This window comes from Thamnophis sirtalis, unplaced genomic scaffold, assembly GCF_051295495.1.
Source record: "Thamnophis sirtalis isolate CommonGarterSnake01/CBP01778 unplaced genomic scaffold, rThaSir2_p1.2 scaffold_4, whole genome shotgun sequence".
Classification (NCBI taxonomy): Eukaryota; Metazoa; Chordata; class Lepidosauria; order Squamata; family Natricidae; genus Thamnophis; species Thamnophis sirtalis.
In genome coordinates, this window is record NW_028261384.1 from 61,372,834 (window position 1) to 61,661,191 (window position 288,358).

At 41.0% G+C, this 288,358-nt stretch overlaps 1 protein-coding gene across 5 annotated transcripts; it reads left to right on the forward strand.

The window, feature by feature from the left end:
* Positions 1-42,877: 42,877 nt before the first annotated feature.
* Positions 42,878-190,523, forward strand: ARPP21 (cAMP regulated phosphoprotein 21). Of its 5 annotated transcripts, none has more exons than XM_087711855.1 (10): positions 42,878-43,330; positions 161,201-161,367; positions 162,796-162,917; positions 163,307-163,348; positions 166,017-166,100; positions 169,528-169,678; positions 172,448-172,526; positions 175,311-175,370; positions 176,454-176,578; positions 190,414-190,523. In XM_087711855.1, the coding sequence occupies exons 3-9, from the start codon at positions 162,828-162,830 to the stop codon at positions 176,548-176,550; spliced, it is 603 nt and encodes a 200-aa protein (XP_087567981.1). In that variant the 5' UTR covers positions 42,878-43,330; positions 161,201-161,367; positions 162,796-162,827; the 3' UTR covers positions 176,551-176,578; positions 190,414-190,523. The 5 variants fall into 5 exon arrangements, 4 of the variants coding, with proteins under 4 accessions (XP_087567981.1, XP_087567980.1, XP_087567979.1 ...); XM_087711854.1 differs by lacking the exon at positions 42,878-43,330 and adding an exon at positions 161,023-161,114; XM_087711853.1 differs by lacking the exons at positions 42,878-43,330; positions 190,414-190,523 and adding an exon at positions 176,752-177,203 and having other exon boundaries at positions 161,029-161,367.
* Positions 190,524-288,358: the final 97,835 nt, after the last annotated feature.

Here is a 288,358-nt window from a genome sequence, read left to right on the forward strand (position 1 = left end):
GTAGTGAGAGAGAGAGAATAGATAGGTATGTAGGTAGATAGCGGGAGAGAGGGAGAGAGGGAGAGAGAGAGAGAGAAATACAGTAGGTAGGTAGGGAGAGAGAGAGTAGGTGGGTAGGTAGATGTTTCCAGGTGTATTTATCCATGTGCTGGAGAAGGAAATCACTGACAATCTGCAACACCTAAGACTTTGTTTCTGCTGGTACAGCACTTGATCAATGTAATTCTCATCAATCAGTTAAAGAGCTTTCCAAAAGGAAAAAAAAAAGTATTCTGCAAACCTCCCAAAAATGGTTGTATTTCATGAAAACGGGCCCATTTTTTTTAAAAAAAAAGGCATGAATAGCCTTGGGGGGCTTGCAGAATGCTCCTGGGGGGTGGGGCCCCAAAAATGAGCCAAAAATGGCCCATCTTTTTGCGAAAATGGGCCAGTTTTTTGTAAAAAAAAATTGCATGCATAGTCTTATGGAGGCTTATAGAGTGCTGCTGGGGGCTGGGAGGAGGGGAAACGGCCCATTTCTTGCTGGGGGGGGCAGAAATTGGCCCATTTCCTGCTCATTTCTGCCCTCCCCAGACTCCATAAGATATGCATGGCCATTTTTGGTGAAGGGGGCAGGGTTTCGGGAGGCAAAAAATTCAGTGTATAAGATGCACCCAGATTTTCAGCTTCTTTTTTGAGGAAAAATATACTCCGAAAAATACGGTACTTGCTTTGATTGGTCAAAGCCTATGGACATTAAGAATACCGGTGAAAGCCTATAAGAACCCAGCTTGTGATCTATTGCCTGTTTCCAGCGGGAGGGGAAGTTGTCAAGAAACACTAGGGGGAATAATCCTTCTGGAAAGAAATGCATTTCTCCAAAGAAATCTAAAGTAAACCTGGCAATTATCTTCTGTTCTGCTAATCTTTTTTTATCAGTGTTTTATTTTTAAATATACATCAGTATCAATACATGAACAGTGTGGACCCTAGGCATAATTCATTTTGATAAAAACATCAATAATGATAACCATAATAATTGTTATATTAATAAAACATATAATCCTAGTATTAATGTACATGGTTTTTTAATAGTAGTTATTCAATATTTCAATGTTCCATTTTAATGCCAATAATGTTGTAAGCATGTATCTTTGATTGACCATGCTCTCTCACACAGTGGGCCTTTAAGGCCTGGGCCTCCCTTACACAGTAGGCCTGATTAGGCCAGTACAGAGGCCTTTGATTGACTGTGCTCCCTCACACAGTGGGGCTTAGGCCTCCTTCACAAAGTAGGCTTATGAAGGGAGCCTGATGGGAGATAAATGGCTCCCTGTCAAACAAACGTTTCGGGGCAAAGTGAAAGGATTGTAGACAGGGCAGGAAAGAGGAGTGCATGGGAGGGGGAAGGGAGAGGGCAGGGATGATGGGCATGGGAGTAGGGGGGAGAAAGGCCCCTCTCAATGTCAGACAAATGCTTCGACATCTATAAATACCCGGGCAATGCCGGGTCATCAGCTAGGGGTCTCCCTCCCTCCCCCCCTCTCTCTCACACACACACTCACTGTGTGTGTGTGTTTGTGTATATACATTAAGGTGACCAGACGTCCCGCTTTTGGCGGGACACCCCCGCTTTTTAATGCATTTTCCCGCGTCCCGCACGCTTTTTTAAAAAGCACGCTTTTTTTGGCGCTCGCAGCTCCCGCCCATCAGCTGCTAGCTTGCTGGGCTGGCTCATCATTCTGTTCTATCTGCTACCTACAAATTTAAGCCAGCCCAGCCTGCCGCTCACTGATTTAATTGGCCAGGACTCCAGCCAATCAGTGAGCTGGCTGGGATGGAAAATTTTCCATCCCAACCAGCTCACTGATTGGCTGGACTCCTTAGCCTGAGGACGCCTGTGCGAGTCTCCATTTTCCTTTCGTCTTTTGGGGTTGCAGCTGCGCTTGTTGGTGAGTAATGATAATCTAATCTAATCAGAGAATTTTCCGCTCGCTGCGGCAGGAGAGGGTGGGGGCGCTGGCAGCCGCCCGGCAGAAGTTCTCTGCTGGCGTCTGCCGCTGCCCCGACCTCTCCTCCTTCCGTGGAGTCCGTTCGTGAATCAATGTGATTCGCCACGGAAGGAGGAGAGGTCGTGGCAGCGGCAGACGCCAGCAGAGAACGTCCTCTGGCTTCTGGGGCTCCCCGCTGCTGTCCCGACCTCTCCTCCTTCCGTGGAGTCCGTTCGTGAATCAATGGGATTCGCCGCGGAAGGAAGAGAGGTCGTGGCAGCGGCAGACGCCAGCAGAGAACGTCCTCTGGCTTCTGGGGCTCCCGCTGCTGTCCCGACCTCTCCTCCTTCCGTGGAGTCCGTTCGTGAATCAATGGGATTCGCCGCGGAAGGAAGAGAGGTCGTGGCAGCGGCAGACGCCAGCAGAGAACGTCCTCTGGCTTCTGGGGCTCCCGCTGCTGTCCCGACCTCTCCTCCTTCCATGGAGTCCGTTCGTGAATCAATGGGATTCGCCGCGGAAGGAAGAGAGGTCGTGGCAGCGGCAGACGCCAGCAGAGAACGTCCTCTGGCTTCTGGGGCTCCCCGCTGCTGTCCCGACCTCTCCTCCTTCTGTGGAGTCCGTTTGTGAATCAATGGGATTCGCCACGGAAGGAAGAGAGGTCGTGGCAGCGGCAGACGCCAGCAGAGAACGTCCTCTGGCTTCTGGGGCTCCCCGCTGCTGTCCCGACCTCTCCTCCTTCTGTGGAGTCCGTTCGTGAATCAATGGGATTCTGTTAAGGTTACAATTGGATGTGTTGGACGAATCTTAAAAGATGAAACTTTTATTAAAACGTTTGACTTAACTAATAACGTCTTCCTTTTTCTTCTTCTTCTTAAATATGATTTATTTATTTATTTTTACTTCAGAAGTTTGATGACCGTTGTACAAACTAATCCAACCTAAATGTAGAGGAGGAGAAGAAGGGGGGGATTTAAAAAGAGCAGAGGAAAAAGAAAAGAAAGCATGAAGAAAACATAAAGAAAGGGATGGGAGGGAGGGAAGGAAGGAAGGCAGTTTATGTTGAAACAGAAAATATTATATAAGGAAGAAAATGGAAATAACTTAGGAAGGAAGGAGGGAAGGAAGGAAGGAAGGAAGGAAGGAATTGCACTTAATATTGAAGGAAAAGAGAATGAAAGAAAAAGTATTGGAAGGATTGAAAGAAGGAAGGAGGAACAAAGAATTACACTTAATATTGAAATGGAAAAGAAAATATAATGAATGAAAGAAGAAGTATAGGAAGGGAAGGAAGGAAGGAAGGAAGGAAGAAACAAAGACTGTTGAAACAGAAAAGATAATATAAGGAAGAAAATGGAAAGACGTATAGGAAGGAAGGAAGGAAAAAAGGAAGACAATGTTGAAATGGAAAAGAATATAAGGAAGAAAATGGAAAAAATTATAGGAAGAAAGGAAGAAATGTACTTAATATTGAAACAGACAAGGGAATGAAGGAAAAAAATATTGGAAGGATTGAAAGAACAAGGTTTTCCTTGTATGGGATTGATAGTGTCATTCTTAAATTTATTCCCCAAAATTTTTCCCATTTGTCTAGTTCAATGTTATAGCCAAAGTTCTGTGCCCATTTTATCATTGGTTCTTTTACAGTTTCCAATTTCCTCTTCCATTTGATACTTCAAGAGGAATTTGTATATTTTCCCTATCATCTTTCTGTCCAGACTTTGAATAATTTTATTCAATTTGTGTGGTTCTGTTTCAATACCATATATTTTAGTGTCTTTATTGTATTTAGTTTTAATTTGGAGGTAGGTTAGCCAGTCACCTTTCATATTCTGATCTGCCAATTCTTCAATTGTTTTTAAATTTCCCTGTCTGTCAATTAGATCTCTGTATCTTAGAATTTTGTTCCAATCTGTAAAATTTGGGTGTGTCGTTCTTTCTGTTGGTGATAGCCAATTTGGGGTTTTCACATAGTGGATTTTTTTTATTTTGAGCCATTGTTGCAGTAAAGTTCTAATTAAATGATTTTGAAAGTATTTGTGCGTTTTATGTTTGTCATTCATTCCATAAGAAATTATGCCAGCCTGCCTGCAGGTCATGGCCTTCTAAGATCAGAATTCTTTTATTCTTTAACTCAATCCAATCCTTCATCATTGTCATTGTTACTGCAGTTGCGTATATATAGGCTCCCTGTGTGCTTCCATCCATCCCTACGAAGATCTTCTGATTCTGCCTGCCTGCTGGTAAGTGAGCTGGGTTTTTTCTTTTATTTTTTTAATGTATTTTAAAACAATATTTTATTTATTGTGCATATGATTTTTAAAAATAGTGTTATTCTGTGTTGATTCTTTTTTTAAATTGTCTTAAACTATTTAAATAGTTTAATTGTCTTAAACTATTTAAAAAAAGATTCTATCCAAAATAAATTGAAACAAGCCATTTTTAAAATTTCTATGCACAATACTTTGAAATGGACTCAGGAGTCATGATTGACACTGAGTGAATTTGCACTTTTAATAATCAGGAAGATACAATGGCATTGAAAAAAGTGACTTACTTTTTAAATGTTATTCACATGGATAATGGATAGATTACTCCAACATCTCTTCTGATTTTCTGCAAGCGGGCTGTAAACCAATTCACTATAATTTGGCTGTTTACATCTTGACACTTTTATTGCTTGGTTGTTTTGGTTTAAGATCTGATAAGATTGTAGAGCTTTCAGTCTGCTTTTACTTGCAAATACTTCAGAACTCTTAAGAAAGAATACTAACTGCGTATATAACATGGCGTCTATTCAAGCGTCTCTTCAAGTGATTTTTTCAGCCCTAAAGATGCTGTCTGATACAGAAGACAGAATTCCGAGAAAACTGGATTATTTGGTGTTTTTGGCAACAAAGTATGAGGAAAAAACTGAGGATGTTTTTCAAATACAAAATAAGAATGACAGAGAATCTGAGCTTGTTGATATTTGTGACAATTGGTTTACTTCTGAGGGAGGAAAGAATGGAATGTTTGAAGAGGAGTTAAATGAAGAGAAAATCTACTTCAAAAGACAGGGCGCAGGAGGAGAAGAAACATCAAAGAATTTATAGTTTATGAAATACTATTTGCAAAACATTTGATACCACTGCTGAGAATTAAAGATAAGCTGATAAAGGAAATAAAAAGAGAGTGTCAACATCATATGAGAGGCACTACAGACAAGAAGGTGCAAAGATTTCTTCGTATGGACTTGTTTATAAAGATGTTTGGAGAATTGGACCCACAAATGGCAGCAGATATAAGATTGTTCTGTTATTGGAGAGATACAGGTTGACAGATGGAAGAGTATAATTCAAAATTAGCTAAACTTAGTTAAATTCATTTGTAATAGGTATAGTTAAATAAAAATTGATAATGATAGTAATGTATACAATGTTGAGTTGATATGATAAGTAATAATTGGATATGAGAAGGGAAGGTTAGAAATATCTTTGGACTATATATAAAGATTATTAATAACAATAATAATTATTATAAAAAATAAAATAAAACTATATACAGTTAAATCTTAACTAATAGGGGGGAAATGCTATGATATAGGATATAATTAAATAAAGAAAGGAGAATGATAACAAATTATATACATGGAGGATTAGAAATCTTTGGTATTAAATATTATGGATGTTTAGCTAAAACAGGATATGAGGACTTAATGTTAATGGAGGATTTTATAAATAAGTAAATGAAATGCCAGTATGTGGTTATGGATTGAATCTTGGTATATTTAAGGATGAAGGATGTTTAAATAACTGTAGTCAACTAAAAGTGGAGGTATGATGATGTTAATATAGTAAATATTTGAGTTAAGACATTCGAATTAATATGAATTAATGGAAGAGATGCACAAAAGATTTTTGTAACCAGCTGATATACATTTTTATAACATATGTTTGTTGTGTTTTTTTTGTGTTTTTTTATTGTTGTGTGTATCAAATATATAAGTATATATACAATAGAGAGATACAAAGTGTGTCTGTGGGGGGAAATATAGTTAGGATAGATTAGCAAAGGTAAAGGAATAAGAAATGATACTAAATTATATCTGGGTTGGCAGAAGTACCATCCCAAGGAAACATAAACTGAGATTTAAAATAGACACACAAACAATAATAGAAAAAGAAAGGGAGAGAGGAGGAGAGAATGAAAGGAAGATGGGGGAAAGAAGAAAGAGGTAAGGAGAGGAGGATGGAAAGGAAAGAAAGAGGAGGAGAAAGGGTAGAAAGGGGAAGAGGAAGAGCAGGAGTAGGAGAAAGGTATGGGAAGAAGGAAGGGGAAGGAGAGGAGGAAGGAGGAAAGTAGAGAAGGGAGGGTGGGAGAAAGGAAAGGGAAAGGAAAGGAAGATGGAAGGGAAAGAAAAGGAAGGAGAGAGGGTAGGAAGGAAAAGAGGAAGAGTAGGAGCAAAGGAGAGGTAAGGGAAGAAGGACGGGGAATGAGAGGAGGAAGGAAGAAAGTAGAGAAGGGAGAGAGGGTGAAAAGAAAGAGGTAAGGAGAGGAGGATGGAAAGGAGAGAAAGAGGAGGAGAGAGGGTAGGAAGGGGAAGAGGAAGAGCAGGAATAGGAGAAAGGTATAGGAAGAAGGAAGGGAAAGGAGAGGAGGAAGGAAGAAAGTAGAGAAGGGAAGGAGGGAGAAAAGAAAGGGAAAATAAGGTGGTGTTATAACAAGAGGAAGGGATGGTAAACAAAGCAACCCAAACTGTATATTATAACCTATTAAATGAAATAATAAATGTATAAGAATGATAAATGTTAAAACACTTGTAACCAAACGACATGCTGTATGTGATGATGGGTTTGTGTGTGTGTGTGTGGTTTTTTTTCTGTTTTGTTTTTTGTTTTTTTTCTATTGTTGTGGGTATGTGTTGTCTATGTAACAAAAATAAAAATTAAAAAAAAAGAACAAGCCCACTTGAACCCCTAGGTCTAACTTCAAGAGAAGGGACTCACACCCCACAATCTCCGGGGCAGGGATGCTGCAAGGAACTAACGACTCCTGGACAACCATTGCTACTCCCCCACCCCTTTCTCTGGTGTCGTGGTTGGTGAAGCACTCGAAACCCATCTGGGCACATTTCTGAGAGGGGAACTCCTCCCTCTTGGCCCAGGCAGGTTTCAGTTATACATGCCAGGTCTGCCCCCTCGTCTAATATCAAGTCCCGGACGAGGGAAGCCTTATTCACAACAGACCTGGCATTTAGCAACAGCAACCTGAGACACAGCAGGGCCAGCTACGATGACCAAAACAGAGCAAAGCAGATGGAACGGTGGCTGGAGACAGATGGAACAGCAACAGATGGGACAGCGATGAACCGGTGGTCCCTCCAACACGACAAAGCCAGGTCGGTGCCCCAAACGATAGTCGCGATGATTAGAGCCGGTAAGATGGCGACCGGAGCTGGTGGGATAGTTGCAGGATCGGTAGCGTTTTCTGAGAACAGCTCTTCCAGAAGCAATATTGTCCTCCATGAGCTGCCTCACCGAATCCCCTCTATTTTGTTCTTGCATTCTAACCCTTCTAGTTCAGTCCTCAACCCTCGGCTCCATACCTTTTTAGGCGTTTTTTCCCCAGAAACTGGAGCAATAAAACTCAGGCAGTCATGTTCCTTGCGCATGTCTGGTTCCTGCATCTCAGGATCTTAGTTCAGCTTTTCATCCAAGCACCAATGGGGCAGCAGAGAGACTGAACACCATGGTGGAGCAGTACCTGAGGTGCTATGTGAACTATCAGTAATCCAATTAGGCAAACCTTTTATCTTTTGCTGAAGTGACGTACAATAATGCTGTTCACAGTAGGACAGGACTCAATGCCATTCAAAATAGTGAGCAGTATGGACTTTGTCCCAATGCCTGAGTATCCAAGGGATCCCCCCCTCCTCATTTAGCTTGGCTGATTGGATGTCGATGCTGAAAGCATCCTAGGAAAATGTCAAAAAGGCACTGGCTAAAGCGGTACAAACCTATAAGAAACAGGCAGATAAACACCGGGTTCCGCAACGGCCATTCTAGGTGGGAGAGAAGGTTTACCTCTCCACAAAATATTTGAGATTAAAACTGCCTAGCAAGAAACTGGGGCCGAAGTTTAGGGGACCATTCCCCATAATAAAGATCATCAACCCAGTCACAGTGCAATTGAAACTACCTCAATTGTTGGGGAAGATACACCCGGCATTTTATAGTAGCCTCTTAAAATCTGTGATTGAATCCACTCTGAGACCACTACCCCTGGAGCCCCCGGGCCCTATGGTCATACCCATTATAAAGTTCAGCGTATCCTTGATTCAAGGTGGCACAGGAGACAACTCCAATACTAAATCAAGTGGAAGGGCTACCCCTTATCAGAGGCATCTTGGGTGAAAAGTAGAAATAGCCAGGCAGATCGTCTTATAGCAAAATTCCATGCAGAAAATCCAAGCAAGCTTGGGGGAGGGACACATCCCTAAGTTATACACCTGTACTCAAATTGCTTTGTTTTACACAGGTCGCTTTCAGGAAGTGAGGAGAGCCGGATGTCAACATCTAAAATGTTTCCATGACTACTATCAACTTGAGAAGGGGGGGAAATGCCATGCATACTTTTGACCAGAGTAAAAAGTCTCATATTTCTTATCTGGGATGTGAACGTGCATGTCCAGAACCCTGTCGTAACATCCTGTTGGAGAATGTAATTGATGACTTCAGGCAGAGGGCAGGGGACACAGGGGTAAAGTTCAGATGCCATTAAGTGGTATTTAGTTTTGGCTCCACAGAAGTCCGTGCCAAGATGTTAGTCTTAATAAATGAATGGGTTTTTTTTAACTTTGTCTCGAGGCTCGTAAATTAATTAGGTCAACTCTTGGAAATTTCACATTAGGTACTTTTATTTCTCTGTTATTCTTTCCATAGTACCCCTAATGCTTTGAAACATCAACACCATTTCTATTGAAATTTTACTCCTTTCCCCCGGATGGAGCATCTTGTCTTAATTTAATAAGTCCCGCTCTTACTCAAGTTCAAAAGCAATATATTCCATTCCAATGTTACTCCTCAGAAAATTCAGTTACCATAGTCCTTTACATCTCAGAATTATTAATCAATTCAATTTAAGTAGTTCCCCAAGTCAAAAGTCACTTTGCTTTACTTAAAAGCCTTCCTTATTCTCTTAATAAAGTCTCCAGTAATCATAAAGTAACTAGTTATAGAACGGTAAATTTCACCACAATCTTCCAGATGAATGTTATTTCTCTCATCAAAAAGTTTTTCTAAACTTGTAGGGGTCTGGTATATTCCATTCACTAGTAGAAATCTCTGCTTAGGTTTCAGTGTTATTTCAAGTCTTATATATTTTAATAAATTCAAATTTAATTCAGTTTATGCAGGCATAGTCAACTCTTCAAGTAAATTCAAGTAGATAGTCCAGCATTTTAATGCCAATTTCCAATTTTCTATGTTTTAAAAGGTCCTTAGCTTTTCTCCCCTTAGTTCCTCTTTTGGGTCTAGGATTTTCCTCTCTATGGTAGTTCACCACTTTAAAAAATAGTTCTAAGAGTCTCTTTTCCTGGATTTTCCTCTTTCTTTTTTTCTTTAAAGTTTGGGTCTAAATAAAAAGGAATCTTCTCACCCAGGTCAAATCACTGTTCATCTTCACCACTCCTGCACATTTCTTTGTTGCCTTGGCTATCCCAGCTTCATGGTAGCCATGTTGTCTGCCTTTTCTCCTTGTTGAGGGAGAGGAAAGAAGCCCTGAGTCCAGCAGGAGAGTTGCTGCTCTCCCCAAACTACAGGGCACCCCTCTTTTCTTCACCACCCCTACAGGGTGGCTTTAGGTCTTTTCAGAGTCCTCCAACAGGAAGAATTCAGTTTGGGAGCACGGAGTCCCCCTCCTCTCATTTGATACCGCTGTAATGTCAGCTGGAAGTCTGTTCTGCTAATCTTTAAATATTAAGTAGACAATGAGAACCAGAGCTCATTCAGCTCACCAAATGCAAATTATTATTACTTGTTTATTTGTTTACATTACTCAAGGAATAATATAGTATAAAACAAACAAAAGAATCATATTTTTGACTAGTTGCTTTGGAGTTAAATAAAGAACCTAGAAATATATTTGTAAGATATTACATGTGTCATTATCAATTGTATTATACAGTTTGATAGTAATCCTAGTTGTAAAAATGGTTCCACCACAAATGCACGCACAACAAAAGCGCGCCTGACTAAACCGTGATGACTAAAGCACGGTGACAAAACCGCGTGATGAATGAGCGACGAATTAGCCCTAAAGCGCGCCGACAAAAGCGCGCCGACAGAAGCGCACTGTAACGTAACCCTAAACCTAACCCTAAACCTAACCCTAAACCTAACCCTAAACCTAACCCGAAACCTAACCCTAAACCTAACCCTAAACCTTACCTTAAAATAAATTGCGCTTCTGTCGGCACGGTGTTGTCGGCGCGGTGTTGTCGGCGCGCTTTTGACATCACGGTTTTAGTGCTGCGGTGTTGTCGGCGCGCTTATGACGTTCGCGCTTTTGTCAGGTCACGGTAAAAATATGCTTAACCTGTTTTTATTCTATTTGATGTGGCAACAACTTTTGCAAAACTTTTTTCCCTATAATCTACTTGTTTCAATCATTGATTTTATAGCTTACTTTTCCCCCTCCAATACTTGTTGCTCAGTTCTGCAGCTCCTGAATATTGCTACATCAACAAAAATACACTTTACAATTATTCTTGTGTCTTGTATCCAAAATGATGATCATTAATATGTGAAAATCCCATTGTTCATCATTTTCAACAACAGTATCAATTTTGTGAACATATGACTTTCATGCAATCAGAAACTATATTTTTTGCACTGATGACAATGAATTGTAGTTACTACTCTGTCTTGAAGTTGTTATAATCAGTCAGCCACACTAATTATGTGGTCCAGAATTATATCTGTTCAATGCATGGTGAATCTTTACTTTCATCATGTTTGTTTGTAATGCTTGTTCTTAAAATGAATATACTGTATGTATCAGAAAAAACCAATTTAAATAAATTGCTTACATCACATCTGCCTCCTATACTTTCAGGGTATGTTAGGTGCATTTTGATTGTTTTAAAAAAACAGGAAAAAAGAAAAAGATGTTATCACTTTTAATGTGGTGAGGTTGCCAGACTATCAAGCCATCATTTCTCCTGTCTTAAAAGTCCAGTTAAGTTATGTAAAAGCATAATGTGTTATCAGTTTTTAACTAGATATTTTCTCCATTACCTTTACTTATGACTGAAGACAGAAGCATACTTTTTAAGGTGTACAATGCATAATTTCCAGAATGCAGGAATGGAATTAATGGTAAGGACATTTCCACACCACACAACTTGCACACTATGTAACTTGCACATTATAGTATTTATTTATTTATTTATTTATTTATTTATTTATTTATTTATTTATTTATTTATTTATTTATTTATTTATTTATTTAGTCAAGTATATATAGAAGATAACAGATAAAAATATAAACATGATTTTGAATACATGAAAAGGATACAAATAAAAAGGGACATTAGGACAGGGACAGTAGGCACATTGGTGCACTTATGCATGCCCCTTACAGAACACTTTGGAATGGGGTGAGGTCAACAGTAACCAGTCTAAGGTTAAAGTTTTGGGGGTTAGGGGAAGAAACCACAGAGTCAGGTAGTGCATTCCAGGCATTGACCACTCTGTTACTGAAGTCATATTTTCTGCAATCAAGTTTGTAGCTGTTTACCTTACGTTTGTATCTATTGTTTGCTTGCGTATTGTTGTAGTTGAAGCTGAAGTAGTCATTGACAGGTAGGACACTGTAGCAGATAATTTTATGTACTAAGCTTAGGTCAGACCAAAGATATACTTCTAAGTTGTATAAGCCCAAAATTACAAGTCTGATGGCATAAGGTATTTTACTGTGGGTAGAGAAATGGGGGACTCTTCTCATGATATATCTTGAGACTCTCTCAATTATATTAATGTCTGATATGCAGTGTGGGTTCCAGAAAGATGAGCTGCATTTGAAAATTGATCTAGCAAATATTTTGTATGCTCTAGTTAGTAGTATAATATTACCACAGAAGTTATGCAAGATTAGGTTAACAACTCTTAATGCCTTTTTGGCAATGTTGTTACAGTGGACACTTAGATCATTAGATAGGAGTACTCTGAGGTCCTTGACAGAATGTGGGTCATCTACACGATCATGTCCATCTAGCTATTTTATGTCTGATTTTTTTTTGCAAAAGACAGAGAATTTATTGGTTGAGATTTGAAGTTGCCACTTGTTTGACCAATCTGACACGTAGTCAAGGTTGTTTTGAAGGGTGGTAGCATTGTTGGTGGTGTTGAATAGTTTTACATCATCAGAGAAGAGAACACAGTTGCTTTTAATATGATTGCAAAGGTCATTTATGTAAAGTATAAAGAATGTTGGTCCCAAAATGCTGCCTTGGGGAACACCACTGTTAACAGGTACAGGAATTGATAGAGCACTTCCTATTTTGATCACTTGTTGCCTGTTTATTTATTTATTATTATTTATTTTTAAATATATTTATATGTCGCCAAATCCCGAAGGACTCCAGGCAGCTTGCAAAAAATATAAGAAAAAACACATAACGATAAAAGAAAACAATTTAAAAACAACACCCTCATACATTCATTCTAGTCTGGGCTGGACCTCAACAGTGAGGGCAACAGCCCCAGACCTGCCAGAACAGCCAAGTTTTTACAGCTTTCCTGAAGGCCATGAGAGTGGGTATGGTCCGGATTTCTGGGGGGAGCTGGTTCCAGAGAGTCGGAGCAGCCACAGAGAAGGCTCTCCTCCGAGGGCCCACCAGCTGACACTGTTTGGCTGACGGCATCTGAAGGAGGCTCAATCTGTGGGATCTTACTGGCCGCTGGGAGGTATGTGGCAGCAGGCGGTCTCGAAGGTATCCTGGCCCTAAGCCATGTAGGGCTTTAAAGGTAATAACCAACACCTTGAATTGAGTCCGGAGACCAATTGGTAGCCAGTGCAGCTCACGGAAGACAGGTGTAAGGTGGGTGTACCTCGGCACACCCAATATCGCATGTGTGGCCACATTCTGAACTAACTGCAGTCTCTGAACGCTTTTCAAGGGTTTGACAGGAAGGCAGCTATCCATTTATGTAGGAGTCCAGAAATTCCATAAGATTTTAGTTTTAGAAGTAGTTTGTCGTGTACCATTGAATCAAAGGCTTTACAGAAGTCTATGTAAATAGCATCTATTGCTTTGCCCTGATTGAGATGTTTAGTCCATATGTTTTTGCAGTGAAGTAGTTGCTAACAGGATATTTTTTTCTGAAACCAAATTGTTTGTTGGAGAGTAGGTTGTTTGTCTCTAGGTGGAGATTGGTTAATTGATTCCATGATTTTGCAGGTGATGCAACATAAAGAGATTGGTCTGTAATTTTCAACTAGGCTGGAGTCTCCTTTTTTGAAGATACGGATGGCCGTGGCTTGTGACCATTGTTTGGGCATGTAGCTGGTACTGAAAGGTTTTTCAAAAAATATGCCTAGAGGTTCTGATATTGCAGTGGAAAGATTTTTTAAGAAGTAGGCACATAGTCCCTCAAGTCCAATAGATAGAGATGGTTTTAGACTGCGTAGTGCCTTTTCAATGTTGCCTTCTGTAAAATCGATATGTATTAGATCATTGTTGTAACTATTTGTAGTATGACTGGAAAATATTGGGTATGTGTTTTTGCAAAGACTGAGCTGAAGAGGTTGGCTTTAACATTAGTAGTAAATAACCCCTTCCATCTTTTACTCCATATGAAAAGAAATGTAAAAGCTCAAACAGCCTATAACTTTACATGGCAGGTCCTGCTTTGCAGAACAGAATAGAGAGAAATTAATGTTTTATCAACATTCTTTTAAAGTACTAGTAAGATAGGTGAAACTCATTTGTTGAGACAGATATTGAGCAGAGAGTTCCTCAAATGGAGAAACTGCTCTTCAGTCCAAGAATTTTACCACTGTAAAACAATATAATGTTTTGAGGTTGTTATTGTTGTTCGATTTTGAGTTTTGTGGTGTCTGTGTTTGTATGTTGTTTGTTTTAAACGGCTAAGCAACTGAATCTAGCCAAATCTGTGGGATCACAGAGAGATAATATCCAAGAAATTGAGAGAATATCCAAGAAGCTAAGAATCCACTGGTCGGTATTCCACTGAATTAGTCCAATTCTTTAAATTTCTGGAATAAATGCTAATGATAGCCTATACCTGTGATGATGAACGTATGGCATGCGTGCCTGAAGTGGCACATGGAGCCATGTCACCTGGCATGTGCAGCATTGTCCATTCCTCTTCCTGGTTTCTGGTGCGCATGTGTGCGCGATGATCAGTTGGCCTTCATGCATGTGGCAGTGCCAGAATATGGCATGCATGTGGCAGTGCCGGAAACTGGAAGAGCTGGTCTTCCATTTTAGCAATAGCAATAACAATAGCAGTTAGACTTATATACCGCTTCATAGGGCTTTCAGCCCTCTCTAAGCGGTTTTACAGAGTCAGCATATTGCCCCCACAGTCTGGGTCCTCATTTCACCCACCTCGGAAGGATGGAAGGCTGAGTCAACCTTGAGCTGGTGAGATTTGAACCGCCGAACTGCAGATAGCAGTCAGCTGAAGTGGCCTGCAGTACTGCACTCTAATCACTGCGCCACCTCGGCTCTATTTTCCAGCGTAAGTATACTTGTCGGCCATCTGAACATTGCACATGCATACACGCTAGTAACTGAAAAACTAGCTGCCTGGTGTGCATGCCCATGCCGGAAACTAGAAGTTCATTTTCCGGCGAACACATGCCCCTGGGCAGTTCCTCTTCTGGGTTGTGGACCAGACAAGTGTGTGCATGCTCCCTTTTCAGCCATCACAGGCCTATACATATTTTTCTCCTTATCTGTAACTATATCCATATCTGTGCTGTGCCATATAAGTTACATGGACTTGCAAATATTAGTTGGGGGCTCCAGTCTTTTTAGAGAGTTCTGTTATCCAGCTCAGATTCCAAGCCGTGATCTTTATCAGATAAAGTTGCAAGTGGCTACTGAATGTATTTATTCCCTAAACACATTCACTTCATTGTATGTGCAAAATAAAGAGTCACAGGGTACAACTGAGTACTTGTTAATATATTATGGTATATGACAGTGAGTTTTTCTTTTTTCTATAAAATCTTTCATTACATTTTTTTCCTTTACTTCAGGAGCAAAAGTTTTCTCCCCTCTATTTTTCACATCACAATAATCAATTTGGATACAAAGGCATTGATTGGCCAAGTATTATCCAGAGATTGAGCAGAGGGGAAAAAAATCTGCTATTCTCCCAAAGCATGAAAAGTATCTCCAAGCAGCCCCCACTTCTTTGGGTAAAATTTTGTCTTCTTTTTTTCTGTCCTTTTTCATATCTCCCTCTCTCCCCTCTCTGAAGGCAGTGCAATATTGTATATTAACATAATGAAATTTCCAATTCTGCAAATGTAAATCAATGCTTTGAATGCTACTTGCAGTAATCCGTTTCCCCCTATGCTACTTACTTAGTTTTATGCCACAATATGACTGTTTTTGAAGCTACATATGAACCATGTTTAGGTGTTTTTAAGATCTTTTGAAAGGTCAACAAGGTCTGGACCAATCTAACATCTGGGAAATGATATTCCAAAAAGTGAGTGCCATAATTTAGTGAGGGGTGGGAATCAACCATGTTTTGGATAATGAGATAGCATTTCCACCTCTGCCTTCCTCCCTTTGGAGGCATCTCATCTTTAAAAGCTATTGGTATAATCAACTTACTCCTTTCTATGATGGGAATATCTTTTCATATTAAATTGGCTTATGCAAATGAATAGATTTGTCCACTTTATATATAGTTTTTTTGAAGCTCCCATAATTCAATACAGATCCAAATTGTACCTAAAATTATTACAGCAATTTACTATACAAACTTACATTTACATTTGCTATAATATGATTTGTGAGGAATCTCTCTTTCCCTCACTCCTTAAAACAGTGTAGTTATAATATTAATGTTGTATTTCTTCAAGGAAGCTCTGCACTGTTCAGTGATCCCTCTATATATATATTTGTGAGAGTCTGGGCTGACATGATATCCAATTGGAACAGTGAACGCAAGGATTACTCTTAATTTATCAGATGTTATCTCCCTATCTAAATATCTCACAGTTTTTCCTAAGAAAATTGTCAGGACAAAACTGCCATATGTGCTACAAGTAAAAATGTTCTAGTTTTAAAGATATTTCATTTATGTTTATATTTGTTTGTCACACATTTCCAGAAAAAGGCACCTAGTTTTATTTCTCCCTTTCCTTAATTATCAATTATGTCTGGAACTCAGTCTACATATGCATTGTAAAGAGGAATTTATCTGGGCTAATTCATCATGAGCTTTTACATAACAGAAAATACATTTGTCTTGTATTTAAACCAATGCTGAGTGAAGGAGAGGTAAAGAGTACCTATTACCAGTCAAATGCAGATCCTTATAATTAAGATAGCATGTAAATAATGCTGGAAGTCACTAGTGTTATTTAATTTGAAAGACTGTTACAAGTGAAAATGTACCATTAAAATGAAAATCTATTATGGCAAAACGTTTGTGGATTGAATATTTATTTCTTGCAATTTGAGAACTGTCAATTTCTACCCCAAAGGTTTCTACCCCAATCCCAAAAGTTACCATTAGTAATTTTTTTAAAAAGTCAAATGTTTTCATATTTCCATTTTTTAAATAATTTTATTGATGAGTTTTGCACATATGATTTTTTCCTAAATGGGAAAAAGAGGAAAAATGCAAGGATTATTTTATGGTTCTGTGATTTTGTGTCCTAGTGAAAAAGTAGGCAGGTTCATTTTTATTAAATATTAAATAGCCTGTCTCTTTCAGTTCTGATTCTTCTAATCTTCCTTCATTACTATTCCTGTTTTTTCCCTCCCTCTCTCTTTTCCTATTAAATAGGGTGGGGGGAAGAAAATGATTTAGCAATTACAGGGGAAATTATATGATGCTAAAATTGCACAGTGTTCTGCTATTTGACTGAAAGGACTTGAGACTTGAAAGGGCTGTAATTTTAGGATGTGAAAAATGTGGATTACAAAACAAAAGGAAATTTTAAATATGTCAAATAGCAAAGACAATGTTGGATTAAAAGGTGACAGCTGGAGGAAATTTTGAGGCAATTAAAGATAAAAGAAATGTGTTATTGTGAGGACACTGAGTGATAAATAAGGTTGCTTGGAAATAGAGTTAGAGAGCCCAATAGCAGCAAAAGCTAAATATTACTCCTGTTGTCCACTGTGTTTGAAGTATTATATTGTGCCTTTATTCCACTGTCATTTTATCTTGAACAAATCCAATTCTGAGATTAGGAAGGTTCATTGTAGGAACTCTCTACAATAGGCTAACATCAACATGAGTCTTGTGGCAACTTATGTAAGGGAAACAGTATGAACAGCTGAAAATATTCCAGTCAAATCTCTTTTGTTGAATTCTATAGAACCTGGTGATATGGGATTCAAAAGCCATAGTAGTTAGAATGCAGTATTGCAGGATAATTCTGCTTACTACCAGCAGTTCAATCTCATTGGCTTAAGGTTGACTCAGGCTTCTATCCTTCTGAGCACAGTGAAATGAGTACCCAGATTGTTGGGGCAGCATGCTGACTCTGTAAACCACTTAGAAAGCGCGGCAAGGCACTGTGAAGTGATATATAATTCTAAGACCTATTGCTATCTGGCACACTGAATTTCTTGAGTAGCTACCTAAAGAATAGGATAACTTCATTTATTCCTAAAAGAAGTCAGTCCATTTCTGAACTCAAGTATTATACTCTTAATCTTAAAAATGAATTCTGTGTATCTATCAATGGTTGGTTATGGTTCCCCTTTTTTTCCTTCTCTTTATATGTCGTTTGAGCTTATTTGATGTCTTAACAGTCAACTCCTGGAATGACTCATTATTGAAGATATTGTGCACATGAATATACAATATTGTGAGTTGAAATAATACAATTAATATAAGATAGTCCATTCATACATTCATAATGCTATTAGTATATAATGTTATGATTATTAAAGAGTGATGAATATAGAGAATAAATGAACATTTTCATTATGTTTCACAGCAAGCAGGAAAGCATATAGTTCAATATTCTTGTTATGTTCATTTTTTTGCTATTTATTTCAGAATTTCTTTCATACCTAAAAAGATGCAGCCAAAATATCCTTTCAGGAAATATGCTTCCTTGAAAAAAGCATTGGCAAGCAAGAGTGGTATCTAAGCAATGACAGGGTCAGATAGGTTGGGGTGGTGTTTTAGATAAGGAACTGAAGATCAGACTAGGGATTTCTCTACTCCCTTTCACAGAAGAGTGGCACTCAGGCAATCCTTTATATGTTTTTCTTTGATTTCACTTAGATGATTTCTGAAAATAGGACTAAAAGTTGAAGATTCTGTTTATTAGCATCTTTATTAGAATAATAATATAGGAAACTATGTGTAAACATTTTTATCTCACATTGTATGATTTCTCATACATGTCTGAATCCTCTAGTATCTTATAAAGTGATACTTTTAGAAAACCTAAGTATACATTTTATACAAAGATAATACAGTTGTTTGGAAAGTACTTAATGCTATTTTAGCAGTAATAGTTTATTATATCTTAATGAATAAACAGTGAAGTTGTTTCAGTAGTACATTACAGGTAGTCATCAACTTTCAACAGTTCATTTAGTGATCATTTGAAGTTACAACACCACTGAAAAAAGTGTTCTATTATCATTTTTCACATTTACAAACATTGCAGCATCCCCATGGCCATATGATCAAAATTCAGGCTCTTGGCAATGGCATGTGTTAATGAAGATTGCACTGTCCCGAGGTTTTTGTGACCTTCTAACAAGCAAAGTCAATGGGGAAACCAGATTCATTTAATAGCCGTGTTACTAATTTAACAACTGCATTAATTCACTTAACAACTGTGACAAGAAAGGTTGTAAATAGAGAACACTCTCTACTTACAACCACAATAGAGGACATTTGGGGAAGAATACATTCATTTCTTTCCTCTCTGCCTTCAGTAAATAGAATATTGACTTCTTTGAGAATTGCAGTGATGAGTGTGTTTGTTTTATATTTTGCTAAGCAAGTGTACTAATAATATAACATGTTTAATTTAATGCCTTGAGTTTAAAGTATCATTTTATAAGAACGAATTTTTAAGAGCTCATATTTCATTTTAGGCTAATTGAAAAATAATCTGTAGATTCTGACTTGAGTATAAGGTAAAACACATCCTAATTATAGATTGTTTATAGTGTACAAAGTTTCAGATATTCTTGCCAAACTGAGTCCAAAAGTTAGGAATTTTATTATTGCGGTAATTGTTAATCATCCTAAAATGGTCTACATTTTCATTGGTTTTCAAAAGGCCTAAGTAACATCTGAGAATAATTTTTCAAAAATCTTAGGATTGCCTAACAACCATCTAGAACTTCATGGGAAGAGTTATCAAGTCACTTTCAGGTATATATATTTGTGAGATACAGAGTACAATAGGACCGTCATGGCGAACCAATGGCACGAGTGCCAGAGGTGGTACACAGAGCCCTCTTTATGGGCAGACGCGCTGTCGCCAGCTGCTCTTCTGGTTTCTGGCCAGCTGGTCTTTTCAGGTGCCATAGTGCTGGAAAATGGGCCAAAAAACAGGCTGTTTATCAGGGTATTTTTAGACCAGTTTTCAGGCCATTTGGGGCCATTTTCAGCTGTTTTTTGCCCACAAAATGGCGAGTGTTTTTTTGGCCATTTTTCAGGCCATTTTCTGATGCTACAAGTGCCTGCAAAGACCAACTGGCTGGTGCGCATGCATGCATGTTCTGGTTTGGGCACTCAGTGCCGAAAAGATTTGCCATCACTTCAATAGGAAAAATATCTAAACAAGCCTACCAAAATCCATTTTTTAAAAAGATAAAATATATTAAATAATGTTCTGTAGTGAGAAATAATTACTGACTCACAAACACAATAAGAATCAAGAAATCCGAGGGAGGGGCTGATGCCATGATGAGACGACGTGCAATCTCAAAGCTCTGAGATTGCACTCGACACTTTTATTGCTGGGGGGTTCCAACGGACCTAAATCATCCCGAAGAGATGGTGAACAGGAAGATTACATCTTGCTGGGGATATCGCAAAATTTATGAGAAAAGCAAGGCAAAAGTCTTCTGCTGGCAATAAAAATTCCAGTCTGCCAAGACTGACAAAGTCAGGCCGACCTCAAAAGAAATATGGAGGAGAAGTGTTAAGCTGGTGAGAAACTTTTATTGTTTTTTTTAAAAAACGGACTGCCTATAAAATCTAAAAACTAATTTAAATCAAAGAATAGAAGAACTTAGCGGCGAATTTGATTTTTGTAATGGTTCTGGACAGTGGTTATCTTACTTTCTAAATGTTATTTACATGGATTGATTCTAAGTAAACCTTTTCAAATGGATGGATTATCCTAACATTTCTTCTGACTCTGTAAGCTACAAATTGTTCTTATTTTGACACTTTTATTGCTTGGCTGTTCTGGCTTAAGATCTGATAAGATTTTACAGCTGTTCCTCTGAAGTTTGTTTTCGCTTGCAGGGAGTTTGTGAGTGTCTTTCAATCTTGCTGAGCTTCTAAGAAAAAATACAACTGCGTATAAACATGGTGTCTCTTCAAGCGGTGCTTTTAGCTTTGAAGAAGGTGTTTTATATAGAGGAAAGAATTGAGAGAAAATTGGACTATTTAGTGCATTTGGCAACAAAATGTGATGAAAAAACTGAGGATGTTCTTCAAATACAAAATAAGAAGATGGAAATTCAAAAAATTGAAATGGAAGACGAATATAAAGAGATTGAGCCTGTTGATATTCATGGCAATTGGTTTATTTCTGAGGGAGGAAAGAGTGGAATATTCGAAGAGGAATTAAATGGAGAGAAAACTTATTTCAAAGGACCGGACATAGAAGGAGAAGAAAGCATTAAAAGCATTAAAGAACTTATGGATTATGAAATACTATTGGATATGAGAAAACATTTTTGGATTATACATAAAGAGTATTAATTACAATAATTATCACTATTATAAAAACTAAATAAAATACATACAATCAAATGTTAATCAATACTGGGAAAATGTTATGATATATGATATAATTAAATATTATGGATGTTCAGCTAAAATAGGATATGAGGATTTGATGTTAATAGAGGATTTTACAAGTAAGTAAATGAAATGTCAACATGTGTTATGGATTAATTCTTTGGCATAGCTAAGGATGAAGGATGTTTAAATAACTATAGGTAATTAAAACTGGAGGTATAATGATGTTAATATGGTAAACATTTGAGTTAAGATATTTGAATTAATATGAGTTAATGGAAGAGAAGCACCAAAGCATGTTGTAACCAGTTGATATACTTCTTCTTTTTTATAATAGATACCTGTGTTTTGTTTTTTTTCCTGCCTTGTCCTTTGTCGTTTTTGTCTTTTTTTTTTTTTTTTTGCCTTTTCTTTTTGATTTTTTCTTTTCCGACTGGTGTGGGCAGGTATTGTTCAAGATTATTACTTGTATTAATATTTTTAAATAATAATTACAGTCAAATGAAAATGGATATATAATAATGCTTGAGTTAATATGAGTTATGTTTGTTGACCGTGGAGGATCTGTAATCGATTGATACATTTTCTACAGATGTAAAGAAAGATGCTGTACTTGTTTCAATTAAAATTAAAAAAACATTTATTAAAAAAAAAAGAAGGTGGATTTGTATGTTTGTTTTGAAAATAATTTTTTTTTACAAAAAAAAGAATCAAGAAATCCATTTTGTGTAGCAATGACTATATCTTCCAAAAACAGTAGTAGCAAAAGTCAAATCCCTTTTTAAAAATCTGACCTTATTTTAATGAATTAGTGATTTTTCTTTTTTTTTTTATAAATTATTTTTATTTTTTGTTACATAGACAACAATGGGAAAGGGAGAGGATGGAAAGAAAAAAAGTGGGGGGGGAGGGAAAACCCATCTTCACATACAATATGTCGTTTAATCACAGGTGCATCCCTACTACTTTTATACATCCCGTATCTCTCTATTGTATATTTAATAAGCACCACAATAAGCTAGGGTTTAAAAAACAAAAAACAACAAAATAAAACAAGGGAGAGAGGAAGAAAAAAAAGGGTGGGGGAAGGGGGGAAGGCCAAAAAGGACAAAAAAAGGTTCAAGAAGGAAAGGGGGAAAAAAAGGGTGGGGGGAGGGGGGGAGGCCAAAAAGGACAAAAAAAGGTCCAAGAAGGAAAGGGAAAAAAACAAAGCAAAACAAAAACAAAGACAAAAGAAAAAAAGAAAAAAACCATCATCACATGCAGCATGTCGTTTGATTACGGTTGTTTTAACATCTACATCTTCAAATAATGTTTACCATCTCAGATATTCCTCTAATGTAACTAAAGGTCTCATTTTCCTTCTACCATATATATTCAGTTAACATTAGCATTGTTTTCCCCCAGAGAATATACTTCTATTCATTGTTAATCTTGCATTTCATACCTTCAAACAGAGATCTTATTCCTTCATTGTTCAACAAGGCATCGCTGCCTATATATACCAGTTTTCATTTGTTCCCCTATTAGAATTGCCTTATCAGCAGCGAAATATCATTATAATAAATTCTTAACCTTATACATTGTATCACCAGACCTTATATTAGTACTTCCTTATATCATTGTTGAATTATTTCACAGCATAATTATATCATCATTTACTTTTTCCAATTAGGGCATAAGTGTATCATTTTTCATTTCCAAAATTTTGTTTTTTTTCCTTTAGCCATTGATAAAACAAGTCCCATATCTTATAAAATTGTTCATCCTCTTGCTCTCTAATTTCAAATGTCAATTTACTCATTTCGGCACAGTCCATTATTTTTCGAATGATTTCTTCCTCTTTTGGTATTGTTTCATTTTTCCAGTTTTTTGCAAATACAATTCTGGCTGCTGTTACAACATTTACAATCAAATATTTTAAGTCTTTGTTGTAGGTTTCTGGTAAAATTCCCAATAAAAAGACCTCTGGTTTAAAGTCTATTTGTTTGTGTATCATTTTCTCCAACCACATGTGGATTTTAGTCCAGTATCTTTTGGCTTCAGTGCAAGTCCACCACATGTGGTAGTATGAGCCAGTTATCTGGTGACATTTCCAACACTTTTCTGATTTATTCTTGAACATTCTTGCGATTCTGGTCGGGGGTAGATGCCACCTGTAAAACATCTTATACAAGTTTTCTCTATATGCAGTAGACATTGTCATTTTGTAATTTTGAGACCACAATTTCTGCCAATTCTCTAAATCAATCCCATACTTAAAATTTTTCCCCCAAGCAATCATAGTTTCTTTAACTTGTTCTTCATGCAATTTAAACTCCAATAAATATCCAATAAATATTTTTTAATTACTTTTTCATCGGTACCTGTTAGAATTTTGTCTAGCTCAGTCATTTTATTATAGAGACCTTTAGTTTTTCTATCTTCATTATATCTAGATTGTATCTGTACATATGAATACCAGTTCATTTCCATCCCTTCTTGCTTCAACTCTTGACTAGATTTGAGCTCACCCTCTGCATTCAATAATTCTATATATCTAACTGTTTGTTCCTTTTTATGTATTATCGGATACGAGAATGCTTCAATTGTTGATGTCCAGACTGGAATTTTTAAATAATGTAATTTTTTAATCTTTTCCCAATTTAACAACAACGCCTCCCTTATGTAATGTCTTCTAAAATAACCATGTGGTTTAGTTCCCTTATACCATAAGAAAGCATGCCATCCCAACAGCAAATCGTGACCTTCTACGTTCAATAATCTAGAGTTTTTTAATGATATCCACTCCTTAATCCACATCAGGTTTGCTGCCTGATAGTATAGCTCCCAATCGGGTAAACCAAAACCTCCTCTTGATCTAACATCTTGTAGTAATTTAAGCTTTATTCTAGCTTTTTTCCCTTGCCAAATAAATTTCAAAACTATTTTATTTAAGTCTAGAAAAAAATCCTTACCCAGTCTAATTGGGATTGTCTGAAACAGATATAGAATTCTAGGTAGAATGTTCATTTTAATTGTGGAAATTCTTCCCATCATTGATAAATGCAAGTTTCCCCATTTCTCCAAATCGATTGCTATTTGTCGTTTTAATCTGGTATAATTATCCTCTTTAAGAGTGCTACATCTAGGTGATAAATGTATCCCCAAATATTTAATCTTACTTGTGTTTTGAATCTGCAACATTTCTGACAACTGATCCTTTTGTGTAGCTGGGATATTCTTTGTCATGATCTTTGTTTTATCTTTGTTTATTTTCAAGCCTGCTACTTCTCCATATTCCTCTATTCTTTCTAACAATTTGGGTGCGGTTTCTAATGGATCTTCAAGAATGAAAACTAAGTCGTCTGCGAACGCTTGCAGTTTATACTCTTCTCTCTTAATTTTCATTCCTCTTATTTCTTCTTCTTCTCTGATCTTTCTATTTAAGACCTCTAGTGTTAGGACAAAGAGTAGCGGTGATAGTGGGCAGCCTTGTCTTGTACCTCTCTTTATTTCAATCGGTTCTGTTAGTTCTCCATTTACCATTATCTTTGCTGCTTGTTTCTGGTATATCGTTCATATACTTTGAGTGAATTTCTTGCCAAAGTTCATCTGCTCCAGTTGCAAAAACATAAACTGCCAATTCACATTATCAAAGGCCTTCTGCGCATCGAGGAACATCAGTGCCAATTGTTTTTCTGGGTGGGCCTCATAGTATTCCAAGGTATTCAAAATTATTCTCATATTGTCTTTGATTTGTCTTTTAGGTAAAAAGCCATTTTGATCTGAATGGATGAAGCCATTTAAGTATTTTTTAAGTCTCTCAGCTAGTATAGATGCAAATAGCTTGTAGTCTGAGTTTAATAAAGAAATTGGTCTATAATTCTTGATTTGTGTTGAATCAGTCTCTTCCTTGGGTAGTAATGTGATATACGCTTCTGACCATGACTTCGGTATTTGGTTCTCAGTCATCACTTCATTCATGACTTGTAAGAGTGGGAGGGTCAATATTTCTTCAAATGTTCTGTAGAATTCCACGGGTAGACCATCTGGTCCTGGGGCTTTCCCACTATTTTGTTTTTTAAGTGCCTCTGTTAGTTCCATCATTGTTATTTTTCTTTCTAGCATTGTTCTAGTTTCATCTGGTACCTGGGGGAGATTGGCATCTTGTAGATACTTTTTGACTCGTCCCTCCTCCACCTTCTCTTGTTCATAGAGTTTAACGTAGTAATCATGTATAATATTTTTTCCCCCGGTATTTCCATATTGAATCTCTCCTTGTTTGTCTCTTAGTTGTAGTATTTTCTTTGTTTCTCTCTCTTTTTTCATCTTATATGCTAACCACCTGCCTGGTTTGTTCGCATTTTCAAAATAATTCTGTTTGGCACCTCTAATTTTTTGTGCCAATTCTTCCTTTTCTAATAGGTCCATTTTGTGTTTAATTATGTCCATCTTTATTTTAACATCTTTTTTTTGTGGTGCTCTCTGTAGGTCTCTTTCAAGTATTTTATAGTCATTGTCTAAGGCTTTATGCATTTGTCTTTTTTTTGAGTTTCTCTTCCTTGTGTAGTCTATTGTCAAACCTCTGATAACAGCCTTCATTGTGTCCCAGAGATTCTGCAACGACGTATCTTCTTTCCTATTTTCTTTAAAAAAAAAGGACTAGCTCTTTTTCCATTTTTTGTACAAACTCTTTTTCTTTCAATATGGTGTTATTTAGTGTCCATCTAGATCTTGCCCTTTGTCCTTTCCATTTAATTAAAATTGGATTGTGGTCCGCCCAGGTGCTAGCTTCGATCTCAATTTCTTTTATGTTGGAGCTCAACTCCGCTGAGACCCATATCATATCTATTCTAGAGAGTGAAGAATGTCTATTTGAGTAGAAGGTATACTGTTCTTTTTTAACGTTTCTTTCTCTCCATATATCTTTTAAATTTAGTTCATCTGTCATCCTAAAAAAAGATTTCGGCAGAGGCTTCCTATTTAATTTTTTTGTTTTATGTGTTTTATAGTCCATATTTTGATTCACAATGCCATTAAAGTCTCCCATCATACAAATATCAGCATAGTCTAGTTCCAAAACTTTTTTGTGTAGTTTTTTGTAGAATTCATCTTGTTTTTCATTAGGGGCGTAGATTCCAATTAGGAGTGTCTTTTTGGTATCCATAATTTCCACCATCAAAATTCTTCCCTCTTCCTCTGCGTATACTACTTTTGTTGGGATGTTGCCTTTAATATAGAAGACCACTCCTCTTTTCTTACAATTTGCCAATGATGAAAACATTTTCCCAAGCTTTGGTTGAGTTAGTAAATGTTCATATTTCTTTTGAATATGTACTTCTTGCAGACAGATTATGTCAAGTTGTAATTTCTCTAATTTATAAAATATTTTTCTATGTTTCTAAATATTTTTTAAAAAAACCTATATTCTGGTTTTTTAATGTCAGAGCATGAAGAAAAATAATTACTATTTACTCACTGCAAAAAAGCAGGATAACTATTAGGAGATGAAGAAGTATTTAAGATATGCATAATAACCTAGCATTGTTAAATTTATTTGAGATGGAGAGAAATATTCTATGACCAGCTTGCAGCGCACCCTAAAATATTGCTCACATTCCAAATATGAGACCCTTCTTTATAAGTGGATGCCTGACACATTATCCAATAGTGATTGGATGGCTGTTGAGAATTACATTTTTATATTGGGATTGATTGCATTGCCATTTGTAGGAAAGTAAACAAATAAACACTGGAAAGCTGCTTCTAGTCAACAAATACATTATTGAACTAGATGGATTGGTTCACCATGGTTTTGTTCTAAAGCAGGGCTGTTTCCTGATATGAACTCATGTTAAGTTCTTGTATTTAAGAAAAAGGTTTTTTCTTGCCAGGATAATCTAAGTACATTCTAAAGTTGCCCAGAGTGCATTTCCATCATATAATAAGATACAGTTGAGTCCATACCTGCTATGTGTGCAAATTATAATTGATTCCCATACTGTAGGGTTGACATTTTTCCTACAGTCATCTATCATTTATTAGTTACAATATATAAATCCAGTACCAACATTTCATTATTTTGTACCTAAAATATTAAGACAGGGGTATGCCAACATCATGTTTTTTTACATTTCCCTAATTGCAGCATGAATATGGCATGTTAATTGCTTTTTTCTTCCACCATATACTCATTACTTTGCTCCTATCTCATCTCCATCCCACAGTTGAGGCAGTGTAAAGTAATTAAGGGCTGTTCCAGATGATTTTAGTATTTTCCTTTATTTACCAACAGAGTTTTGGCTTTGGATCCAAACTGATGTGTTTTACCATCAGCAGTGTTAATTGCTGTTATAATCAGAGATTAGGATATGCCTATTTCTTGGGCATTTTTGGCTGTTATGGACTTTTATTTGTTGGAACTGTCCTCCATTCTTATTTTGCTTTCACTGCAAGAGATACTGGCTACTTGGCTTCTAAAACCTGCTAGCATAATGCTTGACTAACATTGTCCACATTGCTTCTCCAGTACTTTGCCTGTACTTTATAATGATAACTTAGTGTTATGTTTCTTCATTCAAGTTTTTAAACAAAAGTTTGATGTTCTTATTCAATACCTGGGCTATTTTTGAGCATGAATTTACTGCTTACAGAACAATACTAGACATATGTTAAAAATACCCAAAATGATATGACTTAGGCTCACAGAAAAAAATGTGCATTGAGCATGGTCTTTTTTGCTTTATCCCTCCACAACTGCAACTTGTTAGTTAGACATCCTGGTTGGTAATCAATCACTCTCTTCTAATCATTTGCCTATATTTGCCCAATTTCACTTCACCATATGTTGCAAAATATTATTGGTTGTTGTTTTCTTACTGAAACATGGAAGAAAAAAGTAGCCAAAGAAATCTACAAACCCTTTATTAACCTGGCTGTACTTTATGCATAAGGCCAGCATTGCTTACCAGTCCCATTATTTTTGCAGTTTAAGAACAGGCAAAAGAGATAATAGAGTTTGTTCTGTCACTTTTTTCTGGTAGACAGCACTTTCCTGTAATATCTATAAAAGAGCAGTGGTGCTATTCATTTTTTTTTACTAACGGTTCTGTGGGTGTGGCTTGTTTGATGGGCTTGATGGTCATGTGACTGGGCAGGCATAGCTTGGTGGTCATGTGACTGGGTGGTCATGGTCAATTTAGCAGTCCATTTTGCCAATTTAGCAGTCCATTAACCAATACAGAGCAGCCCCCTTTTCTATTCTTCCTTTTAATACTGCATGGAGTTTTTGCCCTAGGTTGTTTGTTTTTTTACTAGGGGGTAAGAGGTACACAATGTCTGGGGAAGGAAAGGCATGCTTTCCACAGGTCTAATGGCTAAATTTAAAGGGCCAGCTAATGTCATTGGTGTAGGGAGAAACTACAAAACCTGTCTTTATCCGAGTGAATGAATCAGCTACAAAGTTTCTGGCCTGTGACTCGTAAAGCATTAGACGAAGCTCACCAAGCACATAAAAAACAAGCAGATAAAAAAAGGGTGAAGCCAAAAGGTTGGGGATAGGATATTCTTGTCCACTAAGTTCCTTCAGACTACCCAGAAGTCAAAGAAACTTGGTCCTAAATATGCGGGTCCTTTCCCCATTGTTAGAATTGTAAACCCAGTAAGTGCAGTTGGAATTGCCAAAGACTCTTAGGAGAATCCATCCCGTGTTCCATGTTAGTTTACTGAAAACTGAGCATATTCCTTTAATGCATTCACCCTAACCCTCCTCCTCCTCTCATTGAATGAGAACAACATTTTGAGGTCAAGGAGATCCTGGATTCCAGGAAACATAGAGGGAAAATACAGTATTTAGTGGCCTTGAAACATTTCCCTCCTTCCCATTCTGAGTGGGTGAATAAGTCTGATGTCAGGGTCCCAAAACTCTTGCAAAATTTTCATTCTAAATGCCGTGATAAACGCTAATTGTGTCATATAAATGTTTTGTTATTATTGTTTTTTATGTTTTCATCCAGGGATGACATATTTTCTGCAGGAGGGCCAAATGTCAGCCTCTACCTTGCATGCTTGCTATCGGCTGCCATAGTAACGGAAAGGGTGGGGGCTCATGGTATTTAAGATGGGATACATGCTGGTGGAGATATCTCAAGAAGGGAGTTTTGTTCTCACCATCTTCTGTGCATGCTGATGGCTTGTGTTTGAGTTTTGTCAAGGCCAATTGTCTCTTCATACCAACTGAATGAGGCCACTTGAAGATGCACCCACATGACACCGTTGGGAGTTGGAGAATGGACATTGGTTCGGGGTAACTGGGGGGGAGGGATTTCGGTAAACGTTTGATATGTACAAGTTTGTGCTTTTTTGCTTCAGATCTTGCTGCACTTTATCTGTTTTCATTTCATATCCAGTAAAAGCACCTTTTCTCTAATCAAATGGAGTTGGGGGTTTTCTTTCTTGGATATTGAATGAGGCACACCTGACAGTAACATCAATTACAGATTGTTGAACAAATTAGAATTCAAACTTTCTCTCTGCATCGTTTCTTCGATGGATCTTTGACTCAGTGGACTCAAGCTAGCTGATGTCATCTGGGCTACCTGTTTTCTTCCAGTTCCAATCTTAGTTCGGATGCTTGTCATTTTCAACAGCTTTTTAAGCCAACCCTCTCAGTTCCTGTTATTTCTTATATTTCCCTCCACTGACCAATATCATCCAGTTATGTACCTTGTCTCAAAGTCTGTATCCTTAATATATTGCATATACAAATACAAAAATATCTAATTGATACATAGGGAATATATTATATAGGAAATCTTAATAGATAATTAATGTTCAGCAAATATGTAGATATATAAATAGGTATAAATAAATATAGTTACATATAATTCATATGATAAGAAATAGCAGAAAACAGCAGGAATGCTTAGAATGGTAATAGTTATGGTAATTTTGATTCCAAACTAATTTTCTTACATCTGTTCAACTATTCATACAAATAATTTTGCAGCTTTGGGCACATTACCTCTTTCTTTAAGGAAATACCAAGTACCCAATAGGGTTTTTTTGAAATTTATCTTCTATTTCAATTACTTGTTATGCTTCTTATAGCTTTATGTAGTTTCTATTTTTCCCCTGACTACAAATATGGTTAGAAATGCTCTTCTAAAGTCAATTTATTGTTTATTTCCAAAGACCTCCTTCAAAGCCTCCTTTCACTGGCTTTGGTTTTAATGTTTTATTTAGTATTATTTATCAGTTCCTCCCAGCAGAGCCCAGGCAACAAAGTCTACCAGCACCTCTGTTTGAAATGACAGAAAATCTTCCTCCCACTTCTTCTTTTATTCTTCCACTTTCCAAATACTACAAATATCCATTCTTTCCTTTGCCAGCAGGTGTCAGTCTTATCTTTTCTAAGCCAGCACACACAGTCTCTATCCAAAATATCAGCTTCCTCAAATTAGTCAGCACCTTTCTGTTTATCAGCTCTTAATGATCGTGTCTTCAGTTACAGCTTTTAGACCTTCCCCTTAGTCTCCTTTTACACAGCCAGCAAAAACTCAATTAATGCAGATCTCTCTTTTTCCCTACACCTATCTCTCACCACTCTTCCAAGGAAATCCTCCCCCCTCTCTCCGTCTGGGCCCCGTCTCTCCTCTTATCTTCGCAAGAAATCGTCTTTTCTCTGAGATCACTTGCAAGAGGTCACCGGAACCAATCATCACCAAAAAGTGTCACTCTGTTGCCCCGCTAGTTCCTCGCTAGTTTCATCCAGCTGCTAGCCTTCCACAGCAGCCATGGCAGGCCATCTTTCCCCCATCCAGTCATTTTTGGAACTTTCCGGCATGCCTGTCTCAGACCTCTGCCTGAGAATTGGCTCACAGGGCGCCCCAATTCTTCTGATCCCCCTCCATTGGACCTATGATTCCAATGAATCAATTGGATGAGTGAAATCAGCTGTGTTACCATGGAGAACCATCTCACACACCTGTTCAGCTTGGTTTAGGTCAGAAAGGTCAAAACAATAAAATAGATTGTTTTATTTAACAGATACAATAAGTTAGTTTTATAGATTTTTATGTCAATATTTGAATTCAGACTAATTATTGGTAATAATTGCTGATGGCACCAAAGACCATTGATCTTCTGATACATGTTATGATTTATAATTATTTAAAATTTAAAACTATAAATACAGTACTGTAATCCTAAGATTTTTTCTTGTATTTATTTTGCAATTTTGAGATAAATTAATAGGGATTATAGATATGAATTTTATTATAATACCAGAGATTCATAACTTGCTTTTTGGATATTTTCAGTTTTGTCCAATTATTAACTTTTTGTGATTCTACTAATAGTAAATTTCCACTAATGAAACTTTATAAGTTTTATATAACTATATTTTATGCTTGAAGATCTGAGCTTGATCTTCTTGAACATGAGCCAGCAGCAGGCAAAAAAACCAATACAATCCTGGGTTATATCAACAGAGACATAGAATCAAGATCACGTGATGTATTAGAAACACTTTATAAAACCTTAATAAGATCACACTTGGGAGGCAGGGCTAGCTGCCAGCACGAATGGCTGCTTGAACGGAGAGCTCCGTGAAGAGCAGCTGGATCTGGGGTCCGGAGGGGTTTCTGGAAAGATTTTTGTAAACTGAAGGTTTCCTGTAGGGAAGACTGAAGAGAAGGTTGGTTTGGCATGACCATAGGATGGCAGTTCATGGTCTGCGATTGAAATTCCCTTCATAACCCCAAGTGTGGAAGAGGGCGATCTGTAAAGGCCCTCCCAGAGTGCTGACAGCAATTCAAAGTAAGCAAGGTTTTATTACAGAAAAGCTGCTGGAGTCACGAGTGGCTTAACAGTTCCTGATCTTGGTGGAAGGCATTTTTATTCCAAAACAGCTCAAGAGTTTAAGGGCTCAAAGAAGGAATGGGGTGGGTTTTTTTCTTCCCTAACTACCCCCCTTTATAGCGGTGAGAGGAATATGCTGAGTGAAGGATGGAGACTATTTTTTCTTCTTCTCTGAATTGTCTGAGGAGCTGAATTTAAACTTAATTAGTTAACACAACAAAGGCCAGCTGTAAATAACTCTGGTTACATGGATGCCTTTGGGGGCGGGGGGAAATGAGTCAACTACTAAAGGTTTGAAGAAGAAGAATAAAAGCTGATTCATGGCAGTATATTTTGCCACATCTGTTTCTTGTTAGTCTGTATCTGGTTAGCTTGTGGAAGAGTGACATCTCTTGGCGAAATCTGGAATTCCCCGCCCCCCTATGGAATACCTTAAGAGAAAACAGAACTTTTGGTGACATGATACCCCTTGGATAACAAGAGAGTTGACTATTGGAGAATTCTGATGTTAATCTTTGGACATTACTAAAAGAAACAACCGGAGATAGAGAAAGAAGATTTCCTGGACCAAGGGGACCCAGAACATTTTCATATAATTACTTAACTCAGGAGGGTCACATATAAGGTTAAACTTAAAGAATAGGAATTAATGTTATAATACTACTATCAAAGGAATATATTGTTATTGCCATTGGTATTGTTATTGCTATAATATTATTAATATCACCAACTTTTGATATTATTGGCATTAATATTGATTAATTAAGGAGATGATTTGATTACAATTTTATCAATAACTATAAGCAATTCATTCTTAGAATTTACTCTTAGGTTAATAGAATATATATGTATGTATGTATGTATGTATGTACGTACGTATATATATGTATACACACACACACACACACACACACACACACACACAATTGATAAGTCTCTCTCATTCTCTTTCTATGGTAATTGTTTTCATATAATATACGAATCTATTTATATATAGAGTATACCACCCCTTAATACTACTTAAAATTGATAATTGAGTAGAGGAAGAGGGAAGAGGAGAGGAAAAGGGAGGAGAGGGAGAGGAAGGAAGGCAGAAAGGAAGGAAGGAAGGAGGGAGGAAAGAAAGAAAGAAAGAAAGAAAGAAAGAAAGAAAGGAGAAAGTTATGAGGGAGAGAAGAAAGTGGGAGTTTTGGAAAATAACTAAATTAGGGATCCAATTCTTCCAAAAAATGACAAGCACTACAAATCTAACTAAAATTGGTATGGGGAGGAAGCCAGCATCCCAGCCGTCTCTAGCGGCTGCCAACCCTTCGAACCAAAGATCTTTGGAGGATATGTTACGGAGAGAAAGATCCAATTCAACTAAGGAGCTTCAGATGATATTAGACTATGCAGGAGGTAATGGCTAAAAATCACGAAAAACTAAAAAAGGATATTAGAGAAAAAGGAAATGATACTGGAGAACTAAAGGAAAGGATACAGAAGATGGATGATAAATTTGAGAAGTTCCAGGAACAGATTAATAAACACGAACAAAGAATAAATGTAATAAAAGGAAGGTTGGAGAATGAGGGAGGAAAATGAAGCAGCTGAGTTCTAGGCTGATCCAGGCAAACAAAGACCTGGAGTTAACAGTCCTCACATTAGAATCGGAGAAAGCAGCCCAATTTCTACAGTTTCAGAATGTAAAGGAAGAAAAAGACAAGAATTTACCATACACGATGGCAGACCTTATGGCAAAGGCTTTGGGAATAGGAAAGGATGAGATGGCAAGTGAGATCGATGAGACATATAGAATCCAGACAAACTACACAAAAAAGAACAATCTACTGAGAGAAGTCCATGTAAAGTTTGTTAAAAAACCAATACATGATAATGTGCTGAATAGAACAAGAGACGATCCGATAATACACAATCAATGACAACTAACAGTCCTAAAACAGGTCCTGAGGAGATTCAGAGAACTAAGAAACCTCTATCAATTTTTAATATCTGTCCTGAATAAACATGAAATTAACTTCAGATGGCTGATGCCGGAAGGCATACTGGTAACTTGGAGAGATAGAAGATTCAAAATAGACACGGTGGAACAAGCGGAAGATTTCTACAATAATGTTGTTGGGCAGGAGGATGAGGAAGACAAAGGAGAACAGTCGGGAGCAAGGATGCAAGGACTCAGGGCACAGATAAGAAGAGAAAAGGAACTAGTTGAGACAAGAAAGGAGAAAGAAGTTATTTTAGACAAAAAAGGGGAAGAACCAAAAGAAGTGAGAGAGATAAGGGCAACAAGAAGCACACCACCTAAATACACATAGAATCATGTCAGGAGAAATCAAGATTCTATCACTGAATATCAATGGTCTAAACTCACCCCAGAAAAGGAAAACAACCTTTAATAAACTAAAACATTTGAATTACGACATAATTGCAATGCAAGAGGTCCATATAACTAAACGACAGATCTAGATCTTAGAATATCCCAGATTGGGTAAACTTTACACAGTATTAGATGATCAAAAGAAAAGAGGAATAGTACTATATGTTAAAGACAGATCCAGACTAAACTAATTTATCATGATGAGGAAGGGAGAATACTAATTGTAGAAATAATGTTAAACCAAAAAAAAGATGTCACTGGTTGTAATATATACACCTAATGAAGGTCAGGAAAATTTTTATTATAGACTACATAGCATTATTCGAGAAATGGGAAATGAAAATGTTTGTTTAATGGGTGATTTCAATGCTATAGTTGACCAGAAATGGGACTATAAAAGTGGAAAGAAAAGAAAAGGAGCTAGGAGTATTTTGCCGAGGTCATTCTTCCAAATGGCTGAAGAACTTAATATCTATGATGTATTGCGAGAAAGATGTCCAGAGGGAAAGCAATATACCTTCTACTCAAATAGACATGAATCCTGGTCAAGGATAGATATGGTCTGGATGTCGATGGAGTTAATTTTGGAAGTGAAGGAGATAGACATCAATCCCATGAGGATTATATGGAAAAAAACAAAAGGGCAGTTATCGTTGGTTATTCAATAGAACAATCCTAAAGGATCAGGAATATATTAAAAGAGTTAATCAGGAATTAAGACTTTTCTTCAAAGAAAACTGCCCAGGAGACACAACCATACAAAACCTATGGGATACAACTAAGGCATTTATAAGAGGGGTCACAATTTCGGCTACAGCTAGGAAGAAAAAAATTGAGAATCAAAAAATAGGAGAGTTGAAAGAAAGGTATAGAAATTTAGAGAATGAACTTCAAAAGAAACCACAAAATAGAAGTATAAAAGGAAGTATGGAATTGATCAAACATAAATTGGCTATATTTGAAAAAGCAAAATTGGCACAGTCTATAAAAAAAGCAAAACAAAATTTCTTTGAGAATGCAAATAAACCGGGGCGGTGGCTATCCTACAGGCTGAGGAAGCAAAAGCAAGAGAATTGGATCAATAAATTACAAGATGAAAAAGGCGAGATCTGCTATCAAATAGAGGAAAAATAAAGGATTACCCAAGAGTTCTATGAACAACTATATAGAGAAAACCGAAACTATATAAAGGACGAAATACTACAATATCTGGAAAAGTCAGATCTGCCAAAGATACCAGAAGAAATAAAGGATATGCTCAATGAAGACATTAAAACATCAGAGGTAATTGAAGCCATACAAAGACAAAAGAATAATAAAGCTGCAGGGCTGGATGGGCTGCCAGCGGAAATATATAAAGAATTCCAGGATGTGCTTGTTCCAACGCTTTTGGAAGTTTATAATGCTGTGTTGAAAGAGGCGAAGACACCATTATCATGGACGGAGGCTAATATTGTATTATTACCTAAGGTGGACAAGACCAGATGTTTATACAAAATTACAGACCAATCTCACTGCTAAATGCAGATTACAAAATTTTTGCTCTAATAATAGCAGAATGGCTGAAAAAAATCCTTATATCATCCATCCACACAGATCAAAATGGATTCCTTACCAGAAGACAAATTAAAAACAATATGAGAATTATGCTGAACATTCTTGAATGTTATGAAGTGCATAATGAAAAACAGGTTGAACTATTTTTTCTCGATGCCCAAAAGGCATTTGATAATGTGAACTGGGAATTTTTGCATCAACAATTGGAACACATGGAATTTGGGGATAAATTTATAAACATGATTAGAACAATATACACAAATTAAAAAGCCAAAGTAATAATTAATGGTGAATTAACACAAAATATAGCAATCCAGAAAGGTACAAGACAAGGTTGTCCCCTATCTCCACTGCTGTTTATATTAATCTTAGAAGTTTTAGCCAGGAATGTACGTAAAGAGGAAGAGATAAAGGAACTAGAAATCAAAAAGGAACAATTTTAGTTACAGGCTTTTGCGGACGATCTAATATTTGTGTTAGAGGATCCTATAAAGTCTGGTATAAAACTTATTGAGGAATTGACAGAGTATGGGAAAATAGTGGGTTTAAAGATAAATATAAGACTAAAATGTTGGTTAAAAATATGACATCAAAAGTGAAAGAGGAGTTAACGAAGAAATTGGGTATCCAAACTGTCAAAAAAGTCAAATATCTTGGTATACATTTATCTGCGAGGTGTGTGACCATCAAAGAAGATAACTATACTAATTTGATCAATAAAACTAAGAAAGACTTAGAAAGGTGGAAAAACCTACAACTGTCCCTGACGGGTAGAATCCCAGTCATAAAAATGAATGTATTACCAAAATTCCTTTTCCTATTTCAGAATATTCCCATTAAATTAGAAAAAGGTTTTTTTAAGGATTTGAATCAATTGGTTTTGAAATTTATTTGGCAGGGAAGAAAACCAAGAATAAAACTCAAGGCTATGCAAGACACTAAGGAAAAAGGAGGATTTGGCGTACCAGATTGGGAACTTTATTATACTGTGGCTACTCTAACATGGCTAAGAGAATGGATAATGTTGAGAAATAAAAGATTACTCAAATTGGAAGGTCATGCCCTCCAAGTAGGATGACATGCCTTCCTTTGGTATAGAAAAGGACCTGCACATAAATATTTCAGTAGACATTATATCAGCCAGTCCCTGTTATTAATATGGAACAAAATTAAACACGACCACTACACCAAAATACCCATTTGGCTATCTACGATGGAAGCATACATACATCCAAATTTAATTAATATGGAAAATATAGTTACATATAAAGAGTTATTGAACAGAAAGGGGGAGATCAAAACTAGATTAGAATTGACATCACAAGGGGTACAAGTAGAATGGTGGTCTTATTTACAGATACAGTCAAGGTTTGCACAGGATAGGAAGAAGGAAGGTATTGCCAAAGATTACACAACATTAGATAAACTTTTGATCCAGACAGAAAACAGGCTGATCAAAGTGTTGTATAGATTTTTGTTGGAATACAAGCTAGAGGAGGAACATGTCAAAGAAACTATGGTCGTCTGGGAGAAAAATTTCGGTTACAATGTGGAATTGGCTAAGTGGGAAAAACTTTGGATACTTAATCAGAAACTAACAATGGCTATGGCGTATAAAGAAAATCTTTATAAGATGTTCTACAGATGGCATCTCCCCCCAGCACGGCTCTCCAAAATGTTTAAAAATCTGGCCCCAAATTGTTGGAAGTGTAAAAAAAACACCAGGCACTTTTTATCATGTGGTGGACATGCAATGAGGCAAAAAAATATTGGAAAATGATTCAATCATGGTTATGGTGGGAGACCAAATCTTGTTTAAACTGGAAATTTTTCTCCCAGGTATAATACCGGAAGGGTTTAAGAAAGATACACTTTATTTAATTATACATGTACTAACTGCAACACGCATAACTTATGCACAATATTGGAAAAAAGAAAATACACCATCAGAGCTAGATATAATCAGAAGAGTGTTGGCCTGTGCGGAGGCAGATAGGCTCACTCTTGAACTTAAAAATAAAGGGGAATCAGAATATTTTGAAGTCTGGAACAGATTTTATGACTGGTATAAGACAAGGTGACAAGATTGGAACAAACTGTATATATTGTGATTGGACAGAAGGATAGACAATGTATTAAGTAGGCTAATTGTTAATGGTTGAGACTAGCTGTATATAATGTGAATGTATGGTCACTTCGACTTCACGGTACTGCATTGTTTTAAATGTAAAAATAATAAAAATATATTGGGAAAAAAAGATTAAGATCACACCTGGAATACTGCACCCAGTTTTGGACACCATACTACAAAAAAAGACTTTGGAAAAAGTTCAGAGAAGAGCAACAAAGATGATCAAAGGCCTGGAGACTAAAACATATGAAGAATGACTGCAGGATTTGGGTTTGGCTAGTTTAAAGAAAATAAGAATTAGGGGTGACATAATAGCAGTATTCCAGTAGTTCAGTATTCCAACATATGAGTGGTTGCCACAAAGAAGAGGGGGTCAAAGTAGTCTCCAAAGCACCAGAGTGTAGGACAAGAAATAAAGGCCAGAAATTAATCAAAGAAAGAAGCAACCTGGAATTAAAGAGAAACTTCCCAACAGTGAGGACAATTAACCAGTGGAACAGCTTGTTCTTCATCACTGGATGTTTTTAAGAAGAGACTGGACAGTCACTTGTCTGAAAAGTTATAGGATCTCTTGCTTGAGTAGGGGATTGGACTAGAATACCTCCATGGTCCCTTCCAGCTCATTCTATTCTAATACTCTTATTCATCTGAAGAAAGAGAAAAATCTTGCTAATTCAATCAAACCAGTAGGTGGCAAATCTTTTTCCTGGGCTTGTTTTTATTTCTTGAAGAAGGAAAATATAGACATTAATAGTAATTTGTGATTTAGATTATGAAAAATTGTACATGTGTTTGTGTCTGTGTACAGGCAGTCTTCAAATTACAACCACAACCGGGACTGAAAATTTTATCAGTAAGGTAAGATGGTTGTTAAGTGAGTTGTGTCCACTTTTTTGCCATGGTTTTTAAGTGAAGCAAATACAGTTTCTCCCAGTTTCTCTGACTTTGCTTGTTGGAAACTGTTGACGAGGTTGCAAATGGTAATCACATGACCTCATTCTGGAACCATCCTAAATCCATGCCAATTGCCAAGAGCCCAAATTCTGAGTATGTTGCCGTGGAGATGTTGCAATGGTCATAAGTGTGAGGATTGGTTATAAATCGGTTTTTTTTCAGCAACTTTGAATAATCACTGAATGAATGGTTGCAAGTCCAGGAGTACCAGTATATATGCCTAGTGATAATGGTGGAATACACAGTTCCTTTAATAAATAAAAAAAAAAATGAATAAATCTCACCATGTACAGTAACTTGTAGCTTTACCAAGTTGCTAATAAAAATGTAAAGTATTATGCAGGTCTACTTCTGAACTATTTCTGTTGTTCAAATTCTTTTGGAATATAAAACAATTGACAAAATATCTTTATTTTCACCTGTGTTACTCTAGAAATGTCTTGAATGAATTCAAAATATCATGATTCAAACATCATATAAATTGGTATCTTATCAGTTCTCTTTCATTCATATAGCCGAAGAAAATAGAAATCTAGATAATTGTAGTCCAGAATTATCTGACTGAATAGAGTCTGTTATGATTTTTTCCCATCCTGAAGTAGAGGAAGTGCAGGAAATAAATTTGAAAATTTATTTGCATATCTATTGTATATCTTGTCTCAGTTTAATTTTCAGAATTAAAATATAGCATCTGAGGAAACTACAAACTACTACTTCTACTATGAAACTTTTTCATATTGCTCATAATAACAATTAATGGTGAGAGAAATATACTTTTGGCACTTGCTGCTTTTGATATTATTTTGCACACGGCTATTATTAGGTTGACACTGAAAACAAATGGTAGAAATAAATTTTAAAATAAGAATATTATGTAATAAAAATAAAAGAGTAACACTTTATCTAATAAAATTCATTTTTCCCAGACTTATAAACTGTAAGAATTCAATATAGGCAAGTCTTATTTATGACTGCTTCTTTGTTGCCAAATGCTAATAAGAATAAGCCCTGTCAGGAGGTACATTAATGCTGGCAGCTTTTGGTATTATTGGCTGAATGCCTCCAATCACTAGAAGCATACCAAGGATCTGCTTATGCACAATCTATTGTGTGTGTGTGAGTCTGTGTCTGTGTGTCTGTCTCTCTCTCTCTGTGAGACACTTAAAAAAACTGTCTAAAAAGCAGGTGTTGATTTCTAAGGATCCTCCAGGGATATTGTAGTTTTGTTTTGTTTTTTAAAAGTCTTTATGAAGTAGTTGACTATCTCAGCTCTGAGAGACTAATCTTCTATCACAGGGGTCGGCAAACGTAAACACTCAAAGAGCCATTTGGACCCATTTCCCACAGAAAACACTGGGAGCCACAAAGGTCCTAACCAGAAGCCCCCTGCTCAATTCTGGAGCTGACCGGAAGTTCAGTTCCCCCACCATAGAGTCTCCTCCTAGCGTGGCATACTTTTTCCTCTGTCTTAACCGAAAGCCCTATCAATTGTGGAGACAAATGGAAAACCCTCCCCTTGCCATAGAGTCTTCTTCTGGTGCACTGTTCTTCTCTCCCCCTCCCCCGGAAGCTCCTCTCAAAATTGTGGCACTGACCGGTGATGGAGCTGCAGCAGTGGGAAGAAAGAGCCACATGCGGTTCCAGAGCAGTTTGCTGATCCCTGCTCTATCCCATAAATGAATTTAACAAACAATTTAACAAGCTCCAATGTTTTTTCAAAGGAAACTTTTTTTACTTAATAATCTTAGCAAAATGGAAGAAAACTGTGTCAATATTTTATGCTTGCTTTCTATTTATCATTCATATGATTAAATCACTGAATGCGAATAACCATAATTATTAATTCTATTTACTTTCAGATTGCTGTAGTGAGATGTTACAGGACATTCACTATAACATGTGTTCTTTGAGCAGCTGGTTTTCTGGTTTTCTTGTAAATGATCCTTAGCAATTAGATATGGTTGTCTATATATGGTTATTATAGCATAGCATAGCTATTATTTTACTACAATTAATATCTACTAGCAAAAGGAGGTGAAAATCTCTGTTTGCTGGTTACAGAATTAGCATACCGAAAGTATTCAGTTGAGTAAATAAATGATATATTTGTGTATTGCAAAAATGATAAATCAATTTTTTTTCTAGATTGATGATTTGGTAAAGTTAGTGCAGTGCAATATACTTAAACAGGAGTAATACAACTTTCTTCTAGGCTGGCTCATTAAAAGATTAAATAGATCAATTGCAAGACCAAATTTCAGAACTAAATTCACTATAGAACTGCACTGGTTCTGAACATCCCTCCAAATACTCTACATATTATTTGATGTTTATTTATTATTTAAAAGACATTACACCACTTATCTTTTATCACAGATTCAGTACATATGATGCCACGGAACTCAAGTATTTTAAAATGTGGCTATCTTTTAAAAACAAAATTATGAATTTAAAATAGCTATTATTAGAAAATACAATCTCTCCCAATGAAAATAGATAACTCTCCCCCCACCATACTTATATAAAATTCGGGCGAATCAAACTGTGGGAAGTTATCATCCAGCCCTCTCCCAGAAAAAATGAAATATCCTAGGAAATATTGAAAAGGCAGAATGTTTCTCTGGATGTGAAAAGAAGCATGTTTTAAAAGACAGAATAGTTGCCTGTACCTTCCTGCCCACCTCCACTTTGTCAATAGGCCCATTAAGACTAGCCAGGCTAGCCCACTTTACATAATAAAGACTTCAGCAGCAGCTACAGAAAGGCATGATAATAATTGGCCTTTTACTCAACTCTCCACATGGCATCTGAGAACTCATACCTGGATTCAAAACAGTCTAGAGAGTAGCCCCCTGCATGGCACCATGGGAGTCTGACAACTAATCAGAATACATTTCTTACACAGAAACAGGAAACAGAGAGGTGGGATTAAACAGGGTATAAAAAGCCTAGCAAGCCCCTTCCACAGCCCTTCTCTCTTCTTCTCCACCAACGTTGAAACATGTGATCACCTTTTCTGTTCAGGGCTCAAGCCATGTGGCCCTGTCCAATAATAAACCATCTTTTAAAGCACCCTCCTTGTCTCCATTGTTTTCTTTCCCACTTGGAGCTGAACCCAGAAGGACATTTCTTTCAACAAAACGAAATACAATGCAATTTTATTTGGTGGGGAAAAAGGAAAAGCAAGTGGAAGAAGAAATAATACATTTAAAATAAAAATTCTACTTTAATATTCTGGTAGAAGGATTTATAGATTTGTGCTATAGGAGAAGAGAACATGAAGACAACCGAGCGAAAGGAATTGCAGAGATTAATGGATTTCCTGATTAGTGTTGTTCATATGCTTTGTGTCTCAGCTTCAGACTGAGGCTAGGTCGCCGCGTGTGCGGTTGGAGGGGGGGGAATGGATGCAGCCAAATGGGCGCGCGCACACACACAAACACACAAACACACCCACCCACCCACACACCCAGACAGGCAAACAGGAGCTAGCTTTGCCAAGTGGATCTCCGATTGTGGAGTTAATAAAAAGGGAGGTCACCCCCTCGATCCGTTCGCCCATCCCAACAGCGGCGGAGTCACTTCGCTACTCTTCGCTGTCGCCGCTGCTCTGACAGAATGAACGGACGCGCAAGAGAGCAAAGTGCGCCGGACCGGCGAGGTGGGTGAGCGATCAGCAAGTTATCTTTGGTCCGCCGTGTGGGCGGGGAGAAGTGAGGCTGAGGGAGAGGTGGAAGAAGAGGCAGAACCGGGACTCGCAAGCAGTTAGTAGTGAAGTGAGACAAAGCGTTAGAAGGGACGCGAGACTCAGCCAGCCACACACTGTTTAAGGGTTGTGGGGAGCGGACAGAAATAGAGGCAAAAGAAGAGGTGTGAGGAAAGCGGGTGGACAGAGAGAAGCAGAGAGGAGACTTTGCGCGGATCGAAGAAGCCAAAGCAGAGGGTTAAGAAAGGTCTGAGAGGAGACAGATGAAGCGGGCGGCTCGGCGGGATCTAGGAAGAGACAATAAGCGTTACCTCTAGAGAAATCTGAGGAAAGGGAGATAATATTGTAGTCTTCATTACAATCACAATCATAGCCCTGCAGCCGAAGAAGTAAGCAGTGCACACTAGTACAAAGAGGCGCACAGTAAGACACCAGCCCCGGAGAAAGAGCGCCAAGTGCCGTAGTAACAGCTCAGCAACCCAGGAAAAAAGAGGAGGCGGGAGTAGACCATGTTTTACAGGAAAACAAGCAGCCTCAAATTTCATCAAGACCCTGGAGCCATATCCAGTGTGTTCACTCAAGGTAAAACCAAGACACTTCCCGCCCCAACAACCTAGATCTACGTGCCTGCCGCGTGTTATGTTTCTGTACCATTTGTGCAACCTATGCTTTCTGGTCCTATCTTTGAAATCATTTTCTATGTCTTCATGTTTCGATTTGGCCAGCTCAGGGTTAGGGTTAGGGTCTGGGTCTGACACACGAGAAGGAAAAAAAGACTCGTGAACTGAATCGAAGTCTGCTGACATTGTTTTAGCATATTATATATAACCTCAGGGTTTTGAAATCGTAGTACATTACTGTTCCTTGAATATTCCAAGTACTTCGGTGCTTCGTTTTGAAAGAGATGCCTACCATTTAGATAACTTTAAATTCAAATAGGTGCTTTTAAAAACTGTTTTTTTTTAAAAAAAACAACAACAAAGAAACGTTTGCCAGATGAGGAAAAGATTCTGTACCACTTATCTCCAAGCTCATTAATACCATATTTTTATCTTGCATGTAAGCTACTTTTTGCATCTATGGTCATTCTATCGTAAATAATAGAAGATAGATAATTTAGGAACAACATTCAAACTCTGACAGGCAAATATTATGGAAATAAGTGACTTTAAGCCTGATTTGCAGTTAAGATTCAATATACTGAAGTTTTGTTGTGTTTTTCTTTAACATTTGAAGTTAAATTTGATACCTCTTTTTATCATAACTTCTGAAATTACATGTAGGAAAATTTCAAATAATTCCTTTAACATTAAAATGGTTACAAATAATTCCTAACATGATTATTGTTGTGATTATTATTATTATTACATTTTCCTTACTCCTTCTATGTTGCTTAAAATGCCAAAAAAGTCATTGAAGCGTTTACTTAAGATAGACAAAAGTCTAATAATATAATAGACATTGTTTTTCAGATAATCTTATTACTCAACATCTATGTTTTGATATGGTAAGAAATAGCATATTTGGGTTAGCATCCTTATGATGTCATGGAAGTGAAGCTTTCTGTATCTCATTTAAGTATTTGAAATTGGCAGACGTCTGCAGTGTTTATTGCTTGCAATTTCTTCATTGCTGTCGTGCTATACATTGGTTTTGAGAGTCTAAATTTTGTCAGATGTTTTGTGTGTATGTATGTACGTGTATGTGTGTGTGTATACGCACACATACACATACATACATACATACATACATACATGTATGCTGGTCTTGAAAATCTACAAAAACCCTATCTATCTATCCTATCTATCTATCTATCTATCTATCTATCTATCTATCTATCTATCTATCTATCTATCTATCTATCTATCTATCTATCTATCTATCTATCTATCTATCTAATCTATAGAGAGAGCATGGATTCATTTTTTTCTCCTCCCATATATCTAAGTTCATGCTGAGAACTTGTCCAACTAAGCTATGTTAACTGATATAAGCTAAGCAATAGTCCCTTAAAGTGTGATTTTATCTTTTTATTTGATGTAAATCTATGTGTTACTTCTGTCCAGTTTTTAAAAAGTTGATGAGCAAATATGTTGTTTTTAAGTCCATTTAGAACAGCTTACCTACTGCTTATCCATTGCTTAAAATATAACAGATAAACTGTAAGAATGATATTGGGGTTTTATATTTTAATTTGTTTGATTCAAACTACTTTCTAACTCAAAAAGAAATAAACCACATACTGTTTTTAAGGTAAGGTGCATCAAATTAAGTTTGCAAATTACTAATTTTTCAATGGTTTCACTCTGTTTGAAACTGAACCCTATTAACTTGAGAACTGTAGCATTAACACTGTCAGAGTATGCTCTACTTCTGACTTAGGGTGTGTACTCTTTGTAATGCTTCTTAATGAAGAAGCATCTCAGTCTACCATAAAGAAGTATAATTGAAGAGGAGAGTGGTGATTGGCTGTGGCTACTAAAAAAAACAAAGGTAAAAGCTGTTTGTAAAACATAGTGAATCATTATTTGAATTCTACTACAGTATACGATTTATAGTGTTAAAATAATGGTTGGGTATTTTATATCTCTTTTAAGAAAATCTTAGCAAAATCTTTGCATAAGAACTAAATGAAAGAAGTTTAGTACTTGGAGAAAGGCCGGGCGCCTTTGCTCCGCTGTGCTCCGCTGCGTTGGGGGGACGGTGAGTGTGGTGATGTGTTTTGGGACTGGGCGACCGGCTTCCTTTGCCGCCGCTGCTGCTATCCCGGACACGCCCCCCCTCTTCTTCCACCGCGGCGTCTCTGCCTCTTCGCCACCACTGTTACGGGGCTTTTTTCTACCCAATGCCTCAGCTGCTGCGGCCTCTCACACCCTGCAGCCAGCCTCTTCCGCTGTTGCCGCTGCCACCCGCTGCTGTCCCAGGCGCGCCTCCTCGGACGGCGCTGTCCTCCGACCACCTCGCCCTCAGCGCCGCCTTTTTGGGGAGTCGGTGTGCCCGGAGATTGAGCGACCATCTTCCTCCGCCGCCACCATTCCTGGCCCCAGACGCGGCCTCATCCTCTTCTTCTCCTTTGCTCTGATTTTTCGGACAACGCCACCGCGAGGGACTTTTTCTGCTCACTGCTCTGGCTACTACAGTGGCCATGAAGATCTTTTGCCATGCTGGTAGCTTTGCGTTTTGTTCCCATGTCACACGGCCCCCGCAGAAAGAGACGATGGGAGACGAGGAAGACGCGGACAGGGATTCTGCGCCCCCTCCAACTGGCGCCAACCTCCCCAGCCACCTTAGACTTTCGGACTTTCTCCATTTTTCCGGGCCTCGCAGGAGAGAAGAGAAGAGAGAGAACGAGGAACCTTTTCCTCCCAAATTACTATCGGTCCCAGTCATTCTGAACTTGCACAAACCGCCCTTGCGGATTTAAGAACTGTGTTTTTAGCCTGTTTGTAGAGTGCATGAATGTATGAATGTGAGAGAGAATGTACCCACTTTTTAACTTAATTAATTTATTATATTATTGTATTCTATTTTAGTGATTATTGTGGGGTGTGAATGAGGAGAATGCCTGCGTGGTATGTATGATAGGTGTCAGATGCAACTTCATTTAATAATCAGGAAAGAAACCATTCAGCTCCATTTGTTTGAAATCAAATGTACTTTTACTAATTATAAATGAACAGTAGCAAAGCTAAGCTGAATCTGGTTAATTAGGTGTGAAAGCAAAGAATATCATGTATAATTCAATCTCCTTCCCTTGGCACCCCAGTCCATAGTCTAATTATAATGCACCCAACTGTCAGGTGGGAGATAACTTCAAAAGATATCACCAGGATGGAATGCCGGACAGTTAACCTTGGCGGGAAACTCCTTTCCTCCACATGCGCAGTAAGATGGTCAGGTCAACGTCTAGAATCTTCCTCCAGCACATCATGATTCCCCTCCCAATTACTATGCCCCCCTCCCCGTTACAATGGCAGCCGAAGCAAGCAGCAAAGCAGAGGCTGACGATAGGACTGGGAGCACGACATGGAGCCCTCTCCACTGAGTGCAGAAGCAGAAGTGGATGGGAACCCAGTTCCACCACCCGTCCTAGAATGAATGGTGTGCGCGGCCTGCCGGGAAGAATGGGGGCCATGGGAGAGGGGGGAGGGTCTACGGGGATGGGGGAGGGTCGGAGCATTTTGGTTACGACCGGGAGGGGCAGATATGATGGGAGCTGTAGCCATTATTGGGGAAGAAGGACTCGCTACATCACAGCGATTCCTTGTTCCGGCCCCTCAAGCTCAACTCAAGGACCTGGTGACAGAGGAGATCAGGGCCCTGGTCTCAGGTTGCTGTTGCTAAATGCCAGGTCCATGGTAAATAAAGCTCCCCTCATCCGGGACTTAATTTTAGACAAGGGGGCAGACCTGGCATGTATAACTGAAACCTGGCTGGGCCAAGAGGGAGAAGTCCCCCTCTCAGAAATGTGCCCAGAAGTGTTCCAGGTGCTCCACCAACCATGACACCAGAGAAAGGGGTGGGGGACTGGAAATTATTATCCGAGGATCATTAGTTCCTTGCAGGATCCCTGCTCCAGAGATTGTGGGGTGTGAGTCTCTTCTCTTGAAGTTGGACCTAGGGTTTCAAGTGGGCTTGTTTTTGATGTACCTACCTCCCAGCTGCATCACAACAGCCCTGCCTGCACTCCTAGAGTCAGTAGCCGAGTTGGCGGTTGAGTTCCCCAGACTGATAGTACTGGGGGACTTCAACCTACCATCTCTAGGTGAATGCTCTGATGGGGCTCAACCATGGACTTGACCCAGGTAATTCAGGGTCCGACTCATAGAGCGGGACACACGCTCGACTTAGTGTTTCTCTCGGGGCAGTGGAGACGTGATCTTGAGCTAAGGGGAATAGAGATCTCGCCCTTGTCATGGTCAGATCACTTCCTGTTGAGGCTTGATTTTCGGAAGCTACTCCCCCACTGCAGGGAGGTGGAACCGATTAAATGGTTCCGCCCCAGGCACCTGATGGACCCGCTGGGATTTCAGAAGGAGCTTGGAGAGATACCTGACTCCCTTGCCCACAATCCGACAGAGTCCTTGGTCGCCGCCTGGAATACAGCGGCGACTGAGGCGCTAGACCGGATTGCGCCTTTGTGGCCTCTCCGCAGCAGTGGATCCAAGAGGGCACCTTGGTTTACCGAGGAACTCCGGGAGATGAAGCACCAAAAGAGACGCCTAGAGCAACGCTGGAGGGCTAATAACTCCGAATCTGACTGAACACTATTAAGAGCCTTTATAAGGACTTATTTAGTGGCGATACAGGCGGCAAAATGTGCACATTTTCCCGCTCTTATTGCGTCCGTGGAATCTCGCCCAGCCACCCTGTTTAGGGTGACCCGCTCCCTCCTGAAACGTGAGGAGGCGGGGAAACCCCTGCAGGGAAGAGCTGAGGAGTTGTTCAGTTTCTATCGGATAAAATACTTGGGCAGTGCCAGCGGAGTTGCCGAGAGAGAGTCTTGGTCAGATTTACTGGGATGAGTTCGAGCTTGTCACCCCTGAGGAAGTGGACAAGGCCATGGGAGCGATGAGTGCCTCCACCTGTTTACTGGACCCGTGCCCCTCCTGGCTGGTTTCAACCAGCAGAGAGGTAACATGAGGCTGGCTCCAGATGATTACGAACGGATCTTTGCAGGAAGGGTCTTTCCCACAACCATTAAAGGAAGCGGTGGTAAGACCCCTCCTCAAGAAGCTTTCTCTGGACCCAACTATTCTTAAGAACCATCGTCCTGTCTCCAACCTTCCTTTTTTGGGGAAGGTTGTTGAGAAGGTGGTGGCGCTCCAGCTCCGACGGACCTTGAATGAAGCGGATTACCTAGATTCCTTTCAGTCTGTTTTCATGCCTGGGTACAGCACGGAAACCGCTTTGGTCTCACTGACCGATGATCTCTGGCGGGCCAGGGATAGGGGACATTCCTCTATCTTGGTGCTCCTTGACCTCTCAGCGGCCTTCGATACCATTGACCGTGGTATCCTTCTGCGACAGCTGGAGGAGGTGGGAGTGAGAGGCACCGTTTTACGGTGGTTCTCCTCTTACCTCTCAGGTTGCAGTCGGTGTTGGTCGGGGGGCAAAGGTCGATCCCTAGGCCCCTTACATGTGGTGTGCCATAGGGTTCGGTCTTGTCCCCCCTCCTATTTAACATCTACATGAAGCCGCTGGGCGAGATCATTAGATCGCACAGGCTGGGCCTCCTCCGAATTCCATCCGCCAGTCAATGTCGACTGGCGACTACACGGAGGAGAGCCTTTTCTGTTGCAGCTCCGACCCTGTGGAACGAGCTCCCCGTTGAGATTCGTACCCTCACCACCATCCAGACCTTCCGCACAGCCCTCAAGACCTGGCTCTCCCAGCAGGCCTGGGGATAGGTTTCCAATTTACCCGCCCGAGTGCTGACTGTTGAATGCATGTTGTGTTTATCATTTTATTTTGTTCACTATTGTTTGTCTTTGGTACTGCACCCCCTCCCCTTGTGATTGTAAGCCGCCCTGAGTCCCCTCAGGGAGAAGGGCGGCCTATAAATCTCAATAAAATGTAAAAAAAAAAAAAAAGTAATTCGACAGCACGGGGTTAAATACCATCAATATGCAGATGATACGCAATTGTATCTCTCTGCCCCGTGCCAGCTTAGTGTAGCAGCGGGCGTGATGTGCCGATGCCTGGAAGCTGTCAGGATCTGGATGGGGGTGAACAAACTTGCACTTAATCCCGACAAGACTGAGTGGCTGTGGATGCTGCCCCCAAAGGACAGCCCAGATAGCCCACCCTTAATCCTGGGGGGTGAGAATTTACACCCCTCACAGAGGGCTTGCAATTTGGGGGTCCTCCTGGATCCACAGCTGACATTGGAACACCATCTGTCGGCTGTGACCAGGGGGGGGGGGCTTTGCCCAGGTTCGCCTGGTGCACCAATTGCGGCCCTACTTGGATCGGGAGGCACTCCAAACGGTCACTCACGCCCTTGTCACCTCAAGGCTGGACTACTGCAATGTGCTCTAATGGGGCTGCCCTTGTAAAGTGTTTGGAGACTACAACTAGTCCAGAATGCAGCCGCGCGAGCGATATTGGATGTACCAAGGTACACCCACATTACACCTATCCTCCACGAGCTGCACTGGCTTCCTATTGGTCTCCGGACGCAATTCAAGGTGCTGGTTATTACCTTTAAAGCCCTACATGGCTTAGGACCAGGGTACCTGCGAGACCGCCTACTGTCATATACCTCCCAGCTGCCGGTGAGATCCCACAGGGTGGGCCTCCTTTAGATGCCGTTAGCCAGACAATGTCGGCTGGCGGCTACCCGGAGGACAGCCTTCTCTGTGGCTACTCTGACCCTTTGGAATGAGCTACCCCCAGAGATCCGGACCCTACCCACTCTCATGGCCTTCAGAAAAGCTGTTAAAACCTGGCTATTCCGGCAGGCCTGGGGCTGTTGACCTCACTGTTGAGGTCCAACCCCGATCAGATTGAGTGCATGTGTGATGTTTTTTAAACCTGTCTTTCCTTTATTTTTTATTACTTCTTTTTTCTTTTGCTTTGTAAGCCGCCCGTTGTCCTTTGGGATTGGGCGGCCTATAAATATTGCAAATAAATAAATAAATAAATAAAACAAAATACAGAAAAAAATTGAGTCTTCTAAAAGATAGATAAGTTGGACTTCCGGTGACGTCATTGGCTATGACGACAGGCTTGGAGATAGCTCTGAAGCCTAGCTGACAAACCAGGGGTCTGGTGGCATAAAGAGCAGCCGTTTGCTGGCCTCGGAGGGACTCAGCGAAGAACAGAGGTGCTTCTTTGCAGGCGGGGGGAAGTGCGATCTCCTCGGCAAAGCAGAGGCTTAGCCCTGATCCCAGATGTCTGAAGAGGGATGCACGGCGGTCCCAAAGCCATGACACAGCACTTTTGTTTGGCGTAGGATTTTTGGTGTGAATCTGGACGCCCTAAACTTTCTCGAAGAGTAATTTGGATTTACTATTTGGTTACTGCATCTCTGGCAATTTTTTTTCTTTCCTCTTCGATGGGATTTTAGCGGCAATTACGACAAACAGAAGCAAATGAATTAACAATCAAAGAAGGATTAACATCATAAAGAGTCGTCGAAGGCGGCCTAGGTGGTGGAAACAGAGGAGGGAGAGTGGTTTTTATCCTGAGGCACAGCTGATAATAATCGGCGGACTTGCCCTGCCTGCTCCCAAGATTTTTGGAAAACTATTGTGCTGCTATAGGAGATTTAAGGCTCCATTTGAGACAGTCAATATTATATCTACTGTGCGCATTGTTTTCTCTTTTTTTTGGAGCTGGAGTTGGACACTTGAAAGGGGAATATTTTGAGCTGAACTTCCCTTTCTTTTTGTTCTCTTCTCTTTTTGTTCTCTTCTCTTTGAGGTTTGATTCCTTTTTTTGTGTTGGTGTATTTGTCCCCCCCCCTTCTTTCCTTTTTTTCCTGATATGAGCCCCCTCTTGTACTTTTTTTAGATCTCTGTATGGGACTATATTCATATATATTTTTCCTTATAGATAGCAGCAAAATAAGTTGGAACATTGCTTAAACTGGTAGCAGATAGCTTATGAAGCAGTGGGATATTCTTAACCTAATTGATATGAGCTGGGCAAAGGTGGGGGGGGGAAACCTCGGCATTACCTACTCAGTCGTCCCCATCTACAACCCCTCCAACACTACACAGAACTTTAGACAATATGGCTGGGGTAGAGAAGGCACCCACATTGCAAAATATACAGACAACTTTGCTATCGATACAAAATAATATGGCTAGGAATCAAGAGGTCACCGAAAAATCCCTGGCTGACATTAAAAATGAAATGGGAGACATGAGGGGTGAAATGAAACAGCAAAAGGAGATCTGGGCAAAAATGGAGAAACAGGAGGGTCAAATTCAAGATTTGGGAGTAAAAATGAAGGAAAGTGAAGGGAACATGGCGAGGTGGGAGATGAGGCAGCTACATATCAATAGAAGGTTGGAAGATGAGATTGCTATGTTGGAATTAGAAAAGTCAGCCTTCTTTCTCAGATTTCAAAATATTCCAGAGGAAAGAGGGGAGGAACTGAAGGAAATTATGGTTGAGATGATTGCAGGGATCGCCCAGAAAGATAAGCTGTTGATACAGAGTGACATTGATGACGTGTATAGGGTCTATACTTCTTATACTAGGAGACAGAAACTGCCACGTGAAGTGCACGTGAGGTTTAGCAAACGATCCCTGAGAGAAGAAATTTACCAGAAGGCACGTGACCAGAATACCATGTATGCGGGGGAAATGGTGATAGTACTAAAACAGATACCAAGAAGAGTGAGGGAAAGGAGGCAGAAATATCAGGACCTAACAACACAATTGAGGAAACTTCAGGTGATGTATAGGTGGCTTTTCCCAGAAGGGGTGTCCTTCCTCTGGCAAGGCCAGAGGTTTCGGATTGAATCATTGCAAGATGCACAAGACTTTATGGAAAGCCAGTTGAAGAGGGGAACTCAGAATAACGATGGAGAATTGGATAACAAGAGCCGAGGAGAGGAGCGAAAGAATAGTATCCCGGGAGATGAGAAAGGGGGAAATGAGAATCAAAGCAGAGATGAGAGACTGCAGACGAGGCAGACAACAAAATCCAAAGCTTTACACAAATAAACATGGCGGATGAACTCCGCTTAATTTCTTTAAATATAAATGGTTTGAATTCAATAAGAAAGAGAAATAAAATACTGAATGCTTTACGAAAAAAGAATTGTAATCTGACATGCCTGCAAGAAGTACATATAGTGAACCACCAGCAAAATGTGTTGTATTACCCCCGGCTGGGTATAATGTATACAAGTTTAGCAGATGAAAAGAAAAGGGGCATTGTGTTGTATGTTAAAGATCATATCAATTCTAAATTGGTGTATAGTGATGGGGAGGGGAGACTTTTAATGGTTGAATTGAAATTTGGTCGATATAAAATTTTGCTGGTGGTCATATACGCACCGAATGACAACCAAAGTACTTTCTTTAGAAAGTTGCATCTAAAAATTGCAGAGTTAGGCTATGACCACATATGTGTGGTGGGTGATTATAACGCTGTGGCAGATAGGACAATGGATTATAACCCAGGAAACATCCAAAAGGGGGGGAAATTAAGAGAAAGGAGGAGAGTTCTCCCCAAAACTTTTGAAGACCTGAGGGAGGAATATGAATTAAAAGATGTATGGCGTGAACTCCACCCACAAAAACAACAATTTACTTTCTTTTCACATAGACATCAATCCTGTTCTAGGATTGACGTGGCCTGGTTGACACCAGAAATTGGGGATTTGATTAAGGAAGCAGCAATTGAGGTTAATACCTGGGCCGATCATAATCCACTCTTATTGGTGTGGAAAGGAGTAAGGCAGGGGAGGAAGAGAAGGTGGATGATGAATACAGAGATAGTGAAAGAACAAGAATTTCAGCAAATGTTTAAAAGGGAAATGAGGTTTTTTTTTTGAAGAAAATAGGAAGGGAGTAACTCCACAAATACTTTGGGATACGGCCAAGGCTTATATGAGAGGCCTAGCTATTAATTATACAACAGGCACACAGAGGAAAAAATTAGAAGAGAGGGCAAAATGGGTAGCTAAATTGGAGGTGGTAGAAAAAGCCTTGCAACAGGACCCACTAGATGATAAGAAAAAAGAAGAAATGGCTAGAATTAAGCACGGGCTCTCTCTTCTAGACCAGGAGGATGTTGCTTGGAAACTTAGGGGGATTAAGCAAAACTTTTTTGAGCATGTTGGCTCTCTTATAGACTTCGGAAAGAAAGAGAGAGCAGACATATAGCTCAACTGCAGAATAGTAAAGGGGAATTAGTAAAAACCAAGGGGGAGAAACAGGAAATTATTCAAGGTTTTTTTCAGCAACTGTATAGTAGAGAAGAAATTTCTGAGGACCAAATTAAGGAATTTTTAGATAATGCAAATCTACCCAAGATCTCAAATGAAGCGAAAAGGGTACTGAACCAAAAGATAACAATAGATGAATTAGAAAAGTCAGTCAAAAAAATGGAAAACAATAAAACTCCTGGCATGGATGGTTTGCCAGTTGAAATCTATAAAACTTTTTTGGAAATCTTAGGACAAGAGATGATAGTAATATTTAATGCTGTCTTGACGGATTCTATCGCACCGAAATCATGGGCTGAGGCCTATATAACCCTTTTGCCTAAAGCTGGAGCTGACCGTACCCAAATTAAAAACTATAGGCCCATTTCACTTTTGAATGTGGATTATAAAATCTTTGCAGCTATACTGGCAGATAGACTTAAATTCTTCCTTAGTAAATTTATACACCCTGATCAGAACGGCTTCCTGCCGTCAAGGTATTTGAAAGATAATGTTAGAATTATTTTGGATGCCTTAGAATATTATGAAGCCCGGCCGGATAAATAAGTGGCCTTTATGTTTCTTGACGCACAAAAGGCTTTTGATCGGGTAAATTGGAAGTTTATGTTGTCACAATTAGAAAATATGATGTTTGGAGAAAACTTCTTAAATGCGATTCGGGCAATTTATGTATGACAAACCGCGACATTGGTAAATGGAGAAGAGGCGGGTGATATTGAGATTGGTAAAGGCACAAGACAAGGATGCCCATTATCCCCCCTACTGTTTATCCTCACATTAGAACCCCTCCTTAGAATAGTGAGGAGTGATACACAAATTAAAGGGTTACAAGCTAAAGCTCAGGAATTTAAGGTCCAGGCTTTTGCTGACGACCTTGTTTTTATCCTGGAGGATCCTATGGCTTCTGGGATACAACTTTTATGTAAAATAGAGGAGTACGGTAGGATAGCGGGGCTACGTATAAATAAAGAGAAGACAAAACTGTTAATTAAGAATATGACTTTGAACCAGAAAAGGGAAGTACAAAGCCTGCTAGGGATTAACATGGCCCATAAAATACAAGACATATGTATTACCGAAATTTTTGTTTCTGTTTCAAACGGCACCAACTAAATTGGACAAATTTTTTTTTAAAATCTTTGGAGACAATAGTGGCTTGATTTATATGGCAAGGCAAGAAAGCACGAATTAAAGCCCAAATGTTGCAAAAACGTAAAGAACTGGGAGGCTTCGGAGTACCCAACTGGGAAGCATATTATAATGCAGCAATTATGACATGGGTGAAGGATTGGGTGACGTTGAGTAGAAGGTGCCTATTGGCTATAGAGGGACATGACCTCCCCCAGGGATGGCATGCCTCTCTCTGGCAAGAAAGAGACATCCCCCCATAGGTACTTCATGGGACATTATATTCGGAAGATTTTGATGGGGGGGTGGGAAAAGATGAGGAAAAAAATACTATCTTAGGGTTCCGTGCTGGTTGGCACCGTTAGAGGCCTTAACGCATCCCAGTTTATTTAATTGGACAAGAAACATAACACATAAAGACATTATGACAGAAGATGGCAACATGAAAACAAAGATGGAATTAGAGCAGCAGGGCAGGAATCTGGAATGGTGGGAATATTTGCAGGTTAGAAACAGGTTTAAAAGCGATAAGGTTTGGGTAGATAAGGATCTACCCAAACCCTCAGGGGCTAGGTAAGATTCTGTTTGGTGGAGACAAGAAAATGTTATCAAAGATTTATCAATTTTTGACCTGCCAAGATGCTAAAGAAGAGATGGATAAAAGCCTTCTAACAGCATGGGAGAGAAACTTTGGCTATGAGATTGAAATGGGCAAATGGTGGGATCTAGGGAGTAAGACTATTAAACTTACAATATCTACAGCATTCAAAGAAAACATATACAAGATAGTTTATAGATGGCACTTCCGCCCAACGAGGTTAGCCAAAATGTTTCCTGGGTTATCTCCAATGTGTTGGAAATGTGGAAGAAAGGATGGCACATTCTACCATATTTGGTGGTCCTGTACTGAGGCCACGAAATACTGGAGAAGGATTCAAAAATGGCTAAAAGAGGTTACCGGGGCAAGCATGGAATGGAAACCCGAGAATCTTTTACTAAGCATTAAACCAGAAAACATGAGCAATTCAATATGGCATTTGAGCCAACATATAATTGTGGCCGCAAGAATAACTTATGCACAATTTTGGAAATCCACTACCATACCGTCGGAAGATGCTATAATTCAAAAGATCTATGAATGTGCAGAATTGGACAGAATGACGGGTTGACTGAGGGACAAAGGAGAAATGGAACATTATCTTAGCTGGAACCTATGGTATATGTGGGCGGCAAGGAGAACAGCAGGGACTTAAAATGGGGAAAGTTAAATAGCAGTTGTTAACAATGGGAACTAAAAGTGAACATGGGTATTGTAATAGATCCCTGAATTTTGTAATGAGAAGATGTGGCTTAGAGACCTAACAATGAGAAAGGAAAAAAAAGTTGGGCTGTGAATGACTGTCACCGCGGGGGGGGGGGAGGGGGGTTGTATGTTTAAAATTGTATTTGTATGTTTTACTCTTAAAAAAATGTATAACTAATAAAGATTACTTTAAAAAAAATAAAAGATAAGTTTTATATTACAAAACAATTTAAGTTGTAAAATGTATTATTTCTTGAGTCTGACTAATAAAATGTTATAAAATGGCTCCATTAAATAATAAAATAAATATATTTTTAAGTGTGAAAGAAATGTCTGATATTTAAATAAAAAGCATGAATGATGTAGTTACATATTATATCTATGTACTATGTATTACAAGTTTCTCAGTTCATATAATTCATCACTTTTTTGATATTTGCAGAAAGCAGCAGTCAACAACTAGTGATATTAATTGATAAAATAACATCCATATAAATTTACTATAATTCATTATGTATGAATATAAAATCCTTAGATATGGATTTGATTATAGAAGTTGCATTTCACAAAATGTTTAACATTTTAATAGTTTGAAATAGTATCTTGAATTCTGCATGCTTAATTAACTTAATTTAATGTAAGTGATCCAAATAAGATTTCATTGCTCAAGCAAATTTCTTCGGTTCCATTCATGTATCTGAAAGTACAGTCTTTCACATAGAAGTATGTTATTTTGCTTTTGTGTATGCACAAATTTGGCTCTGTGTGTATTACCAAGTTGTTCTGAACTCTGAATATTTTCAGATATATAGAGAATCTGGTGGAACTGATCAAAGATATACTATTTGAAACAGTTCTTCCCAATTTATCTTTTCAAAGGATTATTTTCCAGAAAAAGAAGCCAATATGTATATATGTATATAAGAAGCCAAATCTTTAAAAGAATTTGCCATTTTGAATTATATAAGGAATTACACAAGGAATTAGTTATTCATGGAAAAAATGTAATCCTGTAAAATTCAAGAAATATCTTCATATTAACTGAATTAAAGTTATAGTTATATAATGGAGGATAAACTCAGATATGAAAAATAAAATGTGGACATTCTGAGTTTGGAACTCAAAGGGTATAAAAGTCTACGTTCAAATATCCAAGAAAATGAGTATGTCATATTTCCTAGAATTTATTGAGTGCTTAATTGACCATTGAAATACATGTCTACTTGCTTCTTATATTGTGTGTATATATGAAAAAACTAAACAAATTTGAGTGGGAAATTCAGTCATCAAATGGAACTTCAGCAGTTTTTTCTTACTGACTGTAGAACCTGATCTACTTTAATCTAACCTAAAGTATCAAATTGTATATTTTCCATTGATCATCAGCTATCTTGGTCAAAAGCTTAGTTTAATTTTTAAAATATATAGGTGAAACTCAAAAAATTAGAATATTGTGCAAAAGTTCATTTTTTTCAGTAATGCAACTTAAAAGGTGAAACTAATATATGAGATAGGCTCATTACATGCAAAGCAAGATAGTTCAAGCCGTGATTTATCATAATTGTGATGATTATGGTTTACAGCTCATGAAAACCCCAAATCCACAGTCTCAGAAAATTAGAATATTATGAAATGGTGCAATATTCTAGGCTCAAAGTGTCCCACTCTAATCAGCTAATTAAGCCATAACACCTGCAAAGGGTTCCTGAGCCTTTAAATGGTCTCTCAGTCTGGTTCAGTAGGAATCACAATCATGGGAAAGACTGCTGAGCTGACAGTTGTGCAGAAAACCATCATTGATACCCTCCATAAGGAGGGAAAGCCTCAAAAAGTAATTGCAAAAGAAGTTGGATGTTCCCAAAGTGCTATATCAAAGCACATTAATAGAAAATTATGTGGAAGGGAAAAGTGTGGAAGAAAAAGGTGCACAAACAGCAGGGATGACCGCAGCCTGGAGAGGATTGTCAGGAAAAGATTTGATTTGATTTGATTTGATTCAAAATCAATTGTCAGGAAAAGGCCATTCAAATGTGTTGGGGACTTTCACAAGGAGTGGACTGAGGCTAGAGTCAGTGCATCAAGAGCCACCACACACAGACGGAATCTGGTCATGGGCTTCAAATGTCATATTCCCCTTGTCAAGCCGCTCCTGAACAACAAACAAGTGTCAGAAGCGTCTTACCTGGACTAAAGAAAAACAGACCTGGTCTGTTGCTCAGTGGTCCAAAGTCCTTTTTTTTCCTGATGCGAGCAACTTTTGCATCTCATTTGGAAACCAAAGACCCAGAGTATGAAGGCAGAATGGAGAGGCACACACAGATGCTTGAAGTCCAGTGTGAAGTTTCCACAGTCTGTGTTGATTTGGGGAACCATGTCATCTGCTGGTGTTGGTCCACTGTGCTTCATTAAGTCCAGGGTCAACGTAGCCGTCTACCAGGAGATTTTGGAGCACTTCATGCTTCCTTCCACAGACGAGCTTTATGGGGATGCTGACTTCATTTTTCAGCAGGACTTGGCACCTGCCCACACTGCCCAAAGCACCAAAACCTGGTTCAATGACCATGGGATTACTGTGCTTGATAGGCCAGCAAACTCGCCTGACCTGAACCCCCTAGAGAATCTATGGAGCTTTGCCAAGAGAAAGATGAGAGACATGAGACCGAACAATACAGAAGAGCTGAAGGCCGCTATTGAAGCATCCTGTCTTCTATAACACCTCAGCAGTGTCACAGGCTTCAATACCACGCCACATTGAGGTAGTAATTGCTGCAAAAGGGGCCCAAACCAAGTACTGAGTACATATGCATGCTTATACTTTTCAGAGGTCTGATATTGTTCTATGACAATCCTTGTTTTATTGATTGCATGTAATATTCTAATTTACTGAGATTGTGGATTTGGGGTTTTCATGAGCTGTAAGCCATAATCATCACAATTATGGCAAATCACGGCTTGAACTATCTTACTTTGCATGTAAGAGTCTATCTCATATATTAGTTTCACCTTTTAAATTGCATTACTGAAATAAATGAACTTTTGCACGACATTCTAATTTTTCGAGTTTCACCTGTATGCATATACAGAACAGTCATAGAAATATTTTGCACAGAAAGAGTATTCTATTTTTTTAACATGCGATCATACAATATTTACATGCTACAGAAGTGTGTGTCTTAAAATAAAGGTCTGTATAATATAGGAGAACTGTTGTTGTCTCAGATACATAATACTCCAATTGATTTTTTGGGAGAAATATTAGCAAGTTATTTCTATAAATATACAGCCTATGAAACTATTTAGAAACCATAAGTGCAAATAATTGTAAAATCCTATGTCATTTGTCTTCGTAATTATTTTACTCAGTAAGACACATTACTTACACTAGCATAGTTTTCTTTGTGTATATACAATTTTAATATTTTTATAAAAATAAGTATGAAATTATAATTATTTAAAATGAGGAATTCATGAATCTGGAAACTAAGATTTGTTCACTTTTTTAAATGGATTTCATCATTTTTCATTGGGCCCAGTTAAAATGCTTTGAATATTGCAGCACAAGAAATAAGGATGTGAAAACCAACTACTAAGAGAGATAAATCAGTGTTTTTGACATTGGGAACTTTTGTTACAAAATGTACTTTTAAAATATTATTTACTTCTGAAATATCTTCAGTTGTTGGAAAGAACTTGATTGCAATAAATTATTAATGTTTATGAAACATTGGTTTAATTTAAACCCTTTTGTAAAATATGCAAAGTATTATGAACTGCATAATTGAAAGTGTGGTGTTGGGGGCTTGGAATACAGTAAGGTAAAATCGATAGAATGCAAGCACTTAAATGTATCCACTAAAATTATTCTTTCCTGAGATTATACACATTTTTTCTTTAATTTTAAAAAGCAAAGTTAAACAAAAATATGTATGAAAGATTGTGACCAAATAGATAAGAGGGTCTACAGCTCCTTTCTCTAGCACAATTCCTCCTTAATTGTTGGGTTAATTTTTGACTTAATCAATCTGTGTTAATTACATATATTATTTCATTGTTAATGTGCACTTTTTTCAGTGCTGTGTTAATACATGTTTGATTAACATTTGCATACCATGCCTTTGGATTTGTTGATTCTGGTTCTCTTTCTTTTTATTATCTGTGAATCTAAATTAAAAAGTGATAAGATTCTTTTGTGCAATATTTTTTCAGTAGACCAAAGTGATTTGAATAGCATATCTTTGTATTTACCAACATAATTGTAACATTTTTCTTTTGAATATATAGTTTATGGTTTTTTTCTCAAAAATTGGAGTACAAAGTGTTGGTGTTACTTACACCAACAATAATAGTTCAAATACAAATTGATGTAAAGGTTTTCCTCTTTGGCATGTATTAGAGACATTATAACTGTCCAGGTTATTTAATAGGAACCAAGTTCAGTTGATTTACCCTAGGTCTAACATAATGTTTATAATGTTTATCCACTAATAAGTAAAAGACAGTAACATTATATGAGAACAATAACATTAAATTATCATGTTTGTATCTTTAACATTATAAAAAATATTACTATGTTCTCCATAGTGATGGAGGTAGCATCCAAACTGGGTTGACATCATCCGATCACTAATAGGACTGATGAAGCTAATAAGTCTGATGAAACTGTTAAGCCACACCCCTGTCACTAGGCAGACCCAGCTTTTGACTCTCAGTGAGGATGGATGTATCATAGCATTGCTCCAGTGGCGTTGCTCATTATATGAATATATATCTGGGCATTTGTCAGAATAACTGATCAAGACCTTGTGAGTATTTGCTAAGGGAAGAGGTATAAGGGTTTGAGCCTCCCAGAAGTGACCATTGGTGCCTGTAGGGTGATGACAGGATTCTCCTCAGCAGCCTTTTGACAGCCACAGGTTCAGCTTCCCAAAATCAAGACTGACAGGAGCTCAGAAAGCCTAGTAGAGCTGCACACATCTCCTTCAAAGACAAACCTCGGGGGCACAGTAGGAGTGCTCCACCACTCCTTTTATCAAATAAAAGTTGAGCGGCAAACGCAGCAAGGACAAGCGGCTGCGGAGCACCCACAGAGTTATAAAGCGAGCACTGGAGGAGCTGTACAGGCAGGTAGGTTCCCTCTTCTCATTCCGCAGTTCCCTTGACAGCCTCCAACTTAAAGTAGCACAGCTGGCAGTTAAATAAGAATCACCATTTTGGAGGAGGAGGTAGTGTTGATTACCCCCCCACTGGCCCCACCGGTCTTGGTTCGCCGATTTTCAGACTCTATCAGTGGACAAATCCTGGAGGATCCCTCGGGTCAGGATCTCCCTCAACCAGGGGTTGCTGGAGCATCCAGACCTCAGTGGCTCCAGCTGACCACCAGGCACTTGAGTGGAGAGTCCTGAGGGAGGACAAATTTTCCACCAGGGTCATTTGGATGATCCAGGCTGCTAGAAGGCTGTCCAGAGAGCAAATATACAACTCGACTTGGTGTACGTTCTGTTCCTGGTGTGCTTTTAAGACTCTAGACTCAAATAGGGGGACTATACCCCAGGTCTTGGATTTCCTCCAGGATGGACTGGATAGGGGGTTGTTCCAAATACTGTTTGGAGGCGAGTAGCAGCTATCTCATCAGTGTTGACTTGTGGGGGACTCTTGTCCTTAACCCAGCACCCCACTGTGGCGTTTTCTGAAAGGGGCTACTAACTTCAAACCACCCAAGATACACAGGTACTCCACTTGGGTTTTATCTAAGGTCCTAGATGCTTTCACAGGTTCCCCATTTGAACCTTTACACACTGTGTCTCTGAGGTTCCTTACCCTGAAGGTAGCCCTCCTGGTGGCCATAACCTCACAAGGCGTATATTGGAGTTGTAAGCTCTTTCAACAAGAGAGGACCTCTGTATATTTCACCAAGACCATGTGTTATTGCACCTGGACCCCTCCATCACCAAGGTGTGCTCCTGTTTTCACCGGACTCAATAATTTATTCTTCCCAGTTTCTGCCCAGAACCATTGCATCCCCTAGAAAGAAAGTGGCACACCTTGGACATGAGGGCTCTAAAGATTTCCCTGAAGGAATTACCCCCTTGCCATTCAGGAAATCAGAGGCGCTATTTGTGTCCTTGTGTCCCAGCCTCTGTAGACCAGAAAATAACTGCCCCCACAGTGAGGGCCTGTATTGCCATGGCATATCAATCACAATCTATGACAGCACCGGGTAGGATGGTTGTGCCTGGGCATTGGGTGGGGGCGGAGTTTCCACGGTAGGCGCGGTATGTTGCCCGTGCGATGGATGTCGGCATCCTAAGTGACACCTGCAGGGAGCGCTGGTTCATCACCACCTGTTCGTAAAGCGACAGCTTCCCGTGTGTCCGCAGAAGAGGTGGCGTTCCTCCGGTGCTTCCGGAACGTGAGGCGCAGAGGCTCTGCAGGGTCACTGGAGGCCTTCCAGTAAGCTTTCGCAGCCAATTTAAGACAGGTCCAGTGAATCCAAGGCTTAATTTCAGCTACCTTAACAGCAAGGGGAGAACAAACAACAACAGTATACAGCCCACGCCATTTGGGGCTCAATGGTCCCTTCTTCCAGTCCTTCACCCAGACTTCTTGTCCTGGGCAGAAGTTGTGGACTGGAGTTACAATTACATGAGAACGACAATACAAAACATATTTTTACAATTGGTGGACTATGGCATTCAGGGCTTGCAACTGTTTGAGCTTCACCGTGTCTGCAACCTGTGGGGTGGGCAACACCTGTGGGCCAAGCAAATTAGGAACCCTCCCATACAACAATTCAAACGGCGAGACGCCAAACTCCTTGGTAGGAGCGCACCTCTTTGCCAGCAACGCCATGCTGAGGGCATCCGGCCATTTGAGATGGGTTTCCTGACAAATTTTGGCCAACTTATCCTTTATGGTGCAATTTGCCCTCTTGACCCTCCCACCTGAACTGGGCCTTGACGTGGGTAATCAGCAGCACATACCTGACATTGAGAGCAAACATCAGCTGCCAGGCTAGACAAATTGTTGATATAGACCTCCCGAGCCAAGGCTTTTTCCAAAGCCATCTTCCCTAAGTGCAAATGCTTATGCAGGGAGGAGACAGCGTCCCATGCCAACTGCTGAGGAATAAACACCCTTTTGTCCGACAGAACCCACCATCCATCTAGTAGTTCTGCACCCATCGCTTCAGCTTAGGTTGAAGCTTAGGTTGAAGCTTTGGGTTCCTGAGTGACTATACAATGGGGGTTGTTCTTCCTGGGCTGGGGTCCACAGAGTGAGGCAGGTGGCCTGTAAAGAAGGGGGATCCAAGGCTGCTGCTCTGGCAACTCGATCAGCTTTGTTGTTTCAGCTGTTGAGACCCCTTTTTGATGACCCCGGACATACATAATGGCAACCTGCTTGTGGCCCAGACACTATCCAGCAGACGCATAATTTGGGGCCATATCTGATGTCCTTTCCTCCAGCTGTGATGAGGCCTCTTTCCTTATATAAAGCTCCATGGACTTGGACGGTTAGGTAGGCATATTTGGAGTCTGTGTAAATGTTGACTCGTAGATTTCATGCAAATTCCAAAGCCCTTGTGAGGGCATGTAGTTCTGCCATTTGGGCACTGGTTCCTGGTGGTAGGGGCATGGCTTCCCACACATCATCAAGGGTGACCACAGCATAAGCTGCCTTTCGCACGCCCCCATGTAGAAAGCTGGTTCCATCTGTAAAAAAAGGGCTGTGTCTGGGTTGGAGAGGGGTTCATCCTTCAAATCTGGGCGGCTGGCATAGGTCTCTTCAATAGTTTGTAAGCAATCATGGGTTGTTTCAGAATCTGGTTCAGGCAATAAGGTTGCTGGATTCAAAGCATAGACTGGACAAGCTTGATGAGGGGGTTATGTGTAATAAGCCCCTGGTATTTCAGCATTCATGGATTGGTAAGCCACAAATGGCCTTTCTGGTCGAGGACAGCTCTGAGAGAATGAGGGGTGTAGATGTTTAATTGCTGTCCAAAGGTGAACTTATTGGCTTCCTGAGTAAGTAGGGCAGTTCCTGCCACAGGCTTGAGATAGGCTGGCCACCCTTTGGCCACCTGATCCAGCTGTTTGGACAAATATGCAACTGGGTGATACCATGTTCCCAACTTTTGGGTCAGTACCCCAATGGCCATATTCTACTTAATGTCCACAAACAACTGGAAAGGCCTGTCAAGTCAGGAAACTAGGAGCCGGAGTCAGAGCATGCTTCAATTCCAAAAAGCTATTCTGTTCCTCTTTCTCCCACCTCAAGGGTTCCTTTTCATTCCCCTTCATAGCTTCATAGAGTGGCTTTGCTAACAATGCAAAGTTGAGAATCCAAATGCGGCAAAATCCAGCTGCTCCCAAAAAGCCCCTTAATTCCTTCCTATTTCATGGGGCTGGCAATTGGCAAAGGGCCTCCTTCCTTTCATGGCCCAAGGTCCTTTTTCCCTGCTGGATGTCGTAACCCAAATATCTAACCTCCAACTGGACTAACTGAGCCTTGGTCCAAGAGGCCTTGTAGCCTTTCTTCTGTAGGAGGAGCAGTAGGGCTGCTGCATTGGCATGACAGGCTTCCTCCGTCTGGCCTGTGACTAGTAAGTCATTTACGTCTTGCAAAACCACATCGGGTGGGGCAATGTCTAAAAGTTCCAAATCCATGGCTAATGCAACTCCAAATAAGGTGGGGGAGTTTTTAAAGCCTTGAGGCAAACGAGTCCATGCATATTGCTGCTTTCTCCCTGTCATCGGGCTCTCCCATTCAAAGGCAAACAAATGCTGACTTTTCTGATGAATGGGGATTGCAAAGAAAGCATCCTTTGAATCAATGACTGAAAACCATTTCGCCTCTGCATGCCATTGAAGGGCCTCCTGTGAGATTCACGTCTCCTGGGGCAGCTTGGTAGGGGAGGGGGATCCCTTGGCATCCTAGGGCGGTCACCTTCCCTTTCCTCGGGGTGGAGCCCAGTCCCGGTTGGGGCACTCCCTTCCCTATGGCCATGTTGGTAACAGATGGCACATTGGTTCCGTCCCAAGGGTGGGGTCCTGTCCCCCTCCCTAGTTCCTCTTCTCCCTCCTGGCATGGTCATAATTGCTGCCACTAGCAGTTCTGCTTTTTTCTGCATCTTTTGATCCTTTTCCCTTTCCTCCAACAGGTCCCTATTGACAAAGGTTTTTCTGGCCACTTCCATAAGCTCACTGAGGGGCTTTCCCAGTGCCCTTTCCAGCTTCTGCAGCTTGTGTATAATGTCAGGGTCTGACTGAGAAATAAAGGCCATAGCCAGCATCCGAGCATTTTCAGGAAGGGTGGGGTCAATAGGAATATACATTTGGTTGGCTTCTACCAGGCGAGCATAAAAAGCCTCAGGGCTTTCAGCAGCTCCTTGAGTGATGAGGCTGGGTTTAGACATATTGGTGGCTGTTTTCCCTCCCAGCCAGCCAGCCCTTACAATTAACTGTTGATAATTGTGTAGCAGAGTCAGCTGGTGGGGGTCATAGGGGCTCCATCTAGGGTCCCTTGAAGGGAAGCGTTGTTCAGTGAAGTCAGCCAGAGTGGTGTGAGCAGGGACATCAGGTTTTAGAATGTTAGACACTGCAATCCTAATCTTCTCCCTCTCTTCAGCATTAAACAGGGTAGGCATTAGCTGTTGGAGATCCAGCCAAGTAGGGTGGTGGGTGTCCACAATAGTTTTAACCAGATCAGCCACCTCGTTTGGCTTAGCACTATAAGGTCCATAGTGAAGTTTCCAATTAAGGTCAGAGGTGGTAAAAGGGACATGTTGAAACAGGGAGGCTGTGAAGAGTCGGGAGGGGTCACTTGGATCCACCAGAAACTGATCCACTCCCCGAAGTGGGGCTGTCAAAATAGGAGCATCTGTTTTTTGCTCTGGTTCTAGCTGCCATCAGCTGGTCCTCACTTGGTTCTGGCTTTCCTCCCACAGCCCCCAGCAACTGCTCTATCTCCTCTTCCTTCTTTTCCCAAAATTATGGCCCCCGTGTTTCTGGTGAGCTCAGAGGGTCCTCATCCCCTGTCCTTTTGACAGGACTTTCTTCTGTCTTCAGCTACTAGGTGTGGCTCCCCTTAGGTATGGTCGTGGTGAGGGTCGTGGTGATCCTCTTCCTCTTCTGGCAACACTTCTGGGGCACTAGCTAGGATTGGTGGTCTCTGCTTAGGACATTTGGGGTGCGTAACCCGAACAGCCATAAGCATACACTGTTTGTCCTTGCATTTCTTCTAGCCAAGCTGTTTCCTCAACAAATTGTACTACACGTCAATATACGGGGCTGAACTGGATGTCCTACATCGGGATCAAATACTAACCTACAGACATTTAAAGCTATGTTGGGATCAAAAGTGCCTTTGTCGGGCCACCCAAAACCAAAAGTGGGCCATTCAGATTCACAAAACTTTTTAAGCTCATGCCTGCTCCACTCAATGCCATAATCCTGAGTCATATACCCTTCTTTAAAATGATTTAACATACATTGTAAGGGAGTAAGGGGATCACTGCTGCCACCACCCATGGTCCTCCCAGGGCACCAGACAACAAAGATTTAGCAATCACCCCACACAGGCTCTGACCCAGGGTACCGGATCGACACGGCCACCATAGGGAAATGCAGTAGCCCCCCTCAATCACACAAACACACATACACTAAACAATCCTCCCCAAAACCTTCCACCTAGCGAGGGAGATCAGGCCTTGCCTCCAGCTCAACAAGGAGTCCGGGCCTATTGGGGTCCCCACAGTACTTGCCTCATGTACTTGGCTTCCCTCCTGCGATGCTGGCCAGCCTTAAGGTGCCTGGTCTCTGGCCCTTCTCTGGTGGTTCTTGGAATCGCCAACTGCTGCTGCCGGAGCCCTCTGTTGCTGGGAAGTCCCTCGGATCAAGGGTCCGTTGGCGCCAGGGAGGTTTCCCCTGACAGGATGAGCCCTGACACTGGGGTGGACGTTCCAGAGGGTCCCAAAGACCCCTCGACTTCTGGCTGGCTCGCCAAAAATGTTGCAGCAGATTGTTGCAGCAGGTTTGTAATCTACTTATGAAAGACCAGGACTTGAGACCACGAAGGTGAGAGAAACAAGTTTATTTGATGCATCGAGTTCAGCGTGCTCACACACCAAAATCTGAACTGCCTGGGCTCTGCCCAGGATGCTACTTTTATGCCGTGTTCCACACTGCATTCTCAAGGCGTTTCCATACACGAGACAAGCATGACATTTCAAAAAGGAGAAGTTCATTTTGGAATGTTAACTGTTTCACCTCTGTTCTATCTCTCACCCACGCCTGGCTTCCTGTGCCCCTCCGTTACAGGGTCTTGCCACACTGTTAAGCACTATTTTTAATACTTATGAGGAAGTTGGAGAGAAAGTTCACTCAAGCTAAAAGTCAAAGTTGGAACTCCAGTACACCAGAGTGAAAGGTCACGCTAATATAAATGTATAAGGTCCATTCTATTAAGACCACCTAACCTGGCCAGCCACTGGTGGGTTTACCTGTGCACCCCCTCCTGCATCATCTCCAATATAATATTGCAACAAGTAGAAGAAGAAATTTATTGAAGTAAAAAGAGTTTTAATTTAAGCCAAAAAGGTTAAAGTAGTAAAGGAAAATAAGGAAAAAAGAGATCCCTTCACCTCAGGCAGAAAAACAGGAGCGTTACGATCACTCAATCCACAAAAGATTACAAGCAAGAGCGAAAAACTTTCTAAGGCAGTCCAATGGGGATTAAGTACGCCGCTTTGTTCTTGCTTAATGTACTAATTAATCTTAAGAAAAGAGTTTCTTAGGGCAATCTTCGAAAAGAAAAGAAAAGAAAACCTCACCAGTAGAAACACTTTCGTTTCATTCTCTCTTCCGTGGAGCTGTCTCCAACTGTGTCAGCTGGGGTGGGGGGCTGGCTGTTTGCCACCAGTTGGAAGAACTTCCCTTGGGTTGATTAGGGACTTTGAGATATCCCTGCGACCAGCAAGGTCTTGTCTTCCCAGTCATCATCTCTTCGGGACGGTTGAGGTCCAGGGGCAAAAGTGTCGTCGATGGATTCGGACAGCCGAATCCAAACAATGTATCGTTGCGACGTGGCTCCAACACTTGAATTTTATATTTTAACTCATAATACTTTCATTGAATTCACCAGTAAATCTACCTAGTGACTCATGCAAATTGAAAACTTTTCATTGTACGGTCCTTTCTTTTAAGTCATAAGAGACTACCAAAAGTAACATCCATTTTAAGTTGTGGTGCTTTGAGCTCACATGGAATTATTCACCTGATGATCTTTTCAGTGTCAAGAATCAGAAATAATTATTAATTTCCTCTAGTTTTAAAAGCCTTTTCACTTACATTACTCTTTTACTAATACTTTATTATTGCATTTTAATTATTATACTCTTCAATTTAGATTTGAATCACTTAGAGATGGGCTGAAGCTGGTAAAATGTCTATTTCACATGGTGTAGCTGCATATATGTATTTTGTGCATTCAGGGAGTGTTTGATTATTTATTTGGGGCAAAACAGTTACTTTTATTAAGGTCATAGACCAGCATTACAAATAAACATTAAAAATAAAATGAAATAAAATAATAGGAAAGATTTTTTTAACAATTGATGTGGATTGTCACTACATTCAAATTTTGCAGGTAGTATAACAAAATTTATCTACATGCAAAAGCACGACATCAAACTGATCTAATAACAGCAATTGTACATGAAAACAATTGGTGTTTCCCAGGTATTTTATCAGGTAAGGTATTATGAGAATCTGTGAATCCTTATAGAAGCTACATATAGTACGACCTAAACTCTAGTTTTGATCACATCTTGTCCATAGGGCCACAGTTTTAGTTCATATGGGATTTTTTAAAATATTGACCTTTGAAGACTGTTGTGGAAAGTGCATTGTAGCATGCTAAAATTAATAACCTTTGGAGTTTGGGGGTAGTTATACAGTGTATATATTTCACTGCTTTGAATTTGAAGCAAAAATGAGCAATTATACGGGTATTTTGGTTCACAACTGCTTTGAAACACATCAAATTTGGTACGCAGTGCATTTTGTCATGAAAATTTTGTCATTGTTTGTTTGGTACTTGATGCACAAGTTAGAACTTGTCAGTGTCAGCAGCCTTATGACTCTGATTTTTTAGTTTCCTACAACAACAACAACAGCAGTAACAATAATAATAATAAACTATATTCATAAACATGAAAGTTAATATTTTACCAATTCCCTGGGGTCCCCATGCTTAAGGATACAATGAAAAGGTGTTAAACCTGCCACACAGCAGAAAAGACTCATTCCCTAGGATCCAGCAAGTGAAGTCATGGAAGAACTAAAACAACATGTAATAGCAACAACAAAACACCTGACCAGCCTCCATCATTGCATGGCCACTCAATTTGATCAAATGCTTCAAAATGCAACAAGTGAAGAATGGTTAACAGCTGGTCGAACATACTTGATAATGAAAGATCCAGAAAAGAGCACAGAACCAAGCAACTGTTGCCCAATTACTTGTCTGCCAATAACATTCAAACTTTTTACAAGAATACTGGCAAATTCATTATTCAATCATCTGATGGAAAACAGTTTGAATCCAGTAGAAGAAAAAGAAAATTATAAAAATCAAGAGGAACAAAAGATCAGCTGCTCATTGACAAAATGGTACTAAAAAAATGCAAAATGAAGAAAAACAAATTTGAATATGGGGTGGATTGATTACAAGAAGGCATTTGACTCATTACCCCACAGCTGGATTAACACCTGTCTAGAAAACTCTGGAAAAATATTTGCATATTTTTGAAAGCAGATATGAAAAAATGGAAAACAGTTATAACAGCAAATGGGGAGAATATTGATGAAGACAAGGAATCTTCCAGGGGGATTCACTTTCATCACTATTGTTCAATATTGCATTAATTCCACTGGCAATAATCCTATGAAACAAAAAACTGGGATACCAAATCTCAAGCCAACATAGCAAGATAAACCATCTACTATACAGGGATGACTTAAAAATATATGAGAAAAGCCCTATTGAACTTAAATCAATACTCAACACAGTTCAACTATTCAGCAGTGTCATCAAAATGAACTTTGGATGTGAAAAATGTGCTATATTATCCATGCAGCGAAGAAAAATGAAAAAAAATATAGAAGGAATAGAAGTGAGAAATGGAAATATAGTGAAAGCATTAACAAAGGATGACGGTTACAAATACTAGGCATATTGGAAGTAGATAACATTTTGAATGGAAAAGTCAAAGAGTCAACGCAAAAGAAATACATCAGGAGGGTCTGCAAAATATTAAAATCAAAGCTGAATGCTGGAAACATAATTAAAGAAGTGTGATTTGAATATTTGGAAATGGCTTCAAAGCAAAAAAAAAAGGTGCTCTTAAGAGCGCTGGAAGTTCCCCAGCTCAGCCATCCAAACTGCAGTCTTTCTTACCCCCAGCGGATACACAACCATTGACACTTGAAGTCCTCCAAGGTGCTCTAAAGGAACAAGTCTGTTTTGCAAGAAAAAATTACAACTGCTTTTTTTTAATAAATATTTTTTATTTCCATTTTCATTTTCATAACACACACTCACATGTATACTATAGATAGCCCGTATCATATAGTATTAAATAATAATTACATCAGTTCCTCTTGTCAACAATGCCCAGAAAAATAGAAACCCATTATAGCTCTTCTACTCTCCATACACCTCTTTCTTCTACCACCCTCCAACTTTCTATCTTCCCTCCATCATCCTTTCCTACTCTACTTCCCCTTCCTTTCTACTGCTCCTCTCTCTACAATCCACTCCTCCTTATCCTTCTCATCTTCCCCCCTTACCCTCTCTCCTATCCTTCTCTTCCCATCTTTCTTCTCCCTTCTGTTTCCCACTCCTCCTCTTATTGGTATATTTCCGCTACATGTCAATATGCTTAACATATCCTAGTTTTAAAGAAAAAGTAGTAATAATAACAGTAATGAAAATATAAGAAAAAACAGTATACATGTGGGGTCAAATTACATTAAAATCTAACACGTCTCATCAAACCTGATATATATCCCTCCCCCCCACCCTCCCCCCCAACCCCCCCTTCCCCCCGCAACTTCCCAGAACCCATACACGGTATAGATTTTTAACAAAAACAGTCTAAAAGATATTGGAAAAAAGAATAAGAAATTGATAACATCTTTACATTGAACTTAGCTCCTCCTTGCTAAACTAACTTTAAACAATTTAAATCATTCCTGATCTTAAGCATAAGCTATCTGGAATTTCTTAGTCCCGTATTTATTTTGTATATAATCAATCAATTTTTTCCAGTCTCGTTTATATCTCTCATTTGAGTGGTCCTTAAGATATGCAGATATTTTTGCCATCTCGGCTAAATTTGTGCCTTTCAATGTTCATTCTTGAATTGTAGGCAAGTCTTCCTTCTTCCAGTATTGCACCACCAACAATCTTGCTGCAGTTATTAAGTGCAAAATCAAGTTAATCTCTACCGCTGTACAGTCAGTAATTATACCTAACAAAAATAACTGAGGAGTAAACTTTATCCTTTTTTTAAGAACATTTTGCATAATCCACCATATTTTTGTCCAAAATGCCTTAACTTTTGGCAAGTCCACCATATATGGAAATATGTAGCATCAAGAGAACCACATCTCCAGCATTTGGGTTGTAAATTCGGATACATAGAAGCCAACTTTTTAGCATCTAAATGCCATCTATAGAACATCTTGTAAAAATTTTCTCTCAGGTTTTGGGCTTGTGTAAATTTTACATTTCTTACCCAGATTCTTTCCCATGTATCCAACATTATTGGTTCTTCAATATTTTGAGCCCACTTTATCATACAATCTTTAGCTAGTTCTGTTTCGGAATTCATCTGTACTAATACATTGTATATCCTCTTTATATGCATTAAACTTTGATCTCTTATTTGTTTAAATAAATTATCCTCGACTTGCATGAAACCAATTTTTTGATCTGTTTTCCACTTGGCCTGTAGCTGTGCATACTGGAACCATGTTTGAATTACCTTTTCCTCTTTTAATACATCTAAGGATTTTAGTTGTAATACACCCCTTTCTAGGGTAAGAAGCTGTCTGTAAGTAATTATATCCTGTTTTTGTGCTATATTCATATTTTCTATTGCTTGTCTAGGAATTGCACACATGGGTATCTTGTCATTTAATTTGTATTGATATTTTTTCCAAACCCGCAGTAAAGCATTCCTTAAAATATGACTTTTAAAATTTTTGTCCACTTTTTTGTTGTATAACAGGTAAGCATGCCAGCCATATACCAAATCATACCCCTCGATATTAAGTATCCTATCATTAGTTAAGTCAATCCAGTCACTAATTACAGATAATGCTACTGCATCGTAATATAATTTTAGGTTGGGTAATTTCAAACCTCCCCTCTCACGGACATCTTGCATTATTTTTAGTTTTACTCTTGGCTTCTTCCCTGCCCATACACATTTATTAATACCCTTCTGCCATTCTAGCAGGTTCGCATCTTTTTTAAGTATAGGTAGCATTTGGAAAAGAAATAAAAATTTAGGTAAAATAATCATTTTCACTGCTGCTATTCTTCCCAACAAAGATAACTGCAACCTGTCCCATTTTTTCATCTCTGTCTGTATACTATGCCAAAGTGGTTCATAATTATACTTATATAATTTCCCATTTGAGGTTGAAATATTAACTCCCAAGTATTTGACCTTCTTAACTGTTTCACATCCTATCATCATATTTATTTATTTATTAATTAGACTTCTATACTGCTTAATAGGGCTTTTAGCCCTCTCTAAGCGGTTTACAATTTTTTTTAGCAAATTGAGTCAGCAACTTGCCCCCACAGTCTGGGTCCTCATTTCACCCACCTCGGAAGGATGGAAGGCTGAGTCAACCTTGAGCCGGTGAGATTTGAACCACTGAACTGCAGATCACAGTCAGCTGAAGTGGCCTGCAGTACTGCACCCTAACCACTGCGCCACCTCGGCTCTTAAGTAACAATTAAGAAATAATTCCTTAAGAGGTTCTAACATTTCTAATTGTAGATTTTTATAGTAAACCGCTGTCAAGCCATCTGTACCAGGTGTCTTCCCTGCCTTTAACTGCTTAATTATCTGCAAAATTTCCCCTGAAGTTATTGGTTGATTCAATTTTTGCCTCTGCTCTTCTTTACTATGGGTATTTTTTCTTTGTCCAAGTATCTATATCTAGGCCGTTAATTTTATCACCCTTATACAGTTCTGTAAAAAATTCCCAGAAGGCCTTTTGAATCTCACCCTGTTGGAACACTTCCTTCCCTCTATAGAGCAATTTAGTTATGTTTCGAGAATTTTGTTTTTTCCTAATCTGATATGCTAACCATCTGCCAGATTTATTTGCATTACAAAAAGTATTATGTTTTGTGTATAACAGACTAGTGGCTACCTGGTCTGAGATCAACATATTAAATTGGTCCTTTAATATGGTAATTGTTTCTTTAATCTTTATATCTCCTAGTTTTAAAGTTAACTCTTGCTCTTCCTGATTTCATCTTCCAGTTCTGTTCATTTTACCCCTTGTTTATGTCTATGTAATCTATTTATATTTATCAAAACTCCTCTCATATGCGCTTTACTTGCATCCCATACAATTTCCATAGGTGTGCCCTTATTCATATTAAAAACAAAATATTCTTTCAATAATTTTTTACATTCTGTGACATTTTCCTCATATCTAAATAAGTTTTCATTTAACCTCCAAAACCTCCTAGACCCCTCTCCATATTCCAGTTCTATCCACACCAGATTATGATCTGTTAAGAGTTCTCTGGCATATCCTTGTCTTCTTCACCCTGGAAAGAAAATCATTCATAATTAATATAAAGTCAATTCTAGAAAAGGATTGGTGCCTATCGGAAAAAAAATGCAAAGTCTTGTTCTTTAACATTCCGTTCACGCCAAATATCTCTCAGTTCCATATCATCCATCATGTTGAAAAAGTATTTAGGCAATCTTGCTCATGTTTGAGTATTTTGCAAAAGTCCCTTCTTGTCTTTCATAGTATCCAATACTCCATTCCAGTCACCCAATAATATACACAATCTATAACCCCATTGTATTAATTTAGTATGCAGCAACTTGTAAAAATTTTCTTGTTGTTGATTGGGAGCATATACTCCCATTAAGAGTATTTTCTTTCCTTATATTAATAATTCAATTGCAATATATCTTCCTTGAGGATTTGCTTCAATTAATTTACCCTTTAAGTCTTTCCTTAAATATATAACTATGCCATTTTTCTTCTCTGGAGCTGATGCCACAAAGTGTATTCCCAGTCTTGCATTTATCAAATATTTCTGGTCATTTGTTCTAATATGTGTTTCTTGCAAACAAATTACATCGTTTTTGAATTGTTTCAAAGACTGGAATATTTTTTTCCTTAGGCCCCTGAAGCTTTTTAAGAGCTGCCTGGAAATTCTGCTGGAATTTCTTCTTTGGTATGGCTCCCCCCACAGCTTCTGTATTTGTATTTATAGTTTCTTGAGTTGTTGTCTGAGGTTGTTGCATCTTTAACTCTTGTTCTTTACGTTTAGCTGCCGCTCATGTTTGTCTTTGTTCCATGACTTTTTTTGCCTCCTCAACTAATTCCAAAACTTGAACAGCACCTAAAAGTTGCATTAAATCTTCTTGTGTACTCAAGGCACCTCCTGGAGCTTGTACCTGAGTAGCTTCCTTTCTAGCCTCCCCTGCTTCTTTCCTTCTTCTGGCTCCTGGAGATGGTGGGTATCCAGCCTTTAGTACATTACTGTAAAAATCTCTTGCCTTCCAAACTGAATTAAGACAATATCTTTCTCCTAAATAATTCACCAATCCAGCTGGAACCTCCCACTATACTGTATCTGGTGATTTCTAAGTTCATCAACTAAGAATGCATAGTCCTTTCTGCATCTCAACATTTTAGGGGGAATTTCCTTCAGTACTGCCACCTCCTGTCCTGCCACCTGTAGCTTGTTTTTATAAGTCACTTATAATATTCCATTCCTTGTTTTCCTGGTGACAAAATAGATTACAATATCTCTTGGTAGTTGTCTCTGTCTGGCAATCCATGAATTAACACGATAGATTTTGTCAATCTGCCAATCATATTCTGCCTTTGGTTCGCCAATTAACTGAGCAAAAGCTTCTGCAAAAATCTCTTTCAAATTTTCTTGGTTATTTTCTTTCAGGCCTCTTATTCTCAAAGCAAATTCCATCGCTCTGTATTGTGTCATTGTAACTTCTGCCTGTCTTTTTGATTTTGATTTGAGTCTCATCAACTTTGTTCTCCAGGTTCACATTAGACTGATTAATTTCTTCCATCCTATGTTACGCAACCAAGCAAGCCCTTAAATGCATCCACAATATCCTCTCTTATTTGTTGATTGCGGGTTTGGATTAAATCCTTAATTTCAGACATTTCGTCAGACACATCTTTAAAAGCAGTTGTAATTTTTTGGCTTCCGCTGGGAGGGGCTTGCTGATGGGAGCTGCTCATTACATCTCCTGAATCCCTGGTCGCGTTATCTGCCGGATGACCAATCCATCAGACGTCTGACAGTTTGTTTACCTTTTTCTTTGGGCAAGAAGATAAGGTGAGCCGTTCTGCTGAGCAAAGTGTCATCCGACCCTTGCAGTTTGTTTCTGGGAGGGGGGGAAGGCCAGCTGAGGGCAGAATTGCCTCTGTGCCAGGAATTCCAGCTGCGATTTACAGTGCGAAGCAAACTCTCTCTTCCTCAGAACAAAATTTGACTTATTGAGTCCAAGGCGAGCGGGACCGGTACACGTGAACCTTTAATTGTTTGTATTAAATCTTAGCTTCATTTTTACAAGAACTCCTTCCGATAACTTAACCACTAAAGAGACAGTTAAAATGGCGCCGAGCTGCTTCGTAACACTGTTTATGTTTTGAATTTCTACGGAGTTTTAAAACTTCAAAGGAAAGGAGTGATTTATCACTTTACTTTACAGCTGTATAATTGGCCAGCAGAGTTTTATTAATTGGTTGAAGAAGAAACTTGGAATGGCTTCTAAGCAAAACCCTACTCAAAAGATGCCCCCTCGGCTCCTAAAGGCTCTGGCCCCTCGCCTGCACCTGGCACAAAACTGCAGTCACTGCTTCCTACGCCCCCTATAGGTGAGCCATTAACAAAATAATTTTTTCTGAAGGAGCTGGCTGAGGCTTTTAAAACTCAGGCAATTACGATGGAAACAAAACTCAAAGAAAGACTCAAAGAAGAGATTCCATTGCACATAAGGATCTGTCAAACTTGAGACCCGGGTTCAAAAAATCAGAGATGATATGCTGGGGATTGTTAGTTTATTGACAGAACATGTTTCCGGAATTGAAGACAGACTAGATGATCTTAATGACACCAACATTAATTTGGTATTGAAAACAGAGGTGGTGCAACAAAAAGTTGAAAATGCTGAAAAAGAAATTATTATGATACAGTATAGACAAATGGAACTTGCACTAAGAGTAAAGGGTTTGCGTGAAAACAAGCAGGAAAACTTGAAACAGATTCTTTCAGAAGCTTTTGATAGCCTGATGGGAAGACCAGGGGGTAACTTTGATTGGCAAATTGATAAAGTTTACCGCGCTAATTCTTGGCTGGCGAAGCAGAAGCAGCTTCCACGGGACATTGTGATATATTTTACTACAAGAGACATGAGGAATATGATATTGCAAGAGTCTTATAAAACCAGGCTTCAAATTGGAGGTCAGGAATTGACTGTTCTGAAAGAGAAACCACCTCAAATGCTAAGATCCAGGAAAGACTATGCCTTTTTAGTTGAAGAGCTTAGAAATCATCAGCTACAGTTCAGATGGGACGCACCATTTAGCCTAGCACTCACTTTCGAGGAGCAAAGATATCGTCTTAATTCAGTATGGAAAGCTCGAGATTTTTACCATAATATTTTGAAGGCTGGACATCCCGCACCATCTGGACCTAGAGAAAGAGAACAAGAAGGATAAGATAGACAGCAAACTACACAATTATCAACAAGGATGGATCATCTTTCTCTCTTAGAAGCACAAGGAGCCATGGAAGAAAGACCAAACCGTGTGATTACCAGACGAATGGATCAACAATTAAAAAAGCAACAATCCCAACAATCACCTGCCATCGGTCAAGATGCTACAGTTACCAGCTTAGAAGCAGTGGGAGGAGCCAGGCCAAAGGTTAAACTCCAGGATATCCAGGTGGCTCTAAAAAAGCTTCAGGAAACCAAAGATGACAACTAAGCTTCTAACATGGAACGTCAACGGATTGAATTCTCCACAAAAGAGAAAGAAAATATTCCACTATCTTAAACAGTTCAAGAATGATATAATTTGCTTGCAAGAAACTCATATTAGATCAACTGATCAAAAATATTTGATTAATACAAGATTTGGTCAACACTTTATAGCTTCTGCTATGGAGAAGAAAAATGGTATAGTTATATACTTAAGAAAAGACATGAAAGCTGAATTAATCGAAGCAGATCCCCACGGAAGATATATTGCAATAGATCTGGTATTAGAAGGGAAAAGGACATTGATACTGGGAATATATGCTCCCAATCAACAACAAGATGGATTTTATAGAAAACTTCATGCCAAATTAGTACAGTGGGATTATAGGTCTTGCATACTACTGGGTGACTGGAACGGTGTTATGAACACTAAGAAAGATAAGAAGGCTTCCTGCCCAAATACTCAAATGCGAGCAAAACTACCTAAGTCCTTTTTCAATATGATGGATGACTTCGAATTGAGAGATATTTGGCGAGAAAGAAATGCAGAAGAACATGACTTTACCTTTTTCTCTGACCAGATTCCTGGGTCAGGGCCACGGTTCGCCACGGCCTGAGGCTGGAATTCCTCTCCACTCCTCTGAACCTCTTTCGGCTCTTCCCTCCATCCAGGAACCCAGAGCGCCACCACCTGATGGATCTCGCTGTAAACCATCTTCTCGTGGAAAAGGTTCCTCCTTGGGAACGCGGGCAAGGTCACTATTCACACCTGTTCGTGGTCCCCAAGAACTCGGGGGTGGTGGTGGAGAGCCATTCTGGACCTCAAATGTCTGAACCAGTAGCTGGTCTACAGACGGTTCAAAATGTCATCTCTAAAGACCATTCTCCAGGGCATCCGCCGGGGGGATTTCCTGGCCTCCGTGGATGTGACGGAGGCCTATTTATATATCTCAATACTACAGGCACACCGGAAATACCTGCGGTTCTACCACGGAGAACGCCACTTCCAGTACCGAGTGCTCCCATTCGGCCTGGCTTCGGCCCCCCATACCTTCACGAAGGTCCTGGCACCATTGGTGGCTCACCTACACTCAAAACCGGTGAGACTTCAATGTTGGTTCAGGCAGGTTCCCTCAGTCAGGCAACACACAGTCTCCAAATCACCATCTGCTGTCTCCAGTCCCTAGGGTTCTCTGTAAATTTTCCCAAAAGCCTTCTGTTCCCTTCCACTCAAATTCTTCATCTGGAAGATAAGAGAGTAAAGCGCGGGGCACACCAGGCATCCACTTGGACAGTTAAAGCCTCAACTGCCACATACTTTTTTACCCTGACCATCTTGCTTTTGCTACACCAGCTGCAAGTGAGGATCTCTCCTGATGATGTGAGATCCCATCAGGACATTAACAAATTGATAGCTGCCGCTGAGTTCTCAGCAGATGCCACATTGAACACAATGAAATTTGCTTCCTCTGTGATGGCCCGCTGCCTGTTATGGCTTCACCACTGGCAAGTAGACGTTAAGAATATGTAGAAGTGGGCCAGCACACCTTTTAAAGATTCCAACCTATTTGGGGAAGCATTGGACCGTATCTTGGTTGACAAAAAGACAGGGGTAAGACCTTACCTACCTTGTACAGGTGATTCGATCGCTGCCAAGCGCCCTGCCCTCAGAGGCAATCCTTTTGGCCCTCAGTCAGGCTTTGATTTCAGTCAAAAGAGGCCATTTCTTGCCAGACAGTTACAGGCAGCCGGACAGGTCTGGATTTCGAAATTGACAACAGCAACAAGGTAAGTGACCATTTTGGGGCTTAGGGAGTCCTCCCTATCATTGACCCCATTAACTGCAGGTCCAGTGCTCCCTTGGAGGCAGGCTGAGACTATTTGTCCAGCAATGGGAGACGACTACCACAGATGCTTGAGTCATCAATACAGTGATGTTCAGTCTCACTCTTAAGTTCCTCTTCACTCTGTCACTCCCCAAGTTGTTTTATTTGATGTCCAGTGTCAAAAGACAAGGTTAAAAAAGGCATGATGCAATCAGCTATCCAGGGTATTCAACTGGTTCCCCAGGACCAACAGGGACAGGGATTTTATTCCATCTTATTCGTAGTCCCAAAGAACTCAGGGAGGGGGCTGGAGGGCAATTCTAGATCTCAAGTGGCTAACAAATACCTCACGTACAAGCACTTTAAAATGCAGTCCCACCAGGCAGTTCTGGAGAGTGTATGGGAGGGCGATTTCCTCACGTCAATTGACTTGACAGAGGCATACCTTCATGTGCCCATCTTGCCAGATTCTTCTATGTTGGCCAACATATCCATTACCAGGCCATGCCATTCAGCCTCTCATCGGCACCATGGACTTTCATGAAACTATTGGCAGCCTTAGCTGCTTACCTTAGAGCAATCCCAATAAGACTTCAGTGCTACCAGGATGACATTCTAATCCTCCTCCTCCAGCACACAGGCAAGAGGGTACCTACAAACAACCACCCAGCTACTCCAAGAACATGGCTTCTCAATAAATTTTGAGAAAACCTGTTTTTCTCCTATCACCAGGTTGCTCCACTTGGGAGCAGTCAGACACTTCAGCATGTGTGGTATATCCTGTAAACATAATCCAGTCTGTGAATATTGGCAAGACGCATCCAGGATGAAGGGGTAGTTCCCCTGGCCCTCCTGTTTCAGCTCCTGGGAAAGATGGTATCATGTATTGCTATCCTACTATGGGCATCTTCATGCTAGGACTCCCCAGTGGTTCCTCCTGTCTTCCCAAAGTCTGGCAGGAGCAACTTGCCAACCAGAGTTCAGGTTCCTCTACAGGTGCTGCAATCATTCAGATAGTGGCTGTCCCAGGCCATTGCCAGGGGATGTCCCTTCAAGAGAGCCGAGGTGGCGCAGTGGTTAGGGTGCAGTACTGCAGGCCACTTCAGCTGACTGTTATCTGCAGTTCAGCGGTTCTAATCTCACCGGCTCAAGGTTGACTCAGCCTTCCATCCTTCCGAGGTGGGTGAAATGAGGACCCAGACTGTGGGGGTGATATGCTGACTCTGTAAACTGCTTAGAGAGGGCTGAAAGCCCTATGAAGCAGTATATAAGTCTAACTGCTATTGCTATTGCTATTGCTAAGACAACCAATAGTTTCACCATCATGACAGACAGCAATCTTTGGCTGGGTGACCCATTTCCAATCCTTAATAGCTCAAGGCCAGTGGACTCAAACCGACTTGAGCCACAATATCAACTGGTTGGAACTAAGGGCTGCACACCTAGCATTAAAGAAATTCCAGGATTCTGGCTGGACAACACATCTTAATATTGACAGACAATGTGTCTGCCAAAGCCCATATAAACCACCAGGGGAGTACCCATTCCAGGTCCCTCATGCAGGAGGCAGAATTACTGGGCCTCTGAGCGGAGAGGCACCTTCTGTCCCTCGGGGTGGAACCTATCTCCGTAGTGAGCAACGTGTAGGTAGGGCATAGTGGACCAATCAGAGTGGCCTTTGCATCCAACCCTGTTTCAGGAACTGATGAATCACTTTGGCTCACTAGTCCTGGACCTGTTTGCCACCCAGCTGCCCAGGTTTTTCTCCAGGTTTGTCCACTGGGTACAGAGGGAACCAAGGTCCTTTTGCAGGCCCCCAAGGACTCCTATATGCCTTCCCACCCATTCTCCTAATTCCTGGGGTAATCAGGAAGGTGCTGGGGGAGAGGATCTAGGTGTTGCTGCTAACTCCTTATTGACCCAGGAAACCATGTTTTGCTGATGGGCAAGCCTGTCGGTGGCACGACCCTGGAGGATCCCTCAGGACAGGATCTCCCTCAGCCAGGGGACCTTAGTCCAACTGGACCCTCTGTGGCTCCAACTGACTGCCTGGCGTTTGAGTGGAGGGTTCTGAGCCGGGACAATTTCTCCTCCAGGGTAACCAGGATGATATAGGCCTCCAGGAGGCCATCTACCAAGAGAATATACAATGCAACCTGGACAGCTTTCTGCACTGGTGTTCCAGCAAAGATATTGATTCCCATGAGATGTCAATTGCTCAGATTCTGGCGCTACGAATTTAAGGCCATCAGTGGCACACATGTACCCTACCTGGGACCTGTCCAAGGTATTGTGTGCGCTCACGGAGGGTCTCTTTGACCACTGAGGACTCCGAGCTTGCATTTCCTTTCTTGTAAGGTGGCTTTCCTGGAGGCCATCACATCGGCCAGAAGGATCTTGAAACTGGCGGCCCTCTCGGTGAGGGAGAACTTATGTGTAGTTCATCCTATCAGAATGGTGTTAAGATTGGCTCCCTCCTTTGTTCCCAAGGTGAATTTCTAGTTCCATAGGGCCCAGGAATTAATCCTGCTAAATTTCTGTCTTGGCCCTACTCATTCCCTGGAGAGGAAGTGGCACACCTTGGATGTCAGGATGGCGCTCTGCATTTACCTCCAGAGAATTTTCTCCTTCCGGAGGTCAGAATTACTCTTTATTTCTTTTCAGCCTTCCTCTCTGTGTATCAAGGTCAGCCCATCGACTGTGAGATGGTAGATTCGGGTGTGCATTTCCAAAGCCTATGCACATCAGGCCCTCTTGATGCCTCAGTGTATCACGGCCCATTCCACCAGAAGCAGAGCCACCACAGTGGCTTGGGCAATGCAGGCCTCTATAGAGAAGGTCTGTCAAGCAGCGACTTGGTCCTCTCCATTCCCGTTTATCCGTCATTACAAGCAGGACACCTTTGCTTCGGTTGAAGCAGACTTTGGCAGTAGAATCCTGCAGATTGAACAGGGGAGTCAGGACCAGACTGCTCCCCACCTGTAAGAATGACCGACTTTGGTAAGTCCCATTCCTGGATCCTCTTCCCTGACACAGTGAAAAAGGGGTGTTGGTCCTACCTGATATGCTCCTTCTCATGGTTCGGGGAAGAGGATCCAGCCCCACCCTAGTGACTGTCTGGTCCGTAGTTTGGGAGAGGCTACTATTTTTACAGGTCATGAGCTTCATCATTGCTACAATTTCATTGAACTGGGGAGGAACCAGACAAGGGAGGCGTAACCAAAAGAAGATGTCTCAGTCTCCAGGCAGGGAAGCAGAGTTATCACCCATTCCTGGATCCTCTTCCCCAAACCATGAGAAGGAGCATATCAGGTAGAACCAATGCCCCATCTGTACCCAAATCACTATTTTGGGAGAAGTAACTTTTGAACATTCTCTTGCTGTGGCAGACGTGTCCCTGGCATATCAGGAGAAATCATGGGCAAGCTCTTCATGAGCTGACATCAAACTACAGTTTTATAGTGTTACTGATAAAATGGGAACTAGCATCTTCAGTTCATCTATGTATGTATGAAAGCCTGTATTGAAATACCCTCCTATGCTAGATATCTTTTGAAGGTTGGATGCTTATGTATAGATATTATCTAGCTATCAGGCACTGGTTAAAAATATTGCCTTGACAAGAAAGAATGTTTGGTAATATTAACATTCTTATGAAATTCTAAATCTGAAGATTATAAAAATAAAAAAAATAAAATGTGTACAGAATTAAAATGTTCAAAGGTATCATGGAACTAAGAAATATGACTTCAACTTATTATTAAATGTGTTGATTTAAATAAAATTGTGATACATCTCCCATTTGTTTGCATCCATAGATATATAAACTTGCACAGTATCAAAATTATACATAGTAAAGAGGAATGAAACATTAACAGGCAAAAATATGATTTGCTGAAGAATAACCCAGGGTTACTGATTGATTGATTTGATTGATTGATTGATTGATTTATTACATTTATATGCTGCCCTTTTCCCCGAAGGGGACTCAGGGCGGCTCACAATTCAACCAAGGAAGGGGGCACAAACAGGGGGATAAAAAAGACAAAACATAACAATACAAAATTTAAAAACACACAACAACCATACCATTCGGGAAGGGGGGCAAAAACTCTTTAGCCCCAGGCCTGTCGGAACAGCCAGGTTTTAAGGGCTTTGCGGAAGGCCTGGAGGGTGGTAAGGGTTCGAATCTTCACGGGGAGCTCATTCCAGAGGGTCGGAGCAGCCACAGAGAAGGCTCTCCTCCGTGTGGTCGCCAGCCGGCATTGGCCGGCGGATGGAATTCGGAGGAGGCCTAATCTGTGGGATCTAATTGGTCTATTGGAGGTAAATGGCAGCAGGCGGTCTCTCAAGTACCCAGGTCCAATACCATGAAGGGCTTTATAAGTAACGACTAGCGCCTTGAAGCGTATCCGAAGACCAATAGGCAGCCAGTGCAGCTCGCGGAGGATAGGTGTTATGTGGGTGAACCGAGGTGCACCCACGATCGCTCGCGTGGCTGCATTCTGGACAAGCTGAAGTCTCCGGATGCTCTTCAAGGGCTGCCCCATGTAGAGCACGTTGCAGTAGTCCAGTCTAGAGGTCACAAGGGTGCGAGTGACTGTTGTGAGGGCCTCCCGGTTCAGGTAGGGGTGCAATTGGTGCACCAGGCGAACCTGGGCAAATGCCCCCCTGGTCACAGCCGACAAGTGGTGTTCAAAAGTCAGCTGTGGCTCCAGGAGGACTCCCAAATTGCGCACCCTGTCTGAGGGGCGTACTGTTTGACCCCCCAGCCTGAGAGATGGAAAACCTGGCCAATTAGTGGGAGGGAAACACACCAGCCACTCGGTCTTATCCGGGTTGAGTGCAAGCTTGTTACCCCCCATCCAGACCCTAACAGCCTCAAGTCACTGGCACATCACGTCAACCACTTCACTGAGTTGGCACGGGGCGGACAGATACAACTGTGTATCGTCCGCATACTGATGGTATTTTATCCCGTGCCGTCAAATGATCTCACCCAGCGGCTTCATGTAAATATTAAACAGGAGGGGGGACAGGACCGAACCCTGCGGCACCCCATAATTCAGGGGCCTAGGGGTCGATCTCTGCCCTCCGACCAACACCGACTGCGACCTGTCCGAGAGGTAAGAGGAGAACCACCGTAGGACAGTGCCTCCCACCCCCACCTCCCGCAGTCATCGCAGAAGGATACCATGGTCGATGGTATCGAAGGCCGCTGAGAGGTCAAGGAGCACTAGGACGGAGGCATGACCTCCATCCCTGGCTCTCCAGAGATCATCGGTCAGCACGACCAAAGCGGTTTCCGTGCTGTAGCCAGGCCTAAATCCCGACTGAAAGGGATCTAGATAATCGGTTTCCTCCAAGGACCGCCGGAGCTGAAAGGCCACCACTTTCTCCACAACCTTCCCCACGAAGGGTAGGTTGGAGACTGGACGATAGTTGTTTAAAACGGCTGGATCCAAAGATGGCTTCTTCAGAAGGGGTCTCACCACCACCGTCTTTAAAGCGGGGGAAAGAACCCCTCTCGAAGGGAGGCGGTAACAACCGCCTGGATCCAGCCCCGTGTCACCTCCCTGCTGTTAGCAACTAGCCAGGAGGGGCACGGGTCCAGTACACATGTGGAGGCACTTACAGCTCCCATGGCCTTGTCCACGTCCTCAGGGGTAACAGCTTGAAAATCAATCCAGTGATGTCCATCCAGATTCTCCCCTGGTGCCTCAGCTGGTTCTGCGTAATTGGAGTCCAGGTCCGTCTGAAGCCGAGCAACTTTATCCGCAAGGAATTGGACATACTCCTCAGCTCTGCCTTGCAAAGGATCGCCCGTATCCATCCTGTTTAGGAGGGAACGGGTTATCCTAAACAAGGCGGCTGGGCGCGACTCAGCAGAAGCTATCAGAGAGGCAGTGTGTGTTCTTTTTGTCGTCCTAATTGCCCGAAGGTAGACTCTGATGCTGGATGTTAAAAGCGCTCAGTCTGACTCAGACTTACTGGATCTCTATCGTTGCTCTAGGCGTGTCTTTCGGCGCTTCATCTCCCGGAGTTCCTCGGTGAACCAAGGAGCCCTCCTGGATCCACTGCCTCGGATCGGCTGTAAAGGCGCAATCCGGTTAAGAGCCTCTGCCGCTGCTGAATTCCAGGCAGCAACCAGAGACTCTGCCGGACTGCCGGCGAGGGTATCAGGAACAACACCAAGCTCCGTCTGAAAGCCCAAAGGGTCCATAAGGCGCCTGGGGTGGAACCACCTAATCGGTTCCTCCTCCCTACAGTGAGGGTTTGGTCTCCGAAAGTCAAGCCTCAGTAGGTAGTGGTCCGACCATGACAGGGGTAAGGTCTCACTACCCCTCAAACCAAGATCACAACTCCACTGCTCCGAGAGGAATACGAGGTCGAGCGTGTGACCTGCCGAGTGAGTCGGGCCCCGAATTACTTGGGCCAAGCCCATGGCTGTCATGGAAGCCATGAACTCCTGCGCTCCATCAGAGTGTTCACCGAGCGAAGGCAAGTTGAAATCCCCCAGAACCATAAGCCTGGGGAACTCAATTGCCAGCTCAGCTACTGATTCGAGGAGCGAGGGGAGGGCTGCTGCAACGTTGTTGGGAGGCAGGTACATTAACAGCAAGCCCACTTGACCCTTGAGGTCCAACTTCATCAGCAAGGACTCACACCCGACAAACTCCGGAGCAGGGATCCTACGAGGTACTAGAGACTCTCGGATATCAATAGCCACACCCCCACCCCTTTACTGGGGTCGCGGCTGATGAAGCACCTGAAAACCCTCTGGGCACATCTCCGTGAGGGGGACTCCTCCCTCCGGGCCCAGCCAGGTTTCAGTAATACATGCCCCCTCGTCTAAAATTAGGTCCCGGACGAGGGGAGCCTTGTGAACTACAGACCTGGCATTTAGCGACAGCAGCCTGAGACCAGGGTCCTGATTACTCACGCCATCTGGCCTTGGAGTGGGACTCATAGGGCCGGAAGGAGGGATCTCTGTAACGTAGCGAGCCCTCCTTCCCCGGTAATGGCTAGCCCTAAAGTCCCCGCCATATCTGCCCCTCCCTGTTAAGACCGTAATGCTCCGGCCCACTCCCGTGTCCGTAGTCCCTCCACCCACCCCATAGCCCCCACATTTCCCGACAGGCCCTTCGAATCAGTCATCCTGAGACTGGAATGGGCCCAGATCCCCCCAACACTTCTACATAGCACTCAGTGTGGGGGAACCTGGTTCCCGTCCCAATCCTCGCTTACACACCCAAACGCTCACACACTCACACCCCACAAAATTTAAAAACAGCAATATAATATAAAAGGGAAGTTACACAGGTTAAAAGGTGGGAAACATTCACTTACAATCATACACATCCACACTACTTACAAGTAAAAAATTGCGCAGGTATAATAGATGATAAACTAAGCAACAAATCCGTACACGGGGACATAAAGTCCATAGAGCAACAGCACAATAGACCGGTCAAGCCGGCACGATATGAGGGAGCTAAAGTGGCCTCTTTCTCTAAGAGTCTGGTGTAGGAGGAATAATAGTCGGGATGGCTAGGGTAAAGTTTCTGAGGTAGTAGTGGACGATGATAGCCACGATAATAGACGCAGTCCAGGGGGAGAGATGCAAAGCTGAAAGTCCAGCGGGCTAAGTCCATAAAGATGAAACGTAATTGGAGGGGCCAGCTAGGGTAGATGATAAGGGTGGTAAACAGAGAAGCCACCCCCCCAGCCACAGAATAGGGCAAACCGGGGGGGGGGGGGCTTGCACACCCAATAAGATGGAAAGTCGGTTGTTGCAGATTGAAAGGTACTGGACGGGGGGAAAATACAGAAGGGCCGTAATGGCGGTGTCAGCTTCTGCTTTGCTGTTGCTTCAGCTGCCATGAAACGGGGAGGGAGGGCATGGTATTTGGGTGGGGTTACTCGATGTGCTGGAGGAATGTTCTGGAGTTCACTGGATGGTCAGACTACACATGCGTGGGTGTTTCCCGCCTGGACTAACGGCACCGACATTCCATCGTGATGCCTTTTGAAGTTATCTCACACCTGACACTTGAAGGACTTATGATTGGCCTAGGCCTATGATGCCAGGGGGTGTGGAATGGGCTATTCTATATATCAACTGCTTTCGCGCCTAATTAATCAGACTTCGCTATGCAACCGCTCTCTAACCATTTTTAATTAGTAAAAGTACATTTGATTTTCCACGCATGGAGTCTCATGGTCTTTCTTTCCTAATTATTAAATGGAGAGGTGCTGACAAGTAGCGAAGTCTCAAAATCACCTTTCCAGGAGATCACCATCTACCGTGGAGGGTGCAAATGTCTTCGCCAGCCAGCGAAAGAAAGGAGGAAAAACTCCCCGCCGAACTCTTGCTTCATGAGGATTTGTCTCAACTGCAGATATCAAGCCTGGGTGACCCACCTCCCCCCCCGGTGGTCCACCTCGATAGGACAAAGAGAGAGGAACCAGGCTGGGATGCGGGGGTTACCCGAAGGAAACACCAGGAAAGACCGCTGGAGGCGGGAGCCGAAAGAAGATCCCAGGAGGGAGATCAACCTGATTACTTGGGACAAAGGTACTTTGGGCAAATATATGGGGAAGATGAAGAGGTCAGGAGGGGTTGGGAGCGAGAAAACCCATGGGTTGATTCACACCCCCCCCTCGAGCTGACTCACCCCCTCCTGCTGGGCCTTTTGCCAGACTAGGGGGGCCACCTCCCAGAAGACGCAGAATGGCAAAAATACCCCCCCTGCCTGTGAGATATGATGGAAGCCCTGCGAAACTGGGGTCTTTTATCATGCAAGTTTATAATTACATGGACATCTACGGCCCAGATTTTGAATCAGATACCATGAAGATAAGGATGATTTTATTATCCCTAGACGGTGAAGCGTCTGACTGGAGTACTGGTTTACATCAATCGCTTTCCCCCCTCCTGAGGAATTTCAATAGGTTTATGGAGGCTTTCAAAAGGCGCTTTGATGACCCCCTTACTGAGAAACGAAGCAAGTTAAAATTTATAACCCTCGAGCAGGACGACAGACCGGTGTCCCAGTATATTCAAGTGTTTCAACGCCTTTCCCAGTACATGAAGGGGTGGAGTGAAGATGCCCTTTTGGACAAATTTGCTTTGGGCTTGGATGAAGATATCTATCAGCAATGTGTCAATCGAAATCTCCCCAAGTGCTTAACCGTTTGGTTTGAACACGCTGCTGACATCGAGCTGGATTTAACGAGGCTCCGTTATGCGAGAGAGGAGAGACAGAGAAAGAAGGAGAAAGCTACTAAAACCACCACCCCCCTAGCCGGAAAGCCCCGTTCGGAGGAAAGGGCGAGGCGAGGGGCCAGTAACGTGTTTTCGTTGCGGCAAACTAGGCCATCGCGCTCCCGACTGCCGTGCTAAATTGCCCTCAACCTCCCAAACCCCATCCAAACGGGAGGAGAGGTCTGGCAAGTCCTCTGACAATAGAAGGAAGGAAGCTGCCTTCGCTGTGGATTCCAGACCCCCTCGCTTCAGCCAGGCCTTAGAGGGAGAAGCGGACGGCCCCCCCAGCTCTTCTGATGACTCAGATGACGACACATCGCCTCGCTGGGTGAGTTCAAACAAGGGCCCCATGCTAATCCCCATAGAATTAAAAGTTCCGCCCGATGGGGAACCGGAATCCCTTCACGCCTTACTTGACTCAGGGTGTTCCCTGTCAATGATCAATCCTGCTATGGTGGAAAAGTTGGGCCTCAAATTACGTACTTTAAAAAACCCCATTGTCTTTTGTCAAATAGATGGATCCATCGCGCGGGGGAGGCGCTCATTTCTTTACTGAGCCCTTGGAAATGAAAATGGGTTCCCACACAGAACTAATCTCATTCATTGTGGCGCCTGGGATGGACAGGCCTCTCATTTTGGACCTACCTTGGCTTCGGAAATGGAACCCTCGCATAAATTGGAGGGAAGGCTGGTTATGCATTCGCACGAAAGAGCCTCCGGAGGGGGAGGGCGTTCCTGAGAAACCTGTTAATTGCAATCCTGAGGTGGCCGCCAGAGGGCAGGAGAGGATTGAAGGAGAGGAAAAGATTCCTAAAGTATATTGGGACCTAAGGGGAGTTTTCAGTGAGAAGTCTTCCGACAAACTTCCACCCCACAGACCTACTGATTGCTCTATTGACATTCTACCCGGGGTTAAACTACCAAAACCCCAAATATACTCCATGTCACCCAGGGAGATGGAAGAAATGCGGAATTTCATAGATAAAAATTTGGAACGGGGATTCATTGAACCTGCTCGTCCCAAGGTGGCTGCCCCTGTACTTTTCCGTGAAAAGAAAGATGGCTCTCTCCGATTATGTGTTAATTTTAAAAATTTGAACGGGATATCGGCCCAAAATGTATACCCGCTTCCATTAATGAAGGACATGTTGGCCCAGTTGGGGAAGGACCGCATTTTCACTAAATTGGACCTCAGGGAAGCTTATTATAGGGTCCGCATAAAGGAGGGAGATGAATGGAAGACTGCTTTCAACTGCCCTCTTGGTTGCTTCCAGTTCCTTTTGGCCTGCAGGGGGCCCCTGCAGTTTTCATGCAATTAATCAACGAGATCTTGCATGACCACCTCTACAAAGGAGTTATCGTATATTTGGACGATATCCTTATCTATACTCGCTCCTATGACGAACATGTCGCACTGGTGCGCACTGTTTTGAAAAAACTCAGAGCTGCTGATCTTTATGCCAAATTATCCAAGTGTGAGTTTCACCAAACTAAGATTGACTACCTTGGATATCGCATCTCTCCAGCCGGCATTGAAATGGACCCTGAAAAGGTGAGGGCGGTCACTGAGTGGGACGCGCCTAGAACTCGTAGACAATTGCAAATTTTTTTGGGTTTTGCTAATTTCTACCGTCAATTCATTCCTTCTTTTGCCAAAATTGCGCTTCCTATAACTAATTTGCTGATATCCAGGGGTGGTCCTAAACCTAAGCCTAGCAAGCCTCTTGACTGGACCATGGACTGCCAAGCGGCTTTCGAGAAACTGAAGCGCCTTTTTGCTGCGGAGCCGGTGCTGAAGCATCCCGACATGGACAAGCCTTTCGTCGTCCAAGCTGATGCCAGCGACGTCGCTGTTGGGGCCGTCTTGCTGCAATCCAACGACCAAGGTAACCTGCAACCTTGCGCGTACACCTCCCGCAAACTCACTGACACTGAAAGGCGTTGGGCAGTTTGGGAGAAAGAAGCGTTTGCGGTACGGTGGGCCCTGACCACATGGCGCCATTTTCTGGAAGGCGCTAAGCACCCTTTCGAGGTGTGGACTGACCACAAGAATCTGGAGGCTTTGAGGACACCGCGCCGTCTCTCCCCCAAACAAATGCGGTGGGCACAACATTTCAACCAGTTCAATTTCACACTCAAGTACATCCCTGGGGGGAAGAATTTCATGGCGGACGCCTTGTCCAGACTCCCTCAATACAACTGCTCTAAACTGAGCATCGTGCAACCGGTGGTTCCCACTTCCAGCCTGGCGGCTCCGGTGGTTACTCGCCAGCAGGCACGAGCAAAAGTGGACGTGCCTCAAGATTTTCTTTCTGACCTCAAACTTGCCCTTCCCCAGGATGACTGGTTCCAGAAGCATCAGGATGAGTGCACAATGAGGGACGAATTGCCATGGATCGGCGCCAAATTGTATGTCCCCACCTCCCTTCGTCCCGTTGTCCTCCAACGTGCTCACGACTCCAAATTGGCGGGTCATTTTGGTTTTGTAAAAACTTTGCATTTGGTGAAGAGACAATTTTGGTGGCCATCTTTGAAAAAGGACATTGAACTTTATGTTGCCAGTTGCCCCGTTTGTGCGGCCGCGAAACAACCTCCTGGGAAACCGCAGGGATTGCTCCAGTCTGTCGCCCGACCTGTTGCCCCTTGGAAGGAGATCTCTATGGACTTTATTGTTGAGCTCCCCGAGAGCCAGGGGCACACCGTCATTTGGGTCGTTACGGATTTGTTTTCGAAACAAATTCATTTCGTCCCCTGCCACAAAATTCCTTCCGCTAAGGCGCTGGCTAAACTCTTCATTTCCCACATTTACCGTTTGCATGGAGTGCCTGATCGCATCATCTCCGATAGGGGTGTCCAGTTCACCTCAGTGTTCTGGAAGGAATTTCTCAAACGTATTGGCTCCGCCCAGGGCCTTAGCTCCGCCCACATCCTCAGACTAATGGCGCTTGTGAGAGGACTAATTCTGTTCTTGAACAATATTTACGTTGTTTCATCAATTATCAACAAGATGATTGGGTGGCCTTATTGCCACATGCTGAGGTGGCCTACAACAATTCTGTCCATTCCAGCACTGGTTTCACGCCTTTCCGGGTGGTGTATGGTCAAGATTTTGTTCCTATTCCTGAATTGCCTCGTGACCAGCCGCAAGTTCCGTCCGTCGCTGACTGGAGCGAACGTCTCAGCCGTATTTGGCCTTTGACCCTGACAACTCTGGATGCTGCACATCGTGCCCATAAAAAACAGGTGGATAAAAGGCGTACACAGCCATATGAATACCGGGAGGGTGACTTGGTTTATTTATCCGCGAAGTTTCTTCGCACCACGCAGAAGTCCAAAAAGTTGGGACCAAAATATGTGGGTCCGTTCCCTATCGTGAAGGTCATCAATCCTGTCTCTGTTCGCTTGCAGTTGCCCAAGCACCTTCACCGGGTTCACCCAGTGTTCCACATTAACCTCATTAAACCTGTTCGTGTTTCACATTTACGTCCACCTGATGACCCTCCGCCTGCTCCTTTGCTGATCGATGGTGAACGGCATTTTGAAGTTCGTCAAATACTTGATTCCCGCAAGCGGCGTAATCTCATCCAATACTTGGTGGCTTGGAAGCATTTTCCTCCCTCTCATACGGAATGGGTTGACAAGTCCCATGTTCGTGCCCCCCGGCTGCTTCAGAAGTTTTATGATGCTTATCCGGACAAGCCTTAATTTTTCTCTTTTCCCCTCCCTGTTTCTTTTTGTGTTTTGTTGTTCGTCTGTTTGTTTGTTTGTTTGTTTTTTAGGCCTGAACGCCTTTTTCCGGGGGACGGCCGGATGTCAGCTTCTGCTTTGCTGTTGCTTCAGCTGCCATGAAACGGGGAGGGAGGGCATGGTGTTTGGGTGGGGTTACTCGATGTGCTGGAGAAATGTTCTGGAGTTCACTGGATGGTCAGACTACGCATGCGTGGGTGTTTCCCGCCTGGACTAACGGCACCGACATTCCATCTTCGTGATGCCTTTTGAAGTTATCTCACACCTGACACTTGAAGGACTTATGATTGGCCTAGGCCTATGATGCCAGGGGGTGTGGAATGGGCTATTCTATATATCAACTGCTTTCGCGCCTAATTAATCAGACTTCGCTATACAACCGCTCTCTAACCATTTTTAATTAGTAAAAGTACATTTGATTTTCCACACATGGAGTCTCATGGTCTTTCTTTCCTAATTATTAAATGGAGAGGTGCAGACAGGCGGCACAAACTAGCCACTCGATCACCCTGGGCCCTAACCCATCCATCCAGGCTAGCCACCCCTTCGCCTGGTCCACACTGACAAAACAGACCAGACGGCTAAGCCGGGGCGTTCTCAAGGTGGCTTCGATGAGCCAATAGGGCAGCAAGCCAGCAGCAGCCAACATCAATATAGCAATGATTAAGATAGGGCGGCAGTCATAGCAGTCATAGTGGGGTCAAAGCTCTCCAAGCAAATGGGGGGGGGGATGTCCTCCAAAGAACTTAGCCACAGCGTTCTCCCAATTGCATCAACAAACCAGGTCTAACAAGCCAACAGCAGCCCTGTGATAGTTGTAATCACCGAGCCTGAATGGTAGTTGCGGGGAAACCAAACCCCCTCTGCAGCTAAGTCACGATGTCTTCTAAAAGTGATGTCTTCTAAAGCTGAGCCGCAGCGTTTCCAAAACGGTCTCAGCAAGCCAAAGGCACAACGACAGTCGTGGCAGACAAAGCAGTGGTAGGGGGGGGGGAGAGGCGAGGCTCTCTCAGCTAGCAGTTAGGGAAAAGTCAAGACTCTCAGGCCAGCTGGATCTCCAGTCCGCTGCCAGCGCCAGTCCCCGAAGAAGTCGCTCGTACCCTGGCCTCCGAACGCTCTCCAATGCCTTCCGCCTTCCACCTTCCAAGACCAGCTGGGACGCGGCGTCTTCTGAGCGGCTCCCGGGCGGCGTCGGCGTCTTTCTCGAAAAGCAGCCTTGGAGAGCAATATCTCACCAGTCTGCTGCCAGCACCAGGCCCCCGAGGAAATCGCTTGTGCCCTGGCCTCTCTCCAGCTCAATTTCTGAGGCCAATTTCTCCCCTTTGGCTGTTTTCTCTGTACAGACGCCGGAGCGGTAAAACTCGGCAGACATGTTCCTCGCACATGCGCCAAAGAGACCCAAAGAGACTGAACCAAATGGCTCACTTAGTTATTTCTAGAAATGTAATACTACAGTGTCCCTATAGCCAATATTTGATAACTTTAGTAAACAGAAAATGAAGTTGCTCAATCTCTTGAAAAAACATGTTCAGACAAAAGTTTCTTTTATATTTATCATATTTATACATCACAAAAGTTTTCCAGTATTGCATCAATAAATTAAAGATGCTGTTTGGTAAACATGTACTTAATAAGGCAATATAAATTACTCCATTCTTTTCACCTTTCACTGACATGGTTTCATTGGGGCACTGGGATAGAATGAGAATATCTAGAGTTGACTTTGGAGCATTTGAAATATTGGACTCTGCTTTGCTTTTATGGTTTTATATTTTTATGATTACATATAATTATTGATGTTCTGAGCTGCCCAGAATTGTATTTTAAGATGGGTGACCATGTAGATCTTTTCAATAAAATTAAAAATAAAAGAAGTCTTACAATACACATGAAAAGAGTTTTCAGCTGTGGACGTTCATCAGTGATATCTTATATATTTTTGCTCAAGTAAAATTTCATGATAGAAATATCCATATTTATCCAGATCTCCCTTCCCTCAAATTAAAATTGGCTTGCAAGACAACTAAGTATCTCCAGTACTCTCAATCTCTTTTCATCTCAGTGCTTTCTCTAAATATGTAGTAATATGTGGGAATGGCCTTAAGAGACAAGAGGAAGTATCCCAGATTAGATAAAGGTAGTCCTCGATTTAACAACCATAAACGAGACCAAAATTTCTTTTGATAAATGAGATGTTTGTTAAGTGAGTTTTGCCCCAATTTACAATCTTCTTTGACACAGTTTTTAAGTTAGTAACAGTTATTAAGTGAATATGGTTTCCCCACTGATGTGGCTTATCAGAAGATCACAAAAGGTGGGAGAACCTGGAAGCGTGGCAAAAACGGCTGGGGAAATAGCGAGCTCTGAGGAGCTACACAAAGACCTAGCCAGCAAACCGTAATTGGGAGGTCTTCGGACCAGAACCGTCCTGAAGGGACGGTGAAGGAGAGGCGTTTTGGATGACCATAAGGAGCCAGGCAAGCTCCGTAGCAGGTCGGAAACAAGCTCTCCAGATCGACAGTAGGGGTACCAGTCTAATGACCACTCTGGAGCCGGGGCAATTGGAATAAGCTTGGAATAGAAGTGGATGGAGTGTTGAGACTGTGGAAAGATTGGCCGATTCAAGGATAAAGGAATTTAAATTTGGATCTTACATTTTTTTCAGAACTTAAAAGTAGCAGCTAATTGACACTTGGAACACGGAGGGAGGAAAAAAAGGGGGGGGGCGAAACACTGGTGACAAATACTAAGCCCAGGAAGATCTCAGTTAATATAATTGGAATAGGAGGTTTAAAACAACAAAAGGGAAAGATTCCAAGAAGAAAGAGCAAATTCTCTTTGTGGATTATAGAGCTTTTGGTTTTTGGTAACTTTTGACAAGTTATTGATTCGATCGTATTGTGCGATTATAAAAGCCACCTACGGGAGGAAAGAAAGTACAGCAACATTTTGAAACAAAGTTTTGCAGTAAAACCTAACCTTGATCATAGAAAAGATAAGTGGAATATACTGAGAATGTTTAGGGACATTTAAGGAGTATGGTTCTTCTCTATTGTTTGACTTTATGGCTGAGGAAGAAATTTTTTTTTTAGCAGAGTGGACTACTTTGGGGACTTGATATTGTAAGGTTTTTGAATTCAGCTCAGAATCTGATAATTCCAATGAAACTCTGAACACGAGGCTACTGATAATCGGTTTTTATTTTCTGCAGAAAGCAAAAAGATTGACAGAATTTTTGTCTCTGACCTTAAGAGAGCAGACATAGAGAGAGAAAAAAACAACAGGCGCGAGCCTCACTGTCATGAAAAAAACTTTTTGTCAAATTTCTTATAGTCTTACACATTGCACAGATAGTCATAGTGTTAGAAACATTGTTTCATGTTATGCAGACTTCATGATTTTTCTCAACGCACTGAAAACAATGGACCTTAGAAGAGGAAAGAAATACATTTTCTGGCATATAAGGCAGAGCTTTGTTAGGGAACGCTGAAAACATACATTCCAAGTTACAAGCAAGGTCACTTGGCATAATTCACTTTTTACTTTTCATAAGTAGTTACTTTCTAGGCTAAGCTTGGCAATTCACTTAGAAGTTTTATCTATGAAGTTGGCATGTTAGGTTATAATAGAGCTTCTCTCAACAGCAATTTGACAAAAGCTGAATTAGGTTACCCTCTATGTATGCTCTAATCCTTAAGGGAACCTTTCATTCCTCCCTTTTTAAGGCAATAGAATGCTTTTAAAAAAAATTATTTTCAAAACAAACATACAAATACTTCTTTACATACTGTAGAAAGTTTATCAATTGGTTACAAAAGGCTTTTGTGCATCTCTTCCACCGTCATCAGATATAATTCATATTAATTCTAATACCTTAACTCGGATATTTATTATATTACCATCATCATACCTCCACTTTTATTTGACTATGATTATTTAAACGTCCTTCATCATAAAATATACCAAGATTTAATACATAACCACATACTGGCATTTCATTTACTTATTTATAAAATCCTCCATTAACATTAAATCCTCATACCCTATTCTAGCTAAACATCCACAATATTTAATACCAAAATTTTCTAATCCTCCTTTCCAAATCCCTGTTTACCATTTACATCCAATTCCCTTATATCGTACTCATAGCATGTATATAATTTATTATCATTATCCTTTCTTTATTTAACTATATCCTATATCATAACATTTTCCCCCTAATAATTAAAACTTAGCTGTATCTGATTTTGTTCTTTTTTATTGTTATTGTTATTAATAACCTTTATATATAATCCAAAAGTATTTCTAACCTTCCCTTCACGGGTAACATTCAATATTCATATCCAATTATTACTTATCATAACAGCTCAACATTGTATCCATTACTATCATTATCAATTTTTATTTAACTATACCTATTGTCACTAATTTTAACTAACTTTAGCTAGTTTTAAATTATACTCTTCCATCTATCAACCTGTATCTCTCCAATAGCAAAACAATCTTCTATCTTCTGCTATTTGTGGATCCAGTCCTCCAAACATCCTCTTGATCAAATCTGTATGGACTCCTCTTAGCAACTCCTTGCTTGTAATATCTCTCATGTAGTCTTGACGCCCTCTTTCTGTTTCCTTGTTCAGCTTATCTTTAATTATCAGCAGTGTTATCAAGTATTTTGCAAATAGTATTTCATAGTCCATAAATTCTTTAATGTTTTCTTCTTCTATGTCCTGTCCTTTGAAATAAATTTTCTCTCCATCTAATTCCTCTTCCAATATTCCATTCCTCCCTCCCTCAGAAATAAACCAATTGCCACGAATATCAACAGGCTCAATCTCTTTATATGCGTCTTCCATTTCAGTTTTTTGAATTTCAATCTTCTTATTTTGCATTTGAAAAACATCCTCATTTTTTTCCTCAATAACAAATAGAATTGGCAATGCCTCTTGTGGAAAAGAAATAACACAAGTCAGAGGACGCAGTGGACACATCAAATAATCAAGCACCTAGGTCTAGTAGGAGAGGGTAGTGAAGTTCACTTTGGCTCTGATTACACACCCAAGACTTGATGCCTTCAACCTTAGCCTACATGGGTGTACTGAGAAAAACCTGCCAAGGATTGGACCACTTGGCACTGGTTGCACTCGGGAAGAGTTCCTTTACTCGAACTCACTCTCTAGGTTGGACACGGTGGCGTTGTTACTGATGGCAAGGCATCTTGTGTCGGCTGGCAACTACAAGGAGGAGGGCCTTCTCAGCAGTAGCCCCGACCCTTTGGAACGAGCTCCCCGTGGAGATTCGTACCCTCTCCACCGTCCAAGCCTTCCGCATAGCCTTGAAGAACTGGCTCGCCCGTCAGGCCTGGGGACAATGATAGTTACCCCTCCCGAATGATGAATGTATGTTGCACACTATTTTATTATATGTTTCTATCTTAATGTCTGTATTCCCCCCTTCCCGGTTTTGTGTGAGCCGCCCTGAGTCCCCTCAGGGAAAAGGGCGGCCTACAAATACTAATAAAACTCAAACTCAAACTCAATCTTGCATCTGTTGAGAAATACGAGAGAGAACCTGGGCCAGTTTCTGCAAATATTGTGTTATATTTGTCTCTCCTTCATCCCTTGATATTGACTGGGATGAGAAAGGTCTATTACAGTGTACCACACTTGTCAATGTGATAGGATGGTCAAAAGGGTGTAAGGATTGGCTACTACAGGGTGTAAAGCTTGAATCTTGTAATTTGCCTCTCAAATCCTGGACCGCTGTCCAAGTCCTGTCTGGTTTTGGGACTGGAAAAATTGGGGTAGACCATGGAAACTGAGTCTCTCTCAGAATGCCAAAATTTAAAAAAAGGTTTGAATTTGTTCTTTTATGCCAATGTGTGCCTCCCTTTTTATTGGATACTGCTCTATTGAACAGGGGCTGCATCATGTTTCAGTTTTGTCAAATGGGGAACAGCAAATTTAGCATATCCAGGCATTCTCTGGTACCAAACGGAAGGGTTAATGCAAGCATCTGAAGGTGACTTTAAGTTCTGCAGACTCAGAAAACACAAATATGCTTGATCAGGGGAAAAAATAGCTGTACTCCCACAGGAGAGCACTTAAGAGTAGCTCTATTACTTTTCCTAATAGAACAAGTTAATAGGACATTGAGGCAGAATGAGAAACGAATGGGTCACACTGGAACCTTCGATTCCTGTGACTTCCAAGCATCAACTCTGTTTGGCAGTTTCCATTCTCCCTCTAATACCTACTATGGGGATACTCTGAGTAGCCAGGTATGGCACAGTAGGGTCATTGAGAACACTGTAGGTTGCCCCGGTGTCAATAAGAAAAGATTGTAATTTCCCTCCCACTTTTAGCTCCACTAGAGGTTTGGGAGTAGAAATTAATCCTCTGGAGCTCCATCAGTATAGTTCTTCTTGTCTTGCCATCATCTACCTCTGGGGAGGGCTTGGGGATGGCTGGGATCGAGGCAACCGCTGTTGGAATTGTCTATTGGGCTGAGGACTTTGGTGATTTAGTGAACATTCATTCTTCCAATGTCCTATCTGTCTGCATTGGGCACATTGGTTTTTCTTCAAATTCCCAAAATGTTGACTCTTAGGTTGGGACTGTAATGCCACTGCTAGAAGGGTGGCCTGCTTCTTCATCTTTTTATTTTCCTTTTCTTCCTCATTTTCCTCTCATTGGAAGTAAACTGTAAAAGCTGTCTGGATCAGGATTTCCAAATTTTGGATAGTTGGGACATCTAATCTTTGAAGTTTCTTCCTGATATCAGGGGCGCTTTGTCCTATAAAAGTCATTTTCAGAATTACTTCATTCTGAGGGGCTTCTGGGTCTAGGTCTGTGAAGCGTAAAAAGCCAACTTTAAAATGGATTAAAAAGTTAGTTGGGTTTTCTTTTGGCTCTTATATAATTGGGTGCACCCAATGAAAATTTACAGTTTTTGATACTCCTTTCTTGAGACCCTGAATAATGGCTTCCTGAGTTTCCCTCAGAACTTCCATGCCAATAAGGTCATTGGCATTAATTTCAAAGGCTGAAGACAATAAATCTGCAACTTGAGGCCAGTGTCCTAACGGAGGATTATTAATGGTTGCCCTTTTGGCTTTATAACGTTTTTCTGCAGCCTCCAAAACGTGCTGCTTGTTTTCTGGGCCCAAGAAGGCAGCCAGTAAAGTATGCAGCTCGGGCACCATTGGTCTGTGGGTTGCCACAATTCTTTGGACCAGTTCTACATATGATTGAGGAGCTTTTCTATATGGGGGCATTCCTCTTTGCCAATTAAACAAATCACTTGTTGTAAACAGGACATGAACATATGCAAGGTGGTTTCCCTTTGGCAAGTCTCTTAAAGAGGCCATCAATGGGTCTATAATTGACCCATCAAGTCCTTCATAAAGTATTCCTCTTCTAGTATGAGAAGGACTTAACAATTCCACTCCCTTTTTATTTGTGTCTGTTGCTTCCTCGCTGGACTGAGGAGGAGAGGGGGGAAAAGGTAGAGGGACTGGAGATAATGCTGGAACAGGAGGACTGCTTATCTCTGGATTGTAGGGGGGTAGAATTCTTCCTCCGGTTTATCTTCAAAAATCTCTTCCAGTACAGATTTTTCCGTGACCCGTCAAAAGCGCGGACGGCAAAAGCGCGATCGACAAAATCGCGCCTTTGACGTCATCACAGCGCAACGAAAAAGATCGAAAAATTCAAATAAAAATTAATAAAAATTAAATTAAAGCAAGCCGATTCACATAAAGGTAAGGGTTAGGGTTAGGGTTAGGGTTAGGTTAAGGGTTAGGGTTAGCTTTAGAGCGTTAGCGTTAGGGTTAGGTTAAGGGTTAGCGTTAGGTTTTTCGTTACTTTAACGGTTAGGTTTAGGGTTAGGTTTAGGGTTAGGTTAAGAGTTAGGTTTAGGGTTAGGTTTAAGGTTAGGTTTGGGGGGCTTAGGGTAAGGTTTTCGCTTTATTTTTACATTTTTCGAACTTTTTCGTCGCGCTGTGATGACGTCACAGCGCGCTTTTGTCGAGCGCGATTTTGTCCTACGCGCTTTTGTGGTGGAACCGATTTTTCTTCTTTCATCCCCTTTTGAACAGAACAGAATTTTCCAGGGGGTGGAATTGCAGCACAGGGCCCAGCCCCTGCATCTGCCAACCTTGTTAGAGAACTCTCTATTTCCCAGGCTGATCCTCCCTCACCGCTACCCTCAGTTTATAGTGAAGATTCTATTCTGGGTGAGGAGGAAGATGTCGCAGCCTTGGAGTTGTCGGATGACGACGGTCTGGTGCAGGACACACCTGCCTGTTCTGGCCTGCCTTATTTAAATTGCTTTTATATAAAGCTAAGGCAACTACCAAGATGGGAGGCGCCATCACTCAAGCCAGTAATGCTGTGGGCTTTGATTCCACAGAACGGTTTTTTGCGGAACAGGTGCAGGAACAAGACGCCATACCCTTCCCAAAGCTGTTTCTGGATGTTGTTCAGAAACAGTGGTCCCAACCGACTGTTGTTTCTCCACCTAGTAATGGTGACACGAAGCTCTACGCTTCCATGCCTGAATTGGATGAGATCCTTCAGTTCCCTACTGTGGATCCTCCTGTAGTAGCTTTGGCCTCCCTGGCTTTGATTCCTTCCGAAATTTTGGAGGGTCTTAAAGCCGAGGATTGCAAGGCTGAATTGGTCATCTGCAAAATCCAACAGGCAGCTGTCTGGGCATTACAGGCTGCCACAGCAGCATCTTTCTTTAATAGGACTTTGTTAATATGGTTACAGCAGTTGCAGGCCAGGCTTGCCCCCGATGACCTCCGCTTACACCAGGATGTAAATAAACTGGTGGCAGCACTGGAAATTTCCTCAGATGCTACACTGAACGTGGCCAAGTTTGCTTCTCATGCAGTAACTTCTAACGTAGCATCCCACCGTCTTCTTTGGCTTCGCCATTGGCAGGCAGACTTATGCTCCAAATGGCGCCTAGCTTCCACCCCCTTCAAGGGCTGCCCTCTCTTTGGGCCCGCATTGGACCCTATTTTGATTGAAACTAGGGATAAGTGTAAAGTACAACGAACAGATGCATGGACAGGAGACACAAACCATACAATAGAAGGCAGTCCTTTCAGGCCGGGGACTCTGAGTACAATGCTGCCCCATACGTTCCTCACTACACCAGGCCATTCACCCAGCAACAGGACAGGGCTCAGGACCATTCCAGTGCCAGAGATGGGTCGCCAACAGGATCAGCAACAACAGACCCGGTGGCCATTTTGTGGCTCCAATAATTGGCCTTTTGTAGGTACCAGTGACTCGCACAAGGTGGGGCCTATTGGTGGGTGCCAAACATCTTTCGCCTTCCAATGGGCAGAAACCACCTCAGAAGCATGGGCACTTCAGACCGTGTGGCTGGGCCTCACTCTAGAATTTCTCTATTTCCCCCGGCGCTTCATCAGGTGTCCCATGCCAAGATGCCAGGTGAAAAGACGCCTGATGGACTTCGAAATTGAACATCTGATTTCCATCAATGCTATAGAAAGGGTATCTCAGGGACAAGAAAGGCTAGGCTTTTACTCTATCCTCTTCTTAGTCCCCAAAAGCTCGGGAGGATGGCGAGCCATCTTAGACTTGAAACAGCTCAATCTCTATCTGAAATACCAGAGGTTCAAAATGCAATCATTCAAAAGCATCCTAGCTGCAATCCATAGGGTGATCTACTGACCTTGGTAGATATCAAGGAGGCATACCTCCATGTGCTGATACACCCGTCACATCGAAGGTTCTTGTGATTCCAGTTTGCGGGGAGCCACTTTCAATACCGCGCCCTGCCATTCGGCCTTTCATCAGCCCCACGAACATTCACAAAGTTGGTGGTGGTGATAGTGGCAACTCTTTGGTCGATTCCTGTAAAGGTCAACTGTTATTTGGATGACATGTCATCTTCCCTAGATCAGGCAAGGCAGGACTTGCAGACCACAATCAACGCCTTGCAACATCACCACTTTGGTTTCCAAAGAGTCACTTGCACCCAACCATGTCCCTCCTCCATCTCAGGACCATCATCGACTCCGAACGATGCGTGGTGTCACTGTCCCAGGAGAGACACCAAAGCCTACAGACCCTGATGAGTCAGGTGCAAATGCAACAATCTCTTTCCCTCACGGTCCTCTCCCAACTCCTGGGGAAGATGATATCATGTAGAGACATTGTCCCTTGGTTGAGGTTTCACGCACGACCTCTCCAGTGTTTTCTGCTCCCCTTTCAGAGGACTCACACCAGCCACTCACAAACCAAGGTCCAGTTGCCTCTCAAGGTGTTACGGTCACTCTGCTGGTGGACATCTTCCAAGATTCTCAAAGGGTGTCTCTTCAAGGAGCCAGACCGTTCAACAATGAAATCCATAGAGATCTCTTTCCATGGGGCTTCCGGGTGAGCTACTGCCTGGAGCAACCCTTGGGGTTTTCCAGGAGGGCGTTTTGCAGAGACACAAATGGGACAACTAGCCACATAAGACTCAATGTCATTTTTCAATGAAGGCCACCAAAATTGTCTCTTAACGAGGTGCAAGGTTTTGACAAACCCAAAGTGTCCGGCCATGCGAGAGTCACGAGCCCGTTGGAGGACGGTGGTTCTAATGGATGTAGGGGCATATAATTTTGCACCAATCCAAGCCAATCCATCATGGTGCATTCACTCATATGTTGCTGGAACCATTCATCCTTTGTAAGGGCCCCCTTCAGTTCAGAGATAAAGTCTTGTGTGACCTCTAACTTAGAGGTTGTCTGACTCCTAGTGACAACAGGAGCAGCCAGACTTCTTGTGGGAATGACAGGTTGGCAACACTGAGCTTTGAACTGTTGTACTGTGGGAGCCTGGACAAAGCATCAGCCATAAAATTTCTCCCTCCCGGAATGTATTTCAAAGTAAAATTGAACCTATTGAAATGTTGTGCCCAGAGCATCTGTTTGGGAGACAGCTTCCTGGGGGTTTTCAATGCCTCCAAGTTTTGTGGTCAGTCCACACCTCAAAAGGATGTTTAGCGCCCTCTAGAAAATGACGCCAGGTCGTCAAAGCCCAACGAACAGCAAAAGCTTCCTTTCCCCAAATAGCCCAGCGTCTCTCAGTGTCGGTCAGCTTGCGAGAGGTGTAAGCGCAGGATTGTAATTTTCCTTGTGCATTTGCTTGAAGCAGTACTGCCCCCCCCCACATCACTGGCATCAGCCTGGACCACAAAAGGTGCGTCCATGTCTGGGTGTTTCAGGACCGGTTCCTCTGCAAACAGGCGTTTCAACTTCTTGAAAGCAGCCTGACATTCCATAGTCCAATTCAAAGTTTGCTAGGTTTGGGCTTCGCTCCTCCTTTCGACTTAAGGAGGTTAGTGATAGGAAGAGCGATCTTAGCGAAGGAGGGAATAAATTGACGATAGAAGTTAGCAAAACCCCAAAAACTCTGTAACTGCTTACGTGTCCGTGGGGCTTCCCATTTGGTGGCAGCCTTAACCTTTGCTGGGTCCATCTCTATCCCTTTGTGGGAGATTTGATAGCCCAGATAATACACCCTCTCCTGATGAAATTCGCACTTGCATAATTTGGCATATAGTTCTGCAGCACGGAGTTTCTTCAGAACTGTCTGAACCAGCTTCACATGTTCTTCACGTGTTTCCATGTAAATAAGGATATTGTCTAGATAGACCATCACACCTTTGTAATGGTCATGCAAAACTTCATTAATTAGTTGCATGAAGACTGCTGGCGCCCCCTGGAGGCCAAATGGCATTACTCAAAATTGGAAACAACCAAGGGGGCAGTTGAATGCAGTCTTCCATTCGTCCCCCTCCTTAATTCTGACCCTATAGATGCTTCCCGCAGGTCCAATTTAGTGAAAATTCTCCCCTTCCCTAGTTGTGCTAGCATGTCCTTCATCAGTGTTAAAGGGTGGAGGTTTTGGGCAGAAATGCAGTTCAGATTCTTAAAATTCACACATAAACGAAAGGAGCCATCTTTCTTTTCTCTGAATAACACTGGGGCAGCTACTTTGGGTCTTGCTGGTTCAATGAAGCCCCTTTCCAAGTTTTTATCAATGAATTTTCTCATTTCGTCCATCTCCCTAGGGGTCATTGAATAAATTTGGGGTTTCGGGAGCTTCACCCCAGGTAGAATATCAATGGTGCAATCTGTGGCCCTATGAGGGGGCAATTTATCAGAAGATTTTTCACTGAAAACATCTTTCAGGTCCCAATATTCCTTCAGAATTCTTTCCTCCCCCTCAATTCTTTCCTGCTCTCTGGCCGCTAGTTTGGGGACAGTTTCATCAGGCTCCAGATCCTCCATCCTCCCCTCAGGGGGTATGGCTGACCGAATTTGTAACCACCCATCTCTCCAGTTAATGTGTGGATTCCATTTACGGAGCCAGGGGAGTCCTAAAATAAGGGGTCGGTCCATCCCTGGGGCTACAATAAAAGTTATCATCTCTTCCCAGCCACATTTCAATGGGCTCTGTAATAAAATGAGCAGGACCGCCCCCTGCAATAGAGCCATCTAATCGGCAAAATGCAATCGGGATTTTTAAAGCTTTCAGCTTCAAGCTCATTTTTTCAACTATATCTGGGCTTATGCAACGTGAGCAACCAGTGTCTAAAAGTGCCAGAATTTTCTCTTTTGTGTCAGTAGAGGGCACTCTAAGCTCAACTGGGATAAGCATGGGCCCCGAGCAGGAACTTACCCAGCGGTCTGCGTCCTCATAGTCACTGTTGTCAGACGAACTGGGGCTTCTGCTCCCTCCTTCCTCCAGCTCGAAGCGTCGAGAAATCTCCTCCCCCCTCAAAACAGGTTCTTTTTTCTTGCTATGAGGCTTCTCAGGTTTTTTTCTCCCTCTGGGAGGGCGGAACACTATAGGTCATCTTGACTTGGCAATTCACAGTACGGTGCCCCTCCTTCCCACAGTGGAAGCAGATGGAATGCTTGGGCTTGCCTGTGAATCCTCCCCTTCCCCCTTTTTGCACCTTTGGGAGGGTAGATTTGGTGGGGGGAGGGGAATCCTCAGCTTCTCCCTCTTCCTTGTAACAGTCTAGCCAAATCAACTTCAACATCTGCAGCATGCTCATACCAAGGTTCTAAGCGGTGGGGGAGTCTCCTGTTTAAACATTGCTGGTAAACGTCTTTGTTCAAGCCATCCAATCTAATAAGGCCTCTTCAGATCATCCTCTCATATAAGCTGATAATTCCTGGAATTCCTCTACGTATTCAGGCACAGTCTTTTTCCCCTGTCTGAGGGTCATAAATTTAAGTCTAGCCCGGCGCTCGGTGAGAGGGTCGTCAAAGCGTCTTCTCATGGCTGCCATAAACCCAACAAAATTCCTCAGGAGAGGGGAGTCACTATTATGTAATCCAACCATCCAGCCACCTGCTTTCTTCTCTAGAGCCATTAACACTATTCTTACTTTAGCTTCATCAGAATCCAGGTCAGGGCCATATATTTGCATATAATTCCAAACCTGAATTATAAACAACCCCAATCCACTGGGTTCTCCATCATATTTTATGCTTAAGGGTGGGACTTTAGCCATCCGATGTTGCCTGCCCCTCTGCTCTCGGAATGTCTCTAGCTGCAGGGGGAGAGGTCGGTGCTGGGTTTTCTTGTGCACATTCCCCTTCGGCCCCTCCAGTCTCCCTTAAGCTAAGCAACGGGTACCTTCTCTCTAGTTCCTCCGCTGGTCCCCTTTCCACATCACTCTCTTAAGCCCGGCATTCGCCCCACGCCTCTTCGAGGAGTTTCATGGCTTGGGACATCTTGTAGTCTTCATCCTTAGATCCACTCCAGTCAGCAGCTGGTTTCCTGGGCCTCCTCCTCGTGACGCCAATTAGTGGTTCATCAGGTTCCTCTTTCTGTCCCATTCCCCAAGTCCACCTGGGTCGAACAGTAGGTTCCTCCACTCTCAGGTCGGCCAGCATTTCCATTAATGATGGAGCTGCCGTTGCTCCCAATTCTTCCTCCTGGTCACTGCCGTGTAAAGACTTTTTTTTTCTGTGAGGGCACCCCCTCGGAAGGTGTTCACTTCATGTTGGGTGCGAGGTGAGACTCAGCTTAATGTCAGGTGCTCCTTCGTTTAATAATCAAGAAAGAAACCACTCAACTCCATGCTTAAAATTAAGTGTACTTTTACTAATTACAAACGATGAGTAGCAAAGCAAAGCTGAGTCTGAGTAAAATGGCGCGAAAGCAATAAATATCATGTATAATTCAATCTCCTCCCCTTGGCACCCCATTTCATAGTCCAATAATAATTCATCGAACTGTCAGGTGGGAGATATCTTCAAAAAACATCATCAGGCTTGAATGCTGGATAGTTGGCCTTGGCGGGAAGCTCCCTTCTTCCACATGGGCAGATAGATGGTCAGGACAGCTCCTAATAACAATCCTCCAGTACATAATGATTCCCCTCCCAAATACCATGCCCCCTCCCCGTTTCAATGGCAGCCGAAAAACAGCAGCGAAGCAGAGGCTGACACCACCTCTCCCACTCGTACCGCTAGTCATCCAGAAGGTTTTGTCAGAACGGGTGGAAGTTCTCCTGGTCGCGCCAATGTGGCCCAGACACCCTTGGTACGCCGACCTCATCCATCTTTTGATCTCCCACCCATGGAGCATTCCAGACGACCAGATAATTCTTTCTCAAGGGGCTCTCATCCATCCGAACCCCCAGCTACTGCAATTAGCAGTGTGGCATGTGAGTGGGCTATCCTGATTCGCCAGGATTTCTCTGACAAGATCATCACTACAATCCAAGAGGCTCGATGTCCCTCCATGACGCGGATTTATGAGGCTACCTGGCAGGGCTTCTGCAGGTGATGTCAGTCAGTCTCTGTGGACTCGATTACAGCATCCATACCACAGGTACCAAACTTATTACAATCGTACAAAGGGCTAATGCCCAGTACACTCCGTCGGCTAATTGCAGCCCTATCGATTGTGATTGTAGGCGGCCAGGGCCATTACCTTGCTCAACATCCGAGGATCCAGTCCTTCCTGAAGGGCGCATCTAATTTCAAACCTCCGGTGGTCCATCGTTACCCTATGTGGGATTTACCCCTAATGCTTAGAGCTCTCACGGCTGAGCCATTCGAACTCATTCATACCATCAGTCTCAGATTGTTGACCCTCAAGACTGTCTTTTTAGTAGTGATTACATCCGCTAGAAAGGTCTCAGAGCTGGCAGCACTATCAGTCTATGAGGATCTCTGTATATTCCACCCAAACAGAGTCATCCTACAATTGGATCTGGCATTCCTGCCAAAAATTAACTCTTGGTTTCACAGGGCGCAAGAACTTATTCTTCCAGACTTTTGCCCTCAACTGTCACACCTTCAGGAATGAAGGTTGTACCTCGATGTTCACAGAATGCTCCTTCGCTATGTGAAATGTACAGTGTCATTCAGAAGATCGGAGGCGCTTTTCGTGTCGTTCCAGCTGGCATCCATGGGACAGAAGGCGTCCTCAAACACCATCGGACGCTGGCTAAAATTGTGTATTGCCCTCGCATACGACTTCCAATCCCAACCTGACGCAGGCGTATAACTCCCCATTCCACCAGGAGTGCAGCCATCACGGCAGCCTGGGCAATGCAGGCCTCGGTGGAGGACATATGTAGGGCAATGTTGACCGACAAAGGGCGAATACCATGCCCGACTAAACCATAGTGACAAAACAGCGAGTTCTAAAGCGCTCCGACGAATGAGCGCTGAATCGCGCCGACAACAGCACGGCAACAGAAGCGTGCTGTAAAACTAAACCTAACCCTAAACCTAAACCTAACCCTAAACGTAATGCTAACCTTAACCCTAAACGGAATGCTAACCCTAACCCTAAACCTAACCCTTACCTTAACTTAAATCGGCTTTCTGTCGACGCACTGTTGTAAAGCGCCCTTCTGTCGACGCGCTGTTGTCAGCGCATTGATGACATCGTGATTTTAGCGACGCGGTTTTGTCGGCGCACTTTTGTCGGGTTACGGTAGGGCGGCGACCTGGTTATCGCCATCGCCCTTCATCTGACATAAAGTGGACGTGTATGCCTCAGTGGAAGCTTCCATTGGGCGACGTGTCTTACAGAGGGTTGTATCATCATCCACGCCCCCTGACCAGCCTACATCTCACCCTTGAAACTCATTGCTTTGGCATATCCCCAAGCAGCGCACAGGAGAATGACTGTTGACTTACCTGAACGGTCCTTCTATGTGTGCTGCGAGGGGAATCCAAACCTGCACTCAGCTTTGGCTGGTCTGGGCATTGACATTGATCTCTCTCACACACACTCATGCACACGTGTCTACTTATCTACTTACCTTCTTCTATGCTGATTCATTTGCTTCTCTTAGATCAGTTGAGCCTTTGTACAAAACTGAACTATCACAGTCAGAGGAGGTGTGGTCAATGATTACATAACTCAGATGAGGGGAGGAGCTGAAGTCAATGCTCTGACACCGCAGTCGACACTTTTGTCTCTGGGTGGTCCAAACGGACCTAAACCATCCCGTAGAGACAGTGAACAGGAAGAATACATCTTGCTGATCACAGGGACATCGCAAAGTCCCTGATTGATCCAAGATAAGTTCTTCAAGCTGGTGACAACAAATCCAGCCAAATGGAGGTCGGGGCGGAAGGAAGGATGGAAGGATACAGAAAGAGAAAGTGTTTTTAGCTGGTGAGGAATTTTTACTGTTTTAAAAGTGACTGCCTATAAAAAAAAACTTAAAATTAATTTAAATTGGAGAACAGAAGAAATAAGCGGCAGAATTAAATTTGGACTGGTTTTGAACAGTGGATTATCTTATTTTTTAAATGCTATCTTTACGGATGGAATTTAAAGCCTTTTAAAATGAATGGATGACATTTCCTTCTTCTATTTTTTTTCTTTGACTATTCTCCGTAATCTATGGACTAAAACTTTCCTCTTTCATTACTATGGGTGTTTTTCTAACTCATTTAAGAATCGGACCTTTTTTAAAACTTGAAATACAAAACGATACAAAAAGAAACAAAGAAGTGGTAACATTGTAATGCTGCTACTCGGAAGCTAGATGTGTGTGTATTGGAAACGAAATACTTCTTTCACTGATTGTCCTGGCTTGGCACTTCAAGGACAGCTTGTTTAGAGTGATAAGAAAAACACACAGATGTTCCTTTGAAGTAGATTCTTAACCAGAGAAAGGTGAAAGGTTATCGTGATGCTTAATTCTGCTAAAACCTTCTAAGCTAGAGTAGCAGTGTTTGTCAGTTGGAAATCATGGTGCAATTTCAACACCAGAAGGAAGTTTTAAATCTGCAAAAGATATTCTCAGAAATACAGAAATTATCAAATACAAATGAGAGGATAGAGAAGTTGGATTATTTAGTGCATCTAACAGTAAAATATGACTGAGAAGTTGAAGATGCTCATCAAATGGAAAAAGTGGTGGTTAAAATCCAAAAAATTGAAGAGGAAAATGAATATAAAGAAATTAAAATTGCTGGAAGAAGGCGGGGCTTAGCAGTGAGAAGATGGAGTTTCAGGCTACTCCTGAAATTCCTCTATACCGAAGGATTTTTGGACGGGTTCTTTGAACTCTAGCTGTCCCGGAGACGACAGTGAAGGTGAGGAGAGACCCAGGACCTCAGAGACACCCGCAAGTCTCTGGGGGGGTATTAACTCCTCGTGCCAATTCCTTTCTGGATTAGCTGCGTGCTAACTGAAACTGCAGGTTGCCCCTAAGAATGGTAGAAGTGATGTCATCTGGTAAGCTGATTTTATTATCCAAGAGAGACTGTCCGCGTTAAAAGTTTAAGCTAACTGAAACCAAAGAATAGGAAAATTTAGCGGCGAATTGGTTTTTTTTAATGGATTTATGGCTGGTGGCTACTTTACTTCTTAAATGCTTCAAGAAACTCCTCGACATCCTCCCCCCTCTGACTCTCCCTAAGTGGATCGTAAAATTTATTTTCTACTAATTAGCCCGTCACAATTCGACATTTTTATTACTTTATTACTTGGCTCTGTTTACGATCAGATAAGATTGCACAGCCTGCAAGAGACTAAGAAAAGTGCTTCGAAGTCTGTGGGAAAAAAAAGAGCTTGCAATTTTTAACTGCGACACATCATGGCGTCTCAAAATACTTCTAAGATTTCATTTCAGATTCTTTTTTCCGCATGTAGAGAGCTTTTTGATTCTTATCAGAGGCTGGAAAGAAAATTGGATCATCTGATTTTAAAATATGAAGTAAAAACTGAGATCGTTGAATGTTTAAATGTTCCTGAAATACAAATGGAAAATGTGAGAAATGGTGTCTGGTCTATCTCAGAGGAAGAAAGGAGGGGGGAGCTATAAAGAAGACTCATTTAAAGAGACAGAGTGCAGGAGGAATGGAAAATCCACCCTTGAGAATTAAAGTTAATTTGGAAAATTTTACAAGCCTGGGACAACATTATTATTTCATCATTGACATTCAGAGTCCAAAGGTGCGAAGATATCTTTGTCTGGATTTGCTTATGAAAACATTTGGTAAATTTATCCAACGCGTGGCAATTGGTTTGAGAAGATTTTGCTATTGGAGAGACACCGGCTGACAGATGGAAGAACGCAATTTAAAATTAGCTAAATCTAATTACCTTAATGTGTAATAGATATAGCTGAACAATGACTGATATGGATAGTAATATATATAATTTGGAACTGGCTGATAGATTGAAGAATACAATTGAAAACTAGCTAAACCTAATTGCTCTTTTTTGTAACAGATATAGTTGAATAATAATTGATATTGATAGTAATGTATATAATGTAGAATTGATATGATAACTAACAATTGGATATGAGAAAACATTTTTAGATTATACATAAAGAGCATTAACTACAATAATTATCACTATTAAAAAAACTAAATAAAATACATACAATCAAATGTTAATCAATACTGGGAAAATGTTATGATATATGATATAATTAAATACTATGGATGTTCAGCTAAAATAGGACATGAGGATTTGATGATAATAGAGGATTTTACAAATAAGTAAATGAATTGTCAGCATGTGTTATGGATTAATTCTTTGGCATAGTTAAGGATGAAGGATGTTTAAATAACCATAGGTAATTAAAACTGGAGGTATAATGATGTTGATATGGTAAATATTCGAGTTAAGATATTTGAATTAATATGAGTTAATGGAAGAGAAGCACCAAAGCATGTTGTAACCAGTTGATATACTTCTTTTTTTATATATATAATAGACACCTATGTTTTGTTTTGTTTTCCTGCCTTGTCTCTTGTCGTTTTTGTCTTTTTTTGTATTATTTTTATTTTTTATTTTTATTTTTATTTGCCCTTTTTTCTTTTTTTGATTTTTTCTTTTCCCACCGGTGTGGGCAGGTACTGTTCAAGATTATTACTTTTATTAATATTTCTAAATAATAATTACAGTTAAATGAAAATGGATATATAATAATGCTTGAGTTAATATGAGTTATGTTGGTTGACTGTGGAGGAGATGTACCAAAACTTATCTGTAATTGATTGACACATTTTCTACAGATGTAAAGAAAGATGCTGTACCTGTTTTAAATTAAAATTAAAAAACATTTATTAAAAAAAATAAGAAATTAAAATTGCTGATACTTATGGTGATTCGTTTGTTTCTGAAAATGGAAAGAGTGGAATACTGAAAGAGAAATTAAATGGAGGGGAAACTTACCCCAGATGGGAAGATATAGAAGAGGAAAAAATAAAAGAATTTATGGACTTAAAGAAAGAAACCTTATTAGCAATAGTTTTGATAACTCCACCGACAATCAAAGATAAGCAGATTAAGAAAACAGAAGAAGGGCATCAAAATTACATGAGAGATCTTATAAGCAAAGAGTTGCTAAGAGGAGTCCATACAAAGCTGATTAAGGAGATGATTAGAGGACTGATGCCACAAATGGCAGAAGATATGACATGGTTTTGTTGTTGGAAAGATACTAGTTGATAGATGGAAAAGTATAATTTAAAACTTGCTAAACTTAGCAAAATTTAGTGATTATAGTTATAGTTAAATAAATAATTGATAATGATAATAACGTATACAATGTGTAGTGTTATGTTAAGTAATAACTGGATATGCATATTGAATGGCACCCATGAAAGGAAGATTAGAAACCCTTTTGGATTATATAAATAATGATAATAATAATAATAATAATAATAATAATAATAAGCACATACTTGTGATTATAATCACATAATAATAATCACATAATAATAATCACATGTTGATCACATACTCAGCTGCTGTAAAAAAATCCGCAGACTGATTATAAATTGCGGCACAATTCAGTAGCACAAATGATCCATTGGAATTTGTGCAAAAATTATAATATTAAAACAGCAACAAACTGGTGGGAATATCAGCCTGAAAAAGTCACCGAAAATCAGATGGTCAAGATCTTGTGGGATTTTCGCATACAAACAGACAAAATACTGACGCATAATACACCAGACATCACACTGGTTGAGAAAAATAAGGTCACAATCATAGACATCGCAATACCAGGTGATAGCAGGGTCGCCGAGAAGGAACATGAAAAAAATCGCAAAATACCAGGACTTAAAAATCGAAATTCAACGACTATGGCACAAACCAGCAGTGATAATTCCAGTGGTAATTGGCACACTGGGTGCTATACCAAAAGCACTGGAATTACATTTAAAACAGTTAAAAATTGACAAAATCACCATCAGTCAAATGCAAAAAGCCGCACTGCTTGGATCTGCACGCATATTACGAAAATACGTTTCGACGTCCTAGGCCCCTGGGTGGGACCTGACGAGTAACCAATGCCAAATCCAGCAAAACAACTGGCCGCTGTGATACAATAATAATAATAACAACAACTACAACTACTACTACTCTGCCGTTGCCGGTCCCAAGCCCGGATGAGAAAGGAGGAGGGTTGGGGTCAGGTTGGCATCTGGTCCCTTAAAAAAAACCCGCCAACCCATACAATATGGTGAAAAAAACAAATAAGAATTCCATACCGCATCGGTCGTCGTGCGGGTTAACAAGGGCCGCGGCGGATGTTGGGGTCCCTGGACATCCGTCGACAAGTGGGCTACAAGTGGACCAGCCAACAAAACGACAAAAATATAGTGCAGATGAAAACCGTGCCATAATAGCCTGTTACTACAACTCAGAGCCAGAAAAAAGAGGCTATTTAAAGCGAATGTATGAATTATGGAAACAACAATATCCAGATTCAAATGTTAGTGAACAACGACTAGCAGATCAAAGGCGATTTATTATATGGAATAAAGTGTTTAGTGAAGTTGAACATGAGGAAATTCAGGCAAATTGCAAAACCCAAAAAACAATATCACAAGCGGAAATAACTGATATTCAAGACACAACTAAAGACATTATAGTAGAACTCCCAGAAGAAGCTCTCGGGGAGGAAATAACATCACCACCACTAGAACCAGTTAGCACTGAACCAACTGATGAACTAACTCAAAAACAAAAAGAATTGAAGGATAAGATCATGGAGCATTTTCTGCTTAAGAAGGAAAGGCAACGTTTACCATCACTAAAAACTGTGCCTAAGAAAATTTTGGCCCCTATCATGAAAATGGTTAATGCAGTGTTTTCAACAATTGAATCGGGATCCATCTTGGAAACAAACCAGTTAATGTACAGCACAGCTGTAATAGTCACTAATGAACTAGGCATTAAAATCAAAGTACCTAGTCACACAAAAGAAAAAGCATCAAAGCCAAAGTGGAAAATCCGATTAGAACAAAAAGTCAAAAAATTAAGGGCAGATGCTAGTAACTTAAAGAACATACACGAGCAACGGCTCAAAAACAAAAAAATCATAGATCGGCTAATCAGAAGATATAGATTGGATACAAGAAACATCAATGAAGCTGTAGAGATTGTAAAACAGCAGATAACAGCAACAGCTAGAAAAATTGAAAGATATGAGGCACGAATCATCCAATATAAACAAAATCAGCAATTTCGATCAGACCAACGGCGTTTTTATCAAAGTCTTAATGTGAATGGTGACACCAAAAGTGAAAAACCAGAAACACAGGCCACAGTTGAATTCTGGAAAAAATTGTGGGAAAATGCAAAGGACTACAACAAGGAAGCAAAGTGGATACATGACTTTGAGAAAAGCATTGGCAACAAACAAATGCAAGTATTAGAAATAACAACTGAGATGGTCAAAAATCAAGTTAAAAAGGTAAAGTATTGGGCATCACCTGTTAAGGACCAATTACATGGTTTCTGGCTCAAATATCTGACCAGTTTACATGCAATATTGGCCAGGCAACTGAATGAAATTTTACAAAAGGGACAAATTGTTGAATGGTTGACAACTGGAAAAACATACTTGATTCAGAAAGATGCAACTAAAGGAACAACACCTGAAAACTACAGACCAATAGCATGCTTGCCAACAACCTTCAAATTACTCACAGGCATTATTGCAGATAACATGATGGATTATTTGGAAACAAACAACATCTTGCCAGTAGAGCAAAAAGGTAACAAAAGAAGGAGCACGGGCACAAACAATCAGCTCTTAATTGATAAAATGATATTAGAAAATTGTAAGAACAGAAAAACAAACTTGAATATGGTCTGGATTGATTACAAAAAGGCATTTAACTCACTGCCACATAGTTGGATCATAAAATGCTTAGAAACAACTGGCATTAGCAAAAATATTACATCCTTTACTGAAAAGGCGATGAAACAATGGAGAACTGAGTTGGAAGTAAGGAATGAGAACTACGGAATGGTTAATATCAAGCGAGAATTTTCCAGGGTGATTCACTTTCACCTCTTCTCTTCATTATCGCCACGATCCCACTATCAGTAATCTTAAAAAAAGTGAAATTAGGCTACCAAACAGCCAAAGAAGCTGAAAAAATTTCTCATTTATTATATATGGATGATTTGAAACTCTATGGAAAGTAAGAAACAGAAATCCAATCACTGACAAACACAGTCCGAGTATTCAGCACCGATATTTCAATGCAGTTTGGCATGAAAAATGCGCCACTGTATCCATAAAAAGGGGGAAATCACTACATGTGAGGGAATTGTAATGCCCAATGGCCAACTAATTAAATGCAGTGGAAATGAAGCCTACAAATATTTAGGCATTATGCAGTTGGATAACATCAAGCATGGAGAAGTAAAAACTATTGTCAGGGGAGAGTACACCAACAGAGTTAGGAAAATTTTGAAATCTAAGTTGAATGGTGGAAATACAATCAAGGCCATAAATACCTGGGCAATACCAGTTATAAGATACACAGCTGGTATAGTTAACTGGACACAAGCTGATTTGGACCTTTTGGACCGAAAAACCAGGAAACTAATGACAATGCACTACAGTTTACATCCACGTGGTGATACTGATAGATTATACCTGCCTCGAAAATCAGGTGGCAGAGGATTATTACAAGTGAAGTGAACAGTTGAAGAAGAAAAACATGCACTGGCTGATTATTTAAAAGAAAGTCAAGAAAATCTATTAATCGAAGTAAAGAACAAAAATCTATTGAAAGTCCAACAGACGAAACAAGAATACAGAAAAGATGTGATAAAATCAAGAATGGAGAGTTGGCAGAACAAAGCATTGCATGGCCAATTTCTGGAAAAAATAAAAGATAAAGTGGACAGTGAAAAAACTTGGTTATGGTTAACAGCAAGTTCATTAAAGAAAGAAACAGAGTAACTAATCCTGGCTGTGCAAGAACAAGCTATCCACACAAATGTCATTAAGGCCAAAATCGAAAAATCCTCTGATGATGCCAAATGCAGACTTTGCAAAGAAACTGATGAAACTGTTGATCACATACTCAGCTGCTGTAAAAAAATTGCACAGACTGATTATAAATTGCGGCACAATTCAGTAGCACAAATGATCCATTGGAATTTGTGCAAAAATCATAATATTAAAACAGCAACAAACTGGTGGGAACATCAGCCTGAAAAAGTCACCGAAAATCAGATGGTCAAGATCTTGTGACATTTCCGTATACAAACGGACAAAATTCTGGCGCATAATACACCAGACATCACACTGGTTGAGAAAAATAAGGTCACAATCATAGACATCGCAATACCAGGTGATAGCAGGGTCGCCGAGAAGGAACATGAAAAAATCGCAAAATACCAGGACTTAAAAATTGAAATTCAACAACTATGGCACAAACCAGCAGTGGTAATTCCAGTGGTAATTGGCACACTGGGTGCTATTCCAAAAGCACTGGAATTACATTTAAAACAGTTAAAAATTGACAAAATCACCATCAGTCAAATGCAAAAAGCCGCACTGCTTGGATCTGCATGCATATTATGAAAATACGTTATGACGTCCTAGGCCCCTGGGTGGGGCCCGACTAGTAACCAATGCCAAATCTGGCGAAACAACTGGCTGCTGTGATACAATTGTATAATAATAATAGTCACCGAAAATCAGATGGTCAAGATCTTGTGGGATTTTTGCATACAAACGGACAAAATACTGGCGCATAATACACAAGACATCACACTGGTTGAGAAAAATAAGGTTCACTGAACCAAGTGAACCAGAAAGAATTGGGAAAGGTACTAAAAAAGGTCAATGAGGCTGTGCAAACCATTCAAACCACTACATTATCTGAAACAAACCTGATGTATGCAGCAGCTTTCATAACCACCAAAAAAATTGGGTTTGAAAATACAAAAGAGCTAAAGAGGCAAGAAGACGAAGCCTTCATTTCATTTTCATTTCATTTTATTAAGTTTGTATGCTGCCCTATTCCCGAGAGACTCAGGGTGGCTAACAATAAAAAGGGAGGAGATACAAAAAATAAAATAAAAAACAATAATTTAAACTTCTACAACAGCCATAACCTCGAATGCGGCTGGATAGTTCAATAGCCCCAGGCCTGTCAGGTTAACTGCTTTGTGGAAGGCCGGAAGGGTAGTAAGGGTCCGGATTTCCATGGGGAGATCGTTCCAGAGGGCTGGAGCAGCCACAGAGAAGGCCCTCCCCCGAGGAGTTGCCAGCCGACATTGGCCGGCAGATGGAATTTGGAGGAGGCCTAGTCTGTGGGATCTAATAGGTCTTTGGGAGGTGACTGGCAGGAGGCGGTCTCTCAAGTACCCAGGTCCGATACCATGTAGGGCTTTAAAAGTAACGACTAGCACCTTGTACCGTATCCGGAGACCAATGGGCAGCTAGTGCAGCTCGCGGAGGATAGGTGTAACGTGGGTGTACCGAGGTGCACCCACAATCGCTCGCGCAGCTGCATTCTGGACAAGCTGAAGTCTTTGAACACTCTTCAAGGTCAGCCCCATGTAGAGATTCGGTTGGAATTGAAGATCAAAAAATTTCATGGAGACGAGCAACTTAATGAACCTAAGGCAAGGTCAGCTAAAGAACAAGCAGGTCAAAAGCAACCTGGAAGCAAAATATGATTTGTAGAATAAAGAGATTGCGATAGTAATTGAAGAGCTGAAGCAAAGGGTTGTTGCCGTTGCTGAAAAGATTAAAAGATATGAAAACCGAGTAATTCAATTCAAGGAAAACTCACAGTTCAGAGCAAATCAGCACCAGTTTTATAAGAGCTTAGAAAGTGGAGATGGAGTAACAATAAATGAAAAGCCTGATAAAGAGAAAGCTCTGAAATTCTGGAAGAATTTGTGGGAAAACAAGAAACACAACAGAAATGCAAAATGGATCAAACAGATTGAGGATTCTATTAAAGTGCATAAAATGGAAGATGTGAAAATAACAAAAGAAATGGTGCAAAGACAGTCAAGAAAAGTGAAGAACTTGATTGCACCTGGACCAGATGAGTTACATGGCTTCTGGTTAAAGGCACTTACAAGTGTGCACAAAAGATTGGCAGCCCAAATGAACCAGATCTTAAAAACACCTGAAAATGATGAATGGATGACAACTGAAAGAACATTTTTGATCCAAAAAGATAAAGAAAAAGGAAAGGATCCTGGAAACTATAGGCCAATCACTTGTTTGCCAATAACATAGAAGCTCCTTACTGGTATCATTGCAAACCAAATGTATGGATACTTGGAAAGAAATAACTTGCTTCCTGTAGAATAGAAAGAATGCTGCAAAAGTTCAAGAGGAACAAAGGACCAACTACTGATTGACAAGCTAATCTTAAAGAATTCAAAGAAAAGACAAACCAACCTGTTCATGGCTTGGATAGACAAGAAGAAAGTGTTTGATTCAGTTCCTCATAGCTGGAAATGCCTGAAAATCTTCGGAATCAGCAGCAACATACAAAAATTCATGGAAACTTCAATGAACCTCTGGAAAACGAAGCTGATAGCTAATGAAGAAGTACTTGATGAAGTTGAAATTAAATGAAGCATTTTCCAGGGCAATTCCCTTTCACCCCTACTTTTTATACTCCCAATGCTACTACTGACAATCATTTTGAAAAAGATGAATTATAGATACGAACTTGCAATGAAAGAACTGAAAATTTCGTACTTGGTGTACATGGATGATTTGAAGCTGTTTGGTAAAACAAAAGCTGAACTGAATTTATTAATTGAAAGCACAAAAGAATTTAGCCAAGACATTGGTATGTAATTTGGAATTGACAAATGTGCAACAATGGCAACCAAAGCAGGCAAGGTTATAGAAGATGATGGAATAGAACTTGAGAATGAAGAAATGATAAAGGCAGTAAAACCAGAAGAAGGCTACAAGTACTTGGGGATTTTAGAGGCCTCTGACTTAATGCATAATAAAGTCAATGAATTAACTTCATCCAAGTACATTCACTGGAAATTGTTCCTAGATCCTTGGTTAGAACTCGAGCTGTTGAGCTACCAACCAGCCCCAAAGGATGTGAATCTCACCAAAGATTAACCACATACTGCAATAATAATAATAATATAAACAGGACGCTAGGCCTCTTTCTTCCTCCCCCCCATTCCTGATCCTTCCTACAATCAAACAGAAAGGTAGGCCTCTTTCTTCCTCCCCCCCCATTCCTGATCCTGCCTTCCTACCACCAAACAGGAAGGTAGGCCTCTTTCCTGGCATGGCTGGACCTGGATAGCTATCTGGTGCTGTTACTACAATATGGGATTATCATCTTTGAATCAGTAGTGGTTTAGCACTGAGAACCAACCCAGGCACCTACCATCACTAATTATGAGAAAAAACCAAAAAAAATCCACATCGGAGCGGTCGTCACTCAGGTCAACAAGGATCAGGTCACATGCTATGGGTCCTGGACATCTGTCGAAACAGGGCTCAGTTACTGCCAAGGAAGCAGGGCATGCAATTACAAAGCGACTGGAACAAAAGCGCAGAACTTGGATAACTGAAGAAAATCAAGAAATCCTCAAATATTACTACCAGGCAGAACCAACAGCTAGGGGATTTCAAAAAAGAATGATTCAATTGTGGAAGTAACAACAACAGAATGAAGATCCTCCTGTGCAATAACTCGAAAGTGTAGAGCTAAGTGATTTAGCAAAAATGCTGGAAGAAAATATTGAAAACTATATCAAAGGAAATGTAGAAAAAGACTACCTACCATTTATAAAGTGCATAGCAAACAAGTGAAAGATCTGTTAACAGTTGTGAACAATATTTTAACTTCCATTCCATCCAGCACACTATATGAAACCAATTAATTAATGTATAGCACAGCTGCCTTTATAACTGCAGAACTGGGTTATAAAATGCCAGAAAAGAAACCCACTGGAACACCAAAGTAGAAAATTTTGACTTGAAAATAAAATTAAAAAAACTACAAGAGGATGTCAGCAATCTGAAGTACTTGGAAGAGGAAAAACTAAAGGACAAAAAGCTGAAAAATAGTTTACACAAAAAATACAACCTGGAGAAAAAAAAATAATTGAAATCATGGAAAAACTAAAACAACGTGTAATAGCAATAGCAAAAAAAATTGAAAGATACAAAGGACAAATAAAATAATATTGTGAAAATTTCCAGTTCAGAAGACACCAATGTCTCTTCTACCAGTTTCTTGATGAAAATCTAGTTCAAACTAAAGTTCACCCATGTAAAGAAAAAACTTTGAACTTTTGGAAAGAACTGTGGGAAAACCCAGTCGAACACAACAAAACTGTCTCCTGAATCAAAGACATTCAACAACAAACAACACAAAACAAAATGGAAAATATTGTAATAAAAGCTGACATGGTGGCAAAACAAGCAAAGATGGTCAAGAACTGAAGTGCGCCTGGCCTGGACGAACTGCATAGATACTGGGTAAAACACCTGACCAGTCTCCATCATCGCATGGCCACTCAATTTGATCAAATGCTTCAAAATGCATCAAGCGAAGAATGGTTAACAGCTGGTCAAACATACTTGATAATGAAAGATCCAGAAAAGGGCATAGAACCAAGCAACTATCACCCAATTACTTGTCTGCCAACAACATTTAGACTTTTTACAAGAATACTGGCAAATTCAACCATCTGATGGAAAACAGTTTGTATCCAGTAGAACAAAAAGGAAATTATAAAAAATCAAACGGAACAAAAGATTAGCTGGTCATTGACAAAATGGTACTAAAAATGCAAAATGAAGAAAAATAAATTTAAATATGGTATGGATTGATTACAAGAAGGCATTTGATTCTTTACCTGACAGCTGGATTAACACTGTCTGGAAAACTGGAATTAGCAAAAATATCTGTACAGTTTTAAAAGCAAATATTTAAAAATGGAAAACAGTTATAACAGCAAATGGGGGGAACACTGGTGATGTCAGCATCAGATGAACAATCTTCCACTTTTACCATTACTATTCAACATCACATTAATTCTACTGACAATAATCCTATGAAACACAAAACTGGGATACCAAATCTCAAGGCAATATGGCAAGATAAACCATCTCCTATACATGGGTGACTTAAAAATGCATGCAAAAAGCCCCACTGAACATAACTTAATACTCAATACAGTTCAACTGTTCAGCAGTGACATACAAATGAACTTTGGACTTGAAAAATGTGCTATATTATCCATGTAGTGAGGAAAAATGGAAAAAATAGAAGGAATAGAACTGGGAAATAGAAGCAAAGGATGATGGTTACAAATACCTAGGCATATTGGAAGCAGATAACATCTTGAATGAAAAAGTCAAAGAGTCAAAGCAAAAGAAATATATCAGGAGGGTCTCCTAAATATTAAAATCAAAGCTGATGCTGGAAACATAATTAAAGCCATTAATATATGAGCAGTTCCAGTGTTACACTACTCAGCTGGAATCTTCAACAGGACTTTGGCTGAACTGGAAAACCTGGAGCGGAAAACGCTCAGACTTTTGAATATATACCACAGTTTACATCCATGATGTGATATGAACAGGTTGTACCTGCCAAGAAAAACAGGGGATAGAGAGCTATTGCAAATCCATTAAATGGTAGAAGAAGAAAAACTAAGTTTGAATGATTATGTGAACCAAAGTACAGAAAAATTGCTGCAGACTGTAAAAATGGAGTACATGGGCATGGCTCAGTGGTGGAGTTCATTTTTTTTTTACTATTGGTTCTGTGGGTGTGGCTTGGTGGTCAAGTGGCTGGTTAGGTGCGGCTTAGTCATGTGACTCGGGTGGGCATGACTAACTCAATGTCATGCATATCAAGTGGTGCCTCGCATGGCTCCTTCCCTCCCCTCCCAGCTATTCTTTGTTACACCCAGCCTCAACGTATCTATAGGTCTGTAAAAATGTACATCTTTTTTCATCTTCATTATCTACATACTATAGATGTACTTTCATTGACCACTGAAAGGAGGAAATGTCTCACATGCTTTACTCAAAAGTGTGATCGGCCACAGGCTTTTAAGGGGCTGCCACAAAGAGTGGGGGGAGGGCAATATAGTTTCCAAAGAAGCAGAAGGCAAAACAAGAAGCAATGGATAGAAACTGAACAAAGAGGGAAGCAACCTAAAACTAAGGAGAAACTTCCTGACAGTGAGAACAATTAACCAGTGGAACTGCTTGTCTCCAGAGTTCTGGGTGCTTGATCACTGGAGGCTTTAAGAAAAGACTGGACAGCCATTTCTCTGAAATGTTCTCTGAGTTTATTTCTCTCCCATGTTTCCTGTATACCTATTTCTTCTGCCATTTTGAAAAAAGTCCCAGGAAGAGTCCTCCTTACTTTTTCTTATCTTTTAAATCTACTTTTATGGTCCAGTTTTGTATCTATAATTGCATTGCAATCTCCTATCATACATATATTTTCATAATCTATTTCAATTATTTTCTTATGCATTTTTTAAATAAAATTATTCTTGTTTCAACTTGCAAAGCATTTCTGATCTGATGTCGAATTGCCATGGGCAGGATGGGGGGAGAACTGATGGAGCAGTTCAGCAGCCACATTCAAAAGCACTTTCCATGCATACCTTCCTCAAGGTTGCATGTCAGATTACCAGGGAAGGCCTTTGAGTGTGTTTTCTACAGCCCATGAGTGCCTCATTGGAGAATGTGATTTATGACACAGCCTGAGAGTAGGGGAAAAACAGGGTCAGAATTGAGCCGTAAATTACGGGCGGCAGAGTTGACTTCACTTGACATTTACAGACAGTTACTGAAATTTTTTGTTCCTAATAAATAACTGGATTTCTTTTGAAACTTGGCTCAAGGCTCATGAGTTAATTAGGGCATCCATTGGATCCCTGACAGCAAGTGAACTTTCTTTTTAAATTAATCAAGATTACCGGATTTCCTGAGTCTTGGCATCTCCAATTGTTCCCCAACAACTGGGGTGCTTGGAGAAAAACTCAGATAACCATGACAAAGCGGACTATCTGAAGAGAGCCTGATCCAAGTGACCCAAAGGGAGGCAGAGATTACCTGGGATAAGTATTGGTGGAAGATAATATCTAAAGCAGCTGACGTTCAGTTCCCCCATCCCAATGCCCAGAAAAGGAAAAGGTCCCTGAGTGAGCTGGGAAGAATGGTTTGGATGCGGGTCTGGGCACAAGCCAGGCTCCCAAAGCCCCTGATGAAGCCCCTGGGGAGTTCCATAGAACAACCTAGGGAGGAATTTGACTGAGCCACCATTTGTGATGAGGGGCCGTCATGCCAGCCAAAAGAAAGGGGAGGGCCATCTGATCCTTTTGAAGTGAGGATACACAGACTGGAATGCAGACCCTCTTTTCACCTGTCAGAAGAAGAAGGAGCTCTTGACTGCAGCCAGTGCCTTTTCTATGCAGCAGGCAGGTCTCTCAGGGCAGACAACCCCTCCCTCTCCAAACTAGAGTCAAAGAAGAAGGCCAGCCTCATCAAGCACAGGCTTACTGGGGCTGATAGTAGGAGGAAGGAGTAGTGCTGAACAAACCATCTTGCTTCAGGGGAAACTTTGATGGGTATTCAGACCAGCTAGCTATATTCCCTGACTTGGCTGAGATCCACCTAGAATGCTATAACACCTCTACCTGTCCCCCAGAACCATGGTGAATACCATCACTGAAGGGCTAGAGGGAGAAGCAACGGAATGGCTAGAAGCCCTCCACAAGAGGAGAGCCCTCCAACTGCAAGACTTAGATGACTTCCTACCACTGCTAGAGGCCAGATTTGAGAAGGGAGAGGGGGACACGTATATGGAACATGAGCTTAGAAACTTAAGGCAGAGGGGGCAACCCATCAAGGAATATATCCGTGAATTCAGGAGAGTCATAGGGAAGCTACCCCCTTTACCAGAGTGGCTGTTGGTGCATTTTTTTCAGAACAAGCTTGGACAAGCAAATTGCCCAGGTAACCACCTACTGGGACATCTCAAACTGATCTCTGAGTGGTTCCGAGTAGCTGTTAAAGTTAATGGCAGATTGCGTGCCAATGACATGAGAAATCAGCTGGACATCAATAAGAGAGGTCAACCTGATCAGAGACCACCCAGCTGATGAGGAACCACAGCACCACAGCTGCCCTGAAAACCAGCTCTCCCACAAAGTCTACTGAAATGTTACAGATGCAGTGGGATGGGCCACATGACATCAGCATGTGCAACCCAAGCTCCGCAATCAAGGCCAAAGCCACCATCCAGGGCATAATTGGAACAAGACCCCATGTGTGCCGTCAACACATCCTGGAAGGCTCTATAGGCTGCAGAGGTCCCTCCACACCCAGCCAAAAGTGTGGGGGGGGTGGAACCCCAGGCAACAGTAATCAGTCACCAGAATCCTATGACAGTGAGGACAAGGGCAAAAACAACTCAATGGTGAATGAGCCACCCTTTCGTTCCCCCAATATGCCTCACAGCCATAAAAATGGGAATTCAGGGGACTTTCCAACCCCTAATAAACTCAGGCTGCACTAGATTCTTGATCACCCTAACCATGGTTCTGAAACGGGATCAGAGTTAAAAGCCTGGCCCACCTGATCCGATTTGAATAGGTTGATGGGTCCCTAGTGAGGCGAGCCTATGCCACCCACCTGACCGAACCAGTGAGGTTAGAGCTAGCGAATCACTGGGAAGTAATTAGATTTGTAATAGCCTGCAAAATGACAGATGCAGTCATACTGGGTCTCTCAAGGCTAGACAAATGGGGACCGACCATCTGGTGGAAAGGTGGCAGCCACAGACTGAGGATAGCAAGGGACCCCAACCTCCTCAACACCAGCAAATAGAAACACCATCCACGCAGGGAATCAAATAGCCTACCAGAACAACTGGCAGCCACCTCCGACAAAACCCCAGAGACCAAACAGATCCCAAGGGAATATCAGGACCTTGCAGAAGTATTCAATGAGGCCATGTGTGACCTCCTGCACAGCTGCAGAGATAACTCCGTGTGCCACTTCCAGCACACATATCATAGGTCCGCCATGACGGTCCTATAGCAAAATCCATTTCAGTAAAAAATGAACTTCATAATTTCATTATCAGGCGTGCATCCCAAAACTTCAGCTCTTATTTGCATGTGAAATGATAATTTGGTATAGTAATGTTTTAAGTATCATCTATTGTGCTCCCTCTGAACTTTGTACCGGATGGTTGTTCAGTAGCTAGGCCAGGGGTCTGCAATATTAACCACACAAAGAGCCATTTGGACCTGTTTCCCACAGAAAAGAAAATACCAGGAGCCACAAAACCGGAATGGGCATGGCCAACTCAATGTTACTCACTCTCACCTAGTTACATAACTACCCTAGCCATGCCTACCCAGCCAGTCATTAGTGCAGAGAACCGGTTAAAAAACACCTGGAACCCAAAACCCTTTTGACATCTTTCTCTCTGTATCTCTCTCTGTCTCTCTTTCTCTCCCCACCACCTCTGTCTGTGTCTAGCTCTATGTCTCTCTCTTCCCTCTTCTATCTCCCTTCCTCTCTGTATTTCTCTCTCTGTGTGTCTCTCTGTGTCTCTCTCTGGCTGTGGTTGTGAGAGGAGGGGGTGAAGGGATGCTTCCACTGCGGCTGGTACTTGTTCCTCAGCCAGCTCGGATTTCTAAAAAGTTGCCAAGAAGAAAGAAAAGGAGTAGCAAAGAGCCCCAAGGAGAGCTCACCGGGTTGGCCCAACCTCAGCTTTCTGAGAGAGAAAAGAGACACACAGAGAGAGACAGACGGACAGGCAGAGAGGCAGAGAGAGATACAGATATACACACAGACAGACAGACATAGAGACATGCACGCACGCATGCACGCACACACAGAGAGAGATATAGAGAGGGGGGAGACCAGCTGATGGGTGAGTGTCATTGGCAAGGGCGCTCTGGCTTTCTCCAAGCCTGACCCCCAGGATGGGTGTGCAAGGTTTGGTGGGGCCAGCCGTTTTCCTGCTGCTCTGTGCTTCTTTACTTCTACAGTGGAGTGGTGCCGCTGCCGGCTTTCATTGAAAATCGTCTTCTGGCCAGCAAAAATCCCCCATGCAAGTTTTAAAGTCACAGCTGTGTGCTGCGGGCCTGTCCTTCTTTCCATCATCCCTTCCTCCCGGATTCCATTCCCACCCTGCCAGCTAGTGAAGCCAGCATCAGTTGTGACTTGGTTGGGCCAGTATCTTGGCACAGAGAGCAGGTTGTATTTGTCCCCAAGTGACCGAGGCACCCCCAGCACCAACAAGGGCTGGAAGAAGCTCCAGCAAGAGGGAGGCTGCAGAATCAGCCCCAGCCACTTCTCCATTTTCTGCTGTTGCCCTTACTTTCTCAGGAGTGACTGGGAGGTGAGGGCGAGGGGTGGAGGCAGCCAGTGGTGGACTCATCTGATAGAGAGCGACACAGCAAAGGGCCCAAAAGCTGCATGCGGTTCCAGAACCACAGGTTGCAGACACCCGAGCTAGGCCATTGCACTCCAATCTGCCCTGTTGCTGTTCAGTATCTATATGAAAATGGAGGAGATCACATAGAGCCTCTGAAGTACCATCAGAAAGCTACTATTGCAGTTTTATTTCTCCTTGCAGCTTAATTCGAGAGAAACTGCTAGTTTCTCAGATAGAAAACTAAATAACACATAAGATGGAAAACAACAATAGGAAACCAGGCTGTATGATTAAGGTTCAATCTGTTCTTAACAGGTTTGCGCTTGTATATGCTCAGTATATGCTCAGGTAGAAAGGTTTATTTTCCCATGTATGCCTAGTTTGTTAAAGGTAACCATTTCTAGAACTGGTTGGATTAGGTGATGAAGTTTCATACGTCGATTATTTTCCAACTTTGAGAATTGGTCTTGAAAATTGTCCAGAATCTTCCGATCATGAAAAATATATTGGCTGTTGCATGTGATTGTCATTATGTCAATTTTGAAAGATGTGCATTACTTGCTTTCATAATATCAGGTTCTTACCTGATACCTACTTTTTTCAAGCTAAATCTTAATATTTCAGTTGAACAGCTGAAATTCTTGCAGGGAAACTCAGTTTTTGAGACCCACTTCTTGAACAAAGGCAGAGAACTCCATGTATATTATGGAGAAAATTTCTATCTTCCACTTTCTCAGAATTCTGTGGATCAATTATTTAATTTTTGTCAAAGACTAGTAGACCTCAGGAATTGTAATTAATCTTCACTGTTTCTACCTTCATACCTACCTACCATAACATAACTCACATAATGGTGTGTTTTTTTTGCATTTTAATAGAGGCAATCTATTCATATTCCAGATTTCAAGCTTACTTATTTGGAAAAACAGATTTATTACCTAAATCAAATAAAAATATTAAAATAATAACATTAAGATAAAGTCAAGGATATTTAATTGATAGTCAAATTTGCTGTAAAAAAAGTAAACTTCAAATTTTCTAGAAAGTATATAGCCTGAACATGTTTCAGGAAAAGGAATTTCATACTTCTGCTTCAACTTCCTTTAATTTGTGCAATGGGAGTTCAGTAGGCATAATTCTATAAATTCTTAGGTGTTGGAACTTGGAGTACCTGAACATCATTAATATAGTAACTCTTCTGGTTTGTAATTTACACCAGGATACAACACAGCAAGTATATGCTATATGATTCTAAAAACAGCAGTATAAACGTGTGACCCTCTAAAGCAGATTGTCAAAAAGGAGATTGAAAAACTGATCTAAAGTGGTTTCAGCATTTTATTACATTAGCAAATTGATGAGTACATCATTTAACTAGTGAAAGTCTTTAAAAATTTAGAGTGCATTACAGCAGTATAATAAAGATATTAACTGCCAAGTGGTCCTGTTTTATTGACAGAGTGTATCTTCTTTATGGAGAGTTAATAAGCAGCTCATATTTTGAGTACAGGTAATCCTTGATTGCAACTGCAATTAGAATTTCCTTTGCTAAGCAAGAAAGTTGTTAAGTGAGTCACATCCAATTTTACAACCTTTTTTGCCATGGTTATTAAGTAACATACTGAGTTATTAAGTGAATCATGCACCCTTCACTTTGCTTGTTGGAAGCCAAGGGAGGAGATTGCAAATGGTGAACACATGATCCCAGGATGCTGCAACTATCATAAGATATGCTTGTTGCTAAGCACCCAACTTCTGATTATCTGACTGCAGATGTGATCATCATGAATGCAAGGACTGGTTGTAAATCACTTTTTTCAGGGCTATTGTAATGTTGAACAGTTGCTATACAAATGATTGTAAGTTGAGGTCTGCCTGCAATTGAATAAATATGTTTATTTCTGATTTAGAAATTTACATTGGTGCATAAATGTCCAAATCTTTTAGTCATTAGAATAAAATTTTAGCTAGTAAAATTTAAACACAAATAAATCTGAATTTCAAAAAGATCATACGTATGCACACATTGGTCGTCTTCAATGCTGTCAATTAAAACTTGATGTTTGTCACCTACAAATATATGTCTCAAGATTTTCACTTACCTCAGAAATATTAACCAAATATTCAGTAGTCAATTTTCACAAAAAATATGCCAAATTTTTCCTAAAGTTTAAACTGAGAAAACTAAATATATGCATCTGGAAAGAAGTTAAATCAGATATCTTTCCAACTGAATCAGTGTACTAATAGGCTAAGTTGCATGAAGTTTTTGTCCATCCAAAAGAGAACAAAGAACAAAATGAATGCATTTGTGCAAAAACTGAGATGTGTGAAGACTAAAATTTATGAAAATTGGAAATAAATGTGTGCTTTCTACTAAACAATTAAAAAAAGTTAAATAACAGGAAAAAAAATATGGAAATAGGATTAGGAAACATAATGTTTTATTCTTGATTCAATCAGCTGAAATTATTTATCCCTTACTGAATATATTCATTTTTATATGCAGAAAGTCCTAAATTAAATCTTTAAACCTGTCAAAACTATAGGGTAAATGTGAATAATGTGGGATTGTCCAATACCTTGAGCCAATCATTTGTCCCAATATCAGACACTTCTTTGTGAAGAGACAAATATTTGTTTAATACTCTTGGTACTATGGTTCCCTGAAAATAAGACCTGGCCTTATATTTTTTGGGGGGGCTCCAAAATAAGCACTAGGGCTTATTTTGGGGGGATGTCTTAACTTTTCCACATATAGGAGGCGGTGAATGCAGGAGCAGATGGGAGTGGGAGCGCTGCTACTGCCAGGCAGGTCCTCTCCGTCCCACCATCTGCTTGCCCATCACCTGTTTGTTCATCCCACCATCTGCTTATCCTGGGCTTGGCAGCAGGCCAGGCAAAAGAGGAGGGGGAGCAGCAGGGCAGCTGCAGGTGAGGTAGAGGTTGAAGGTGGCTATGGGCAGCACTACACAGGGGCCCTGGCAGGTCAGTGGCAGGGGAGTGTAGAGCTGGTCAGGAGCAGCCAAGCAGGGCAGCTGAGAGTAGCATGGCCAGGAAGGGGAAGAGCCCCTCCCCAGATGCAGCAGGCCCAGAAGCTAGGCAGAAGCCTGGGGGAAGGCGATCCCAATTTGAAAGCAGACTTCTGTCCCGTGGCAGCCATGGGCAAGCCGCCCTGAGTCTCTTTTGAGAGTGGGCAGCATACAAAATTTAATAAATAAATAAATAAGAGATGGTGGGATGGATTGACACCTGATTTTATAGAGGCAGGCAATTCTGATGCATGGCAGCAGGCAGAGGCACTGAGGGCAGGTGATCCTAAGCCACCACATGGCCTTCTGTCTCAGAGCAGCAGCCTGAGCAACACCCAAACTCCAGTGTCCCAGCAACAGCAGGACCAGCAGGCAGGGAAGGTGCACAGAGAGCTTGGCCCATCTGGTGAGTCAGTGCTGCCAGACAAGATGAAGTGAGGCAGAGGAGTGGGGGGTGGAGCTGCCTCCCTCCACTTTTTAGACACCCTTCAAAGCTGGGCAGGGGACGGGCATACCACATGGCTTGAGGGATGCATGGGACTGCTCCAATGGAAGGTAGTGAAGGCTACTGGGGAGCAGCCTGGGGTTTGTGGTGGGCAGGCAGAAGCCAAGGCAGTGGCAGCACAGCAGCCCAGGTGAGGTAGAGGTCAAATACAGCTGTGGGCAGCCTCTTGCTCACCCAGCCGGCCTGAGTGCTGTAATGCCATGCCATGCCTAGACCCGAGGGGGACACTCTGGAGTTTTATATCTGGGTTGACTCACCTATGCCAGGCAGGAGCAGCCCAACAGGGTGGCTGAGAGCAGTACTGCCAGAAGGGCAAAGAGACCCTATGAGGCTAGCAGCAGCAGGTACAGCAGGCTCAGAAGCTGGGCAGAGGCATGGGGTAGGCTGTTCCAATGGACCACACAGCCTTTAGTGTTGAACAGCCATGGGCAACTCAAGAGACGGTGAGCTGAAATGACACCCAATTTAATGGACGCATTCCGATGTACAGTGGCACTGGCAGCAGGCAGAAGCATGGGGCAGGGGAGGTGATGTCAGCCTCTAGCTTGCTTGCTTGCTTGCTATCAGCTGCCATAGTAATGGGGGAGGGAGGCATAGGTATTTGGGAGGGGAAGCAAGCTGGTGGAAATGTCTTGTGAGGAAGAGGGAGGATTGCTTTCATCAACTATTCCACAGCTAAATGGACTTGTTTATGCCCAGTCAAGGTCAACCATCCCTGCATACCAAATGGATGAAGTCACCTGAAGATGCATCCCACATGGCACCATGGGGGCTGGGGATTGGACATTCAGCCTGGGTCCTTGGGGAGAAGGATTTGGGAATACTTTCAATATGTAATTCTAGTGCCTTTAGCCTCAGACCTTGCTTTATTTTCATATCCAGTAAAAGTACATTTTCTCTAAAACCATGGAGTGGGGGGTTTCCTTTCTTGGGTATTGAAAGAGGCATGTCTGACAGGTGATCCTGACATGCTGTACAGACTTGCTCCTCATTGTAAAAACAGCCTGAGCAACACTCAAGTTCCAGGCCTGGCAAAGCGCAAACTGTGGCCGCCGCCTGGTCCATGACCACAAGGTGAGCTGCGGAAGAGAGGGCCTCTTGGCAATCAGGGTACCTGGCATTGTGGCCAGGGCTGGGGCTGGCGTGTGTGTGTCAGAAACATCTCCAGGTGCCTCAAGACTGAATGAGAGGAAGCTCTGGACCCTTGCTGGATCAGCTGATCCATAGGGCTGCGATTAAAGGGCCCCATCTGGTCCTGGCCAAGCTGAGGGTGGCACTTTGCCCACATTGCTGGTCCTACCGGTATGCTGACTTGCGCCAAGTGCCCCCTCCCATACATAGGTGGCACTTGGCACGAAAACCTGACCACTGGAATTATGCTGGTGGGAAGGGAAGGGGCCGAGCCTCCATGAGGTGACTGGGGAAGGGAAGGAGCCACTGTCCTAAGCATCACCTCAGGGATTGCTGCCTGTGTTTGTGAGGGGACACATGATTGGGCAGGTAGATGTTGGCTGTCCCGGCCCGGAAGGTGGGGGTGATAGGTTTTCTTTTATAGCTTCATTGCCCCCTTCTTGGCCAGGGGTGTTACAGCTTTGACTCAGGTCTTCAATTTATGTGGACTTCTGAATTGGTATACTCAGAAGTGAGGTAGAACACATTCCCATTAGTTATCTATTATACAATTGTATCACAGCGACCAGTTGTTTCGCCGGATTTGGCATTGGTTACTAGTCGGGCCCCATCCAGGGGACTAGGACGTCGTAACGTATTTTTGTAATATGCTGCAGATCCAAGCAGTGCGGCTTTTTGCATTTGACTGATGGTGATTTTGTCAATTTTTAACTGTTTTAAATGTAATTCCAGTGCTTTTGGAATAGCACCCAGTGTGCCAATTACCACTGGAGTTACCACTGCTGGTTTGTGCCATAGTCGCTGAATTTCAATTTTTAAGTCCTGGTATTTTGCGATTTTTTTCATGTTCCTTCTCGGCGACCCTGCTATCACCTGGTATTGCGATGTCTATGATTGTGACCTTATTTTTCTCAACCAGTGTGATGTCTGGTGTATTATGCGCCAGTATTTTGTCGGTTTGTATACGGAAATCCCACAAGATCTTGACCATCTGATTTTCGGTGACTTTTTCAGGCTGATGTTCCCACCAGTTTGTTGCTGTTTTAATATTATAATTTTTGCACAAATTCCAATGGATCATTTGTGCTACTGAATTGTGCCAGAATTTATAATCAGTCTGTGAGATTTTTTTACAGCAGCTGAGTATGTGATCAACAGTTTCATCAGCTTCTTTGCAGTCTGCGTTTGGCATCATCAGAGGATTTTTCGATTTTGGCCTTAATGGCATTTGTGCAGATAGCTTGTTCTTGTGCAGCCAGGATTAGTGACTCTGTTTCTTTCTTTAATGTACCTGTTGTTAACCATAACCAAGTTTGTTCACCGCCAATTTATCTTTTATTTTTTCCAGAAATTGGCCATGCAGTGCTTTGTTCTGCCAACTCTCCATTCTTGATTTTATCACATCTTTTCTGTATTCTTGTTTCGTCTGTTGGGCCTTCAGTAGATTTTTGTTCCTTACTTCGATTAATAGATGTTCTTGACTTTCTTTTAAATAATCAGCCAGTGCATGTTTTTCTTCTTCAACTGTTTGCTTCACTTGTGATAATCCTCTGCCACCTGATTTTCAGGGCAGGTATAATCTATCAGTATCACCACATGGATGTAAACTGTAGTGCATTGTCATTAGTTTCCTGGTTTTTTGGTCCAAAATGCCCAAATCAGCTTGTGTCCAGTTAACTATACCAGCTGTGTATCTGTCAGCTTCTGCCTTGCTACTGCTTCAGCTGTCATGAAACGGGGAGGGAGGGCTTGGTATTTGGGTGGGGTTATTCGATGTGCTGGAGGAATGTTCTAGTAGTTACTGGATGGTTGGACTACGCATGCGTGGGTGCTTCCCGCCTGGACCAACGGCCCTGACATTCCATCTTCGTGATGCCTTTTGAAGTTATCTCACACCTGACACTTGAAGGACTTATGATTGACCTGAGGCTATGATCCCAAGGGGTGGGGAATGGACTATTCTATATATCAATTGCTTTCGCGCCTAATTAAACAGACTTCGCTTCGCAACAGCTCGCTAACCATTTGTAATTAGTAAAAGTACTTTTGATTTCCAACACATGGAATCTCTTGGTCTTTCTTTCCTAATTATATAATGGAGGGATGCTGACAAGAAGTGAAGTCTCTCTAAAACCCTTTCCAGGAGACCTACGTCTACCATGAAGGGAGAACATGTCTTCACCGGTCAGAGAAGAAGAGGAGGCCGCTTGTGATGTGGATCCCAGCGAGGCCGCCCCCCCCCGAACTTTCGCTTCACTAGGCCGGACCTCCCGACCTCTTGCTTCATGAAGATTTGCTTCAACTGCAGATATCCAGCCAGCCTGACCCCCCCCCCCCACGATGGTCCACTTCGGTAGGACAAAGAGAGGAAGGGGCAAGCTGGGATGCAGGGGTTACCCGAAGGCAACCCCGACAAAGACCGCTGGAGACGGGAGCCGTAAGAAAACCCCAGAGGAGAGATTTGCCTGATTACGGGGAACAAAGGTACTTTGGGGAAAGAGGTGGGGAAGATGAGGAAGACTGGAGGGGAAGGGAGCGAGAGTACCCACGTGCTGACTCACCCCCCCTCGGCCTGCTTCGCCCCCTGCGGCTAGGGGTTTTGCCGGACCGGCGGCCCCACCTCCCCGAAGGCACAGAATGGCCAAAATCCCTCCCCTGCCTGTGAGATACAATGGAGATTCTACCAGCCTGGCCTCTTTTATCATGCAAGTCTTTAATTACATGGAAATTTATGGCCGTGATTTTGAGACAGATACTATGCGAGTGAGGATGGTGCTCCTATCCTTAGACGGCGAAGCCGCTACTTGGTCAACTGCTTTGCATATGTCTGCTTCCCCCCTCCTGAGGAATTTCAATCAGTTTATGGAGGCTTTCAGGCGGCGCTTTGATGACCCCTTGACTGAGAAGCGAAGCAAGTTGAAATTTATAACCCTCGAACAGGACGATAGCCCGGTTGCCCAATATATCCAGGACTTTCAGCGCCTGTCCCAATACATGAGAGGGTGGGGCGAAGACGCCCTTTTGGACAAATTTGCTTTGGGCTTAGATGAAGACATTTATCAGCAGTGTGTCAATCGCAATCTGCCCAGACGTTTGACCACTTGGTTTGAACACGCAGCTGATGCTGAACTCGACTTAAACAGGCTTCGTTGTGCCAAGGAAGAGAGAAAGAAAAAGAAGGAAAAAGCTGCGAAAAGCACCCCCCCTCCAGGCCGTAAAACCCAGTTCAGAGGGAGGAGCGAGGGGAGAGGGCCCCCCTCAGTGAACTCCAGACCCGTAACATGCTTCCGTTGCGGGAAATTAGGGCATCGCGCCCCCGACTGTCGTGCTAAACTGCCCATCACTGCCCAACCCCCACCCAAGCGAGAGGAGAAGTCTGGCAGAGCCTCCGACAAGAGGAAGAAAGCAGCTGCCTTCGCGGTGCACTCCAGGCCCCCCCTTTTCGGCCAGGCTTTGGAGGGAGACGCAGACGGAGCGGCCCACTCCTCCTCCTCTGAGGACTCCGATGACGAAACTTCGCCTCACTGGGTGAGTTCAAACAAAGGGCCCCTGCTAATCCCCATAGAGTTAAAAGTTCCCCCTGAGGGGCAACCAGCCACCTTTCACACCTTGCTCGATTCGGGTTGCTCCCGATCCATGATCAACCCCGCTATGGTGGAAAAATTGGGTCTCAAATTACGTACTTTGAAAACCCCCATTGTGTTTTGTCAAATAGATGGCTCCATTGCGGGGGGGGGGAACCCGCCCATTTTTTTACGGAGCCCTTGGAGATGAAAATGGGTTCCCACACTGAACTGATTTCTTTTGTAGTTGCGCCTGGCATGGACAGGCCACTAATTTTAGGCCTCCCTTGGCTCCGGAAGTGGAACCCTCACATTAATTGGCGAACAGGCCTCTTGCGCATTAGCACAAAGCAGCCTCCAGAGGGGGAGGGCTCTCCTCGGCAAACCATGACTGACACTCCTGAATTGGCCGCTAGAGGGCAGGACAAGATTGCTGGAGAGGAAAAAATTCCTAAAGAGTATTGGGACCTTAAGGAGGTTTTCAGCGAAAAATCTTCTGACAAACTACCACCCCACAGGCCTACTGACTGCTCCATTGACATCTTACCCGGGGTTAAGCTACCAAAACCCCAAATATATTCCATGTCACCAAGGGAGATGGAGGAGATGCGGACTTTCATTGATAAAAATTTGGAACGTGGCTTCATTGGACCTGCTCGCCCCAAAGTGGTCGCCCCTGTGCTTTTCCGTGAAAAGAAAGATGGCTCTCTGAGATTATGTGTTAATTTTAAAAACTTGAACGCGATATCAGCTCAGAATGTCTACCCGCTTCCGTTGATGAAGGACATGTTGGCCCAGCTGGGGAAGGGCCACATTTTTACTAAATTGGACCTCAGAGAGGCTTATTATAGGGTCCGCATAAAGGAGGGAGACGAATGGAAGACTGCTTTCAACTGCCCTCTTGGTTGCTTCCAGTTCCGGGTCATGCCTTTTGGCCTGCAGGGAGCCCCTGCAGTCTTTATGCAATTAATCAATGAGATCTTGCATGACCATCTCTACAAAGGAGTTATCGTATATTTGGACGATATCCTTATCTATACTCGCACTTATGACCAACACGTCGCTCTTGTGCGCACTGTTTTGAAAAAACTCCGAGCCGCTGATCTTTATGCCAAATTGTCTAAGTGTGAATTTCACCAAACTAAAATTGACTACCTTGGCTATCGCATCTCTCCTGCCGGCATTGAAATGGACCCTGAGAAGGTGAGGGCGGTCACTGAATGGGACGCGCCCAAAACTCGTAAGCAGTTACAAAAAATTTTGGGTTTTGCTAATTTCTACCGTCAATTCATTCCTTCTTTTGCTAAAATTGCGCTTCCTATAACTAATTTGCTCAAATCCAAGGGGGAACCAAAACCTAAGCCTAACAAGCCTCTGGACTGGACCATGGAATGCCAGGCGGCTTTCGAAAAGCTTAAACGTCTGTTTGCCGCTGAGCCGGTGCTAAAGCATCCTGACCTGGACAGGCCTTTTGTCGTCCAGGCTGACGCCAGCGACGTTGCCGTTGGGGCCATCTTGTTGCAAGCCAACGACCAAGGTAACCTACAACCTTGTGCGTACACCTCCCGGAAGCTCACAGACACAGAGAGACGTTGGGCAGTTTGGGAGAAAGAGGCTTTCGCGGTCCGTTGGGCCCTGACCACGTGGCGCCATTTCCTGGAGGGCGCTAAGCACACGTTTGAGGTGTGGACTGACCACAAGAATTTGGAAGCTTTGAGAACGCCACGCCGTCTCTCCCCCAAACAAATGCGGTGGGCCAATATTTCAACCGTTTCAATTTCACACTTAAATATATCCTAGGTGGAAAGCATTTCATGGCAGATGCCTTGTCCAGACTGCCTCAATATAATTGCTCTAAACTGAGCATCGTCCAGCCGCTCCTAGCGGCTCCAGTGGTCACGTGCCAACAGGCCCGCGGCAAAACGGATGTGCCTCAAGATCTTCTTTCTGACCTCAAGCTAGCGCTTCCTCATGATGACTGGTTCTTGAACCATCGAGACGAGTGCACTATGAGGGATGATCTGCCGTGGATCGGCGCCAAATTGTACATCCCCGCCTCCCTACGCCTGGTGGTCCTTCGTCACGCACATGACTCCAGATTGGCGGGTCATTTTGGATTCGTGAAAACTTTGCATCTAGTGAAGAGGCAATTCTGGTGGCCCTCTTTAAAGAAGGACATTGAACTTTATGTGGCTAGTTGCCCGGTTTGTGCGACCGCTAAACGGCCACCAGGGAAACCACAAGGGCTGCTCCAGTCTGTCGCTCGCCCGGTTGCCCCTTGGAAGGAGATTTCTATGGATTTTATTGTTGAGCTCCCCAAAAGCCAGGGGCACACTGTCATATGGGTTGTCACGGACTTGTTTTCCAAGCAAGTTCATTTCGTGCCTTGCCACAAAATTCCTTCCGCTAAGGCGCTGGCTAAACTCTTCATTTCCCACATTTACTGCTTGCATGGAGTGCCCGATCGCATCATCTCCGATCGTGGTGTCCAATTCACATCTGTTTTCTGGAAAGAATTTCTCAAATGTATTGGCTCCGCCCAGGGCCTTAGCTCCGCCTACCATCCTCAGACTAATGGCGGCTGTGAACGGACTAATTCTGTTCTTGAACAATATTTACGTTGTTTCATCAATTATCAACAGGATGATTGGGTGGACTTGTTACCACACGCAGAGGTGGCCTACAACAACTCTGTCCATTCCAGCACGGGTTTCACCCCTTTCCGGGTCGTTTATGGTCAAGATTTTGTTCCTATCCCTGAATTGCCTCAGGACCAGCCGCAGGTTCCGTCAGTTGCGGACTGGAGTGAGCGTCTCAGTCGTGTTTGGCCATTGACCCTCTCCACTTTGGACGCTGCGCATCGGGCCCATAAGAAACAGGCGGATAAAAAACGCTCTCAGCCCTATGAATACCGGACTGGTGATTTGGTTTATTTGTCAACGAAGTTCCTGCACACAACGCAGAGGTCAAAGAAGTTGGGGCCCAAATATGTGGGGCCGTTCCCCATAGTGAAAGTCATCAATCCTGTCTCTGTTCGTTTACAATTGCCCAAACACATTAACCGGGTCCACCCAGTGTTCCACATTAACCTCATCAAACCTGTTCGTGTTTCCCACTTGCGGCCCCCTGATGACCCTCCGCCTGCTCCTCTGCTTATCGATGGTGAACGTCACTTTGAAGTTCGTGACATTCTTGATTCCCGCAAACGCCGTAATCGCATCCAATACCTGGTGGCTTGGAAGCATTTTCCTCCCTCTCACACGGAATGGGTTGATAAGTCCCATGTTCGTGCTCCCAGACTGCTTCGGAAGTTTTATGCTGCATACCCTGACAAGCCTTAACTTTCTCTCACCCCCTCCCTTTTTCTTTTTCTGTTTTGTTGTTTGTCTGTTCGTTTATTTTTTTTTTCTAGGCCTGACAGCCTTTTTCCGGGGGACGGCCGGATGTCAGCTTCTGCCTTGCTACTGCTTCAGCTGTCATGAAACGGGGAGGGAGGGCTTGGTATTTGGGTGGGGTTATTCGATGTGCTGGAGGAATGTTCTAGTAGTTACTGGATGGTTGGACTACGCATGCGTGGGTGCTTCCCGCCTGGACTAACGGCCCTGACATTCCATCTTCGTGATGCCTTTTGAAGTTATCTCACACCTGACACTTGAAGGACTTATGATTGGCCTGAGGCTATGATCCCAAGGGGTGGGGAATGGACTATTCTATATATCAATTGCTTTCGCGCCTAATTAAACAGACTTCGCTTCGCAACTGCTCGCTAACCATTTGTAATTAGTAAAAGTACTTTTGATTTCCAACACATGGAATCTCTTGATCTTTCTTTCCTAATTATATAATGGAGGGATGCTGACAGTATCTTATAACTGGTATTGCCCAGGTATTTATGGCCTTGATTGTATTTCCACCATGCAACTTAGATTTCAAAATTTTCCTAACTCTGTTGGTGTACTCTCGCCTGACAATAGTTTTTACTTCTCCATGCTTGATATTATCCAACTGCAGAATGCCTAAGTATTTGTATGCTTCATTTTCGTTGCATTTAATTAGTTGGCCATTGGGCATTTCAATTCCCTCACATGCAGTGATTTTGCCTCTTTTTATGGATACAGTGGCACATTTTTTTTTTATTATTATTTTTTATTTTTTATTACATAGACAACAATGGGAAAGGGAGAGGATGGAAAGAAAAAAGGGGGGGGGAAGGGAAAACCCATCTTCACATACAATATGTCGTTTAATCACAGGTGCATCCCTACTAAGTTTATACATCCCGTATCTCTCTATTGTATATTTAATAAGCACCACAATAAGCTAGGGTTTGAAAAACAAAAAACAACAAAGTAAAACAAAGGAGCGAGGGAGGAAAAGAAAAAAAAAAGTTCAAAAAGAGAAGGGGAAAAGAAAGGGGGGAAAAAGGGGTAGGGGGAGGGGGGAAGGCCAAAAAGGACAAAAAAGGTCCAAAAAGGAAGGGGGAAGAAAAAACAAAGCAAAACAAAAACAGAACAAAACAAAACAAAACAAAACAAAACAAAACAAAAAAACCATCATCACATGCAGCATGTCGTTTGATTACGGTTGTTTTAACATCTACATCTTCAAATAATGTTTACCATCTCAGATATTACCTCTAATGTAACTAAAGGTCTCATTTTCCTTCTACAATATATATTCAGTTAACATTAGCATTATTTTCCCCCAGAGAGTATACTTCTATTCATTGTTAATCTTACATTTCATACCTTCAAACAGAGATCTTATTCCTTCATTGTTCAACAAGGCATCGCTGCCTATATATACCAGTTTTCATTTGTTCCCCTACTAAAATTACCTTATTAGCAGCGAAATGTCATTATAATAAATTCTTAACCTTGTACATTATATCACCAGACCTTATATTAGTACTTCCATATATCATTGTTGAATTATTTCACAGCATAATTATATCATCATTTACTTTTTCCAATTAAGGCATAAGTATATCATTTTTCATTTCCAAAATTTTGTTCTTTTTCCCTTAGCCATTGATAAAACAAGTCCCATATCTTATAAAATTGTTCATCCTCTTGCTCTCTAATTTCAAATGTCAATTTACTCATTTCAGCACAGTCCATTATTTTTCGAATGATTTCTTCCTCTTTTGGTATTGTTTCATTTTTCCAGTTTTTTGCAAATACAATTCTGGCTGCTGTTACAACATTTACAATCAAATATTTTAAGTCTTTGTTGTAGGTTTCTGGTAAGATTCCCAATAAGAAGACCTCTGGTTTAAAGTCTATTTGTTTATGTATCATTTTCTCCAACCACATGTGGATTTTAGTCCAGTATCTTTTGGCTTCAGTGCAAGTCCACCACATGTGGTAGTATGAACCAGCTATCTGGTGACATTTCCAACACTTTTCTGATTTATTCTTAAACATTCTTGCGATTCTGGTCGGGGGTAGATGCCACCTATAAAACATCTTATACAAGTTTTCTCTATATGCAGTAGACATTGTCATTTTATAATTTTGAGACCACAATTTCTGCCAATTCTCTAAATCAATCCCATACTTAAAATTTTTCCCCCAAGCAATCATAGTTTCTTTAACTTGTTCTTCATGCAATTTAAACTCCAATAAGTATCCATATAGTTTTTTAATTACTTTTTCATCGGTACCTGTTAGAATTTTATCTAGCTCAGTCATTTTATTATATAGACCTTTAGTTTTTCTATCTTCATTATATCTAGATTGTATCTGTACATATGAATACCAGTTCATTTCCATCCCTTCTTGCTTCAACTCTTGACTAGATTTGAGCTCACCCTCTGCATTCAATAATTCTATATATCTAACTGTTTGTTCCTTTTTATATATTATCGGATACGAAAATGCTTCAATTGTTGATATCCAGACTGGAATTTTTAAATAATGTAATTTTTTAATCTTTTCCCAATTTAACAACAACGCCTCCCTTATATAATGTCTTCTAAAGTAACCATGTGGTTTAGTTCCCTTATACCATAAGAAAGCATGCCATCCCAACAGCAAATCGTGACCTTCTACGTTCAATAATCTAGAGTTTTTTAATGATATCCACTCCTTAATCCACATCAGGTTTGCCGCCTGATAGTATAGCTCCCAATCGGGTAAACCAAAACCTCCTCTTGATCTAACATCTTGTAGTAATTTAAGCTTTATTCTAGCTTTTTTCCCTTGCCAAATAAATTTCAAAACTATTTTATTTAAGTCTAGAAAAAAGTCCTTACCCAGTCTAATTGGGATTGTCTGAAACAGATATAAAATTCTAGGTAAGATGTTCATTTTAATTGTAGAAATTCTTCCCATCATTGATAAATGCAAGTTTCCCCATTTCTCCAAATCGATTGCTATTTGTCGTTTTAATCTGATATAATTATCCTCTTTGAGAGTGCTACATCTAGGTGATAAATGTATCCCCAAATATTTAATTTTACTTGTGTTTTGAATCTGCAACATTTCTGACAACTGATCCTTTTGTGTGGCTGGGATATTCTTTGTCATGATCTTTGTTTTATCTTTGTTTATTTTCAAGCCTGCTACTTCTCCATATTCCTCTATTCTTTCTAACAATTTGGGTGCAGTTTCTAATGGATCTTCAAGGATGAAAACTAAGTCGTCTGCAAACGCTTGCAGTTTATACTCTTCTCTCTTAATTTTCATTCCTCTTATTTCTTCTTCTTCTCTGATCTTTCTATTTAAGACCTCTAGTGTTAGGACAAAGAGTAGCGGAGATAGTGGGCAGCCTTGTCTTGTACCTCTCTTTATTTCAATTGGTTCTGTTAGTTCTCCATTTACCATTATCTTTGCTGCTTGTTTCTGGTATATCGTTCGTATACTTTGAGTGAATTTCTTGCCAAAGTTCATCTGCTCCAGTTGCAAAAACATAAACTGCCAATTCACATTATCAAAGGCCTTCTGCGCATCGAGGAACATCAGTGCCAATTGTTTTTCTGGGTGGGCCTCATAGTATTCCAAGGTATTCAAAATTATTCTCATATTGTCTTTGATTTGTCTTTTAGGTAAAAAGCCATTTTGATCTGAATGGATAAAGCCATTTAAATATTTTTTAAGCCTCTCAGCTAGTATAGATGCAAATAGCTTGTAGTCTGAGTTTAATAAAGAGATTGGTCTATAACTCTTGATTTGTGTTAAATCAGTCTCTTCCTTGGGTAGTAATGTGATGTACGCTTCTGACCATGACTTCGGTATTTGGTTCTCAGTCATCACTTCATTCATAACTTGTAGGAGTGGGAGGGTCAATATTTCTTCAAATGTTCTGTAGAATTCCACGGGTAAACCATCTGGTCCTGGGGCTTTCCCACTATTTTGTTTTTTAAGTGCCTCTGTTAGCTCCATCATTGTTATTTTACTTTCTAACATTGTTCTAGTTTCATCTGGTACCTGGGGGAGATTGGCATCTTGTAAATACTTTTTGACTCGTCCCTCCTCCACCTTCTCTTGTTCATAGAGTTTAACGTAATAATCATGTATAATTTTTTTCTTTTCTGTATTTCCATATTGAATTTCTCCTTGTTTGTCTCTTAGTTGTAGTATTTTCTTTGTTTCTCTCTCTTTTTTCATCTTATATGCTAACCACCTGCCTGGTTTGTTCGCATTTTCAAAATAATTCTGTTTGGCACTTCTAATTTTTTGTGCCAATTCTTCTTTTTCTAATAAGTCCATTTTGTGTTTAATTATATCCATCTTTATTTTAACATCTTTTTTTTGTGGTGCTCTCTGTAGATCTCTTTCAAGTATTTTATAGTCATTGTCTAAAGCTTTATGCATTTGTCTTTTTTTGGAGTTTCTCTTCCTTGTATAGTCTATTGTCAAACCTCTAATAACAGCCTTCATTGTGTCCCAGAGATTCTGCAACGACGTATCTTCTTTCCTATTTTCTTTAAAAAAAAGGACTAACTCTTTTTCCATTTTTTGTACATACTCTTTTTCTTTCAATATGGTGTTATTTAGTGTCCATCTAGATCTTACCCTTTGTCCTTTCCATTTAATTAAAATTGGATTATGGTCCGCCCAGGTGCTAGCTTCAATCTCAATTTCTTTTATGTTGGAGCTCAGGTCCGCTGAAACCCATATCATGTCTATTCTGGAGAGTGAAGAATGTCTATTTGAATAGAAGGTATATTGTTCTTTTTTAACGTTTCTTTCTCTCCATATATCTTTTAAATTTAGTTCATCTGTCATCCTAAAAAAGGATTTTGGCAGAGGCTTCCTGTTTAATTTTTTTGTTTTATGTGTTTTATAGTCCATATTTGGATTCACAATGCCATTAAAGTCTCCCATCATACAAATATCAGCATAGTCTAGTTCCAAAACTTTTTGGTGTAGTTTTTTGTAGAATTCATCTTGTTTTTCATTAGGGGCGTAGATTCCAATTAGGAGTGTCTTTTTGGTATCCATAATTTCCACCATCAAAATTCTTCCCTCTTCCTCTGCGTATACTACTTTTGTTGGGATGTTGCCTTTAATATAGAAGACCACTCCTCTTTTCTTACAATTTGCCAATGATGAAAACATTTTCCCAAGCTTTGGTTGAGTTAATAAATGTTCATATTTCTTTTGGATATGTACTTCTTGCAGACAAATTATGTCAAGTTGTAACTTCTCTAGTTTATGAAATACTTTCTTCCTTTTAGCTACCGAATTGAGTCCATTAATGTTAATTGTAATCATTTTTCTTTCTTCCATGTTTATACTTTATATACAGGGTTTATTGCTCTAGTGGATCTAGGTTCTCGTTTTTCTTTGCAGCTCCCATTCCCTATCTCCCCTTTTTTCTCACTTCCACCTACTGCTCCTTCTATTTTTTCGGTCGCGGTTACAGGTAGTTCCAGTATTTGTATCACTGCATCGTCTTTCCCAGCTTTCTCCGCCGTTTCTCTGAAGTATTCTTCGTAGAAAGCTTCTGCCTTCTCAATTGTATCTATCCTGTGTCTTTGTCCTTGCCAAGTACATAATAAACCTTCCGGTATGAGCCATCTGTAGTTAACACCTTTTTTTATCAATACTTTGGTCAGAAATTGATATTCTCTTCTCCTCTCTCTCACCTCTCTTGGGATTTGTTTAAGTACTACAATCTCCTTTCCTTTATATTCTAGTTTTCTGTCTCTCATTTTCTGTAGGATTTGTGATTTAATTGTTTTCTTAGTAAATCTTACATGCACTTCCCTTGGAAGAGCATTTCTCATTGCATACCTTGTGTATACTCTAAAAGTCTCATCAATTGTTTCTTTTATTTGGTCCTGGGACATCCCCAGAACATCTATCAAAATATTTGAAATTATCTGGACTAAGTCCTCTTCTTCTTCTAAGGAGCCAAGGTGGCGCAGTGGTTAAAATGCAGCACTGCAGGCTACTGCTAGATCAGCAGGTCAGCGGTTCAAATCTCACTGGCTCAGGGTTGACTCAGCCTTCCATCCTTCCGAGGTGGGTAAAATGAGGACCCAGATTGTTGGGGGCAATATGCTGACTCTCTGTAAACCGCTTAGAGAGGCCTGGAAGGCCTATGAAGCGGTATATAAGTCTACTGCTATTGCTATTGCTATTGCTATGTTTTGGAATCTTAAAAAAAATTCAGACCTGTCCATCTCCCATCTTAATATTCCACTGCTCTCTCTTTCTACATCACTTAGTCTAATCTCTAGCTTTTCAGTTTTCTTCTCTCCTTCTTGAATCTTATTTTCAATTTTTTGAATCCTATTTTCATATTTCAGCATCCAGTTGTGTATACTTTCTACTTTTCCTTCCATATTATCAACCTTTTGAGCCATATTTAGATTTTGTTGTTCCAATGCCTCCATTTTTTTTACAAGGGTATCGTTTCCTGCTTGCATTTTCTGCATCATTTGTATAAGTGTTTCAAAGTTGGCTTCCTTCTCTTTTTCCTGATGAGACGTCATCTGTGTTGTCCTCTGGCCTCCCGCAGGTGAGGGGGCAGGGGTTGATGTAAAGCCAGAGGCAGCTGCTTTTCTACTCATAGCCAATTAGTATTAGAAGGTAGGGGGTTATAAGTATAGTGGATTAAGTACGTAAAGTACACAGAGGAGAGGTGGGGGATATAAGATAAGGGGGGAGGGAAAAAGGGAAGGAAGGAAAAAAGGTAAAGAAAAGGAAGGAAAGAAGAGGAAGATTATTTTTTTTTTTGTTTCAAGGATGAAATACAGTAGAGTGCAGTAATATATATATATATATATATATATATATATATATATATATATATATATATATATATATATATATATATATATATATATATATATATATATATATATATATATATATATATATATATATATATATATATATATATATATATAAGAGAGTATGAAATAGTAATAATAAAAAAAAAGGAAGATACCCCCCCTCCAAAAAGGGGAGAAGGGGTGCTTCAGTTACAGGTGAGAAAAGAAAGAAGCAGAAAAAATGAAGATAGTCAAGAGGTGATCCAGAGATTCAAAAAAAAAATAAAAATCAAAACAGAGAAGAGGAAGAGAAAAAGAAAAATATGTAAAAGATCAAAAAGTCGGTGATGATCAAAAAAAGAAAAACTTGGTGTCGATATCTCCACAGCCGGTAATATGAGAATGGTGTTGGGAGTGGCACATTTTTTCATGCCAAACTGCATTGAAATATCGGTGCTGAATACTCGGACTGTGTTTGTCAATGATTGGATTTCTATTTTTGACTTTCAATAGAGTTTCAAATCATCCATATATAGTAAATGTGAAATTTTTTCAGCTTCTTTGGCTGTTTGGTAGCCTAACTTCATTTTTTTTAAGATTACTGATAGTGGGATCATTGCGATGATGAAGAGAAGAGGTGAAAGTGAATCACCCTGGAAAATTCCTCGCTTGATATTAACCATTCCGTAGATCTCATTCCCTACTGCCAACCCAGGTCTCCATTGTTTCATCGCCTTTTTAGTAAAGGATGTAATATTTTTGCTAATGCCAGTTGTTTCTAAGCATTTTATGATCCAACTATGTAGCAGTGAGTCAAATGCCTTTTTGTAATCAATCCAGACCATATTCAAGTTCGTTTTTCTGTTCTTACAATTTTCTAATATCATTTTATCAATTAGGAGCTGATCTTTTGTGCCCCTGCTCCTTCTTTTGTTACCTTTTTGCTCTACTGGCAAGATGTTGTTTGTTTCCAAATAATCCATCATGTTATCTGCAATAATGCCTGTGAGTAATTTGCAGGTTGTTGGCAAGCATGTTATTGGTCTGTAGTTTTCAGGTGTTGTTCCTTTAGTTGCATCTTTCTGAATCAAGTATGTTTTTCCAGTTGTCAACCATTCATCAATTTGGCCCTTTTGTAAAATTTCATTCAATTGCCTGGCCAATATTGCATGTAAACTGGTCAGATATTTGAGCCAGAAACCATATAATTGGTCCTTTCCAAGTGATGTCCAATTCTTTACCTTTTTTACTCGATTTTTGACCATCTCATTTGTTATTTCTAATACTTGCATTTGTTTGTTGCCAATGCTTTTCTCAAAGTCATGTATCCACTTTGCTTCCTTATTGTAGTTCTTTGCATTTTCCCACAATTCTTTCCAGAATTCAACTGTGGCCTGCTTTTCTGGTTTTTCACTCTTGGTGTCACCATTCACATTAAGACTTTGATAAAAACGCCGTTGGTCTGATTGAAATTGCTGATTTTGTTTATATTGGATGATTTGTGCTTCATATCTTTCAATTTTTCTAGCTGTTGCTGTTATCCGCCGTTTTACAATCTCTACAGCTTCATTGATGTTTCTTGTATCCAATCTATATCTTCTGATTAGCCGATCTATGTTTTTGTTGTTTTTAAGCCGTTGCTCATGCATGTTCTTTAAGTTACTAGCATCTGCCCTTCATTTTTGACTTTTTGTTCTAATCGGATTTTCCACTTTGGCTTTGATGCTTTTTCTGTTGTGTGACTAGGTACTTTAATTTTAATGCCTAGTTCATTAGTGACTATTACAGCTGTGCTGTACATTAACTGGTTTGTTTCCAAGATGGATCCCGATTCAATTGTTGAAAACACTGCATTAACCATTTTCATGATAGGGGCCAAAATTTTCTTAGGCACAGTTTTTAGTGATGGTAAACGTTGCCTTTCCTCCTTAAGCAGAAAATGCTCCATGATCTTATCCTTCAATTCTTTTTGTTTTTGAGTTAGTTCATCAGTTGGTTCAGTGCTAACTGGTTCTAGTGGTGGTGATGTTATTTCCTCCCCGAGAGCTTCTTCTGGGAGTTCTACTATAATGTCTTTAGTTGTGTCTTGAATATCAGTTATTTCCGCTTGTGATATTGTTTTTTGGGTTTTGCAATTTGCCTGAATTTCCTCATGTTCAACTTCACTAAACACTTTATTCCGTATAATAAATCGCCTTTGATCTGCTAGTCGTTGTTCACTAACATTTGAATCTGGATATTGTTGTTTCCATAATTCATACATTTGCTTTAAATAGCCTCTTTTTTCTGGCTCTGAGTTGTAGTAACAGGCCATTATGGCACGGTTTTCATCTGCACTATATTTTTGTCGTTTTGTTGGCTGGTCCACTTGTAGCCCACTTGTCGACGGATGTCTAGGGACCCCAACATCCGCCGCGGCCCTTGTTAACCCGCGCGATGACCGATGCGGTATGGAATTCTTATTTGTTTTTTTCACCATATTGTATGGGTTGGAGGGTTTTTTTTAAGGGACCAGATGCCAACCTGACCCCAACCCTCCTCCTTTCTCATCCGGGCTTGAGACCGGCAACGGCGGAGTTTTATTTTTATACAATTGTATCACAGCGGCCAGTTGTTTCGCCGGATTTGGCATTGGTTACTAGTCGGGCCCCACCCAGGGGACTAGGACGTCGTAACGTATTTTCGTAATATGCGTGCAGATCCAAGCAGTGCGGCTTTTTGCATTTGACTGATGGTGATTTTGTCAATTTTTAACTGTTTTAAATGTAATTCCAGTGCTTTTGGAATAGCACCCAGTGTGCCAATTACCACCGGAATTATCACTGCTGGTTTGTGCCATAGTCGTTGAATTTCGATTTTTAAGTCCTGGTATTTTGCGATTTTTTTATGTTTTTTCTCGGCGATCCTGCTATCATCTGGTATTGCGATGTCTATGATTGTGACCTTATTTTTCTCAACCAGTGTGATGTCTGGTGTATTATGCGCCTGTATTTTGTCAGTTTGTATACGGAAATCCCACAAGATCTTGACCATCTGATTTTCGGTGACTTTTTCAGGCTGATGTTCCCACCAGTTTGTTGCTGTTTTAATATTATAATTTTTGCACAAATTCCAATGGATCATTTGTGCTACTGAATTGTGCCGGAATTTATAATCAGTCTGCGCAATTTTTTTACAGCAGCTGAGTATGTGATCAACAGTTTCATCAGCTTCTTTGCAAAGTCTGCATTTGGCATCATCAGAGGATTTTTCGATTTTGGCCTTAATGGCATTTGTGCGGATAGCTTGTTCTTGCGCAGCCAGGATTAGTGACTCTGTTTCTTTCTTTAATGTACCTGTTGTTAACCATAACCAAGTTTGTTCACTGTCCACTTTATCTTTTATTTTTTCCAGAAATTGGCCATGCAGTGCTTTGTTCTGCCAACTCTCCATTCTTGATTTTATCACATCTTTTCTGTATTCTTGTTTCGTCTGTTGGGCCTTCAGTAGATTTTTGTTCTTTACTTCGATTAATAGATGTTCTTGACTTTCTTTTAAATAATCAGCCAGTGCATGTTTTTCTTCTTCAACTGTTTGCTTCACTTGTAATAATCCTCTGCCACCTGATTTTCGGGGCAGATATAGTCTATCAGTATCACCACGTGGATGTAAACTGTAGTGCATTGTCATTAGTTTCCTGGTTTTTCGGTCCAAAAGGTCCAAATCAGCTTGTGTCCAGTTAACTATACCAGCTGTGTATCTTATAACTGGTATTGCCCAGGTATTTATGGCCTTGATTGTGTTTCCACCATTCAATTTAGATTTCAAAATTTTCCTAACTCTGTTGGTGTACTCTTGCCTGACAATAGTTTTTACTTCTCCATGCTTGATGTTATCCAACTGCAGAATGCCTAAGTATTTGTAGGCTTCATTTTCTTTGCATTTAATTAATTGGCCATTGGGCATTTCAATTCCCTCACATATGATGATGATGATGATGATGATGATGATGATGATGATGATGATGATGATGATGATGTTGTTGTTGTTGTTGTGAGGGAATTGAAATGCCCAATGGCCAATTAATTAAATGCAAAGAAAATGAAGCCTACAAATACTTAGGCATTCTGCAGTATTGGAAGACATCTGATAGTTCAGAATCTTTCACATTAATTAATATGAAATTTGAAATTAACAGCTAGTGGATTCTTATTTCAGTCATGCAAAAGAGAAAGTAGATTTTCTTTCCATACCGAAATTCATACAAAAATTTAGAATTTTCCAATATAATAATTTTTCATAAATATTACATTGAGGATTTATAACTTTATTTCATTTATGCTCCATATATCTTTTGAGAGTAGGCTGATCTTAATTTTTCCAAACTAAACAGTTTATAATTCATTAAAATGATCATGGCTTTTCAAGTTAATAAAGTTAACTTCAAGTTAAAATAATAATACATTCGTTCAGGAATTTCTAGTTGAAAAGTTTCAGTGTGTTAATCAAAATGATTAACGGTCCCCCCTCCAAGAAAACACTTTTTTTTTAATCTATGCGGAGTTATTTTAGATTTTGCCTTGATCAATATTACTAGTATTATATTTATCACTGAAATAGATACTGGAAGTAATGAATATATTTTCGTATCAAATTCATTACATATTACCTTTTATTTCAGAGATCTATATATCTATATCTATATCTATATCTATATCTATATCTATATCTATATCTATATCTATATCTATATCTATATCTATCTATCTATCTATCTATCTATCTATCTATCTATCTATCTATCTATCTATCTAATCTATTTGATATATAACAAAATTTCAGACATCATATGCCTAAAAGAATGCCACTTTTGTTTACATGAAAAACATATCTAACAAATAAATTAAAATAGGATAATTGTAACTTTATGGGGAAAAAACTACTTTCTTGTAAATGTTAGTGCAGCTTGGCAATAACAGTAAATTTTGTCCAAGTAGTTTTAGAAAGTGCCATTGAAGCAATCCCCTTAAGAATTTATTCAAATTGTACTTAAAACAACACCAATTTTTACAGCACTAAAAACAAAACAAAAAGCACTTCCTATTTAATATTCTTAGATAAGATTGTTCAGGAATTTGATTCTATCCCTCTGTTAATACAGCCTAGGCCTGTGTGGGCTTTTTTGGTTGCTACAGCACACTGCTGGCTCATATTTAAGTGATTGTCCACTAAGCCCCAAGATCCATCTCACAATTACTACCATTGAGCCAGTTGCCACTTATATTATATCTGTGGTATTTCTTGCCTAAATATAGAACATTACTGTCGGCCTCTGCTTTGCTGCTGCTTCGGCTGCCATTGAAACGGGGAGGGAGGGCATGGTATTTGGGAGGGGACTGCTAATTGTGCTGGAGGAAGATTCTGGAGTTTCTACTGCGCATGCGGAGGAGGTTTCCCGCCAAGGCCAACGGCACCGACATTCCATCTTGGTGATGCCTTTCGAAGTTATCTCGCACCTGACACTTGGGAGAATTATGATTGGACTATGCATGGGATACCAAGGGTTGGGGAATGGGTTATTCTATATATCATTTGCTTTCGCGCCTAAATAGTTAGACTTCGCTTTGCTACGCTTCTGTTCATTTATAATTAGTAAAAGTACACTCGATTTCTATCAATGGAGTCTTGTGGTTTTCTTTCCTGATTATCCAATGAAGAAGTGCTGACAGTAAGCGAAGTCTCACACACACACCACCAGGAGTTTCAACCTACCGTGGGGGGTGTACTCACAAGAAGAAAATGTCATTGTGAGCGAGCGATGAAGAGGAGACTGAAGGGGCAACTGCAGACCCATCTTTAACTGAAAGGCTGGCTGGCCTAAGAGTGGAAGAGCCTGCGGTTCGCCCCCGATGGACTTTGGGAGTTGGGCAAAAAGAGGATTCTGAAGAATTGGATGCAGGAGTTACCAGAAGGAGACTGAAAAAAAAAACAGCGGATTGGGAGGAAGCTATGACCGAGCGGAAGACCCGAGGGTGAGCGATGGAAAGGGAGCAAATGGAAGAATTTGAACAAAAGTACTCCATGCATAAATTTAGGGAGGGTGAAGAGGCCGAGGGAGGATGGGAGCAAACAAACCCAGAAGCAGCCTCCCCCCTCAGCCAGGGCTGCTGCCAGAGTAGCCCCCCCCCAGAAGACGCCGAATGGCAAAAGTCCCTCCCTTAACAGTAAAATATAATGGTGAACCCAAGAGATTGGGCCTTTTCATCATTCAAATTTGGAATTATATGGAAATATATGGCCCGGATTTAGAAACGAATGAGATGAAAGTAAGAATGGTTTTACTTTCTTTGGAAGAAAAGGCGGCCGATTGGATGGTGAGCTTACACCAATGCAATTCCCCTCTCCTGAGGAATTTTGATGACTTTATGGCTGCACTGAAGAGGAGATTTGATGACCCGCTGATTGAAAAATGCGGGAAGGTGAATTTTATGGCCCTGAAGCAGGGAAATAGGCCAGTAGCTGAATATGTTCAGGAGTTTCAACAGCTTTCATCGTATATGAGAGGGTGGTCAGAAGAGGCCCTCCTGGATCAGTTTGCATTGGGATTAAATGAGGACATTTACCAGCAATGTGCTAACAGACATCTTCCCAGACGAGTTGTTGCTTGGTATGAGAATGCAGCAGACGTTGAGCTAGATTTGATTAGACTTCAACGTGCAAAAGAGAAAGAAGCAGAAAGGGGGGCCATCGCGCTGTAGATTGCCGTGTTAAACTACCCCAGACCGCTCCACCCCCTACCAAGAGGGAGGAGAAGACAGGCAAGGCCCCGGGAAAGAAGAAAGAGGCTGCGTACGCTGCTGAGAATGCTCCCAAGCGGTTCCAGCCAGAGGTGGAGGAGGAAGCGGACGTGACCACCAGCTCCTCTGATGAATCCGATGACGACGCCTCGTCTCATTGGATGAGTTCGAATAAAGGCTCCATGTTAATCCCTATTGAGCTAAGGGTGCCACCTGCTGGTGCGACAGAGCAGCTTTCCGCTCTCCTAGACTCTGGCTGCTCTAGATGTATGATTAGTCCAGCAATGGTTGAGAAATTGGGCTTGAAGTTGAGGACTTTAAAAACCGCTATTGTTTTTTGCCAAATCGATGGGTCCATTGCAGGTGGGGGCCCGGCCCATTTTTACACTGAACCTCTAGAAATGAAAATGAGAACCCATTTAGAATTAATCTCTTTTATTGTGGCACCTGGGATGGACAGGCCCCTTATTTTGGGACTCCCCTGGCTTCGAAAATGGAACCCTTGCATTAACTGGAGGGAGAGGTGGCTGCACATTCGAACCAGCACAGCCCCAGACGGGGAGGTCAATGCCTCAGAGCCTGCTGGCTCCAGCCCCACTTTGGCCGCCGGGGGCCAGGAGAGAACTGAGGGGGAAGAGAAGATTCCAAAGGAATATTGGGACCTAAGAGGAGTTTTTAGTAAAAAATCTTCCAATAAGCTTCCACCCCATAGGCCCACTGATTGTTCCATCGAGATTTTTTTATACCCCAAATATATTCTATGTCACCCAGGGAGATGGAGATGGAGGAGATGAGGAAGTTTATTGACAAGAACTTGAAGAGGGGTTTCATTGAACCAGCCAGACCCAAGGTGGCTGCCCCTGTACTATTCAGAGAAAAGAAAGATGGCTCTCTTCGTCTCTGTGTTAATTTTAAAAATCTTAATTCAATCTCATCCCAAAATCTCTACCCTTTGCCTCTGATGAAGGACATGCTGGCCCAACTGGGGAAGGGCCGCATTTTTACAAAACTGGACTTACGGGAGGCATACTATAGGGTCCGGATTAAGGAGGGGGACGAGTGGAAAACTGCTTTCAACTGCCCCCTGGGTTGTTTCCAGTTCCGTGTGATGCCCTTTGGCCTTCAGGGGGCGCCTGCAATTTTCATGCAATTAATTAATGAGGTTTTGCATGACCACCTCTATAAGGGCGTTATCGTATATTTGGACAATATCCTTATTTACACGCAAACACGTGACGAACATGTCAAATTGGTCCGCACTGTGCTGAAGAAACTACAAGCCACGGAGCTTTATGCCAAGCTGTCCAAATGTGAATTTCACCAGGAGAAAATTGACTACCTTGGCTATCGTATCTCCCACGCAGGTGTGGAGATGGATCCCGCTAAAGTCAAAGCGGTCACTGAGTGGGAGGTGCCCCGTACACGCAGGGAGTTGCAGAAGTTTTTGGGTTTCGCCAATTTCTATCGTCAGTTCATCCCTTCTTTTGCCAAAATTGCACTTCCCATCACTAATTTGTTAAAGTCCAAAGGTGGGCCGAAACCCAAGCCTAGCCATTAAATTGTACCATGGAGTGTCAGGCTGCTTTTGAAAAGTTAAAATGACTTTTTGCCTAGGAGCCGGTTCTGAAGCACCTGGATATGGACAAGCCGTTCGTGGTTCAAGCTGATGCCAGCGATGTGGCAGTGGGGGCCGTATTGCTTCAGACCAACGACCAAGGTAAATTACAACCTTGTGCATACACCTCTCATAAACTCACGGACACTGAGAGACGTTGGGTGATCTGGGAGAAAGAAGCATTTGCTGTTCGTTGGGCTTTAGCCACATGGCGCCATTTCCTGGAGGGCGCTAAACACCCATTTGAGGTGTGGACTGACCATAAAAATTTGGAGGCTTTGAGAACTCCCAGGAGACTTTCCCCTAAGCAGATGCACTGGGCTCAACATTTCAATTGCTTCAATTTCACCCTGAAATACATCCTGGGGGGGAAGAACTTCATGGCTGATGCCTTGTCCCGACTCCCTCAGCACAACTGCTCTAAGCTCAGCGTTGTCCAGCCCGTTGTTCCCACGTCAAGCCTCGCTGCTCCTGTAGTTACTAGACAGCAAACATGCTCTAAGATAGACGGGTCTCAAGATTTTCTTTCCGACCTCAAAAAGGCCCTTCCTCAGGATGATTGGTTCCAGCACCATGAGGGATGATTTGCCATGGATTGGGGCGAAGCTTTACGTCCCTAGCTCTCTTCGTCTGGTTGTCCTCCAACGGGCTCATGATTCCAAGTTAGCGGGGCACTTTGGATTTGTGAAGACGCTGCATCTTATCAAACGGCAGTTTTGGTGGCCCTCTCTGAAAAAAGACATTGAACTTTATGTCGCCAGCTGTCCCGTTTGTGCGGCTGCTAAACGCCCGCCTGGAAAACCACAGGGTTTGATCCAAACTGTAGCTCTCCCTGTCGCCCCGTGGAAGGAGATTTCTATGGACTTCATTGTCGAACTTCCTGAGAGCCAGGGGCACACAGTCATATGGGTGGTTACTGACTTGTTCTCCAAGCAAGTTCATTTTATACCTTGCCCAAGGATTCCTTCTGTGAAAGCCCTCGCTAAACTATTCATTTCTCACATTTACTGTTTGCACGGAGTGCCTGATCGCATCATTTCTGATAGGGGCGTGCAATTCACCTCCGTGTTCTGGAAAGAATTTCTTAAGCGCATTGGCTCTGCCCAGGGCTTAAGCTCCGCCCATCACCCTCAGACTAATGGGGCTTGTGAGAGGACTAATTCTGTTCTGGAGCAATATTTACGTTGTTTCATCAACTACCAGCAAGATGATTGGGTGGACTTGTTACCGCATGCAGAGGTGGCTTATAATAATTCTGTACATAGCAGCACTGGTTTCACCCCTTTCCGGGTGGTGTTTGGCCAGGACTTTGTTCCTATTCCCGAAGTTCCTCTTGAGCAGCCGCAGGTTTCATTGATCTCTGAGTGGAGTGAATGTTTACGGCATGTTTGGCCTTTGGCACTTCGTGCTTTAGACGCTGCGCATCGCGCACATAAGAAGCAGGCTGATAAGAAACGTGCTAAAGGTGGGAGATCAAGTTTATCTATCCACGAAGTTCCTTCAAACTACACAAAAATCCAAGAAGTTGGGGCCTAAGTATGTGGGCTTGTTTCCCATCATCAAGGTCATCAATCCTGTTTCGGTTCGCTTGCAGCTGCCCAAGCCCCTCAACCATGTGTATCCTGTTTTCCACGTTAATCTCATTAAGCCTGTTCGTTTTTCACCTTTACGTCTGCCGGTGGATCCGCCACCTGCCCCCCTATTGATTGACGGTGAACAGCATTTTGAGGTTCGAGAAATTTTGGACTCTCGCAGATGGCGGAATCGAATTCAGTACCTGGTGGCTTGGAAGCATTTTCCCCCATCTCATGCCGAGTGGGTGAATAAGTCTCATGTCCGGGACCCTGAGCTGCTCCGCCAGTTCTATTCTGCTTATCCTGACAAGCCCTAGTTTTCCCTATTTCCTGACTTTTTCTCTCTCTCCCCCCCCCGTTTTCTCTTTCCGTTTTTTGTTGTTCGTCTGTTTGTTTGTGTTTTGTCATTTTCCAGATCTGACCGCCTTTTTCTGGAGGAGGGCCGGATGTCGGCCTCTGCTTTGCTGCTGCTTCGGCTGCCATTGAAATGGGGAGGGAGGGCATGGTATTTGGGAGGGGACTGCTAATTGTGCTGGAGGAAGATTCTGGAGTTTCTACTGCCCGTCTTACTGCGCATGCGGAGGAGGTTTCCCGCCAAGGCCAATGGCACCGACATTCCATCTTGGTGATGCCTTTCGAAGTTATCTCGCACCTGACACTTGGGAGAATTATGATTGGACTATGCATGGGATGCCAAGGGGTGGGGAATGGGTTATTCTATATATCATTTGCTTTCGCGCCTAAATAGTTAGACTTCACTTTGCTACGCTTCTGTTCATTTATAATTAGTAAAAGTACACTCGATTTCTATCAATGGAGCCTTGTGGTTTTCTTTCCTGATTATCCAATGAAGAAGTGCTGACAATTACTTTTTTCACCATTGAATTTCATTTTTTTAAATAGGGCCCAATGTTCAAATATGTCAAGATCCTTCTCTATCTTAAGTCTATCTTCTAGACCAGGAGTTCAAACTTGATTTAACTGAGGGCCACTTCAGGGTTGTGTTTGACTTTGGGGAGCCAGTGTGGTCATGGCCAGCTTGATGTCACTCATACTGGCACCTGTGGTGCCCAAGTGCTCTGCCAGCCAAAATTGGCTCCTGAGCTCCGTTTTTGGTTGCGATGGCCTCCTGCAACCCTTTGCCAGTGAAAATATCTGCGGCCCTCCCGAGTTCCATTTTTTGCTGGCAGAGCACCATAGGGTGGTCCTTTGCTGTTTCTAAGGCAGCCACATGGACCAGATCTAAACACCCCATGGGCTGGATCCGGCCTCTGGGCCTTGAGTTTGATACCCCTGTTCTAGACTCTTGGCTATTCCTGCAGCTAAGTGTATTTACCCATGTTGTGAGGAAGAGGTTGAAAATGTGTTACATGTATTACTATGTTATAAATTTTACAGAGACATTGTCCATCTACATCAGGGGTGTCAAACTTGTGGTGTGCGGGCCAGATGCATCACATGCTGGCCCCACCCCTGCCCAGTTTAGTGAAGGGGAAAAAGTCCTGATATGTCACATGGCACCGCTGTGACGACATGAGTTTGAAATCCTGATCTATATTGTACTCCTAATAAATAAATTTCCTGGGAGACTAGATACATTTTACATGAACCTTCTCCTTCAGAATCTATAACCATTTAATGGATATGCAATAGTTGATTTTATTCTTGGGGCTTGACCAAATGCACTTGGTCAAAGACATATTTACTTTTGTTTTAAAATAATACTTGGTTTGATCAGTGGTGCGATTCAAGTAATTTAACAACTGGTTCTCCCAATGTGTGCGAACTAGCTGAATCCCACCACTGGGTTTGATACAACTTAATTGAACTGTGGAGGATATATAGCTTTCATTTTTATTTCAACCCTATTCATGGTTTAGATTTATCACCTAGGTAAACAGCTGTATTAATATAGTAAGAGGGGTGACTTATATTTTGTGATTTAGTTTGCTAGCTGTTGATATTTTATTGCATTTATTTCCTTTTTAATTTTGTTTTAAATTTTTGCTGGTCAAATAAATATTATTAATTAATTTATTCTTATATTAGTAGTATGGGAAAGAAAAAAGATCAGGAATGCTGTAAAGTCTAAGCTTTACATATAATTTAATGTTTTTTTCTGTGATGTGTTGAATAGACTTTTAAAAAATGGTGGTAAGATTCATAAAATCATATTTCCGGGAATTATACCATTGGTGATTTGAGTTAACTTTTTGTTTCTTATCATATATGGGTAATTTTGGAGTTTACTAATTGGATATAAAAGTATGGCTTACCATTTCTGTTCTTCAGTTGTTACAACACTATAGTCTGGTTTTATGATCAAGAGAGCTAATTTAATTCACACATATTTAATTCAATTTGACTATATAATTGGAAACTCGATCACAAACTTGTCTAGGCTCTTCAAATCAACTATTTTCACTCTTCTACTTTAGTGAGAAATTTGAACTAATTTCTTGATATGTATGTTTGTATGAAAATGTCCTCAATTGATTTTAACTGTTGGCAAATATATGGGTATAGTTAAAACAAATTTTGTATAATAGCAGGTATTTCAAATTGAAATATGTAATGCCTCAGCAGATCTAAAAAAGGGGAACCAAGATATATTATATATTGAATATGCCTGAGGCACCTTAAAGTGGATGCTGCAATTCACAATATAATTTGCAACTAAGAGCCAGTTTGCTATAGCAGTTAAGGCATCAGCATGGGAGATTGTGAGTTCTAGTCCTGTCTTGGGCACGAAGCCAACCGGGTAACCTTGGTCTAGACACTATCTCTGAGTCCTTGGAAGGAGGCAGTGTGGCCAACCACTTCTGAAAAAAACATTGCCATGGTAGTTTCCAAGTCAGAAATGATTGAATCGAAGAAAAGTTAGTGGCACAGAAGCATTATATAAATATACACCATGTATATACCATGTTTTTTTTTCCAAAGCTAGAATGGCAATTTCAGTTGTTAATAGGAGTATCTCTGATTCAGTATAACAAACATTGTTTGGTGTAAATGTATATGGAGATTCTTATCCAGGTCATGGTTGTCCCAAGGTGCTTTTCCCAAAGGCAACTGGACTTTATTGGGTTTTTTTCTTTGACAATGTTTTTCTTCTCATCCAAGAAGAAGCTTTTGGAAAAGCACCTTTGGGATATTGTTTGGACTACAAGCAGAGGTGAACATGTCTGCAACTCCTTAAAGCAGCTGTTCTTTTCCTGAGATTATACTGCTGCAAATTCCTGGGAAAAGATACCATTGGTTCAGGGACGTGCAGTCAGGGGAGGCAGGGGAGGCAGAACTCACCACTGTCATCATGAAAAGATAAAAAAAATGTAAAAGGAAAAAAGCAAAAGCCGAGGTCAGGTTGAGCTAGTTGCTGCTAGAGTCACCGTGGATGACTCTGCTTAGTGCTTAACTGTTTAAAAAAGCCTATAAAAAGCGCCCTCTACGGGAGGAGGCAGGAGAATGACGTGCCTCATCTAGTCTGACTTTAGGTGTTTTATGATCACTCGAGCAGAGTTAAGCAAGGGTTAAAAGTAAGGTGACCAGATTTTCAGATTGGTAAAGAGGGACACCTTTGACTGGGGGGGGGGGGCTTGATTAAAAATTTTATACGGAGCAACAAAATTTAAGTCTAGTCATCAGTCATTTTTTCAATGCCATTGTAACTTTGGTCACTATACCACCTTTCTTGCCACAGTTCTTAAGTGAATAACTGCAGCTGGTATTTTGTATTTTGGATAGAATCTTTTTTTAAATAGTCTAAGACAATTTAAAAAAAGAATCCACACAGAATAAATTGAAGTAAAATATTTCAAACTATTCCACACAGAATAAATTGAAGTAAAACTATTTTTAAAAATTCTATGCACAATATATTTCAAAGTATTGTGCATAGAATTTTTAAAAATGGTTTCACTTCAATTTATTTTGGATAGAATCTTTTTTTAAATAGTCTAAGACAATTTAAAAAAGAATCCACACTGAATAAAACTATTTTAAAAAATCCTATGCACAATAAATAAAATATTATTTTAAAATACATTAAAAAAATAAAAGAAAAAACCCAGCTCACTTACCAGCAGGCAGGCACTCCAAGTCAATCCAGAATGATGTAGATGTTAATACAAAGAACTGAGCAAATTAAAATGGTAAAATTAGTCCCAGGGAAATATTTTTCAAAGAAATATTTCACCATTTTTCCCACACAAGCCGACCTCCAACCGCTGTGCCCCTCCCCTCTGGAAAATCCAGGAAGGAACACTCACTACTTCTCTAGCCAAAGTATTTCCTGGAGCTCTATGGTACTGGGTCATCTTTTCTTATAAAAGGAGGTAAAAAAGGCGGGGGGGGGGTCCGTTTTCTTGCTTTAATGTTTTAATATCTTCAATGAAAGTACTGAGACAGAGAGAGAGGTTAGACAGAGTGTCTTTTGTCTTGGCCCGGTTAGGATTTCTTAAGCAAATCTACTGGGCTTTCAACATGAAGCCAGAAAATCGGGACTTTTTAAAAATGCCCCGGGACACGGGACAAATTGTTAGAAATCGTGACTGTCCCGCCAAAATCGGGACGTCTGGTCATCAGTTAAAAGCCTAAAAATTCCTGATGTAGGTGAGGCACATTATTCTCCTGCCTCCTCCTGTAGAGGGCTTTTTAGAGGCTTTTTAAACAGTTAAGCAGAGTCATCCACAGTGACTCTGGCAGTAACTAGCTCAGCCTGACCTCAGCTCTTGCCTTTTTCCTTTACATTTTTTTTCTTTTCATGATGACAGGCAAAAGCAGAGTTGAAATCCTCTCTGAAACAGCTGGAAAAGGTACAAGTGGGTCAGAGAGGGAGGAATTCAAAATTCATCCTCAAGTGTAGATCCCTCCCCAAGTGTAGTTTGATTGCAGGCAGACCCACGTTGCCTTTACACACACACACACACACACACACACACACACACACACACACACACACACACACCTAGATAAAACTATATAAGCCCAGCTTCACTGATTACAAGTTTGAAAAGGCAATGTGGCTCCGCCTGAAATCAAAGGCTTGGATTGGCTTCCCTCCGGCTACTCTGCCTCTTCTCTCACCCCAGCCTGCAAGCAGGAGGTGAGTGGGTGGGTGGGCTTTATTGCATTTCAGGCATTTCCCACCCAGACAGCAGAGTGCATCCAACTTCTGTGTTTATCTTTGTTTGAGAGAGGGGTGAGGGAGGGAGGAAGGAATGGGAGGGAGAAGAAAAAGAATGAAGGAAACTTTTTCGCAAAGGAGAAAAACAAATGCTGTCGCTTTAAATCGGAACTGAGCATGCCTGTCTGGGAGTTGAAGTCCACAAGTCTAAAAAAATTTGAAACCCACCACTGTGTCAGTGCCTCACCAGCCATAAACCTCACCGCACGTCACTGCATTGGTTTAAGGAGTTACAAATTGCAGAAGACTTGCCCATCTCTGGATTAATAGTCAACTGCCAAACCAAATTCTCTAAAATGTAATAATGATATTGTAACACTTTATTAATGTTTTTTTCCTCTAAATCTCTCACATACTTTAGCCAAATACCTAGAATATTTCTGTCTTTCCTGCAGTAATCTTTTTTCCACTTTTACATCCTTATACATTATTTCTCATTTCCATTTTTACAATATTAATTGCTTTGAACTGTTTTAGTGTTTTGATTCAGTCATTTGTATTATTGAGGTCAGTGTTTGTTATTCTTTAAAAACAATTTGAGTTTATAGCTTCATTTACAGAGCAGACAATGTCATTCTTTTCTTTAAGGACAATATTGATTACCATTGAAGCAAACATAGTATGTATGTATGTATGTATGTATGTATGTATATACACTTTATACAAATATATATATACATACATGTATGTATGTATGTATGTATACACACACACACACACACACACACACACACACACACACACACACACACACACACACACACACACACACACACACATATATATATATATATATATATATATATATATATATATATATATATATATATATAGTTGTATAAAGTGTTAGAATTTACTAAAAAGGTTAAAATTGAAGTGAGTAATCTTTGGCACATAATCCGCAATTGTTAATTTTAGCTCCATGCGTAGGAGCTGTTATGAGTTGAACAGCCTGCTCTAGCCTTCATTAGAGAAGAAGCACACAGTTTTTGAGACAGGTGGAACTGGATCAAGCTGTGAAAGTGATTTGCTTGAAGCTGGTCATAAGGATTAGAAATCTGGTCTCTTTATTTTATCTTTTAATTTTAACTATGATTATAACTCTTATTATTGGTTTTATTCTTTGTCCTTTTTTCTTTCTTGCCAGGTTGATGACAATACTCTGTCAAATTCTATAAAGGAACAGCATGGAAACTGGCATCCTGAATTGTTAATGGGGTCATGGCATTCACATTATCATCGATCACTTGTGTGTATTTAACCAGTGAGGAGCAACAGAATCTGAACGGAAGGTATCAAGAGTTATTATTGAAGGTAATTCACATCTTTGTTATCTATTAATGGCAGTAGATTTTGTCTATATACATAGACACAATATACAAGTGGATTTTGCATGATTATAATTGCTAGAGTACATACCAGATCATATAATTTGTAGAATTCATGCTAGTTATATTTAACATATTTAAAATTATAAGAAAGAAACTAAGTACTAATTTCCAGATATAAATGCTTATTAGTTATAAAGAGAGGTTATTGTTCCAACACCACCCTAAAATGTGTTAATAAAAATGACTTGTTGATTGTTATAAATTTACATTTTCATTCATTGCTGTTTTGTCTCACTGTTCATACAAAGAGAACTGCAAACCTTGAAAGGAAGAGTGTTCTTAGTTCTTTTAGTCCTTAGTTCATTTACACAATCATGCTTAATTTTCTGAATTTCTGACCACACTGTATTCTATTTATTTTCTTTTAAATAAACCAAAACAAAGATTAGAGACATCTCTTCAGTATGAATTAGTGTTTACAAAAGAAACACAGTGAAATTTATATCTATCAAATAACCATCATTATATAGGGAGTAGGACAAATAGTAACATTTGTTAAGAATTTATTGTCTTTCTCCAGTATATTTTCTTTCTTACGATTTTTTTTAAAAAAGATAGTGGGTGGGAAGAACAAAAAGTACTAAATTATTCATGAGATATATTTGATAACCAATCAGCATGGAAGTGGTAGAATAGAATTTTATGAATATTTTTAATTTTAAAAGCTATGCTGAGATTCTGTACAAATGACGTGAAATGAGAGCAAAGCCTTTTTTTAAAAGATCTTCATGAGAGCCATCTGCCAAGAGTTTCTGGCAGGATTTTAACAGTATGGGAGAATGAGATGGGGTTTGACAGGGGCTTTTTAATTTTATAGTGGAGCTGTCAGTTTGACGCCTATTAGTGAAGAATATGAGATTTTTAATGTCAAGTGGAGAATTAATGTTTTTATTGAATCATTATTTCTTCAAGGTGTCTTTCTTTTTTTCATATGTGTGCACATATGAATGATTGAATGGTAGGTGTATGCTGATTCCTTTTCTTTTTCAAAAGACGTCTAATAGAAAAATGTATATTTCTTGCCCCACCATACCTAAGAACATAGGTTACTATTACTTTATGGCAACAGTTTCCTAGTAAAACTGTTCTTCCACATGTGTAAATTTTGCAACTGCAGAATGAAAGATGAGGGAAGAGAAATAGCAACATCTTTATTTTTCTGTTCTTTATTGTGATTACTTCAGTTAATCTAAGCTATTTGTTAATTTTTAAATTCTTTAGCCTTCACCTAGAATTCTTCAGTCCATTACTGTGTGAATTGTATTGAATTCTATTGGGCTGTATTATGCAATAAAATGGGAATAAAGTGACAGAAATTTCTGCCTGTCTATTGTTTGACTTAACATTTTAGGTCATCAAAACCTTTTCTTTCAATCTCTGAGAATGTCTGAGCAAGATAAACTAGAAGCTGGAAATGAGCTAGACTTGTCTCTCGCTCAACCAGAAAAAGAAGAATATGGCAAATCAGACCAGGTAATAAGAATTGGCATATATTTTCTAATCAATCTATCTTTCTTTTCTCATTTTAATTTTATTAGATGTTATAATTATAGATACCCTTTGTTCATTTTCAAATATTAGTATATGGTGAATGCGTCTGAAAAATTTGCAAATATTCACTAACATACTAAGATAAATAACAAGAAAAAAATAGGATGAAAATTAGATGCAGAAGCTTTTCTTTAATGACAACCATTATAAATAAATTTACAAACATAGAAACAAACATCTTTATGCCTTAATAGTATCAATGATGTAGATAAGGACAAATTATTTGATAGCTACCATATGAAATACTATTATTTCTATTATGCATATTTTCTACTAATACATTTGAATGTGTTGTCACTTGCTTTCCACAGTTACGAAGTGTTAACCAGAACCAGCAGAAAAAGAGATCCAAGGTAGAGTTTTTGTCTGGTTGCTCAGAATTGCAATAGGTTGGCTTGGATGAAAATTTATATCACATGGCTGGTGATGAAAGTTTAACTTTCATTTAATTTATGGTTACAGATATTGCTTTTTTTCCAATTTTTGCCTCAGTTCAGTTTTTGGGTCTTTTAATAAATTGATTTGTGTGTTTCTGCTATTTAAGGGGAAAATTACATGACATTTATTTTTTCTTCTCTTTCCAAACATCATGCTTTCATGCTTAATAGATGTTTTCATGTTTACAAATGTCTAGTTTTCAAAGATGAAAAGAAACCATTAAACTAAACTTTCTTATTTTAAAGACTAGGATATTTCATTTAGCCACCTAAATACATCAATTAATTTGTTGGAGATAAGTTTTGAATATCTGAAATTTTGATGAAAGTTTGCATTGCAATTTAATCAAGTTTTTCAAAAGTACTGATTTATTTTTAAGATATCTTAATTTCAAATACTCATCCATTATTCTTAGAGCAACTGAGCAGTTTATTCTTGCACACCAGTTTATCTCTTTTTTTAGTTTTTACTTTTAATGTCTCATTTATCAGCTATGTATATGTATACAAATATATATATTTGTTTTTGTAGATTTTCAGGGGTACAGATATGCAGGTCTTGGCGTATTCGGGTCTTTTCCCATGTAAGATTGAGAGTATCTTGGTGACGTTTCAACAAGGTCCCATTCACCATCTTCAGGCTGGTGCCTTCGGCTTTGTGCTTGTGCGAGCAAAGCATGATCGGAGCTGCCGTCTTTCTATAAATATTGGTGGGGGTGTGTGGAGTGCTGGCTTTGTAAGCGGGTTGTTGGCTGTGTTGTTACATCTTGATTAGTTGATGGAGTTGATGTATGCAGATTAGTTGCCTGTTTTGTAACATTCTGTGTGGCTGAGGTACTAGCTGTGTGCCCATTAGTCTTTTGTGTTGTAATGACCAAGGTAATGGGCTGAGTAATGACATCCTGAGCTGTAGTGTAGTGATATCCTGAGTGCAACACCCTGGGAGGTTGGCTGTGTTGTAACATCCTGAGCCTTTGCGTTGTAACCTCCTGAGTTCTGTGATGTAATGTCCTGAGCAGATGGCTGTGATGTAACATCCCGGTTTGGTTTGGCTCCAAGTTTGTAGTCTGGCCATGTATTCATGGCATGTGTCAGTTTGCTTTATGTGGGGGTCAGAGGGGGGTGCAGCAGTTGGTGATGCCACCGTGGTTTGGCGTCTGGATGGTGATCGCATTTCATCTATGGGATGGGTTTGGGTTTGAGTCTGGTGAGGGTGATTGGTGGTGGTGTCCTGTGTTGTTGTGGGTCCGGTGTCCGGTGTCGGTTACGAAAGATAAATCTGAACACAAACCCAAACTCTGGCTTAGATATGTAGATGACACTTTTGTGATTTGGCCACATGGGGAAAAAAAACTGGACAACTTCCTCACACATCTCAACAGCCTACACCCAAAATACAATTCACTATGGAAATAGAAGCAACCAACCAACTTCCCTTTCTGGACATCCTAATCTACAAAAATCCCAATGGCTCCCTAGGACACACCATCTACTGGAAAAAAACACACACCAACCACTACTTAAATGCACAATCCCATCACCAACCTGCATAGATCAACTCTGTAGCCAAGACCCTCATCTCCTGAACCAAACGCCTAGCCGACAAAGACCACCTAAAACTGAATTACACACTCTCACAAACGTATTAATCTCCAACGGATTCCAAAGAAAAACAATTACCAACCTGATCCAAAGGGAGACTCCCCCCAAAAATCGAGACACAGAACAGGACAACGGCATTGCCCTCCTCCCTTACATCAAAGGCACCACAGATAAAATCAGCAAAATTCTCCATAAACACAGTATCAAGACAGCCTTCAACACTGACCAAAAAATACCCAACATCTTAAGAAACCCCAAAGACAAAATCCAGCTAGAAAACCAAGGAGTCTACAAAATTCCATGCAAAATCTGCCCTGCAACATACATAGCGCAAACTAATAGGAGAATAAATGCATGCATCGCAGAACACAAGAATGCAGTAAGAAAAAAAGAAAAAACTTCCTCCCTTTTCCAGCACCTTAAAGCTACAGGACATGAAATTGATTTTGAAGGAACCAAATTAATCTCCAAAACTGAATACTTCAACAAGAGAATAATTATGGAAGCTATTGAAATAGAGGAACACCCCCACAACATGAATAAACGTGATGATACCTTCCGCCTACCAGACATCTGGAAACCAGCCCTCGTCAACAAATGAGCCCCACCCACCGTTACAACACAAAACAACAACGAGCACACAGTCAGCATCAATCAGCACGAATCTACCAATCATGGTACAACTACACAGCCAATCAATCCACTTACAGAAACAAAGGCAGCACTTCACACCCACCCACCAAGATTTATAGAAAGACGGCAGCTCTGACCACGCTTTACTCACATAAACACGAAGCCGAAAACACCAGCCTGAAGATGGCAAGTGAGACCTCGCCGAAACGTTGCCAAGACAATCTCAATCTTACATGGGAAAAGACCCAAATACAACAAGACCAGCATACACACACACACACACACACACACACACACACACACACAATTATATTATTTGTTTAGAAATTATTTTATTTCTCTATTTCAGTCAGGAGGAAAGGGGAAACTGGTACGAAGCCTTGCTGTTTGTGAAGAATCATCTCCTTGTCTTGAACCAGACACTGACAATCAGGTATCTAAAATTGTTTTCTAAGCTGCATGAATAATTTTTCTTTTCCTGTGCATAACTGTATATTTGTAAAAGAAATTCTTAATTTGGGGGAATCAAAGTGGCTTTTCACATGAGCATACTTTATTTTTTAATGTTTTTAGTGTATTTCTTTCATATACATGAGTAGATCAACAGTATATCACAGGGTGTTATTTGCTCTTTTTTTCCAGAGCCCCTGAAAATTTCAACAAATGGAAAGGAATTCGAAAGAATTCAGATTAATTATTTTTTTTTTAAAAAAAACTCAAAAAGGTTACAATTGTTTTTTTTCTCTAAGGCTATCTCTTTTAAGAATATACCAGATATAAGATTGAATCATTCTGGTCATACAAAATCTTCATATTGCTTCCCATGTTTTAGTTTATAATTATAGCTCAATTTTTGACCCTACAAATAATAGTAATCTATAAAAAAGTGCTTGTATTCCAGATGGTTTATTTTTCTGATTCCTGGAGCCAAATTTCCAATATTGCTAAAATATATTTTATGAGTCTCTAGTAGTATTGTATGAATTAAATAAAAAAAAATCAGAATGGTGTCCATTTTTCCTTTAGCATTTATTGCAAAAAACATATATTTCTATTTGCTTAAAAACATAAATTTAAAAAACACAGAAACCAAAAGAATTTTTTTCTTACTTGAAAGAAAATTATTTTTCTCAACATTTTTTACTTGAAGATTCAGATATTAATTGAAGAATGTGATCAGCCCTAGGAAGGGAGAGGAAAGAGGAAATGAATGTTAAACGTCTGTTAGCACAAAAATCAAATCACAGTTAAGTGTACTTTTTAAAAAGTTTCGTTTATTAACTTGAAATGACTTAAATTTACTTCTCCTCTGGACTTTTCTCTGGAGAGGTTTTTTTTCTCTGTCTATTTATTTTTTGAATGACCAAAATTCACTGTCCCATATCTTAATAAGCTGTGGGGATTTTATACATTCTCTTGCTGCTCTAAGATGATATTTATGCAGTATAACAATCAAAAAGTTCTTTTATCAATTGTGGATAGTTACTTTGAAAACAATTCTAGTATTTAGTTCATCTTGTATTATTATAAATATATGGCTTTTGTTCTGCATTTTATTTGTATTTTTATCATTTCAAATGGAATCTGAAAGGAGAAATATATAAATATATCAGATTGTACTAAATGTTGCATGATAGTTTCTGATGTTTTCTCTACAAATGAAAAAAAGAATGTTATATTCTATAGGAACTAACAAGTTTAGAAGCAAGTATCTTTTCTATATTGCCCTAATGCTATTTCTTATGGTCCTTACTACTGCTTGACTCACCATGACATGTCACCCAAAAAGTTAAGGATGCAAAGATTAAGTATAGTCTACTACCAAAGCCTGCATATTGAGGATAATTGGCTTCATATAATAAGTTATCAAGTATACTACTTGGTTTAAAGACTGATACATTTTGCATAGGAAAGCTAAATCAGTAGTTTATTCATTTCATTGATTGAAGGAACCTGGAAGAGTTATATCAATGGAAATGGATTATTTTTAAAGTTGGATTTTTCCTCGTTAGTTTTCCTAGCTAGTTTACAAAGCAAAGAGTCTAAGTCATCAAAGAATGTATGGTACATTGCCAGAACTAAAGAGTATGGATTGTACTACAAACCCGATGTTTGTATTATATTTGAAAATTTGCCTTGATTTTCCTGTGTAGGAAAAATCTTGTTTACCTGTATTACTTCATCATAAAAGTTTACCTGATCTTACAATCTGCCCTTATTTTAAAAGGAATGTTGCCTCTAATGTTATATTGGTTTATTAGTGTACTACTGCAATTCAACATTTTGTGATCACTATGCCTAAATTGTATGAATGTACTTATCAACGTTGTAATTTTGCGATTGAAAAAAGTCAATAAAAACAAATATAAGAAACAAACACCAGATTTTTCCACGACTCTGCAGCTTTCCTGTGTGTTTTTTTTCTAATGCAAAGACTATATAGCAAGGTTATGTTATATGTATGACATAGATATATACAGTTATATATACATATATACAGTGCAGTATGCTTATATGTTTGTAGTAAACTGTTTGTAAAGTCTGTCTCCCCCCCCCCCCATTTTTTTGTAAAACAGCAAATGTACTTAGGAATCACTTTGACTTCAGCATAAATAACTGAAGATGTCAAAGTCAATTAAAACTTTTTCCATTAAGTTCCATGAATCTCATTTCAGTGAGTCTCAGCCCACAATCATGTATTGGATTGTCTTCATAGGCAGCAAAAGCATTTAATTTTTCCTCCCCTCCACATCATAATATAAAAAAATATTTTCAAAATAAAAAACATTTGAGCATAGATTAAATTTGTAAATATTTGTAAAAATGATTATACCATCTCATAAGCTAATTTACTTAGCAAAAAGCACATTTGGGTCCAAATTAGTACAACTTCAAGTACATCTTCAAGCATTGCTAATACAAATAAAATTAGCACAGAGCTTCTGTGACACTGCTGCAAAGTACATGTAAATAGAACCATGCTAAATATTTGAGAAAACTTTAGGATCACTGCATATAATCATGCCATATTTTAATTTTTTAATTAATAAGATTAATTATAATTTGGATTTTTTCCCATCTATCAACATTTAGTTTAAGATATAAAATAGGCCTTTTTCAAGAAACAACACATTAATAATTCCTGGTATAAAATAAAATTAACCATACATATGAATATTGTCAAATTCTGATTATTACATTCCTAATTTTAAGTACATTTATTTAAAATGTCCCACTATTTTAAATAAACTTAATAATGTTTATGTTTCCCTTAAACTTTTCAGTCAATTTTCACTGAGATGAATTCTGCTGATTTCAGTGTAATTTTAATATAAATAATGCTTTTATTTGGCATTTTATTTAAATTGATCCATATTGAATCCATTGGATTCAAACAAACAAACTAAATTCTGATATTCAATAATATGAATAAATCAGAGCTAGTCAACCTTTTTATACCTACCACCCACTTTTGTATCTCTGTTAGTAGTAAACTTTTCTAACCCCCCACTGGTTCCACAGTAATGGTGATTTATAAAGTAGGGAAGTAACTTTACTTTATAAAATTTATAAAGCAGAGCTACAGCAAACCCCTACCACCAACCATGAAAACTGGAACGCCCACTAGTGGGCAGTAGGGACCAGGTTGATTACCACTGGACTAAGTTATGATACTCAGTGATACTATACTACCCAACCAACCAACCAAAAAATATCCGTAAGAATACATAATTTCTTAAGATTAAGTGTATCAAATATTGTTTGGCTCCAGCATTTCTAAGCTTGCACTTTCCTATGCATTTGGAAGCCATGCCATTTTTCCTGAATCTGGCCCTAAATTATTATATTTTTTTCAACAGGAATCAATACAGCTACAGCTTTCAAGTTTCCCCAACCTACGAGAAGAGGATAAATCTAGTAAAGATGACTCTGAGAAAGAAAAAGAGAAGGATAAAAACAAAGAAAAAAATAGAAACAGTGAAAAAACCAAGATAAGCATGTTATCAAAAGGTGAACAAAAGTATTTCAGTCATTATTTAGTCATTTACACATGGAGACATTTTGAATGTTTGTGTTGCTTTTGTATGTAGTTGAATTAGTTTGTATTTTTTATATTCTGTAATTGTTTGTGAGATTGTGATATACGTATAGTTTATATATTAACTGTAGAATACATATATGATTGGTATATAACAAATGTGATATACAAAACAAATTCTCTTTACATCTAAAATATGTGCTGAAAGAATATCTTAAACTTTCAAAGTCATAATAATTCTGACAATGTACATCCATATAAAGAGGCTTAAATAATTACATAAAGAGAAAGAATTTGTTCTGTTCTAAATAATTAGATTAACCTTCCCCAAAATTTTTGTGGGATCAGCCATGGTGGACCACAGATTTTGCAGTTTGCTTCCTTCTCTTTCCCACCATACAGAGACGCTGCTGTATTGCAGCATCAAAACTGAAAACATATGTAATGTTTTTCATAAAAATGATATGCAAATGGCACAGCTGCATTAGAAATATTATAATAGAAAGTGTTATTTGTAAGTCAATGCATTATATATCCTGCCTACATATTTTCAACCTGATTCTAAAATCCATAAGCAGAGTTTATATTAAGAAGAGAAGTGGAAGCAGGGTAAGGACAGTGTGGAACAAAGGAAGAATACACACTAACTGAGTTGCTGCTTAGAGGAACCTATACCATGTGCTTGTAGACTTTTCTATCCATTATTGAAAGTGCTCCAGCATAGGAACATTTTGATGCGATAATAGTTTGCTGTGCATGTATTGTCGTTTATTTAACAGAAGCATTGCCAATTCCTTCTTGACAATTTATTTCTTGCTTTTAGAATTTTTCATACATATTACACAGCATAATTGTAATTATTCTAAATATCACATATGTAAAATATAAAAACTATTGTAGAGGTGACTATCTAAAAAATGTTCTAATTGTAGTGAATTTATCCCCTGATTTAGGTGCACAGTAGTGACTTCTTTTTATGATCCAAGAAAAAATCCTTAAATTCCAGGTTTTTGGAATGTTCTTCGTTCAGACCTTTCTATCTTTTCAGATAAAGTACGTTGGGTTGTGACAGCTACAATTAAAAAGAAATGTGTTAAAACCCATCTCCTGTAGTTGCCTTTATAAATGGTCCATAATTTTTTATTTAATCTTCATTTTGGAAAAAGTTTATGATTATATTTTCATTTTGCATGTTATTGATGGCTTAAATTGATGTTCTATCACTATGATAACTTTCAGCATAAAATTGCTATAGAAATAAATAGTACATAAAGTTATCTACTTGAAATATCCAGTCCTGACAAATGATGGTCTATCATTCATAGACTACCTGAATGAAATTTTTGTTTCAATCTTCACTGATGTGCTGACAGGCCAATTTAAATAAATACATTGAATCTCTACAGTAGTAGTAATTTATACCATAACTAATTAGAATCTATATCCATTTTTGTCATTTACTGCACTTTGTCACCTCATTGCTTTCTAGGATATTATTATGATATGGAAACTTTTTCTTTCATGACAACTAACTACATCTGAAATATGAGCTAGGTGACTGTTTTAAACATAATGCTTATGTTCTAAATTCTGGATTTCTTTATGGATTTACTCAAAGGATACATATTTCATAGATAATTCCATGAAAATGAAATCAATTTATTTGATTGACAGAATCAAAGTACTCTATTTTTCACGTGTGGGTATGGGTGTGCGCGCACACACACACACACACATACAGACACACAACCTTCCTTAAACTATAAATTAAGTATTTTTAAGAGCCGTGGTGGTTCAGTGGTTAGAATGCAGTATTACAGACTAATTCTGCTCACTGCCGGTTGCTAGCAGTTCGGCAGTTCAATTCTCAGCAGCTCAAGGTTGACTCAGATTTCCATCTTCCTGAGGTCGGTAAAATGAGGACCCAGATTATTGGGGGAAATATGCTGACTCTGTAAACCGCTTAGAGAGAGCTGTAAAGCACTCTCTAAGTGCTATTGCTATTTTATTTTAATATACTGTATATTCAGCATTCACTGTGTTTCTCTAACTAGAAACTACTGATTTCTCTAGATATTCTACTTTTGTAGAAATTCTTTAGCTATTCTAATATATCTTAGATACAAAAAGGTAAACACAGCAAAATGTATATGCATATAACATACACAGAGCATTGGTCCTGCAAAAATCTAGGCTTGTAGTTTAACGGTAAGTGAGTTCTATACTATTGCCCATGGCTGTCATTTATGCTTGGTTCCACTTGTTTTTGAAGTAGCCAAATCAATAGATTTGATTTGTCCAGTGAACAAATCAGGGAAAGAGCTTCCATGTTTTATTTCTCCATCCCCCAGTCAGCCAATAGTGCATACCAGCAGTTTTGGAATAGTGTAATATGCAAACAAATCCAAAGCTACTTTTATTTGTTATTCTATCTTCTATTTTGGTTTCATTTATCCATTCCTTTTACATTTGCTCAAATATAGATATCTCCAGAATTCAATCATTTTCAGTTTGTAATTTATTTATTTTTAAAAGCAATACTATATATATTAAATATTCAGTTGTGAGTGGTGCTTATAATTAAGCATGTGTTCTATTAAAATGTTATTAATGTAAGATGCAAGTTTCATAAATCAGGCACCCCTGAGGACAGATGGAGAGAAAGAAACTTTATTCCACACAATGGCTAGATTATTTTCACTTTTAAACAATGAAACAATTAGTAATGTATGTTTTTTCAGACTGCAGCCAAGAATATACATATACAACAGGCATAGATTTGCATGAATTTCTTTTTAACACATTAAAGAATAACCCCCGGTAAGTCCTAGTTTCTCTCTCCCTTTTTTGCATAGCTTGGCTCTTAGCAATTTGTAGGGATAGAATATTTCTTTCTAGAAAATGGTATTCGTGGTATGTGAAATAATGCCTGTATTAAAAAATTGTTTTAGCAAAACCTACATCATAAGTATGTACTATAAGGCTTGTATCCTACTTTTATCAAAATTTGGCTATTATTGGTCAAAATTTGGCTATTTACATGCATGCTTACACATAAGGGCATATACAAACGCAGACTTCTATAGCATTCCCAAACAGCCTTGCTAAACAAAAGTAACTAAAAAACATGCAATGCTTGTCAAATATAGCTAGCTGTGAGAGTTGTTTCAGAAAAAAATAGCTCTTATCAAAATGTGAATATTGAAAATCGTCTGCTGGTCATAAAAGAGATGCCATCCTATAACTTAGCTAGAAAGAACAAGAGAAAGAACACAAATTTTACTGCATTAGTGGCAGTTATGTGTCTCTTGTCAAACAAGACTGTGTACTAGAATTATTGTGTTGTTACATTTACCTTCCTTCTCATCAGGGCTCTTTCATTCTTTGAATTATATTTTTGTCGCCCAGTGCTTAGAGGAAGATCTGAAGCCAGCTTGCAATACACAGTGTGTGCAATATTTGATAGTTTCCAGTTTTTTTCAGGAGAAACACTTGTGTTTTTGTATGTTATGTGAATATTCTGAAAATCAAAGTAATCATGAAGAGTTCAGGGCAAACAAGAGTGCAAAATAAATAAATAAATCACTTTCCATGGAAAAGTTAGAGTAACATTTATAGTAATGTAATGTACATTAATTCAGGAATTATGTTACCCCATGAATATTAATATAGAGGAAATATCTATGTTTAACCTATAATTTCTGGTAGGAAATAAAGCTTTGGGGAAACTCATGATAAATTTTATAGAAATAAAAATAATGTCTCCAGATTTGGTGTCATTTTTCCATTTCAAGATTTTTTAATACATGAGAAACATATTTCTAAATGGAATAGATCTTTTGTTCGTGGAAGAGCACTCATGGAATCATATACTATTTTTCATTGAATGCCAAATCCAAAAACTCATAGTGGCATCCATATTCAAAGCATTATTTAAAAAAATAAATACAAAATGAAATAGGGATATAGCATATACCGTATTCCCCTCCCAAAAGAGGGTGAAAATTTGGGTGCGTCTAATGTAGCCCTGCCCACCCACTGGCCCCCACCCTTTGGCCTCTGCCTCCCGGAGGCCAATTTACCTCCTTACAGCAAATAGGAAAATGGGGCTTGCGGAGGCGACAATAGGCTATGGCAATCCCTGCAGCCTGAAACAGCTGATCATCAGGAGGCTGTGCTGAAACTGAAATCGAAAGTTAAACTTGCTATTTGCTGCTTACTGCAAGGAAGAAAATTGCTGTGAGGTAGAGACAGATCCCCCCCCCCTTTCTAATCAGGCTAAACTAGTCTGGTTTGCTGTTTGCTGCAAGGAGGTAAGTCAATAACTATAAATGCTTACAGAATGTTCAAATTATTAGATTTTTTAAAAGACTGCTTTATTATTGTTCTAGACAACTTAACAACATGAAGAAGCTTTTTAAAATAAATACTTGATTTGAAGAGGCCCAGTGCTATTGCATCTTTTTTTAAATAGCAGAGAATAACGTATACTTCCAGAAAGCCGCATCAATTTTAACAGCGTCTATACAATTATAGTCTGAAATGTAACACCACAGACAGTGTATATGTCTGTACTGTTTGCTGCAAGGAGTCAAATTGCTGGAAGGCAGAGGCAGATTCCCCCTCCCCCCCCATTTTCCTCCCCAAAAGCTAGGAGCATCTCATACTGTGGAGCATCTTATAATCTTAAAAATATGGTAAGGGAAAAGATTACAGATAAGTTCCTATCTATCATCTACCTGATAGGGTTACAAATCATCCTGACATTTATCTGTTTGAAAAGCTAGTTTTTAAAAATATTTTCTGAAGAAAAGCATGTTTAGAGCCAAGTAAATGGCTCTTCATCAGGAGAATATTAATGTCATTAAACAGGTCAAGGATAACTAGTTGAGTGGGAACTTTCCCTTTGCATCTCTAATCTCAACTGTTGCCCAAATTCCCATAAAAACATTTCATAGAATTATTCTTATCTTTTCATGACATTTGACATTAAACCAAGTTGCCAAAATATTTTTGAGACTAGTTTCTTCAGTGAACAATGTCAGTTAGGCTGGAATGATTAAGTCAATTGGAAATAATCTTTATTGTTAACCTCGCATAACCCAAATTTTGTGTGTTGTGATTGTTGACACTTGAACATAATGACGGTAGACTTAATTGTGGTCTTAAAACAATAACCATCTTTTCTGAACAGTACAGCCTAAGGGATATGTCATTTACAGCTATAATGAAATCAGAGGGTTGATAGAAATTATAATTATTAAGAAGATTTGTGTCTTATTAGACACTCTTATTTTTTGAAATACAAGGATAATAGATTATGCACAACTATCTATGTAAAATACCTCACTCAGGTACAAAAAAAAATCTACATTCTTATTTCCAACATATCCTAAGAACACTAGGCCTGCATTTCTTTCTTTGGATAGGAAACTTAATGAATCCTTTCATTAGAAAAGAAACTTAAGCATATTTGCACTACTCATAAATAAAATTCAGACTTTGAATTTCTTTGGTGTAATGAGACATATTTCAGACATTGCTGCCTGTTTTTCTTTTCTTCAGATTCAATTTTTGAAATATTTATTTTTCTTTTATTAATAGGAATAGAATGATACTATTAAAAATGGAGCAGGAAATCATTGATTTTATTAGTGAAGAGAGGTAAGTTTGTTTTCAGTACTTGTTTCTTGTTTTGTGACATCTTTTTATTTAAACATGTCAGAAATATATTCTCAAAGCAATTCTGTTGTATTCCTAAGAATATCATTATTAATATTTGTTTATCAGTGTACAGTAAAAGGAATGTTATATATTCCTTAATGTATATGTTGACTTTATTACAGTTTTATAATTATAATTGAGACTGCCTATTATATTTGTAAGTTGGGACAATTATAAAGTGGTTCATCATGTGACCAATCTCATTTTACAACCTTTTATACAGCAGTTGTTAAGACAACATATAATCAACAATCAATTGCTGCAGTAGTTAAGTGAACTGATTGTTTAATATGGAGCATTTTTGCTGAAAACTGGACATAAATTATGGTTTTCAAGCAAAAACATCATAAATCACATGGCCACAAAATGCTGTAAATGGCTCTAAAAGCAGACCAGTTATTGGGTACCCCAGTTATATAACTATGGGGAAGTGATGACCATTGGAACTTTGGAATCAAGATGTAAGCACCTTTTGGATTCTCTGGTGTAATTTCAAAGGATTAGTCAAAAGAATCCCTCAAATATCTACTTTTACTAACAGATAGAGAAAGTAACTTTATTTGGCTTTGAATTTACAGTGTGATTACTAAAGAATTCAGGGCCAGTGCCCGTGCCTATCTAGTTACCAAGTATAGTTTTAGTACGACAACAACTTTTACACTTCTTTAAGTGCTTTGGAGGTATGGCATGTTCAGTTATATCAAAAACATATTTTTCATTAATATATGATTACCATTAATTTCAAAAGTCAAATTTCATGTATGTTAAAATATAATCAAAACTTCTGTATTCATTTGCTTGCCTTCTTCTTATTAAATTTGCAATTACTCTTATTTTCCCAAACTACCCAAAATTGGCATAGACTGTTGGAATGACTTGAAAATGAGTTGAAATAAATGAATAGAAGAAGCAGAGAATTCAGAATCAAGTCTTCATGATTTTACAAATGTTTAAAAAGTGGTCTGCTATTATTCCATCATCTCAGGGTGGCAGCATATTGAGCCCTTTGATGTTTTGTTCCAGTTCCCCCAGATGTCATCGTATCAGCCAATGCTGGTGCACAGAGGGGTGGCTAACTTTGGCATGGATCACAATTTGGATCAGACTGGGAAATCTGTAATTATCAACAAGACCAGCAACATGAGAATGTAAGTGCTACCCTTCTTTGCTTTCTGATTTTCCTTTCCTAAGAGTCCTGAATGCATTTTATTCATTATATCCAAGAGTTTCTTTGTTCTTTTATTCCATTTCTTACATATTGAATAATAATTATTTTTTTCACATTCATTCTCACCTGGATAATACCAATCTCATTCTGAAGACCACCAAAATCAGGAAATGTCCTGAAGCAAATCAATCAGTGGACAAGAAAAGTATTCTGAATTGTGCCTCTACAATGAAGTTATTTACCTGCTTTCTTATTATCACTTGATAATATATTTTGAAAGAACAGATATGTTGGAGTAATGGTACATGTAATGACTATGTTTTAAAACAATATGGCATTTCCAAACAACTCGCCCCCCCTCCCTTATATATAGACCTTTTAAAGATTGGATGCTTTACTAGTATAAATTCTTTTTTTCATATGGATTACCATTCCTTCTCAGATTTTAACTGTGTATGAATTAATTCACTTTGCAAAGCAAATAAATTTAAGGCATTTGATTATTTGAAAAACAGATATCTCATAATATAAGAGTTTGAGGTGATAGAAAGGAAAACCTGAATACTATTCCTTGCTTGTTATATCTTAAAACATTGAAGACACATAAATAAAAATACCTAGGAAAATATTAAATGATCTAATATTTTTAAAAATAAAAGTTTATGGGAGTTCCGGGGAGGGACCTTGCCGTCGTCGTCGGCTTAATTGAGCTGCCTCCAGATTTCTAGTTCGTTATCTATTTAATATCCAGTAGATATCTCTTTCTTCAGGCAAGAAAAAAGCAGAGAGTGACCCAGTCGGTAAGAGCCTTCTTTGAAGTTTGCAGGGTTTTTTTTGGCTGCGAACGGAGGGGGAGAGACAACCAAGGCTGAGTCATTTAACTCCGGCCAGAAAACCTCAGCTGTTTTTTACAGCACAAGGCAAGGAGACCCCCCCCCCCCCCTTAGGACAATTTCTGAAACTATATTATTGGAAATTAATACAAGCAGAGCCCGGACCTGAGAACTTTATTCGTTTTTCCTACCAAAATACTAGCTTCAACGTTATAAAAAATTCCTTTGTGTAATTGCTTCAAAGATGGCGATCTTATAGCTTTCGCATTTGTATATCTCTAACTTCCTGGCACAGAATCAAAGGAATAACCTCTCACAAATTAATTAGCTCCACTCCCTTGAAGATTTCCTCTTATCAATCTCTAAAAGTTTTCAAAGACTCTTTTGCTAATATAGAGACATTCCAAACAGAGTTTTTTTTCTTTGTTGAACTGTTTTGACGTAATGCTAATCCTTTGAAACCTACTGTAAACTCTGTAAAAAGGGAGGAATTTTTCTTTTTTTCTTGTAAGCTGCACAGCGGGCTAGAAAAATTTGATTAAGTGCTTAAAGCAAAACATAATGGCATCAAAACCAAATCCTGCAAAATTACCTCCGAGAGCTACGTCCCCCATACCTGGCACAAAGTTGCAGCCTCCACCCTCTATGCCCCCTAGTGGAGATGTACCAACGAAAGAATTCTTTTTGGAAATGTTTAGAGAATCTAGAGAACAGAATTTAGAAACTTTCAGAGCATTCAGAGATGAAATAAGGAATGAGATAAAAGTCTTATATGATAACTTTGATACTAAGATTACTAAAATGAATGAGGATATGATGGGAATTGTAAATGTACTGACAGAATATGTTTCTGGAATGGAAGATAACTTAGAGGTTCTTAATGAAGCTAAAACTAACTTGACATCTAAAACTGAAGTGGTGGAACAAAAAGTTGAAAACGCTGAAAAACAAATTATTATGATACAGTATAAGCAGATGGAGCTTGCATTAAGAGTCAGGGGGCTGCGCGAAGAGAAGCAGGAGAACTTAAAGCAGATGTTTTCAGAGGCTTTTGACTGTCTGGTGGGAAGACCGGGATCCAATTTTGATTGGCAGATTGACAAAATTTATCGCGTTAATTCGTGGGCGGCAAAACAGAAGCAACTCCCCCGAGATGTGGTAATATACTTTGTTACAAGAGAGTTCAGAAACATGATATTACAAGAGTCCTATAATACCAGACTTCAAATTGGCGGACAGGACTTGATTGTCTTGAAGGAAATACCACCTCAAATGCTAAGAGCCAGGAGAGATTATGCTTTTTTGGTGGAAGAGCTCAGAAAGCGTCAGATACAGTATAGATGGGATGTCCCATTTGATATCATAGTTACATTTGATAAGCAAAGATACCGTCTCAATTCTGTATGGAAAGCTCGAGATTTCTATCATAAGATTCTGAAGGTGGGACACCCTGAATCATCTGGATATGGAGAAAGACCACGAGAAGGACAAGGCAAACAGCAAACCACACAACTACCAGATAAAATGTACCATCTCCCCCTTCCGGAAGGGCAAGGGGTCAGGGAACAAAGACCCAACTGTGCGACTACTACACAAATGGAAAAACAAGCCACAACACAACAATCCCAACAATCACCGGCCATCGATCAAGGAGTTTCAGCGACAAGCTCAGAAGCCGTGGGAGGAGCCAGATCAAAGGTGAGACAAGCCATGCGGGAGGCTCTAAAAAAGCTTCAGGCAACCAAAAATGACAACTAAGATTTTGACATGGAATGTTAACGGACTGAACTCTCCACAGAAGAGAAAGAAAATATTTCATTATCTCAAACAGTTTAAGAATGATATAATTTGCTTGCAAGAAACTCATATCAAAACAACTGATCAAAAATACTTGTTTAACCCCAAACTTGGTCAACATTTTGTGACCTCTGCCACTGAAAAGAAAAATGGCATAGTTATATACTTAAGAAAAGACATTAAAGCCGAGCTGATTGAAGCAGATCCCTTTGGAAGATATATTGCACTAGATATAATCTTAGAAGGGAAAAAGACATTACTTTTGGGAATTTATGCTCCTAATCAACAGCAAAATGGATTTTATAGAAATCTTCATGCCAAATTAGTACAGTGGGACTTTAAGTCTTGTATACTATTGGGTGACTGGAATGGCGTCATTGACACTAAAAAAGATAAGAAGACATCTCGCCCGAACACCAAAATCCGAGCTAAGTTACCCAAATCTTTTTTTGATATGATGGACGATTTCGAATTGCGAGATGTTTGGCGCGAAAGGAATGCAGAGGAATATGACTACACCTTTTTTTCTGATAGACATCAATCTCTTTCAAAGATTGATTTCATCCTAATTACTAATGATTTACTTTCTAGGGTGAAGAAGACAAAGATTGCGGCGAGGGTTCTTTCGGATCATAACCCAGTTTGGATGGAACTGGGAAGGGTAGTGCAGGCAAGAAGGTCTTGGAGGTTGAATGAAAATTTATTTAGATATGAAAAGTATATTAATGATTGTAAAAAGTTGTTATCTGAATACTTTGTTCTTAACATGAATAAGGGTACATCTATGGAATATGTATGGGATGCAAGCAAAGCGTATATGAGAGGAGTATTGATGAATATAAACAAAATACATAGACACAAACAAGGGCAAAAACGAAAAGAATTGGAAGAGGAAATTAAAGGGAAAGAGTTGGAACTAACATTAAATCCAGGTGATATAAAGGCTAAGGAAGCAATCTCCATATTAAAATCCCAATTCGATATGCTGATTTCTGGCCAGGTAACCACCAGCTTATTATATGCAAAACACAATACTTTCTGCAATGCAAATAAACCCGGCAGGTGGTTGGCTTACCAGATTAGGAAAAAAAGAAAAAATCGAAACGTATCCAAATTGCGTTATAGAGGGAAGGAGGTGTTTCAACAGGAGGAGATTCAAAAGGCATTTCGAGAATTTTATACAGAACTGTACAAGGAGGACAAAATTAGGGGTTTAGACATAGATAAATATTTAGATAAAGAGAAAATCCCCCTAGTTAGAGAAGAATACAGGCAAAAGTTGAACCAACCAATAACCTCTGGGGAAATCCTGCAGGTAATCAAACAACTAAAGTTAGGGAAAGCACCAGGTACAGATGGTTTAACACCGGTTTATTATAAAAACTTACAGTTAGAAATGGTAGAACCTCTTAGAGAATTATTTAATAAAATTCAATCGGAAGGTAAAGTGCCCCCATCATGGAAGACAGCGTTTATATCATTGATACCCAAAGAAGATCAAGATACTACCCAGCCAAAAAATTATAGACCTATCTCATTACTTAATGTAGACTATAAGATTTTTACTAAAGTATTAGCAAATAGGTTAATGGTGGTTATTCAACAATTGATAAAAAACCGACCAAACAGGCTTTATACAGGGGAGGCAGATGAAGAGCAATGTTAGATTAATCATTAATGCTTTAGAATACTTGGGAAAGAATAATCAAATCCCTGCCGCACTCATATTTTTGGATGCTGAGAAGGCCTTTGATCGAGTGAATTGGCAATTCCTGTTGAAGATATTGCAAAAAATGCAGATAGGAGATAGTCTTTTACGGTCAATTGCTGCAATATATCAGCAGCAAACAGCCCAAATCATAGTCAATGGAAGACTCCTTTCAAATCGAAAAAGGGACAAGACAGGGCTGTCCTTTGTCCCCACTATTGTTCATTATAACTTTGGAAGTATTGCTGAATAAAATACGGGGCCTGGATGGTCTAAAAGGGATCAAGATTAGACAGCAAGAATATAGAGTCCGTGCTTTCGCGGATGATCTGGTCATAATATTGGAACAACCGCAGGAATCCAGTACGATCTTAATGAATACAATTAATCAATATGGTCAAGTCTCTGGCTTTAAAATAAATTTAGGAAAAACTAAAATATTAGCCATAAATATGGATACTAAACAAAAGGAAGAATTAGGAGCGATGCTAGGATGTGAGGTAGTTAAGAAAGTCAAATACCTTGGAGTTAATATTCTAACTTCAAATGGGAAATTATACAAGCATAATTATGAACCACTTTGGCATAGTATACAGATGGAGATGAAAAGGTGGGAGAAATTGCATCTATCCTTGCTGGGTAGATAGCGGCAGTAAAAATGAACATCTTACCAAAATTTTTATTTGTTTTTCAAATGTTACCAATACTTAAAAGAGATGCGAATCTTTTAGAATGGCAGAAGGGTATCAACAAATTTGTATGGGCAGGAAAGAAGCCGAGGGTAAAGATGAAAATAATGCAAGATGTACGTGAAAGAGGAGGATTGAAATTACCCAATTTAAAATTATATTATGATGCAGTGGCATTATCTGCAATCAGTGACTGGACCCATTTAACCAATGATAGAATATTGAATATCGAGGGACATGATTTGGTATATGGTTGGCATGCTTATTTGTTATTCAACAAAAAATTAGATAAGAATTTTAAAAATCATATTTTAAGAAATGCTTTATTGCGGGTCTGGAAAAAATATCAACACAGACTAAATGATAAGCTGCCCATGTGGGCAATTCCTAGACATGCAATTCAAAATATGAATATAGAACAAAAACACGATAGAACCACTTACAGACAACTTCTCACTTCAGAAGGGGGGGTGTTACAATTAAAATCTTTAGAGACACTTAAAGAGGAGAAGGTAGTTCAGACATGGTTTCAGTATGGCCAATTACAGGCTAGGTGGAAAATAGACCAAAAAACCAGCTTTGAAACAGTTGAGGATAATTTGTTTAAACAAATAAGAGATCAAAGCTTAATGCATATAAAGAGGATATATAATGTATTAATACAGATGGATTCCGAAACGGAACTGATTAAAGACTGTATGATAAAATGGGCACAGAATATTGAAGAACCAATAATGTTGGACACATGGGAAAGAATATGGGTAAGAAATGTGAAATTTACACAAGCACAAAACTTGAGAGAAAATTTTTATAAGATGTTTTATAGATGGCATTTAGATCCCAAAAAGCTCGCTTCTATGTATCCGAATGTACAGCCTAAATGTTGGAGATGTGGTTCCCTTGATGCTACATATTTTCATATATGGTGGACATGTCGAAAAGTTAAGGCATTTTGGATAAAACTGTGGTGGATTATGCAAAATATCTTCAAAAGAAGGATAAAATTCACCCCTCAGTTATTTTTACTAGGTATATGTACTGATTTTACAGTGGTAGAGACTAATTTGGTTCTGTACTTAATAACTGCAGCAAGACTGTTGGTGGCACAATACTGGAAGAAGGAAGACGTACCTACAACTCAAGAATGGACTTTGAAAGTTATAAACTTAGCCAAGATGGCAAAAATCTCAGCATATCTTAAAGACCACTCAAACGAGAGATATAAACGAGACTGGAAAAAATGGATTGATTATATACAAAGCAAATATGGGACTAAGAAATTCCAGATAGCATATGCTTAAGATTAGTAATAATTTAAACTGTTTAAAGTTTGGGTAACAGTAAGAAGCTGAGTTCAACGCAGAGAGCCTTTTGATCTTTTTCTTCTGCTTTGTTTTAAAGATATTTTAGACTGTGTTTGTTAAAAAGCTATACTGTGTACGGGCTCTGGGAAGTCGGGGGGAGGGAAGGGAGGTGGGGTTTTAGGGGGAGGGGGGAGGGGGGAAATATAATATGTCTTAGATCTCAAAGCACATGATTGCACTTGTATACTGTGGCCTTTTAATGTTAGTGTAAAAATAGGACAAGCTGAATATATTGATAGACAATAGAAATACACCGAAGGGAGGAGTAGAGTGAAAGAAGAAAGAGGGGTAGTGAGGGTGGGAGAGAGGATTGGAGGTAGGAGGAGAAGGAAGGGAGGGAATGTATTGGGAGAGAGGAGCTATAGTGGGGGAGGGGAAGTAGGTAGTAGAGGAGAATGTTAGAAGGAAGAATGTAAGTTGGAGGGGGTGAAAGAGGGTGTATGGTGGGTCAAGGTGGCATATTGGGTTTGTATTTTGGGGGGTATGGTCTATGAAAGCGAGGGCTGTGTTTATTATTCAATGTTATATGCCCCGGTCATGCACAGTATACATGTGATTGAATGAAATGAAATGGAAATGGAAATAAACGTATTTTACATCAAAAATAAAAGTTTATGGCTTGTAGAGAACACTGGGAAAGTTCCTTGCACAGTTTTAAATCCAAGATCTACCCACTTTCTGAGGAGCAGCATTTATGTCAGTGTGCCAATGAGCCTTTTAATAAGCTTCCTATTGGTGGAAACAAAAGATTTTTAAATCCTAATGGCAATGAGGAATGATGTATCTTAGTATGAGGGGATTTGTGTGAGTGGATGCAAATAAGGTATGTGAACAGAGAAGCATATAAAAGTGTAGATCTTTTAAGCATGCCCACAGGGAAATAGAGCTACCTATTTCTATCATGCAGCTCTTGATCTATTTGGCTCAAGCTAATTTGTACCTTAGAGAGAAATAATTTGCCTATCTTTACAGTAATGCTTGATTTCTAATTCTACAGTGTCAGATTATGTGCCATTCTACAAGCCTGATGTTTTTTCAGTCACTTTTTTGGACCTAGGGAACTTTTGTAGATACAGATTATTCTGTTTTGTTTATTGAAGGCAACAGATCTATGCAGATTAATTTTTGTTTAATTCTTGAATGATTCAAATGTAAAGCAGTCCATGCAATTTCTCTAAGAATGATTCAGTGTACCTGGCTTACAGGTTACCTGGCTTGCAGTGCAAGAAAATTGATGGATGAAAGCAAATAATGAAAAAACTCTTTATATATCATTTTGGAGATAAATAATTAGCTACATGAGTCTTGTATTTTGTATTTGTATTTAAGTTTATTTATATGCCGCCCTTTTCCCTGGGGGGACTCAGGGCGGCTTACAACTTTAAAAGGGGGGGGGGGAAACAAACTTTTAACATATAGAACAATACATCATTAAAACACAACATTCATACCATTCGGGCGGGTTGCAATCTTTAGCCCCAGGCCTGACGGGACAGCCAGTTTTTAAGGGCTGTGCGGAAGGTCTGGAGGGTGGTGAGGGTACGAATCTCCACGGGGAGATCGTTCCATAGGGTCGGAGCTGCCACCGAGAAGGCTCTCCTCCGCGTGGTTGCCAGTCGACATTGACTGGCGGATGGAACTCGGAGGAGGCCTAATCGGTGAGATCTAATTGGTCGAATGGAGGTGATTGGCAGTAGGTGGTCTCTCAAGTACCCAGATCCACTACCATGAAGGGCTTTATGGGTGACGAGTAGCACCTTGAAGCGTACCCGGAGATCGACAGGTAGCCAGTGCAGCTCGCGGAGGATAGGTGTTATGTGGGTGAAGCGAGGTGCACCCACAATCGCTCGCGCAGCCGCATTCTAGACTAGCTGAAGTCGCCGAATACTCTTCAAGGGCAGCCCCATGTAGAGCACATTGCAGTACTCCAGCCTAGAGGTCACAAGGGCACGAGTGACTGTTGTGAGAGCCTCCTGGTTCAGGTAGGGGCGCAACTAGTGCACCAGGCAAATGCCCCCCTGGTCACAGCTGACAGATGGTGTTTGAAAGTCAGCTGTGGGTCCAGGAGGACTCCCAAGTTGCGGACCCTGTCTGAGGGGCGTAGTGTTTGACCCCCCAGCCTGAGAGATGGAATGCTTGCCGAATTAGTGGGAGGGAAACACAACAGCCACTCGGTCTTATCCGGGTTGAGCACGAGTTTGTTAGCCCTCATCCAGTCCCTAACAGCTTCAAGGCCCTGGTTCATCACGTCCACCGCTTCATTGAGTTGGCACGGGGCGGACAGATACAACTGAGTATCGTCCGCATACTGATGGTATTTTATCCCGTGCCGCCGAATGATCTCGCCCAGCGATTTCATGTAGATGTTGAAAAGTAGGGGGGACAGGACCGAACCCTGCGGCACCCCATATGTTAGGGGCCTAGGGGTCGATCTCTGCCCTCCAACTAACACTGACTGTGACCTGTCCGAGAGGTAAGAGGAGAACCACCGCCAAACAGTGCCTCCCACCCCCACCTCCCGTAGTCGTCGCAGAAGGATACCATGGTCGATGGTATCGAAAGCCGCTGAGAGGTCAAGGAGAACCAGGATGGAGGCGTGGCCTCCGTCCCTGGCTCTCCAGAGTCATATCAATCAAGACAGTTAATCCTTTTTTCCTACCTTTCTTTTTTTTCAATTATTTTTTTATGTAATAATCTTCCATTAAACAGTGTGTCGACTGGTTACAAATATCTTTGTGCAATAATAATCAACATTTATAATACTATTAATTGCATTGATATTAATTCTCTAATCTTACAATTCTAATATTTAACATAATAAACTATTCTCCTGTGCACTGCTTGGAGAGTCCAAGCATGGGTTAAATTCTGCCTTCTGCCCAAGAACTGAATTGGAATTTCTTTGGCCACCCCTCTGGAAAAAACGTTAGTTTTTTCAATTCAGTCTAGTCCAGTGGACGTATCCAAAGAGATTCCAGCAGTTCTTGATCAGATAAGCTTGGGCCCTCTTATAATTCCCTTTTGATTTCTTCACACTTCTTTGATTATTTCCTTTTCTCGGAATTTCTTTTATTCGTAGTTTTTTTTTCCTTTGGGGCAGGTTGGGAGTCTTTTTAGTTTGTTAATCTCCCTCATCAGTGCCGTGACGCTCTGGGCTAGCTCACACTCCATGGCGGTCAGCTAGAGCACTCAGCTTGCCAACGACTCTGCTGCAACTGATTGAGCCTGTGCACGGGGCTATGGCCAAGTTGTTCTCCAAATGGTCGGAAGTCGGAGCGCTTCCTCACCAAGTGGTTGGGTGGCCATTTTGAGCGCAAGAAAATTTCGCACAGATCACTGCCAGTGTCTTCCCCTGTCCGGCATGTCCAGCAGGTTTGTTTTGCCTGAGCCTTGTTCTGCAGCTTCGGAGGTCTTGGCCTGCCTGGTCAGCCCAACAACCAGAAATTTGCCTTGGCACTGGGAGCCACTTCTGGTTCGTGCCAATAGCTATTGTCGGCCTGCAAGCTCCTGCAATCAGTGAACACCCATCAGCAACCTTTGGGTGAGTGGCAGTGCACCTCTTTGCCCCTTGTGAGCACTGGAAATCAGCCTGTCTTGCTTTCTGCATTTCAAGAGCCACCTTTTCTGCTCCCATGGCTTCCAGATGCCCCAGAGAGGAGGCAGAACAGCCAGGCCCCTCCACTAGCAGATATTACTCCAGGCAGGCTGGCATTAAGGCTTGTAAGGCCCTGAAAGGACCAAGGGGGTGGACAGGATAGCAGCTAGTGCCAAGAAGTGCTGGAAAAACAGTTTGCCAAGGTCCATCGACAGACCATGGCTACTTCCCAGCGATCTTCTCCTCCAGGCTCCCCTGCCAGGCAAGTTTCCTCTCGCATAGACCACCCTATCTCTGATAACATGAAGGAACCCAGGATCTGTCTCCTGATGATGCTTCAGAGTACTCTGGGTCACCCAGACCCTCCCTTAGTGTTGTGACTCAGCAGAAGTTTGCTGTGAGTTGAGTCGGGATGCAGGAATAACAATGCAGCTGGGGCTCGTTAGTGTCATCTTCTGGAGATAAAAGGACTGATGGTGCCACACCCTGGTTGCAGAAGTCAACGTTCATTCATTCGTTCGTGATTCGTCGTTCGTTTATGGAGAATTCAGTTCCGTTCCTGTTTGAGTTTGTGAGACACTTGGATAAGTGATTTTGTTTCCTGAAAACCTTGTGCTGTAAGAGTTTTGTTTCTGCATTCTGCTGCATAACCCTTGTTGCCAGAGACTTTATCTATGTTTATTTTGGGCTCGCAGCCAGCGTGAGCCGAGACTGATAAAGACTTTCTTTTGGCCAGTTTTGTGTGACTTTAGTTTTGGAATAGGCTAAATGGGGGCCAGAACACTTAGTGGGGTGGGGAGTTATTTGCCTGCCCTCCAGTGGCACAGGAGGAACAGCTGGCCATTTCTTTGCCATTGGTTCCAACACATATCATAATTCCAACTGTGGCTCTATCATGCCTGGGAAGGATCAGGAACCTTCGCTAATTTCGGAGATACGAGAGGTCATAGCTAAAGCCATTTCCCAAGGTATATCTGAAGGCCTTCAACAACGAGACTATTGCCAACCTAGGTTGGCTTACAACTGCCCCCAATCCAGGGCAGGACACGCATGTGGCCTCCATCAACTCCCTACTCCTCCCTGGCTAGCGAAGAATCTGTCTGGGGGAAGATGACACAGCTGAGCAGGATTTTTTTGAGGACGAGGTCTCTTCCTTTGCAGGGCTCTTTAATATGGCCTTATTTAAATTCATCTTTTACCAGACCAAAGCCTCCACCCAATTGGGGGTGACCCCAGCCCCTGATCAGGGCACTAAGGGGCTCCAGGATCCTAGCGAAGGCCTTTTAACGAACCAATCCAGGCTCAGGAGATTGTTCCTTTGCCTAAATTATTTCAAGTTCAGAGACAGTGAGCACAACCAGGTGCCCCTGCTACCCCCAGTAGCAATGACAAAAAATTTATAGTGTGGACCCCACATTTGAGGAACTCCTCAAGTTGCCTTCTGTTGACACTCCTGTGGCTTCCCTCACTTCATCCTCTGTACTTCCTCCAGACCTATTAGAGGGCTTAAAGGCAGAGGATAAGAGATCTGAGAAAGCTTGTTACAAAACTCATCAGGAAGCAGCGTGGGCAATTAAAACGGCCACATCTACATCCTTTTTTAATAGGGCTTCTGGGGCAAAGCTCTGGCTTTGCCAACTGCAAGCTAGGCTACCTGCTGGCGAAGCCAGGTTATGCCACGATGTGAACAAAATAATAGCGGTGGCAGAATACTTAGCAGATGCCACTCTTAATGCCGCCAAGTTCGCCTCTAGAGCTTTGGCCTCAAATGTCACCACATATCATCTTTTATGGCTCAGACATTGGAATGTAGACATGGGATCCAAATGGAAATTGGCAGTTTCCCCCTTCAAGGGGGGGGGTAAATTGTTTGGTGAATCCTTGGATCCGGTCCTAGTGGAAACCAAGGACAAGAGGAAGGTCTTACTCTCTGTCTCCAAAAGGGCTGACCATCAATCGCCTGCTTATTTCTGCAGGCAGGTGCACAGGGCACCCGAAGTGGCGATTAGTTCTTCCTTTCAATGCCCCTACACTGCCTCAGGACCGGCAGTCCTTTTGGGACAAGAACAGGCAACATAATTTTTCTATGTGGTCATTTCGCAGAGAGTCAGATTCCAGACCCTTCCGTCAAAATAAGTGACCATCATCAGGCTCCTCCCATTGGAGGCTGACTACAACTGTTCACCAATCAGTAGGAGTTGATCAGTGGGTCCTCCAGACAGTGAGGCAGGAACTCACTTTGGAGTTCATCCCTCCCCGCCACTTCATCCGCTGCCCCACCCACTCCTGTCCAATCAAGAAAAGTCTCATAGAAATGAGATCCTTCATCTTCTTGACAGCAGAGCCATAGAGCCAGTTCCCCAAGGGCAAGAGGGCAGGGGGTTCTATTCCATTCTATTCCTAGTCCCCAAGAATTCAGGTGGGTGGAGAGCGATTTTGGACTTGAAGCTGCTCAACATACATCTGGCATACAAGTGCTTCAAGATGCAGTACCTCCAATCAATCCTCAGCTGCATCAGGCAAGGAGATCTGTTAACATCCATAGATCTGAAGGAGGCGTACCTGCATGTCCCAATTCGGCAGTCTAAGACAGTTTTCCTCATTGCCATCATGTCGGCCAGGAGGATTTTGGAGTTGGCTGCATTGTTAGTCAGGTGGGCTTGTGCATCATTCGCCTGACAGGATCATCCTCCATCTGGACCCTTCGTTTATTCCCAAAATCAACTCCTGGTTCCACAGGACCCAGGAGATAATATTACCAGACTTTTGCCTGAAATTAAGACATCCCAGGGAACAGCGTTAGCATACTTTAGATGTCCGAAGAGCCCTATGGAGGTATATTAAGTGGATTGCTTCCTCTAAGAGGTCTGAAGCACTCTCCATCTCCTTCCAGCCGGCTTTTATGAGTCACAAAGTCACCTCTTCGACCATTGAATGTTGGCTCAGAACTTGTATTGCCTTAGCATACGAACATCAGGCCAGACCCCTGCCAGGTTGCATAACAGCACACTCCAATAGAAGTGCAGCTACCATGGCAGCCTGGGTGACGCAAGCTTCAATTGAGGAAATTTGTAGGGCAGCCACCGGGGCCTTCCCCTCACTTTTCATTACAAACTACAAATTGGACAAATTTGCATTTGCAGAGGCATCCTTTGGGAGATGGGTGCTATAAGGGGTTCACTCCAGCACGGAGACCCCCAGCTCACATGTTTCCCACCCTAGTGACATTTAACTTGGGTATGTCCCATGTTTGGACTCTCCAAGCAGCACACAGGAGAATTATTGTTGGCTTGCCTGAACAATCTGGTCTGGGTGCTGCAGGAGAGTCCACCCCATCCTGGGATCACCTACCTGCCGTGAACTATTTCCCAGTGTGATGGGGAATAACATTGGATTACATTACAACAGGACCACTGCTTTATTGAAAAAAACTGACTCTAGCAAGGAACCAGAGGCATGGCCAAAGAAATTACATTTCAGTCCTTGGGCAGAAGGCATAATTTAACTCATGCTTGGACTCTCCAAGCAGCGCACAGGAGAATAGATTTATTATGTTAAATATTAGTATTGTAAGATTAAATAATTAATATCAATGCAATTAATAGTATTATAAATGTTGATTATTACTGCACAAAGATATTTGTACCCAGTCGACACACTGTTTAATGGAAAATGGAATTATTACATTAAAAAAATAATTTAAAAAAAGAAAGATAGAAAAAAAGGATTGTCTTGATTGATATGACTCATGTAGCTAATTATTTATCTTTAAAATGATATATAAAGAGTTTTATTCATTATTTGTTTTCATTCATCAATTTTCTTACAGGTACACTGCAAGCCAGACAAACTGTAAACCAGGTACACTGAATCATTCATAGAGAAATTACATGGACTGCTTTACATTTTAATCATTCAAAAATTAAACAACAATTAATCTGCATAGATCTGTTGCCTTCAATACTCCCAGAGAACGCCCAGAGAACAATCGTTCAGGTAAGCCAACGATCGTTAAAGTTTTCTATTTATTTTGTTACATAATAAAAGTTCTTTTATCAACAAAGTGTTGTCCGAATTCCCCCTTTAATATTCTCACCTAAAGACATAATTCATTTTGCATTATATTTCCATTATTTCCAATTTTAGCCGTATTACTTTTCTTCTCCTATTTTCCAATTTCTAGTTTTTAACATGTACAAATAATATAATTTGTCTGTCTCTTTAAAAATAAAAAATATCATTTCTTTTCATCTATTTTCTATTAACAATATGAATCTTTCAAATTTCAAGTTTCAAATTTCACATTTTATATAATCAAATATAATTAAATTTAATATATTTCTAATATTTTTATATTTTACCACAATTAATTTAGTCCTTCTTAGTTCTTCTCTTTGATACCAGATCCCAAGATAATCTAATCCTTTTCCAAAATTCAAAAGTTCTATATTTTCTTCCAGTGTAAACAAAATAAAGTCAAGTAAAAAGACAGACCTTCTTCTTCTATTCCTTTGTTTCAAAATGGTATTATGTCTCTTCTCTCCAGTAGGTTGCTTTATTGTTCCTTTATGTAATCAGATCACTAATTTGTCAAATCTTCTTGGTAGTCGAACCAAAAGTTCAAAGTCCATATTCCAATTTTCCTGATCTTCCCTTTTTTTTAGCTTTAGGTTTTTCTAAGTACGAATTTATTAACAAAGTTCTTCTTGATCTCAGTACTCTCTCACTGATAGCTTTCTCCTCCTTTCTTTCCATCCTCTGTATTCCGAGTGACGTTTAGCTGCTAGCTTAGCTCCAGAAAGCATTTAAGCTCCAAAATTTGTTTCTCTTACTCTTACATTGCCCAATCTTCCAATGTATCTTTTCTTGGCAGGTTGTACCTGCCAAGAAAAATAGGGGAGAGGGGGCTATTGCAAATCCATCAAACAGTAGAAGAAAAACTAAGTTGGAATGATTATGTGAACCAAAGTACAGAAAAATTGCTGCAGGCGGTTAAAATGAAGAATATTATAAAAACAACAGAAACAAAGGCAGAATACAGCTGAATGACAAATTAAATAGATGGAAAACCAAAGCTTTGCATGGACAGCACTTGAAAAACATTGAAATGTGATGGCAACCTTACATGGCCATGACTAGAGATGGAACTATCAAGAAATAAATTGAAGGTTTAATACTCGCTGTTCAAGAACAAGTACTACAAACTAATGCCATGAAAGCAAAGATACAAAAATCCACTGGCAATCCAAACTGCTGATTTTGCAACAACAAAGTTGAAACTGTTTCACATTTAATATGTGAATACAGCAAAATTGCACAAACTGAGAATAAAGATAGACAGGACCAAGTTGCTAAATTAATCCACTGGTCATTATGTAAAAAATATGATTTACCTGCATCTAAAAAGTCATGGGGACATAAAGTAGAAAAAGTTATAAAAAATGAGAAGGTGAAGATCTTGTAGGACTTTCAAATACAGACGGATCATCATTTGGAACACAGCACACCAGATATCACAGTTGTCGAAAATGTACTATTTATTGACATCACGATACCAGGAGATGCCCAAGTCAAAGAAAAAGAACTGGGAAAAAATCATGAAATACCGCGACCTGACCATTGAAACTATGTGATTATGGATGAAAAATACAACAGGGATGCCCATTGTCTTCGGGGCACTTAGTACCATTTTCCAAGAATTTTATAAGGTACATCAACAAATTGCAGCTTCCTGAATAACACCAGCAGAACTGCAAAAAAAACACTGCTACTCAGAACATTGCATATTTTAAGAAGGTATTTAGTTGATACTTAAGATGCTGCCAGCAACCTGTATCAACCATTAGCACCAGTCAATGGCATTTGTCATGCATTTTTGAATGTTCAGTTGACTGAGTTTCATGTTTAATGAATAAAGTATATAATATTGTTTGCATCTCTCTCTTAGCCTTATATCTCACTGATCTCCTTTTATTTCTAACTCCTGTTTATATTTTCCAACCATCAATAAAATAATTCCCATGTCATGTAATATTCAGTTGTTCTTTCTCCTAAATTGCAAGTGTTAATTATTCATTTCTGCACATTCTAATATTTCCTTAATTACATTCTCATCAGTAGGAATCTCTTCACTTTTTCAGTTTTGTGTGAATACAATTCTAGTTGCAGTTAGTACGTGAATTATTACATATGCATTCCCTTTGCTGTAGGTTTCAGGTAAAACCCCCAACCAAATATTTCTGGTTTTAAATCAGTATACTGCTTTATCATCTTTTCCATCCACATATGTATTTTTATATGCATTCAATAAAGATATCGGTCTGTAGTTTTTTATCTGTTGTAAATCTGAGTCTTCTTTTGGTATGAGAGTAATATATGCTTTCATCCATGAAGTTGGTACTTTCTCTTCTAGCAGTAGTTCATTGAATACTTCCAACCACTGTTCCCTCTAAGGTGCGCGCTTGCGCGGCCGCTCGCATGGCTGCAATACCCCGCGCAGTAGTTTCTAATTGCCGCGCAGAGGCACGTGAGGCACGTTAGGTATCTGGACACGAACTACAGAGCGATCGCAATCAAAACCTCCTCCAGCTAAACCTTTTCTACTGCAGTAAATTGCCGCTCGACTTCAGGATTCTCTAATCAGTGTAGGTTGAAAAGAAAAAAGGGAAAGGGGAGCTTAAAGTTTTAAAACACTGGAGCAAATGCTTCAGAGGCAACAGTTTTCACGGGGAATTAGAACAGTCAGAGAGCCCTGCCTGGAGTTTTGCTCCCCCCCCCCCCCAACTTCAGACCTGCTGCAAGATCGGCTAATTTGCTATTGCCTGGGCTGGCTCTCCCCGGTTACATTTAGCAAAAATGTAGCTCTTTTGAGCTCTTTTTCTCCCTCCTCAGCCCCGCCCAACTTCAGGATTCTCTAATCAGTGTGGGTCAAAAAGAAAAAAGGGAAAGGGGAGCTTAAAGATTTAAAACACTGGAGAAAACGCTTCAGAGGAAACAGTTTTCATGGGGAATTAGAACAGTCAGAGAGCTCCCCCCCCCCTTCAGACCTGCTGCGAGATCGGCTAATTTGCTATTGCCTGGGCTGGCTCTCCCCGGTTACTTTTAGCAAAAATGTAGCTCTTTTGAGCTCTTTTTCTCCCTCCTCGCTTCTCGGGGCTCCACCAATGGGGGAGCAAAGCCCAGCACCAGGCTTTGGGCTAACACAGGGGTCTGCAAAGTTGACTGTTTTAAGACTGGTGGACTTCAACTCTCAAAATTCTGGAAGTTGAAGTCCACCAGTCTTAAAAGAGCCAGCTTTGCAGATCCCTTGGCTAACATGATTGATGCCCTCGGAGTTGGAAAGAGGCGAGAGAGCCCGGTCACATGAGTCATGACACGACATCAGCTTTGTGACCACATTGCTGAGTAATAAAAAATTCCAGGCCCACGTTGTAATAAAGGAGTACCTATATTTGATAACTCATTGGGATTTTCAAAGTCATTGAGAATATTTTTGCTTTTAATCTAATTAAACTTCCTATCTGTCAGTTTAAAATAGTGACTTCCATAGAGAAAACTAAAATCACTACTTTATAAACAAAAGGAAGGTGTTTTTTTCTCTTTTTGGTTATGGTAGAACCATTTTAACAATCTATTTATATTTGCAAGTAGTATACAGTTTAGAAATTAGTTTTGCAGTAGTAGTAGGTTACTGAAACCCTCTGTACAGAGAGGAGCAAATTCCCACAAATTTTTAAACAATCAACAAGCATTGTTGAATATGCAGGCAATAAATCCTTGAGTTTACAAATTAATGATGGAAGAAAACTCTTAGATGTGAATGAGACTTTAATTATGGTGATTTTAAGAATTTTACTCATTTAAAATAGCAAATTGCATATAATACATTCGCAGAAGCATATAGTGTATAGACAACTTTTGCAATTGAATGTTAACTCATTAAAATGAAGTATATCAAGTGAAATTCATTAAAATGAAGTATATCAAACATTTACTATTTTAATATTAAGTATTAAGTGCCATTTATATATTCATTTCAAAGCTCTTTTTTATTTAATCCAAAATGAATTTGAAAAGATAATTGTAATAATTGATAAACCCTAACCCTATAGATACATCATCGGTCAGTGCTGATGTCAAAACGTAAAGCTGGAGTAAATGTTGTTACGAAGAAAAAGTGCAGCTGGAAGTTTAAACTAGAATGGTTGGGACTCAGGCATGAAAATGTGCCGCTCAAACACTGTACTTTTCCGCCCACACTGAAAAAAAATTAGAGGGAACGTTGCTTCCAACATAGGTATACTTAAAGTGTTTTGGAAGTCTTTGTAGAGTTCTGCTGGTAGACCATCTGGATTTGGTGTTTTACCATTCTTTTGTCTCTTAATTGCTTCTGTTAGTTCCATCATTGTTATACATTCACCTAACATAGTTTTCATTGTTTCGGGTACTTTGGGTAGATCTGCTTTTCCAAAATATTGTTTTATTTTATCTTCTGAAATTGTCTCTTGATCATATTTCATAGTACTTTTGAATTACTTTCCTTTTATCATCATTTTGATATTGAAGAGTTCCTTCATCATCCATTAATTGGTGTATCAGTTTCTTTTCTTTCTTCTTTTTCAATTTATATTCCAGCCATCTTCCTGGTTTGTTTGTATTTTCAAAATAATTTTGTTTATCACTTTTAATTTTTTGTCCTAATTCTTCTTTATCTATTAGATTCAGCTTATGTTTTTTAAATCCATTTGGTTTTTTTTTTTTTAAATGTATAGATCTTTTTGTAGTTTGGTCTCTAGTCTCTTATATTCTTCTAATATCTTTTGATTTTGTCTCTTCTTTTTGTTTTTCTTTCCCATGCTGTATATGTTATGGTTAATCCTCTAATACATGTCTTAGCTGTATCCCACAAATTTTGTAGTTAAGTTTCTTCTTTTCTTTTCTCTTGTTTAAAAAGTCCAATTCGCTTGGATTGAATAAATTCCTTTTCTTTTAATATCAATTGATTCAACATCCATCTTAATTTCCTTTTTTGTCCCTTCCATATATCTTTTATCGGATTGTGATCTGCCCAATTGCTTATTTCTATATTTGTTTCTTGTACATTAGATTTTAGCTCTGCTGACATCCATATCATATCTATTCTTGACCAAGACATATGTCTTTTGAATAAAATGAATATTAATTTTTCTTAGGCTTCATCTCTCCCCATACATCTTGGATACCTAATTCCTCCGCCATTAAAAAAAAGCCTTTGGAAGTGTTTTCCTAGCTTTTTTATTTGCTTTTCTAGTTTTATAGTCTAAATCCGTATCTACAATTGCATTAAAGACTCCTACTATACATATGTTATCATACTCCAGTTATATTATTTTCTTATGACGTTTACCATAAAAGTCTTCTTGATTGTTGTTTGGTGCAAATATTGCTATTAAGAGCATCTGTTTGTAGTTCATTGTAACCTCCACCATCAAAATCATCCCTTCCTCATCTGTAAAAATTTGCTTGACTTTTATTGTTTCTTTTACATAAAGAGCTATTCCCTTCTTTTGTTGTGGTAAAGAAGTTCCCAATTTTGGGATATTCCAGTATTTTCTTGTGTTGTTTTTTTAATATGCGCTTCTTGCAAGGATATTATGTCTAACTTTAATTTTTCAAATTTGCTAAAAGTCCTTTTCCTTTTTATTGCAGAGTTCAGCCCATTTATGTTAATTGACGGTAGTTTACTTTCTTCTTTCATAATTTTATAGATTTTTTTTTGTTCTAGTCACTCTTATCTCTCTTGGTTCTTTTGGCTTCACTCCTTTTTTTGCTACTTCCTCCAGATCTCTTCCATCTTCTTCTTTTTTTTTTGCATGTTTCTCTCTCCTGTAGCTTCCTCTTGTCCTCTATTCTCATTTTCCTTTCTTATTCCCATTTCCTCTTGTGGTCTAAAGTAGTGCTCATAAAATTGTTCTGCTTTTTCTATAGAATCCAATCTGTCTTTGCTCCATCACCAACATTCCCTTCATCCAAATTTCACTCCATTTTTAATCAGCTATTTTGTCTGAAATTGATATTCCTTATTTCTCTAACACTTTTTTTTGAATTTTTTTATTTTAATTGAACAAAAACACAAAAAAGAATCATCCTTCATTACATCTTGTAGAAAGCTTGTCGATTGGTTACAGATAACTTTCGTGAATTTCTTCCACAGTCATTACTTATAGTTCATATTAGATTATATACTTCTCCTAGGCGCTGCTTGGAGTGTCCAAGCACGGGTTAACTTCAGCTTGCTGCCCAAGAACTGAGTTTAAAGATCGTGTAGCTCTGCCTCTTGCTCCCCTCAGAGGCTCAGTTTTAAAAAACTCAGTCACCCTACAGGACGCCTTTTGGAGAGATCCAGTCCTTGTGCAGCAAGCTAGACTCTCTAGGTAGTGCTCTTTATTTTTTATTTTTTTTAGTGTATTAGTTAGCTTAACTTTGCAGATTTGTTGTTTTTTGGCTCCCGTTCTTCTGTCAATGACACTCCATCGCGTGAAACAGGCTGCCTGGAGCATGGCTGGCTCTCGCCAATCGCGATTACAGCCACACCATGTGGGGCTCGTTTAACGGCTGCTAACAAGCTGCTGGGGACAGGTAGGCAGTTAGGGTCCCCAAAAAGGAAAGAAAGGGAGCATTAGGCTCCTCAGGCTAACCCCGGTGCTGCTCCAGGCACGTGGCGGCCATTTTGAATTTGCAAATTGGTGCGCTTTTCTCCTGAGGCCCCTACTATTGCCGCGCAGCGTGTATTCAACCGCAGATTGCCACGGAGGGGATCCTTAACTTCAGGCCTCGCTCCGGGCTTCTAGGGAGGCCTTCCTTCCCCTCCGGATCTTTCAGAGGCGGCCACAGGGAATTTGGCCATTGTCAGGCCATTTTCCTCTATTATCTGACAGCACGGATCTGCAGGCGCCAATTCCCAACCCACTTGCATCGAAGGCCTCGAGCTACGACTTTACCACCACCGAAGGCCTTCTCCACTGCCTATGTCGCAACTATGCCTGCCAGCCATCACAGCCACTCCTATTCCTGTGCCTGTTTTCGTCATGGCCAGTGTAGTGGAAACTGAAGTGGATCCTCAGGCTGGTCCCACCATCAGTAAACACAGCAGGCCCAATCTTGCTGCCAAAGGTGATGGGGTGGGGTGCCCAGCCAAAGAGAAACACAGCAGCCCAAAATTAAAAAGGCCTCTAAGGCAGCTGAAAGAATGGCTGAAAGATGCCAGAAGGCCCCTGAAAAACAGTTCCAAAAGGCCCAGTCAGCACAGCAACAGCAACCAGTAGATCTCCCCCCCCATCCAGGGAGGAGGGGGCAGGCCCTTCCCTACCCACCCCCAGCAAGAGGGAGTCCTCTCTCTACCAGCTGAGGAGGATTTTGGGCATCTCTAGGGTCCCCCTGCCATTCCCTGGCTGAGGATTCCCTTAATGATATGGATTCCTTTGCAGGGGAGGATTCTCTGGCTCCTTCTGAGGCTGGCCAAGCCCTTCCTAGGGCTCAGGAGCCTCAATTGTCAAAGGCAATGCAGGAGATCATCGCACGTGCAATCTCACAAGGCATTTCTGATGGCATCCAGCAATTGGCCTCTAAGTTGCCTATTGCCAATGCTAATCCCAACAAGAGTCGAACTGTAAGATCTCAAGAACCTCCAGCTAGGGAGTCCTCTCCAACTCCCACTGGGATCACTGAAGTATCCAACAGAGAGGAGGCAGAGCAGGATGCTCCAGACCTCTCAGAGGAGGAAAATCCCACACCTGAGACGCTTGCAGCCTCAGGCCTCTTCAAGCCCTCCATGTTCAGGACTATCCTTATCAAAGCTCGAGCCTCTGCCATCCAAATGGACCTCCCAGCACCAGTAGATAAGCCACACCCCTCTGATCAGGGTGCCAAGGAGGCCATTGGACCGCAAGATCCAGGTGCAGGACTGTTTAAAGAAGCTCCCCCCCCATATCTGGTTCCAGCTCCACAACTGTTTCTAGACATCATACAGCGCCAATGGGCCCAGACGGGCTCCATGGCCAACCCCAGTGGGATAGATAAGAAACTTTACATCATGGAGATTCCCCTAGAGGAGCTGTTGAAGCTCCCTCGGGTGGATGACCCCATTGTTTCTCTCACTTTTAATTCTGCACTCCCAGCAGACTTACTGGAAGGCTTAAAAGCAGAGGACAAGAGGGCAGAGAAAGCCTCCCACAAAACTCACCTGGCCACTGCATGGGCCATGAGGGCTTCCTCCTCTTCTTCATACTTTAGCAGGGCAACATTATTTTGGCTCCACAAGCTGTTGTCCAGCCTGCCATCAGGGGACACCAGGGCGAGGCAGGATGTTAATAAAATAATAGCAGCCGTCGAGTATTCAGCTGACGCCTCGCTTAGTGCCACAAAATTCTCCTCCAGAGCCCTTGCCTCTAATGTAACTTCGCGCCACCTGTTGTGGCTCCGCCACTGGCAGACGGACGTGAAGGTGAAGTGGAAGCTCGCTTCCGTGCCCTTCAAAGGGGGAAAGCTGTTTGGGGAGATCTTGGACCCCTTTTTAATAGAATCCAAGGACAAACATAAGATCTTGCCTGCGGTCACCAAAAAACCGGACCGTAAGGGCCAGCCCTTTCGCAGACAGTCCTTTTGACGTGCAGAGCCCTCCACCTTTTCCAGTGGATTCAGTTGACCTTACTCCCAATCCCAAGATCATCCCCAGGACAAACCCTGCTACAGGGCAACCGTAGACCATTCCACGGGGGGTATTCCAACTGCCCCTTTTGGAAGTCAAAGTGACCGGCACCAGGACCTCCCATAGGCGGCCGCCTCCAACTTTATGCCACTCAATGGGAGGAGATCACGATGGACACTTGGATTCTGAATACAGTCCATCACGGGTTGACCCTGGAATTCCTCTCCTTTCCCCCAAGGACCTTTGTCCGTTGTCCCACTCCCAAATTGGCCCACAAGTTCCAGCTCATGAGGGCACAGATAGATCATTTACTAGAGATAGCAGCTATAGAAATGGTTCCCAGAGGCCAGGAAGGCAGGGGGTTCTACTCCATCCTGTTTCTGGTCCCCAAATCCTCAGGGGGAGTAAGAGCAATACTGGACCTCAAGAAACTCAACATCCATCTGGCATACAAGCGCTTCAAGATGCAGTCCCTTCAAATCATTCTGGGCTGCAAGAGGCTGCCCAGCCCCAAGAGGCTGCATCAGGCAGGACGATCTCTTGACCTCTATAGACCTGAAGGAGGCGTACCTGCATGTTCCAGTGCATCGCAAGTTCCTGAGTTTCCAGTTTGCCAACCATCACTTCCAGTACAGGGCCCTTCCCTTCAGCCTGTCGTCAGCCCCGCGAACATTCACCAAACTACTAGCCACCATCGCTGCGCATCTCCGATCTCTCCCAGTAAGACTGGAATGCTACCTGGACAACATCCTCAGGATCTTGACGTCACCATCCCAGTCCTGCAACACCACGGGTTCTCAGTCAACCTCACCAAGAGCCACTTGATCCCAACCTGCAGAATCCAACATCTCGGCACAGTGATCGACTCCAGGGACTGCAAGGTCTTCCTCACACGGGAGAGAGTGGACAGCATCAGATCCCTCGTGAGAACCATGCGTGTGACGGGGTCAGCGTCTGTCGTCTCTCTTTCCCAATTGCTGGGGAAACTATGTCATGCATCTCGGTGGTTCTGTGGGCCAAACTGCATTCACGAGAACTTCAGTGGTTCCTGCTGCCGCTCCAGAGATGCAGGGCCAGCAACTCCAGGAGGTGGAGCATAGAAGGTACTACACTCTCTCAGGTGGTGGCAGACAGACACCCTTCTAAGGGGCTGCTGTTTCAAACAACCGGAGTGCCTTGTCATAACAATGGACGCCAGCCTTTTCCATAAACTGGCTAGAGCTACGGGCCAGACTAGCCTTATGCCATTTCTACCGTTGGGTCAAAGGCCGCGATGTGCTAATTCTAACCGACAACATTGCCACAAAGGCGTATATCAACCATCAATGCAGCATGCGATCTCTGGCCCTGATGACAGAAGCAGAAGCTCTGGGCCATTGGGCTGAAAGGCACCTAGCCTCACTATGGGTAGACCACATATTGGGGGAGGACAATGTGACGGTGGACTGGTTGAGCAGAACCACCATCCAGAGCTCAGAGAGACATCTCCACCAAGTGTTGTTCCATCAGCTGTCTCAGAGATTCGGTTTCCCAAAGGTCAACCTCTTCATCACCCCGGCCAACACACATCTCCCTCAGTATTTCATCAGGTTCCATTGCCCTGGAGCAGAGGGGACCAACGCTCTTTGGTCTCGCTGCCCCCCCTGGCCTATTGTACGCTTTTCTGCCTCTTCCACTAATTCCACTGGTAATCAGGAAAATTCTGACAGAGAGGGCAGAAGTGTTGCTTGTGGCTCCACACTGGCCAAGGAGATCCTGGTTCACTGACCTTGTCAGCTTGTCAGTGACACAGCACTGGAGCATACCGCATGAGCAAGTCTCCCTTGGCCAGGGGGCCATTCAACATCTGGAGCCCCAGTGGCTGCAACTGGCCATCTGGCACTTGAGGGGGACATCCTGAGACTCAGCAATTTCTCTGACAAGGTCATTCATACCATCTAGGCGTTCAGGCATCCCTCCACTGTCAGGATCTGGTATCAGAGCCATCACATCATCGCCTCCTCTGCCATCGTTCCTCAAACCCTAGACTTCCTACAGGATGGCTTGGACAAAGGCCTTGTGCCCAACACCCTTAGGTGGCAAACAGCTGCCCTGGCCACCATCCTGTCCACGGACTCACAGTTGTCATTTAGCAGGCATCCACAGGTTCGTAGCTTTCTTAAGGGAGCTACCAACCTCAGTCCACCTACAATCTACAGATATCCAACTTGGGACTTGTCTGTCGTCTTACAGTCTCTGACCGCTGCTCCTTTCGAACCTCTTCAAACAGTCAGGCTGCGCCACTTGACTCTACAGACGGCTTTTCTCATTGCCATCACCTCAGCACGTAGAATTTCTGAGATGGCCACCCTCTCGGTCAGAGGCAACATCTACATTGTACATTCAGACAGAGTCATCCTTAGACTGGACTGACCTTTGTGCCGAAGGTCAACAGTGTCTAACTGTTGCCCGTGTCCCAAACACCCAAGGAAGCACGTGTGGCATAAGCTTGATGTTCATCGGCTGGTCCTTGTCTACATGAAACGAATTGCTCCTTTCTGGAAGTCAGAGGCGTTCTTTGTGTCCTTCCAACCCGTCTCCATGGGCAAGAAGGTCACATCTTCCACCATAGGGCACTGGATCAGGGCATGTATCAAGCTGGCTTATGAACAACAAGCTAGACCGGTCCCTCCTCGCATTACAGCTCACTCAACAAGGAGCGCCGCGACTTCGGCTGCGTGGGCCACGCAAGCACCTAATGAAGAGATATGTTGGGCCACTATGTGGTCGAGCCCATCTCCATTTGTGAGAAATTACAGACTTGATGTTTTTGCCTCTGCTGAGGCCTCATTTGGGAGAAGAGTTCTGCAACAAGTCATCGCGACCCCCGTGGGCTTGGACAATTCTTCTTCCCTCCCTGGGACGGCATAGCTTTGGCATGTCCCGTACTTGGACACTCCAAGCAGCACCTAGGAGAATGACCATTGGCTTCCCTGAATTGTCATTCTCTAGGCACTGTGGGAGTATCCAACACCACCCTAAATGTGTGCCCGTGGGGACATGTACACTATTTGGGGCATCATCACCATATACAGGTTACTTGGGACTTCTCTTCATTTTTTAAAACTGAGCCTCTGAGGGGAGCAAGAGGCGGAGCTACACAATCTTTAAACTCAGTCCTTGGGCAGCAAGCTGAAGTTAACCCGTGCTTGGACACTCCCGCAGCGCCTAGAGAACGACCATTCAGGTAAGCCAATGTCATTTAAATAAAAAAACTTTGTATATCTTACTATCAATGTACTACAAGTCTCATTTGACTACAATTATTTGAACATGCTTTTACCTGAAATCATTCATACTTAAAGACACAATCACATAATGGCATTTATTAGCTATTTCAAAAAAAATCCTCCAATAACATTACACCTTTATAACATCTTTTAAGTAAAAGTCAATTAATAAAGTTTCTAAACCTTCCCCCCCTTTCTCCTCCCAACTCACTGTTTAGAATTTATATCAAAGTTACTTTTGCCAATACCATAGCATGTATATATTGTTAAACAATGTCCATTGATATTTCCTTGTTGTTATTATAATTGGCTAAAAATCATTTACTATTTATGTCCCATCTCCTCTCATCGGACCCCACCCCCAAAAAGAAAAACCGTACACCTTTATAATAAGATCTAAATAAAATGTGTTAATAAAATTTGTAGGTCTTTTTCCCAAGTCACAATTTGCCATTTATATCCAATTTTTTTTACTAGATTGCCAATACATATATCATTACGCTGTATCCATTATCATTTTGCATGATAATTGCGCATGTGCAGGATGGGAAATGGCTGCCAAGCATAACGCTTAGGCTTACGAAGAACAAAAAATGGACAAGCTTATGGGATTAAGACTCCGGATATTTAAAAAAAGCGAGTCCTTGCAGGAGACCAACTACCAGACAAGCCAGGGAAGCGACTACCTGGGGGGGGGTGCACTCTCCGGCGGCTCCTGGACGGCGTCTCTGTGCTCCTGTGCTGGCTGGCAACTACAGCGGTGGCGTTGCGCGGACGGAGGCGGCAGCGACATCGCGGGGGCAGTGAGCGTTCTTAGCCTCGCTGCCAATGGGAGATGTTCGATCATTGACGGGTGGTGCCAGCGCGGCGGTCTGTGCCTCGCCCCGAGGAAGGGGTGGTGAGTCTTTGCAGCAATGTGGGCCGGGACTGGGCAGCTCATCTTCTGCCGCCGCCACGGCTCTTCTAGGCCTCCCCCCTCCTTCTTTCTTGGCGCAGCCTCCTTTTTGCCTTGCTGTTGCCACTGCGGGGCTTTGTGCTGCCTGACATTTTGCTCGTTTTACTGCGGCCAGTGCGGCCAGTGTCATCTGTTGCTGCCTCAGGGGTACCACCTTCAACAACGCCACTTTTGGATCATTTTACTCTTGGCACCGTCAGTTCGGATAGGCGGTGTACCTGGGGATTGGATGAATATCTCCCCAGCGACCGCCATTTTTGGCCCCGACCTTCTTCACCTTCTTTTCCCCTGGTCTGCCTTCTGAATGGTACCATCGTTGTAACGATCATAGAGACCTTCTGGCGTGTTGGCAGCTTTGTAGCTCATTGTGTCCCACGCCCTCAATGGAAGGAAATTACGGGAAGCAGTGGGGACGAGGCCGTGAACTTAGCACCTCTTCAAACTGGCGCCTACCCCCCCCTGTAACCGTTCAAGCCATTTCAGACTCTGGGCCCTCGGCCCCCTTTTTTTTGCACTTTTCTGGACCCACAGGAGGGAAGAGGGATTGAGGAACTCTCCCTCATCACTAGTTCTGACTTTCTGAACTGCACGAATCCGCCTGGGCAGAATTTAAGATCGGCGTAATTTCTGCTGGTGGAGTATGTGTGGTGTGAATGAAGATGAATGAACCCACTTTAATTTAATCAATTTTATATTATTGTAGTATTGTATTTTTGTACGTTTTTAAATGATTATAGTGGGGTATGTATGAGAGTGATTGTGTGCATACATGAGAGGACCGAGAGCGCAGCCTGGTGCCCCCTCCACTGAGTGCATAAGCAGAAGTGGAAAGGGGCCCAGACCTACCTCTCATCCTAGAATGAATGATAGATGGGGCCTGCGGGGAAAAATGGGGTCCATGGGAGAGGGAGGGGGGTCTACGGGGATGGGGGTGGGTCGGAGCATCTCGGTCATGACTGGGAGGGGCAGGTATGATGGAATCTACAGGGCTAGCCATTACCAGGGAAGGAGGGCTCGCTACATCACAGCGATCCCTTGTTCTGGCCCTGTAAGCTCAACTCAAGGACCTGGTGGCAAGAGAAGCCAGGGCACTGGTCTCAGGTTGTTGCTGCTATATGCCAGGTCTGTGATCCATAAAGCTCCCCTCGTCCGGGACTTAATACTTGACGAGGGGGCAGACCTGGCATGTATTACTGAAACCTAGCTGGGCCATGAGGGAGGAGTCCCCCACTCAGAAATGTGCCCAGAAGGGTTCCAGGTGCTCCACCAACCACGACACCAGTAAAGGGGTGGGGGACTGGCAGTTATTATCTGAGGATCATTAGTTCCTCGCAGGATCCCTGCTCCAGAGACTGTGGGGTGTGAGTCTCTTCTCTTGAAGTTGGACCTAGGGGTTCAAGTGGGCTTGTTTCTGACATACCTACCTCCCAGCTGCGTCACAACAGCCCTTCCTGCACTCCTAGAGTCAGTAGCCAGGTTGGCGGTTGATTCCCCAGACTGATAGTACTGGGGGACTTCAACCTACCATCTCTAGGTGAACGCTCTGATGGGGCTCAGGAGTTCATGGCTTCCATGACAACCATGGACTTGACCCAGGTAATTCAGGGTCCGACTCATAGAGCGGGACACATGCTCGACCTAGTGTTTCTCTCGGGGCAGTGGAGATGTGATCTTGAGCTAAGGGGAATAGAGATCTCGCCCTTGTCATGGTCAGATCACTTCCTGTTGAGGCTTGATTTTTGGAAGCTACTCCCCCACTGCAGGGAGGTGGAACCGATTAAATGGTTCCGCCCCAGGCACCTGATGGACCCGCTGGGATTTCAGAAGGAGCTTGGAGAGATATCTGACTCCCTTGCCCACAATCTGACAGAGTCCTTGGTCGCCGCCTGGAATACAGTGGCGACTGAGGCACTAGACCGGATTGCGCCTTTGTGGCCTCTCCGCAGCAGTGGATCCAGGAGGGCACCTTGGTTCACCGAGGAACTCCGGGAGATGAAGCACCAAAAGAGACGCCTAGAGCGACGTTGGAGGGCTAGCAACTCCGAATCCGACTGAACACTATTAAGAGCCTTTATTAGGATTTATTTAGTGGCAATACGGGTGGCAAAATGGGCACATTTTTCTGCTCTTATTGCATCTGCAGAATCCCCCCCAGCCGCCCTATTTAGGATAACCCGTTCCCTCCTGAAAGGGGAGGACACAGGGGAAGCCTTACAGGGACGGGCTGAGGAATTTGCTCAGTTTCTGTCGGATAAAATCACTCAGATTCGGACAGATCTGGACTCCACTTGGACAGTGCCAGCAGAGATGCCGAGGGAGGGCCTTGATCAAATTTTGTGGAGTGAGTTCCAGCTTGTCACTCCTGAGGAAGTGGACAAGGCCATGGGAGCGATGAGTGCCGCCACCTGTCTACTGGACCCGTGTCCCTCCTGGTTGATTTCGACCAGCAGGGAGGTGACACGAGGCTGGATCCAGAGGATTGTAAACACCTCTTCAGGAGGGATCTTTCCCACAACCTTTGAAGGAAGCGGTGGTGAGACCCCTTCTGAAGAAGCCATCTCTGGACCCAGCTGCCCTCAAAAACTATTGTCCAGTCTCCAACCTCCCATTCTTAGGGAAGGTTGTTGAGAAGGTGGTGGCCTTACAACTCTGGCGGACCTTGGATGAAGCGGATTATCTAGATCCCTTTCAGTCTAGTTTCAGGCCTGGTTACTGCACCGAAACCGCTTTGGTCGCACTGACCGATGATCTCTGGTGAGCCAGGGATAGAGTACATTCCTCTATCCTGGTACTTCTTGACCTCTCAGCAGCCTTCGGTACCATCGACCATGGTATCCTTCTGCGATGGCTGGAGGAGGTGGGAGTGGGAGGCACCGTTTTACGGTGGTTCTCCTCTTACCTCTTCAAGAGGTCGCAGTCAGTGTTGGTTGGAGGGCAGAGGTCGACCCCTCGGCCCCTTAAATATGGGGTGCCGCAGGGGTTGGTCCCGTCCCCCCTCCTATTTAATATCTACATGAAGCCACTGGGTGAGATCATTCGTCGGCATGGGATTAAATACCATCAATATACGGATGATACACAGTTGTATCTCTCCGCCCCGTGCCAGCTCAGCATAGCGGTGGAAGTGATGTGCCAGTGCCTGGAAGCTGTTAGGGTCTGGATGGGAGTGAACAAACTCGCACTCAATCCTGACAAGACCGAGTGGATGTGGATGTTGCCCCCTAAGGACAGCCCAGATAGTCCATCCCTAAACCTGGGGGGGGGAAATTTACACCCCTCAGAGATGGTCCACAACTTGGGGGTCCTCCTGGACCCGCAGCTGATGTTAGAACATCACCTGTCGGTTGTGACCAGGGGGGCCTTTGCCCAGGTTTGCCTGGTGCACCAGTTGCGGCCCTATTTGGATTGGGAGGCACTTCAAACAGTCACTCATGCCCTCATCACCTCAAGTGTTGACTACTATAATGTGCTCTACATGGGGCTGCCCCTGAAAAGTGTTCGGAGACTACAATTAGTCCAGAATGCAGCCGCTCGAGCGATACTGGGTGTACCAAGATACACCCACATTACACCTATCCTCCGCGAGCTGCACTGGCTCCCTATTGGTCTCCGAGCGCGATTCGAGGTGCTGGTCATTACCTTTAAAGCCCTACATGGCCTGGGACCCGGATATCTGCGAGACTGTCTTCTGCCGCATACCTCCCAACGGCCGATAAGATCGCACAGGGTGGGCCTTCTCCAGGTGCCGTCAGCCAGACAATGTCGGCTGGCGACTCCCCGCGGGAGGGCCTTCTCTGTAGCCACTCCGACCCTATGGAATGAACTACTCCCAGAGATCCGGACCCTACCCACTCTCATGGCCTTCTAGACGGCTATTAAACCTGGCTATTCCAGCAGGCCTGGGGCTGTTGACCTCTTGACCGAGATCCAGCCCCGATTAGAGTGGGTGCATGATGTGCTTTCTTTTAATCTGTTTTTCCCCATTTGTTTTTAACTCTTTACTTTTTAAAATTTATTTTCTGTTAGCCGCCTGGAGTCCTTCGGGATTGGGCGACCTATAAATTTATTAAATCAATTTATAATGATTTGGACAAAATGATTCGAAACTTTATATGGAATGGTAAAAAGCCCAGAATAAAATATATGCATCTGCAGGATAAAAGAACTCAAGGGGGAATGGGCTTACCGGAATGGAAAACATATCATCAAGCAGCAACAACTATGCGGATAAAAGAATGGGTAATGTTAGCTAATAAAAGAATCTTAACAATAGAGGGCCACGACCTGCAATACGGGTGGCACAACTACTTATGGTGCGAGGGAAATAAAATCCACAATTATTTTAGTAGACACCATTTAAGGGGGGTATTAATTAAGGACTGGCTGGAAATTAGAAGGAAATACTACACGCAACTACCTAAATGGATATCTCCAACGGAAGCCATGATATACCCGAATTTGATAAATCTGGATAAAATTGTTACCTACCAACAGTTGCCAGACGACCAAAACAAACTAAACCCCAGGGAAAATTTGGCTGATAAGGGAATAAACATTGATTGGTGGCCATATCTTCAAATTCAAAACAAACACAAATTCGATCTAGCACAACCCGGCTTCCAGAACAAGAACCAGGAATTAGATAAAATTTTAATTGGACCAGATGAGAAACTAATTTCAAAAATATACAACTGCTTACTGATTCGAAAAATGGAAGCAGAAAGAGTAAAAGAAGTCATGGTAACCTGGGCCCAAAACATCGGCCACACAATAGACCTAGACGACTGGGAAAGAGTCTGGGAATGGAACCTAAAATTGACAAAATCGACAGCCTATAAAGAAAATATATATAAAATGTTCTACCGCTGGCATCTTCCACCGACAAGACTGGCGAAAATTTCCTCAAAGGTTTCAGCAATATGCTGGAAATGTAAAACAGTGCTGGGCACGTACTACCATATGTGGTGGACGTGTCCGGTTGCCAAAGCGTATTGGAAGCAAATACTAGGATGGCTGAATGGAATCTTGTCAATTAAACTATGTCTTAAGCCGGAAACTTTCTTATTAGGGATAATAGATCAAAAAATATGCAAATCTAACCAATACCTCCTAGTCCATATTCTGACAGCGTCAAGGATTGTTTACGCACAGTGCTGGAAGAGTGAAAATGCCCCCACCAACACTATGGTGATAAATAAAATTTTAGAACTAGCAGAAATGAATAGATTGACGATGCAAATTAACGACAAAGAAGATACAGACTTTTATACAGTCTGGGAGAAGCTGTACAAATGGCTTGATGAGTCAGTGAAGACTTAGACACAAAAAGAGATAGCTGACTAACCTAATACGATTAAACCAATAACTCAAATGAACAATATACAACAACTGAGAGATAAGCAAAAGGAGAAATGTATTAGGGGTGAGAACCCACTGTCGAGCAATTTTGTTAGACTACAATGTTGGGAAAACTTAAAAAAGCTAATAGGAAATCCGCTATAATTACCTGCTTGGAATTAGCAAGTAAACTTCATTTTAGATGAGGCGAGAGGATTTATAATCCTTGCCTCTTTAAGCAAGGAAAGGAAAAGAGAACCAGGTTGTCCTCAGCAGAGGAAAATATGTAAATGTAACAAAGGTTAGAGGGGAGGGAAGGAGGACAGTAGGGAAGTCAGGATGGAGAGGAGAAAGGAGAGGAACAGGAAAGGCAGAAGAAGGGGGGAAGGATAAAGAGGAGGAAGAGAAAGAAGAGAAGGGAAAGAAGGTGGGAAGAAAGAAGGAGAGAAGAAGGAGAAGAAACTGGGGGAGGAAGGAGGGAGGGAAGAGGAGAGGGTAGTAAAGAGGGAAAGAGGGAGGGAAAGAAAGAGAGAAGGAGAGTTGAAAGGAAGGAAGGAAGGAGGGAGGAAAGGAGGGAGATTAAGAGAAAAGGAAGGAGGAGGGAAAGAGGAAGGGAAGGAGGGAAGGTATGTGAGAAGGAGGGGGGGACCGGGGGAGGGAAAGGAGGGGGAAGGAAAGGAGGAAAGGAGAAAAAAAAGGAGGGAAGGCAGGGGAGAAGGAAGTAAGGGGGGAGGGAAGAAAAGGGTATGGAAAAGAAGAAATGAGGGAAGGGAAGAGGGAGGGAAGGAATAAGATACCTAACCTTTGATGTTTATAATGATTTGATAGTATGGGAATATCTCAAAATGTAGTTGTATTGTTTTTTACAAGTTATGGATGTTGTATTTTCTTTTTACCAATAAAATCTTTTTTAAAAATTAAAAAAAAATTATTAAATCAATCAATCAGTTTCATTATTATTATTATTATAGTTAATTGTTGTGACTCAACAGGTGTCTGCTGTGGGTCTTTTCGGGATGCAAGATTCATTATGCAGCTGGGGCTTGTTAGAGGCAGGTTTGGGGATGGAAGGACGGGTGCTGCCACGCCCTAGTCGCGGGAGTCGGCGTTCCTTCGTGCGTTCTTTGATCCTTGATCGTGGTTTCTTTGCTGTACACTTGGAAAAGTGATTTGACTTCTGTAACCCTGATTCGTAGAGACATTGGATAAGTGCTCTGTGTTTCCTGTAACCCTGATTCAAGGCTACACTTGGAGAAGTGCTTGGATTTCTGTAACCCTGATTCTTAGAGACTTTGGAAGGAATGTTTTGCTTTCGTTTTGTTCAACATGTGTTGCCATAAGAAAGATTTGTTTTTCAGTTTGTTATCTTCTGGCAGAGACTTTAATTAATTTATTTTGGCTCGCAGCCACTTTGAACTGAGAACTAATAAAGAGAAGTCCCTTTCATTTTGTTTGCTTGTTTTTTGTTAAGAGCCGTGAAGGGGGGACAGAACAGATCGACTCCTGCCTGACAAGCCTCCATTTCATTAACTATGGAGCAATTACATGGTGCAAATACGCAACTCGCACAACAAATGGCTGTCCTGACGGATCAAATGGCACAATTGCAGAGAGCTGTAAGACCCCCCCCTCCAGCCAAGGAGGAAGTGCCCAGTAGCCATTCCAGATAAATATGATGGGAATCTGGCCATGTTTGCAGCATTCTTGGGACAATGCCAGCTGTTTATTAGCCTGAGAGCGGAGGACTTTCCCACTGACCGGATGAAGGTGGAATTCATGATTAGTTTGCTCTCAGGCACAGCTGCCCAGTGGGCTACCCCCTTGTTAGTTCAGCAGAGCCCTTTGTTGGATGACTTCCAGGGCTTTTGCCAGTATTTCAAACGGATGTTTGAAGATCCGATCAAGGGGGAAACATCCGTTAGAAGTTTGAAGTCACTGCAGCAGGGGAGTGGTTCATTGCAGGACTATGTGACGGAATTCCAGCTGCGTAGCCAGGATTCCACGTGGAATGAACCAGCTCTAATGGATACGTTCCAGGATGGATTGTCTGAATTTTAAATAGACTAAGGGATAGGGGAAATTTTAAGGGAGCGCCCTTCAATCTTTCTGACTCAGTTATGTTCCCTTGGTAATATGATCGATGAAATACTTTTTTTAAACAGATGCAATTCTGATTTTTACAACACATTTGCTCTATGCTTTATTGAATCCTGGCTGAGCAAGGAATTTGATGACAACAGCATGAAGATACCAGGGTTTCAGATAGTTAGAGCAGACAGGATTGCAGAATCATCAGGTAAAAAGAAGGGAAGAGGCTTATGTATATATATCAACAACAATTGATCTCAGGATATAACTATAATATATAAATTCTGTGATGAAAATTTAGTCTTTCCTTATCAACTACAAATCTTTTTATTCTCCACAAGAGTTTTCCTCATTTTTTTCTAATTACTGTGTATGTGCCTCCACAAGCTTGTGTAAACAAGGCTTTATGAACTCTAGCTGATCAGATTATGGAGGCTGAAGCCAAATACCCAGATTCACTGGCCATTATTCTAGGTGATTCAACAAAGGCAACTTAAGAAAAGAGCTTCCAAAATATTTTCAGCATTTCAATTGTCGTAGAGGCAAGAATATTTTAAACCATTGCTACACAACACTAAAAGATGCTTATCGATCCTTACCATGAGCAGCAACTCTGATCATTGCATGATTCACCTTGTACCTGCTTACAGACAAAGGCTTAAAGCCACAAAACCAACAATTAAATCAGTGAGGACTTGGACTGAGGAGGCAGAGTTAAAGCTACAGGCTTGCTTTGACTGCACTGACTGGAATATTTCTTTTATATTTTTTTTTTCATTTTCATAACCTATAGGCTCATGTATATTATTACATAACCAACATCTTATATTATTAACTGTTTACATCATTTTGTCTTACCATCAACTCCCAAAAACAATTATTGGCTCTTCTGTTCTCCATAAACCTTATCCATCACTTTTTTCTCCCTCTCTCCTCCTGCTCCCTATCTCCTTTCTTCCCTCTGTCGTCCTTCCCTTCTCTACTTCCTCTTCCTCTCTCTTTCTCCCCTTTCCCCTTTCCACTCCTTCTTTCTCTCCTTCTCTTCCCCCCCCCGCCCTCTCTCCTCTTCCTCTCTTCTTCCCTTTCCTCTCTCCTCTACTTCACATATGTTAAAATTAAATATGTATATTGAAAGGGAATTATAAATACCATCAACATAAAATGGAGCTCGCTCAGAGGCTGGAATACACCAAATAAATGAGATGAAGAGTGTGACTGGAATATTTTTGAAGAAACCTCTAAAGACCTAGATGAACTCACAGATATTGTAACTTCATATGTCAGCTTCTGTGAAGACCTATGTGTACCGACCAGGAACTTGTGAATATACAGTAACAATAAACCTTGGTTCACAGCTAAATTTAAGCAGTTACATCATTCCAAAGAGGAAGCCTACAGAAAAGGTGATAGAATACTGTAAAATCAGGTCAGAAACATATTTAACAAAAAAGACCAGAGCAGCAAAAAGAAGCTACTCTGAAAAGCTAAGGAATCAGTTCTCAATAAATGAACCAGCAAACCAGAAAACTCTTTAAAATATCACCGGTTATGGCAAACCTCCTTCCCAGGCTGAAGAAAATCAACAACTGGCAGATAAGCTGAACGTATTTTACTGTGGATTTGAAAGGAAACTACAGCCACCTATTTCCACAACCTCCATCCCAGACACACCAACAACAGCCAAACCTCCTACAACTGACCCTATCCCATTGGGTTCACAACCTTGGTGATCACAGAAAAGGAAGTGCAAGATCTATTTTTAAAAAATATATACTTTATTGAAAAGACAGTGCCTTGTCAGGGTAATAATTACAAATAAAGCAAAGCCAAAGAAAAATAAATAGCAAATTTTAACATACTTAACATGCTAATAACTATAACAGTAATTATAATAAATTATAATAAAACTAAATTTCTATTTACATTAGCCTATTTACAATTTATTCATAATTCTATAGCATCTTTATTTTCCATACTAACAGTTATTGACATTTGTCAACTTCCCTCTCATTTCTACCTCTTGTCTCTATCCATTCATAAAATTTATTCCATGTCCTATAATATTTTGAATCCTCTTTATCTTTAATTTTTAAGGTTAATTATCGATTTCAGCACAATCCCAATTTTTTCTAATTATATCATCATACAATGGGGTGTTCACATTTTTCCAATATTTAGCATATATGATTCTTACTGCTGTCAATATATGTAACAGTAAATATACGGTTGCTTTGTCATAACGTTCCGACAGTATACCTAAAAGGCATATTTCTGGTTTAAATTCAATATGTTGCTCACTTACCATTCCTAACCAATTATGAATTTTGACCCAGTAATTCCTTGCTTTTGTACACATCCATCACATGTGGTAGTATATTCCTGGAATCTGTTTACATTTCCAGCATTTGGCGGAGGAGTTCTTATACATTTTGGCCACTCTAGTTCAAGATATATTTCACAGACAGAAGCTAGGAAAAGCACCAGGCCCAGACAAGATAACTACTCCTTGCTTAAAAATCTGTGCTGACCAATTGGCCCCCATCTTCACCCAAATCTTCAACAAATCACTAGAGATGTGCCACGTTCCTTCCTGCTCCACTAACATCCCAGTGCCGAAGAAGCCCTCCATTGAGGACTGAATGAATACAGCTCAGTTGCTCTAACATCTGTAGTTATGAAAACCTTTGAAAGTCTAGTGATGTCCATTTGAAAACCATCATGTATCTGCTGTTAGATTCCCTGCAATTTGCATACTGAGCAAATAGATCGACAGATGATGCTGTTAATATTGCTCTGCACTACATCCTACAACATCTTGAATCTCCAAAGACCTACACAAGGGTCCTATTTGTAGATTTTAGTTCAGCATTCAACATCATCATCCCGGACATTCTTCTAGCTAAACTAAATCAGCTAGCGGTACCTGAACATACTTGTAAGTGGATCACAAGCTTCCTAACAGATAGGAAGCAGCAGGTGAAGCTAGACAAAATTACGTCAGATACTTGTATAATTAGCACAGGAGCCCCCCGCCCCCAATGCACTTTTCTCTTAATAGCCTTTTTTCCTGTTTGTACTTGTTACTTTTTCTTATTTTTTCCACTCTAAGTTAAAAATAGTCTTTTTGGTTCAAACAATCAATTGCATTTTTCTCCTCTTAAAATGTAAAAATATCTTGTGAAATCAACAAAGCAATTTTGCTTGTTATGGCAGTATACGCCATAAAATATATGTCATATTGTGCATGATTCCAAGAAAAAAACACATTTGATTTAAAGGGTTGCTGATAGGTTCAATGCCTAGATCAAAGTTTTTTCTTTAATAGCAACCTTGTGATCTCTAAACTGGAATACTGCAACGTGCTCTACATGGGGCTGCCCTTGAAGAGCACCCGGAGACTTCAGCTAGTACAGAACGCGGCCGCGCGAGTGATTGTGGGCGCACCTCGGTTCGCCCGCATAACACCTATCCTCCGCGAGCTGCGCTGGCTGCCTGTAGATCTCCGGGTGCAATTCAAGGTCTTACTTACCACCCATAAAGCGCTCCATGGTAGTGGATCTGACTATTTGAGAGACCGCCTTCTGCCAATAACCTCCCTGCGTCCCATCAGATCGCATAGAGCGGGCCTCCTCCGTATTCCATCCGCCAGCCAGTGCCGACTGGCGACTACCCGGAGGAGAGCCTTCTCAGTTGCTGCTCCGACGCTATGGAACAATCTCCCCGTGGAGATTCGTACCCTGACCACAGTCCAGGCCTTCCGTACAGCCCTTAAGATCTGGCTAGCCCGTCAGGCCTGGGGATAAACTCTTCTGCCCCTCCCGAATGCTGAGTGAATGTTGTGTTTTAGTATTTTTTAGTTATTTCACATTTTTTTTTTCTATATTTGTCTTCACTCCCCTTCCCTTACTATTGTAAGCCGCCCTGAGTCCCCTCAGGGAAAAGGGCAGCCTATAAATGCTAAATAAAAAAAAAAAAATCTAAAAAATCTCTAATATGGAATGTTTAAATCCATAAATATTAGATTAGTTAAGAGTGAGTACATTTTGTGAATATATTATAACTCCAGAACTTTATTTTGCCACTCTAGGTACTGAAATCCACAGTGTAATAAGTTTCTTAATTTATTTGATAGAGATTTCAATTATATGACTATGGAGGATTCACTGCTCAAAATTAAGCTGACCATAAGCATGATAATAAGTAATCTAACATACTGAAGTCCTAGTAGTTTGTGTCATATGGATTTCTGTTATTACTCAAATATACAGATGGTGCAAAATTCATATATTGTGGATATATTGTGAAAGAAGTAATATTGATTGAACAGCAGAAGGGTAGCTGCAATGGTAAAGATGTTTATAAAAATTATCTTCTTTTCCAAAGTTATATTGTGTGTGCTCTAAGCAGAATTAAACAATAGTTGTTGATGAATATTTTGCAGAAAGAAAAAGGGCCCAATATTATTTATGAATGCAACAGTGAAACTTTTGTTTCTTGATTACATAAATGGTTTTCTGTTCTTCGTTCATACCAGTTTCTATATAAATATCAAATAAAATCCAATAGCATTTCATTTTCTGTGAAATGTTTGTATAATGCTTTCTTATTCCCCTAAATCCTATTCATATACCCAAGTACAAAATATAGGGAATGTATACCATTACATCTTAACAAACATTTTTTGAATATTCAATAATATATCAATTCCTCTTGCCATTAAGCCTCTTCAATTTTTATTTGCTCTTCTGCTTTCCATACACCATATTATAGTCTATTTCATCTTCCACTCTTTTCCTCTCCCTCTCTCCACCTCTCTACCTCCTTTCTTCCCTCTGCCCTCTGTCTCTTCATTACTTCCCCATGCTCTCTCCCTCTCCTCTCCTGTCAGTCTCTGCTTTGCTATTTGTTTTCAGCTGCCATTGAAATGTAGAGAGGGGGGCTGGTATTTGGGAGGAGAAGATTTGGTACAGAAGAGATTGTTAAAAGGAAGTTTTGTTCTCACCATCTACTGCACATGCTGAAGACTGGTGTTTAGAGTTGGTCAAGACCAACTGTCCTGCATACCAACCTGATGATGCTCCTTGGAGATGAAACCCACATGACACCTGAGGAATTTGCAGATTGGACAATGGGATGGGGATTACTGGGGGGTGGGGGTTGGACAAATATTGATATGTATGAGTTGTGTGCTTTTGCCTCAGACCTTGATTTACTTAGCTGCTATCTTTTCATAACCAGTAAAAATACTCTTAATTCTGCAAAATGGAGTTAAGTGGTTGCTGAGTGAGGCCGGCTTGACATTAAGCAAGTTCTCACTTTCACACTCATCCTGGAGCTAACACTTTCCAAGAGGAGTGTAAATAAAAGCAAAACTTTCAAAGGAATATCCAACCCAGGCAGCAACTAGGAGGACAACATGGGGGCGGCTGGATCCTCATGTCCCTTGGAGACAGAGTGGATGGCAGAACTGAATTTGGAGGAAAGGTCCGTCTACCCCAGGTGGTCGTTGGGAGTGAGACAGAAGTATGACCCTGAGGAAATTCTGGCTGGAGGTACCACAAGGTGACATCGGCGACCGGCAGCTGCCTGGCAGGACGCCGATGAAGAGGGTCTCATGATGTCCCACACTATTAAACTCTTCCAGGAGGCTTGGGAGAGACGACGTTTCTACGAGAGCAGGTCCGAAAGAGAAGCTGATCTCAAAGATCTAGAGGAGAGAACTGCAGAAGACCTGTCTCGCCCAAGGGGGGCCCTGGGGGCAAACAGTGGAGCTGATCAGGAGGAGGGAACCCCGACAGCAATAGCAGCAGCCACGAGAGCCCTTCCAAGAGGAAGCGGGGCCCCCCACAGATGCCGGATGGCAAAAGTTCCTCCACTTGGTGTGAAATTTGGAGTTAACCCAAAGGAGCTAGGATTTTTCATGGTCCAAGTCTGGAATTTCATGCAACAGTTCGGAGAGGATTTCCCCCACCCCCAAAGAAGCCAAGGTAAGAGTCGTTACCATGGCGTTGGAGAACAAGGCGGTGGCATGAATGGTTGCTCTGCATAACAATTACTCCCCTTGCTGAGAGACTATAATAGGTTTATGGATGTCCTGAGAAAACACTTTGATGACCCGCTCACCAAGTGGAAGGGAAATGGAAGAACACCACCATGAAAGGGGTGGAACCATTTGCACAATTCCCTCCCATCCCAAGGGAAGAAGAACCCTCCTCTCCATCCGGGGAAAGTGAAACCGATTCCAATGACGACTGTGTGGTAAGTTCCCGATCGGGCCCCATGACCATCCCAGTAGAACTTAAAGTGCCCCCACTGGGGCTCAAGCAAAAATTCTGGCCCTTTTAGATTCGGGATGGACACGTTGCATTATTAGCCGGAAGTGGTGAAAAAAATGGGCTTAAAACTGAGAACTTTGAAAGTCCCCATTGCTTTTTGCCAGCTGGATGGGTCTAAAGCTGGGGGGGCTCCTGCCCATTTTGTAACTGAACCAATAGATATGGGATGGGGGATCTCCAAGAAACTTTAAGTTTCATCGTTGCATCTGGGATGGATCGACCCCTCATACTGGGCTTATCCTGGTTACAGAAATGGAACCCACACATCAACTGGAGGAAAGGATGGTTGTGCATCCGATCTGCTAAATGCCCAGAGGGAGAAGGGAGGGTTTCCAACATAGCCAAAGCTGAACATAACCTAGCAGCTGCGGTGCAGAAAAAAATTGAGGGGGAGGAGAAAATCCCAAAAGAATATTGGGACCTAAAGGACATTTTCAAAGAAAAATATTCTGATAAATTACCCCCCCCCCCAACTGGGCGACGGATTGTAGCATTGAGATCCTCCTATGAGTAAAACTTCCAAAACCCCAGGTTTACTCTATGACCCCATGCAAAGTGGAAGAATTACGGAGGTTTATTGACAAAAATTTGGAGAGGGGGGTTTATAGAACCTGCTAGGCCACGTGTGACCGCTCCTGTATTGTTTAGAAAAAAGAAAGATTGCTTCTTTAATCTATGTGTTAACTACAAAAATCTCAACAGTGTGTGCATGGAAAATGTATACCCCCTTCTGCTGATGAAGGATATGTTGGCCCAATTGGGTAAAGGGAAGATCTTCACGAAATTGGACCTGAGAGGCCTACTACAGAGTCAGAATCAAAGAGGGGGATGAATGGAAAACTGCTTTCAACTGTCCTCTGGGATGTTTTAAATTCAGGGTACTTCCTTTTGGTCTACAGGGGGCCCCAGCAGTTTTCATGCAATTAATAAACGAAGTTTTACATTAACACCTGTACAAAGGCATGATGGTCTACCTTGATGACATCCTTATCTACATGGAAACACATGATGAACATGTGACTTTACTGCGATCAGTACTCAAGAAACTCCGGGCCGCTGAACTTTATGCAAAATTGTCTAAATGTGAATTTAATCAAGAGAAGATTGATTACCTTGGCTACTGCATCTCCCACAATGGCATTGAAATGGACTCGGCGAAAGTCCAGGCTGTCACTGAATGGGCACCTCCTCGCACCTGCAAACAATTACAAAGATTTTTGGGATTTGCGAATTTTTATTGTCAATTTATTCCCTCATTGCTCTGCTCATTACAAATCTCATAAAGTCAAAAGGGGAGACCAAACCCAGACCGGGTAAGCCTTTGAATTAGATTATGGAGTTTCAAGCCGCTTTCGAAAAATCAAAATGACTCTTTACAGCTGAACATGTTTTGAAACACCCGGATATGGAGGCACCATTTATCGTTCAAGCTGATCCAGCGATGTGGCGGTGGGGGCAGTATTACTTCAAACGAAAGCTGATGGAAAATTGCAGCCATGGGCTTACATCTCACGTTAACTAACAGAGACAGAGAGGAGATGGGCTATATCGGAAACGGAAGCTTTTGTGGTCAGTTGGGCCTTGATGACCTGGCGACATTTCCTAGAAGGGGCAAAACACCCTTTTGAAGTATGGACTGATCATAAAAATTTGGAAGCATTGAAGACCCCATGTAAGTTATCTCCTAAACAGGTGCGGTGGGCACAACACTTCAACCATTTCAAATTTACCCTCAAGTACATTCTGGGGTTGGGGGGGGACTTCATGGGCGATGCCTTGTCTAGGCTTCTCCAATACAACAGCTCTAAGCTGGGCGTGGTTAACCCAGTAATCCCAGCAAAAAGTCTGGCTGCCCTGGTGGTTATTGGAAGCCAAGGCACAGCAAATTTAGAGGTCACTACGGACCTCATGTACAAACTCAAAGAAGGCCTTGAGTCCTCCACAGCAGCTCAGAATACAAATTGTGGCAGAGAAGCTGGAGGGGGGGTATTCGTCTTCAATTTTTAAAAGGTTTTTTCCTCCCCCCCTCCTTCAGCTCCTGAAGGAGGGGAAAGAAGATTTTTTTTCTGTATTAATAAAATATCCAGTCCTTCCCTTAATTCCGAAACAACCAGACAACTTCCCTTTGTATAAATCAAGTTTCCTGATGAACTGCAAAAGTTGACTCATTTTCCCTTATAACCTGGAATATAGCAGGTTGGTCTGTGTTCCATCAAAAGACCAAGTCTTTTTTGACTATATATCACAATTTGACATCCTCATCTTGCAGGAAACCTGGGCCTCCACAGAGATTCAGTTAGATGGCTATTGGGTTAACTCAATCCCGGCTGTCCCAAGCAACGTAGGGGGGAGAGCTAAAGGGGGTATTGTGACATTAGTTAATACATCCTTGCAATTTAAATGTGTACCACTGCCACCTTTCCAGCCATGGTTTGTAACTACATTACTCTTATTTAAACAGGTGGAGATTTTGCTTTTTAATATCTATATTCCTCCACTTAATAGGAATAATGTAATTAACAAGATTTGGGACAGCATACAAGATTTTTTTCTTGGCTGTTCAGCCAAATTCCCCAAAGCTGCAATAATTATAGGGGGAGACTTAAACGCTAGAATGGGACCAAATGGTCAAGCGTTATTTAATCATTTTAAGATTCATTATGATGAAAATGTAACAGGAGAATCTTTGCATTCCAGACAATTTAAGGACCCTAAAGCTAATCAGGCAAGTTTGTGTGTAAGACAAATGACTGTACATTTGGATCTTTGTATCCTTAACGGGTCCCCATGGGGTGACTTTCCAGCAGAATACACATATCGGGGAGCAGGGAGAAAATCCACAGTTGATTATTGGATAATATCATATGACCTCCTGAAGTTCTTACAGAAGATGGAGGTAGACTCGCGACTGGAAAGCGATCATAATACAATACTCCTTACTCTCACATTGCACCAGAAATCTCTAAGGGCAGGCACAGCCTACCTACCCGGGTTAGAGACTCAAAATACCCAGGTAATAATTAAATGGAATGAGGAAAACACTAAGGAAGTTACCAGATAGATGTTAGGCCCTGAAACCATAGAGCTATGTACATCTCTACTAAGAAATAAGTGTGGAGGATCTTACCTAGAGGATTTAAAATTAAATCCTTAATTTTAAATTTGAATTCGATTCTCAGTAACAGATCACTAGCTCACTCCAAAAGGCCGGTTTCAAAGAATAAAAAATGGTTCGATAGAGATTGCATTCAACTAAAAAGGATATATAATATGGAATACAAGAAAAGTAAAAGTGCCCCCTTTGAGGATCGCACTTACTACTTAAAGCAGCTGAAAGCACAATATATAAAGTAGCTGAAAGCACTTCTAAAAGAAAAGAAAATAGTCTAATTATGGCAGTCAGGACAAAAAAATAAATCCCTTTTTTGGTACATCACCAGTGGATTGGGAAAACCTCCCTTTCTCCCAACAAATCAGGTTCCGATTCATGCCTGAGAAGAGTATTTTAGGAAGCTTTATACAGATCCTGACTATATAACCAAGGAGAGCCAAGCTAATTTGGACCAAACTCCTTACTGGCCCCGTTACACCAGAAGAGATATTCCAGTTGATTGGAGCACTAAAGGCTAATAAGGCACCCGGGGCTGATAATGTCCTGCCAGAAATAATCAAAAAGAATGCCAGTTGGTGGGCTCCACTTTTAGCATCACTGTTTACATTTATAGATAAAACAGGCCATATGCCTAGAGACTGGGGAGTAGCAATTATTATACCAATTTATTAAAAAGGCAATAGAAATGACCCAGGCAACTATAGACCCATTAGTCTTCTAAGCGTTATTAGTAAACTGTATGCCAAACACCTAAATTATAAACTTCAAGATTGCCTAATTTCAGGGGAGATAATCAAAGACGAACAAGACGGTTTTAGGGAAGGAAGATCTACGGTGGACCATATCTTGGTACTCCACCATTTAGTAGAAAAATACACATAAAAAAAAATCCTCTCTTTTTGTGGCCTTCCTTGATTTTAAGCAGGGCTTTGATTCAATATTCAGGATCACCCTCTGGGAGAAATTAAAATGCACCTCTATTGATAAATGCCTCCTCTTCCTCATACAAAAATTCCACCTTGAAAGTGAGGTGTAATCCCAAAGGGAGTTTAACCGGCTCAGTAAGGGTACAAAAAGTGGTACAGCAGGGATGCATCCTGTCCCCCTCCCTCTTTAACTTCTATATTAATCCCCTGATTGATCTCTTACAGAATCCTGATTTCCATCCTCCTAACCTAGCAGAACACAAAGTGCCAATTCTCTTATATGCTGCTGCTGCTGCTGCTGCTATCAATTCAAAAAACCACTGTAGGACTGAAGAGAGCAATTAGGGCAACAAGAGCCAAGGTGGCGCAGTGGTTAAATGCAGCACTGCAGGCTACTGCTAGATCAGCAGGTCAGCGGTTCAAATCTCACCGGCTCAGGGTTGACTCAGCCTTCCATCCTTCCGAGGTGGGTAAAATGAGGACCCAGATTGTTGGGGGCAATATGCTGACTCTCTGTAAACCGCTTAGAGAGGCCTGAAAGGCCTATGAAGCGGTATATAAGTCTACTGCTATTGCTAACACTCGGCTATTGCAGGCAAAACAAACTGGTCCTTAATTTTGATAAATCAAAAATTTTATTTTTTGCTAAAAGAACAAGCCAATACTCCTGGAAAATAGAAGGACATAGTTTGGAACAGGTTAGAACATTTAGATACCTTGGAGTGGTTTTCCACTCGCAAGGAACATAGAAGGCCCACCTGGATCACACACTGCAAATAGCCATTAGGTCCTCAAATGCAATCAAACATTTCTTTTATACAGGTGGAGATCAGTTAGTACCTGCTGCCTTAAAATAATTTTTTGAGGCCAAAACATTGGCACAAATTCTATATGGGGCACAAACAGGAATCCTTGCAAAGAGAGACTTGCTAGAAACCATTCAAACCAAATTCCTGCAAGCCATCTTAGCTGCACGCAATGGAACTCCAAATGCCCAGTTAAGAATTGAGACAGGCATGCCTCAAATTCAGGTAAGAGCCTGGAATATGATGATCATTCATTGGCTTAAAACGCATTTCTTTCCAGAGGGATTGTCCTAACTAGTGTTGACTGACAATTTCACCTCCCCCTGGAAACAGACAATTGATCACAAGCTGGGCTCTTATGGACTCTCACCGGTATTCTTAATGTCCCTAGGCTTTGATCAAGCAAAGCAAGTAGTAATTAATAGAATGAAGGACATGGAGTTCCAAGAAGAACTAAATAGGTTGCCTCTCCACAGTAGGGACAGAATCAAACAGGGTGTATGGGAATCGGCAAGATATGTAAACGACCTGATCTTCGCAAAACAAAGAATAGCTTTCTTCAGAGCCAGATTTAACATTCTTCCTGGAGCACTCCTCCAGGGCAGGTATAAGAGAACACCTATAGCAGAACGCGTTTGTATATGTGGTAAAGGAGAAGTGGAAGATAACATGTTCTATTACACTGCGAGCTATACAGAGCTCGTAGGTATGCACATACTCTTCCCTTATTAGAGAGATTGCCACGGAGGGCAGACAACTTTTATCTAGGCTTTCTCCTCCGGGACACTAACCCAGTTAACACGTATTCAATGGCAAAGTTCTGTGCTGCTGCAATGTCCATAAGAAAGAAATTGGCTACAGAAGTATAGTTGTCATCTTGTACCAATTATCTGGACATATCTCTAACAATATTTGGACCATTGTATTTACTCCTATACTTAACAGCGTTGCACCCAGGTAAACCAGGGAGTTTCCCAAACAATCTGAGAACATGTATGTTATTTTCCATTTTTAATGTCAATATCTTTTAATTATATCTTAATGTCAGTATTTTTTAACATTGTGTAAAAACTAATGTGTATTGTTAGTCTGTGACCGTAATAAATATTTACTTACTTACTTACTTACTTACTTACTTACTTACTTACTTACTTACTCTCTTAATTCCGCCTCCTAAGCTAGGTAAACTGTCCATTCTCTTTGGGCTTTAATGTTTTTAAACCGCCATCTTTTTTCCTTTTCTCTTTGTTTTACCACGCAGTTCCCAATTCCTCCATTTATGCTAGTTTACATTTGAATTCTTTCCTAATCACAACTCCACTCTTATTCTTTCAATGGGTTTTAAATCTTCCCACTCGATCTTGTCACTTTGTCCAGCCATCACTCCTGCTTGTGCTTAGCCTGTTTGCCTCCAACTTTTTGACAGACATTTTGCCACGTCTGCCTCCCCCATCGCCAGGTCATAGAGCTAGTCTCTGGCTTTTGAGGAGCCAATTTCTTCCCTCTTGACCATTCGAGACACCACTCTTTTTTCACTTTCTCTCCAAGAATGCTCTGGTCTAAAATACCCCGCAGCATTGGTTTGTCAGCCCTGGATTTCACAGAGTTCCTTGGGAGTCCGCTTTTCCCGTTTCTCTCTTTGCGGTGCAACTGGAAATGTTGAACTGAAGCATTGTAATGGACTATTATAAAGTGTAAATTAAAATCATTAATGTTTTTTTAATCACTGCAGCCTCAAAACTCAAATTATAATCTTGCAATAAAATTAAAACAATTAATCTCAATTTCTGTCTTTAGTGGAATATTAGTATGGAAAATTTATTCAACTTAATTAACTGTTCTGACCCCCCTCGTCCCACACCAACACACACTCAGAGCCAAAGATAAGTTACGGCATTTAATTAACAGACAGACAGGTCCTTGGAAGCAAACCGGCACAGACAAGCTTGGGCAGCAATCCAGCACAGATAAGACGTGGCAGCAATCCAGCCTGCCAAGCTCACACTAATGTTCTCTGACATTAGTTCCTGCGTTGAGTTCTGCAAAAGGGGCGTGTGCACAAGCAGTCCTTTTATAGTCTGGAGAGGAGCCTAATGACCACCAGCTGAGTGCAATTACCTCCTGTAATTGCATAATTGTTCCTTACGCCTATTAGCTCTCCGGTGCTGGGCATCTAGGAACAATTCCCTTGTCTCCTCCCCACTGCTGACGTCTGGATCACAGTCCCTTGTCTCCTCCCCACTGGTCCAAGGCTCAGGCGCCTCCTGGTGGCCCACCAGCCTCTCTGCGCCCTGCTCAGAGTCGGAACCCTGTCCAGGGTCCTCCACATCCTCCAAAGCCGACTCATAGGGCCCCTCGCTGTTGAAGTCTGGTGGCAGCTCCAATGGCTCTTGCTGGGCCACAACAATTAACTATGCCAAATATATCTTTGGATTTCCAAATCAATGTGTTTTTTTTATTGAATTCTCACAAAATGTATTTATTTCTCTGATTTTAAGCATCTGCTTTCTCTTAAAATCTTATTCATTTTGTTATAAATCTCTATGGTTCTATGGATTCAAGTTTAAGTATCTGAAGGAGAAACTCTTTTACGGCAGGGCATTCCAGTAAACCTTTTTTTAAAAATTGCATTTAAGTGACTATATATGCAAGCATATAATTGTTTTCCTTATCAACATTTAGTTTTCCATTTGCAGTTGTAGAAGAAAATCATTGAAGAAATTCACAACTGCAATCTTAATTGGTATAGTTTCTCAATGAGAATCAGACATTATACTCTTTGACTCTGATAATACTGTCCTCAGCTGTAAAACAATTGTGAGTTAAGGTACAATTTAAATAAATGTATATATATCCAGTACTGGGAATTATTGATTTCTACAATAAAAACACTCATGAGCAATCTACATCTAGATAATTTGGAGCAAATTTGGCCAAAAATATTGCATCTCAAAAAAAAGGTTAAAATTTGGCTTTTTATATCTCTGGAAGAAAAGTTATGATAAATGTGAAACTTTGTGCATAATAACTTAGCAGCACAAAGTTGTTGAATATAAAATTTCATTCTCCTACTGTTTTACAATAGTTTACAAATTGAGTGTAAAGTTGAAATAGGGTATTTTCAGTCTGCTTTTACAAAAAAAAGACTTTCTGGAAACTCTGTTAAATCATTCTCATTAGAAAGAGCATGTTTCAACCCCACTAAAAAAGTAGGGTTGGTTTTTCATCACTGCCTTATAAAGTCCTAAAAATAGGGACAAAGTTGAGGACAGTGCTATGGCAACGTTACAGGCATTCTATTATTTTTTCATCTTGTTTGTTTTATATAGACATCATTATTACTATTCATTACTGCTTGAGGTTCCAAAGCCTTGTGGGGGAATCTGTCCAGTTCCCAAACTGACAATGGGGCAGCTTATTCTAGATTTCCAAGTCTAAAGTGGGTATCTTATATGGTTCCCAAGCCAAAGTCCGTACTGTTCATATGAACTGCCAAATTCCAATGATCACTTATTTATTATTTAATTTACGCGGCACATTCTTTAGCATCACTTCTGGGAATTGAAACCTGACAATGTAACTGAAGGCACCAAAAGCACACAAACAAGATGTGGCTCTGGAGACTTCTGGGGTGATGTCACATTGGAGCAGTTACAGGGGAATGAGTCTTTGTTCTTTCTGTCTGATTTTTCGTGTCTGGAGGCTGTCAGCAGCAAAGCTGGGCTTTGGAGAGGACAGCAATACAGGGGGGAGAATCCAGTGGTGACAAGGAGAAGAGCAATCTCCCATTGAGAAGGGTGGAATCCCTGAAATCCGACATGGAAGAGATCAGCTGTCATGGTTTGGTCATGGCCTGGTCCAGAGATGTGACAGCCTGATTAATGGTGGCAGAAGAAAAAAGTGAAAAGCAGCAGAAGTATCGATGGACAGTGTTAAACTAAGTGAGACACTTCTCCAAGTTGGTGGAATTTATGATAGAGCAATTAAGTGAGTCTCCAAAGAGGGAACAAGCGGCACCTGAATGGTGGGGAGCAGAAAGACGAAGAAGACGGATTACAGAATCTGTAGAAAGTGAAAGTGATTGTGATTGCTGAGTGGAGAATTTTTACTGATTTCTGAGACTGGATCTACGGTGATATAAATTGAGAATTTTGTGTGGATGGTGAACTGATTGAGAAATAAAGAAAGAACAGATTCCTTTTGCAATTGAAAAGACAGGCGGAAGAAAATGAAGAGAAAGGACAGTGAGTGCAATTTGAGGGCAGCAGTCATTTTGAAGCACAGAGAACAGGGAACAGAGAAGTTGCAAGGGAGTAGAGAGATCATGGAATAAGAACTGTGGTATTCCCAATGTAAGACTTTGGATTGGACTCATTTACAACCAGCTTTGTACACTTCACATATCTTTACATTATTTACAGTATTTAAATATTATTATATCTACCACAGTGATCTTTAGATCAAAGAATTTAATATTTTGTAAGCTATGCATTTTATATATTTTGTATATCAATACATATATTTAATATAGATTCAAGTATATTTAAAACAGGATAGAATTTATAGCCGCTTCCTGTATTACTGCATATTAGAAAATGTATCTAAAAAAAAACTGTTGATTAATAATAACCTTTAATTAATTGATTGCGCATAACAATTTATGTATTTATGAATTTTTTGTAGATTTATTATATAATAAAAAAGGGTAATAGATTATTTAACAACTTATAGATATTATAAATATTTATTTATTTCAGCCCAATCAGTCTGTTGGTACTGGACAGAACATCTCAAGTAGCATTCCACCATTGTGTTTGCCCTCTCCACTGCACCATTTGTCGCGGGGTGGGAAGCTGTACTAAGTCCCTGTGAAGACCCCACCATTGCCAAGAATCTACCCCAGAACTGGGCAGTAAATTGCACTCCACTGTCTGAAATTATCCTTTTGGAGATGCCATGGAGTCTATAGACAAGGGTAATAAACAGTTTGGCCAGCTTCCTAGCAGATGGAAGGCTGGTCATGCTATAAAATGAGCCTGCTTAGAGAACAGGTCTATTATCGTCCAAATGACCTTGTTCCCTTGGCTATCTGGTAAATCCACGATGAAGTCCATGACTATCTGTTCCCATGGCCGAATTGGATCTGCCACCTTCTGTAAAAGTTGAGTAGGCTGTTCAGATCGGGCCTTCATGTTAGTGCAAACAACACAACCCCTTATATATTCCTTTATGTCCCTCTTTATGTGGGATCACCAGAACTGGCGATTTGCTAAATGCAGAGTCTTAAGGAATCCAAAATGTCCAGCCAAGCGAATGTTGTGGCAGCACTGCAGCACAGCCACCCATACCACACTTGGTACATATAACTTCAATCCCTTCCAGGCAAAGCTCTCTCACTGTGTTAATAAAGTTTGATTTTCCTGATACCACTGGTCCATTGGGAGTGCTGTTTTGACTGCTCTGGAGAGGTTCTTCCCCTGGGCATACAGGTTTGGTGCTGATGGGGCCTGTTGAGTGGCTAACACCCTAGGCTGTGAGGTCGGGATGATAGCCTGTACTAGATCCTCCCTTTTATTATGGTCCTGTGGTTTGCAGGAGAGGGCATCAGCTAAGAAGTACTTGCCCTCTGGTATATATTTTAATTGGAAGTTGAATTGCCGAAAATACAAGGCCCATTTAAATTGTTTTGGCGACAATCTTCGTAGGATCTGGAGGGCCTCCAAATTCTTGTGGTCCTTCCAGACCTCAAAGGGTATCCCTCCCCCTCCTAGTAAATGCCGCCACATCAACAGAGCCCAGCAGACTGCAAAGCCTCCTCCCAATGACGCTAGTAGTAAAAAGGGCAATCCCAAAACAAAAAAATAACAAAACCCCAGGTCCGGACGGAGTTCCAGCAGAATTCTATAAAGAATCACAAAAATCATTAGAGAACATATTATTAGAAATGTACAATGAAGTACTAGAATGAGCTAAGACACCAAAATCTTTGATGGAGGCACTAATAACAATAATTCCCAAAGACAAAATTGAAAAACAAAAGATCCCGAATTATAGGCCAATCTGGTTGCTAAATGCTGATTATAAAATATTTATGACAATAATGGCGGAAAGAATTAAAAATATAATAAACGGAATCATATACCCAGACCAAAATGGATTTCTACAGGGATATAAAAAAACAATATACGAACAATAATGGACATATTAGAATACTACGAGATACACTCAGAAAAACAAGCAGCATTGATATTTATTGATGCACAAAAAGCATTCGATAACCTGAATTGAGATTTTCTTATAAATCAATTGGCAGTAATGAACTTTGGAGAGAAATTTATCAGGATGAGCAGAGCAATATATTCTAGTCAGAGGACAAAAATAATACTAAACGGGGAAGCAACTGAAAGTTTCAGCATAACCAAAGGGGTAAGACAGGGATACCCTCTATCACCCCTGTTATTTATCTTCTCAATAAAGACATTGATGTTACAAATTAGACAGAACCGGGACATAAAGAGATTGAACATTAGAACACAGGGATATAAAGTGCAGGCCTTTGCAGATAATCTAGCATTTATCAAAGAGGAACCCCTAGAAACTGGACTAATATTATTACAAGACATAAACCAATTTGGTAAAGTAGCAGGGCTTAAAATAAATAAAGAGAAAACTAAAATATTAACTAAGAATCTAACCAAAAGACAAAATGAAGAACTGGATGAGAAACTGGGAATTTTGAGGGCGAAGAAAATTAAATATTTGGGAATATGTTTATCGGCAAAATGTATTACAATAAAAGAAGACAACTACAATAAATTGCTATGACAAATACAAAAAGATTGGATAATTGGACTAAATTAATTGGCAGAATTTCAACAATTAAAATGAAAGTACTACCCAAACTACTTTATCTTTTTCAAACAATGCCAATTAAATTAGAAACTTTTTTTTTAACAACAGGTAGCAACCCTGACATGGCTTAAAGACTGGATTCAACTAAAAAAAAAAAGATTATTATGCTTGAAGGCCATGATCTCCAACTAGGCTGGCATGGCTTCCTCTGGGAGGGAAAGAATACATCTCATTCATATTTCCAGAGACACATAGTAAGGAATGCCCTATTTAAGATCTGGGGGGGGAGGGGGAAAACGCATTACATGAAAATCCCAATCTGGTTATCAACAATGGAGGCAATGACCTATCCAAATACTATAGATCTCAGCAAAATGGTAAGCTATGCAGAACTCTTAGATGATGAAGGAGAACTAAAACCAGTACAAGATTGGGAAACACAAGGAATGGTGGCTCTATTTACAAATTAGAACAAGATTTAAAAAAGATTGGGAACAATACAGAATAAGTGAAAAACAAATGGAATTAAATAAAATATTATTAGGAATGGGAGGAAAAATGATTACCAAATTATATAATTTTCTTTTAAGATATAAAATGGAGGAAGAGACAGTAAAGGAGACAATAATTAGTTGGGGAAGAAATTTTGGCCATAATATAGAGTTAGAAAAATGGGATCAATTATGGGAATAAAATTATAAATTTACGACGGCAGTAGCTTACAAAGAAAACCTCTATAAAATGTTTTATAGATGGCATTTGCCCCCAGCGAGTTTGGCCAAAATGTATCCAAATATAACCCCTAAATGTTGGAGATGTACTCACAAGTCTGGAACATTCTACCATATGTGGTGGATGTGCCCCATCACAAAGAAATACTGGTGCAAAATTCGGAAATGGTTGGAAGAAATTACGGAGCAAAAAATAGAAATGAAACCAGAAGCATTCTTATTAGGACTATTAGACCAAAAAAATTGATAAGCAATTTCAATACATATTAATACACATACTTACTGCAGCTAGGATTGCTTTCGCACAAAACTGGGAAAAAATCAATACACCTGCGGACGAAACAATAATTAGAAAAGTACTTGAATGTGCAAAGATGGACAAAATGTCAACAGAACTAAAAGAAAGGAAGAATCGGATTTCTATAAAATATGGAATAGAATTTATAAGTGGCTAGAAAATAGAAGCCAAAACAGAAAATAGAGAATGTAAATATAATGGTGATATTAATAATTAATATTATTATAAGTGTTAGTAGTACTGTTATTATATCATTGGACAAGGTAAAATCAATAGGAAGGAAATACAGAATGGAGAATTATAAAGGCTAAACATGAAAGCCGATACAGAAGGCTATATAATTATATTGTTATGTATGTTTTGCTTTTTGTTTTTTCTTGCTGTATTTTTCTTTCTGTTTTTAAAGATTAAAAAGTTTTAATAAAAACTATTTTTAAAAAAGATGTGGTTCTGGAACCCAACAAACTTTCAGACCAATAAAATGAATGATCAGTGCCCGTGGATGTTACCAGCACACATTTTGTTCGATCAAAATTTCCATGATGTTGCCTACCCACCATTTTTTCTCATAAATGCAAGGAACATAACAACCGGGAAATATATTGGCCAATTTTAAATTTGGATCAATGGTATTGGACATTTTGGGCACCAAGTTAGACATGTCATTGGAAACTTTGCTGACAGAAATCAAATTTGAATCAACTGGCACAAGCTGGTGATGATCTGGTGTTGACAAAAAATGGTTTCCTATTATTCCAGAGATATAAAAAGCGAAACTTGGACCTTTTTTCGAGCCACAATATTTTCAGCCAAATTTGCTCCAAATTATCTCTGTGGAGATCACTCATGAGAATGTTGTTGTTATTTTGTTTAATAGAGCACAAAAAGTTGTACAAGATGGCCAAGTTTTGTTTCTCTCAACAAAATATTGTCAGAGATATTATGTCTCAAAGTTGCTGGAACCTCAGAGTCATACTGCAGAAGGCTGCATTGGGGGCAAGGGGGGACAAATGACTATATCTTCTCAAGTATTGCATTAGCACACATAATATTTTACCAATGTTCATTGGGGATATGTGTGCATATTCACACAAAATTTCATTGAAATCCATGATGGTCAAGCAGGGACTCCCTGACCACTTGATATGGAATGAGCCATGTCAGCAATATATAATCTAAATGTTTTGCCCCTGTAGGTTGCCATATATAATTAGTAAATTTTACAAATTATAGGAATTTCTAAATTGATGAGGGTGCATCTTTTAGTCATTGCAAACCAATAAAATGTTGGTGTTGAATTATATAAATCAATAGGATTACTGTCAGGTCCAAAAATCAGGACCATAACTTAAATTGCAATCAAGAAGATTTATTACTCAAGCCAATGCACAAACATTTAATCAACTTTCATTGCTAAATTGGCAGTAGATACAGGTCAACAGAATTCCAGAGTGGTTGAACTTAGACTGTTTGTGGGAATGTAACAATCCTAAGTAGATGACTTATTTACTTGCTCTCCCTGGCTTTATCTGTTCTTCTATAATTATTCCCCTAAAACACAATGGAATGGAATGACATTTGGTGCAGAGAGAAATTCCATAGAAAGTTTATTAAGTTTTAAAATGTGCCAGATCCAACTGTGCATAGAAAACAAAAGCAAATATTACCCACAGTTGATCTTCATGGGAGACACAGAAAATGACTCAGAAAGTTGCAGATTGTTCCTTTCTAATTCTTCTTTTTCCCAGTCATATCACCTATAACATTATTTAATTATTTAAAGAGCCGAGGTGGCGCAGTGGGTAGGGTGCAATACTGCAGGCCACTTCAGCTGACTGTTATCTGCAGTTCAGCGGTTCTAATCTCACCGGCTCAAGGTTGACTCAGCCTTCCATCCTTCCGAGGTGGGTGAAATGAGGACCCAGACTGCTGGGGGCGATATGCTGACTCTGTAAACCACTTAGAGAGGGCTGAAAGCCCTATGAAGCGGTATATAAGTCTAACTGCTATTGCTATTGCTATTAAATTAGATTTATTTCCCTACCATTTTATTTTAGGGAATTTGAAAGAATCCCAAAAGCATGTTTTGTATGTTTTCTGTAATTTATTTTTTTCATTTTTTTAAAATAAAAATGTCAAATCAATGCATGAACAGTGTGGCACCTGGACACCATACATTCCAATACAAACAAAACTGATTAGATTAAATATTATTATTACATTCAATCAACTTATACATCCATATTATGTTACAATCTTTCATCATTCAGTTATTCCACCTATTTCCCATTATTACTTTCATTTTATCAAATAAAAATATAATACATTAATATTCTCTTTATTTCTATCACTTAGTCTAGTTTTTAATTATATCACCCTATAAAAAGCTTTTCCCTTCTTTCCTGTCTAACTTCTACTCATGTCACCTGTTAGGTCCGCTATGTCACAGCGATCCCTCCTTCCGGCCCTGTTAGCTCCACTCCAGGACCAGATGGTGAGAGTTGTCAGGGCCCTGGTCTCAGGCTGCTGTTGCTAAATACCAGGTCTGTGGTTCACAAAGCTCCCCTCGTCTGGGACCTAATATTAGACGAGGGGACAGACCTGGCATGTATTACTGAAACCTGGCTGGGCCAGGAGGGAGGAGTCCCCCTCACTGAAATGTGCCCAGAAGGGTTTCAGGTGCTCCATCAGCCATGACCCCAGTGAAGGGGTGGGGGAGTGGCTGCCATCATCCAAAGGTCAATTAGCTCTTCGTAGGATCCCTGCTCCGGAGCTTGTTGGGTGTGAGTCCCTGTTGGTGAACTTGGACCTTGGGGGTCAAGTGGGCTTGTTGTTAACGTACCTACCTCCCGACAGCATTACAACAGCCCTCCCTGTGCTCCTCAAATCAATAGCCGAGCTGGTGATTGAGTTCCCCAGGCTTATAGTGCTGGGGGATTTCAATCTGCCTTCGCTCAGCGAACCTTCTGATGGGGTGCAGGAGTTCATGGCTTCCATGACAGCATGGACTTGACCCAGGTAATTCCCAGGGGTCCAACTCATACAGCGGGTCACACACTTGACCTTGTATTCCTCTCAGAGCAGTGGAGACGTGATCTAGGATTGAAGGGCATTAAGACCTTGCCCTTGTCATGGTCTGATCACTTCCTACTGAGACTTGACTTTCGGAAACCAATCCCCCACTGTAGGGAGGGGGAACCAATTAGGTGGTTCCGCCCCAGGCACCTGATGGACCCTACGGGATTTCAGACAGCGCTTGGGGAGATACCTGACTCTCTCGTCCACAGTCCGGTGGAGTCCTTGGTTGCTGCTTGGAATTCAGCGGCAGCGGAGGCTCTAGACCGGATTGCACCTTTACGGCCTCTCCGCGGCAGTGGATCCAGGAGGGCTCCTTGGTTCACCAAGGAACTCAGGGAGATGAAGCGCCAAAAGAGACACTTAGAGCGACGGTGGAGGGCCAGTAACTCTGAATCCCACCGAACACAATTAAGAGCCTTTATTAGGACTTATCTATTGGCGATACAGGCGGCAAAATGTGCTCATTTTTCCACTCTTATTGCATCCGCAGAATCGCGCCCAGCCGCCCTGATTAGAACAGCCCGCTCCCTCTTGAAAGGGAGGGATGCGGACGACCCTTTACAGGGCAAAGCTGTGGAATTTGTCCAGTTTCTGTCGGATAAAATTGCTCGGATTCGGATGGACCTGGACTCCACTTGGACGGTACCAGCCGAGGCATCGGGGGAAGGTTTTGAGCAGATTTTATGGATTGAGTTTCAACTTGTCACTCCTGAGGAAGTGGACAAGGCCATGGGAGCGGTGAGTGCCTCCACCTGTATACTGGCCCCATGCCCCTCCTGGCTGGTCTCAACCAGCAGGGAGGTGACACATGGCTGGCTCCAGAGGATTGTTAACACCTCTCTTCGGGAGGGATCCTTCCCGCACCCCCTAAAGGATGTGGTGGTGAGACCCTTCCTTAAGAAACCTTCCCTGGACCCAGCCATTTTGAACAACTATTGTCCAGTCTCCAACCTCCCTTTCGAAGGGAAGGTTGTTGAGAAGGTGGTGGCCTTTCAACTCCGACGGACCTTGGATGAAGCAGATTATCTGGATCCCTTTCAGTTGGGTTTCAGGCCTGGTTACGGCATGGAAACTGCTTTGGTCGCGCTGATCGATGATCTCTGGCGAGCCAGGGATAGAGGATATTCCTCTATCCTAGTGCTTCTTGACCTTTCAGCGGCCTTCGATACCATTGACCATGGTATCCTTCTGCAACGGTTACAGGAGGTGGGAGTGGGAGGCACCATCCTATGGTGGTTCTCCTCCTACCTCTCGGACAGGTTGCAGTCGGTGTTGGTTGGAGGGCAGAGATCGACCCCTAGGACCCTCAATTATGGGGTGCTGTTGATTTTATCCAGCCCCACTCTAAGCTGTATGCATGTTGTGTAATTTTAATGATTGTTTTCTTTTTAATTTTTTATATATGTCCCCTGTTTTATCTGTAAGCCGCCCAGAGTCTCTAGGGAGTGGGCGGCATACAAATGTTAATAAACCTTAAACCTGCCTTCAAAAAGAGAAAGAAAAAAGCATAGAGAGGAAGAAAGAGGGGGAAACAATTCAAAACAGCAACCGAGAAAAGGAATCATCCTTCCATCATCATTTGCCTGCTTTATACTTTAATTGCTATGCTTTAAAAGAAAGAGAGGGGAAAGGAAAAACAAGTCAAAACAACAATAAGGGGAAAAAAGAACTCAGCTACTCATCCTCTCTTGCCCTCTTTGACAGCTCAGTTGCTATGCTTTTTTTTTTTACCTGTCTTCCCCATTCGTCTCCTGAGTCTCCCTCTATATCTATTTCTTGGATGTCCAATCTAAGTATTCCTCCCACCTCTACCCTCTTCCACTGCCTATTTTCTGAAGTTTTTGCTGAGGTCCCTGCCTCCATTTCAAACATATTTTCCAACACCGGAACACCATCTGTCGGCTGTGACCAGGGGGGCCTTTGCCCAGGTTCGCCTGGTGCACCAATTGCGGCCCTATTTGGATCGGAAGGCACTTCAAACGGTTACTCACGCCCTTGTCACCTCAAGGCTGGATTATTGCAATGTGCTCTACATGGGGCTACCCTTGAAAAGCATTCGGAGACTGCAGCTAGTTCAGAATGCAGCCGCACGACCGATATTGGGTGTACCGTACACACACACAGCTGGATAAAAGTCTATAAGCCCAGCTTCACTGATTACAAGTTTGAAAAGGCAACATGGCTCCACCTGCAATCAAAGGCTCGGATCAGAAGGCAGCAGGGGAATGGGGGGAGGGGGTATGGCAGAGAAGCTGCTTCCAAGCCATTGGAAAATATATCCAATCCAACTTCTGTGTTTGTATTTGTTTGAGAGTGAGTGAATGAGAGAGGGATCCAACTTTTCTGTATGCGTGTGTCTGTTTGAGAGAGGGGGAGGAAGGGAGAGAGGGAGGAAGGATCGGGAGGGAGAAGAAAAAAAATGGGAAAACTTATTTTGCAAGGGGGAAAAGTGCTGTCGCTTTAAATTGGAACTGAGCATGCCTGGCTGTGGAATTCTGGGAGTTGAAGTCCACAAGTCTAAAAAAATTGCTGCCTCACCAGCCATAAAGCTCACCGCAAGTCACTGAAGCACAATATAAGAACCTTCTAAAAGAAAAGAAAAGTGCAGCTCTGAAGGAGTCTTGGCATAGACTAATTACGGCAGTCAGGACAAAAAATACATCCCTTTTTGGTACACCACCAGGTGACTGGGAAAACCTCCCCTACCCCCAACAAATCAGGTTCTGATTCATGCCTGGGAAGAGTATTTTAGGGAGCTTTATACAGATCCTGACTATGTAACCAAGGAGAGCCAAGCTAGTTTGGACCACACTCCTCACTGGCCCCCTGTTACACTGATGCAGGAGGAGGTGCACAGGTAAACTCCCCAATAGTTGATCAGGTTAGGTGATTCTAATAGGCTAAATATTATAATCTTTAAAATGCTTAAATATCAAAATCAAAGCTCACTTCTGACTTACTGGCCTTCTGACTAACTGGCCTAAAAAACTTCCTCTTTTTTCCTCTTGCAAAAATAAGGGAACATAAAATGCAAACTTTGCACAAGAATGAAACAGGAAAACATGGGTGTAAGGAACAAACTAAAAATATTCATGACAGCTTGCGTGTTTTAAATGTCAGCTCAGAGTCAGCAATATTTTAACTTTCAATCAGCGATATTTTAGCAATATTTCAGCAATCTATCCTGTCCGCTTCATGAGTAACCAAGATTCACTTCCCTATTGTAACTTGGGATTCTATGAGAATCATGTATTTGTAATTTTCCCAAAAATGTCTTTTACTGATCTCAGCAGGGTGATGACAGGGTGATGACCCTAAAATGTATCCGCCTATTGTAACGCCTCCTGATTTGTAATGTTTAATTAAAAAGTATAAAATCTCTGCCAGGGGATAGCCCAGGCAGTTCAGTCTTGGTGTCAATCAACTGAACTCTGGACACGCCCAAATAAAACCTGTCTTCTCTGGAACCTTGTGGTATTGGCTCCTTGTCTTTCGTAAGTAGATTGCAAACCTCAAATCTGCTGCAACAACACCAGAAGAGATATCCGGTTGATTGGAGCCCTAAAGGCTAATAAGGCACCCAGAGCTGATAATGTCCTGCCAGAAATAATTAAAATGAACGCCAGTTGGTGGGCTCCACTTTTAGCATCACTGTTTACATTTATAGACAAAACAGGCCATATGCCTAGAGACTGGGGAGTAGCAATTATCATACCAATTTATAAAAAAGGGAATAGAAATGACCCAGGCAATTATAGGCCCATTAGTATTCTAAGTGTTGTTAGTAAACTGTATGCCAAACACCTAAATTATAAACTTCAAGATAATTTCAGGGGGGATAATCAAAGATGAACAAGCCGGTTTTAGAGAAGGAAGATTGACGGTGGATCATATCTTGGTACTCCACCATTTAGTACAAAAATACACATATAAAAAAAATCCTCTCCTTTTCCTGGATTTTAAACAGGCCGTTGATTCAATATCCAGGATCACCCTCTGGGAGAAATTAAAATGCACCACTATTGATAAACACCTCCTCTTCCTCATACAAAAATTGTATGCCAATTCCACCCTGAAAGTGAGGTGCAATCCCCAAGGGAGTTTAACCGGCTCACTAAGGGTAAAAAATGGGGTACGGCAGGGATGCATCCTTTCCCACTCCCTCTTCAACTTCTATATTAATCCCCTAATTGATCTCTTACAGAACCCTGATTTCCATCCTCCTCACCTAGCACAACGCAAAGTGCCAATCCTTTTATATGCTGATGATGCCGCTATCATTTTACAAACCCCCATAGGACTGAAGAGAGCAATTAGGGCAACACTCGGCTATTGCAGGCAAAACAAGCCGGTCCTTAACTTCGATAAATCAAAAATTTTAGTTTTTGTTAAAGACCAAGCCAATACTCCTGGCAAATAGAAGGATATAGTTTGGAACAGGTTAGAACATTTAGATACCTTGGGGTGGTTTCCCACTCGCTAGGGACATGGAAGGCACACCTGGATCACACATTGCAAGTAGCCATTAGGTCCTCAAATGCAATCATTTCTTTTATACAGGTGGAGGTCAGTTAGTACCTGCTGCCTTAAAACTTTTTGAGGCCAAAACATTGGCACAAATTATTTAGGGGGCACAATCAGGAATCCTTGCAAAGAGAGACTCGCTAGAAACCATACAAACTAAATTCCTGCGAGCCACCTTAGCTGCACCCAATGGAACTCCAAATACCCAGTTAAGAATTGAGACAGGCATGCCTCAAATTCAGGTAAGAGCCTGGAAGATGAAGATCATTTATTGGCTTAAAATGCATTTCTTTCCAGAGGGACTGTCCCCACTAGTGTTGACTGACAATTTCCCATCCCCCTGGAAACAGATAATTGATCACAAGCTGGGCTCTTATGGGGTCTCACCATTATTCTTAATGTCCCTAGGCTTTGAGCAAGCAAAGCAAGTAATAATTAATAGAATGAGAGACATGGAGTTTCAAGAAGAACTAAATAGGTTGCCTCTCCACCGTAGAGACAGAATTAAACAGGGTATGCGGGAATCGGCAAGATATCTAAATGACCAAAACAAAGAATAGCTTTCTTCAGAGCCAGATTTAACATTCTGCCTTGAGCACTCCTCCAGGGCAGGTATAAGAGAACACCTATAACAGAACGCATTTGTATATGTGGTAAAGGAGAAATGGAAGATAATTCACATGTTCTATTACACTGCAAGCTATACAGAGCTTGTAGGTCTGCACATATTCTTCTCATATTAGAGAGATTGCCAGGGAGGGCAGACAACTTTTATCTAGGCTTTCTCCTCCAGGACACTAGCCCGGTTACCACATATGCAGTGGCAAAGTTCTGTGTTGCTGCAATGTCCATAAGAAAAAAATTGGCTACAGAAGTATAGTACCATCTTGTACCAATTATCTGGACATACCTTTAACAATCTTTGGACCATTATGTTATTATCCACTTTTAATGTCAATACTTTTTAATTATATTTAAATGTTAGTATTTTTTTAACATAGTGTAAAAACTAATGTGTATTGCTGGTCTTTGACCATAATAAAGATTACTTACTTACTTACTATTTATTCTGCTAAAGCAGCAAGACCATCCAGTGGTGTTAGAGAGCAACCAATGGTTACTTGTGCTGAATTGATCACCCCCTAGTGCCTTCCTGTCCACAGTAGTTAAAGCAGCATAATGTTAGGAATATAATTCTAATGGTTGGGTTGGCAATATATAAATCATGTAACAATGTTGTACCTTTTTCTTTAAAGCATACTGTAAAATGTGATTGGTTGCTGTTTTCCTCAATCGGAAAATACATGAATTAGGAATAGCAGATCAAGCGTAGAAATAATAACAACAACAATAATAATCCCCATTCCTGATCCTTTCTTCCTACCTCCAAACAGGAAGGTAAGCCTCCCACCCCCATTCCTGATCCTGACTTCCTATCATCTAACAGGAATGTAGGCCTCCTTCCTGCAGTGGCTGAGCCTGGACAGCTATCATGCAATTCCTACAGTTATGGGATTATTTTCTTTGAATCAGTAGTGACGTAGCACTGAGAACCAACCCAGGCACATACCATCACTAATGATGAGAAAAAACCAACAAAATTCCACATTGGATAGGTCGTCGCCTGGGTCAACAAGATGCTATGGCTCCTGGACATCTGTCGAAAAAGGGGCTACAGGGCTCAATTGTTATTGTCAGGGAAGCAGGGAGTGCAACTGCAAAGCAACTGGAACCAAAGTGCAAAACTTGGAGAACCGAAGAAAATCAAGAAATCCTCAAATATTACTACCAGGCAGAACCAACAGCCAGGGTATTTCAAAAAAGAATGATGCAACTGTGGAAGGAACAACACCCGGAAAGTGACATAACCGAACAAAGATTAATGGATCAAAGGCACTTCATCATCCATAATAAAGTTTTCACAGATGTGGAAATGCAATATCTAGAAATATTCTCTAAAAAGAAAACAAGAAGTGATGATGAACAAGCTGAAGAAACTGCTCCAACATTTGAACAAACTGACCAGCCAGTGGAAGAAACCAACATACAGGATGAAGATCTTTCTGTGGAACAACTCAAAAGTGTAGCGCTAAGTGATCTAGCAAAAATGCTGAAAGAAAAAAATGAAAACCATATCAAAGAAAATGTAGAAAGAAAAAGACCATTTGCAAAGTGCATAGCAAACAAGTGAAAGATCTGTTAACTGCCATGAACAACATTTTAACTTCCATCCCATCCAGCACACTATATGAAACCAACCAATTAATGTATAGAACAGCCGCCATTATAACTGCAGAACTGGGTTATAAAATGTCGAAAAAGAAACTCACTGGAACACCAAAGTGGAAAATTCAACTTGAAAATAAAATAAAAAAACTATGAGAGGATGTCAGCAATCTGAAGTACTTGAAAGAAGGAAAACTAAAGAACAAAAAGCTGAAAAATAGTTTACACAAAAAAATATAACCTGGAGAAAAAAATAGTAACGGATAATGGAAGAATTAAAACGTGTAATAGCAACAGCAAAGAAAATGGAAAGATACGAAGGATGAATAAAACAATATCGTGAAAATGTCCAGTTCAGAAGAAACCTCTTCTACTGGTCCCTTGATGAAAATCGAGTCCAAACTAATGTTCACCCATGTAAAGAAAAAACTTTGAACTTTTGGAAAGAACTGTGGGAAAACCCAGTGGAACACAGCAAAACTGCCTCCTGAGTCAAAGACATTCAGCAACAAACAACACGGAACAAAATGGAAAATATTGTAATAAAAACTGACATGGTGACAAAACAAGCAAAAAAGGTCAATAACTGGAGTGCGCCTGGCTGGACAAACTTCATGGATACAGGCTAAAACATCTGACCAACCTCCATCATCGCATGGCCACTCAATTTGAGCAAATGCTTCAAAATGCAACAAGTGAAGAATAGTTGAACATACTTGAAATGAAAGATCCAGAAAAGGGCACAGGACCAAGCAACTATCGCCCAATTACTTGTCTGCCAACAACATTCAAACTTTTTACAAAAATACTGGCAAATTCAGTATTCAATCATCTGATGGAAAACTATAAAAAGTTTAATTTTCTATAAAAAGAAAATTATAAAAATCAAGAGGAACAAAAGTTCAACTGCTCGTAGACAGAATGGTACTAAAAATGCGAAATGAAGAAAAACAAATTTAAATATGGCGTGGATTGATTACAAGAAGGAATTTGACTTATTACCCCACAGCTGGATCAACACTTGTCTGGAAAGCTTTGGAATCACAAAAATATCTGTACATTTTTTAAAACAAATATGCAAAAATGGAAAACAGTTCTAATAACAAATGGGGAGAACATTGGTGAAGTCAACATCTTTCAGAGGGACTCACTTTCACCACTACTGTTCAACACCACATTGATTTCATGACAATAATCCTACAAAACACAAAACTGGGATACCAAATCTCAAACCAATATGGCAAGATAAACCATCTACTTATATATGGATGACTTAAAAATGTATGTGAAAAGCCCCACTGAACTTAAATCAATACTCAACACAGTTCAGGAGGAGGAGCCAATGTCCCTATGGTATGGATGTGCGGTCTCGATGTTCTGAGACTGCAGCCAATACTTTTGCCACTGGGGGGGTCCAATCGGACCTAAACTGTCCCGAAGAGACGGTGAACAGGAAGACCACATCTTGCTGATATCAGGAACAACACAAGTCTCTGATTGATACAAGAGAAGGATTTCAAGCTGGCGACAAAAGGCAGCCTAGGTTGATGAAGTGGAAATGGCTAAGGAATGGAAGGAAACAAAAAGAGAAAGTGTGATCATCTGGTGAATCCTTTCTGTTTTGGGAAAAAACTGCCCAAAAGAATCTCTTTTTTATGCTACTTTAAATCCTAAAGTAGAAGTTAGCGGCGGAACTGATCTTCATTGTTTTGGTTTCAGTTAGTATGCTTTTCTTCTTGTAACTATTGAAATGCTCCTCGCAATTTTTTTTCTCTCTCTCCCCTCTTCTTAAAGTGAACAGACCAGTTTTTCTTCTTCGGCTCCTTCCTGCTTTATTTTTCAACTTAAGGAATAAAATCTCCCTCTCTACTCTAACAAAAATCATCTATTATTTGCTATTAAACTCCATTTAAGAACTTTGTCCCTCCTAAATCTGAGACAACACAAGAAAGTGAAAAAATACTAATTCTGCTGCTCGAAGGCTACAGGATAGGGCTTTTTTTGAAACCACAGATTTGTTCCTGTTTCTCCTTTCATCTCACTGTCTTCGTGCTTCAAAACTCTGTAACTAAAAGTGATAAGAACCAAGGGCACAAATTGTTAGTTACCACAGCTGTCTCTTGAGAGCTTTATCGGCACTGGGAGAGGGGGGAAATGGAACCTCTCTCTTGTGAAGATTAAAGCTACAGTGGCAGTAATTTACAATTTGGAACATGGAGCAATTTACAGAAAAGTAAGCTTTAACTTTGCAAAAGATTTGGGATGCAATTCAAGAGTTATTGGTAACTTGGAGAATTGACAAGAAGAGTTTATAGAGTTTATACCAGAAAAAAATGAGGGAGATGGAGCTCCAAAAACTGAAGAGAAAAATGAACACAAAGATAAGAAAACTAATGATTTGATTTCTGAAATGAAAGTGGTTGAAAGCAAAAAAAATGGGAGTTTGGAGGGGGGGAATTCGATGGTCCGGAGCTCTGCCCCAAATTTCAAGGCACAAAAGAAGAAAAAAGAGAAAAAATGATGGTTTTAAAGAGAAAAATCTTATTAGAAACAGGATTGACAATCAAAGATAAATCAATTAAAGTAGCAAAAGGGCACCAAGGTTACCTGAGAGATCCAACAGACAACAAGACACGAAGATATGTCCATAAAAATTTTACCAAGGAAATAAATAGAAAATTAACTCCACAAATGGCAAAAGAAATAAGACTACATGCCTTCTGGAAGGACACAGATTGATATATGAAAATTGATAATGATAAAAAAATAGCTAAGTTCGATGATTAGTAAGTAGGAATTTTGTAGTTTTTTAGATTGCTTGCTTAAATAAATAGTTGATAATAGTAACAAGGTATATTTCTATGTTGGCTGGAGGTGAGGAAGCTGGATATAAGTAATAAATGATTTCGTTAACAAATATTAATGGTAATAATAATGAAATGATAAGAGTTATAGTTAACGACATATATATGTACTGATTTAATATAAGGAATTTGGATATAAATTGCAAACAATGATTTGGGGGGAAAGGTTTAGAAATTTAATGAATTAATTCTTACTTTGAATATGTTATAAAGGTGTAATGTTATTGGATATATGAAAGTAGATAACAAAAAATTTAACTAAGTTTTATAATTAGTAAGTAGTAATTTAGTAACTTATAGATGGTTATTTAAATAAATAATTGATAAGGACAATAAGGTATACATACATGTTGGTTTGATGAGAAGAAAATAGATATAACAGTAAAGGATTTTTTGTTAACCAATATTAATTATAACAACTAACAATGGAATGATAAAGATAAGGGATACAGTTAATGATATATGTACTACCATAACAAAAGGAACCTGGACACAAATTGTAAACAGTGATGGGGGAGGGCTTAGAAATTTTGTCAACTAATTTTTGTTTAGAACAGGGGTAGTCAACCTTTTTATATCTACTGCCCACTTTTGTATCTCTGTTAGTAGTAAAATTTTCTAACCGCCCACTGGTTCCATAGTAATGGTGATTTATAAAGTAGGGAAGTAACTTTACTTTATAAAATTTATAAAGCAGAGTTACAGCAAACCCCTACCGCCCACCATGAAAGCTGGAATGCCCACTAGTGGGCAGTAGGGAGCAGGTTGACTATCACTGGTTTAGAATATGTTATAAAGGTTTAAGACTATTGGATGACTCTGTAATAATTAATGAAATGCCATTAGGTGGTTGTGTTTTTAACTATGGATTATTCTAGGCAAAAGGACTCTAGAACAATTTCAGTCAAATGAGAACTATGATATGTTGAAAGTAAGACTCATTAAGAACTTTGACATTTGGACTTCTGGTGCGCATGTAACCTGAAGAACTGCTATCTTTAGTAGCTCCAGTCCCGAGATCGCATTACACTGTCTGGACAGCATTTATCAGCTGTCTGACAGATTGATTACCCCTTCTTCAGGCAAAGAAGAAGGGGGAGAGCTGCTGAGCCTGGGAAGAGCTCCATTAACCCCCCCAGGAGATAATTCTGGGATGTGGACAGTGTGAGCCCCCCTGCAACTCGGCAAACTCAGTGCCCGAAACTCATTCTGCTTTTCTGCAGAAACCAAGGCATATGTTCATCCCTGCTCAACATTTAATTTACATCTGAGTTCAAAACAGGCAGAGCAATACCAGAGAATTTACAACTGTATGTATAAATAAACTTTAACTCCATCCCTTCTACTAAAACTAAAGAGACAGAAGATAAAATGGTGCCGGAGTCCTGAAGGCAGGGTTGTACTGTAATGTTACAAACTACTACAGAGCTTAAAATCACTTAAAACAGCAGTGATTTATTAGCAAGCTACAAGAGTAATAATTGGAATAAGCGGTTCGTCTGGACTTAATAATTTGATGCAAGATAAGAGTTTTCCTGCCCTGACAAGTAAATTACAGTCATTACTACCCCCCCTCCTCTTCCTGCTGGAGAACCCTTAAATCAAGAGGTGCTGCAAAGAGTTTTAAATGATGCTTTAAAAGACCATGCAGCCGCATTAGAACTTAAAATACAGGAAGAGGTTTCTGCTGCCTTTAAGGAGGTCTCAGAAGAAATTAGGGGGCTAGTTCAGACTCGTAACCAAGAAATCAGAGAAGATATTATAGATGCCTTTAAATACTTATCTGGCTATGTATCCTTATTGGAGGAAAAAGTTGAAAAAGTTAATGAGACTAATATTAATTTGGTAACTAAAATGGATGCGGTCCAAGGCAAGGTTTATGATGCAGAAAATGAAATTACAATGCTGCAGTATAGGCAAATGGAATTCGCTCTGAGAATAAGGGGCCTTAAAGAGAATAACCAAGAAAACCTGAAGGAGATTCTTTCAGAAGCCTTTGACCAATTGGTGGGTCAGTAAAGAGGGGACTTTGACTGGCAAAAAGACAAGATATATCACGTTAATTCATGGATTGTCAGACAGAAACAATTCCCAAGAGACATTGTTGTGTATTTTGCCACAAGGGACATGAGGAACCTGATATTACAATTATTACATTATAAAACCAAGTTGCAGATTGTGGGCCAGGAGGTGATAGTTTTGAAGAAAATCCCACCCAAAATGCTGAGATCTAGAAAAGACTATGCATTTCTAGTGGATGAACTCAAAAACCATCAGTTACAATACAGATGGGAAGCTCTAGCCGGATTAGTGGTCAACTACCTTGGACAAAGATATCATCTCAACTCAGTTTGGAAGGCCGGATTTCTACAGCAATGTACTACAGGCTGGACATCCCCCACCTCCAGGATCCAGAGAAAGGGGGCAAGAAGGACAGACCAGACAGCAAGATATTCAAGGATCATTGGAGGTGGCCCAAGTTCGGAACCCTCTGGCGGAGTTAGAAGGATCCAAGGAGCAAAAACAAACCTGAGCGGTTACCAGACGTAAGGAACAAGAACTAAAGAAGCAACAAGCTCAGCAACAAGCTCAGACAATGGTTCAAGAAGCCATAGATATTAGCTCAGAAGTGGTGGGAGGAGCCAGGCCGAAAACCAAACTACAGGATTTCCAGGTGGCTCTTAAAAAGCTTCAGGGAGCTAAAGATGATAATTAAATTCTTAACTTGGAATATCAATGGCTTAAATTCACCACAGAAAAGGAAAAAAATAAACCATTATTTGAAACAATTCAAGAATGATGTAATCTGCCTGCAAGAAACACATATTAGAACAAATGATCAGAAATATTTGATGAATGCAAGACTTGGACAACATTTTGTAGCCTCCATCTCAGAGAAGAAAAATGGTATAGTTATATACCTAAGAAAGGATATGAAAGCTGAACTAATTGAAGCAGACTCCCAAGGAAGATATATTGCAATAGAATTATTATTGAAAGGGAAAAAGATACTTTTAATGGGAGTATATGCCCCTAATCAACAACAAGATAAATTTTACAAGATGCTCCATACTATGTTAATACAATGGGACTATATGGTTGATTGGAATGGAGTTTTGGATACCAAGAAGGATAAGAAGGGTCTTCTGCAAAATATCCAAACATGAGCGAAATTACCTAAGTCTTTCTTCGATATGATGGATGATTTGGAGCTAAGAGATGTCTGGCGACAAAGAAATGTTAAAGAACAGGACTTTAAATTTTTTTTCTGATAGACATCAATATTTCTCTAGGATTGACTTTATACTAACTATAAATGATTTGCTTTCTAAGGTAAAGAAGATGAAGATATGCTCCAGAGCCTTAACAGATCATAACCCAGTTCGGATGGAATTGGAATATGGGAAGGAATCTAGAAGGTGTTGGAGGTTAAACAAAAATTTATTTAGATATGAGAAAAATGTCAATGAATGTAAAAAATTGTTGAGAGAATATTTTGTTTTTAATATGAACAAGGGTACATCTATGGAAATGGTTTGGGATGCAAGCAAAGTGTATATGAGAGGAGTCCTAATAAATTTAAATAAGTTACATAGATGTAGACATGGGGGGGAGGAACTAGAGGAAGAGATTAAGAAGAAAGAGCAGGAGTTAATATTAAACCCAGGAGACAAGAAGATAAAAGAGGCAATTACCCTATTATGAGCGCAATTTAATATACTGATGTCAGATCAGGTGGCTACTAATTTGATATATGCTAAACATAATACTTTCTGCAATGCAAATAAACCAGGTAGATGGTTAGCATATATGACCAGGAAGAAACAAAAATCTCATAGCATACAATATATATATTATAAAGGTAAAGAGGTTGATCAACAGGATATGATCCAAAAGGCCTTCTTAGAATTTTATCGAAAGGTTGTACCTACAATGAAAAATAGGGGGCAGGGGCTATTGCAAATTCATCAAACTAGAAGAAAAATGAAGTTTGAATGATTATGTGAGCCAAAGTACAGAAAAATTGCTACAGGTTGTGAAAATGGAGAACAGTATGAAAACAACAGAAACAATGGGAGAATATAAGGAAAAACAGCTGGATGACAGATTAAATAAATGGAAAACCAAAGCTTTGCATGGACAGCACTTGTTAAACATTGAAGAAAAATGTGATGACAACTTGACATGGACATGACTTAAGATAGGAAACCATCAAGAAAAAAACAGAAGATTTAATATTCACTGCTCAAGAACAAGCACTACAAACTAATGCCATGAAAGCAAAGATACAAAAATCCAAACTGCCGACTTTGCAATAACAAAGTCGAAACTGTTTCACATTTAATATGTGAATGCAGCAAAATCGCACAAGCTGGTTACAAAGCTAGACACGATTGAGTTGCTAAATTAATCCACTGGTCATTATGTAATCAAATGGAAGAAGCTTCTGACTTGTATAATTCACTAGGACCAGCATAGACACTGTTTGCCTCCAACCAAAAAATCTGAACAATGCCTTAGTTAGAAGAATTTTTTAGAATAATATTTAAATTGCACAATAGAAAATGTACTTCACTGGTACTTTGCCAAAAACGTCAAGTTACAAGTTATAAACTAAACATGAAAGAGCTGTCAGTGGAAAAATTAAGTTGTACAACTACTTATAATAGATACTTAGTAGATCGTAAAACATTAAAATCTACCTGGGTATGTTCTTCAAAGATGAAGATGATGATTTATTTTGGTTGTAACATAGCCAACATTGAATTAATTGGATCTTAGCTTATAGTGATTTCTGCAATTCTGTTTAATCTTTTACTTTATTAAAATTTAGTTTTAACTGAATCCAGAAAAAATACCTTTAGATTCCCTTAGATTATTATTTTGAGGATGATGCAGATTAAAAATTATCTTATTTTCATTGTAATAACTGAATTTCTCTTCATTTTAAAGCCCATTTCAGCTCTGCATCTATCTTCTCAATCAATGCCATATTCAGCTACACAACATCTTCTTTTTTATAAAGTTTTTTATTTTTCCATTTTCATAACATATAATCACATAGCCAATATCATATTGTATTATTAAATGTTTACATCAATTCACCTTGAATGAAGTTCATCAGGATCAAATATAATTAAAAAATTGAATAGACAGCAATAGGAAATTCCAGGATTATAGTCTAATCTGAGATATTGGAATGTACCATAAGATAAGACTGTTAAAGACATTTGATACTACATAGACATATCCGCATTTTTTTTGTTCTACCAACAGTTTAAATATTTAGCAACTTAAAGTACTACTTTAAGTATATATACTTAAAGCAATATATGTAGCTGATAGATGGTATATGTGAAAGGTTAAAAGAATGGAACACTCAGATTATTTGAACTGAGGAAATAAGTTGATTTGTCATGTATATAAATGTACAGGGCGGGGCATAACCTTTTCCTAGGGGGTCACAGCAACACTTGTAATAACAACACAAATAATTCATACACCATTCGAAAGCCCATCAAAAACTGAGTTTATTGACACGATTTAATAGTCAGTATGACCACCATTAGCCCTTTGAACAGCATTCAAACGAGGTGGATAAGAACACAACAAATCTTCAAACAGTTCCGTTCGATTTTCCAGATTTTTCAACACAGTTTCCAAATTCATTCTCAAAGTTTCAACCGAATATCGATTTTGACCTTGCTCCTGAATCATCAGAGCTTCCACTTCATCCTTAATTATGGCCCCAATGTTCTCTGCCGGATTGAGATCTGGCGAATTTCCCGGCCAGACGTCATTGCCCCAAAATTCGACATTGTTTTCCTTTAACAATTGCTGAGTCGCATTTGCACGCATGCAAGGAGCTTTGTCATGAAGAAAGACAGCCTCACCAACCACCAAGACATTGTCTGGATCACTGAGAAATGGAATGACATTCTCCAATAAAATTTTCTCACAGAAATAACTGCCATCCCAGGATTCCCTTTATCCTTCAAAACCCAATGCAGTTTCTTGGCTGTGAAAATGACGAAAATCCCGATGCAAGTCGGATTGCGAACGATTTGTCGATATCGTTCATGTTTGGCGATGTCGTCGACATCTTTAGCCCAAATTCGATCGTTCTGGAAATTCGGTTTTCGAATGGCATAAACGAAGAATTTGTCAGATGGCGCCAAATGAAGAAAATCTTCCTCGGTCCATTCAGACAACCAATCGCACAACCAAAGCCGATCTTGAACGTGTGTTTGAGTTTTCAATGGTTTGCAAATGACGTGGAATGGCTTCAAACCTTCTCGTTCTCGATATCGGCCGATTGTCCTTTGATCAACTCGTTTTCCACGAATTTGAAGGATTTCTTGGGCCACTTTTCGGTTTCCTTTTCGTTGTTTGCGACTGCCAGTTGCAATGATGGCTTTGCTTTCTTGGGACAGTTGCAGAGGATGCCCTTCTCCAAATTTTGTGAAACATTCTTGGGCTGTTTTGTTCCAATTATCAGTAACCCAATCCAGATGACGTTTCAATTTGTTTGCAATCCATTTTCGATTGATAAACGTCGCTCCAGCATCGCGAGCCTCTCGAAAGGCAATGCATTTTATTCTGTCAATGATCCTTTGTTCTTCCGAATCGAATTTTCCAGCCATTCTTAAAGCAAATTTAACATTTAATAGCTCATTCAATTCAGTTTTTTATGGGCTTTAAAATGAGGTGTCGCGGAAGTTGTAAACTGCTGTCGATCTTGCTGTGACCCCCTAGGAAAAGGTTATGCCCCGCCCTGTATGGTTGACTATGAGATGATGCATATATATATTTTTATATTTTTAGTATTGAGGTGATCAATAAATTACTATTTTTCAGAGTATAAGATGCACCTTTTCCCTCAAAAAAGAGGGTGAAAATCTGTGTATTATACACTGAATACAGCATTTTTTTGCCTACTGAAACCTCGTCCCCTTTGCAAAAATGGATGTGCAGAGCGTTTGGGAAGCTTGCAAAGTGCTCCTCAGGGCTGGGGAGGGCAAAAACGAGCAAAAAACACGGTTGTTTTTGCTCATTTCCCCCCCCAGCCCCCAGGACAACTTTACAAGCCTCCCAAAGGCTCTGTATGCCCCCCTTTTTTTGCAAAAACTGACTGTTTTTACAAAAATCTGCCCGTTTTTGGATAAGAACATGTCGTTTGGTGTGAGTTTTAAATCTTTTTTTCTTGTTGGAAAGAGAACACTCTAAATTTGGAAACTTAAAATAAGTTTAAAATAAGGCTGACTAGTGAGAAAAGTGGCGAGAACAAATGTTGCTGATTGAAAGATTATTTTTCTGTTCCTTTTTTTTACTTTTGGAAACCGGGCTGGACTTTCTTGTAATTTAAATCGGCTCTTTGTGCTCCTCTTTTTGCTGTCGATATTTTTAATTTTGAACCTTGTGGGAACATTGAATTTAAATCTAAAGTGCTTTAAAGATCTGTTTTTTGTTTTCTTTTAGCTTTTTGTTGTATCTTAACAATTAGTAATTAGCAATTACTACGGAAGCTTTAACAAAGCTAATGCAAGCCACAAACTACAAGCTACACTGCCATCTAGTGGACTTGAACTATTGTTACCAAAATTTCCCCTGTAATTCATTTGAAAGTGTTATTTACACAGTGTGACAGCTTCCTTATCTGGACTTCTGTTAGACCAAACAATAGAACTGAGATGGAGCTAAGAATGACCTTGGAAAGACTTTTATCTTAGGGGGGGGGAAGAGTCTGAAAAGACTATTTGTTTTAGCTTGGTGGCATCCTTTCTTCTTTCAACACCATTTTCATATCATTCTGTTGGGGAGATATTGATATTGATTTTTTCTTTTTTGACCACTCTTTTTGACCTTTTGACTACTTACACCTTTTTTTTCCACTTGTAGCTTGAAGCACCCCTCCTTGTCTTTTTGGAGGGGGGTTTCTTTTCTTATTTTATATCTTCTTTTTGTATTTTTTTTTCTTTTGAAGAAATTGGGACATCAATAGATGGCTCACTTTAAACGTTGAGCAAAATAGTTTGAAGAGTTTTTTCTTTTCTCTTTCCTTTTTTTCCCTTCTCTCTTTCCCTTTCTTTTTTCCTCTCTTTCCTCATCTCTCCTTCTTCTCTCTCGTGTCCCCTACATACTTCACCCATTGTATTTATAATCTTCCACCCTCTAATACTAATTGATTATGAGTAGAAAAGCAGCCGCTTTTGGCTCTACATCAACCTCCGCCTCCTCACCTGCAGGAGGCCAGAGGACAACACAGCCAACGCTCCAGCACGAAAAAGAGAAGGAAGCAAATTTTGAAACACTTATGCAAGTGATGCAGAAAATGCAAGCAGGACTTGACAGTAAGGATGATAAGTTAGACACCCTTGTAAAGAAGTTTGAGAGTATGGAAAAAAGTGGAGGTAATGGAACAACAAAACCAAAGCGTAGTGCAAAAAGTTGATAAAATGGAAGGGAAAATTGAAAGTATGCACAACTGGATGACGAAATATGAAGACAGGATTCAAAAAATTGAAAATAAAATCCAAGAAGGAGAGAAGAAAACTGAGAAGTTAGAGACCAGACTAAGTGATGTAGAAAGAGAGAGTAGTGGAATATTAAGATGGGAGATGGATAGGTCTGAATTCTTAAGATTTCAAAACATAGAAGAAAAAGGAGAGAACTTAGTTCAGATAATTTCAAATATTCTGCTAGATGTTCTGGAGATGTCTCAGGACAAAATAATAGAAATTATAGACGAAAGTTTTCGAGTATATACAAGATATGCAATGAGAAATGCTCTCCCAAGGGAAGTGCATGTAAGATTTACTAAGAAAATAATTAAATCACAAATCTTACAGAAATTGAGAGATAGAAAATTAGAATATAAAGGTAAGGAGATTATAGTTCTCAAACAAATTCTGAGAGAGGTGAGAGAGAGGAGAAGAGAATACCAATTCCTGACCAAAGTATTGATAAAAAAGGTGTTAATTACAGATGGCTCATACTGGAAGGTTTACTATGTACATGGCAAGGACAAAGACACAGGATAGATACAATTGAGAAGGCAGAAGCTTTTTACAAAGAATACTTTAGAGAAATGGCTGAGAAAACTGGGAAAGATGACTCAGCGGTACAACTACTGGAACTACCTACAACCGCGACCGAAAAAATAGAAGGAGCAGTAGGTGGAATTGAGAAAGAAGGGGCGGCGGGGGATGGAAGCCGTAAAGAAAAATGAGAACCCAGATCTACTAGAACGATAAACCCTGTATATAAAGTATAAACATGGAAGAAAGAAAAATGATTACAATTAACATTAATGGACTTAATTCGGTATTTAAAAGAAAGAAAATGTTTTATAAATTAGAGAAATTACAACTTGACATAATTTGCCTACAAGAAGTACATATCCAAAAGAAATATGAACACTTATTAACTCAACCAAAGCTTGGGAAAATGTTTTCATCATTGGCGAACTGCAAGAAAAGAGGAGTGGTCTTCTATATTAAAGGCAACATTCCAGCAAAATTAGTCTATGCAGAGGAAGAGGGAAGAATTCTGATGGTGGATACCAAATTATGAAATTATGGATACCAAAAAAACCACTCCTAATCGGAATCTACGCCCCCAATGAAAAGCAAGATGAATTCTACAAAAAACTACATAAATTTTTTTGGGAACTAGACTATGTTGATATTTGTATGATGGGAGACTTTAATGGCATTGTGAATCAAAATATGGACTATAAAACACACAAAACAAAAAAATTAAATAGAAAGCTTCTGCCGAAATCCTTCTTTAGGATGATAGATGAAGTAAATCTAAAAGATATAGAGAGAGAAAGAAATGCTAAAAAAGAACAATACACCTTCTACTCAAATAGACACTCATCATTCTCTAGAATAGATATGATATGGGCCTCAGCAGAGGTGAGCTGTAACATAAAAGAAATTGAGATTGGAGCAAGTACCTGGGCGGACCACAATCCAATTTTAATTAAATGGAAAGGCCAAAGGGCAAGACCTAGATGGACATTAAATAATACTATATTGAAAGAAAAAGAGTTTGTACAAAAAATGGAAAAAGAGCTAGTCCTTTTCTTTAAAGAAAATAGGAAAGAAGATACATCGTTGCAGAATCTCTGGGACACAATGAAGGCTGTTATCAGAGGTTCGATAATAGACTACACAAGGAAGAGAAACTTAAAGAAAAGACAAATGCATAAAACCTTAGATAACGACTATAAAATACTTGAAAGAGAACTACAGGGAGCACCACAAAGAAAAGATGTTAAAATAAAAATGGACATAATTAAACATAAAATGGACCTATTAGAAAAGGAAGAACTGGCACAAAAAATTAGAGGTGCTAAACAGAATTATTTTGAAAATGTGAATAAACCAGGCAGGTGGTTGGCATATAAGCTAAAAAAAGAGAGAGAAACAAAGAAAATATTTCAACTAAGAGATAAACAAGGAGAAATTCAGTATGGAAATATTGAGAAAAGAAATATTATACAAGACTATTATGCTACACTCTATGAACAAGAGAAGGTGGAGGAGGGACGAGTCAAAAAGTACTTACAAGATGCCAATCTCCCCCAGGTATCAGACGAAATTAGAACAATGTTAGAAAGTAAAATAACAATGATGGAGCTAACAGAGGCACTTAAAAAACAAATCAATGGGAAAGCCCCAGGATCAGATGGACTACCTGTGGAATTTTACAGAACATTTGAAGAAACACTGACCCTTCCACTCCTACAAGTCATGAATGAAGTGATGTCTGAGAGCAAAATACCGAAGTCATGGTCAGAAGCGTATATCACACTACTACCTAAGGAAGAGACCGATCTAACACAAATCAAGAATTATAGACCAATCTCCTTATTAAATTCAGATTACAAGCTATTTGCATCTAAACTAGCTGAGAGACTTAAAAAATATTTAAATGGCTTCATCCACCCAGATCAAAATGGCTTCTTACCTAAAAGACAAATTAAAGACAATATGAGAATGATTTTGAATACTTTGGAATACTATGAGGCCCATCCTGAAAAACAAATGGCACTGATGTTCCTCGATGCGCAGAAGGCTTTTGACAATGTGAATTGGCAATTTATGTTTTTGCAACTGGGGCAGATGAATTTTGGCAAGAAATTCACTCAAACTATACGAATGATATATCAGAAACAAGCAGCAAAGATAATGGTAAATGGAGAACTAACAGATCCGATTGAAATAAAGAGAGGTACGAGACAAGGCTGCCCATTATCACCACTACTCTTTGTCTTAACATTATAGGTCAGAGAAGAAGAAGAAATAAGAGGAATGAAAATTAAGAGGGAAGAGTATAAGCTACAAGCGTTTGCAGATGACCTAGTTTTTATCCTTGAAGATCCATTAGAAACAGCACCCAAATTGCTAGAAAGAATAGAGGAATATGGAGAAGTAGCAGGCTTGAAAATAAACAAAGATAAAACAAAGATTATGACGAAGAATATCCCAGCAACACAAAAGGAAGAGCTGTCAGAAACGTTGCAGATTCAAAATACAAGTAAGGTTAAATATTTGGGGATATACCTATCACCTAGATGTAGCACTCTTAAGGAGGATAACTATACCAGACTAAAACAACAAATAGCAATTGACTTGGAGAAATGGGAAAATCTGCACTTATCAATGATGGGAAGAATTTCTACAATTAAAATGAACATTCTACCTAGAATTCGATACCTGTTTCAGACAATCCCAATCAGATTGGGTAAGGATTTTTTTCAAGGTTTAAATAAAATAGTTCTGAAATTTATTTGGCAAGGGAAAAAAGCTAGAATAAAACTTAAATTACTACAAGATGCTAGATCTAGAGGAGGATTTGGACTACCTAATTGGGAGCTATACTACCAAGCAACAAACTTGATGTGGATTAAGGAGTGGATATCATTTAAAAAAACTCTAGATTATTGAATGTAGAAGGTCATGACTTATTGTTGGGATGGCATGCTTTCTTATGGTATAAGGGAACTAAAGCACATGGTTATTTTAGAAGACATTATATAAGGGAGGCGTTGCTATTAAACTGGGAAAAGGTAAAAAGATTACACTATTTGAAAATTCCAGTCTGGATATCAACAATTGAAGCATTTTCATATCCAATAATATATAAAAAGGAACAAACAGTTAGATATGTTGAATTATTGAATGCAGAGGGTGAGCTCAAATCTATTCAAGAGTTGAAACAAGAAGGGATGGAAATGAACTGGTATTCATATGTACAGATACAATCTAGATATAATGAAGATAGAAAAACCAAAGGTTTTTATAATGAAATGACTGAGTTAGACAAAATTTTAACAGGCACTGATGAAAAAGTAATTAAAAAACTATATGGATATTTATTGGAGTTTAAATTGCAAGAAGAACAAGTTAAAGAAACTATGATAGCTTGGGGAAAAAATTTTAGGTATGGGATTGACTTAGAGAATTGGCAAAATTATAAAATTATAATTCTCAAAATTATAAAATGACAATGTCTACTGCATCTAGAGAAAACTTGTATAAGATGTTTTACAGGTGGCATCTACCCCCAACCAGAATTGCAAGAATGTTCAAGAATAAATCAGAAAAGTGTTGGAAATGTTACCAGATACCTGGTTCATACTACCACATGTGGTGGACTTGCATTGAAGCTAAAAGATACTGGACTAAAATCCACATGTGGTTGGAGAAAATGACACACAAACAAATAGACTTTAAACCAGAGGTCTTTTTATTGGGGATCATACCTGAAATCTACAACAAAGACTTAAAATATTTGATTGTAAATGTGTTAACAGCAGCCAGAATTGTATTTGCAAAAAACTCGAAAAACGAAACAATACCAAAACAGGAAGAAGTTATCCGAAAAATAATGGACTGTGCTGAAATGAGTAAATTGACACTTGAAATTAGAGAACAAGAGGATGAGCAATTTTATAAGATATGGGATTTGTTTTATTGGTGCTAGGGGGGGAAAAAAAACCTTGGAAATGAAAAATGATATACTTATGCTTTAATTGAAGAAGGTGAATGATGATATAATTATGCTGTGAAATAATCTAACAATGATACAATGAAAAATTAATATAAGGTCTGGTGATATAATGTATAATGTTAAGAACTTATAATGATATTTTGCTGCTTTTAAACAATTTTAATAAGGGAACAAATGAAAACTGGTATATATATGCAGTGACGTCTTGTTGAAAAATGAAGGAATAAGATCTCTGTTTGAAGGTATGAAATGCAAGGACAATAATGAACATAAGTATACTTTCTGGGGTAAAATAATGCTAATATTAATTGAATATATATTGTAGAATGAAAATGAGGTTTTTAGTTATACTAGATGAAACATTTGAGACGGTAAATATTATTCAAGGATGTAGATGTTAAAACATTTGTAACCAAACGACATGCTGTATGTGATGATGGTTTTTTTTTCCTTCCCCCCCCCTCTTTTTGTGTGTGTGTTTTTTAATTTTATTTCATTGTTGTGTCTATTAAATATATAACAGAGAGATACGGGGTGTGTGTGGGGGGGAAACGTAGTAGGGATGGATTGCCACAGGTAGGGGAATAAGAAACGATACCAAATTATAATCTATTAAATGAAATAATGAATGTATAAGAATGATAAATGTTAAAACACCTGTAATCAAATGACATACTGTATGTGACGATGGGCTTTGTTTGTTTTTTTTTCTTTTTCTCTCTTTTCTTTTTTCCTTTCTGCTTTTTCTATTGTTGTGTGTATATGTTGTCTATGTAACAAAAATAAAAAAAATTTCTATAAAAAAAAAGAGGGTGAAAATCTAGGTGTGTATTATACACTGAATACAGCATTTTTTTGCCTACTGAAACCCATCCCCTTTGCAAAAATGGATGTGCAGAGCATTTGGGAGGGCAAAAACGAGCAAAAATCTGGGTTGTTTTTGCTCACTTCCCCCCCTAGTCCCCAGGACGACTCTACAAGCCTCCCAAAGTCTCTGTATGCCCCCCCTTTTTTTGCAAAAACCGACTGTTTTTACAAAAATCTGCCCGTTTTTGCCAAAACTGGCTTGTTTTTTGCTCATTTTTGCCCCACCCCCAGACCACAGGAGCACTCTAAGAGCCTCTCAAAGCCTCTGCATGCCCTATTTTTTATTTTTATTTTTTGAAAAAAACGAAGCGTGCAGAGGGTTTGGGAGGCCTGCAGAGTGCAAAAACTTTTTTTTAATTTACCTCTTCAAAATCATGGCGCATCTTATAGTCTGAAAAATATGGTAGATGAATAAAAAATATTGGCTGAAATGATCCACTGCATAACTCAGCAGATTTTTTTAATGCTACATGTGTTCATTAAAAAAATACTTGAGCATCTTTTGTTTCTGGGTTGCTTAATCACAGCTAATCATTACAACCAAATGAATGAATCATGGTTAAGTTTAATTGTGATTCGCTTAAACAAGCCAAGAGAAATTTATTTTGAGGAAATCAAGAAGCAAAAGCTTTTGATTCATGTTAATTCTACTTATAATAACCAACATCTCCCTTCACTCCCAAAGAAGACAGATATTGAGGATGCAATTTTCATGCTCAGAACATGAGACATAGATAAGAAGCAAATTCCAAATGGGATGTTATATATTCAATAAGGACACAACATATATACAAATTAATTTCAAAGTTTATTCTTAATTATGAATGAAGGCATATACATTTCTATAGATATATTTACATAGAATATGTGTTTATTCTTATTAATATGCATTAACATTATTAATTATTGATATTAATATACATTTATTCTTATTAAATACATTCTTTGCTGTTAATTATTGAAATTAACAGCAAAACAAATTTGATATAAAGATTAAGAAGGAAAATCATTTCCAAACTAACCAAGTGAACATATCCAGCAATTTTTTTGTTCTACCTACAATTTATAAAAGTAATCATTTTCAACACTCCAGCAAAGAGATGAAATGAGAATGAAATGAGAATAACCAGGGGATTCACTTAGCAATAAATATTTATCATTCCAAATAATTATAGAAAAGAAAGGTTTTTTTCCCCTCAAACAAATATCCATGAATTAGGTGAAGTTCTCTTGCATCAACTGAGATTAAGTTAACTTTATTTAGCATTGAAAAAAAGGAACAGATAAAAAACAAATACTAATAGGCCTGAGAGGAAGAGAAACTTCCCCTGTCCTTCTGACAGAATTAGAATCTTGAACTTATATTACTCTTATTTGCATAGGCTGAGAATGAATATTTCTAACTGAAAGAGTCTCCTTCCATGGAATATCCTCATGCTAATGAGGATTATAGGAAATCAGGCTTCTTAATTGTTAACAGTTCCATATATTGAGAGGTTCCCCATAACAAGCATTCCGTACATATGAAAATTATATATTGAGAAGGAAGTGAGACAAGCATGCGGACTGAAGAGCATTAGAAGTTCTAAGCATTTTCACTAGGAAATAAGAGTCATTGGAAGAACTTGTATTGTTTCCTCATATTTATAATGTTACCACCATGTTTTCTAAATTGATTCATCCTCAGTACAACAATTGGTTAAGCATACATCCCTGGGAGTAAGACAATTGACTCCTGCAGAATTTATTTTAGAATGCTCCTATATCAGTGTGCATTTCTGTGAATGTGTAAGTACAAAAGAGAAGTTCATGAGACAAAATGGTTTTATGTTTAAATACCAAGGGAGAATCAATAATATTATAAATTGAGTTCATTATATTATAGAGTATTCATATTGCCAATAGTTACTAACTGAATTATTAATATTGAGAATTTGTCCTCTTTCCTGCAGTGTTACTTCTGTCTTAACAAGAAAACTGTCTGCAAGAAAACAAGCAAGCTCAGAGAGCACCAAGAACCCCTCAGAAAAAAAAAACCCATGAAAGACTCCAATGTGATAACTAGTAGAGAAACTGGGCAGTATGTTAGATATATTTAGAGCTATTTATTTTGTCTGCTCTTTGTTGGGAAAATATCTTAGATTCAGGATCATTTTCCTTTGGATAAAAGCAGCATTATGCTGTTCTTTTTTAATATAATTTATTAATTTCCAGACATTTACAATAATCATGGCACAGGTACTTTTTTTTTATATATAAATTATTTTTATTTTTTATTACATAGACAACAATGGGAAAGGGAGAGGATGGAGAGAAAAAAATGGGGGGGGGAGGGAAAACCCATCTTCACATACAATATGTCGTTTAATCACAGGTGCATCCCTACTAAGTTTATACATCCCGTATCTCTCTATTGTATATTTAATAAGCACCACAATAAGCTAGGGTTTAAAAAACAAAAAACAACAAAATAAAACAAGGGAGAGAGGAAGAAAAAAAAAGGGTGGGGGAAGGGCGGGGAGGCCAAAAAGGACAAAAAAAAAAGTTCAAGAAGGAAAGGGGAAGAGAAAAAAAAAGGGTGGGGGGAGGGGGGAAGGCCAAAAAGGACAAAAAAAGGTCCAAAAAGGAAGGGGGAAAAAAACAAAACAAAAACAAAAACAAAAAAGAAAAAAAAACCATCATCACATGCAGCATGTCGTTTGATTACGGTTGTTTTAACATCTACATCTTCAAATAATGTTTACCATCTCAGATATTTCCTCTAATGTAACTAAAGGTCTCATTTTCCTTCTACCATATATATTCAGTTAACATTAGCATTGTTTTCCCCCAGAGAATATACTTCTATTCATTGTTAATCTTGCATTTCATACCTTCAAACAGAGATCTTATTCCTTCATTGTTCAACAAGGCATCGCTGCCTATATATACCAGTTTTCATTTGTTCCCCTACTAGAATTGCCTTGTCAGCAGCGAAATATCATTATAGTAAATTCTTAACCTTATACATTATATCACCAGACCTTATATTAGTACTTCCTTATATCATTGTTGAATTATTTCACAGCATAATTATATCATCATTTACTTTTTCCAATTAAGGCATAAGTATATCATTTTTCATTTCCAAAATTTTGTTCTTTTTCCCTTAGCCATTGATAAAACAAGTCCCATATCTTATAAAATTGTTCATCCTCTTGCTCTCTAATTTCAAATGTCAATTTACTCATTTCGGCACAGTCCATTATTTTTCGAATGATTTCTTCCTCTTTTGGTATTGTTTCATTTTTCCAGTTTTTTGCAAATACAATTCTGGCTGCTGTTACAACATTTACAATCAAATATTTTAAGTCTTTGTTGTAGGTTTCTGGTAAAATTCCCAATAAAAAGACCTCTGGTTTAAAGTCTATTTGTTTATGTATCATTTTCTCCAACCACATGTGGATTTTAGTCCAGTATCTTTTGGCTTCAGTGCAAGTCCATCACATGTGGTAGTATGAGCCAGATATCTGGTGACATTTCCAACACTTTTCTGATTTATTCTTAAACATTCTTGCGATTCTGGTCGGGGGTAGATGCCACCTATAAAACATCTTATACAAGTTTTCTCTATATGCAGTAGACATTGTCATTTTGTAATTTTGAGACCACAATTTCTGCCAATTCTCTAAATCAATCCCATACTTAAAATTTTTCCCCCAAGCAATCATAGTTTCTTTAACTTGTTCTTCATGCAATTTAAACTCCAATAAATATCCATATAGTTTTTAAATTACTTTTTCATCGGTACCTGTTAGAATTTTGTCTAGCTCAGTCATTTTATTATATAGACCTTTAGTTTTTCTATCTTCATTATATCTAGATTGTATCTGTACATATGAATACCAGTTCATTTCCATCCCTTCTTGCTTCAACTCTTGACTAGATTTGAGCTCACCCTCTGCATTCAATAATTCTCTATATCTAACTGTTTGTTCCTTTTTATGTATTATCGGATACGAGAATGCTTCAATTGTTGATGTCCAGACTGGAATTTTTAAATAATGTAATTTTTTAATCTTTTCCCAATTTAACAACAACGCCTCCCTTATATAATGTCTTCTAAAGTAACCATGTGGTTTAGTTCCCTTATACCATAAGAAAGCATGCCATCCCAGCAGCAAATCGTGACCTTCTACGTTCAATAATCTAGAGTTTTTTTAATGATATCCACTCCTTAATCCACATCAGGTTTGCTGCCTGATAGTATAGCTCCCAATCGGGTAAACCAAAACCTCCTCTTGATCTAACATCTTGTAGTAATTTATTCTAGCTTTTTTCCCTTGCCAAATAAATTTCAAAACTATTTTATTTAAGTCTAAAAAAAAATCCTTACCCAGTCTAATTGGGATTGTCTGAAACAGATATAAAATTCTAGGTAGAATGTTCATTTTAATTGTGGAAATTCTTCCCATCATTGATAAATGCAAGTTTCCCCATTTCTCCAAATCGATTGCTATTTGTCGTTTTAATCTGGTATAATTATCCTCTTTAAGAGTGCTACATCTAGGTGATAAATGTATCCCCAAATATTTAATTTTACTTGTGTTTTGAATCTGCAACATTTCTGACAACTGATCCTTTTGTGTAGCTGGGATATTCTTTGTCATGATCTTTGTTTTATCTTTGTTTATTTTCAAGCCTGCTACTTCTCCATATTCCTCTATTCTTTCTAACAATTTGGGTGCGGTTTCTAATGGGTCTTCAAGAATGAAAACTAAGTCGTCTGCGAACGCTTGCAGTTTATACTCTTCTCTCTTAATTTTCATTCCTCTTATTTCTTCTTCTTCTCTGATCTTTCTATTTAAGACCTCTAGTGTTAGGACAAAGAGTAGCGGAGATAGTGGGCAGCCTTGTCTTGTACCTCTCTTTATTTCAATTGGTTCTGTTAGTTCTCCATTTACCATTATCTTTGCTGCTTGTTTCTGGTATATCGTTCGTATACTTTGAGTGAATTTCTTGCCAAAGTTCATCTGCTCCAGTTGCAAAAACATAAACTGCCAATTCACATTATCAAAGGCCTTCTGCGCATCGAGGAACATCAGTGCCAATTGTTTTTCTGGGTGGGCCTCATAGTATTCCAAGGTATTCAAAATTATTCTCATATTGTCTTTGATTTGTCTTTTAGGTAAAAAGCCATTTTGATCTGAATGGATGAAGCCATTTAAGTATTTTTTAAGTCTCTCAGCTAGTATAGATGCAAATAGCTTGTAGTCTGAGTTTAATAAAGAAATTGGTCTATAATTCTTAATTTGTGTTAAATCAGTCTCTTCCTTGGGTATTAATGTGATATACGCTTCTGACCATGACTTCGGTATTTGGTTCTCAGTCATCACTTCATTCATGACTTGTAGGAGTGGGAGGGTCAATATTTCTTCAAATGTTCTGTAGAATTCCACGGGTAGACCATCTGGTCCTGGGGCTTTCCCATTATTTTGTTTTTTAAGTGCCTCTGTTAGCTCCATCATTGTTATTTTACTTTCTAACATTGTTCTAGTTTCATCTGGTACCTGGGGGAGATTGGCATCTTGTAGATACTTTTTGACTCGTCCCTCCTCCACCTTCTCTTGTTCATAAAGTTTAACGTAGTAATCATGTATAATTTTTTTCTTTTCGGTATTTCCATATTGAATTTCTCCTTGTTTGTCTCTTAGTTGTAGTATTTTCTTTGTTTCTCTCTCTTTTTTCATCTTATATGCTAACCACCTGCCTGGTTTGTTCGCATTTTCAAAATAATTCTGTTTGGCACCTCTAATTTTTTGTGCCAGTTCTTCCTTTTCTAATAGGTCCATTTTGTGTTTAATTATGTCCATCTTTATTTTAACATCTTTTTTTTGTGGTGCTCTCTGTAGGTCTCTTTCAAGTATTTTATAGTCATTGTCTAAAGCTTTATGCATTTGTCTTTTTTTGGAGTTTCTCTTCCTTGTGTAGTCTATTGTCAAACCTCTAATAACAGCCTTCATTGTGTCCCAGAGATTCTGCGATGACGTATCTTCTTTCCTATTTTCTTTAAAAAAAAGGACTAACTCTTTTTCCATTTTTTGTACAAACTCTTTTTCTTTCAATATAGTGTTATTTAGTGTCCATCTAGTTCTTACCCTTTGTCCTTTCCATTTAATTAAAATTGGATTGTGGTCCGCCCAGGTGCTAGCTTCGATCTCAATTTCTTTTATGTTGGAGCTCAGGTCCGCTGAAACCCATATCATATCTATTCTGGAGAGTGAAGAATGTCTATTTGAGTAGAAGGTATATTGTTCTTTTTTAACGTTTCTTTCTCTCCATATATCTTTTAAATTTAGTTCATCTGTCATCCTAAAAAAAGATTTTGGCAGAGGCTTCCTATTTAATTTTTTTGTTTTATGTGTTTTATAGTCTATATTTGGATTCACAATGCCATTAAAGTCTCCCATCATACAAATATCAGCATAGTCTAGTTCCAAAACTTTTTTGTGTAGTTTTTTGTAGAATTCATCTTGTTTTTCATTAGGGGCGTAGATTCCAATTAGGAGTGTCTTTTTGATGTCCATAATTTCTACCATCAAAATTCTTCCCTCTTCCTCTGCGTATACTACTTTTGTTGGGATGTTGCCTTTAATATAAAAGACCACTCCTCTTTTCTTACAATTTGCCAATGATGAAAACATTTTCCCAAGCTTTGGTTGAGTTAGTAAATGTTCATATTTCTTTTGGATATGTACTTCTTGCAGACAGATTATGTCAAGTTGTAACTTCTCTAATTTATGGAATACTTTCTTCCTTTTAGTTACCGAATTGAGTCCATTAATGTTAATTGTAATCATTTTTCTTTCTCCATGTTTATACTTTATATACAGGGTTTATTGCTCTAGTGGATCTAGGTTCTCGTTTTTCTTTGCGGCTCCCATTCCCTATCTCCCCTTCTTTCTCACTTCCACCTACTGCTCCTTCTATTTTTTCGGTCGCGGTTACAGGTGGTTCCAGTATTTGTATCACTGCATCGTCTTTCCCAGCTTTCTCCGCCGTTTCTCTGAAGTATTCTTCGTAGAAAGCTTCTGCCTTCTCAGTTGTATCTATCCTGTGTCTTTGTCCTTGCCAAGTACATAATAAACCTTCCGGTATGAGCCATCTGTAGTTAACACCTTTTTTTATCAATACTTTGGTCAGAAATTGATATTCTCTTCTCCTCTCTCTCACCTCTCTTGGGATTTGTTTAAGTACTACAATCTCCTTTCCTTTATATTCTAATTTTCTATCTCTCATTTTCTGTAGGATTTGTGATTTAATTGTTTTCTTAATAAATCTTACATGCACTTCCCTTGGAAGAGCATTTCTCATTGCATACCTTGTGTATACTCTAAAAGTCTCATCAATTGTTTCTTTTATTTGGTCCTGGGACATCCCCAGAACATCTATCAAAATATTTGAAATTATCTGAACTAAGTCCTCTCCTTTTTCTTCTTCTATGTTTTGGAATCTTAAAAAAAAATTCAGACCTGTCCATCTCCCATCTTAATATTCCACTGCTCTCTCTTTCTACATCACTTAGTCTAATCTCTAGCTTTTCAGTTTTCTTCTCTCCTTCTTGAATCTTATTTTCAATTTTTTGAATCCTATTTTCATATTTCAGCATCCAGTTGTGTATACTTTCTACTTTTCCTTCCATATTATCAACTTTTTGTACTATACTTTGGTTTTGTTGTTCCATTGCCTCCATTTTTTTTACAAGGGTATCGTTTCCTGCTTGCATTTTCTGCATCATTTGTATAAGTGTTTCAAAGTTGGCTTCCTTCTCTTTTTCCTGATGAGACGTCATCTGTGTTGTCCTCTGGCCTCCCGCAGGTGAGGGGGCAGGGGTTGATGTAAAGCCAGAGGCAACTGCTTTTCTACTCATAGCCAATTAGTATTAGAGGGTAGAGGGTTATAAGTATAGTGGATTAAGTACGTAAAGTACACAGAGGAGGGGGAGGGGAGATAAGAAAAGGAGGGAGGGAAAAAGGGAAGGAAAAGAGAGAAGGGAAAGAAGAGGAAGGAAAGAAGAGGAAGCTTTTTTTTTGTTTCAAGGATGAAATGCAGTAGAGTGCAATAAAATATATATATGTAAGTAAGAGAGTATGAAATAGTAATAAAAAAAAGGAAGATACCCCCCCTCCAAAAAGGGGAGAAGGGGTGCTTCAGTTACAAGTGAGAAAAGAAAGAAGCAGAAAAAATGTAAATAGTCAAGAGGTGATCCAGAGGTTAAAAAAAAAATCAAAACAGAGAAGAAAAAAAAATGTAAAAGATCAAAAGGTCGATGGTGATGATCAAAAAAGAAAAACTTGGTGTCGATATCTCCACAGCCGGTAATATGAGAATGGTGTTGGGAGATGAAAGGATGCCAACAAGCTAAAACAAATGATTTTTCCTGGACTCTTTTTTTCCCCCCCCTAAGATAAGAGTCTCTTCAAGGTCACGGTCAGCTTTGCTGTTTTATCTCACAGTTTGCCAGCTGCGTAAACACGTAAATCAAGTGCATTACAGGGGGGATTTTAATAACAAAGTTCAAGTCCACAAGATGGCAGTGTTGGCTTGTAGTTTGTAATTTACAGCTTGTTTTAGTCCATTCCGTTTGTTAATTACTAATTGTTAAAAAAAAAAAAGACAAACCTCAAAAGGGCTAAAAGGCAACGAAGAAAAGCAAACCAAAAAAAAAAAGCCCAATCTTCAAAGCACTTTAAGTTTAAGATTTAGTGCCCCAATAAATTCAAAGTTAAAGGTGTCGACAACAAAGAGAAGGAATGCAAAAAGCCGATTCAAATTACAGGAAAGTCCAGCCCGGCTTAGGAATTAGAAAAAAGGAACAGAAAAATAAACTTCCAAATGGCAAACATTTATCTCCGCCGCTTTTCTCACTTCTCAGCCTTATTTTAAACTAAGTTTCCAAATTTAGGGTGTTCTCTTTCCAACAAAAAAAAGGATTTAAAACTCACATCAAACGACCTGCTCATATTCTGCTCTCTCTCTGGGTCTTTGCAGTTGCAGTCGGCATTGTTTAGCCGATCCGGAAGCCACTGGATTAGGAAGGCTTTCCTTAGGTTCCCAGAGATTTTGCGGACACCTCTGGGACCATGGAGTTCCTCCCACGTCACTGTCTCTTCGGGACAGCTTAGATTCAAAAGAATCCTCCAAAAAAGACTCCGGTATAGATGGTCATTCAGGAAGTGCCTGAAAGTCCGTCTTCTCACTGCTAAGCCCCGCCTTCTTCCATGGCACAGGTACTTTTAATGCAGCAGTTGCCAAGAATTAGCATCAATTGTTGGAGATTGGTCAATTTATAGCCTGGCACAATGATTCAGCATTTTCATTTAGATCTGATGAAGTGGTAAAATGACCATCTTTACTAAAGGTCTAAGTAATATCAATCCGTGATTTTAAACAGGGAGAAAATTGAAAGCTGCAGAATATCACAGAGGTTGAGCTTAAATCTTCCAGATCCATCTTTTGAAAATGGTTCTGCAAATGGTATGAGGTGAACCATTACTAAGTTGTTCTAACAATGTTAGAAGTCAATTAAGGTTTAAGGTTTTTAAGGTTTTAATGGATTTGTATGCCGCCCAATCCCGAAGGACTCTGAGCGGCTTCCATAAAAACAATTTAAAAATCTTAAAAGAATTTGAAATACAAGACAAAGCGAATTAAAAGAACACAACATACACTCAATCTTAGTGGGGCTGGAGTTCAATCAAGATCAGCAGCCCCAGGCTTGCCGGAACAGCCAGGTCTTAATAGACTTTCGGAAGGCCAAGAGAGTGGGGAGGGTCCGGATCTCAGGGGGTAGATCGTTCCATAGGGCTGGGGCAGCTACAGAGAAGGCTCTCCCCCAAGGAGCCGCCAGACGACATTGTGTAGTCGACGGCACCCGGAGAAGGCCCATCCTGTGAGATCTTATTGGAGGCTGGGAGGTATGTGGCAGGAGGCAGTCACGGAGATATCCAGGTCCTAGGCCATGTAGGGCTTTAAAGGTTGAAGCGCGTTCGGAGACCAATAGGGAGCCAGTGCAGCTCACGGTGTAACATGGGTGTATCTAGGTACACCTAGTATCACTCATGCGGCTGCATTCTGGACCAATTATAGTCTCCAAACACTTTTCAAGGGCACCCCCATGTAGAGCGCGTTACAGTAGTCAAGTCTTGAGGTGACGAGGGCGTGAGTGACCATTTGGAGTGCCTCCCGGTCCAGATAGGGCCGCAACTGGTGCACCAGGCGAACCTGGGCAAAAGCTCCCCTGGTCACAGCTGACAAATGGTGTTCTAGTGTCAGCTGCGCATCCAGGAGAACACCCAAGTTACGAGCCCTCTCTGAGGGATATAAGATTTCACCCCCCCAGGTTTAAAGGTGGAATATCTGGTTATCTTTGTGGGGCAGCATCCATAGCCACTCGGTCTTGTCAGGGTTGAGTGCGAGCTTGTTCATTCCCATCCAGCCCCTGACAGTTTCCAGGCACTGGCACATCACTTCCACCGCTTCACTGAGTTGGCACGGGACAGACAGATACGGCTGGGTATCGTCTGCATACTGGTAGTATTTAATCCCATACCAGCAAATGATCTCACCCAGTGGCTTCATGTAGATGTTAAATACGAGGGGGGACAGGACCGAGCTCTGCGGCACCCCGTATTTAAGGGGCCTAGGGGTCGAACTCTGTCCTCCGATCAACACCGACTGCGACCTGCCAGAGAGGTAAGAGGAGAACCACCGTAAAATGGTGCCTCCCATTCCCACCTCTTCCAGCCACTGCAGAAGGATACCATGGTCGATGGTATCGAAGGCCGCTGAGAGGTCAAGAAGTACCAGGATAGAGGAATGTCCTCTATCCCTGGCTCACCAGAGATCATTGGTCAGTGCGACCAAAGCAGTTTCGGTGCAGTAACCAGGTGTGAAACTAGACTGAAAGGGATCTAGATAATATGCTTCATCCAAGGTCCGCTGGAGTTGTAAGGCCACCACCTTCTCAACAACCTTCCCTAAGAATGGGAGGTTGGAGACTGGATGATAGTTTTTGAGGGCAGCTGGGTCCAGAGATGGCTTCTTCAGGAGGGGTCTCACCACCGCTTCCTTCAAAGGTTGTGGGAAAGATCCCTCCCGAAGAGAGGTGTTTACAATACTCTGGATCCAGCCTCGTGTCACCTCCCTGCTGGTCGAAACCAACCAGGAGGGACACGGGTCCAGTAGACAGGTGGCGGCACTCATCGCTCCCATGGCCTTGTCCACTTCCTCAGGAGTGACAAGCTGGAACTCACTCCACAAAATTTGATCAAGGCCCTCCCTCAGCATCTCTGCTGGCACTGTCCAAGTGGAGTCCAGATCTGTCCAAATCTGAGTGACTTTGTCTGACAGAAACTGAACAAATTCCTCAGCTCTTCCCTGTAAGGGTTCACTCGCATCTCTCCCTTTCAGGAGGGAACGGGTTATCCTAAACAGGGTGGCCAGGCGAGATTCTGCAGACGCAATAAGAGCGGAAAAATGAGCACACTTTGCCACCCTTATCGCCACTAAATAAGTCCTAATAAAGGCTCTTAGTAGTGTTCGGTCGGATTCGGAGTTACTAGCCCTCCAGCGTCACTCTAGGTGTCTCTTTTGGCGCTTCATTTCCCAGAGTTCCTCGGTAAACCAAGGTGCCCTCCTGGATCCATTGCCACGGAGAGGCCACAAAGGCGCAATCCGATCTAATGCCCCAGCCGCCACTGTATTCCAGGCAACGACCAAGGACTCAGTCGGATTGTGGGCAAGGGAGTCAGCTATCTCCCCAAGCTCCGTCTGAAATCCCAATGGGTCCATCAGGCGCATGGGGCGGAACCATTTAATCGGCTCCACCTCCCTGCAGTGGGGGAGTAGCTTCCAAAAATCAAGCCTCAGCAGGAAGTGATCTGACCATGACAAGGGCGAAATCTCTATCTCTGCCCATTGGTCTCCGAACATGCTTCAAAGTACTAGTCGTTACTTTTAAAGCCCTACATGGCATCGGACCTGGCTACCTGAGAGACCACCTCCTGCCAATTACCTCCCTAAGACCGATTAGATCGCACAGACTAGGCCTTCTCTGGATTCCAGCTGCCAGCCAATGTCGGCTGGCGACACCCTGGGGGAGGTCCTTCTCTGTTGCAGCTTCGGCCCTTTGGAACGAGCTCCCCATTGAGATCCGGACCCTTACTACCCTTCCGGTGTTCCGCAAAGCGACTAAGACCTGGCTGTTCCAGCAGGCCTGGGGCTGTTGAGTTGTCCAGCCCCACTTTAGGTTTGTGACTGTTGTGCAATTTTTTAAACTGTTTATTTTTTTATTTTTTTATATCCCTCTCCCCTTCTACTGTAAGCTGCCCTGAGTCTTTTTGAGAGTGGGCGGCATACAAAATTAATTAATTAATTAATTAAATAAATAAATAAATAGTTCAAGATCACGTCTCCACTGCTCTGAGAGAAACACAAGGTCAAGTGTGTGTCCCGCCACATGAGTCAGACCCTGAATTACCTGGGTCAAGTCCATGGTTGTCATGGAAGCCATGAACTCCTGGGCCCCATCTGAGCGTTCGCCATGAGATGGCAGGCTGAAATCCCCCAGTACTATAAGTCTGGGGAACTCAACCGCCAGTCCGGCTACTGAGTCTAGGAGCGCAGGCAGGGCTGTTGTGACGCAGCTGGGAGATAGGTACATCAGAAACAAGCCCACTTGACTCCCTAGGTCCAAATTCACAAGGAGGGACTCACACCCGACATTCTCTGGAGCAGGGATCCTGCGAGGAGCTAATGATTCCCGGATAATAACTGCGACTCCCCCACCCCTTCTTTGGTGTCGTGGCTGGTGGAGCATCTGGGCATATTTCTGAGAGGGGGACTCCTCCCTCGTGGCCCAGCCAGGTTTCAGTAATACATGCCAGGTCTGCCCCCTCGTCTAATAGTAAGTCCCAGAGAAGGGGAGCTTTATGAACCACAGATCTGGCATTGAGCAACAGCAGCCTGAGACCATGGCCCTAACTTCCCATGTCACCTGTTTCTCGAGTTGGGCTTTCAGGGCCAGAACAAGGGATCGCTGTGACATAGCGAACCCTCCTTCCCCGGTAATGGCTAACCCTGTAGCTCCCGTCATGCCTGCCTCTCCCAGTTGTGACCGTAATGGTCTGGCCTGTCCCCATCCCCGTAGACCCCCCTCCCTCCCATGGCCCCCGTTCTTCTCGGCAGGCCATTCATACCAAACACTCTGGGATGAGAGGCGGATCCGGGCCCCCATCCACTTCTGCTTCTGCACTCAGTGGAGGGGGCTCCAGGCCGCGCTCTCAATCCCTTCATACGCACCGACCAGGCATTCTCCACATACATACCCCACTATAAAGTTCAAAGAATACAACAATACAGTAAAAAAGAATAAATTAAGCTAGTTTAAATGAAAGTGGGAACAAGCATACACACACACTCCACATACGGAAAAAGAGGGTTGCGCAGATATTAAAATTGATATTGTGCAAGTAAGTTCATAAAGTTCGTAGGCGGACGCATAAAAGTCGAGTCGATGGCAGATCGACGGTAATATAGAGGGAGTAATTCGTCTTCTCTCCCAAACAGCGTGGAAAAAAGGGGGGGCAAAGGTCTGAGTGGCTGAGATGGTGTCCCTGGGCAGCGGTGGGCGGCAGTGGTCGTAACAAGGAAGCAGGGTCGTAAATCTGGAAGTCCAAGAGTCCAAAGTCCATAAACAAAGAGAGCCAGGTGGTAAGGATGGTAAGAAGAGGAGACCCTGCAGCTGCAAGGAAAGGCGGGGGAGAGGCCACACCACCGCAAAATCAGCTGCCCACTTCCGTCCAGCACCGCGCAAATCAACCACCTCACTACCTGGAAACGACGACAGGCTTGTGCAACTCTGAGGACTCCTCCCGATCGTAAGGAACAAAGACAAAGGCCGCCAGGACCACTGCAAGCCGATGGACAATGGGGGGGCACCTGGGAGGGCCATGGCGGCGGCAGCAAAGCCAGCCGCCCGATCTCCTTCGACGCCATCCGGACCAGCCACCCCCTCTCTGGCACGATGGTGTCCAATGTGGTCCAAGGCTCTCCTGAGTCTCCCGAGTCCAGAAAATAAAGCCAAAAGATGCCGGTGTTGTTAGAAGCCGCCGGGGGCGGCGCCGTCAGCGCGACGCCGCCATCTTCGCTGCCAGATAAAGAAAACCACTGAAGCAACCGCGCAGGCTGGGAGTTGGCCAAAAGCGGCGACCCCCTAGCTGACCGTCCGTTCAGGTCCCCTGGGTCATACTCTACCATTGAGACCCCCTTCCCACAGGATTCACCGCTAAAACCGCGATGTTTTCAGTGTTTCTTTCCGCCTGCCCAGCCGGAGCAAGGAGGCTGCCGACCATTTGTAGCTCTCACATGCGCAGTTTTTTATATTATATCCTTGGTGAAGGCTCTTCCCATCCTAATCTCATTAATGAACAGGTCAGCTTCATTGCTAAAAGATCAAAATATCTCTGATTTGATCAACCAATTTAAGTATCTTCCTCAGGTGGTGGTTTTGATCAGACATAACTATTAATTACTATTTTTTTCATTCCTGTTTCTAACAACTTTTTTTTACCCCCTGGAGACAGTTTCTCTATTAAATGTCTCTATTAAATATAATAAACCCTGAGGAACATGGAGTTGAATTAATAGATGATTGGTTGAACTTTACCAAATATCTTGTCCTTTCTCTCAGGTTTTATGCATGTATGTGTAAGTACAAAAGAATTAGATCAAATAGTATCCTAGATGCTTCTAAATAATATAATTGTCAAAGTTCTGACAGATGCCCTAATTAATTCATGAGCCATGTTTCAAAAGAAAACCATATTTATTAGGAGCAGCATGTCGGCAACTACTCGAGTGAGGTCAACTCTGTAGCATGTAGTTTATGGTTCTACTTTGACCTTGTTTCCCCCCTCCTCTCAGTCTCTGTCATAAATCACATTTTCTAACAAGGCACTCCCACGGACTGTCTCCTGTGCCACCTCAAATCAAGGATTCGCTGAACCTCATAATGGGTTTGTCCCCCTATGACCATGGGGTCTGGTGGCTCACAGGGTAGGGGTTGCTACTATGGAATACTGGGTGTATCTTCCCTAGCAATTTCAATTGCATTGTGACTGGGTTGAGGATCTTTACTATGGGGAATGGTCCCATAAACTTTGGCCTCAGTTTCTTGTTAGGGAGTTTTAACCTCAAATATTTTGTGGAGAGGTAGACCTTCTCCCCCAATTGGGATGGCTGTTGCAGAGCTTGGTGTTTGTCTGCCTGTTTTTTATAGGTTTGTGCCGCTTTAGCTAGCGCTTTCTTGACATTCTCCCAGGTTGCTTTCAGCATTGACATCCAATTGGTCAAACTGACTAAGGAGGGGGGTGTCCCATGGAAACTCAGGCATTGGGACAAATTACATGCTGCTCACTACTTTGAATGGGGTTAGTCCTATGCTACTGTGAACTGCATTATTGTACATGACCTGAGCGAAAGGCAAGAGGTCTGCCCAAACGGACTGTTAGTGGTTCACATAGCACCTCAGGTATTGTTTTACTGTGGTGTTCAGTATCTCTGCCCCCCACCCCCTGCCATTGATGCTCAGATGAAAGGGTGAGCTAAGACCCTGGGATGACCCAATGGACTGCAGGAACTCCCTCCAGAACCTAGCCATGAACTGGAGCCCTCTGTCTGAGATAATTCTTCATGGTACTCCATGAAGGCAGTAGATGTGCTTCAGAAACAATTTAGCCATCTGATGGGCTGAGGGTAGTTCACTGCAGGGTATGAAGTGCGCCTGTTTGGAGAATACGTGTATCACAGCCCAGATCACCATGTTTCCCCAACTTTTCTGCAGCTCCACTATAAAGTCAATTTCCTCCCACAGCCTATGGCTCTTCTGGAGGATTAGTGTCTGTAGAGATTCTGGAACGTAGAGAGTTGATTGTCTCGGAGCCAGGGGTCTGCTAGCACTTTGATTTTGAGTTTTGTGGTTAGATTGCTAGCTGGTTGGTCTTGCCAGTTGCAAGGCCAACTATTTGAGTAGGGGGAAACAATGGCATTTACTACCTGCTCCCATTTGCATTTGTACTGAGGCATGTGAGAGAGGGTGCCAGCTAGAAAGCCCCCCCCCCTACCGGGTTGTGCTTTAGCACAAAGTCGAAACAGTTAAAGTATTGAGCCCACCAGACTTGTCTGGGCGATAGTTTTCACAGGGCTCTTTGGTCAGTCCAGACTTTGAACCATCTCTGGCTCTCTTCCAGTAAGTGGCGCCAGGTTAGCAGTGCCCATCTCACTGTGAAAGCCTCTTTTTCCTATGTGGTTCATCGTCTCTCTGTGTCTGTGAGCTTGCAGGAGGTATAGGCGCAGGGCTGTAGATTACCTTGGCTATTTCTTTGCAGTAGCACTGCTCCCACTGCCACATCACTAGTGTCTGCTTGGATAACAAAGGGTTGTTTGGAGTCAGGATGCTTCAGCACCGGTTCCTTTGCAAACATTTCTTTTAGTGTTTCAAATGCCTTTTAGCAGATTATGTCTCACTGTAGAGATTGTCCTGGATGGGGCTTTGTCCCTGGGCCCCCTATCTTTAAGAGGTCCATCATGGGTTTGGTGATCTTTGTGAAGGAGGAGATGAATTGTCTGTAGAAGTTTGCAAACCCTAGAAAGCTTTGTAGCCATCTGTGGGTGCAAGGGGGCTGCCAGCCGAGGACAGCTTGTACTTTGGCTGGGTCCATCTCTATGCCCTCATTTGACACTCGATAGCCCTGGTAGTCTAGCATTTTGATAGCTTGACATAAAGGTTGGCTACCAGAAATTTTTCCAATACCAGGTGGACTTAGGGGGTATGGTCATTCATGGTCTCAGTGTAGATGTGGATATCATTCAAGTAGGCCAGTTCACTCACCATTCAGTTTCACCCTCATCTTTGCTGTCGTAAGATTCTGGTGACTGGTCATCATCGCCTGGGGTTTCCCCTTCTTCAGATGGGTGGGGAGGGACCTCTGCAGCCTGGAGGACCTTCCGAGTCGTGTTGGTGGCACACTTGGGGCCTCACTCTGGTCATACCCTTGGTGGTGGTTCTGACCTTGGTTTCGGAGCTGGGGTTGCGCATACTGATGCCATGTAGTCTATCCCCCGCATCTGTAACATTTCAACGGACTTCGTGGTAAGGCTGGTTTGGGGGACAACTGTGGTGCTATGGCTCCACGTTGACTGGGTGGTCTCTGGTTGGGTTGACCGCTCTCAATTTCATGTCATTGGTACAGAACCCGCCATCCACTTTTATGGCTACTCGGTATCACTCAGAGAGCCAATTTGAGATGTTCCAGTAGATGGTACCTGGGCAATTTGCTTGTCCAGGCTCATTCTCATAAAGTACACTAACAGATGCTCTGGTATGGGGGTAATTTTCCAATGACTCTCCTGAATTCTATGTCTTACAGTTAGGAGGGCTCTCCTCTTGTGGAGGCCTGCTAACCATTTCCTTGCTTCTCCCTCTAGTCCATCTGCGATGGTATTCACTACAGCCCTGGGGAATGGGTAAAGATGTTCCTAATGTTCTAGGTAGATCTCAGCTGAGTCAAGGAATAGAGCTAGATGGTCTGAGTCCCCATCAAATTTCCCCTTGCAGTGGGGTGGTTCATTCAGCACTACTCCTCTGTCCTGCCGGCCACAGTAAGCCTGTGCTTGATGTGGTTGGCCCCCTTCCTGAGCTCTAGTTCAGAGAGAGGGGGGGTTGCCTGCAGCATGGGAGTGTCACTGGCTGCAATCTCAGGCTCCTCCTCCTCCTGGCGGGGGAAGAAGGGACCTTCATTCCAGTCTGTCTCCTCACTGCAAAAGGATCAGATGTCCTTCCTCCCTCTTTTGGCAGGCATGATGGCCCCTCCTCACGAATGGTGATTCAGTCAAATTCATACCTCAGTTGCTCTGGAACTCCCCAGGGGGTCCATTAGGGGCTTTGGGAACCTGGCTTGTGCCCAGTCCCACTTCCAATCCACTCTTCCCAGTTTGCTAAGGAGCTTTACCTTTTTCTGCGCATTGGGGTGAGGGAACTCAACCTTAGCTACTTTAGGGATTATCTTCCACCATCCCTCATTACTCATCCCTTCTTGCTTCTGCTGCTGGAGCAGCCATTTTAGCTTTGATGTTTGGAGAGGGCTGCTGACAGCCTCTGCTTTGCTTACTTGCTATCGGCTGCCATAGAAACAGGGAGAGTTGGGGCATGGTACTTGGGATGGGAAAAATGGTACTGGAGGTGATATGGCAAAGGGAGTTTTCTTCTCACCATCTTCTGCGCATGCTGATGATCGGTGTTTGGACCTGGTCAAGGCCAATCATCCTGCATACCAACGTAACAATGTTGTAGATGACACCTTAGGGAGTTGCAGATTGGACACTGGGGTAGAGGTCATTCAAGGGAGGGGGTTGGGCAATTGTTGATACGTATGTGTCCGCGCCTTTCTGGCTCAGATCTTGCTTTACTTTCACAGCTATCTTTTCATAACCAGTAAAAATACTTTTTAATTCCACAAACAATGGAGTTGGGAGTTTTCTTTCTTGGTTACTGAAGGAGGCACGCCTGACAGCTGCACTCTGGTTGCAATCAGGCTGTGATCAGTCCTGGGATTGCCATGTTGGAGGAAATCTCTGCCTCCTTTTTGGGTAGCTTGCAGCAGGCTTTCTTTGGATAGCCTGTCCTCTGCCATGGTTGCCTGAGTTTTCCTCCAAGCACCTCAGATATCGGGGAGGGATCGGAGGGTTCAGGATTCAGGAAGCCCGGTAATGTTGATTGATTTTAAGAAGAGAGCTGACCTGCTGTCAAGGTTCCAACAGATGCCCTAATTAATTCATGAGTCTCGAGCCAAGTTTCAAAAGAAAACCAGTTATTTAGCATGTCGACAGCTAATCGAGTGAGGTCAACTCTGTGGCACATAGTTTATGGTTCAACTTTGATTATGTTTCGCCCCTCCTCTCAGTCTGTGTCATAAATCACATTCTCCAACAAGGCACTCTCATGGGCTGTAAAAATCAATGCTTCATCAGCCAGCTTTGGTAATCTGAGATCCAACCCTGAAAGAAGGTATGCATGGAATGTGCTCCCCCATTGCTGCAACTTGAGAGCAGACTAGAAATGCTTTTGCGAGTTGATAATAATTCTAATATGTCAGAATCAAAGCTAAAGATAAGTATAATCATGATTTTCTGCCCCTTAAAATATAATAAAAATGTGAAATTCTTTATATGTTTCCTTTCATTTAATTCATATATATAGCAATTTGAAAAATGGATAATACATCATTTGTTTGTTAACCTGTTCATTTATGCTTTGGGGTCTTTTGATTAGAAATAAAATTGAAATGAATTTATGCAGTTTATATTCAGACTGCTCATTTGGATCAATAGCAGATTGTATATACAGTATATGTACAATATAACGCATACACAGAAATACATTTAAGATGGTTTGAGCACATAATTTAATAAACTACACCCATTATGGTGTCCAAAACTACAGCCTTCCAAAGAACTAGGAAACAACTTTGCAATAATTGAAGTTAATATCTCATCTTGACTATCTATATACATGTTCAGTTTCTGATACCATGTTTCCCCAAAAATAGGGCATGTCCTGATATTAAGCCCAATCGGGCATTTCAAGACATGGGCTAAAATAAGCACCCCCAACTTGCAAGAAGGTTTTTTTTACAAAGTGTTTCCCTGGACACAAGGGTGAGGAATGTGATGGAGCTGGAAAGGTAAGACATGCTGGGGCGCAATTTGGGGGTTGGCAGGTGGGGCAGGGGATGGGGCGGGGCGGAGGCTCCTGCAATCTACCCATTCCCAGTCAGAACAGTAAATCTCTGCTACCTGCCAGAGGATGAGGTTGCGGGAACCAAGCACCTTCCTGCACCTCGAAAGCAGCTTCACCCGGGTGCTGGTGTGGGGACTAGTGATGGCCGTAGCTACCACCAGCATGAAGGTGTTGGTGGTGCCAACCTCCTGCAGGCCAGGTGGACAAAGGTGCTAAGATTGGCTGTGGGTGGCTGCCATCTGCTTCATCATCAGTGCCACGTACTGGTGCTGCTACAGAGCTGCGTAGAAATCCGAGCCTTTCTCACCCGCCCCAGCTGCCACCTTCCAGAAAACAATAAGCAACCACCACCCCCTATAATAAGGCCAAGGCCATATTTTGGGGATCAAGAAGGAATGGGAATTGTATTAAAAATGTTGGACAAATGAGATATTATGAAATATTATTGATGTAATTATGATAGCTATGAGTATATTCTTCTACTTTCATGAATTTGGTAATGGTTCTTGTTTAGTCTTTGACTTCAAGAATATTTTCTTCCATTTTTAATTTCTTCAGTTTATACTAGTATTAAATCAAAGCTACTTTATTTATGTCAATATCAAAATGACATCAAAATGATATTTACATCTTTTTATGTCACTACAAACTGTTAGTTTGAAGACAGAACCGAAATATTGTTAATATTTCATTGAGAAGCACTTGGTTCTGGAAACCTTATTAATTAAAAAAAACCCATAGATTTCAATCATGTATAAACCTGAAATACCAAGAAAACTAGAAGGTGGTAGATGCCTTGATAATGCTATTCTATTTTTCTATATCTGTTTCTGAATTTAGTCTCAATGTATGTCCCTGGAGTGATGTTCAGTTGGAAGGGGGGCCGTTACACTGTAAGAGAGTGAGTAGCAGGGTCTCACAGTGAACCGGTCTCTTTTCTTACTGTGTCACATTTCTCCTAATAACTATGATTGACATAGGGAGGAAGCTACTACTAATGTATGTAAATTGTATTATTTTGTATTATTTTGTTAAATGTTCATTGTATTTTATTATTACTAAGCTTGGGAACAAACAGTAATAATTAGTTGTATTGTTTTCGAATTTCCATAACTCCCAAATATTTCACTCATTAGAACTAACAACAGTTTCAGTTATCTAAGTAGCTACTATAGTATAATTCTAAACTTCTAATTTTTCAGTGAATTAATATTGTATCTATAAGAAACTTTGATAAGTAGGAATATATGCTATAAGTCTAGAAGAACTGCAACCTTAAATATTTTGTAGAGATATAAACCTTTTCTCCCATCAAGACTGGTTGTTGCGGAGCTTGGTGTTTATCTGCCTGTTTCTTATAGGTTTGTGCCACTTTAGCCAGTGCTTTTTGACATTCTCTCAGGTTGCTTTTAGCATTGGCATCCAGTCCCTCAAGCTGACTGAGGAAGGGGGATCCCTTGGATACTCAGACATTGGGACAAAGTCCATGCCACTCACTACTTAGAATGGTGTTAGTCCTGTGGTACTGTGAACAGCATTATTGTACGTGACCTCAGCAAAATACAGAAGGTCTGCCCAATTTGACTGCTGATAGTTCATGTAGCACCTCAGGTACTGCTCTACCATAATGTTCAGTCTCTCTGCCCACTCCATTGGTGCTCAGGTGAAGGCCCTAGGATGACCCAATGGACCATAGGAACTCCCTCTAGAACTTAGCTGTGAACTGACCCCTCTGTCTCAGATAATTCTTTGAGGTACTCCATGAAGGCGGTAGATGTGCTTCAGGAACAGTTTGGCCAGCTGAGGGTAGTCGCTGCAGAGTATGAAGTGTGCCTGTTTGGAGAACAGGTCCATTACAGTCCAAATCACCGTGTTTCTCCCATTTTTCGGCAACTCTACTATAAAGTCCATTATGATCTCCTCCCATGGCCTCATTGGCTCTGCTACTGGTTGCAGCTGTCCAGGGAGGTTTTCCGGTCATCTCTTCATTGTGGCACAGATGGTGCAACTTTTCACATAATTGTCCATATCTTTCTTTATTTCGGGCTACCAGAATTGTCTCTGGGCTAAGTGTAAAGTCTTTAGGAATTCAGAGTGGCCTGCCGATTTGGCATCTTGGCTCCTCTGGAGAATTAGGGTGCATAGAGATTCTGGGATGTAGAGTTTCGTTCCCTTCCATGAAAGGTCATCTCTTTTTGTCAAGATGTGTTGATTGTTTCAAACCAGGGGTCTGCTAGCTGTTCAATTTTGAGTCTCGTGGTTAGGTTGCCTGCTGGGTGGTCGTGCCAGTCATGGCATTGTCGTCTGGTGATTACTTGGGCACCTATTTAGGTAGAGGGAATGATGGCATCCACCAACTGCTACCGTTCACATTTGTACTGGAGCATCTGGGAGAGGGCATCAGCTAGAAAGTTCCTCTGCCCTGGAATGTGCTTTAGTACGAAGTCAAAGCGGTTGAAATATTGAACCCATCGGACTTGTTTGGTTGATACTTTATATGGGGTCCAAAGAGCCTCCAGATTTTTGTGGTCAATCCAGACTTCGAACGGTTTCTGGCATCCTTCCAACAGGTGTCTCCAGGTCAACAGTCCCATCTTTCAGGATGTTGCCCCTGGGGATGTGGACAAGGCCATGAGAGCTGTGAGTGCCTCCACCTGTGTACTGGACCCGTGTCCCTCATGGCTGGTTGCTAACAGCAGTGAGGTGACACGAGGCTGGATCCAGGCGGTTGTTACCGCCTCTCTTCGGGAGGGGCACTTCCCCGCCGCACTTAAAGCGGCGGTGGTGAGACCCCTCCTGAAGAAGCCATCCTTGGATCCAGCTGTCCTTAACAACTACCGTCCAGTCTCCAACCTCCCTTTTGTTGGGAAGGTTGTCGAGAAGGTGGTGGTCTTCCAGCTTCAACGGTCCTTGGAGGAAGCAAGCTATCTCGACCCCTTCCAGTCAGGCTTCAGACCCGGTTACAGCACAGAAACCACTTTGGTCGCATTGACCGATGATCTTTGGAGAGCCAGAGATGGAGGCCATGCCTCCATCCTGGTTCTCCTCAACCTCTCGGCGGCTTTCGATACCATCGACCATGGTATCCTTCTGCGACGACTGCGGGAGGTGGGGGTGGGAGGCACTGTGTTACGGTGGTTCTCCTCCTACCTCTCGGACAGGTCGCAGTCGGTGTTAGTGGGGGGCCAGAGATCGACCCCTAGGCCCCTAACATATGGGGTGCCGCAGGGTTCGGTCTTATCCCCCCTACTATTTAACATCTACATGAAACCGCTGGGTGAGATCATTCGGAGGCACGGGATAAGATACCATCAATACGCGGACGATACTCAGTTGTATCTGTCCGCCCCGTGCCAACTCAATGAAGCGGTGGACGTGATGAACCGGGGTCTTGAGGCCGTTATGGACTGGATGAGGGCTAACAAGCTTGTACTCAACCCGGAGAAGACCGAGTGGCTGTTGTGTTTTCCTCCCAATAATTCGATCAGTGTTCCATCGCTCAGGCTGGGGGGTCAAATTTTATACCCCTCAGAGAGGGTTCGCAACTTGGGAGTCCTCCTGGATCCACAGCTGACTTTTGACCACCATCTGATGGCTGTGACCAGGGGGGCATTTGCCCAGGTTCGCCTGGTGCACCAGTTGCGACCCTACCTGAACCGGGAGGCCCTCACAACAGTCACTCGGGCCCTTGTGACCTCTAGGCTGGAATACTGCAATGTGCTCTACATGGGGCTGCTCTTGAAGAGCATCCGGCGACTTCAGCTAGTCCAGAACGCAGCCGCGCGAGTGATTGTGGGTGCACCTCGGTTCACCCACATAACACCTATCCTCCGCGAGCTGCGCTGGCTACCTGTTGATCTCCGGATGCGCTTCAAGGTGCTACTTGTCACTCATAAAGCCCTTCATGGTAGTGGGTCTGCGTACTTGAGAGACCGCCTCCTGCCAATTACCTCCCTGCGACCAATTAGATCACATAGATTAGGCCTCCTCCGAGTTCCATCCGCCAGTCAGTGCCGACTGGCAACTACACGGAGGAGAGCCTTTTCAGTAGTAGCTCCGACCCTTTGGAACGATCTCCCCATGGAGATTCGTACCCTCACCACCGTCCAGACCTTCCGCACAGCCCTTAAGACCTGGCTAGCCCGTCAGGCCTGGGGACAAAGATAACTGTCCCCACCCGAATGATGAATGAATGTTGCTTACTATTTTACTTCTATGTATTGTTTGTGTCTATTGTCTGTATACCCCCCCCTCATTTTATGTAAGCCGCCCTGAGTCCCCTCAGGGAAAAGGGCGGCCTATAAGTATTAATAAATACTCAAATACTCAAATCTCACTGCAAAAGCCTTCTTTTCCCATGCTTCCCATCGTCTCTCTGTGTCTATGAGTTTGTGGGAGGTGTAGGCACAGGGTTGTAAGTTTCTTTGGTTGTTTCTTTGGAGTAGCACCACTCCCACTGCCATGCCTCTGGCATCTGCTTGGATCATGAAGGGTTACTCGGGGTCAGGATGCTTCAGCACTAGTTCCTTTGCAAACATTTCTTTTAGTGTCTCGAATGCCTTTTGGCAGGTTAGGTCCCACTGTAGAGGTTGTCCCGGGTGAGGATTTGTTCCTTGGCTCCCTGTCTTTAAGAGGTCTGTCATGGGTTTGGCAATCTTCACAAAGGAGGGGATGAATTGCCTATAGAAGTTTGTGAACCCTAGGAAGCTTTGTAGCTGTCTGCAGGTGCAAGGGGGTTGCCAGCCTAGGACGGCTTGTACTTTGGCTGGGTCTATCTCTATTCCCTCATTTGACACTCGGTAACCCACATAGTCTAGTCATGCATGATGGAATTCACATTTTTATAGTTTGACATACAGGTTGGCTGTCAGAAGATTTTCCAGTCGGACCAGGGCTCTGTGTCATTCATGGTCTCTGTGTAGATGAGGATGTCACCCAGGTAGACGAGGACCCTCTTATAAAGGTGCTCATACAGCACCTCGTTTATTAACTGTATGAACACTGCTGGGGCTCCCTGCAGTCTGAAGGGCCTCATTTTGAATTGGAAGCTCCCTGGAGGGCAATTGAACACTGTTTTCCACTCATCTTCTTTCCTCATCCGTATTCGGTAGTATGCTTCTCTGAGGTCTAGTTTGGTGAAGACTTATCTCTTGGCCAGAGGAGATAGCATGTCCTTCATGAATTGAATTTAATTTAATTGAATTTATTATATTTCTATGCCACCCTTTTCCCCAAAGGGGACTCAGGGCGGCTCACAATCCAACATGAGGGGGTATAGGTTGTGTATGCACACTGCATTGATCCTTCTAAAGTCCCCACACAGTTTCATAGTTGCGTCTTTTTCTTTTTCTTTGAAGAGGACTAGAGCTGCGACCCTCGGCTGGCTCGATGAACTCTTCTGCTAGGTTTTTGTCTATATATTTGCACATTTCTTGCATTTCCTGGGGCATCATGGCGTACAGTTTGGGTTTGAGTAGTTTTGCCCCAGGGATGATTTCGATGGCGCAATGTGCTTCACTTGGGGCGAGGGGCAGGATGTTGCACTCAGTCTCACTGAATACTTCTGTGAGGTCCTGAAATTCCCCTGAGATTTAGTAGTAGTTTAGTAGTAGTTTATTGGTCTTGTATGCCGCCCACTCCCGAAGGACTCCGGGCGGCTTACAATAAACAGGGGAAGGGGATAAATAGACAAAACAACACTTTAAAATACACAACATTCATAGTTACCGTGGGGCTGGGTATTTCAACAGCCCCCCGGCCTGCTGGAGCAGCCAGGACTTAGTGGCTTTGCGGAAGGCCGGGATAGTAGTAAGGGTCCGGATCTTCATGGGGAGGTCATTCCAAAGGGCTGGAGCTGCAACAGAGAAGGCTCTCCCCCGGGGAGTCGCCAGACGACATTGGCTGGCAGATGGAATCTGGAGAAGACCTAGCCTGTGAGATCTGATCGGTCTATGGGAGGTAATCGGCAGGAGGTGGTCTCTCAGGTACCCAGGTCCAATGCCATGTAGGGCTTTATAAGTACCGACCAGCACCTTGCAGCGGGTCTGGAGACTAATGGGTAGCCAGTGCAGCTCACGGAGGATAGGTGTAACTTGGGTGTACCTGGGTGCACCCACAATTGCTCGCGCGGCTGCGTTCTGGACTAGCTGAAGTCTTCGAACACTCTTCAAGGGCAGCCCCATGTAGAGCACGTTACAGTAATCCAGTCTTGAGGTCATAATGAGTGACTATCTGAAGGGCCTCCCGATCCAGGTAGGGTCGCAATTGGTGCACCAGGCGAACCTGGACAAATGTCCCCCTGGTCACAGCCGACAAATGATGTTCTAAAGTCAGCTGTGGATCCAGAAGGACTCCCAAATTGCGAACCCTGACTGAGGGGCGTATAATTTCACCCCCCAGCCTGAGAGATGGAATACTTGGCCAATCTTTGGGAGGGAACATCAATAGCCACTTGGTCTTGTCGGGATTGAGTGCAAGCTTGTTCATGCCCATCCAGACCCTGACAGCCTCCAGGCACTGGCACATCACTTCAACCGCTTCACTGAGTTGGCACGGGGCGGACAGATACAACTGCATATCGTCCGCATATTGGTGGTATTTAATCCCGTGCCGGCGTATGTTCTCACCCAGCGGCTTCATGTAGATGTTAAATAGAAGTGGGGACAGGACCGAACCCTGCAGCACCCCATAGTTAAGGGGCCTAGGGGTCGATCTCTGCCCTCCAACCAACACTGACTGCGACCTGTCTGAGAGGTAGGAGGAGAACCACCGAAGAACGGTGCCTCCCACTCCCACCTCTCGCAACCGTCGCAGAAGGATACCATGGTCGATGGTATCGAAGGCCGCTGAGAGGTCAAGGAGCACAAGGATAGAGGGGTGACCCCTATCCCTGGCTCGCCAGAGATCATCGATCAGTGCAACCAAAGCAGTTTCCGTGCTGTAACCAGGCCTGAAACCCGACTGAAAGGAATCCAGATAATCGGTTTCATCCAAGGACCGTCGGAGTTGAGAGGCCACCACTTTCTCAACAACCTTCCCTACAAAGGGCAGGTTGGAGACTGGACGATAGTTGCTCAAAATGGCTGGGTCCAGAGAAGGTTTCTTCAGGAGGGGTCTCACCACCGCATCCTTTAGGAGGAGCGGGAAAATTCCCTCCTGGAGAGAGGTGTTAACAATCATCTGGATCCAGCCACGTGTCACCTCCCTGCTGGTCGAGACCAGCCAGGAGGGGCACGGGTCCAGTATACAAGTGGAGGCACTCACCGCTCCCATGGCCTTTTCCTCAGGAGAGACAAGTTGAAACTCAATCCATGAAATACGCTCAAGACCTTCCCCCGGTACCTCGGCTGGTACCGTGCAATTGGAGTCCAGCTCTGTCTGAATCCGAGCGACTTTATAGCAATAGCAATAGCAATAGCAGTAGACTTATATACCGCTTCATAGGGCTTTCAGCCCTCTCTAAGCGGTTTACAGAGAGTCAGCATATTGCCCCCAACAATCTGGGTCCTCATTTTACCCACCTCGGAAGGATGGAAGGCTGAGTCAACCCTGAGCCGGTGAGATTTGAACTGCTGAACTGCTGATCTAGCAGTAGCCTGCAGTGCTGCATTTAACCACTGCGCCACCTTGGCTCTTATCCGTTAAATACTGAACAAATTCCTCAGCTCTACCTTGTAAAGGGTCATCCGCATCCCTCCCTTTCAAGAGGGAACGGGTTATTCTAAACAAGGCGGCTGGGCATGATTCAGCGGATGCAATAAGGGCGGCAAAATGTGCATGTTTCACCGCCCGTATTGCCACGAGATAGGCTCTGATAAAGGCTCTCATCAGTGCTCGGTCTGACTCAGATTTACTGGCCCTCCAGCGGCGCTCTAGGTGTCTCTTTTGGTGCTTCATCTCCCGGAGTTCCTCGGTGAACCAAGGGGCCCTCCTGGATCCGCTGCCTCAGAGAGGTTGCAAAGGCGCAATCCACTTTAGAGCCCCCACCGCCACTGTATTCCAGGCAGTGACTAAGGACTCCATCGGATTGTGGACGAGACTGTCAGGTATTTCTCCAAGCGCCGTCTGAAATTCCATAGGGTCCATCAGGCACCTGGGGCGGAACCACCTAATCGGTTCCACCTCCCTACAGTGGGGGATTGGTTTCTGAAAGTCAAGCCTCAGTAGGAAGTGATCAGACCATGACAAGGGCAAGGTCTTGATGCCCTTCAACTCTAGATCACGTCTCCACTGCTCCGAAAGGAATACGAGGTCAAGCGTGTGACCCACTGAATGAGTCGAACCCCGAATTACTTGGGTCAAGTCCATGGCTGCCATGGAAGCCATGAACTCCTGCACCCCGTCAGAGCATTCACCAAGTGTAGGCAGGTTGAAATCCCCCAGCACCATAAGCCTGGGGAACTCTACCGCCAACTTGGCTACTGACTCGAGGAGCGAGGGGAGGGCTGTTGCAACACTGTTGGGAGGTAGGTACGTTAGCAACAAACCCACTTGACCTCCTAGGTCCAACTTCATCAACAGGGACTCACACCCGACAAGCTCTGGAGCAGGGATCCTACGAGGAACTAAAGACCCTCGACGATAACAGCCACTCCCCCACCCCTTCACTGGGGTCGCGGCTGATGAAGCACCTGAAATCCTTCTGGGCACATTTCAGTGAGGGGGACTCCTCCCTCCGGGCCCAGCCAGGTTTCAGTAATACATGCCAGGTCTGCCCCCTCATCTAAAATTAGGTCCCGGACGAGGGGAGCTTTGTGAACCACAGACCTGGCATTTAGCAACAACAGCCGGAGACCAGGGCCCTGACAATTCTCACCATCTGGCCCTGGAGTGGAACTAGCAGGGCCGGAAGGAGGGATCTCTGTGATGTAGCGAACCCTCCTTCCCCGGTAATGGCTAGCCCTGAAGTTCCTGCCGTACCTGCCCCTCCCCATCATGACCGGAATGCTCCAGCCCACTCCTGCACCTGTTGACCCTGTTTCCCCCCCCCCCTGTGGCCTCCGCTCTCTCCGGCAGGCCATTAATTTCAAACATTCTAGGACGGGAGATAAGCCTGGGCTATCTGCAATGGCACTCAGTGGAGGAGGCACCCAGTTGCTCACCCAGTCCCCTCATGCATACACAGTCACTCACTCATCCAGTCCCCACGAGTCAATTAAAAATTATAAAATACAATGACAATAAAGGATAAAAGTGGGCACAAGCATCACCCATACATCACATACATATCACATACATATCCCATACAAAAGAAAGAAAGAAAGAGAGAAAAAGAAAAAGAAAGAAAAAAGGAAGATTGTGCAGCTGTTAAGAAATGTGCAAGTTCAAGTAGTGCAAATAGCTCTTAATGTTCAAGATTGTTAAAGTGACTGAAACCCAGCAATGGTCCAAAGGAGGTGTACAGGGGGTGTCTCGTATCCCCCTCTCCTGTAAGTCTGGGAAGGTCTAAAAAGTCTGGGGTGGTTGAGGGGAGCAGATGGCCTTCCTACATACTGTGAGCACCCCCACTCATCCAGGGTCCAAAGCACTGCAATGAATGGAATTAAACAAGTGCTGTCCGAAATAATATTCCAGAGGCAGTCACGAGTAATGATAGTCAAAGCGACTGGGGCTGAGGCAGCAAGTCCAGAGGCCCTGGGATTACAGTTAAAGGAGACTGAATGTTCCGAAGCCCAGATGGAAAGGAGCCAGATGGCAAGCAGGGGGGGTAGAGAAAGGCTCCACAGCAGCGATGATGGGCTGAAGGAGAAACTCACCCAAAGAAGAGGTCCAATCAAGCAACAAACGGAAGGAAAAGGTGGCAGCATTGATGTAAGGGCTGAATCAAACAGCAAAGGGGGGAAGGGGCGTCCGGAAGGGCCATGGCGGCGGCAAATGCAGCCAGCCACCAAATTTGCCCATCCTCGGTGGGAGCACAGGTCGTTCTCCCCCCCTTCAGGGTGATGGCTGTGCAAAAGGGTCTCCAGGGGCTCAACAAGCCAGGCAGGCAAAGTCAGAAGATGTCGCAAGCACCGAGGGCTAGTAGGAAACGCCGCCATCATCAATATGCCGCCGCCACTGCCATCAAGCGGCAGAGATCGTCGTGAAGCCGCTGAGGGTTGCGAGGCCTGTGATCGTCCGGGAGTGATGACCTCCCCAGCAAACTGGCCTCTTTGGGTCCCCCAGATCTCAGTCATTCCCGGGGACCTATCCAAATGGTTATACTGCCTGCTTGTAAGGTTTCCCAGAATTCTCTCCGTCAGCTTGAAACGGAGCAAGAAACGGAGCAGCCATTCCGAGCTCACACATGCGCAGAAGGTTCTGTTCAGTCTCAGGGGTTTCATCAGATGTGGCTCCCAGATATTCTGGTGAGCTGTTTTGGGGGGTTCCCTGCTTGGGTGGTGTTTCTACTTGCTGACATGGAAGGGGTTGGGGTCCCTTTTCTATCCTAAGTCTGCGGGTACCCCCTTGCCACCAGATAGTCGGTCCCCACTTGTCTAGCCAGGAGAGTCCCAGTATGACTGCATCTGTAATTTTGGGGTCTATTATGAATCAAATTATTTCCCAGTGATCCACTAGCTCTAGTCTCACTGGTTTGGTCAGGTTGCATAGGCTCCCCCCATTAGGGACCCGTTGACCTTTTCGAACTGTATTGGTTGGGCCAGTCTTTTTGCTCTGATCTCCAGTTTCAGGACTGTGGTCAGGTTGATCAAGCATCTGTGAGTCCCGTCGGCTGGGCAATTTCATGTTGAGTTCACCTCTCTCTTTCATGTCCGGTGGCTTTCTCATGTTGTTAGCGCGCAATCTGCCATTGACTTTTATATACTCAGAACCACTCAGAGAGTTGGTTTGTGATGTCACAGTAGGCAGTTACTAGGGCAATCCACTGGTCCAGACTTGTTCTGAAAAAATACACTAACAGTTTCTCATGTTGTTAGCGCGCAATCTGCCATTGACTTTTATATACTCAGAACCTCTCAGAGAGTTGGTTTGTGATGTCACAGTAGGCAGTTACTAGGGCAATCCACTGGTCCAGACTTGTTCTGAAAAAATACACTAACAGTTTCTCATGTTGTTAGCGCGCAATTTGCCATTGACTTTTATATACTCGGAACCACTCAGAGAGTTGGTTTGTGATGTCACAGTAGGCAGTTACTAGGGCAATCCACTGGTCCAGACTTGTTCTGAAAAAATACATTAACAGTAAAGGGGGTAGACTTCCAATGACTCTCATGAATTTGCGGATATGCTCTTTGATGGGGCCGCTCCTCTGCTTTAGGTTGCTAAGCTCATCTTTCTCATGCAGGTCTTCCTCCACCTCCTCAAATCTGGCATCTAGCAGTCGTAGAAAGTCATCTATGCCTTGCAGTTGGGGGGCTCTCCTCTTGTGGAGGGCTGCTAGTCACTCCCTTGCTTCTCCCTCTAGTCCCTCTGTGATGGTATTCACTATGGCTCTGGGGGATGAGTAGAGGTGTTCATAGCATTCCAGGTGGATCTCAGCTGAGTCAAGGAATAGGGATGACTTATTTGAGTCCGCATCAAACTTTCCTATGAACTGGGGCGGTTCAATCAGCACTGCCCTTCCTTCCTCCTGTCGGCCTCTCTATGCTTGCGTTTGATGTGTCTGAAATCAGATTTAAATCTTTGGAATATAAGAATGGTACCTGCCAAGGGGGAAAAGAGCTACAAGCAAAATGGAAACAAAGCAGAATATCAAATAAACACATTGTAATTAACTACCAGAAAGGGAGTTACAAAATTATGTAGATTTATCAAAGTTTCTTAGAACCTACTTTGAAGATTTAATAACGTTTGATATTGCAAATATGATATAGCGATAACACTATAGCAAAAATCATGGAAATAGAAGCAGTAAAATAGCAAATGAATAAGCTAAAAATTATTGATTGTTAGCAGCTGAACATATAGTAAAATAAATAGTTTGTCTCCAAATACTAAAATTAAGTTTAAAAGCTTGTAGGA

Bases quoted from the DNA above. Each gene is read 5' to 3' on its own strand.
- ARPP21 (XM_087711855.1), top strand. From the start codon at position 162,828: ATGTCTGAGCAAGATAAACTAGAAGCTGGAAATGAGCTAGACTTGTCT. The intron at 162,918-163,306 runs GTAATAAGAATT...TGCTTTCCACAG, and splicing joins AATATGGCAAATCAGACCAG to TTACGAAGTGTTAACCAGAA. The intron at 175,371-176,453 runs GTAAGTTTGTTT...GTTTTGTTCCAG, and splicing joins GATTTTATTAGTGAAGAGAG to TTCCCCCAGATGTCATCGTA.